Source organism: Schistocerca nitens, chromosome 4, assembly GCF_023898315.1.
Source record: "Schistocerca nitens isolate TAMUIC-IGC-003100 chromosome 4, iqSchNite1.1, whole genome shotgun sequence".
Lineage (NCBI taxonomy): Eukaryota > Metazoa > Arthropoda > Insecta > Orthoptera > Acrididae > Schistocerca > Schistocerca nitens.
In genome coordinates, this window is record NC_064617.1 from 314,589,526 (window position 1) to 314,877,883 (window position 288,358).

The 288,358-nt window shown below is 43.7% G+C and overlaps 1 protein-coding gene, 1 long non-coding RNA gene, 1 other non-coding gene and 1 pseudogene across 3 annotated transcripts; 2 read left to right on the forward strand and 2 right to left on the reverse strand.

Annotated features, from left to right (window-relative positions):
• Positions 1-680: 680 nt before the first annotated feature.
• On the reverse strand, positions 681-188,409 carry LOC126253104 (uncharacterized). Its single transcript, XR_007545903.1, has 3 exons — positions 188,324-188,409; positions 50,802-50,869; positions 681-749 (listed from the first exon to the last, which is right to left on the reverse strand). It is a non-coding gene; the product is annotated as an uncharacterized LOC126253104 (long non-coding RNA).
• Trnas-cga (transfer RNA serine (anticodon CGA)) lies at positions 90,796-90,870 on the forward strand. Its single transcript has one exon. It is a non-coding gene; the product is annotated as a tRNA-Ser (tRNA).
• A 159-nt stretch (positions 188,410-188,568) lies between the features above and the next one.
• On the reverse strand, positions 188,569-242,613 carry LOC126252274 (uncharacterized; the record flags this gene model as incomplete). The annotated part of the gene is made up of 3 exons (XM_049953147.1): positions 188,569-188,693; positions 233,693-233,926; positions 242,328-242,613. Coding segments are annotated over 3 exons (645 nt in total), but the record flags the coding sequence as incomplete, so codon positions are not given.
• Positions 196,891-197,008, forward strand: LOC126254714 (5S ribosomal RNA; annotated as a pseudogene).
• Positions 242,614-288,358: the final 45,745 nt, after the last annotated feature.

Here is a 288,358-nt window from a genome sequence, read left to right on the forward strand (position 1 = left end):
GATTCAAATTTCAGTTCTCTGTGACAGAACGGCCACCAAACAGAATTAGTGTTGCACGTGTTTAGTGTTGTTACTAGGCCTAGGCCTGGCAGGCTACATCTGGATAACGTCAGATGTTCAGTGATCACTGTCAAAGATACGGAGATGCCGCACACTCGTGTCAGACAGAATTAACTGAGTGGGAAATGGGATTCACTGAAGGTGTCCTTTTGGCGAGCTGATCGAATTGTGCAATACACAGATTTTTGGTGCATTTTGATGTGACAGTGGCCTGACGTTGGAATGCATGGGAACTTGAGGTCGGGTATACGTATTGTAAAGTTTCCAGTCAACCACATCTGACTACCACTTCTTTTATCAGGCAGTGTTGGAAATATGTTACAACATGGTAACATTCCTTGTACATGCCCAATATCCAAGTACCATATTTTACTTTTCAATCTGTAGATAATGTATCTCTTAATCGCTATATTTAAACTTAATTTTGCGAAACCTGTTCCGATGACGTAGGGTAAGTTACATGACTAGTTTTGTATAGAAAAAAAATCTCTGCTTAGCTCTGTTTGCTGCTCTTGAATTAATAACTAAAGAGAATTGGATAAAAGCTATACAATTAATGTGGTACCCCCTGCACTCTATCTTGGATTTTCGTTAAATGATGTACTCACTTATTAAAGTGTAGAAAGGCAGCTGTCGGCTGATGAAGTTGGGAGGTTGGCACGCATCTTCAGGCGCCGTCGACCACGTCTCTACAAAAGTACACACAACATTACCGTTTTGCATGCTCTGTACATCGCAACACGTAAAATATATATGCACAGTAGGCAAGTATGAAAACCATGCACAGTAATAACACAAATTTACTTTATTTACACTCACATTAAGCATATTCGTAAGCGTAGAGTAGTAAATCATACCACGGGCGCTTGATGAGCAAATTTAATTTATTTGCTGAAAGAAGGTCGATGTTAATCAGGGTTCCAATACACCAGATTATTCCCCACTCCCTCGGCTACAAAACTGTGTTTTTCAACATCACATTTGTCCAATGCGATGGCTTTACGCCAGATTACTGGTAGGGCGTGTATGCCCGCAGGGTTCCGCTCTACTCGTCGAAGTCGGAGCCAGCGTCCACTACATCAACAACCTCCCCGTCACCCATGTAGTGCTTCCCGCGAAGTGCTTCCTCCATTGGGCCAAACAGGTGGAAGTCGAGAAGTACGAGATGCGGGATGTAAGGTGGATGAGGAAGAACAGTCCAATGAAGTTTTTTAAGCTTCTCTCTGGTGCGCGTTGTCACTGAGAAAGAGAAATGCGTTTACATTTGGTGGCGACAGACACGGTGAAGTCATTTCTTGAAATCATTTCTTCAGTTTCCTGTGGGTGGCACAATACACAGAACTGATCTTTACACCATGAGGGAGGAAATCAAATAGGATAACCCTCTTCAGAGTCCCAGGACACCGTCGCCATGATTTTACTGGCTGGTGGTGCGGCTTAGAAGATTTTCTTCGGAGTCACAATCAGCCTGGTAAAGCGCTGACAGTTACGCACAGATGGTCCTGCCTCGCTCTTTATGGTATTCTGTCAGGCGGCGAGGGAGCCAGAGAGCACATACTTCCGAGAACTCCAACTGGTGGATGTGTGTGTCAGCACTAGCAAGAGAGATGTCCAATTTTGCAGCGAGATGTTCGACTGCGTTCCTTCGATCACCTCGAATGAGAGTGTACACACGTTCCAAAGTCGCAGAAGATACAGCTGTGTGCGGCCGATTGTCATTAGGGAAATCTGACAGGTTTGCGTGACCTTGTTGCGTTCATGTCAGATGCCTCGACCCACGACTCAACGTGCTTTTTTTCACGTCAAGTCTCACTAGACATTCTGCAAGCGCCTATGAATATCTGCGATGCTCTAGTTTTTCGCCAGAAGAAACTCAATAAAGGCTGTCTGCTTGATACACACCTCCCTTGCAGAGGCCATTTTGAACGCTACGTATAGCGCCGCCACCTACCGGAACTTCATGACACTACAGAGCCTGTAGCGGGAATATTGTAAGATGTCTCAGGAAAAATTTCGCATTTTTTCGGCCGAAATTGGCCGAAAAAGAATGTGTTGCATTACGTGTTGAACACCCCTCTAACATCCTCGTACCTCGGGCATGGTTGTGTGTGTTATCCTTAGATTAAGGTTAGGGATCGATGACCTCAGCAGTTTGGTCCCATAAGACCTTAGCAAAAATTTCCAATATCCCATCCTCGTACAGTCGGAGAAATTCATTGAAACCATTGTAAAGGGAACGAACTACACTGCTGGCCACTAAAAGTGTCACACCAGGAAGCATATCAAATCACGTAATTTCCTTGTTATGTGGATACAGTTTAGTAAGGGCAATACACGATTAAACTTATTAGTGACGCTGGGCTAAACAGGATGCGAAATATGGTGCACACCTCGGGAAGTTGCAACGTCTCTAACACACGTGGTAGTCTGTTAGAACTGAGGGTGGATAACATGTAATGATTTATGATCCCATGAAAAGTGAAAATGAAATGATCGTATAGCATTGTTGGCCGGGAGGTCCCATTCGGGTTCGGCCGCCAATGAAAGTCTTATTTCAGTCGGCGCTGCATTAGGCGACTTGCGGCTGATGATGGGATGAAATGTTGATGAGGACAGCACAACATCCAGTTCCCGAGCGGAGAGAAATGTCCAACCCGGACATTACCACCCATCTAAGCAGGCGGACATGATCCCGTGAGACTACCAAGCTAAGCTAGAGTTCATCAGGCATTGTGGCAGGAGAATAGTGGCGTGTCATTCTCTCACCAACCACACGACCAGATGTTTTCAATGGGTTAGAGATCGGAAGTATATGCTTCCCATGGCAACACGCCAACACTCTCTGTACGTAAGTAGCTCAGCATAGCATGATCAACATGCGATACTGCATTATCTTATTGAAAGATAACTTCACGGAGAACTTGTAATATGGTACAGCCGCCTCCCTTAATACGGCAGAAATGTAACACATGCAGGTCAAATTACCGTCTACGAGAGGCTGAGGTGATATTGTTGAGTATGCAATAGAAACCCATACCATCACGTCATGTGTTTGGGACTGAAAGTCGATTATGAGCGCTTTCCGACAAAATTCAGTCTCCTCGGACCCTCGACTCACTGATAAGTCCACTGTGGTGCTGTATGCAGAACTGAGACTCTTCTCAAGAGACGACGGTGTGCCTTTACCCTCCCTTATGTTGTCTTTGATCTCATCACTGCCAGCTCGGTACTCTCTCCTGCCGCGTCAAATGATGCCACCACAGTGGTCGCCGTTTGACAGTCCATGAGATTCCAGAAGTCGTAGTTTTGTTCGTGTGGAAACTTATATTTCTGCAAACAGGGCCTTAAACTACGTCACGTCGCAGTACGATCCTGCAAGGTCGAGACAACACTGTACAATTGCTCTAGAGCGCTAGTCTCATGCGGCTGTAGAGTTTAGGTATGGCGTCGACTATGGCCCTCTTGCCTCCATGGATTCCATATTAGCAGGACAGCTGTGGGATCCCCACCAACGCTAGCAGCAATATCGCGGAACGATAACAGCGGCTTGTTAGGCCATTACCCTGCTCTTCTCGAATTCCTGTCACCTGCTGGCAGAAGTTTATCATTCTTATACGAGTTGTAACACGATATTCTCATAAACAACGTTGCAGTGTAATTTCTAAAAGAAAAACCAGTTGCGTAATGTTTCCTTACGTGCAGGACGCACACGCTTTCTCCTACTCAATTGGATCTGAGCACTATGAGACTTAACTGCTGTGGTTCAAATGGCTCTGAGCACTATGGGACTCAACATCTTAGGTCATAAGTCCCCTAGAACTTAGAACTACTTAAACCTAACTAACCTAAGGACATCACACACACCCATGCCCGAGGCAGGATTCGAACCTGCGACCGTAGCAGTCCCTCGGTTCCGGACTGCAGCGCCAGAACCGCACGGCCACCGCGGCCGGCTAACTGCTGTGGTCATCAGTCCCATAGTACTTAGAACTACTTAAACCTAACTAACCTAAGGACATCACACACATCCATGCCCGAGGCAGGATTCTAACCTGCGACCGTAGCGGTCGCGCGGTTCCAGACTCAAGCGCCTAGAACCGCTCGGCCACTCCGGCCGGCGCTTTCTCCTACTGCCGTATGAACTGTCTGAGATACATCATCTTCAGTTCCGGTCACTGTATACATTCGGCAACCTTTCCGCGTGCGATGTACAACAGAAGTAATTTAAGTAAAATGTTCAGCGATATCTTTTCTCATACCCAAGATTGTCCGCAGCTCGTGGTCGTGCGGCAGCGTTCTCGCTTCCTGCGCCCGGGTTCCCGGGTTCGATTCCCGGCGGGGTCAGGGATTTTCTCTATCTCGTGATGACTGGGTGTTGTGTGATGTCCTTAGGTTAGTTAGGTTTAAGTAGTTCTAAGTTCTAGGGGACTGATGACCATAGATGTTAAGTCCCATAGTGCTCAGAGTCATTTGAACCATTTGAACCATACCCAAGACTCTCTCTCTCTCTCTCTCTCTCTCTCTCTCAGCAAACCGATAACTCATTTACATCTATATATGTACTACCACAGCAGCAATTGTACAGCGTGTCGTGTCATGGAGAGCATTCGTACCAATAATAGCAATTTTGTGTATCATTCATGAACTAGGCAACGTAAACTATGTCTCCAAGTGACTGTAAACGCAGCAGAATTGGGTCATAGTACCCTCGAATACCGATTTTCTAAGTTCATCCAACGGAGTTTCACGATAACGACCTCACTTTCTTCCAATGATTTCTGTTTAAGTACCAGGACGTCTGTTAAGCTATGAGTGCGCGTCGAAAGTCTCTGAATATATGCCGTGTATTTGTCATGGCTGTCTGATAAGGACTCGAAACACTAGTACAATACTGTAGAATAAGTCACACGAAAGTTCTGTGTGCGTTTTCCTTTACAAACGCACTGCAATTCCCCAGAGTTCTTCCAACAAATCTAGATGTACCAGGAAAAAAACGACGCACCAGTCAGGTTCGTAACCCATCACTGTCCCGGGCGTCACCGGGCACACCTTCGTTGGTCGTCAATGCTGAATTCGAAGAGGGTCTCACGACTGAGGAGAATTCTACTCATGTCAATGAGACCCCAGGCTGAAGACGTGTCTCGAGACTCCCCGGGCAGCAGTGGGATACCAACCTGACTGTCGCCAGCCACGCGGTTCGGTAAATGATAATGATTTTCATTTATTTTCATAGCAGAGTCGCTATAGCAGCTATATACTGCAACCTTTCAGCACAGCGGTACATCGACGATGTTATACGCCCGGTTTTGTTGCCTTTCGTGGCAAGCCATCCCGGCTTACATTTTAGTAAGGTAATCCCCGCATGCACACAGTAAGAGTTTCTACCGCTTGTCTTCGTGCTTCCTCAATCCTCCCTTGGGCAGTGAAGCCGCCAGAACGTTTACAGCATTATGGGCAAGGCCCTCCAATCAGCTCGGGATTTTGACGATCTAAGGTGCCAGTTGAGCAGAATTTATCACAATATCCCTCAGGGAGACATCCAACAACTCTGTCAATCAGTACCAAGCCAAACATCTGCTCGCATATGGGCCAGATTTGGACCAACGCGTTATTGACTTCCTCAATTTGTGAAGGAATTTCTGTTGAACAGATCATCCTATTTTTCTGAAATTGTAGTGGTATGTTTGTCTGTGCATGTGCATCACATATACAGATTTCCGTCCCATTCAGAGAATTCCTTCGTGGTGCGTCTTCTTTCTCTTGTTTTAGTTTTTTGTTTTAAGGTGTATTTTAACGATGTGATGGCTCCAGAATATTACTGTTAATCTAGTAATTAGATGCTACTATTCTCTCTCTTCATTATTAGCATTTTATTACATTTAACTAATTTGAATCAGCCTTTCATTGTTATCAGATTGAAATTTTTCTGGTAGTGTTGCTGATCACATTGTTTAGGTTTTATGAAAATATAATTTATTGCGTCAAACTTCCTAAAGACAATTCGATGCTAGTTTTGTTTTTATTGAGGTTTCCTCGTCTAGTGTTTTCTACTAGCATAAATTCATCGATGTTGTCACATATCTCTGAAGGTAAAGCTTATGATCACATCAGTGACAACGTCTGTAAGTCTAGAAGACCAGTTGAGTTGCATGCAATGTATGTAAATCAATAAAGAATGCTGTGTATCTCCTGCAAATCTAGTGTCTTTTACAAAGAAATTTCTTTTCCATCACGTCTCACTTTATGGGCAATGTCAGTATACAGACGGCGATTAGTGATCATGTCATCATGGCGACGATGGTTATTTTAGTTAATAACTCCACCAAGAAGCCCGTGAAAGAAGTTTGCCTAGGAGCAGCAGATTAGCACTTGTTACCATCCCATTCGGACAATGAATGAACGTAGAAGAACTATGAGCGACGCTTAAGCTGATTGCCGAATAAGTGCCTAAGTACGGGAGAAACCCATAGTGGTTTAGTAGTAATATTAGGAAAATGCTGAGAAAGCAGAGACTGTTGCACTCTCGCTTCAAAAAAGAACGCGCTGATGACGGCAGGTAATAGTCGGTAGAAATTCGTGCGCCTCTACAACAACTTCCACGGCCATACCTTAGTGAAAGATCTTGCCAGAAACCGAGAAAATACTGATCCTACTTAAAATAGCTAAGTGGTTCTAAGGCTTCTATCCTGTCATTCGTTGACGCGTTTGGTGTGGCAATACAAGACAGCAAAAGAGAGGCCGAAGTTCTAAACTTGGTGTTTAAAAAATCTTTCACACAGAGTGCCGTAAAAACCTGCCGTTGTTCAACTGTCCCAGAGACTCCCGTAGGGGGGTCATAAAAATAGACATCCCTGGCTTAGAGAAGCGGATGAAAGAGCTCAAAAATAAATCGCCAGGTCCGGGTGGAATCCCAGTTCGGTTTTACACACAGTTCTCTACGGAACTCGACACTTACTTAGCTTGTAATTATCGTTGATCTCTCGTCCAGCACAAAGGCCAAAGTAACGGGAAGAAACCGCGGTGACTCCCCTATACAAGAAGGGTGAAATAACGGGGCCACATAATTTCAAACCAATATCCTTACCATCGCTTTGCAGCAGAGGTCTTGAACGTATTCAGAATCCGTAAAGAATGAATTTCCTTGAGGCAGAAAGATTGTGTCCACCACGAAAGCATCGCTCATGTGAACCTTAGCTTGTCATTTCCTCGCATGATATCCTTCAAACCTGCTTTTCTCAAGCTTTTCTTCCATTGGGACACCCCTAAGTACGGTTCAGACTTTCGCGACACACCTACATGTAATATTTTTTCTAGACACGATAAAGCAAACACATAAAGTACAATACTTTTTTTATTATGGAATGGCTATGAGACACAAATTTTACAAATTTATTACGTTAGAACTGAATGAGAAGATATAGACATAAACAGACGGCGAGCAATTAAAAAACCTTATTTCTCTTACGCACGCAGATAAAAATCTCTCGACACCTCTGACACGTATTTGGGAAGAATCAATGTTTTGCGACATGGCTTCTGAGATATGCTGCTACAAACCATGGATCAAGAGCAACAGGTAGATTCCTTATTCTTAGATTTTTGTAATGCGTGTGGCGCGATGCTCCATTGAAGACTGTTAACAAAAGTCGGACCATGTGGCTTAAGTTCCAAGATACGTGAGTGGCTCAAAGGCTTCTTCAGTAACAGAAACCACGACATTTCTTCGACGGCGTGTGTTCATCAGAGTCCAGTGCACCCTCGGGAGCACCCCACGGAATTGTGGTAGGACGGCTCCTACTCTCGATATACAGAAACGATCCGACGGACTGAGTGAGCAGCAATTTGCGGTTGTTTGCTCATGACGTTGTGGTGTATGTGCATGCGTTGTCGTTAAATGATTGTACGAGGATACAACATGACTTTAACTGAATTTCTAGTTGGTGTGACGAATGGCTGCTTGCTGTAAATGTAGAAACGTGTAAATTAATGCATAAAACCAGTGGTGAAGCCAGTCCAGTAACATTCGAATACAGTGTTAGTAGTTTATTGCTTGGGACAGTCACATTGATACACTTATCGTAAGCGGTCACCTTACCATTAGCCTATCCGAGGACGACTCACGGCCAGACCCAAACTTCCATATGTCGCAAACCATGTCTCCACAATCTGTACACGAACATCCATTACGTATATTCCGTACAGGCGAGATATATTACCTGAAAATCGTTTGCCCGGCGATGGCGCATAAATACTAGGGTAGAAATTTAAATAGTGGCAACTATTTGTTCACAACCGATACGAAAGAGTTACATGTTTGCACCTGTAGCTGTCCTTCAAAGTAGTCACCAGCGTTGTGTAGAACCCGCTGACAGCAATGTGGAAGGCGTAGTATAACGTTAGCAGAGCCCGTTCTATTGATGGTGCGAATGGAACGGTCTACTGCCTGTCGAATCTCTGGAACAGAGTTGAAATGAATGCCACGAAGTGGTTCCTTCATCTTCGGAATCAAATCAAAGTCACAAGGACTTAAGTCAGAGTAGTATGATGGATGGTACAGTACTTCGCAGTCCCATCAACCGAAAAGAGCAGCCACAGCTTGCGCTGTGTTTGCCCGCGCATTGTCTTGCAGTATGATAGGTGGGTTGCGCAGAAAGTGTCGCCGCTTCTTTCGCAAAGCTGGTCGATGATGATGCTCCAAAAACGCCTTTCCGAAAATATACATACTGGATTTACCAGTACAGGTTGTAGACACATGACTGACGCCAGTGTGGCCGCCGGCCGCTGTGCCCGAGCTGTTCTAAGCGCTTCAGTCCGGAACCGCGCTGCTGCTACGGTCGCAGGTTCGAATCCTGCCTCGGGCATGGATATGTGTGATGTCCTTAGGTTAGTTAGGTTTAAGTAGTTCTAAGTCTAGGGGACTGATGACCTCAGATGTTAAGTCCCATAGTGCTCAGAGCCATTTGAGCCATTTTGAAGAGTCTGGCCGTGAATCTTGCTCGGATAGCCTAATGGTAAGACGATCGCTTACGGTAGATGCCATCAGTATGCAAGTATCAGGGAGATAATTCGTGAACTCAAATGGGAGAGAAGACGACGTCCTTTTCTCGGGATACTGCTGACAAAATTTAGAGAAGCGGCTTTTCAGGCTGTCTGCAGAACGATTCTACTGGCTGTAACGAACCTTCCCTCTAAAATCCACGAAGATTAGGAGAAGTTAGCATTGCCACGGAGGCGTACAGGTAGTCGTTTTTCCCTCGCTCCGGTTCCGATTGTTTAACAGGAAAAGAAATGAGTAGTTGGTTGGTTGGTTCTGAGCACTATGCGACTTAACGTCGGAGGTCATCAGTCGCCTAGAACTTAGAACTAACTAAACCTAACTAACCTAAGGACATCACACACATCCATGCCCGAGGCAGGATTCGAACCTGCGACCGCAGCGGTCTCACGGTTCCAGACTGTAGCGCCCAGAACCGCTTGGCCACTCCGGCCGGCGAAATGAGTAGTAGTGATACAAGGTACCCTCCGTCGTGTAACATGTCGTCGCAGTTTTGCCCTATTTGAAACAATGCAAAGCGTGTTCACCGACAGTCTCAGAAGGCATTCAACTCGATGTGTGTGGAGGGTGTGTGTCTGTGTGTGTGTGTGTGGGGGGGGGGGCTTCCTTACTACGATTTGGCCCTACTGATTCAGGTGTCTATGGCTTGAATCAGGAAGCTTATTTCAACATTCTCGTTAACAAAGTGTTTGTCTTTCTTCTCCATCTTCATGATTAGTACGCCGCCCCTATTCCAAGACGACAACAGCAGTGCTCACAGGGCTGCATTTCTGGTTTGAACAACAACCAAGCACCCTATCAGAGGTCTACTGCCCCGATATTAATCGTACACAAAATGTCTGGGACTATATGAAACAGGTGGTGAAACGTAGCTATCAAAATCAGTCATTTGTATGAAATGCGGTACCTAATCATCAACGGGTCGCTTCAGTTGGATATTAGATATATGGACAGACTGGTTGGCTCATTTCCTCGCCTAGTTGTGACCATTATATAGGTGGCGTTGCGTGGTATCAGAGCGATTTCTGCTAATGTTGTAGTATCCTGCAACATCCGGATGCTGGAAATACTCGTAGGTGCGGAACGCTTTACTGTCCTGATAAATCTAAGGCAACTATAATTGTATCATGGAATCAAATACAGAACTTGAAAACTCTCTAGAATCAGCCCCATTTCTACTGTTTCTAGGCCTCCCCACGGTGCCCTGTCGCAGAGCTTTGATGCTTCTGATCCGATTGTCAGTCGCAGGTAGCTGTCAGCGACGACCGACAGCGACTCTGCGTTTCTGGGAAAATCCGAGCAATGCTCATAGCGCCGAGGATTACAGGGCACCCGCATACAGAGCGCGGCGCCGTTAGTAATGACGCTAACACCATTGTCTCCAGTGCTAACGACGTTCGCCGGGTTCGCTGTGATGAGCCTCCACGTCGCTAACAACGACTCGCACCCACTATAGGTAGCGGGCGCGCGGTCTCTGTGTTAGATCCATGTGTCCGGGATCAGTGCTGAGCACGTACCACTGGTTTCTATGTAGCGCGCTATTTCTCTCGTTACTCTGTCTCGCCCCAAACCCTGCCTACACCCTCCTCACCCCCTGACCACTACCCCATCAACTCCCTCTCCCACTGAATACTGCATGTAGTATTGACGATATATTAATGTACGGTAGGCTGTGATCTAGTTTGGAGATTAAATGGATTTTGGGCGATACAGATGTAAATTGTGAATAAAAAGAGAAAAGTCGTAATGAACTCAAGAACTCCTCTCTGCTTGATGGGCACAGCAGCACAAAAATACGTAAAAAAATTACGCGGCGTAGTTTAAAATTCAGGTGAAAACCTACGTCACAAAGTTGTAAAGAGTATTTAATTTTAAGCCATATTTCAAGAAATTCGATAAATGCTAATGATATTAGTAGCTTCTTGCTGATTGGAAGACCGCAGACGTAATCAAACAAGGATTAAGAAATGTTTTTAACAAGTACAGAAATATATGTCTCATAGTTCATAAATGTACTCAAAATATTAAATGATTGCTTGAGAGCAATAGCAAATCTATTCCTGGGAGAAGAACAAGGTGGATTTTGGAAGAGACGCTCATCGAAGTGTAATAGTTTCACCTTTGCAAGAATTCTAGAAAAACGACGCGAATAAATAAAAAAAGTTGATTTTGTTGATTTCCACAAAGCTTTCGCTCGGTCACTGGGAAAAGTCTACGAACAATAATGGACAAGAAAGAAGCTAACCCTACATCTTATACAGACAGTAAAGGAAATTATATCAAATTTGTAAAATAATCATAAACAGAAGTTAAACGGTTTTTTAGTGTGCAGTCAAATTCCTCACAAATTCAAATTATTCAAACTTCCTCTCAAGAATGGCGTTGCTTCAGATATTACACATCAACCCAATGAGCTACCAACCTGTGCAAACAATTACTACATGCTGCTATTGAGATGTGAGTATTGTTGTTTTAAAATGTACCACTTGTTATTGTTACAACAAAGGAAGATCAGAATTCAGCCAAGCAATCTATTTACAATGAGCATTTAAAGAAACATATTGTGAAAATACGGAAATATCATGTGAGGGTTTTGGTTGAATGATTATAACGACGTCTGTAGACTCACCAGCAATACCTCTAACCACAAAGGTCAACTTTTTGTAATAATTCACCTTCAAAAAACGCTATTTACAACTTGTTTGCAAAATTTCGTGAAGGTCGACCGAACTCGCTTGTTAATCTCGGGTGCTCGTGAGATAGAAGCACCCTTTGACATACCGAAAACTGCAGGACAATCGGTTTTTCATTAGCTGTGGAAAAGGTGTCCTCCCGAGAGATACCTAACAACATCAGCGAGTCTCAAAATCTGACACGCCATGATAAATATCATCTTTGCCATCTCATGTTAACTGCATTTGTGAAGTGGTTGTTGTTGTTGAAGTGTAAGTGTTGTGAAGTGTAAGTTTCTCACCGTGTTTCGCGGCTCTCATCATACTTTCCTTAATTTCATTCGAAAAATATTGAACGTAACGTCCAGCCATCTCGTAACAGGTACACATATTTCCCATAACCTCACTCAAGAGCAAAAGTGTATTAAAACGATTTGCACCTGACGATGGACCCACAGGTTTCAGAATACATAATGTGATTCAATAAAACACGAAAAAATTGTGACTGAGGGCGTTGTTACTCATATTTCCTGTTTACTGAAGTTGCTGTTTCATTCGATATTTTAGAAGTCACGGAAAAACCTAACCAAAAGAGTTCGTACGTAAACGACATTGGAAGGTAATGGCAGCTGTGCAGATCGTGTCTCTTACTCAAACAACCCAGAACTTCGACCTGACACTGATAATATATTAATTTCACTACACAATTCCAGATTGCGGCAGCATCCTACATTCACAAATGCAAATACAACTTTCAGTTACTATTTGCACCCTGGCTTGCTATATAATCTTAGGACGTGGACGGGGCAACCAGTTAGTTGGCTAAGTGGTGAGTCCATAGGAATCTTACTAGGCAGGAATACCAACCACATATCTTTACCACCACAATTAATTAGGACTAGATCCTCCGTGGCCCCCTCTCTGCGTAAGGCCGTAGATTGGATGGTACATATTTTGACCGAATAATGACAAGAAAGGAGCCTCTATAAAAAGTCTACTGTTACTCTTAATTTTGATTGCTACATGCTGCTTTCCGTAAATTAAACAGTCTGAATATACAGATGTTTATAGTTAGTATCTTTAATTGTTCATAGTAATAGAAGTAAAGGCCAAGGCTCAGGTCTGTACTAGAATGGGTGGGTAGATTAGTAAGTAGTGATAGCCATTAATTAGATAATTAGCTGAAAACGCTATCTTGTTATAGCTACTCCAAAAACCATAATTCAATATAACATGTATGAATCGCCTACGTTGGGGGTGACGTCGTACTGTTTTCCTTTAGTGCCGAGACACATCAGCAGCGCCTCGATGACGTTAACAGGGCACGTTGCAATTAGTACTTAAGATCAGTTATAATACGAGAAAAGAAATATATAAGTGGAACAAAACATTGGAAATTAAGGAATGACTCAAAGGAACAGTTGATGAATTTCTATATTTAAGACAGCGAAAAAGGAAATGGAATTGACAACAAAATAAATACGATTAAAAGTATCTCGACCACCCACCTACTATCGATATAAACCTCTCCAGGAGATAGCAACTCACCTGGCGAGGAATGACTGCCGGTCAGACACACGCACGGTGCATGTAGTGAGCGTGCTGTCCATGTGTAGAAAGGGGAGAGCGCGCAGTCTACCTGAGTTTGACCGAGGGCAGATTGTAATGGCACGGGGGCTCGGTACGAGCATTTCGGAAACTGCACGACTTCTCGAGTCTTCGAGGAATGCTGTGGTGAATGTCTTCAACACCTGGCGAAAACGAGGTGAAACCACGTCGAGACATGGCGAGGATGGACGGCCGCCTCTCATTACAGATTTCGGACGTCGCAGGTTAGGCAGATTGGTGAAACACGACAGACAGCGAACTGCGATGGACCTAACATCATCAGCCATTAGCGCTGGGCAGAGTACAAATTTGCCTGAACACACATTGCACCGAACACTCCTAACGATGGGCCTCCGCAGTCGACGATCCATGCATGTGCCAATGTTAACACCACGATATCGGTAACTACGACTTACGACTAAAATAGGACACGTGACCATTGGCACTCGACGTTGGCACAATGGCGAAGCGTTGCGTGATCTGATGAATCCCGATACCTCCTTTATAATGCCGATAGGAGGGCGTGATTTCTACGTCTTCCAGGCGAAGAGCTCCTTGACATCGCTACTGCGGGGCGGAGACAAGCTGGCTGCGGCTCCGTTATCCTCTGGGCAACATTCACTTGGGAGCCATGTGCCCAGTGGGCCTCGCGGAAGGCACCATGACGGCGAAGGAGTATCGTTCACTGGTTGCAGACCACTTACACCCCTTCGTGAGAATCATGATTCCTGACGGCAGTGACATGTCATAAGGCTAGGAGTCTGATGGACTGGCTTAAGGAACAAGAGGTCTAGTTATAATTTATGTGCTGGCCATCCAACTTGCCACGCAACGGCCTTGCCGCAGTGGATACACCGGTTCCCGTCAGATCACCGAAGTTAAGCGCTGTCGGGCGTGGCCGGTATTTGGTTGAGTGACCATCCGGGCCGCCATGAGCTGTTGCCATTCTTCGGGGTGCACTCAGCCTCGTGATGCCAACTGAGGAGCTACTCGACCGAATAGTAGCGGCTCCGGTCAAAGAAAACCGTCATAACGACCGGGAGTGCGGTGTGCTGACCACACGCCCCTCCTATCCACATCCTCATTGAGGATGACACGGCGGTCGGACGGTCCCGATGGGCCACTTGTGGCCTGAAGACGGAGTGAGTGCATCCAACTTGCCAGAACTGAACCCGATCGAAAACATCTGGGACGTGATTGAACGAGACGTCAGAGTTCATCGTCCCCCTCCACCGGATTTTGCGGCAGTTAGGCGGCTTTTGTGCGCAAATGTGGTGCCAACTCCCTCCAGCAATCTACCAAGGCCTCACTGCTTGCACGCCAGCACCCGTCGCCGCTGTTTTGGGAATTTGTGGTAAGGTCTTATGGGACCAAACTGCTGAGGTCATCAGTCCCTAAGCTTACGCACTACTTGACCTAACTTAAACTAACTTACGCTAAGGACGACACACACACTCATGTCCGAGGGAGGACTCGAGCCTCCGACGGAGGTGCTGCGCGGACTGTGACAAGGCTTCACAGACCGCGCGGCTACTCCGCGCAGCGTCGTCATTGTTATCCGTGCCGAAGTGGACATACCGGCTGTTTCGTAGGTGGTCGTAATGTTCTGGCTGATTAGTACATAGTAAATTGTGTTTGGAAAAGTAAGACTTGTATACTTCTGAAGTGGTAATTTTACGAAAAGCGTGAACGACCAGTTTCTTACTTATGAGACTGAGGTATGAACATTTAATGTAAAACCCATAACAAAAGTGCACATTTAGGCCTAAATGTATCCACTTATTACTTTATGGACATTACCAGATGGTAATACTAAACTTTTTTGACATATATGATGTCTACCAAACAATTTTTTTTTTAGTTACTGCCAATTTATGCCCCTTAACGAGACTGGGAACTTTAAGCATCGCGTTGCAGAAATTTTTGTTTCATACTATCAACAATATTTTATAAATTACATGCAAGATTTACAGAGCTTGCTAAATTGTTTATTGTTTATGGATCTAAATATGTCTGCTTAAAATGTGTCAAAACATGGAAACAGTTTTAATAAATACATTGGCGTCTCCGTAATATGAAAATGTACTTTAGAAGCGTGAAGAAACTTGGACAGGATAGAGTAACATGGAGAGCTGCCTCAAACCAGTCTTCGGACTGAAGGCCACAACAACAACAAACCTTGATTTATCACTGTAGGAAGTGATGGTTGATTCACGACTAGAATGTAGATCAAATACGATGACGTTAATAAATGCATTAAATAAAATAAATATGGTAGCGGTTTCTGTTAAGTTTGGAAGATAGGAGACGAGGTACTGGCAGAAGTAAAGCTTTGAGGACGGGGCGTGAGTCGTGCTTGGGTAGCTCAGTTGGTAGAGCACTTGCCCGCGAAAGACAAAGGTCACGAGTTCGAGTCTCGGTCCGACACACAGTTTTAATCTGCCAGGAAGTTTGAAAATAAAATGCACATGTTTGGGACAAGTTGCTATGTGAATGGATTGTCTATGAAACAAAGAAGTTCCTTGCTCGATATCATGAGGTAAGTGAACACATGCAAGAACAAAATGGATATGCGCAACTGAACGTAATGCATAGTTTCTGCTGGAGGACTCATTTCTCAGCAATGGAAAAAAATGGTTCATATGGCTCTGAGCACTATGGGACTTAACATCTGAGGTCATCAGTCCCCTAGATCTTAGAACTACTTAAATCTAACTATCCTAAGGAGATCATATACATCCATGCCCGAGGCAGGATTCGAATCTGCGACCGTAGCAGTCGTGCGGTTCCGGACTGAAGCGTCTAGAACCACTGTGCCACCGAGGTAGGCCAAGCAATGGAAATCAATAGCTTAATCTGCATCTACGATCTGCAACCCGCTGTGGACTGCATGCCGTAGGAGACATTAGGGCTACTTCGCAGTCCATCCATGTGTGGTCCGTGATAAGAATGATTGCTTAGAATCAACTGTGTGCGATCTTATTAGTCTAATCTGGCCCTCTCGAGTCTTACTGCGGCGATTCGCAAGGGGTTGTAGTACATTATCCACTTAAAACTTGTTCTCGAAACTTTGTAATTAGGCTGTGGGGGATGGTTAATGTCTATCTTCAAGTGTCTGCCAGTTAAGGTTATATAGCTTCTCCGTGACACTCCCCCATGGCTCTAAAGAAGCTGTCTTACTATCTATATGTTCAGTGTGCCCTCTCAGTCTTATCTGCAAGCGTGGTCCACAGTTGAGCAACGTTTTAGAAGTCTTCTTCGTATTTTATTTTTCTTGTGCCATACCTATGGTGATGAGAATGATGGTCATCATACAGATTTAACTAACTATCTCTCCCCGAGTGCAGTGAAGATTCAAATATAGATGCCATTATCATTTCCTTCCCATTTCAACTGTATTACTGTTTTGTTTACGGTAGTAAATATTCGTGTGCTACCAAGTAGGTTTACAGTTTTATCAATTCTTCCTCATGCCAGTTTAATGAGACTCTTAAAAGTGCTCAGAATAACAGATTTCCTTAAAAACCGATTTTTGGTTCTTTATTCCTATTATTTGGAGTAATAAACGTGGATATCAAACAAAGATTAAAAATTTGTGACTATATTTTGATCCTGTTTATCTTAAAAGTGATAAATAGGCAAATAAAAGACAACTTAGTCCATACAAGATTCGATGCTTTTTTCGAAATGTGGCGTGTGCTTGAATTCTGAAGAAAAATCACCAACGGTATCCTACTAATTCTAACATTTTAAAACTCTGCTCGAAAATGACGTTGCTATGGGGAATCATACCACTATGTGGGCATTAAAAACAGAGGCAGAGGGCGAAAACTGAGCGTGAAGAATGTTTTTCATGTCAATTTGTACGTTTACAAGGGCTACACGCAGAAAAGGCTTACAAGTATTATGTAGCCATAGGCAGCTTATCAGCTACGTATTTTTATTATATTCTGTGAATGAATTATTAGGTTTTTAAAATTATTACTGTTACCATAATTTCTCTTCACTTTTATTATTTCATAGAAATAAAAGACAAATTTTTTGAAGCAAATGATGATTTGTACTTCATTGGTACGTCACTTCGTAAAAATATTTCGCGACTATGGTTGGTGCCATTCTGCAGTACAAAGGATATCTGACAACGATAGCCAGAAAGCACGGTATAGACCAGGTGGAGGCAAATCTCGAACACTGCACTCACACGTGTAGCTTAAGCCGAAACAGGCGTTAACAGAAACATTATTAAATACAATTTTTCTGGGTTTGTGACCGCATGTCAGTATACATAAAACTACCGACGTTTCGGTCCCTGTTGGAAGGTATCTTCTTCAGGGTGTTTTTGTTTACTGCTGGATGAGAAAATTTTGTTTCTTATATATCTGCGCACATGGTTGTTATCTAATTCTGATAGGCTGTTTAGGATGAAGGGGAGAAATAGTAGAAGAGTTTACTGGTGTTTTATTATTTATTTTCATTGGTGGAAACCCGACGTTTTGATTGGTGTTTGCATCGCTGCTTGTGATTGGTGGAAATCGGCGAATGGAAAATCAGTCCGCAGCTGTGACGTGGCGTCATTTTCCTGCTTTCTAGCGCCGGTTGAGGCACGCCCCTACTATATGTACCTGCGGCCGCTGCGGTCTCCCGCGCGTCTGTATGGGTTGCTCCACGTGAGCTGTCATCCCGTAACGCTGTTATTTCTGGCAGCCAAGACGTTGGAAGTCGGTACCTTTCTTCTCTGTTCATCTCGGTCGGTCGTTTGGCTATTTCTATTGCCTCTCTAATCTTCCTTCTGAAAGTAAGAGGCTGTTTCGCCAGTACGCGTGCTTCACCAAGATCAATCTGTTTGCCGCACTCGGCCTGGTGTTCTGCCATCGCTGACTTGGTGTGCTGTCTTAGTCGGATATATCTATCGTGTTCAGATATCCGTGTGCTGATCGGTCGCCCCGTCTCGCCTACATACACTAATCCACATTTGCACCTGATTTCGTAAACTCCAGCAGCATGTAGTTTGTCAACCGCAAAATGGGCTTGATGCCGGCTCGGCGGAGATTTTTGCCGAGCCGTTCAGTGAAACCTTGAACATATGGTAACAGAGCGATGTCTTGTTCTTCCTTTTTCTCTCCTGTATTGCCTTAATTCTTTGTCGCCACAGCTTTATCTATTACTTTTATTCCGTAACCACTGGCACAAATCGTGGACTTGAGGTTTTGTAGTTCACCGTTTAGATGTTCCTCATCGCTGATCCAGTGAGCCCTCTGGGTTAAAGTGTGCGGGGCGGATTTCTTCTGTGTAGGGTGACGATGCGAGAAGGCATGCAGGTACCTGTCAGTAGTGGTTAACTTCCTACATACTCCATAGCCCAGTTAACCATCAGGCTTTCTGAAAACTTTCAAGTCGAAGAAAGGCAGCACCCCATTATTTTCTATCTCCATAGTGAATTGGATTTTGCTGTGCTGCTGGTTGAGATGTTAGTGGAAATTTCGTAGCTCTTCCTCCCAATGTGGCTAGATAACGAAAGTAGCGTCAACATATCGGAGCTAACATTTTGGGCGTAATGGTTCGGACTCTAGCGCTGTTACTTCAAATGCTTCCATAAAGAGGTCTGCTGCAACACGTGAGGGAGGGGATCCCACAGCTACACCGTCTGTTTGTTCATAAAATTCCCCTATCCACCTTAAACAGATGATCGTTAGACAGTGGCGCACTAGATCGTAGATATCGAGTGCCATGCGTTCCTCCAAGATGTTCATGCTGTCTTCTACCTGTACATTCGTGAATAATGACTTCGCGACGAAGCTAACCATAAGGTCTGTAGCCGAGATACACTTTTCTTTTAAAAGTTTCTCAAAATGGGTGAAGTTCTTAACGTACGAATTTGTGTCGCCCACCAAATGTCGGAGCTTTGGAGACAGTTCTTTACTAGACTGTACGTCGGTGAATTTATGATACTAACAATCGGTCGTAAAGGAAAGGCCTCTTTATGGACCTTCGGTACATCATATTTTCATGGTGCCTGTGGAACTTGTGGGATGAATCTTCTGGCGCGTCGAAATTCATTCTAGTATGCTTTAGCAGTGCTTGCGTCGATTTGATTATCTTAGCCGTAAGAATTCCCTTAATTTTCTTATAAATTGATTCACTCAGAAGATCCTCCATTCGTTTGTTATAATCTTCCGTGTCCAACACAACGGTCACATTTCCCTTGTCTGCTCGTGTTATTACTAAATGAGAGCTGTTCTTCAGTCTAGACCAAACTGTTATTCAGAACTAAAATACCAACATAGCAGGACGTTTCTCCTTGCCGGTATTATGTTTCTGGGGTTTTTCGTGGGTCAGGACCCGTACCGTTTCTTGTCTAATCTTCTCCACCTCAGCTTGGGGCAAATGACGAATCGAAGCCCCGACAGATTCGATGATGTCTTCTTTTGGGAGTCGTTTTCGTTCTACTGCGAAATTAGCCAGAATTTGTGTGGCTGCATTGCTTAAGATGTCCGTCGAGTGCCCATCATCAGTCCTTCCTCGGCGATTTTCTGCCGCAGTTTGTCGAACTTCGTCATCTGATGGAGGGCGGAACTACCACTCTAACTTGTGGCCTGTTGAAAGGTTAACACGTCGATCTTCTCCCAGTCAACTATGTACAGCTTTCCAGCAAGGAAAAGGTGCAGTTCACAAAGTTTCCTGTTGTTTGTGTCGAGACCTACTCGAATGTGGTGGATCCTTTCCTGTAACAAAGCTTTGCTGGCTTGTACACAGATATTTTTCGCCTTGTCCAATTTTATTTGAGACGTCAGCCATAAGAATTTTGGCATTACACCAGTGTTACACCAGTGTCCCTGCATCTCTTCAAAAAGGCAAGACCATTCTCTTCTTAGCAGCAGTGTTTCCTACTACCTGATGTTTCGGTCGATTTCCTGCCCCGTGGAAGCCTACGTTTATATTTAAGAAACATTATTGTCTCTCATATTGCCTTATTACATGCGTTTATTGTTTTTTGTGTCGATACTGTTATTAAAAAGCACTGATTTCATTTTATATAGTAACGCAATACTTCAAATCAATGCAAATTTTGTGAATAAATTTACTTCTTTAAAAAAGCTCGCATGAAAACGAAAAAAATTTAGCACTGCTGCTATAGCTAATTGATATTTCGCCTTCATTACTCGGTTATTAGTAAAAATAAAAAGCACCTCTTATAGCCTAGACCAAACTGTTATTCAGAACTATAATACCAACATCGGTTTTAGCCAGTCGGTTTTTCAATAACTACTTCCTAGCCCAAAATTAATAGCATATAATATGGTATCACGTGACCCTCCAGGGTAGCCGAGAGCGCTGATGCGCTGCTTCCTGGACTCGGGTAGGCGCGCCGGTATGCCGCCCAGCCCGGATGTGGTTTTTATGCAGTTTCCCACATCCCGCTAGGTGAATACCGGGCTGGTCCCTAAGTTCCGCCTAAGTTACCCGACTCACAGACATTTGAAAACGTTCGCACTATTTCATGACTTACACTAGATGCAGACAGCTGGGGTACACTACTTCCGCCCCAGAGCGTTCGGGGTGACGTCAGGAAGGGCATCCGGCTACCCTCAGCAATTTACATTGCCAAATCCGTAATAACAAAGCCGACACCGCGTTGGAGAGGAACAAAAGGCCCAGAGAAAGAAAGAAAGAAAGATGGTATCACTTATCGATACCACCCTACTGGTGTAGAAGTTGGCAGTAGAACTGGAAGTTTCCATAGGATGGCAATGGCGGTCACGTTTGGTCTGGCAGATCCAACTGTGTATGCCCACTGAGCCACACCTCCAGCGGGTCACCACAAGCGCCCTCTGCCACTGCAATATAGGACAGCCGGCGGCAGCCAGACATCCCACTTGTACTTGGAGCCTTTTCGCAATGACACCACTGTTCGTGCTTAGTTCAGAGAGCGTCATCATTGTTGTTATTGTAATAGCTGGATTTTATTTTTTGCTGCATTGTTTGTATTAAGTCTTCGTATGATTGGAGGAATACAAAATAAGTAGATCTCCCTCCGACAACTTGCCACACCATTATGTAGCCCACCTCACCTTACCATTGTGAACAAAGCTACACACAACATACACTGTGCGACCAAAAGTGTCCGAACACCCCAAAAAACATACGTTTTCCATATTAGGTGCACTGTGCTGCCACCTACAGCCAGGTACTCCATATCAGCAACCTCAGTCTACATCTACATCTACATACATACTCCTCAATCCACCATGCGGTGCGTGGCGGAGGGTACCTCGTACCACAACTAGCATCTTCTCTCCCAGCTCCACTCCCAAACAGAACGAGGGAAAAATGACTGTCTATATGCCTCTGTACGAGCCCTAATCTCTCTTATCTTATCTTTGTGGTCTTTCCGCGAAATATAAGTTGGCGGCAGGAAAATTGTACTGCAGTCACCCTCAAATGCTGGTTCTATAAATTTGCTCAGTAGCGATTCACGAAAATAACGCCTCCTTTCCTCCAGAGACTCCCATCCGAGTTCCTGAAGCATATCCGTAACACTCGCGTGATGATCAAACCTACCAGTAACAAATCTAGCAGCACGCCTCTGAAATGCTTCTATGTCCTCCCTCAATCCAACCTGATAGGGATCCCAAACGCTCGAGCAGTAGTCAAGAATTGGTTGTATTTGTGTTTTATAAGCGGTCTCCTTTACAGCAGTCATTAGAAATCGTGAGAGAGCAGAATGGGGTTGCCCTCGGAACTCGCGGACTTCGAACGTGGTCAGGTGATTGAGTTTCACTTGTATCGTAAGTGTGTACGCGAGATTTCCATACTCCTAAACATCCCTAGGTCCACTGTATCCGATGTGATAAAGAACTGGAAACGTAGAGGGACACGTACAGCACAAAAGCCTATAGGCCGACCTCGTCTGTTGACTGACATAAAACGCCAACTGTTGAAGAGGGTCGTAATGTGTAATAGGCAGACATCTATCCAGACCATCACACAGGAATTCAAAACTACATCAGTATTGACTGCAAGTACTATGACAGTTAGGCGGGAGGTGAGAAAACTTGGATTTCATGGTAATGCGGCTGCTCATAAGCGACACATCACGCCCGTAAAAGCCAAACGACGCATCGCTTGGTGTAAGGAGCGTAAACGTTAGATGACTGAACAGTGGAAAAACGTTGTATGGAGAGACGAATCACGGTACACAATGTGGCGATCCGATGGCAGTGTGTGGCTATGGCGAATGCCCGATGAACGTCCTCTGCCAGCGTGTGTAGTGCCAAGAGTAAAGTTCGGAGGAGGTGGTGTTATGGTGTGGTCGTGTTTTTCATGGAGGCGGCTTGCTCCCCTTGTTGTTTTGGGTATCACTATCACAGAATAGGCCTACATTGATGTTGTAACTGTTGTGGCGTAACAAGACAGCCACGCCACTCGGAAGTAGCCGAAAAGCACGCGCTAACTCACGCAGGCTAGAAGATAGGTCTGAAATAGGATACGTAATGAATGCTATAAAGAAAAGTACGTAGCTCCTGGAATACTTAACTTCAATCCATCCTTGTGGTACATCGCTCTTGACGATACAAGTGAGACTCTTTAGATACAAGCTATGTAAGGCTAATGGCGCCTTGCTAGGTCGTAGCCATTGACTTAGCTGAAGGCTATTCTAACTATCTGCTCTGCAAATGAGCGAGGCTTCGTCAGTGTGCATCGCTAGCTAAGTCGTCCGTACAACTGGGGCGAGTGCTAGTCCGTCTCTCGAGACCTGCCGTGTGGTGGCGCTCGGTCTGCGATCACTGACAGTGGCGACACGCGGGTCCGACATGTACTAATGGACCGCGGCCGATTTAAAGCTACCACCTAGCAAGTGTGGTGTCTGGCGGTGACACCACAGTAACCACCTCCTTGCCTCTCACTGTTGAAAAGCAATTCGGGGATGGCGACTGCACCTTTCAACACAGTCGAGCATCTGTTGATAATGCATTTCCTGTGGCGGAGTGTTTAAACGACAATAACATCTCTGTAATGAACTGCCGTGCACAGAGTCCTGACATGAATCCTACAGAACACCTTTGGGATGTTTTGGAACGCCGACTTCGTTTCAAGCCTCACCGACCGACATCGATACCTCTCCTCACTGCAGCACTCCGTGAAGAATAGGCTGCCATTCCCTAAGAATGCTTCCAGCACATGATTGAACGTATGCCTGAGAGAGTGGAAGCCGTCAAAAAGGCTATGGGTGGGCCAACACCATCCTGAAAAAAAAAAAAATGGTTCAAATGGCTCTGAGCACTATGGGACTCAACTGCTGTGGTCATCAGTCCCCTAGAACTTAGAACTACTGAAACCTAACTAACCTAAGGACATCACACACATCCATGCCCGAGGCAGGATTCGAACCTGCGACCGTAGCAGTCGCACGGTTCCGGACTGCGCGCCTAGAACCGCGAGACCACCGCGGCCGGCCACCATCCTGAATTCCAGCATTACCGATCTATGGCGCCACGAACTTTTAAGTCATTTTCAGCCAAGTGTCCGGGTACTTTTGATCACATAGTGTATAATATGTGTAGAAGACGGCTAGTCCCAATGTTTGCATCCATCAATTAAGGTTACACTGTAATTGGTTAAGGCCACAGAGAGAATGAAAAATCATAGTTTCAGTACCAATGCAAAAGACAGTTTTAGCCAATTACAAACTCTCGTTTACTACAGCGCGTGGTAAATTTTAAGAAAAACAAATGGCCCTTTTTAACTACAAGCATATTTTAATTTAACTATCTCGTTTTCAGTTAATGTTCTGGCTCCGATACACAAACAGAGTTTTCATAGCTTTACTGGTGGCGTTTAAAGAGCATGTTGCAGCACAATGGTGCAGTTTAATAAAATGAGAAAGTATCTAGACCGCGTGTCGCAGTTCTTGTTCGTAATTACCGTTCCGCAAGCTGGTCACGTGAATTTGTATTCAGGGGTCAAGTCGACAATACGGGCAATCATGCGGCCCTTCTGCCCGTGGCACGTTCATTAAGCCAGTGTTTCGATTAGGTTGGCCGAGCCAATAGCGACGCGCTGCCTGCCTGTAGCGGATTCATCAGCGCCCCTCGGCGCAAGACGATCACGTAGCGCCGTGGAGGGGCCCTGCCGGCACCTCAAGAGCGCTAACGAAGCGGAGCCGCGCTGCGGCCGCCGAGGCGCCACAAAGCGTCTCAGTGGTCGTACCCAGAGGGCGAAAGCCAGCTTGTCAAGAGCTGCAGCAAATGTGTCTCGTGGAATTCCAGGGTCGCCGCGTCAACAAAATGAGGAGTTGTATCCAGCTAAGAGTGCGAGTTCCGAAAGTGTTCACTGACGGCGGATTGTCCTGCGAAAATACGCGGACGATTACTTCCAAAACATGTGGCAATTGCATTCTCTGTTGCTGTATAATTATGTACGGTACTTCAAACCTGAAACTAAGATCACGCCATCTGAGAGCGAGAGGCTGAAAGTTGTATTTGGAAAAATTTGAATCTAACCGGGCCGCTGTAAACTGGACGATACCACTGGATCCTCTATCTTTCTTGATTTACCGGGTGTTCAAAAAGTTAGTAGGAATTTCAAAACTGAATAAATCACGGTATAATGTAGATAGAGAGGTACAAATTGACACACATGCTTGGAATGACATGGGGTATTATTAGAACCTAAAAGATATAAAAGTTTAAAAAATGTCCGACAGATGGCGCTTCATCTGATCAGAATAGCAATAATTAGCATAAAAAAGTAAAACAAAGCAAAGAAGATGTTCTTTACAGGATGTGGTCAATATGTCCACCATCATTCCTCAACAATAGCTGCAGTCGAGGAATAAGCCGGCCGGAGTGGCCGTGCGGTTCTGGGCGCTACAGTCTGGAGCCGAGCGACCGCTACGGTGGCAGGTTCGAATCCTGCCTCGGGCATGGATGTGTGTGATGTCCTTAGGTTAGTTAGGTTTAATTAGTTCTAAGTTCTAGGCGACTGATGACCTAAGAAGTTAAATCGCATAGTTCTCCGAGCCATTTGAATTTGAATTTTTTTCGAGGAATAATGTTGTGAACAGCACTGTAAAGCATGTCCGGAGTTATGGTGAGGCACTGGCGTCGGATGTTGTCTTTCAGCGTCCCTACAGATGTCGGTCGATCACAATACCTGCAACTTCAGGTAACCCCAAAGCCAACAATCGCACTGTCTGAGGTCTGGGGACCTGGGAGGCCAAGCATGACGAAAGTGGCGGCTGAGCACACGATCATCACCAAACGATGCGGGCAAGAGATCTTTCACGCGTCTAGCAATATGTGGTGGAGCACCATCCTGCATAAACATCGTACGTTCCAGCAGGTGTTTATCAGCCAGGCTGGGGATGATGCGATTCTGTAACATATCGGCGTGCCTCTCACCCGTCACGGTAGCAGTTACAAATCCAGAATCACGCATTTCCTCGATGAAAAAAGGCCCGATAACATAGATTGGGTAAATCCAACCCATACCGTGACTTTCTCGTCGTGCAATGAAGTTTCCAAGACACATCTAGCATTTTCGGTACCCCAAATTCTGCAGTTGTGGGCGTTGACAGACCCTCGGAGCGTGAAATGAGTTTCGTCGGTCCACAACACGTTACTCAACCAATCGTCATCTTCCGCCATCTTTTGAAACGCCCACTCCGCAAATGCCCTCCGCTTCACTAAATCGTCATGTAACAGTTCATGATGCCGATGGATTTTGTACGGATAGCATCGGAGGGTACGCCTCAGTGCCAACCAAACAGTAGTGTATGGAATGCCGGTGCGGCGTGCGACTGCACGAGCGCTGACTTCCCCGTACATAGACGAACCCGCTACAGTCTCCATTTCTTTCTGGTCTCAGCAGCATTACGCCTTGTGCTCGGTCTGCCACTACGGGGTCTACCGTCTAAACAACACGTGGCTTCGAACGTCGAAATCATTCACGCCACAACTGCATTTGTCAACGGACCTTTACCCGTTGCTATGGCGATAGGATCGTAACGCTGAACTAGCACATTCCCCATTCTGATAATACAGCTTCACTAAAAGCGCCTTTGCCCGCATCTCGTGGTCGTGCGGTAGCGTTCTCGCTTCCCACGCCCGGGTTCCCGGGTTCGATTCCCGGCGGGGTCAGGGATTGTCTCTGCCTCGTGATGGCTGGGTGTTGTGTGATGTCCTTAGGTTAGTTGGGTTTAATTAGTTCTAAGTTCTAGGGGACTGATGACCATAGATGTTAAGTCCCATAGTGCTCAGAGCCATTTTTTTTTTAAAAGCGCCTTTTCAGGTAACGTCAACATGCTGCTACTGCTGGCGCATTTGATTCTCTCTCTCATTACAGCTCCTTTTATACGCGATTGTCATGCGCAATCACTGACGTTTTGCTGTCCAGCGCCATCTGTCGCACATTTTGTGAACTTTTTTTTTTGTTCTAATAACACCCCATGTCATTCCAAGCATGTGTGTCATTTGGTACTTCTCTATCTACATTACTGCGTGATTTATTCAGTTTTCAAATTTGTACTGACTTTTCGATCACCCGGTACACTACAGCGCCAAAGAAACTGGTATAGGCATGCTTATTCAAATACAGAATACGGTGTTGGGGTCGGCAACGCCTATACAGGGTGTTACAAAAAGGTACGGCCAAACTTTCAGGAAACATTCCTCACACACAAAGAAAGAAACTATGTTATGTGGACATGTGTCTGGAAACGCTTACTTTCCATGTTAGAGCTCATTTTATTACTTCTCTTCAAATCACATTAATCATGGAATGGAAACACGCAGCAACAGAACGTAGCAGCGTGACTTCAAATACTTTGCTACAGGAAATGTTCAAAATGTCCTCCGTTAGCGAGGATACATGCATCCACCCTCCGTCGCATGGAATCCCTGATGCGCTGATGCAGCCCTGGAGAATGGCGTATTGTATCACAGCCGTCCACAATACGAGCACGAAGAGTCTCTACATTTGGTACCGGGGTTGCGTAGACAAGAGCTTCCAAATGCTCCCATAAATGAAAGTCAAGAGGGTTGAGGTCAGGAGAGCGTGGAGGCCATGGAATTGGTCCGCCTCTACCAATCCGTCACCGAATCTGTTGTTGAGAAGCGTACGAACACTTCGACTGAAATGTGCAGGAGCTCCATCGCGCATGAACTACATGTTGTGTCGTACTTGTAAAGGCACATGTTCTAGCAGCACAGGTAGAGTATCCCGTATGAAATCATGATAACGTGCTCCATTGAGCGTAGGTGGACGAAACTAAAATGAGCTCTAACATGGAAATTAAGCGTTTCCGGACACATGTCCACATAACATCTTTTCTTTATTTGTGTGTGAGGAATGTTTCCTGAAAGTTTGGCCATACCTTTTTGTAACACCCAGTATAAGACAACAAGTGTCGGGCGCAGTTTTTTAGGTGTGTTACTGCTGCTGTAACGGCAGGTTTTCAAGATTTAAGAGAGTTTGAGAGTGATGTTATAGTCGACGCACCAGGGGTGGGACACAACATCTTCGAGGTACCGATGAATTGAGGATTTTCCTGTACGACCATTTCACGAGTGTACCGTGAATATCAGGAATCCAGTAAAACATCAAATGTCCGACATCGCTGCGACCGGAAAAAGATCCTGCAAGAACGGGACCAACGAAGACTGTAGAGAACCGTTCAACGTGATAGAAGTGCAAGCCTTCCGCAAATTTATGCAGATTTCAATGCTGGGCCATCAACAAGTGTCAGCGTGAGAACCATTCAACGAAACATCTTCGATATGGGCTTACGGAGCCGCAGGCCCACTCGTGTACCCTTGGTGACTGCACGACACAAAGCTTTACGCCTCGCCTGGACTGTTGATGACTGGAAACAAGTTGCGTGGTCGCACGAGTCTCGTTTCAGATTGTATCGAGCGGATGGACGTATACGGGTACGGAGACAACCTCATGAATCCATGGACCATGCACGTCAGCAGCGGATTGTTGAAGCTGGTGGAGGCTCTGTAATGTTGTGAGGCGTGTACGGTTGGAGTGATATGGGAACCCTGGTACTAGATACGACTCTGACAAGTGAAACCTACAGAAGCATCCTGTCTGATCACCTACACCCATTCATGTCCATTGTGCATTCCGACGGGCTTGGAACACTGAAGGAATTGGCAAAAGGTAGCAAATTAAGGAAATAGGACAAGAATAAGCAAAAGGAACCAGAGGTTTTTGAGAGTTTCAGAGGGGTCATAAGGCAATGATTGACTAAAACAGAGGAAAAGGGTTCAGTAGAAGATAAATGGGTAGCTTTACGAGGTGAAATAGTGAAGACAGCTCAGAATCGAAGAGACAGCTTTGTGATGCGTAATAGTGAAAGCAGAAGGGGATCGAAAAGGTACGTTGTACAGCAGGACTGTTCAGTGTGGGAAGACAGAAAATTTCTAAATTCATCGGCGAAATTTTTTGTCAACAGTGGGGCCAATGTGTCAACAGCAGCAGCGTGTGTTGTAATCGAGTGCGCTCTGCGATCAGGCCAACAGAGCAGTAAGCTCAGCAAGGCGGTGTGTGACTGTGATAGATTTAGGAGGAACTGGGCGACAGAGAGAGACTAGGTGAGTCTCGAGGCGCCTTCGTAATGTTATGCAAAAAGCACGATTCACTTCGTAACTTCACTCACTGTGGGTTTTTTAGAAGTGTTGACGCACCAAAACAACTCGTTAAGCAAATGTAGCAGTTCGGGAGACAGCTGACGGCTAGTACCAAAGGAGGACAGTTCGGTCATTACGAATAACGTCTAGTAGTAAAACACCTTCGGTGATAATAATAAATACTCCAGCTGACGGGCCAGTATGCATTGAATAAGAAAGGTCGATAGCGTTCACCTCGTTCGCACACTGTTCAAGTTGGTGTTCCGGTTCTGCGGTATATCTCCACGACACTGTTGGGCAATGATGATTGCATCTGCATGAGCTGCTAGGGGACATCTTCGAGACAGCAACTGCCACTGATGATCTGATGAGGCGCTGACCGCTCTAACGTCGCAGCCACTGATCCACCACCGGCTAGCTGAAGGGCGGGTCAGGCTCTGCAAAGAGCACGACAACGCATCAATGGAATTTCCTGATGGTCAATAGCATCTGTCATCACTACAGCAATATGCAGTTCCTGGTAGGGCAACAGCGTCGGGCATCACAGCATCCGCCGACACCACAACGCGGTCATGGGAAAAGAGGGGTGGTGTGGAGGAACCGAGCACTTCCGCATTCAGTCAGAAGTCAGACAGGGGACGGCAACAGCAGACGGTCGTAACGATCCACACCAGGATCCAGCAGTGGACGGAAGACGCTGTCTGGATTGGAAAATTGCGAAAAAAACATGTCTTATAATTGATTCTTCTATTACTGAGTCTGCCTACGCGTCCATTAACCTTTCATGACCGTCCTCAACACAGTACTGGCACTAGCCGGACGCGCACACACCTCACAAGATTGTTTCGAATACACATGTGTGATCAGTCCTAGAGCTCTTCAGTGTGACCAAAGTGTCCGTCGTTGCCGTAAAATTGCGTAAGGTGTTTCAAACCGAGGTGTAAGATCACACCAACTGTGTGCGAGAGGCTCAAAGTATTGCCGACGTCCTCTCCTTCTAATGTATTAGTAAATCAGTCGATGGCTGCCCAAGTAAGAGAGCCTACACGCGCTCCCTTCTGGGCAGCATCGGTGTTGCTATTCTATAAATCTAAACACTTTCCCACCTTCCTATTTGGAGAACTTCTTAACGAGTTGTGGTACTTATAGGTTTGTGCCAGCTGTATTCCTCGCCTGCTAACAGAAAACCATCAAGAGGAATGAAGGATGCACGCCGTGGGAAGCAGTGTATGGGTGGTGGGTATGTTAGTGATGCAGCAAGACGTCTATTCTGACGTCCACCATTAAAGTGGTATCATGCGAGCATACGGGCCCTCACAGTAAGGCATTGCCGCATTGAAAGGAGATTATTTTGGGAAATACATTTTGGAGTGGGGAGTAATGTTGAGTGTTGGAATCCTGAATAAAACATTCTGCTTCCCTAAAAAAAATGTGTTGCATCATTTATTGAAAGCCCGTCGTACATACACTACTGGCCATTAAAATTGCTACACCACAAAGATGACGTGCTACAGACGCCAAATTTAACCGGCAGGAAGAAGATGCTGTGATATGCAAATGAATAGCTTTCCAGAGCATTCACACAAGCTTGGCGCCGGTGGTGACACCTACAACGTGCTGACATGACGAAATTTTCCAACCGATTTCTCATACACAAAGAACAGTTGACCGGCGTTGCCAGGTGAAACGTTGCTGTGATGCCTCGTGTAAGGAGGAGAAATGCATACCATCACGTTTCCGACTTTGATAAAGGTCGAATTGTAGCCTATCGCGATTGCGGTACCGTATCGTGAAATTGCTGCTGGCGTTGGTCGAGATCCACTGACTGTTAGCAGAATATGGAATCGGTGGGCTCAGGAGGGTAATACGGAACTCCGTGCTGGATGCCAACGGCCTCGCATCACTAGCAGTCGAGATGACCGGCATCTTATCCGCGTGGCTGTAACAGATCGTGCAGCCACGTCTCGATCCGTGAATTAACACATGGGGACGTTTGCAAGACAACAACCATCTGCACGAACAGTTCGACGGCGTTTGCAGCAGCATGGACTATTAGCTCGGAGACCATGGCTGCGGTTACCCTTGACGCTGCGATGGTGTACTCAACGACGAACCTGGCTGCACGAATGGCAAAACGTCATTTTTTCGGATGAATCCAGCTCCTGTTTACAGCATCGTGATGGTCGCATCCGTGTTTGGCAACATCGCGGTGAACGCACATTTGAAGCGTGAAATCGTCATCGCCATACTGGCGTATCACCAGGTGTGATGGTATGGGATGCCATTGGTTACATATCTCGGTCACCTCCCGTTCGCATTGTCGGCACTTTGAACAGTGGACATTATATTTCAGATGTGTTACGACCCGTGGCTCTACCCTTCATTCGATCACTGCGAAACCCTACATTTCAGCGGGATAATGCAGGACCGCATGTTGCAGGTCCTGTACGGGCCTTTCTGGACACAGATAATGTTCGACTGCTGCCCTGGCCAGCACATTCTCCAGATCTCTTACCAATTGAAAATGTCTGGTCAAGGCCGTTATTACGGCCAGAGGTAGTTGTTCTGGGTACTGCTTTCTCAGGATGTATGCACCCAAGTTGCGTGAAAATGTAATCACGTGTCACTTCTAGTATAATATATTTGTCCAATGAATACCAGTTTATCATCTGCATTTCTTCTTGGTGTGGCAATTTTAATGGCCAGTAGTGTAGGTTGTTAGTTTTAAGCATTTCCATTTTCCAATTAGTTTACTATATCTGAATACTGAAAGCTCCAAACTTGTTAAAATTTTTACTTATTTATTCTTCACAACTACAGTCTATTATCATGAAAGTTAACATAGGCCATACATTCACATGTTTGTGGTCAATAGTAAATGTCTACATTAACTATTTATTCTTGGTACGTATAAAAATTACGAAAACAAAAAAGTGTGTTAATGCTACAACTACTTCTGCCATTACAAAACTACTGTAAGCCCTTAACTAATTATCCAACTAGGTAGTAAAGTTGTGAGGAAGTAAGGCTGTGAGAACGTTCCAAGAGTCGTGCTTTGGTAGCTCAGTTGCTAGAGCACTTGCCCGCCAAAAGTAAGTTTACCTTTAACGAGGCAGCGGTGCGGACGTGCTGTTTGCGTCCTCGCCGCGGAGTGAGCGCTCGTGTTTATTTACTCAGTACTCGGCTGTTTCGCGCGCACCGGCTTAAGTATACAGATCAGAATGACGAAGCAATACAGGAAATCGACGCTCAAATTTACATTCCAAAACAAATTTGAACGACCAAAAGAACTTTAAGTATAAAGATTTTTACTAGCAGAAGTGAAAATACCGGACGCCGATATCATCGGTATACATTTATCCAGTGTGAGCAGAATAGTTTAAGATCATCAACGATGCAGCAGGTGAACGGATCCTTCGGGAAACAATATAGGGCCTTCGCTTCTGCCACGCAGATGGCAATGTGGGTACTGTGGACATCGATCGTGCTGGTTTGGAACCCCGCACTATCAGGATATTTAAACTTCCATTTTAACTCCCAACAGAAGAATTCGAGTCGGCGCTTTGCCCCTACGGCACGGTATATAGCAATATCGTAGAAAAATGGACGCAGTTTCGAACATAGCCTGTCCTAAACGGAGTCCGACAGAATCGAACTGAACTTAAAAATCATGTCCCCTCATGTCTCTATATTGGCGTTTGCCGGGACATGGTCATTTACGATGGACAACCAAGAACATGTTCCGGATGTGGGAAGGAGGGCCACCTCCGATCAGAATGCATCCAATGGCAGGTCACACAACTATCGCCTGCGGACATGGCGCCGCTGTCGCAGCCGACACTGCTTCCCGCGACTTACGTTGCGCCCTGACCACTGCTGCTCTTCGCCGTGGTCTCCGGAACTCCCTGATGACCCAACGCAGCATCCTCCAATGTGTCGGGATTTTGAAACACCCGTTTTACATGTAGCTGACTCCACTCCGACAGCGCCGTCCCTGTCGAAGGATGACGATCTCCATGACAATAAAATGGTGCTAGACTCGTTCATCCAGCCAGCAGCGGCCACTGTGCCAGAGCGTCGCTGTCTTCTTCTGACACAGAAGGGCATACCAGAGAGCAATGATCCTCAAAGCGCCGTCAGCAGAGGTGCAACTTCAGTACGGGTTGAAGTCTAGTGCCGGAGGAATCCACCCGCAATGACGATGCTCCCACAGAGGCAACCACCACCGATTGCAACGTGGGAACACAGAATGGGATTGAGAAAGATCCGTGTGTGCCCACATTGACGATCAATAGACATTTCCGATCTAATGAATAACTTGGCACCCGCGGTTTGACAACAAGCTTACCATATCGCCACAATCAACCTCTGTATTACTGGAACAACAGTGAAGATCCACCTGCTGCGAGAGATCTTACGTGCACTGGATGTAGACTTTGCTTCATTGCAAGAAGTGCGTTTCGCGTCCCTCCCCGACTTCTATGACTGTGTGACATATGACACCTGGAGGTCGGACTGGCAGTGCTGCGGCGATACTAGTGCGTGACGGTATTGCCACCGAAGATGTGATTTACCTCTCCTCAGCCAGGGGGCTGGCGATCAAGAAGCTGGGCATACGTACTATTATCGTATATGTTCCTCCGGGAAACGACAAACGCCGCGAAAGATTGCAGTTTTACTCAGATGAAATCAATGCCCCCCCCCCCCACTTTTTTTTTCTTGGCCGCTACGATCACCTTATTTTCATCGGCGACTTTGTGTACTTCACCCCAAAAACCAGGTCTCTCACTTTTCAAATTGTCAAGAACATCGGACATTAGGGCGAGACGTCCATCTCATCGATACTTGGGAGAAAGTCCAGGTGACCGCCAAAGACACATACACTACTGGCATTCAAAATTGCTACACCAAGAAGAAATGCAGATGATCAACGGGTATTCATTGGGCAAATATATTATACTAGAACTGACATGTGATTACATTTTCACGCCATTTGGGTGCAGAGGTGCTGAGAAATCAGTACCCAGAACAACCAACTCTGGCCGTAAAAACGGCCTTGATACGCCTGGGCATTGATTCAAACAGAGCTTGGATGGCGTGTGCAGGTACAGCTGCACATGCAGCTTCAACACGATACCACAGTTCATTAAGAGTAGTGACTGGCGTATTGTGACGACCTAGTTTCTCGGCCACCATTGACCAGACGTTTTCAATTGGTGAGAGATCAGGTGAATGTACTGGCCAGGGCAGCAGTCGAACATTTTCTGTATCCAGAAAGGCCCGTACAGGACCTGCAAGATGTGGTCCTGCATTATCCTGCTGAAATGTAGGGTTTCGCAGGGATAGAATGAAGGGTAGAGCCACGGGTCGTAACACACCTGAAATTTAACGTCCACTGTTCAAAGAGCCGTCAATGCGAACAAGAGGTGACCGAGACGTGTAACCAATGGCACCCCATACCAGCACGCCGGGAGATACGCCAGTATGGTGATGACGAATACACGCTTCCAATGTGCGTTCACCACGATGTCGCCAAACACGAATGCGACAATCATGATGCCGTAAACAGAACCTGGATTCATCCATAAAAATGACGTTTTTCCATTCGTGCACCCAGGTTCGTCGCTGAGTACACCATCGTAGGCGCTCCTGTCTGTGATGCAGCGTCGAGGGTTACCGCAGCCATGGTCTCCGAGCTGATAGTCCATGCTGCTGCAAACGTCGTGGAACTGTTCGTGGAGATGGTTATTGTCTTGCAAACATCCCCATCTGTTGACTTAGGGATCGAGACGTGGCTGCACGATCCGTTACAGCCATGCGGATAAGATGACTGTCATCTCGACTGCTAGTGATACGAGGCCATTGGGACCCAGCACGGCGTTCCGTATTACCCTCCTGAACGCACCGATTCCATATTCTGCTAACAGTCACTGGATCTCGACCAACGCGAGCAGCAATGTCGCGAAACGATAAACCGCAATCGCGATAGGCTACAATCCGACCTTTATCAAAGTCGGAAACGTGAAGGTACGCATTTCTCCTCCTTACACGAGGCATCACAACAACGTTTCACCAGGCAACGCCGGTCAACTGATGTTGTGTATGAGAAATCGTTTGGAAACTTTCCTCATGTCAACAAGTTGTAGGTGTCGCCACCGGCGCCAACCTTGTGTGAATGCTCTTAAAAGCTAATCATTTGCATATCACAGCATCGTCTTCCTGTCGGTGAAATTTCACGTCTGCAGCTAGCAATTTTAATGCTCAGTAGTGTATTTCTTACTTGTCATTCGGCCAGTCATCTTGACCGCATCTAAGTCTCATATGATCTTGCGCTGGGAGTGTTGAACGCCAAACGGTGTCCTGTTGCTTTCTCCGGTCAAAGAGACGTCATATATATGATCTGCCTCGAGCAACAACGTGTATGGAGCAGACATGGTATGTGGAAGATGAAGTTAGCACACCTCCACGACCTGGAATGCCGTCAGGTTATCGCCGCCGCTTTGGAAGACTGCTAAACACGTCTTCCACTGTACCCTTTGACGTTGGCATGGTGGATTTAATGTGCAAAACCAGCTTTACGGCGGGTGCTAGTACAATATGGAAAGGACATCGCCGCATTGCATCGTCATATTTTGGACTTTCATTACACGGTGCTTCGCGAACTCGCTAACCAATCGTCGCAACCAGACCGACAGATGGAAATCCGTCAAATTAAAGCCAAAATATTCCCTCTTCACGGCCAAAATTGGAAAATGTCATCGTGCGTTCGCGGCGTCATGATCGTGCGAGCGGTCAAATCCCGTTTATGTACCGAATCTTGCTTGATAGCCGTCGACGCGAACAACAGCTAGTCATGGACCTCACTTTAAAGGGTTGGATGGTCGATCGTTACCCACACAGTCAACCATTGTGGAAGACTTTGCAGATCATTATCGACGTTTTTACCAGGACGAGAATATAGAGGAGGAACATGATAACATTTTGCAGCATGTGTCGCGCACCCTCGACGTCGCTTTTAGCGGAGATTAGGAGCTTTAGCAGGACGACATTGACGGCGAGCTAGATAAGGGTGCTCTTAACAAGTAGCCCAGGCCGGATGGACCGCCACTCGAATTACATCGCACTTTTCGCACCATGATGATGCCACGTTTATCACCATGTACCAAGAGCTGATGTCGCCCGGCTTTTGCGTGCCATCTGTCTTCGTCGAAGGACTACTCGTTCCGATAGGCATGCCTTCGAGAGGTCGATCGATCGAGGACTACCGCCCAATTACAATAAGATCTTTGCTCGGGTCCTGGCAGCGAGCATGAAGAAGGTCCTGCCACTAATCCTTTCAATGGAGCAATCGACACATAGAAGAAACATACAAATGGCGACAAGTGAATGTACGGATTGAAAGCTCTCGCTACATCCTGTTGCCTCCAAGCTGCTGTGAACTTCGACCACGCCTTTGACAGAGCACCACAGGTTCCTCATGTCAGTTATAGCCCGCATGACGAACTTCCTCAACGTAATTTGGCACCTTTCGCGTGGAGCATCGTACCACGTACTGGTTACTGTACATACGGTGGGTCCCTCGCCAATCTGGTGTTCATTTCGACAAGGATGATGCCCACTCTCCATTTTTTACGTGATCGCTGTGGAATCCGTTATATGAGGGCTGAAACGCAGACTTCCGGGGATTGCGTTGAGGGGTCACACCTTCCACTGCAAAGTGTATGCTGCCGACCTTCTACTGCCGATCCACTCGTGATGACGTGCGTTCCGTGCTTGAATGGATTAAGCGATATGCATTGGCGGCGAGAAGCCACATGAATGTAATCACGTCGGCGGCGATGAATACCGTAAGTGGCGCCCCTCCCACTGGTGGATGCTATCAGATATTTGGGTATTAAACTTACACCAGAAGTGCATCGCATGGCTACCGTGAACTATAAACGTCTACTGCGGGTAATATATACTTGGACGTATGGGTCTTCTACAGTGTGTCCAGTACCTTAATGTTCACGTGGCAGTCAAGTTGATTCCCATGGCACAGGTTCTCCCACTACCAACAGCGATGGCACGCAGACTACAGGCGTCATTTGGATATTACCCTACTGCTTCACTAAAGTCATAACACGTGAACGTAAACATGTTTAAAAATCCTACAACCGACTGACATCATATATGTAGGTCTACAATTTTGTGCGCTTGTTCGACGACCCTTCTTGAAACGGGAATAATCTGTGCTTTTTACCAATCATTAGGAACGCTTCCCTCCTCCAGAGACGTACGGTCAGAAGAGGGGCAAATTCTTTCGCATGCAGGCCGGAGTGACCGAGCGGTTCTTGGCGCGACAGTCTGGAGTAACCGAGCGGTCCTAGGCGCTACAGTCTGGAGCCGCGCGATATCTACGGTCGCAGGTTCGAATCCTGCCTCGGGCGTGGATGTGTGTGATGTCCTTAGGTTAGTTAGGTTTAAGTAGTTCAAAGTTCTAGGGGTCTGATGACCTCAGAAGTTAAGTCCCATAGAGCTCAGAGCCATTTGAACCATTCTTTCGCATACTGTATGTAGTATCGTATTGGTATCCAGTCAGGTCCAGTGGTCTGTCCTCTGTTACGCGATTTCATTTGCTCTTCTGTCCCTTGGTCACTTACTTAGTTATCAGTCTTTCTGTCGTTCGCGCGGCGGTTTAAAGGAGGAACTTGGTAATTTCCACCCTTCTTTTCTTTTTCCATCTATTGTCCGTATTAAACAGTGCCCAGTCCAAATAATTAACAAGCAGACTCTTTTACGAAGATCTGAGAGGAGCGAAGATTACAATAAACTTTCAAGTTTTTAGCTTGTCATGTTGAGATGGCTCCAGTTCTTCTTATCAAGGGGTCTGATTCTTGAAGTTGAAAATCTAAATGGTTGGTTTGAAATAAATAAATTTGCAGATTATTGTTGCAGATTTTTTTTACGTAAATATATTTTCCACTGATACTCTCACATTTTAGGATGTAACACAGTATTTTGATCTTCCACAGTAACAAAGCCGCACCTATTATACTAAAATACGTCCGGTCACATCAAATGGCGATTCTCACATTCTGAGGAAATAACAATATTCTAAAGGGTTTACAATTTTTCTTAACAAATGAATTCCAACTAGTTATCGTTAGATTATTAATTTCAATTATTATTTCACCGAGCGAGGTGGCGCAGTGGTTAGCACACTGGACTCGCATTCGGGAGGACGACGGTTCAATCTCGCGTCCGGCCATCCTGATTTGGGTTTCCCGTGATTTCCCTAAATCGCTCCAGGCAAATTCCGGGATGGTTCCTTTGAAAGGGCACGGCCGACTTCCTTCTCTAATCCGATGAGACCGATGACCTCGCTGTTTGGTCTCTTCCCCCAAACAACCCAACCCATCAATTATTATTTCGTAAATGAACCCAGAGATAAACATAGTAAACAGTACAGGATTGCAAAATTAATAATAGAAATTTTAAGTGTGCAAATAATTCGTGGTCTAAGGCGCTGCAGTCATGGGCTGTGCGGCTGGTCCCGGCGGAGGTTCGAGTCCTCCCTCGGGCATGGGTGTGTGTGTTTGTCCTTAAGATAATTTAGATTAAGTAGTGTGTACGCTTAGGGACTGATGACAAACGTTTCTATAACAAAACAAAATTAAAATAAAAAAAAATTTATCTGCACATTCAGAACTAGTACTTATCGATTACAATATCGAAACTAAAATGTTTTATAGAGTAATTCCTTTTCAAAAATTTCAAACTTTTTGCTTTAAATATAGCATCTTGTGTATTAAATTATAAGAAAGTTTTCAGAAACGCAACTGAGATAATATTAACCTCTTCAAAAGCCGAAAAATAATACAGTTATCGACAACTACAGTTGAGGAAAAGTATTGCCAGAGGAGGCTGTTCCGTTACAAACTACAGTGTGACAGTCCTCTATGAAACAGTTTTGGAAAAAGTTTAGTTTTTCGCCCTTTCCTGTGTCATCCTCCGTTTCAAAGTGATTATGTTCAAAGTGTGTCTGGACAGATGGCTTCGCTCCGTTTACTGATTTAACACAAGAGGGTTTCCTGCCAAGTATTCGAAAAAGACTGCGAGATCATTATACTCTCATTAGTTTATGTCTCACGCAGTTATTATGAGAATATTACACATTACTTTTACCCGCTAAACACACAAGAGGAATCGGACAGAAAGCATTTGGGAAGACGTGTCCTCCGCCGTACATTATACAGTGACTTGCGGTGTACGCGTGTAACTCGCTGAAACACGCAGATATATCTGCACTTTTATTTCCGCCTAGTTTACTGCACCGAAGGGGAGGAATACATCTTAGGTCGGCGCCGCGACGTGAGCCCGAAGCACAAGCGGAGGCTGCGCTAGCGGTGCGCTACGGGCGACAACAGGTTGCTGCAGACTGCCAGGCACCGCTGACGTCACGGGCCAGCGCCACGCCGCAGATACCAGACGTGGAGCCCGCCCACAACACAGTCCCCTGCAATCAGTCACGTCCTGGCAGCCAAGTTGCCAGCTGCCTCGCAATGCCGCGCTGAACGGCGCTGCGGGTAGAAGTGGAATTTTTTGTTCACACGGTCGGAGGAAGCTAGCTTGTGTCATTCGAGATGGAAGGGACACACGGACAACAATGGGATGGAATTCGTTTGTATCCTTTCGAAAGGAACCATACACTCATTGGCTGTAAGCGGATTAGGAAAATCACACAGAACGTAACTCTCAATAACTTTGTTTTCATTCATGATGATCAATATTTCTTGAAAGTTAGTAGCTGTGTCATTATGATTTGAATAATAAAATATATTTCACCAGTTTCGATTTTTCATGCATAGTACGACGCTTTTCAGCAATATATTCCCATTATGAAACGCAACTGTTTACAGTGGCATTTTATGTCTTGTCTGTGACCATCTTTTCTTCTTATTTTTCGCCGCAGTCGTTTTTTATGGGTTTACTGATGTATGATTCATGTCGAAAACATGGCTGTTTAAAATTTTCCTCTCGTATAAATACTTTAGTTCTATATTCAAGCAAACTAATTTTCGGTTGAGACTCCTTGAACAATGGCATCTGTATCCCATTCCAACATTAATTTAGTTTGGAATTAGACCAAGCTCTTTGTTGAATTTGTTTAGTTTGTTATTGAATGAAACAAATATTAGCTGTCATAGACTGTTGTGGTTTTTATATATTGTCAAACTCTGGGTCGCTGTTATCTCCAAAGTGGCCGTGTCACCATTCATAATATTATTTTGATACAAATACTAAGTAGGATGTATGAAGAACGACCATATTTATGGATTTACTATAGCTATTGTGAGCAGAGGACACAACTAGTTTGTCACTGTCAATTTTTTCTCCTCAGTTTTTGTCCAACCCAAAAATTTCCGGCTCCTTAGTTAGCCCAATGTGTGTGGTGTATGAAAATCTTCGAGTATCTTAAACTCTTATTCTATATTTGTGAATTTTTTTATGTGTTGCTATCGCTGAAATGGTGAATTGTTTAGGTGTGTAACAGTTGATGCGTTAGGGGTATCTGATATGAAAGTTTTACATGTACAGATACATCTACATAGATGCTCCTCAAGAAACCGTGCGGTGCGTGACGGAGGGTACCCTCCACTGCTGCTTGTCATTTTCCCTCCCCCTCGCAAACAGAGCGAGGGAAAAACGACAGTACGCCTTCGAATGAGCCCTAATTTCTCATATCTTATCTTCGTGGCTCTTACGCGCGATTTGTGTTGGCGGTTGCAGAATCGTTCTGCAGTCAGCTACAAATGGCGGTCCTCTAAATTTTCTCAATAGTGTTTCGCGAAAGTAACGTCCCATTCCCTCCAGGGATTCCCGTTTGAGTTTTTGAAGCAACTCCATAATACAGATAACAAGTCTAGCTGCCCGCCTCTGAATTGCTTCGATATCTTCGTTCGATCCGACCTGGTGCGGATCCCAAACACTCGAGCCGTACACGAGAATAGGTCGCAACAGCTTCCTATATGCGGCCTCCTTTATAGATGAACCACTCTTTCCTAATAGACAATTTGCCTTCCCTACCACAGTTTTCACGTGGTCATTCAACCTCATATTCCTGTCAGTCAGTCCTCTGTAATATCTTGATCGAGTTTTGCTTGTGATTCTGTATATTTCTAAATCAAACTTTTCTATATTTTAATGAGCGAACCAATTTCTGGTGCTGTTTGTTGTATGTGGAGGAAATTACTTTCACTTTATATACCTATAATTCAGTGTCTTGTATAATCCTGGGACACATGACGTTTTTGAAAGGAAGTCAACATGGATCCCCGGAAGCACCGATCGAGTGGAACGCAGCTTACGCTGTTTGTTAATAAGATCCAGAAGGCAGCACAGGTCGGAACTAAGGTTTACATCAGGTTTCCTGAGAACGAGAAAGTATTCGATATAGTACCACAAAAATTTCTAGTAAAGAAAAATCATGTATAAGGAATATCTGGACAGACATTCAGACCGTTTGAAGGCTTTTAAATAAGCAAGGCTCAGTACCATTCTTAAAATGGTATCATCACCGGAAACTGAAACAGCGTCAGGCATATGTCAAGGTAGTGCGACGGGAAAACAACTATTCCCGATAGAACTTTTGTAATGACTTGGAGGATAATTTCTGTAGCCTTCTGAAGAAGATCGGTGTCTGTTAAAAAGTTTTAATAATTGTCTCAAAACACAGAGAAATGCAATTTATAGAAAATAGACGAAAAATTGCAATGAAATTTGACTACGTGGTTGGTGATCCTTCACTGGAGTCATCCATACCGTCCAAGTATCTACGAATAGATCTCTGGAGCCATTTAAGTTGTAACAGCTACGTTAATCTTTCCATGAAGGTAGCAAGTATCAGACTGTGACTCATTTAATGGATAACAAAGAACTTTAATTCACGCATGAAGACGCTACTTGCAAAACCCTCTTAGTAAATTGATTAAAGGAACGTATAGAAAATATTCAATGAAGGACTGCAAGATTCGCAACGGCTTTGCTCAGTCAGCTTTACTCACAGAAATGCTTATCAAACTGCAATGCAAGACATCACAAGAAAGACGTTGTGCCTTTCTAATATACTTAGTAACTAAATTTCTAGAGTTTGCGCTCTAAAATCAGTCAAGGAAAACACTTTCTCTTATATTCATCTTGACTAACTACCACGACGCTGTAATTATATAAATTCGGGAAAATATACAGTGTTACCATCACTATTTCTTGTCCGTAACGTTCGCGAATGGAGTGTTGTTGTTGTGGTCTTCAGTCCTGAGACTGGTTTGATTCAGTTCTCCATGCTACTCTATCCTATGCAAGCTTCTTCATCTCCCTGTACTTAATACATCCTACATCCTTCTGAATCTGCTTAGTGTATTGATCTCTTGGTCTCCCTCTACCATTTTTACCCTCCACGCTGCCCTCCAATGCTAAATTTGTGATCCCTTGATGCCTCAAAACATGTCCTACCAACCGATCCCTTCTTCTAGTCAAGTTGTGCCACAAACTTCTCTTCTCCCCAATCCTATTCAATACCTCCTCATTAGTTACGTGATCTACCCACCTTATCTTCAGCATTCTTCTGTAGCACAACATTTCGAAAGCTTCTATTCTCTTCTTGTCCAAACAAGTTATCGTCCATGTTTCTCTTCCATACATAGCTGCACTCCATACAAATACTTTCAGAAACGACTTCCTAACACTTAAATCAATACTCGATGTTAGCAAATTTCTCTTCTTCAGAAACGCTTTCCTTGCCATTGCCAGTCTACATTTTATATCCTCTCTACTTCGACCATCATCAGTTATTTTGCTCCCCAAATAGCAAAACTCCTTTACTACTTTAAGTGTCTCATTTCCTAATCTAATTCCCTCAGCATCAACCGACTTAATTCGACTACATTCCACTATCCTCGTTTTGCTTTTGTTGATGTTCATCTTATATCCTCCTTTCAAGACACTGTCCATTCCGTTCAACTGCTCTTCCAAGTTCTCTGCTGTCTCTGACAGAATTACAATGTCATCGGCAAACCTCAAAGTTTTTATTTCTTCTTCATGGATTTTAACACCTACTCCGGATTTTTCTTTTGTTTCCTTTATTGCTTGCTCAATGTAGTAAGAAATAGAATAGAGTGAGGTGGCTAAGGAGGGGGGAGGGATTGGAGGGGAGAGGTGTTGCTAACACGAGGCAGACATGTTGTGGAATTCCGTGGATTCCATAGCCATCCCCAGATTTCTAGTTCGTTGAATAACTCGTTTATAATCTTGTTCTTTCATACGGAAAGAAAATGAGACAGCCGGCTGCATTTCAGGTGCTCTCCCCTCAGTCTCGTTCGCTCCTTCCAACCGCATACAGACACGCGTGACGCGAAACCGCATACCGTGCAGTAAAGTGCGCGCTTCATTTTGTTTGTTACGGAGGCGTGGCGCAGCGCGCCTGCTGAAATGCATCATTCATGAGGCCGGCGGTCGAGGCGATCTCAGCATTCAGATGAAACTCTTAGGGCTGAGGGGCGCGCTCGACGGACCTTAATTGAGTTATCGACACGGCGGCCGCGATATTTGCGCGCGCTCGCTCTTGACAACACCACCAACACCGCCTCCACTCCGCACTGCAGCCCGAGGCGCGTCCGGCGTCCCGGTTAGCAGAATGCAATTATCGCCGACACACTCTGATCAATACAGCACCGGAGACGAGGCAGGACGAGCTGAGCTGCACTGAAGTGAAAGACGTTCCGTCGCGACCACTCAGGCGCGTTTCGTGGCGGGCGGCGATAGACGTGGGGGCGACCGAAGCTTGCCTGTAGCCGCGGATGTGACGCGAATGTTTCAACACCGGCGGACGCCTGGGGTTCTTATCAAAAAACATGAACGTGTTGTTGCTGTTGTTTGTTGGGACTTCACAGCGCAAAACTGTACTGAATAATGACAATGCTGTAATCCTGTTACTCCATTTGGAAGTGAACCTCAATATTTCTTCTTTCTTAATAATACATAAAATTCTCGTGTCACAGTGTTAGTTGCCATACTCCTCCGAAACGGCTCGATCGATTCTGATGAAATTTTACATGTACCGGGTGATCAAAAAGTCAGTATAAATTTGAAAACTGAATAAATCACAGTATAATGTAGATAGAGAGGTACAAATTGACACACATGCTTGGAATGATATGGGGTTTTATTAGAACCAAAAAAATATAAAAGTTTAAAAAATGTCCGACAGATGGCGCTTCATCTGATCAGAATAGCAATAATTAGCATAAAAAAGTAAAACAAAGCAAAGAAGATGTTCTTTACAGGATGTGGTCAATATGTCCACCATCATTCCTCAACAATAGCTGTAGTCGAGGAATAATGTTGTGAACAGCACTGTAAAGCATGTCCGGAGTTATGGTGAGGCATTGACGTCGGATGTTGTCTTTCAGCATCCTTAGAGATATCGGTCGATCACGATACACTTGCGACTTCAGGAAACCCCAAAGCCAATAATCGTATGGACTGAGGTCTGGGGACCTGGGAGGCCAAGCATGACGAAAGTGGCGGCTGAGCACACGATCATCACCAAATGACGCTCATCTGTCGGACATTTTGTGAACTTTTTTTTTGTTCTAATAAAACCCCATGTCATTCCAAGCATGTGTGTCAATTTTTACCTCTCTATCTACATTACATTATTCCGGGGATTATTAAGTTTTCAAATTTATACTGACTTTTTGATCACCCGGTATATTCGGTAGGTCTGAGAATCGGTCGTAATCTATTCTTCATACCCCTAAACTGATAAGGGTGGTCCACCCGAAAATTTTTTTTCATATTTTTTGGGCAGAACTTTTCATTTTTATTTTTTTATGGTGTGGCATAAAAAAATACACACAACCCTAAATTTTCACCCTTCTACCACCAATCCCTACTTTTTAATAGCGATTTTAGTAATTTAATAATTTTCAACCCCGGTCGATAACTGATCGGTTATCACTTGATCAGTTATCCCCGCCAAATGTGTACTGGTGATAGTCATTCACTATTCGATAGATAGGTAATTGAAGAAAACGTATCAAAAGCAACGACACGATTATCCCTCTTTGAATCGACGTAACTAGACCGAGAAGTTTAACGAGGTTGAACGCGTCATTCGCCAAACTGACATTTAGGCCTAGCGTACACGAATCGATTTTTATCCTACGATCAAATTCTTTTAGTGGAACAAAGAAGTTCGTATGCTCTCCTTTGTTCCTCTAAAAGAATTTAATCGTACAATATTTTTTTCGATAAAAATCGATGCGTGTGCGCTTGGCCTTATTCATAATGCTGGCGGAAACGTTTCGATAAGAAATTGACGCTATGTTTGTAAGCTCATGGACGAGCCGTGTATCGGCTGCAATTGTTAAATCCACGCGATCTACCGTAGAAACGCTAGAACTAATAGTGGCCGATCGCGCGATCTACCGTAGAAACGCTAGAACTAATAGTGGCCGATGTACAATCAAAGAATGAAGATATTATTACTATACTGTTTTTCATCATTGAGTTATTCAATTTTTTCTATTTATGTGTATTTTGTACAGTGAACAATGCCAAATATACGCAAAGGAGCTTCTTTGAGCCATCAAACACGTAAAGCTGCAGGCATGCGAGATACAAGAGCCCAAGGGACAGTAGAACAAATCCAGCAAGGTAATACTAATGCGTGTGTGAGCATAGCGCAATTGAGTCAAGCAGAATCATAAGATGCATGAGTTGAACGGAATGAACGAAGAATAAGTTAGTTATTTGTTCTACCAAAATATTCCCTAGAAATAATTTATATGGCAAAACAACGTTTTCCGGGTCAGCTATAAGATATAAAAATTTTCAGAGGCGGAACGAAGTTCGCGGGTATAGCTAGTGTTCATATAATACTTGCTGCCACACACGGAATTCCCCAGTTATTCATTTTGCCATTTTTCTATCGAAATGAAAACAAAAAATTAATTACATTTGTAGTGAGGTATCTAAAAATTTCATTTCCATGTGTTCGTGAAAACACCTCTGAAATTATGAAAAAATCGTTCAAAAAGATATACTGTCGGGGGGGACAGCTTCTGTACGCTGGGCGCAGCTGCCTCGCGAGTCTATAACACGACTTTATAAACGTCTCTATGGCAGTGCCTTTTCATAGTTCCATAGATGTCTATTATTTTCACTTACAGCCGTTTGCTCTGGCTCTGAGCACTATGGGACTTAACTGCTGTGGTCATCAGTCCCCTAGAACTTAGAACTACTTAAACGTAACTAACCTAAGGACATCACACACAGCCGTTTGCGCTTCGCAGTTGAAAGCTGCCAAAGTTGCTGCCAGGGTCAGGAATTTCCTTAAGTTGACTTCACCCCATGAGTGTCTTAGTAGTAAAGACTAAATGTATTAAAACTTTATGCGTAATGCGGGAATTTTTCACGCATCTCACTGTTTATGACGTCATATCTCTTGAACTATGTGTCGTGTAATGATATATTTGTGCAGGTACATTCAGCGGTATGTGTGGATACTGCCGACGAAATATGCTGCGAATGGAGTAGAAGTAATACATTTAAACATCATTCATGATGCGGTAGTTTTTCATGCATCTCATTGTTTATGACGACATATCTTCTGAACTATGACAGGCAGGTAGATGGTTCTTTCCCACATAGCGATTACTGCCTGACAGTAAGTGGTATGTGTACCAAGTTTGGCTGAAATCGGTCCAGTGGCTTAGAAGATCTGGAACACACATAAACAAAAACATACATCCATTTTTATAACACGTATGAATCATCAATCTGGTTTCTGACTTGAAATATACCAGCAGACACTGTTTATGACCCATCAATAACGTAATTTGTCCGTAAAATTTAAGTTGCTAAGATGGTAAAACGCAGAGCACAGAGAAATTAGATGGTAATCAATGTAGGCCGTTATTGTCTTCACTTAAAACTTCCGGGCTGATAGGCCGTGGTCGAAGTATAAAACTCCCCCCTGACGTTTCGTCTCCGACTCGGGAGACATCCTCGGAGGTACAGCGGCGAACTGTAGTTCTCCTCTGTACCTCCGAGGATGTCTCCCGCAGTCGGAGACGAAACGTTAGGGGAGAGTTTTATACTTCGACCACGGCCTATCAGCCCGGAAGTTTTAAGTGAAGAAAAAATTAGATGGTTATTACTTAGAATTAATACAACTGACATTGGTATTAGAACATCGACTGAAAACGCTATATTTCAGCACTTAAAAGAGTCTTACAATTGGACATTAGAGGGTAAAACGTATAGAACAAACGTGTGTCATCTGAGGCCTACACTATCCAATAACCTGAAAGTGTTTGGCGCAACCACTCATTTACGACGATGCCGTCTGTGTCGCCGTATATCTTGAAATACTGCATTCGTGACGGTTACCTTTCAACTAAAAAGTTCTTTCGGAAGATAATTTCAAGCGCTGTTAACGTATCCAAAGGGTGATTACGTGATCCGTCATGATGCTAAAAGATCTCAGTGCTGATGGAGCAGGGTAAATGTATTGTTTTAAGTTAAGTGACCCTGGTCCGGTAAGGGAACTCGAAAGTTAGAAACAAAAAGCGTTTAGACACCTCTGACAGTGGAATAAATGTACCGGTAGTGTTGCCAGTAAGGTTGTATCGTAGACAACATTCAGACGTGGTAGTATGGACCAAAGCAAGGAAAAAATGTCCAGTCAACATGGATTCTAAAATGTATACCTTAAGAGCTATGAGCACTGCTTCTTGCTTGCTAGGGTGAAACACGTATCTTCCACAGCAAGCTCTTTGATTACCATATTTCTTGTGGAAGGAATATGGACCAAAACACGAGGAAATGTCCAGGAAACATACGCCCTAAACTGCATACCTCAATAACTATGGTCCCTTGTTTATTAGAAGAAACATGTTCCACACTTTCGAAGATGAACAATTGCTCGTTGTTCGTAAGGTATGCATTTCGAGCCCATGTTTACAAGAGTTTTTTTCTTTTTTCGTCCATACTACTATTTTTGAAAATTTCCTACCCCACAATCTTAACAACTACAGTATAGATGCATATATTACACTGTCAGAGGTGTCAAAAATATTTTCCTCATACTGATGCATTTACACTTCCCCGTCATCCCCAAGAGTTTGTAACATCATCACAGAATCTCTCTCTACAACTTTGTCACAGAGGAAATTGCAATATCAGTTAAAGGAGTCACCACCTTGCGTATGACGATGGCTGAAAAGAGTGTGCCGTTTACCCACTTTGGCTAAATTTATCTCCTCAGTACGAAACGAACGAGAGTAAGTCGGCCAAACCATACGGAGTGGTTTCACATTGCTAGGCTTATTCCCAGGAAAGGCGACCAGGTTTCGAACTAGAGCGACAGAATATTCCTAAACATAGCAGCGCTGAGTTCGTCCGAGAGGAGAGATGTCTCAAAAGGCCTTGACAGCAGTGTCAGCAGCTTCAAAACTGGTTCAAATGGCTCTGAGCACTATGGGACTTAACATCTGAGGTCATCAGTCTCCTATAACTTAGAACTATTTAAACTTGACAAACCTTAGGACATCACACACATCAATGCCCGAGGCAGGATTCGAACCTGCGACCTAGCAGTCGCGCGGTTCTGGACTGAAGTGCCTAAAATCCCAGCAGCTTCATTCCCCGACGCATATGTCATGCACACACATGATTTCCGCGGGCACCAGCCATGTTAAATTCAGCTTTTTTTGTTCGTTATGTATACACAGAAATTAGTATAGAGAGGAGTTCAGCGTTATGACGTTTCCTTTGATTTCCAGATAGCCTTCGACACAGTTCCTTATCGTCGCCAAGTGAAGTAAGAATATGTGCATACAGTACGTAAACATATTCAGCTATCTCCAAATCCTTCTGGGTGCTCTGCCACGGTATCTAATGAAATGAACTGTCATGTGGCTTGGATCTCCCGTCGTGTAGACTGTTCGGCTGGTGCAAGTCTTTTGAGTTGACGCCACTTCGGCGACTTGCGTGTCGATGAGGATGAGATGATAATGATTAAGACAACACAACACCCAGTCCCTTAGCGGAGAAAATCTCCTACCCAGCCGGGAATCGAACCTGGGGCCATTGGCATGACATTCTGTCGCGCTGACCACGTAGCTACCGCGGCGGACGCGGTATCCAATAATATGCCCCTAGCAGGGCTGCTGCGAACACGGCCGCAACGTCTAATATTTTAGTGCTGTATGTGTAGGGTTAATGTGTGACAGATCTGTATAAACAAGATGCAGACATATTTATGGAATATCCAAACGAAAGATTAAACTTTTCATGTACTATGAAGGAGCCTATTACTTGTGTAGGTTACGGCTGAGCGTGTGCAGAACGGTTTGCAAACCTCCTTCCACCGTCAGCTGTGCCCAAGAGGTAGGCTCCTTACAAACGAAAATCTCTCCATTCAGAACCTGCGTCTGTAAAGAAGACAGGGAAAGAGAGAGAGAGAGACAGCCAGCCAAATCATACAGAGTGGCTTAATCTCGCTGAATTTGTTCCCAGGAGAGGCGACCGGATTTCGTACTAGAGAGACAGAATGTAGCTACGTACAGCAGTTCAACGTAACAGAAAAACCACTGCAGAAGCTACTATATTACTTTGCACATAGGCCACAGTGAATAGTAATTGAACGAAACAACACAACAATTTTAAATCAATATTTGAGATGAAACTTCCTGGCAGATTAAAACTGTGTGCCCGACCGAGACTCGAACTCGGGACCTTTGCCTTTCGCGGGCAAGTGCTCTACCATCTGAGCTACCGAAGCACGACTGACGCCCGGTACTCACAGCTTTACTTCTGCCAGTATCTCGTCTCCTACCTTTCAAACTTTACAGAAGCTCTCCTGCGAACCTTGCAGAACTAGCACTCCTGAAAGAAAGGATATAGCGGAGACATGCCTTAGCCACAGCCTGGGGGATGTTTCCAGAATGAGATTTTCACTCTGCAGCGGAGTGTGCGCTGATATGAAACTTCCTGGCAGATTAAAACTATATGCCCGACCGAGACTCGAACTCGGGACCTTTGCCTTTCGCGGGCAAGTGCTCGCAGGAGAGCTTCTGTAAAGTTTGGAAGGCAGGAGACGAGATACTGGCAGAAGTAAAGCTGTGAGTACCGGGCGTGAGTCGTGCTTCGGTAGCTCAGATGGCAGAGCACTTGCCCGCGAAAAGCAAAGGTCCCGAATTCCAGTCTCGGTCGGGCACACAGTTTTAATCTGCCAGGAAGTTTCATATCAGCGCACACACCGCTGCAGAGTGAAAATCTCATTCTGAAAATTTGAAATAATTATACTAGCTTGAATAGAAGCTTTTGAGATGTAGTACCGTAGAAGGACGTTGAAAATTAGATAAGTAAAGTGGAGACTTTTCGCAAAATCATCGCGGAATGAAACATGTGGAAAACATTGAGGTGAAGAAGAGACAGGATGATAGGACAGGCGGTAAGGCATCAGTGAATAACTTCCGTGGTTCCATGGTAGTAGACACAGCTGTAGAGGATAAAAACTGTATGGGAATATAGAGATTGGAATACATCCGACAAATAACTAAGGGCATTTGGTGTAGTATTAATCTGGTATGGAGAGGTTGGCACATAAAAGTAAGTCGTGGCGGGCCACACAAACCAGTAGTAGGACTAACGACCCAAAAAGAAAAAGAGAGAAAGATGTGGGGAGAGCGAGTGACTGCAGCGCAGCAGCTGAGTACTCACCAGACTCCTGAAGCTCGATGACATGGCTGTCCCTCCTGTACAGCGCCAGACACACGTAGCCGCTGCGGCTGCAAACAGAAAATTCTGCTTCAGGAACAGTCTCAACATCTTGCATTGGAAAACTTTTACCGAAATGGATAGGTGAGACGCACAAAATTCGGCAAAAAACAATAGATAATGTTCACCAGAGGAGTTGCGGTGTCATTAATTTGCTACGTAGTGTATTTACATTGTTCCAGCGTGGTCACATGTTTCCAGACAGATAAAAGTGAATTGCACAGTTGTCACCAAATTCTCTGGCCTAATTTGCATGTGGAAACCACTGAGATACGTAACATCCCTAAATCATTCCAGACTCCTGTCACAGGACACTTATGCAACAAAGTAATGTTATTGGACTCTTTGTAGTAACTAAGCGTACCACGGATGTTGTTAGCAAAATTTGTAATTTCTATTAGTGCATTTGTGATATTTCTAGCTAAATATTAATATCATATTTTCTGACCGTATAGAATTACGTGGATGATACTCTTGTTCGCAGTGTATTCTGAAGTGTACCAGATTTTGTCAGACTCCTACTCATTGGATGTCAAGATACTTTGGCAGGTAGCACGTATAACGTTTCACGTTAACTTTGTGATATGGACGAGTGAACGAGAAGAAACGAGAAACTATATTTACACAACGACTCTCCAACATCGTGTTGAAAAACAAATATCTACAATTGTGACATTCATAGGGTAAATAAAGTGCCTCAACGTCACAAATACGCTTAACTTGTTACGTCTAGATATACATTTTTAGTCCGCAAACCCCCATACTGCGTGGTGGAGGGTATTTAGACTACCACTATCACTTCCCTCCCTTCCAGCCGGCCGGTGTGGCCGAGCGGTTCTAGGCGCTACAGTCTGGAACCGCGCGACCGCTACGGTCGCAGGTTCGAATCCAGCCTCGGGCGTGGATGTGTATGATGTTCTTAGGTTAGTTACGTTTAACTAGTTCTAAGTTCTAGGGGACTGATGACCTCAGAAGTTAAGTTCCATAGTACTCAGAGCCATTTGAACCAATCTCCATTCCAGCTCGGGTAGCGATGGTTCGCGTGAAGAGGGATTGTCGGTAACCCTCTGTGTGAGCTTGTATCTCTCTAATATTACCATCAAGAGTGTACGTAGGAGGAACAAATACATTTGTTGACTCTTCTAGGAACAGAAGCTCTCGGAACTTTAAACCACAACTTGACGCAGAGCGCCTCTCTTGCAGCGTTTGTCCTGAAGTTCTTTGATCACCGCTACTACATGAACCTGTAACTAAAAGCACAGCTCTTCTTTGCATCTTCTCTACTTCCTCTATCACTCCTATCGGGTATAGATCCTACACAGACTAGAAGTATTCAAGTATTTGTCCAACAAGTGTTTCATTACTTCCATTGTTGGACTGTATTTCCTAAGGATTCTTTCAATGAATCTCAGTCTGTCATCTGAATTACCCGTGATTAATTCTAGTAATTGTCCCAATTCAAATCACTCCGTACACGTTCTCCTACATATTTTAAATGCTTCCAGTGATTCTTCTACAATCGCGCAATCACAAACTAATGTGTCTTTCGGCCTATTTATGGGCAGTACGTTACATTTGTTTTGTTTGAGGATCAGCGGCCAGTCTCCGCATCAAGCGTCTGTCCTCTTCAGGTCTTTCTGTATATCCTACAATTTTACATTGTTGCGACGTCTCTGTACACAACATCATAGTCCGCAAAAGTCCTCACGGAAATTCCCACGTTATCTATTAGGTCATTTATATTTACTGTGAAAAGTAATAGTTCTTTGATACTCCCTTGGAATATCCCAGAAGCATTATTGAGATATTAATTTTTAAAGATCATTTTATACATAAAATATTTCACTGAAAAACTACATTTCGTAGCTAGAGCTCTTCTTCACTCACACATTTATCTAAATTTTGTTTTTGTAGCCATGTTACTGGCTTCTGTGTCACTTGTTGCGTTTAGTCTTTACTAGAATTAATCTCATTTGATGTTTTCTCTATTCAGTTAAGTCGGCCTTGGCGGTTACTTTCCCAAATCGGCACTAACAGCTGGGCTCCTCCAACCTCGCAGCCTTTGCCATCGGCCAGCTGACCTACTCTATACTTTTCTCATAGTTAGAGCTCTGCCGCTCATCTCGACCTCAAAGGGTGTCACCTCCTAGTGACGATACTGCAAACCTAGTGTGGCTTGTTGTTAAAACTGCCCTTTCGGCTGTTACAACTCTTGCCGATTCGGCTGTTCAACATCACAACTGGACGAGCGCAAATGACCATATCTGTTTTTACAAAAGATTGTTGTAAAGATCTCCGGGATATACCGTATCGAAAGATTTCTATGATGTCATTAATTTACACACTCTGTATTGTCACAGTAACCCACATCATAAATTTTGTTACTATTTACTGATACTGAAGTTATTATTTTGTATATAGCACTGTAGCATTTGTTTGACACTTAAAGTCTCTGCAAGACTTTATTTGTCCTTAAAGAGTGTGCTTTGGTGATTGGTTAACACTGTATTTACACATACCTGAAGACAGAATGTGGGTATTTGGAAAATCGGTAAAATTGCAACAAATTAACTGAAAATTGTAAAATAGCAATTAATTCCGAGAGGAAGGTGTTAACTGTACTTACAATTCTTCTTATTCTGCTTGGCATGGTGGGGGGGGGGGGAGGAAGAGGGGTAGGGGGCTGTGGCCTCCCCTGTTGCTTTATGACGATCCTTCCACTACTACGCACAGATCTCGAATGACATATCCCACCCATTTCCTCTAATTACAAAATGAGGAAGAGGGAGGGTGAGCTTGATTCTTATTGGTCCAGACGGAGGAGGGGGGAGGGTGACCTTGACTGCACCACTTAGAAGTGCGTCGGCAGGTCTTGGTAAGAGGGGAGGGGGCTGGAGTAAGTAGGCAGGTTGCGTGTTCCACTGCCTCATCTTGAAATACAGTTCGCCCAAATCATTCAGGTGTAACTGGACACTGGAAGTGCTGGTATCCCTCTATCAGGCGGTGAAAGTGGATACGACCAGTTGGAGATCGTCTGCCCATTGCATAACTTCTAACATGTTTTCAAAATTCTGCAGTAGCCTGGACACAGAGGTATATTTCTATGGTTATGCGTGTATTTTCAGTGACCCCTCCTGAAAACCCATGTTTCTTTCCCACCATTAGCAATGTTTCGCTCCTCCAGCGACCTATGATACATTTCTACCAGATGACGAGTGTGTTCTTTCGGGTACTCTACGTAAGATCTTACTCGTAGCGTGTCAGTACAGCGACCTACCAACTGTTGAGCGATTTGAGTTGCTTTTCTATCCCATCATCTCTTACTTCGATAGCTCTTATTCTGACATTTTTATGACTGTTGAAAGGAGGAACTACAGTGCGATCTTCCTCAGTGAAACATTTTTGGTAAAAGACATTTAGTACCTCGTCTTTTTTGTGTTCATATCCGTTTCGATGCAATTACGATCACAGTGTTTCTGAACTGGTAGCTTCAGTCCATTTGCTGATTTAACACAGCACCAAAACTTCTTTAGTTTTTCTGTTACGTCGTTAGGTAACACTTTACTTTCATTCCAAAAAATGGTAATAATTTTTGAGCACAAAACATGTACCATAATTTTACAAATTATTGATGTCAGAGATATAGGCACTTAACTACGTTTTGTCTGACGGCACTTCTTGAAAACGGAAACGACATGTGATTTTTTATTTTCGCTCTGTGATATACTTGTTGCTCTAGCCTCCTTCCATAAACTACTGTAAAAATAACAGAAAGTTCCGTTAGATGGCCTGTGCAGAGTCTTACTGCTGAGCAATTTCAGTTGATATTGTATTCCACAATGATTTGTTTCTATATCTGCCATTTCAGCATACACGCAGTGATAGGAAGAGCAACCACATTACAATCCTCTGCTATGAAACGAATTTATTCTCTCTGTCGCCTTACGTATTGGTGGTTGTATGGTCAATGAACGACTCAATAGTTGATTTAGATCACTATATTGACCACAGCTTCTTTGGAATTTTAGTCAGAGTGGATGGCAAAATCTTTGTTTCGATTGCACTGAAAGCATCGCTAATACGTTTATTTTGGTTTCATTCAGTTTACATTGAAGAACCGTTTTCTTTTCGCATATAGCGAGTTATAGACTTTCCTCGGAAATTTCCTTTTCTTGTCGCGTGTTTCTACACTCTTGTAAGAGGACATACTGATCAAGCATGAAGATTATTATTGCAAGATATCACGATAAAAAGTACCAACGAAAGCAAAGACTAACTGAGACATTAAAAATAGGCCCCGAAACAAGTGTTCAAACTACTCGACAGTTACGCTATAAGGAAAGTAGACTACTCGCAATACTGAGACGCATATTACAAACCGAGCGAGGTGGCGCAGTGGTTAGCACACTGAACTCGCATTCGGGAGGACGACGGTTCAATCCCGTCTCCGGCCATCCTGATTTAGGTTTTCCGTGATTTCCCTAAATCGCTTCAGGCAAATGCCGGGATGGTTCCTTTGAAAGGGCACGGCCGATTTCCTTCCCCATCCTTCCCTCACCCGAGCTTGCGCTCCGTCTCTAATGACCTCGTTGTCGACGGGACGTTAAACACTAATCTCCTCCTCCTCCTCCTCCTCCATATTACAAACACGAAAAATGATAATTATCTTCGGCGTCGCTTCGAATGCACTGAATGGGATACTACAAAACGACTGATTCATCTCTGTGAAAGTCAAGTTTACTAGGCCATGGAATCTACTAGGAAGATGAAATTACTACAATGATTATTATAATGACAGAAAAAATATGTTAATGCCAGTGCGATATAAGAGTGTTGGTACCCATTCCATCATAACGTCCACTGCACTCGTATCTCACTGAAGAAAAAGGCATATCAGCTTTCACTCATAGCATTTTATAGACAAGTAAACGTATAAAGATCGCGTTTGTTTGTGCGAAATTTAAATTAGTCGTCTGATATGCATTCTATATACTGAATAAACTTGAACACTGTGGCATCGTATCATGTTTAGTTTAAAACAGTTTATCGCCTACAGAACTTTATTCAGCGCCTGTACAAAAGGTTCTAGAAGTGCTCAGAGTCACAGAGAAAGCAAAGCGACTCGCCGTTTAATGTCACTCAAGGCACCCACCACACTGCATGCGCTATATAAACCTCTCATTCCGTCTGCTGATGAGGCTCATGAAATCCAATGGAAACGTCTGGGAAAGAAGCAAAGAAGATACGCAAGAGACTACCGAGTTCATCCTGATTTGCTGCAAGAAGGGACATTCTTGGCAAGTAAGTGTGGGTGTTTCTCTTCCAGCTTGGTAACGTAAGTCATTATTTACATAGCATCAATAAAATTTGCTAATAATTCAACTAGCCACGTGAAAGATCTGATATGGCTAACCAAATTCAAGGGCACACCCAAATTTCGCAGAATGTAAGGGGAAAGAGGTGCCAGAACAGTTCTACTACTCTTGAATCCCTTACTGCTGTATCTGATGTGAACCTATCGGCGCATTTTCGGAGTTTATAAGACTCTGATTCTGACCAGACGCAATAACTGTCAGTGAGATAAGTTTCCGGCAGAAGTTGGCCGCCTGTAGCCCTACTGCTATCTTCAAACAGGCAATGAATGCCTGCAGATGATGTCTCACAATCGGCAGCATGAAAAGTCTTGCAATGTCGACTCATAGGCTACGCACACCCTGCTAATGGAATACATTCTCATAAATGTTCGTCTGTCAATAATTAGTTTGTCTGAAAGTAACAACTAACAGCCAGGAAAGGCTCCTTGAGGCGATTGTTAATATAATAGGAACATTTATGTTTTCTATTTAATAATAAAATGTGGTAGAAATATATTAATTGTTTCAGAATTATAACTGCAATCATTTTAGCTGTGGTCCAGAACAGGATAAAGTATAATATTTTCCTGCATATAATTATTTTATTTGTAATTTATTGCAAATACTATAGTCAAGTGCATAGTTTATCGTTAATAACTGTTCCTCATAAATACACAGTTATTTGAATTAGCAGATATTGTAGCGTAGGGTTTAGGTGGAGTGGGACTTGAGCTAGGGATTTTGCAAATGTGGGCTTATTTTACCAATAACATGTATTAAAAATATAAGTACATTTCACGATGAATTACAAGAAGAGAATATTAAACAATAAAGACAACTCAAAATTATATTTTCCAACTCCAACTTTTAATCAAATTGGGGGACCATAACATAACAAATAAATAAAGACTCCCTATGAAAGATGATAAAGCAAACCTAGTATTAGATGCAGTCATAGTGACACATCAAGGGAGCACCAACCAGAACAAGATTACATATCAAAGTATTCGCACTGTTTGCGAGTAGACGTGACACGTGAACATCATTTAACACAATAAAATAAATGCACAACATTACTGTCACTTCTGAATAAAAACAACAAATACAAGCAGTTGAATCACACTTTCTGTTCTTAGACTACACAATCGGATATCAACGCCATACCGGAGAATAAATGAGTAATAACATCCAACTCTACTTGTACTAGCCAGTACCTCCACCAATTACTCTCTGCTGCTAACACTACACTGAAAAGTGCTACAAAACTACCTGTCCTACAAGTCACGCAATTTTCTGTACTTAAATGTATATACAATATTGACGATGCTGTCAGCGTAACAAGAGAAAGAAATTCACAGAACTCTCGTTTCGAGAAACGTCAACAAACACTAGCAGCTTGTAAGTAAACAGCTTAAAAGCACACTAGACTGTGCTCACAAACTAGAGGTGCATTATATGAACATAATGAACCGTCGCCCTCATAAAAACATTGTCTCTCTCCACTATATATTGTACTCGGCCCACCAAATGTCAACTGGCAGAGAAAAAATGCACTCCTAGTGCCCCGGCTCAACTGTAGCAGCTAAAGCCACACGTATCGTGCAGGGGTTTCCGTCCTCTCTTGCCACGTAGGAAAGACACCGATCGCACACATGGTCTGCGGTGTCCACAACCACTCGGCCACGCCCCGCGTCGACCGTTTATTATTCAAATAGTCCAGCACCACGGCGCACCAGCTCCCAGCCGACGCTTTTGGCTGCTGGCCACCACATCTCCCCGCATCGCTGCATCCTTACAGCTCCACCTGCGGCCCTCTGGGACGCCTTAGGCCTGCAACGCCCATCCAGAATGAGTCGTAGTAGTGCCCAGATGTGCAAGTTCCCCATCCAGCCTGCCTGTCCCTATCTCCGCCGCAACTATTAAAGCAGACGGAGACACGTGTACTGAAGCACTGTCCAGACAGCAGGCCGACGTGGGTTTCCTCTCCCATAAAACGATTTTGTTCTCTCAGTCGCCTTACGTTTTGGTGGTTGTATGGCCAATGAACGACTGAGTAGCTGATTTAGATCACCATATTGACCACAGCTTCTTTGGAATTTTAGTCAGATTGGTTGGTAAAATCTTTGTTTCGATTGCACTGAATGCATCGCTAATACATTTGTTTTGCTTTTATTCAGTTTCTATTGAAGAACCGTTTTCCTTTTCGCAAATTTCATGGGACACGCTCAGTCTGCTGTACGTTACAAAGATTGCGCTGTCAATCCATCGTGACCAGCCACATTTGCCTTTGCGTTGGTAGTTTCACTGGAGCTCATTTTTAGCATAATGAACAATCCTAACTCAAGTTAGATCGAGGAGAAATTAATCATTGAGAAAGATATACTAGTTACGAAACAAAGCTAAAATCTGATTTCGCAGGACAGAGTGGATCAGTTTGTGGAAAACGGCCCAAGTCATTTGCTGTTAGTTGCACAAACATACAAACTTTATTTAGCTGAAACATTTAATCACACATGCCCTTAAAAGAATTCAGAAGCAGTACGGGTGAAGGCCAAAACACAAGTTATTAAAATTGCCTTAAGGAATAGACACGACTGAAGGCCTTCGTTACAAAATAGAAGAACTAAGGGCTTAAGGGCTGGATTACAAGAGTTTCGGTAAGAAAATGTTTAAAGTTTTAAACAAATGACCTTTCAAATTTTAATTTAAGAGGGCTGAAGTCCTTATCTTAAAATATTTCACATACGGTTCGGCTGAAGGCCATACACTGAACATTAAAACAAACTAAATTAATACATAGCTGAAGGCCTAGCCCAGTACTTGAGACTATAAGAAAATCACAATCCAAAACAACAGAACAGTGGTGCTCAGAAGTGTTCCAATGGTCGGCCTGGGGAGGAAACTAACATAAGTTTAGGTGAGACAGGCAGCCAAAAGTAAGATTAGATAATCGGATGGCAACGCGACCCAGGGACGGCTGAAAGACCGACCAACCACCTTATCAATTCCCTTCCAACCGACCAACGGCACGACAACGGAAAATGTAAGCGAGGACGAAGATACCAGCAGCACTACATCTTCAAATATTGGAGTCTAAATACAGCCAAGGCGCAATAACCACTCAAAAATATGAACAACACCAAAGGCTGTCAAACACACGTGGTAAGGATAGCATCAACACGTCGAGGAAAAACACACTGCGGAACACTACGCTAATGCCCTCGCCATGGAGACATCCTCGCTGCCCTGTCCCACCCGACCGACTGCCTACTCCAGTATGCAGACAGCATTAACATTATGGCTCAGTCGAAATTACACAAGCTAGACACAGTTCCACGAAAACACTTCCACAAGAACTCGAACAATCCTAAAAGCTATCACTGTGGAACAACCAGGACGAATGACAAGTCGACACACACAGAGAAGCCGAAACGGTCAGCAAACAGATATACATCGTCCGATGAGACGACCGACCGAACGAACAACCAAGTTCGCCCCCACTAAAGTCACGTGTGTCAGCAACAGTCGGGCGAGTCTTGGCTGTCTGGCCTTCACTGCAGCTCCATCCCGACTCAGCTCCATGTCCGTTCAGAACTCGGAGACACGGCGACCCGGGCACACTCGCTCGGACCCAACCGTGCAGAGGGAAACTTGCCTATTGGGCAACCGACAGCTCTGCACAAGGAGCGAACCAACCCACGTCCGGCCAGATGACCAACTGACGAGGCCCAGGTATGGTCAAAAGACCAAATGCACGTCGCTCGATGAGACGACTGACCGAACGACCAACCAACGGTCGTCCCTGCCCAATTCTCCTTTCATCAGAAATGCATTTGTGTAACCAGCGGTCGGGCGAGTACTGGCTGTGCAAAGCTAACTGGCGCTCCATACCGACTGAACTCCTGACAGACCACGACCCGGAAATACTAGCGGTCGCTCCACAGATAGTACGAAAGTGCACTTATCGATAAGCGCTGCTGCTGCCACTCATGGGCAAGCAAACCAGCAACTTCGTGACACCAGTAAATCGAATAAAAAAGGAGACGGCGGCAACGCAAAGACAAGCTGTCAAGGAATAAACGGGACGAAAGCGAGCTACGCACGGCTCAAGAGCTCAAACCCAGCAAGGGAAAAGTTTTCGTGTGTTTATGAAGCAGCTTGAAATTAATCGGTTGGTGTCTCGCAATGTAAATTATGTAAAATGTTACCGATCACTCATTCAGGGCCTCGCGTATGTTACTGTATGTTTGTAGATCTAACCAGCAGGTTCCTCACTCCATAAATACAGGGTGATATTTTCCAGTGTGTACAAAGTTCAGGGATTGATCGTTGACAGCAAACAGAACAAGAAAGGTCCATTGAACTTATGTCCGGAAATGCATTGTTCCATGCTGGAGGCAATTTATTCAATCAGACATTGTTAAAGAGATTCAGGTCTAATACGCGCTGTACCATGCAGCCACAGTTGCAGTATCTGTTGAAAATGGTTTCCATGTGCTTCAACGTGTGCGTGTACGCGCCGTAGCATATTTTGTCTCACACGTTCACATTGGAAAAGCTGCATTCGAACAGTTTCAAAGGTTCAAATGGTTCAAATGGCTCTGAGCACTATGGGACTTAACATCTGTGGTCATCAGTCCCCTAGAACTTAGAACTACTTAAACCTAACTAACCTAAGGACATCACACACATGCGTGCCCGAGGAATGTCAAAGGCAGCATGAATATGCTGCCCCAGTGTCGGCACATCTGGAATGGGCTCTGGACACACTATTCTATTTAGATGGCGACATAACTAGAAATCGTACGGGTTGAGATCCGGTGAACGAGCAGGCCACGCAACTGGACCCCTCGTCCGTTACATTGAACAGGGAACAGACGACCGAGACGCTTCCGGACGTTAACAGTAATGTGGCGTGGAGCACCATCATGTAGCAGCCATATAACCCTTCGAATTATCATGGCAGTTCTTCCAGAAGGGAAGGAAAAGTCACCGGCAAGAAACGCCGATAGTTCCGGCCTGTTACGCGACGTGGAAGGAAAGCTGGTCCCGAAATACGGACCCAATTATCCTGGTCCGTACGTTCCGCGGCACCGATGCTGATGATTCGCTGTCATAATACCAAAGGTTACTGCATACTAACCCACAGAAGACTGTTATGAAAGTTGAAGACACCACTCCACGTAAAGGTGGCCTCACATGTGAGTAGGATGGATGATACAAATCCCGGAATCATAGTTACCTGGTAAAGAAACCACGGAAAAAACTGCTCGCGATGTGGAAAGTATGTTGCTAGAAAGTCTTGCACACGCTGTAAGTGATAACGGTAGAAACAACTGTCGTGGAGAATGTTCCACACGGTCGTCTGGCTTACCCTGTGCTGGCGGGCCATCTGCCTGGTACTGATACGGCGGTCGCCTTCCACAATGTTAATCACATTTTCCTCCGAACATTTCGGTTACGTCCTTCACGGTTTCCTGTTTGCTGAAACGCCCCTGTGTCAGACAAGCGGCGAAACACTGTTGCAAACAAGAATGCTGTGTTCGTTGGCCGGCCGGTGTGGCCGTGCGGTTCTAGGCGCTCCAGTCTGGAACTACGGTCGCAGGTTCGAATCCTGCCTCGGGCATGGATGTGTGTGATGTCCTTAGGTTAGTTAGGTTTAAGTATTTTTAAGTTCTAGGGGACTGATGACCACAGATGTTAAGTCCTATAGCGCTCAGAGCCATTTGAACCATTTTTGTGTTTGTTGTCGGCGGGGATAGGTCTCCGCATTCAACCTTGTTGCCCGCCGCCCATTGCCATTTGCCTTTCCGTAAGTAAACACCATGTCGGCAAGCTCTCCATTCGAATACGGAACCATTGTGTACAACGCTGTGTCCCAACCACTATAAGGTGAGTAATAGAAGTGAGTCAGACTAATATTACCAATTACTATGGCACGAGAGTGCACTGGGTCATGACGTATGTAACAATGCTATCCTCTAGGAGGAAACCAAGCATACTGTAACTGGGGCTGCATGGTACAGCGCGTATTAGAGCGCAGTCTCTTTAACAAAGTATGACTGAATAAATGGTCTCTAGCATGGAAACCATGCGTTTCAGGACATGAGATCCTTAGATCTTTTTTGTTCCGTCTCCCGTTATCAATCAGTCCCAAGAGTTTGTACACGGTGGAAAAAATCACCCTGTATTGTAAAGAGAACAAAGATTTAGTGACTGACAAGTGTGTGGAAATTTGTTCTAAGGATTTGAGGCCATGTAGCAGTATACAGGCTTTCTAAATTTAAAACAAACATTGACTGAAATAGAAATAACTGTAGAAATGGACGTTAAAATCCTATTTCTGGTGGTATGCACTGTAGAGCAAAGAAAGCTAAGTATGAAACAAAAACTACTTCTTTTAGAAAGGTACTTTTCAGATTAACATAATAAGAAAAAGGTGTTTGCTAAAATGTATTTGGAGAGGTTGGAAAAACTATTTTGTCCACTTGGAATGAATTCAGCCAACGGGGTTGCCGTAGTGGTAACACCGGCTTCCATCAGATCACCGAAGTTAAGCGCTTCGGCTTTGGTTAGCATTTGGATGTATCACAATCAGGTCCTACCGAGTTCAGTTGGCAAGCAGGGTGCACCCAGCCCTTGTGAGCTACTTGATTGAGAAGTAGGGGCACCAAGCACGAAAACTAACAACGGCCAGGAGAGCGGTGTGCTGACCACATACCCTTACGAATCCGCATCTAGTGACGCTTAAGAGCTGAGGATGACACGGCGGCTGATCGGTACCGTTGGTCCTATTCGGACAATGTTTATTTTAGAATGAATTCAGTGAATTCGCAGTACACAGGTGGCAAAAAATAATTAAAATTTGTATATGTGGGATCATATTTAGCCGAAACATGCTAAGACTCCAGATAATAGACTTCCATAACTCACCTTAGTTGCCGTTGCAGTATAATAGACATCGGCATGTTCTTAGATGCATCGGAACTCGACTTTCAGACATGGTTTCGCTTACTAAAGAAAATATACACTGACGGAAAAAATCGCAACACCAAAAAGTAATTAATGTAGAGCAATGAAATTTCGGGAATACATTTGACTAGGTAACATAATTAAGTAATTAGCATTGCGATATCACAAGTTAATGTAAGCGCGAGATAAGCCACTGCAATTGTGAAGTGCTGGTACATTAACAGACGATGTAACACCCAGAAAGTTGAATGCAAGCATACAAACGTACATGCATTCTGCTGTACAGGTTCCGCACATTAGTTTGTGGGATGGCTTTCCATGCATTTTGCACTTGGTCGGTCAGTACAGAGATGGTTAATGATGTTTGTGGATGACGCTAAAGTTTTCGTCCGCTGATGGCTCATATGTGCTCGATTGCAGACACATCTGGTGATCGAGCATGCCAAGGAAACATGTCGACAGCCTGTAGTACATGTTTGGTTACAACAGCGGTATGTGGGCGAGTGTTATCCTGTTGAAAAGCGCCCCCTGCAGCGTTGTTCATGAATGGCATCAAAAAAGGCTGAATCAGCCAGACTGACATACGGTTTTGGAGTTAAGGCGCGTGGGGTAACCAGGAGAGTGTTCCTGCCGTTATACGAAATCGCACTCCGGACCATAATTCCAGCTGTAGGAGTGTGTATAGCACACAGGTTAGTTTTAGCCCCTCGACTGACCTCCTTCTAACCAACATATGGCCATACCTGGCACCGTGGCATAACCAGCTCCATCAGAAAACAAAACGGTGCTCCACACTGCCCTCCAGTGAACTTTCACTTCACGCCACTGAAGTCATAAATGGCGGTGGTTTGGGGTCGGTGGAATGTACGCTACAGAGCGTCTGGGCCGGAGCTGTCCTTGAAGTAACAGATTTGTAACAGTTTTTTGTCACTGCGGTGCCAACTGCCGCTCAGGTTGCTGCTGCAGATGCAGTACTAAGCGCCAGTGGCATTCACCTAATAGGATGGTCGTTAGGGGATTTTTTTTTTTCGTGAAATCGAAAACGCATACCCGCTACTTTTTCTGTTTGCCCTTAATAACTCATATACTAAATATTATTACAATTAAATTATTATAGCACATGCCGACCTGACGCTAAACATGAGACTTGAAAACTTTTACTATGTGCGAATGGAGGGATTCTGGAACTTAATGATTGTTTGGTACATAAAACACCAAACTGCTCAAATCGCGTTTATTCACTATTTAAAATGTAAAAACATTAGTCTCTAAATTTTCGTTTCAAAGTTTGTTTTCTGCAGTCAGGATAAATCTTTCGGTGTTCTTGTATTCAACGTAACAAATATTGTTTTTGTTCCTGCTCAACCGATATTAAGCCATGAAAGTCTTGCATCAACTTGACGGCTCTTTCAGCTGTATCATTCACTGCTCTCAGTGTTGAAACCTTCTTTCTGGTTTCTTGAAAGGAAGCATTGTTTGACCACATTGCAGGACATTCGAGGAGAAAACTGTCATAAATTTTATGAAGATGCAACAATGACTTGTTTCTGACTGAAATGAAGTCGTAGATGTTTTTTCTCTGTAACAAAGAGAGAGCAAACCAGTTAACAAAACTGTGTTGTAAACAGAAAACTAAGGAAACAACGTCTCTATTCATTTCCTTCGAAGGAATGTAACGGTTATCATCAGCTGATAAATTATCTTTAGTCAAATTTTCAACCATTTCTACTTTTTTTTCTAGACCCACATCATCGTCAAACTGTGACAAGACAGAAACTTCATCAGTCAAATACCATAAATGCTGGCTTATCTTCCCTAGAGCTGCTTTTGAGATGTCTTTATCTATTTTTTCGTATGCCTTCATTGACTTCAAAAAGCAAAAGTCTTGGTAGGGTGCATTTACTGCCAAAATACACTGGAGCCATGCTTGACGTAGAATGTCACGAAGAATAGGCAAATGTCAAACAGTGCTACATTCTCCTTGCTCGAAATTTTTAACTGAGCACAAAGTAATGATATTTTTAGGGAATGTATAGCTCTCACCATCCATCGAGCTTGGTGTACGGCACCTGCAGACCGTATCTTGAATTTTCTTTCTGTATCTCCACCTAAAAATATAACAGAATGCTCTGTCAACTCTCGGTAATCATCTCTGATTATTTCGTTCTCAGTTCAGTGCGGTAAAACTCAAGCAGACTGCCAATTTCTGAAACAGTCAGGTGCATTGTGACCTTTTCTTTGTAACACTGTATGTTATCTGGATCTAAACTTTTCCAGTTATCTCGGACCTTTTTGACGAGTGGAATATTAAGACTTGTTGTCACTGAACTGATTTTTACCTGCAACATGTTTTTAACGCTAGTTCATACACGTGTGGGCGGCAAGGAGAAAGAATGACACTTCTTTACGTTTTTGCTCAGGTAGCACACAGGCACAATTGATATGACCTGTATTTGAAGGGCCGGCGGCGGTGGCCGAGCGGTTCTAGGCGCTTCAGTCCGGAAACGCGCGAATGCTACGGTCGTAGGTTCGAATCCTGCCTGGGGCATGGATGTGTGTGATGTCCTTAGGTTATTTAGGTTTAAGTATTTCTAAGTTGTAGGAGACTGATGACGTCATATGTTAAGTTCCATAGTGCTAAGAGACATTTGAACCATTTTTGTATTTGAATCCGTAGTATCACAACAAAGAAACTGCACTTTGTTTTCGAGATTCCAGTTCACAATCGCGTTCCAAACAGCTTTCGCCTGTTCATATCCTGAAGAGTTTTCCAGCCTTGCCACACCAATAAGTTGCTCTTTATTTCTATATGAAATAACTATAGGTAGACGTTCTTCTTTTTATTCCCGATCATGTGTAGCGGGCAACAGTTTGGCATCCCAATGAACAGTCACAACATCTGCCATCTCGTTTTGAAAATTAACTTTTATAGCTTCCGCACGCTCTTTCCGTTTCTCTGTACGAATTCTTTGAATCGCGGACTTACTTATTGGAAATTCATCAGTATTATATCCAAGTGCCTCAATGGTAGCTTCAAGAATATACGCTGAATCTGTCACATTCAACTAACACCTATCTAGCGCTGCTACTAATTTTGGAGTAATGAAATTTTTCCGCATAGTTGCTTTAATGGTTCCAGATTTTATGTTCTCAATCACAGTTGGGAAATTTTCTTGCAAATACATCTCATTTTCATTACAATCTGAAGATGAGTCATTTTGTAATGCTTCATAAGATGCTGTCGAAGGGGCTGACGTGGTGAAATATTTAGCACGTCGGTGTTCTTCCTCAATAGTTCTGATGCGAGACCTTTGCTCTTTATTAGCCAGTTTCTTGTCCACTCCAGTTAAGTGACCAGGCCGACCTGGCTCTCTCTGTCGCTGTAAAAAGATTTTATCTTCATTTATTTTCATTAACTGAGGTGCATCAGTGTGTTCAATGTCGAACAAATCATCCAACTTGTTGACAAACCCTTGTCGGCGCTGCTCAAATACTTTTTTGGGTTTTTGTACATTTTTTTGCATCTCCATACAAACTTGATAGAGGTTCAGTAATTTCTTCACACAATTAGGTACAGATTTGGTAGTTACACGCACCTTTTCCCAAAAGATCATACATTTCCGAATAGTGAGATTTGCACTTTCACTGACAGTTAAATTCACTTGCCGGATATTATAAAATAAAACTGCTAGAACTTGTCCATTAGATGGCAGTTATGAGACTTTTATCTGATGTTTAAACACATCTCTAAAAATATACGCGTTTTAGAACTACTACGTAATTCCACTGACTTTTTCACTTACTGACAACAATTTAGACTAACAATGTTAGAGACACACCGACAAGAGGGCATTTCTTACCGAGTACAGCCAACCTGACATGTCTCAGTGCAAGTCGGCAAAGGTTACCTACATACTAAGGTTCTGAAATTTTACATATGGTTGTTTTGGCATCGTACAAATAAATGAAGAGGGTATGCGTTCAGATAAAAAGTTGTTGTTGTTGTTGTGGTCCTCAGTCCTGAGACTGGTTTGATACAGCTCTCCATGCTACTCTATCCTGTGCAAGCTTCTTCATCTCCCAGTACCTACTGCAACCTACATCCTTCTGAATCTGCTTAGTGTATTGATCTCTTGGTCTCCCTCTACGATTTTTACCCTCCACGCTGCCATCCAATGATAGATTTGTGATCCCTTGATGCCTCAAAACATGTCCGACGAACCGATCCCTTCTTCTAGTCAAGTTGTGCCACAAACTTCTCTTCTCCCCAATCCTATTTAATACCTCCTCATTAGTTACGTGATCTACCCACCGTATTTTCAACATTCTTCTGTAGCACCACATTTCGAAAGCTTCTATTCTCTTCTTGTCCAAACTGGTTATCGTCCATGTTTCACTTCCATACATGGCTACACTCCATACAAATACTTTCAGAAACGACTTCCTGACACTTAAATCTATATTCGATGTTAACAAATTTCTCTTCTTCAGAAACGATTTCCTTGCCATTGCCAGTCTACATTTTATATCTTCTCTACTTCGATCATCATCTTTTATTTTACTCCCTAAATAGCAAAACTCCTTTACTACTTTAAGTGTCTCATTTCCTAATCTAATCCCCTCAGCATCACCCGATTTAATTTGACTACTTTCCATTATCCTCGTTTTGCTTTTGTTGATGTTCATCTTATATCCTCCTTTCAAGACACTGTCCATTCCGTTCAACTGCTCTTCCAAGTCCTTTGCTGTCTCTGACAGAATTACAATGTCATCGGCGAACCTCAAAGTTTTTGTTTCTTCTCCATGAATTTTAATACCTACTCCGAATTTTTCTTTTGTTTCCTTTACTGCTTGCTCAATATACAGATTGAATAACATCGGGGAGTGGCTACAACCCTGCCTCACTCCTTTCCCAACCACTGCTTCCCTTTCATGCCCCTCGACTCATATAACTGCCATCTGGTTTCTGTACAAATTGTAAATAGCGTTTCGCTCCTTGTATTTTACCCCTGCCACCTTCAGAATTTGAAAGAGAGTATTCCAGTTAACGTTGTCAAAAGCTTTCTCTAAGTCTACAAATGCTAGAAACGTACTTCGAATTTTTGGGACGCGCTAATGGTCGTCCCTCTCTGTAGTGCCACGTGGCAATCCAGAGCCCAGCCTTCTTGCCATCGAACAATTTCGTTGTCGACCGCTGCCAGCAATCCTGTACAGTGACTACATTCATGCCAAGCCTATCTGCAATATGGCAGAACGAACATCCGGCTTCTCGTAGCCCAATTACACGACCTCGTTCAAACTCAGCGAGGTGCTGATGATGACGCCTTTCTCGCCTTAAAGGCATTCTTGACTAACGTCAACTCGCCATGTCCAGTCTCACAGGTAACTGGCGTTCACGACCGTTAGAGCGTGTATTTAAAGCAAACCTGATCTGCATCCTCGAAGGGGCGCTACTAGCGCCACTCTTATGCGATTGACACGACATTTGATTAGATATAATCTGATATCTTGATTAGATATAATCTGACTTCTTCTTAGTGTGGTGATTTTCTGCCAGTGTATATTATACGCGAACTGATGAAGTTGTAAACTGCGGTCAGGCAGTGCTAGTCAAAGAGAATCATATTGCAGAGGAAACCACTCATATCGAAATAAATGAACCCAAAATACGTCAAAAAGGACAAAAGGACAAATAAAATCCATCTATTTCAGGCTTTCAGTAACCCAAAATTAGTATATATTTCATCGAGCCTCGTCTTGCGGTACTTGGGCAAGAAAACTCCTCATCAACTTCCAAACCATACTCATTCCACTGCAATGAAAGTGTACAGAATAAACTGCTACGTATCGTAGCCCCGCGGGAAGACGAGCTTGCGATCAAAATTTCCTTACCGTGCTTGTATTGAGCATAGCTTGGCTTGGATGGGTGTACAGCTGCCTGCCCGTTCTGCTGATAACATGCAGCAGCTTAACTGCCTGGCTGGCAGGCAAGCGTGGGCAGGTTAAAAGTGGACTTTGTACACCTCACCGCGACTTCGAGCGGAGGCTCGAGTAGTCCTCATCGCACCTCCTTCACCACCGTGCAACACCTCCCGTTCGAGTCCACTGCCTGCAATCACCTCGGCCGTCTTTCCAATCTCAGCCTCATGTCCCCAGTCCCCGTCGCAGAGCCGGCTGGGATGGACGAGCGGTTCTAGGCGCTACAGTCCGGAACCGCACGACCGCAGGTCACCGGTTCGAGCGGTTCCGCGCGACCGCAGGTCGCAGGTTCGAATCCTGCCTCGGGCATGGATGTGTGTGATTTCCTTAGGTTAGTTAGGTTTAAGTAGTTCTAAGTTCTAGGGGACTGATGACCACAGAAGTTAAGTCGCATAGTGCTCAGACCTATTGGAACCAAACCGTCGCAGACCACTGGCGATGTGCCTGAGGCTCACCAGCCGCTCAGCTACCGCCACGGTGCAGGCATCCAGGAGATGTAGATCGTTCACAGCGGAGGTGGTTAGCGACCTCCTCCATCTCGCGGCACCCCAGCTCATCTCAGTGTGGCGCTACCTGCGGCGCAAACGCCGCTATCATGCCCTCTGGCCAAACACTAGCGCCAGAGCAGCGCTGCTGCACGGCACAAATATTAATGGTTATAACAATATTCTTCTAATTTTCCACGATTCAGAAACTAGATTCTGTATTGAAATGTGACAATACCTCTCTCAAGAATTATTTCAATTGACGAATGTCTTATAAAGGCAGTCATAGCAGAAGAAAAAGAAAGGTACACTTTACATTAAGCCTTATCTCAAAGATATCTTATTGAGCATCCAAAAAAACAGAGAAACGTAACTTATCTGCCGGAAATGTTATGGCCAATGTGTCGTCGGGTGCAAATGGGATTACTGGCTTTGATTACCTTGCATAGCGAAAGTCACTTACTACTGAATAGCACGTTACCGTTTGGGACAAACTACAAAACAAAACAAGCAGCCAGGACTGCGAAAGGGAAGACTACCGCCTTTCACCATTGCAGGCTCCCACGAATGTGTTGCGGCATTGGGAAAACTGAGGGATTCAATGTACGATTGTTGGTGCATCTACAGTATTCGCCATATATAACACCCTCTGGCCATGTAGTCATTAATTTCTTATTTGAATTCATCAAGATATAGCACATTCTGACCGTGTAATCCTTAATTTCTGATGTTAATTCGTATATGTATCGCGAAGGAGTATCCAGCTACTCGTAGCCCTGTTACACGGCTTCAATCAAACCCAGTGAGCTGCTGATATTGGCATCTTTGTCGCCTTACAGGCACTCTTGAGTAACATCAACTCACCACGCCCAATCTCAAAGGGAGCTGACGTTCACGACCGTTACACATAGACGGTGACAATTATTGAACTATATGAAAAAAAACGTAAATTAGTTACAAAAAACAGCGTGCAAACACTTTCTTCAACATGTACATTTGAGTACATTTACTCGTATTTAGGTTATGACATGTTCGATATACTGCCATCATTGGCAATGATGTGGCGCAGACGAATAGCGAAATACTGCATGGCCCTCTGAAGCGTCGGAACATCGATGTTGTCGATGAGCTCCTGAATGGTTGTTTTCAGCTCAGCAGGGGTTTTGGGTCTACTGCTGTACTCCTTGTCTTTACTGTAACCCCACAAAAAAGAGTCCCATTTGTTCAGATCTGGAGAATATGGCGGCCAGTCGAGGCCTATGCGAGTGGCCTCTGGATACCCCAGAGACAGAATGCGGTCCTCAGAGTGCCTCTCTTGGATATCAAACACTCTCCTGCTTTGATGGGGTCGAGCTCCGTCTTGCATGAACCACATCTGATAGACAGTACCGTCACTTTGGATAATGGGGATGAAATAATCTTCCAGAACCTTCACTTCCCGTTCGGTCGTCACTGTGCCATGAAGGAATATCGCACCGATTATTCCGTGACTGGACAATGCAAAATGCGAATTCTCAGTCCCCCAAATGCGCCAATTTTGCTTATTGATGAATCCACCCAAATAAAAGTGGACTTCGTCGCTAAGCCAAAAGTGGAGTGTGGACGTCCTAAAGCAAACCGTTCAGAAGTTATGACGATTTTATTTCATACATTTCAATAATTGTCACCTTGGATGTGTGTGTGTGTGTGTGTGTGTGTGTGTATGTGTGTGTGTGTGTGTGTGGTAATCGTTCTTTCGGACATTCCAGAAAGAGCAAACACCACACACACACACACACACACACACACACATGAGGCGAGGACAATCAATTAACTTTCCAGTGGCCGGCCGCTGTGGCCGAGCGGAACTAGGCGCTTTAGTCCGGAACCGCTCTGCTGCTAAGGTCGCAGGTTCGAATTCTGCCTTGGGAATGGATGCGTGTGATGTCTTTACGTTAGTTACGTTTAAGTAGTTCGAAGTCTAGGGGACTGATGACCTCAGATGTTAAGTCCCATAGTGCTTGGGCCCATTGGAAACATTTTGCACTTTTCAGTGCGGATGCACACCAGGCCCAAATTTCTACAGGACTAAATGAAATGTCACGAGTGTTGAGGATAATTGGCAAGGGACAATACATTCGTAGTGTGTGGATGAGTTGAGAATTTGGGTCTGACAGCAGGCGTCCTAAGGTAGTCCGTGCAATTGCGAAGATGATTGTGTTCGAAGGCAACAGTATCTAGTAAGTAGGAGGCCAGGCTTCGAATCCCGGTCCCACATAAATTTTCAACTTATCCCATTGATGTAAAACAACGACCACTCGCAACCAGCTTCCGTAATTCGTTTGTGTCTTGACAGGTATTTACTCTCTGAAGGTCTGGTTCTGGCAGTCGAAGACGCGTACTTGGCAGATATTCTATTATCGCACGTCAGGAATAGTTAGCGACTGTATCGACCTGAAGAGAACTACGTAAAAACTTAAATTTACTTTTAGCGGTAAAAACACCTGCTAACTGTTCACGTATGAGTTTCACACGTGACGTATGCCTGCTAAAGATGACAGTACTGTACAGGACTGTGTCTCAGGACAATGGGGACGTTTGCAAGACAACAACCATCTGCACGAACAGTTCGACGACAGCAGCATGGACTATCAGATCGGAGACCATGGCTGCGGTTACCCTTGACGCTGCATTACAAAAGGAGCGCCTGCAATGGTATATTCAACGTCGAACCTGGGTGCACGAATGGCAAAACGTCATTTTTTCGGATGAATCCAGATTCTGTTTACAGTTTGTGTTTGGCGACATCGCGGTGAACGCACATTGGAAGCGTGTATTCGTCATCGCCATACTGGCGTACCACCCGGCGTGATGGTATGGGGTGCCATTGGTTACACGTCTCGGTCACCTCTTGTTCGCATTGACGGCACTTTGAACAGTGGACGTTACATTTCAGATGTGTTACGACCCGTGGCTCTACCCTTCATTCGATCCCTGCGAAACCCTACATTTCAGCAGGATAATGCACGACCGCAAGTTGCAGGTCCTGTACGGGCCTTTCTGGATACAGAAAATGTTCGACTAATGCCCTGGCCAGCACATTCTCCAGATCTCTCACCAATTGGAAACGTCTGGTCAATGGTGGCCGAGCAACTGGCTCGTCACAATACGCCAGTCACTAGTCTTGATGAACTGTGGTATCGTGTTTAAGCTGCGTGGGCAGCTGTACCTGTACACGCCATACAAGCTCAGGCGTATCAAGGCCGTTATTACGGCCAGAGGTGGTTGTTCTGGGTACTGATTTCTCAGGATCTATGCACCCAAATTGCGTGAAAATGTAATCACATGTCAGTTCTAGTATAATATATTTGTCCAATGAATACCCGTTTATCATCTGCATTTCTTCTCGGTGTAGCAATTTTAATGGCTAGTGTAGCTCATCGATGTATGAGACTGGTTTTTTGCCCAGTATTGCTGCAAGGATTATGTATGGACCGTAATGGTACTAGATACTTATTCTAGTTAGTATTTTTCACTAATGGTTATTTCCCATCGCTCTCACATACGACAAGGTTAAAGGATGTTGAAACCTGGTAGTCAAGGAAGGCAGGATTCGGTTACGATTGTGGACGGGGCCGTAATCAGTTACTATTGGTTTCCTTTTGCAAGTACACATATTTATTTTAAAACGGTAATTCCAGACTCAGCCTTAAATCAAGATATCACACGTCATTAATGAAGGAATAAACAACTATGTAATTAATAGTGCTTCCAGTACGTTGCAATCTACCAAATGAGCATAAAATACAGACACAGCAAATAATGTTTTGAAAACAAGCCATGTCATCCCAATTAGAATTTTAATGCAAGTAACCACAGTCACGGCTGCTGGCCTTTAATGCCAAGAACGGAAATTGTTAAAAATTTAACAAACATACTGTAAAACAGCAATGCAATAGCTTAGGTTAATTTGAAAAGACCGGCAACTGATCACCAGACTGGTGAGACAAAATGATGATAAACTTGGTAGCACAATCATTTCAACCTGCTGTAACGCCAAGAATGGCAATTATATAAAAAAATTATAAACATACAATAAAAGAGCAAATACAATAATAAAACACAAGGGCTAGTCACAGACGGTGCACCAGGAATCTACCTCTTACTTGGTCCAGCGGAAAACAGTTTCGCGAGCGATGAGGTAGGCAGCCAAGAGTTGCATTCACATCATAAGATGGTAACTCAGACTAGTGGCAGTCCAACGAATGACTATTGATAATCTTGCTGAGGCTACCTGACGTCCAATAAACCAAATGCAAAGATGTAAAAGTACATCAAAACCTGAACCGGCAATCTGGACTCTGCCCGCAAGATACTGCGCTTAGAGCGCTTGGAATCAGAAAGGAATCACTACCACCAAAGAATCGCCAACCAATCTACAATTAAGGAAGCTGTCAAAACTAAACGCCTCACCGGACAGCAGCGGCAAGGCGAGGAAACGTACACTGCCGTTACATACACTAACCCCCAGGGCAGGTAACTGGGGTGTTAGCGGCCACGAGGCAGGAAAAATACCGCTGGTTGATCTTAACAAATAGTAACAAACTGAACACATTAAATAATAGTTAGAAGTCCAGGAAAGCTAATCAGATCCGCCTTCCCCAAGCACTCCACTCGCTGCTCTTCGCCTCGGCAACACTAAGAGCAGCAACAGGAACCCAAGGCACTGGAGAATCGCAATGATGGAGGTTTCTCCTCTTAAATCCAAATGCACTCAACTTAAAGCGTGCAGGATCCGGTTTACGCCGATGTCGTGCACCCTTGTGACCCCAGGCCTTCGATCTGGCAGTCCATGTTCGCCGCCAGCGGTCCTGGCGTGTTCTCGCGCTGCGCAGATCTGACTCCTCCTGAGTCCCCAACCGAACTGCCCACTGACACGACCCGGAAGTACAACGACGTTGCCACAAAGATAGGGCCACAGTTACTACATGTCGAGAACCACCGCTGCTGCCACTAGCGGACAGGCAACGTTTGCGAAACCAAGTGGCGCCAGTCAACACGAGAAGAAGACAAACAACCGCAACCATGCCAACTAAATGATACGGTCTGGCGTCCCACAGAGGACGGAAACCTACAAACAGCACCAACGCGAACCGCAGCACGGTTCAGATGTTTATGTGATTCATTTTTATAGTTTGGCACGTGTAGGTTGAGGTTTTTATCCACTTTATTTATCAGTACGGACATTGTGTTTCTTTGCATTTATGAGACTAATACTGTACTCTTGTTATTGGCTGAAGACACTTTATTTACATCTTTACCTAGAAGTTATCACCCACTTTTGTTTTATCAGATGATACTACATTGTATGTTACATGTTGTTTGACATTAAAATGATATTCAGAACACTGTTAATGTTATATATTGTGTCCTTGACAATAGCTTATGTGTGCTAGGTACTGGGTTTTCTCTCTGTGTTGATGCCAGGATTATGGCTTGTGTTGTTACAGGGTACTTATGCATGCTAGTTGTTTTTATGTATTTTTCACTGATGGTTATTGCTCATCACACCCATATGTGGCAAGATCGAATGCGTCTGAATTTATGCAGTTTGTCACTTGTATGTCAAGGTTACTATCCACTTTATTTATGATTACTTATTAAAAATAGGCTCGTCAGTTGTTTCATTACCTTTTATTAGCACATAATACTTGTAGATATTGTGTTGCTTTGTGTTGATAAGAGCCACAATTTTCTCTTGTTACTGGTTGAATACACATTATTTATGCTTCTGGCTGCAAGTAAACTACGATTTTTGTATCTTAGCTCTTTTTAGCAAATAATAAGACATTGTGCTTTATACGTTAAATGACATTAAATGCCACTAAAACATTGTTAGTTTGTTATGGTGACCGTGAGGGTTGTTTTTTGACCATACTGAACAAGAAACATTAGTTTTCAAACTTCCTTCAAGAAACATTACTTTTGTTATAATTAGATTTCTTTTATTTGGCCAGATATTAGCTTCACGTTTTATTTGCAACTATATGAAAAACTGTATTCATTTGATAAGTCTATTGCCGTATGGCACTGCTTATATTGATTCTGTCATTTACTTTCCTTCATCTTTGTGGCTGTGAGTGCCTTTGTCACCCATCTCTGGGATCAGAGATATTTACTTTACAGTTAATCTCTAGCTACTGAATATGTCTCAGCTTCATATTTATGAATTTTCGCTTCACTGGATATGTGTAATTGTAATATAGCAATTGATGTGTTTCCATGCATAATACAGCTCGGTGCCGTGCATTTTTCAAAATCTTATTATTTCTGATCATAGATAATGCGTCAAATGTGTCACGATTGAAAAACATTTTCTCTAATTGAATCTAAAAGAAACAAAGAGAGGTTTATGAATTACCACCATATAAGCGCAAAACCGAAGTGAGGCTTTATCAGATGAATTGTCATCAGAACTGGAAAATTATTGTGGTTTACGGTACTGCTTGCCGTCCACAGCGTCTTTCTCGACATCAGTTTCCTCCCTCGCACAGTTTAGCAACATTTCAGGATTACTCGTTGTATGTATGCTCACGGATTCATTACTGCGAATTTCCTTGCAGTACTGAGGACGGTGTGCGGCACAGTTAAGCGGGACCTCAGCCACTGAGGACGCTTATGACGCGCTGAATGACGTCAATAATGCACACAGTAGTTAATACGGCTGGCTGCATCCAGATTTGGTTGCAGGAGCGACGCGGGGAGGCAGTATATCTCCGGCGCAGTGAACATGAATTTTAATGGCTGTTACCTCCGCCGGCAGGGCGCGGATGCCGTGCTTAGCCCACTCGTTGCAACTCCACTTCAGATAATGGTCTTGCGAGCAGGTCCAGGTCGCTGCATCTCAGAATGCATCGAGACGGGCTCAATTATGCGAGCCGCTCTGGAACGACAGCCGGCGCAGACGATGTAATTGATGATGTTACTTCCTGGAGTGCTTCAGGTTTTGCTATGGAGTGAACCATCCAATAAATGGAACAGATATGCCAGGCTGCAGTTATCAAAAACAAAAGTTATCTTTGGAAAACAGAAAAGAGGTGCTGGCAGAAGAAGGCTGTGACTCGTACCAGTTTACCAGAATAATTTTCATTCTGCAGCGGAGTGTACACTGATATGAAACTTCCTGGCAGATTAAAACTGTGTGCCGGACCGAGACTCGAACTCGGTACCTTTGCCTTTCACGGGCAAGTGCTCTATCGAGTGATATACCCAAGAACGACTCACGTTCTTACAGCTTTGGCAGATTGGAGACAAGGTTAGTAAAGCTGTGAGGACAGGCTGTGCGGCGTGCTTGGTAGCTCAGTCGGATCTGAATGTATGCAGCGAGGAATAACGCAACTACCTACTGAGGGAGTGGTACTTCCGTCGTCGTCGTCTACGACACTTACGACTACATATGCGACGGCACGTACGTCGCCACCGGTCACGCGACGGCTCTCGGAATCAAGTGAACAGCTGAAGGACAGTGTTCCGATCCTTCCTACACCGACTGTGACTTCAGTCACGTCCTCCGTTCCAAGGTCGTTGCACCGGCTGCACCCGTACCCTCTGCTGTTGTCAAACGTGACTCCGTGGTTGTTTCTCTGGTTGTCCCGATGGCGGCCTCTCTACCTGACCAGCGCGACTCCCTCCCGTCCTCGGGCACGGAAGGACACTTATATAAACAACGCTATCCCAAACGGCGCAAAAGGACGCGCCGTAGGACGTCGGAACGGGACTGTCCAAATGATGCACTACCCATTGAGGAAAATCAACACTTCAGCGTCTGAGACCATGAGTGACGGCGCCGTCAGTGTGTCTGTGGAACGGCGGCCCTCAGTGGCTCTCATGTCTACGGATCAGAATGTGCCTAATTATGAAGCCTCAACTGAAGAAGGAACGATACCAGCCAATCTGGCAGTGTCCGCAGGCGTATAGTTACCACGACGAAGGAATCGCCGCTGGCGTGGAGTGAGGATTGTGAAGAAACAGAAAATTCCTTAAAGGAGTCCCAGCCGTGAGAGGGCACTGGTAGCGCCTGCCGTCGGGTGGCACCTCATATTTAAATTAGCGTCTTTCAGCTCCCCTCCAACCGATCGGCCTCAGCTCCACACATACCCTATCGCGACACTGAATGTCAGCGGCATCCGCGCGCCTGACGAGTTTCATCACCTGAAAGAAATGAGGAGGTGCATTCCGCAGCGCTACCACGATAGGAGGATATTACTTCTATGCCCCTCAAGGCAATCACTTTCGCCGTGGTGCAGTTGTATGTACGCGAAGGCATCCTAATTAACGACATCATGTACCTTCCATTTGCCAAGGTTATAGCGTGTCATTAATGTGGCTTCTGATACCCGGATTCTACGTGAAAGTGCACGATGTAATGAAGAGGAGATTGACCCATTGCTTTAGGTCGACATCAACATCTCCTTGGAAAGGACTTTAACTGAGTACTCTGTCGGAAAGAACAATACCCGAATTGTAGAACGTGCCAAGACCAGTGTTCGCGACCTAGCCCTGCCTGATACCTGGAAGGTACAGTGCGCAGACGACTCAGGATTCATGTTTCACACGAGCCATTCGGAAGGTCGGTTAGACTGCATTTATGTCTCCTGCGGTCTGGTCGATATGGCGCTCAATGTAGAGCTCCATTCGTGTCCTCTGGCCACTGTGCCTATATGTGTACCCTGTTTCTTGCCAACCAGAAAGTTTGGAGGAGTCGAGAACCATGAAAACTCAACACAGCATCTGCAGGGTCCTGATTGTTGCCAATGTATCAGTGAGACGTCGACGACATGCGGACGACGTCTGCGATCCTAAACATCAATGGTGAACTGGTGGCTAGAATGTTCAAAATCGATGCTGCGTCGCACATTCATCGTTTTAGAGCAGGGAGGTTGCCGCTTGGGACCTTGACGGGGAGTGGAAGTGCAAACTGAACGCAGGAAGTTTAAAGTGAGGCTACTAGCGATTACTCGCCGGAAACTACAGGAGGCTGTGGTGCGTGCCCGCGAACCACATGTGGTGTGGTGAGAGAATCCTTCCATACATTATATTGTGCACGATCGCAAACACCGCAGACTAAACTTAATCCCCGAAATCGTCGATCACAGTGCGCAGCGAGTCACCTGCCAAGTGGACATAGTCGACAGCTTTGTCGAACATTATCGCCGAGTCTGCCGTATCGGCGATGAGGCCTTTCTGGACATTGATCCTATTAACTTGAACTTCCCACGTTTGAGGAGGGGGTTACACTATGTGGTCAAAAGTACCCGGACACCCCCAAATATATTAGGTGCACTGTGCAGCCACATACTGCCTGGTACTTCATATCAGTGACCTCAATAGCCATTAGACATCGTGAGAGACCAGAATGGGGCGCACCGCGAAACTCACGGACTTCAAACGTCGTTAGGTGATTGTGTGTCACTTGCGTCATACGTCCGTAGGCGAGATTTATACACTTCTAAACATCCATAGGTCCACAGTTTCCGATGTGATAGTGAAGTGGAAATGTGAAGGAACACTTACAGAACAAAAGCGTACAGGCCGACCTCGTGTGTCCACAGAGTCCGACGACAGTTGAAGAGGGTCGTAATGTGTAATACGCACACATCTATCCAGACCATCACACATAAATTCCAAATGGCATCAGGATCCACTGCAAATGCAATGATAGTTAAGTGGGAGGTGAGAAAACTTGGATTTTATGGTCGAGCGACTGCTCATAAGCCACACATCATACCGGTAAATGCCAAACGACGCCTCGCTTGGTGTAAGAAGCGTAAACATTGGACTATTGACCTCTAGAGAAACGTTGTCTGGGGTGACGAATCACGGTACAGAATGTGGCGATCCGACGGCAGGGTGTGGGTATGGCGAATGGCCGGTGAACGTCATCTGCCAGCGTGTGTAGTGCCAACAGTAAAATTCGGTGGCGATGGTGTTGTGGTGTGATCGTCTTTCACATGGGGGTGATTTGCACCCCTTGTTGTTTGGCGTGGCACTATTACAGCACAGGCCTACATTGATGTTTGAAGCAACATCTTGCTTCCCACTGTTGAAGAGCAATTCGGCGATGGCGACTGCATCTTTCAACACGATCGAGCACCTGTTCATAATGCAAGGCCTGTGTCGGAATGCTTACACGACAACAACATCTCTGTAATGGACTTTTTTGCCACAGCAGACGCTGCAGACTCTGAACCAAGCATGCTTCACCATCATCCCTCAAGGCTGGACGGATGCCATTATAGAATGGACTGTCCTGCACAGAGCCCTAACCTGAATCCTGCAGAAGACCTTTGCGTTGTTTTGGAACGCCGACTTCGTGCCAGGCCTCACCTACCGACATCGATACCTCTCCTCAGTCAGGAATGGGCTGCCATCCCCCAAGAAACCTTCCAGCACCCGACTGAACGTATCCTTGCGGAAGTGAAATCTGCTATCAAGGCTAAGGGTGGGCCAACACCACACTGAATTCCAGCTTTACCGATGGAGGACGCCAGGAACTTTTAAGTCATTTTCAACCAGGTGTTCGCATACTTTTGATCACATAATGTAAGGTGATGGAATCTTTCACGTCCGAGGACGTCGCTACCGCTATCTTCGGAAGTGCGGTGTGCAAGTCGCCAGGCATCAACGGACTCCCTACGGATTTTATCCCACTTTTTATTGTGGTCTACATGATGGATGGAGATGTATGAAGAACTGATCCGATCTGCCGCTGCGATTCGCCAAGCTTTTGTCGAGCGCATTATTGTTTCCGTTCATAAACCAACACCGGAAGTAAGACGGTCCACTACCGACCTATCACCTTATTTAATACTGATAACAAGATTGTATGATTAAATGATGATGGCGTCCTCTTGGGTAAAATATTCCGGAGGTAAAATAGTCCCCCATTCGGATCTCCGGGCGGGGACTACTCAAGAGGACGTCGTTATCAGGAGAAAGAAAACTGGCATTCTACGGATCGGAGCGTGGAATGTCAGATCCCTTAATCGGGCAGGTAGGTTAGAAAATTTAAAAAGGGAAATGAATAGGTTAAAGTTAGATATAGTGGGAATTAGTGAAGTTCGGTGGCAGGAGGAACAAGACTTTTGGTCAGGTGATTACAGGTTTATAAATACAAAATCAAATAGGGGTAATGCAGGAGTAGGTTTAATAATTAATAAAAAAAATAGGAGTGCGGGTTAGCTACTACAAACAGCATAGTGAACGCATTATTGTGGCCAAGATAGGCACAAAGCCCATGCCTACTACAGTAGTACAAGTTTATATGCCAACTAGCTCTGCAGATGATGAAGAAATTGATGAAATGTATGACGAGATAAAAGAAATTATTCAGGTAGTGAAGGGAGACGAAAATTTAATAGTCATGGGTGACTGGAATTCGTCAGTAGGAAAAGGGAGCGAAGGAAACATAGTAGGCGAATATGGATTGGGGGGAAGAAATGAAAGAGGAAGCCGCTTTGTAGAATTTTGCACAGAGCATAACTTCATCATAGCTAACACTTGGTTCAAGAATCATGAAAGAAGGTTGTATACCTGGAAGAATCTTGGAGATACTAATAGGTATCAGATAGATTATATAATGGTAAGACAGAGATTTAGGAACCAGGTTTTAAATTGTAAGACATTTCCAGGGGCAGATGTGGATTCTGACCACAATCTATTGGTTATGAACTGCAGATTGAAACTGAAGAAACTGCAAAAAGGTGGGAATTTAAGGAGATGGGACCTGGATAAACTGAAAGAACCAGAGGTTGTAGAGAGTTTCAGGGAGAGCATAAGGGAACAATTGACAGGAATGGGGGAAAGAAATACAGTAGAAGAAGAATGGGTAGCTCTGAGGGATGAAGTAGTGAAGGCAGCAGACGATCAAGTAGGTAAAAAGACGAGGGCTAATAGAAATCCTTGGGTAACAGAAGAAATATTGAATTTAATTGATGAAAGGAGAAAATATAAAAATGCAGTAAATGAAGCAGGCAAAAGGGAATACAAACGTCTCAAAAATGAGATCGACAGAAAGTGCAAAATGGCTAAGCAGGGATGGCTAGAGGACAAATGTAAGGATGTAGAGGCTTGTCTCACTAGGGGTAAGATAGATACTGCCTACAGGAAAATTAAAGAGACCTTTGGAGAGAAGAAAACCACTTGTATGACTATCAAGAGCTCAGATGGCAACCCAGTTCTAAGCAAAGAAGGGAAGGCAGAAAAGTGGAAGGAGTATATAGAGGGTTTATACAAGGGCGATGTACTTGAGGACAATATTATGGAAATGGAAGCGGATGTAGATGAAGATGAAATGGGATATAAGATACTGCGTGAAGAGTTTGACAGAGCACTGAAAGACCTGAGTCGAAACAAGGCCCCGGGAGTAGACAACATTCCATTAGAACTACTGATGGCCTTGGGAGAGCCAGTCATGACAAAACTCTACTATCTGGTGAGCAAGATGTATGAGACAGGCGAAATACCCTCAGACTTCAAGAAGAATACAATAATTCCAATACCAAAGAAAGCAGGTGTTGATAGATGTGAAAATTACCGAACTATCAGTTTAATAAGTCACAGCTGCAAAATACTAACGCGAATTCTTTACAGACGAATGGAAAAACTGGTAGAAGCGGACCTCGGGGAAGATCAGTTTGGATTCCGTAGAAATGTTGGAACACGTGAGGCAATACTAACCTTACGACTTATCTTAGAAGAAAGATTAAGAAAAGGCAAACCTACGTTTCTAGCATTTGTAGACTTAGAGAAAGCTTTTGACAACGTTAACTGGAATACTCTCTTTCAAATTCTGAAGGTGGCAGGGGTAAAATACAGGGAGCGAAAGGCTATTTACAATTTGTACAGAAACCAGATGGCAGTTATAAGAGTCGAGGGGCATGAAAGGGAAGCAGTGGTTGGGAAAGGTGTGAGACAGGGTTGTAGCCTCTCCCCGATGTTATTCAATCTGTATATTGAGCAAGCAGTAAAGGAAACAAAAGAAAAATTCGGAGTAGGTATTAAAATTCATGGAGAAGAAGTAAAAACTTTGAGGTTCGCCGATGACATTGTAATTCTGTCAGAGACAGCAAAGGACTTGGAAGAGCAGTTGAACGGAATGGACAGTGTATTGAAAGGAGGATATAAGATGAACCTCAACAAAAGCAAAACGAGGATAATGGATTGTAGTCAAATTAAATCGGGTGATGCTGAGGGGATTAGATTAGAAAATGAGACACTTAAAGTAGTAAAGGAGTTTTGCTATTTAGGGAGTAAAATAACTGATGAGGGTCGAAGTAGAGAGGATATAAAATGTAGACTGGCAATGGCAAGGAAATCGTTTCTGAAGAAGAGAAATTTGTTAACATCGAGTATAGATTTAAGTGTCAGGAAGTCGTTTCTGAAAGTATTTGTATGGAGTGTAGCCATGTATGGAAGTGAAACATGGACGATAACCAGTTTGCACAAGAAGAGAATAGAAGCTTTCGAAATGTGGTGCTACAGAAGAATGCTGAAGATAAGGTGGGTAGATCACGTAACTAATGTGGAGGTATTGAATAGGATTGGGGAGAAGAGAAGTTTGTGGCACAACTTGACTAGAAGAAGGGATCGGTTGGTAGGACATGTTTTGAGGCATCAAGGGATCACAAATTTTGCATTGGAGGGCAGCGTGGAGGGTAAAAATCGTAGAGGGAGACCAAGAGATGAATACACTAAGCAGATTCAGAAGGATGTAGGTTGCAGTAGGTACTGGGAGATGAAGAAGCTTGCACAGGATAGAGTAGCATGGAGAGCTGCATCAAACCAGTCTCAGGACTGAAGACCACAACAACAACAACAACAACAAGATTTTGGCGGGGTTATTGGCGACGCGCTGCTGACTCTTCTTATCACGTGTCCTCCCCACCGACCAAACTACGCCCAGTGGCATGATCAACATCCTGACATCCACTGGAGAGACTTGTGACGTGACGGCGCTGGCAGAGTGGTGGAGGCTTCGTGCGGAGGCAGCGCGCGTTCGTTGTTCCGCGTGTAGAGGGTCCGATTCCGATCCATTGGTCGGTCCGCCAAGCTGCCCCTATCCATGTACCTTTGTACAGTGCAGTTGCCGCCACTCACAGGTCTCCTGATGGCGCGGTTGTCTGGACTGCCGTTACCATTACACCTTATGATGTCACGCATACGCAGACGACCTCTTGCTGCTGGTGCGTTGTAGGTAAGTCGTGGCACAGATCCTCGATACCATCACGGCTCATGAGAGGGCGGCTGGAAATGAGATGAATGTGCGCAAATACACGGTGTTGTTTACTGGTCGTGGGCTGCCCATGGAAGGTCTGACACCCCCACTGTTGTGTCTAGACAAGACAGCCTAGACACAATGCGAGGAAGCCGAAAGGCACGCGCTTAAACTCACGCAGGCTGGCGTGAGGTCTGAAACACGATACGTAATGAATGCTATAAAGAAAAGTACGTAGCTTCTGGAATACTTAACTTTAATCCACATTTGTAGGACATCGCTCTTGATGATACATTAATAGAATCTCAATATTTATTGAATACGGCGCCTTGCTAGGTCGTAGCAAATGTAGCTGAAGGCTATGCTAACTATTGTCTCGGCAAATGAGAGCGTATTTGTCAGTGAACCTTTCCTTGCAAAGTCGGCTGTACAACTGGGGCGAGTGGCAGGACGTCTCTCTAGACCTGCCGTGTGGTGGCGCTCGGTCTGCAATTACTGACAGTGGCGACACGCGGGTCCGGCGTATACTAATGGACCACGGCCGATTTAAAGGCTACCACCTAGCAAGTGTGGCGGTGACACCACACCCACCCTGTGTCCAACGTCTCTTCTAGCTTCGGATTACCCTCTGTCAACCCGCTGTACAGCGGCGGTCAACTTTCGTCACGTTTTGAGGATTGCCCGTATGATGATCAGTGGCAACTCCCTACGCTGCCTCGACCCTTTGCAGTGTGTTGTCAACCTCAATGCCTATGACATCCAGAATGCCTTATATTGCGCAGGTTTTCCCAATGCCGATTATGATAGGACGTTATGTTTAAGGGGCATTCATTTTCTGACGGCCAGGTCGGGACGGACTTGGTCTTACGAACGTACGCTATCGTTAGGCGGCACTTTAGGTGACCACGTTGTACAAACCATGGTGTGGTGTCGAGGCCTCCATTACGCACCATTTACTTGCCGTCCTTGCGCCATTGTCCCTCTCCGAACCGGTACTGATCGGTAGCATCATGCTCGGTTTGCATACATCGCGACCTTCGTTGTGAAATTTATTTATGCTAGCGCCGAACTCCAACGAATGCGCCGGTCGCGGGCAAAAGATTTATACCTTTTCTTCCTGCGCAGAGTCGTCTGTAAAGTGGTAGAACGCAAGTTCCCAATGTTGCCGTGGACTGTAATTTGGCGGCACATTCATCGCAGTTTCCTTTCGACGCATATCAGACCGACTTTGTATCATGCGACGTGTGGGAAGTATCCAACTAATCGCGCCTTCCATGCCATAGGACAGGCGGACAGTCTCCTCTGCGCCGTCTGTCGTAGTGTCGACAATGGTCATCACCGATTCAAGTGTGTACACGGTGCGGGTGGCTCTGAGCACTATGGGACTTAACATATGAGGTCATCAGTCCCATAGAACTTAGAACTACTTAAAACTAACATAAGAACATCACACACATCCATGCCCGAGGCAGGATTCGAACCTGCGACCGTAGCGGTCACGCGGTTCCAGACTGAAGCGCCTACAACCGCTCGGCCACCACGGCCGGCCCTGTGCGGATGGCTCGTTGTTGGGGCGACAACAGGTTGCGTGTTTTCTGCGAGTGCTGCCGCATGGTATTGACCCAGAGTCCTTCCCTTAACCATCGATGGAATATTTTGCAGCACAAAGCTCTGGCGTTCTCTAGATGAAGGACCTGACCTCGGCATATCTACATGGAGATATCACTCGCACCATTATTTTTGGCAGTACTTGAAGACTGCACATGCGGAGGTTGCACGCTGTTCCAGTTATCGTGTGTACTTTCCCAATTATCTTAACAGCGTTATTATCACGTTCCCACTAAGATGGCGTGTTCTTTTGGCGACAGGCGCCTGCCCTCGGTACGTTACAATCTACTGTAAAACCATTCTCTGTCAACTGTGTTCCACGAGTCATCTCCGCACTTGGACTCATCTCTGCTGTGAGTTACGTATGCTTTCGAACACTCTTTTATCTGTACACTTAACTTTTGAGATGACTCCAGAATAGGAAAAATACGTTAGATTTGAGGTAAGGTGGTCTTTGAGTCCAAGATAAAGGTCGCCTCGACCACATTAAATATTGAGTTACATCAGCAGCAAAATGTGCTGCTGCCTCTACATACTGTTATCATGTTCCCAAACGTTGAGCGGTGGGAAACATCGTCCAGCTTTCCTTGAAGATACTGACGCAGGTGCCGAATATTCCTTTATCTATCCCAACCACGCATTCAATGAGAAATTTTCATGATGTTTTAACGCAAGGAAACATGGGTTTATTTCGTATTTGGGCACAAACAGATGCGAACATAATCGGAAAGTGTATATTTCAAATACACTTGTACTAACTGGGAAAAGTATTTAATGCTAAAGCCAGTGGCAAAGCGATACCACACATTCGTAGTTGTCTCGCGAGCAACACATTTGTGGACGCTTTGCTTTTATTACCGAATATTTTCACTCGTGTCAGTTTCCGCGGCGAGTATGATAAACTCTGCAAATCGCACGATACAAATAGGCCAACGGAATCTACGTCCCGCCACGTAGAGATCGGCTAAGTATATATGTCATCAGAAACGATCAAATTCAGTGTGTGTCCGTAGCCATCAGCTGTCAATAACAAGAGCAAATTCACGTTAATGAAACCGTGTGCAGACGTACAGTGAGTAAACATGAATATTACTATGTCATTTGGGCTCAATAGCAACCACAATGAGAAGATGTGACACAGTTGCCCATACAGTAAGTTCGGGTCCAGCTGATCAATCCCCACCCCAAACCCGCAAAAAACACACATAGACACGCAAGAAGTGATTTAATTGTCTTCGGTGTACCGATTGGAAGTAGTAATACAATCACAGGCATGAGGGGCTTGGACAAATGGAGAGGACTCTTACTACCGGAATTCCCACATAGATTCATATTAACAGAATCTTCCGTCGGTTCTTGGTAGAACAACATTATAATAAATGAAAAGCACCAGTTTGCTTTCGTTCTACAATATTACTTTCATTGTAAACCAGTTTTCGGCCGAAAACCGCTTTACAATAAAAGTAATATTGTAGAAGAAAACCAAACTCGCACGTAGATTAGCTAAAATACAACGTCAGACCTCAGTAGCGAATCAAAGGCCAATTCGGAACCTTACGTCTCAGTTGACTAGCCCAGATTCAGTATTTATTTGGATCAACTTCGTATAGAACAGGTGTGTCCAACCTTTCAGCTTACATGGGCCACACTGTAAGAAGACGAGTATTTTTGGCCGGCACATAATACACTTAACACTAACTATAACTTCCAATAGGAGGGAAATAATGAAAGGGCGGGGGGGGGGGGGTGTTAGGGGAGGCAGTCGGAGGAATATTTACTAAACACACATCAGAGTGTGCCGGGAGCTTCAAGCTGAAATTACTCAATTTCTCATAACTTTACGGAAACGGAATGTTATGGATTCTTTATTGCTTTAGCCGATCGTGTCACAGATGCTCATTTTTGGGTTGGACATCCCTGTTATAGAGTATAATGCCCTGTTAATCTGAACACAAGTTTCATGCACTGAAAGCAATAGTAATGCTGTGTTAAGACAGTGGATTCATATTTGCTAAGACGCTGGTCGAAACGTCTGTCCGACCATATACTTTTTCCGTTGGTTTCCCTAAAAACGTCACTTCTCATTTTTTTTTCCTCATCATTCCCTAATACGAGCTTGTGCCACGTATGCAATGGCCTCGTCGTCGGCTGGAGGCAAAACATTGCATTTATTATTTAGGTAGCAAAGATTTCATTGGGCTGATCAATTACTTGCGCGTTTGTCACTGTGATCTTACTCCCTTGAAGATAGTAAATTTTGTATTGCGGGCGTCCAACGCTGCAGGATTGCACCATGATGAAGCAGACGGCTTCGGCTGCATAACAAATCTTTATTTCTGATCGAACTAGTGTCGCGGAGTTAGAGGCGCATCTTCGGGTATACATATTTATTTCATACTGACATATTTATTTCATTCCTTCCAACCTCTTCACGGTTAAACATTTTTATCATAATTGGACAAAGAATGTTGGGTCATCTACTGCTTATCGTTTGGAATAAATTATGAAATAAATGTGTGTCCCTGAAGAATGGCTCTAACGTCACGAAACTAGTTGGATCAGAAATAAAGATCTGTCATATACCTGAAGCAGTCTTATTCATCAGGGTCGCCTTGGAGTACGTTCTTAGAAAAGAAGAAGCATAATGAGAAAATGCGTCACTTTCAGAGGCTTGCTCTGGTAGGTTCAACGTGTTCTCTTTCTCAATAGAAAGCCCAAATATTGAATGTTGTGTCCTGTAACTCACATGTCAGCCAACCAGTTGCAAAAGTATTTGGTTGACGTAGAGTATATGAGGTAATGTATGGTAGCAAATTTCTACACCATGGTGACACGACGTTGCGTTTGTTTAAGAACAAGCATTGTGTTTAACAGAGCCTATTTATTTCTGCTTGATAGCAATGGCTATAAACCTTTCTGAACTGCTGCACGCTAGCACGCAGATTCCTGGCGAAAGTTTAAGCTTTTTATGTGGGAAGCGACCCTGGACCTGCGTTATGGTATGACGTTGCTATAAAATATTGTAGCTTTACCTCTGAACACTGTAAGGTCGTTAATCAAATATTCGTGAAACGATACACAGGAAACCTGTAATCCCCTAGGAAATCGATACAGCTCTCACTATTCAATACACAGACTTCTATTCAGACAACACGCGCGAGTGCAATGCTCGTTTACCTCCACCGAATAATAAAAAAATGATCGCCACTGTTCTCAGTGATAACACCGTCACAGTGAGAGCAACGAGCTTAGGTGTACAACACGTTGTATTTATTATTAGTGGGTCATCTAACCTCAGAAAAATTGTTCGACAATTTAAAGGATCTTGTAATTTATATCAAGTCTGAGTGCAAAAGATTTTTATTTGCTGTAATTATTGGGCACCATACACAAGTAGTTAACAGAAAGCAAAGTTTTCTAAAAATCTGGATTGATTTCACACAAAATGACGCTAACACTGTGGGAAGGAACAACATTATGTGGTAGACTCCATGGATTGGATTAGATTACATTACATTACATTCAGTTTTCGTTCCACAGAACCAAAAATGAGACGATTCTCATGGGTGTGGAACATGTCAGGAACTGTAACATAAAAAACATGAAACATTTGAATACACTAGTTATTACCCTGATTATTTGTCAGGAGATTGTCAAAATAGGGGAATATATTACAGTAAACTGGAACTGCTAATATTTACAGAGTCAGAATGAAACAATTAAATGCACTTTTAATAAATTTATCATACACAAAATACCTAATCTTGACTGTTGTGATCAAGTGCTGTCTACCAGTCCCTCTTGAGACAAGAAATTCTTTTAAGCTATTTTTAAGCAGTGCCTCATCTGAAGTCAAGTTTTTAATGGTAGCTGGAAACTTATTGAAAATGTGTGTTCCTGAATGCTCGACCCTTTTTGGACCATGGTAAGTGATTTTAGGTCTTTATGTAGATTGTTGTTATTCTTAGTATTGGTACTATATATTGAGCTGTTGGTTGGAAATAGAGATATACTACTTGCAAAAAATCTCATTAAGGAATAAATACACTGAGAAGCAATGTTAGAATACCAAGTTCCTCGAACAAGTTTCTTCATGATGTTCTTAAATTTACACCACAAATGATTCTTATTATACACTTTTGCACGCTAAAACTTTTGCTCGGTTTGATGAATTACCCCAGAATATGATTCCATATGACATAAAAGAATGAAAGTAAGCAAAGCATGCATTTTTTGTATTTATCTCTCCTACACCTGATATTATTTTCACTGCAAATACAGACTTGTTTAGGTGCTTCAATTCTGTGGTATGCCCTTCCCAACTTAATTTATTATTGAGTTGTAAAACCAGAAATTTAAAGCTGTCAACCTCTTCGATCTTCATGTCTTCATATGTTATACACATGCTGGAAGGAAATCTCTACATGTTTTGAACTACATATAGTTGGTCTTTTCAAAGTTTAATGACAGTCAATTAGCTTTAAACAATTTATTAATGTTAGCTATTTCTAAATCTTTATCGACTTGCAACTTATCGCAATTTTTGTATCACCTGCAAACAAAACAATCTTAACATCTGGCAATGTAACACACTAGAGGTAATTTAAGTACACAAGAAGAAGCAACAGCCCAAAGATGGAACCTTGACCAACACCAAATGTAATTGAAACTTCCTGGCAGATTAAAACTGTGTGCCCGACCGAGACTCGAACTCGGGACCTTTGCAAAGGTCCCGAGTTCGAGTCTCGGTCGGGCACACAGTTTTAATCTGCCAGGAAGTTTCATATCAGCGCACACTCCGCTGCAGAGTGAAAATCTCATTCTGGAAACATCCCCCAGGCTGTGGCTAAGCCATGTCTCCACAATATCCTTTCTTTCAGGAGTGCTAGTTCTGCAAGGTTCGCAGGAGAGCTTCTGTAAAGTTTGGAAGGTAGGAGACGAGGTACTGTCAGAAGTAAAGCTGTGAGTACCGGGCGTGAGTCGTTCTTCGGTAGCTCAGTTGGTAGAGCACTTGCCCGCGAAAGGCAAAGGCCCCGAGTTCGAGTCTCGGTCGGGCACACAGTTTTAATCTGCCAGGAAGTTTCATATCAGCGCACACTCCGCTGCAGAGTGAAAATCTCATTCTGGAAACATCCCCCAGGCTGTGGCTAAGCCATGTCTCCACAATATCCTTTCTTTCAGGAGTGCTAGTTCTGCAAGGTTCGCAGGAGAGCTTCTGTAAAGTTTGGAAGGTAGGAGACGAGGTACTGTCAGAAGTAAAGCTGTGAGTACCGGGCGTGAGTCGTGCCTCGGTAGCTCAGTTGGTAGAGCACTTGCCCGCGAAAGGCAAAGGTCCCGAGTTCGAGTCTCGGTCGGGCACACAGTTTTAATCTGCCAGGAAGTTTCATATCAGCGCACACTCCGCTGCAGAGTGAAAATCTCATTCTGGGACCAAATGTAATTAATTCCCAGTCAGATGAAGACTGACTGATTACTGCACAGGTAATTCATAACGACACCCTTGATTTCCTGTTAGTTAGATAAGATTCAAACCATTTCACAGCATTGCCCGTGACACCACACTATTATAATTTACTTACGAGAATGCTGTGATTCACACAGTCAAAGGCTTTTGATAGGTCACTGAGAATGCCAGTAGCCTCTAATTTATTATTTAATGAGTTAATTACATTCGCACTGTAAGTGTAAACAGCTTTCTCTTTATCAGAATCGTTAAGGAAGTCAAACTGTTACTTGAATAGTATATTATTTGCAGTTAGACGCTTAAAGAAACGGTTGAACACAACATTTTCAAATATTTTTGGGAAAAGCAAAAGGCAGCTCATGAATTCGACGTTAATGGGACAAAATCGAAAATTATAGTTAAATGGACAGTAAAGTTGCGTGGCAGAACAAGTCCGTATGAGCCCTAATTTCTCGTATCTTATCTTCGTAGTCCATATGCGCAACATACGTTGGCGGCAGTAAAATGGTTCGGCAGTCAGCTTCAAGTGCCGGTTCTTTAAACTTTCACAATACCGTTTCTCGAAAAGAATATTTCCTTCTCTCCAGGGATTCCCATTTGAGTTCCCGAAGCATCTCTGTAACACTTACGTGTTGTTCGAAACTAATAGTAACAAATGTCCGAAGTGCTACCAGCAGCCCAGGTAGAACAATGGCTGTGAGTACGGAGTTAAAAAGAATAAGGCACAGTGATCGATCACTGGAGGATAAGCCTCTAATTTCTGTAGTCATTTGCTAAAGGACGCTTCAGGTGGTGCAAAGAGCAACACTACTGGAGAGTGGATGGCTGGAAGCTATAAGAAGTACTGGTATCGCCGATGTCATAGCGTATGGCGGAGAGAGCTAAAACCTGTTCCAGAAATGTTATAAGTGTTGCAAAAAGTGCTGGCAGAGGTGAATAATGCGTGACTGGCAACATTTTAGAGAGTTCTCTCGTCTGATATTTTGTCCACAGTAGCCACAATATTCGGGCGTCATACACGACATATCTTCAAATGAGATAACTCTTCCCGTGACTAAAGCTAAATTACAACGATTGATTGTTCCAATGTGTCTTGTTAGAGTACTTTACACATTTTGAATTATAAAACACAGAAGACTTGCTGACTTATTCTATAATATTTATTTTTTACAAACTGGTTATCGGCTGTTACGCCATCGTCAGGTACAAAGATAAACAAACTGTTCCGTCACAGTGACGTGACCACCTGTCAAAAACCTTAGCACCCCACTTTTGCAGCGCGGACCGCTGCGTGACGTGCAGGAGGAGAGAAAATGAGGTTCTGGAAGGTACCATGTCGCCTCCAGTGCCGGCGCCAGCTACGCTAGTTTTCTCGGTTGAGGACCCATGACGCTTACGTCCTGACTGCGTTGGTCACACAGATTCTCGATTGGATTTAAATCAGAGAGTTTGTGGCTAGGACAGTACGATAAACGCATCCTGGTGCTGTTCCAAACGGTCACGTACACTGCGAGCCGTACGCATGTTGCACTGTCCTGCTGGTAGATCCCATCGTGCCAGGGAGAAATATTGCATATAGGGACAGACATGGTGCCAAAGAAGGATGAATAAGTGTGTTAATCCACTGTCTCTTCCAGAACGACGAGATCACCCAGGGAATGCCACGAAAACATTCCCCAACCCACAACGCTCCCTCCTCCGAAGATAGTTGCAGTGTGTTTGCTTTCAGACGTGTCACGCCGTTCAAGTCAACGGCCACTTGTCTGATGGAGCATAATATGTGATTAATCTGAAAGGGCCACCTGTCGCCATTTATTGGACGTCCAGGTGCTGTATTGCCTTTGAAGAGCAGTCAGCATGGGTGTATGAACCAGACACCTGATGTGGAGGCAACTTTCGCTGATCGGTCGTTGAGGAGACGCTACTGGTAGCCCTACGGATCATCTGGGCAATCGTTGCTCAAGAGTTGCACGACTCTAAGCCGGTACACAGCCGTCGTTCACCGCTGTGATGTTTTATTTATTTATTTGTGGCTTATGGCAGAAAAGACCATACAGACAACACTAGTTACAAAAGTGCCGTACTAGCATAATTGCAATTTCCATAGTAGAGCATTATAAAAAAGACTAACAGATGAACAGCCAGCAGTCGTTACAACAGTGCCATTTTCACAAAATTTTTATAATGATAAGAGATGAAAGTACAAAGGTAAGTTCTTTATATAAATTTAAAAAACACACAATTACGACCCAGGGTTCAAACAGAGCCGGTGCCCCACAGCAACTTATAATGGCAAGCTGAAGAACGGTGTCGTTTACAAAAAGAAGTCCTTAACGGAAAATAAAACACAAATAGATGTCCATGCGGAGATAATTTCCACACGTCTTTTACATTGATGCTCGATACCAGCTTTTTATGGGAGTTCGCGAGCAAGTAATACCTATGTACACCGAGCCAGTGAAATCAATCATATACATCTGTAGGAAGGGGATGATACCGTCTGTGCAGCTGATTATTTGGTACACGCTAATACGACATTGTTCACATCCGCGGCCATCGTTGTGTCCTGATCACAGTGTCCAGAAGCGATAATTTTCAACCGGTACAGGTGGGCGAGGTCTTAGTCTCATGCAGGTGAGAGTGTTCAAAGGACGTTTACTAAGTTTCACCGAGGCGAACCATGGCCGAGAAGACACATTCGGTTGTATAGCCGCCAGTTGGTTGCCCTACATTGCTGGGATTCGTGCCATTCACAATTCCAGACGTGATAAGCAGATTTCTTGGTCGTCTTAGGGATTGGAGCGTTACGGAACTGTCCTTCCGCAATGCTCCTCTTATCGAGATGGTCAACAGTTTCACTATGGAGAATGACTTAACAATCATTTATCCAAAGTAATCGGACGTGAATGCCCGATTTCGCGCATTTATGACAGTCTCCAAAGTATCTAAGACACTCAAGACATGGAAGTTAATCTGTACATCAAACATCGAATGTTGTAGTTTCTGCAATACACTTTGGGAATGTGTGAGGATCAATATGAGTCGGAAAGTCTGCGTGTCGTAGTAAACAGCCTCTCTGATGGACAGTAGCCAGTAACTCCACTGTCTCGATAAATGATTGAGGTGGCAGAGCAAACATTTGGTATGTGTAGCTAGCGGGGTTGAAGAAGGCGTATCTCACACCCGCCTCACATTTTGACACATCTGTGTAGATGCAAGGATACTGTGACCAATGGCGACTAGGAAAGCGCTCCCGATCGTGATTAATGTTTGCCCTCATTGTGAAATCGGATTGCAAGTACGAAGCTGGGGTTGTGGTGAAGTAATTATCAAAGGGAGAGCGAGAGGAAGGGAGCTTCGAATCTTGCAGGACTATCGATAAAAGATGAGGCCATTTCTCACAGCTATGAATTTGTAAGGGAGTTCGGTTCGTCCGTCGGCTGTGAGGTGGCTGGGTGAGTCCCCAGAACTTAACCACCACCTTGAGGGAGTCACCAGCAACTATGGAAGACGTCTTAAGAGAAAATTATCAGACAATATCTGTCAAATGTATGGAGAGCGGCACTGAAGTCACCTGCACTAACAGTGTGTTGGTGGGCGTTGATTTTATTGCTCCTAGAACAAGATGAAGCACCCTATAACGGAGGACATCGACATTACGCCAAGTCGATTTCTTCGCTTTGCTGTAGACGATGTTGCCATAATCGAAGACAGTGTGGATCAAGACCTTATACAGACTTAAGAGGACTGTCGGTTCCGTCCCCACTAAACTCTAGCAAGCATCCACTGTGCATTCGCCGTGTGTTACACCTTGTCTATGAGGTACGCATTATGACGTGTCCATGTCAGTTTGCAGTCAAAGCAGACCAAGTAGCATAGCATCTGACTAAACAGGAAGTTTTTACGGGCCTAGCTGAAGTTCAGATGAGAAGTAATTACATCGTTTTCGGGTGAGTAACACCGCAGTAGTGTTTTGAGGGACAAAGTGAGTCCATTTCCTACCTCCCATGTCAACAGCTTGACGCATGCCTCGTGAAGCCACTCTCTTGTCACTCAAAAGCATGGCGGATGGGCGTAGATACGAACGTGGACCACCCACTGGAATAACTTTGACGCTAAAGAGACGCTCCCGGTCGGCGAAAGAAAGGGCGTATAGTAAGGGATTCAATGACACACACCGTGGAAAGCCACGGGACACTATGCGAGGTCGGTATAACACATTTTCCTGGTCATAAACATGACGGAATGTCAACCGAGTAAACCACAGATAAATCGTAATACCGGGAGGAGTAGCAGTTTCAATTTGTTAATGAGCTCAGGCATCAATCATTGTCATAAGCCCTCGACAATGGTCCGTGGTACACCACAGTTGCCCCGGCTCGGTCTTTTGAATACGCCTGCCCCCGCACCTACACTACACTTCACATATCCTCCACTGCTAGTGCTGCCACATGCGTTGATATCCAAAACAAGCGGTGGTCACATTAATGCGACTCGACCGCGTACTTCTGTCTGTGTAACTTTCGTGGGATCAAAGATTTAAACCAGATCACATACAGAGAATCTCGTTTGGTTTCAGAAGATGGCAATTGTTAAAGTTTGAGTTAGGACTTAAAGGAGAAGAATTATTACTGTAAAAATGAAATGTAAAACTATTTAGCTTAGATAAAACATATAGTGCATTAAATAATGAACTACATCACAAATTACAACAATTTTTCTTAGGAGAAATATAAGTTGTATAATCCACATAGAACTTTGGTAACATGTTCCATGCGGTGTAGCTGACTATCTTAGTCTTGTCCTTAGCAGCTCGTGCATTACAAATACGTAAAAAATTACAGGTGATACTAAACAGGTATGTGAAACAACCATAACCGTACAGAATAAAATTGTAACAGGGCAAGTGGAACCATAGTAACCTAAGTAAAGGAAAAACGGGCATGTGAGTAGGAGACCTAAGTTATGAAGCGTTATGGATGGGATTATTATTGGCATTTGAAGTTAAAAAGTGTGTGTAAGGAAATTATGTCTGATCATTCAGTGCTATGCTCGGAAAAATGCACATACGCTCATTAGTTTCCACGATGGCGTAGCGGACGAAAATCGGTTTGTAAAATATTAAATATTGTAGAATATTACGCCAGTGACGTGTGTGTCTTCATTGATAAAGACTAATTTGATTTATTTCAATAAGGAATGATTGAAATTTAGATAAACATATGAGAAAAAATTGCTACACCAAAAGGTAATTAATGCAGAATAATGAAATTTCGGGAATCATTTGTATAGGCAACAAATTTAAGCGATTAACATTGCAAGACCACAGGTTAATGTAAGCGCGAAATAGGCTACTGGAAAACAGATGTAAACGCCTGAGTGTTGAATGCAAATACGCAAACGTGCATTCATCGTGTAGTACAGGTGCCGAACATCAATTTGTGGAACGGAGTTCCATGCCCGTTGCACTCGGTCGGTCAATACATAGACGCCGGCCACTGTGGCCGAGCCGTTCTAGGCGCTTCAGTCCGGAACCACGCTGCTACAACGGTCGCAGGTTCGATTTCTGCCTCGGACATGGATGTGTGTGACGTCTTTAGGTTAGTTAGGTTTAAGTAATTCTAAGTCTAGGGGACTGATGACCTCAGATGTCAAGTCCCATAGTGCTCAGAGCAATTTGAACGAATACATAGATGGTTAATGTTGTTTTTAGATGACGCTGGAGTTGTCGTCGGATGATGTCTCGTATGTGCTCTATTGGCGAGGGATATGGTGACAGAGCAGGCCGAGGAAATATGTCGACACTGTAGAAGCTGGTAAGTCGTACGTGGGCGAACGTTATCCTGTTGGAAAACACTCCACTAAATGCTATTCACGAGTGGCGGCACAACAGGTTGAATTACCGGACTGGCATGCAAATCTGTAGTTTGCGTGCGTGGTGTAAACACAGGAGTGCTCCTTCTGTGATACGAAATCTCACTCCAGACCATAACTCCAAGTATAGGTCCAATGTGTCTAGCACGCACACAGGTTGGTTGCAGGCTCTCAACTAGTATCCTTCTAATCATCACACGGCCATAAAAGGCAGTGAGGCAGAACCAGCCTTCATCAGAAAACAGAACAGATCTCCACCCTGCCCTTCACTGAGCTCTCGCTTGACACCATTGAAGTCGCAAATGGCGGTGGTTCAGTCAGTGGAATGCATGTTACAGGGCGTCTGGCTCGGAGCTGTCCTTGAGGTAACCGATTTGTAACAGTTCTTTGTGGTGCCAACTGCTGCTCAAATTGCTGCTGAAGATGCATTATACTGTGCGCCAGGGCACAATGGTCTTCCTTCTCGGTATTGCGATGTGGCTGTCTGGTCTTCTTGCGACTGAATATTCGTGTGACCGCCGCTACCAGCAATCATGTACAGTGGCTACATTCCTGCCAAGTTTTTCTGCAGCATCGCAGAAGGGGCATCCAGCTTCCTGTCGCTCTATTACACGAGTTCATTCAGCGAGGCGCTGATAATAGTGTCATTGTCGCCTTAAAGACTTTCTTGAGTAACATTAACTCACCACGTCCACCCTCAAAGGTAACTAACGTTCACTACCATTATAGCGTTTATTTAAATCAAAGCAGATTTGCGTCCTTCCCAAAGGTAGTGTCATAGGCCTTTTGCTGTTCCTTATCTATATTAACGATTTTGGAGACAATATGAGCAGCCGTCTTCGGTTGTTTGGAGATGACGCTGTCGTTTATCGACTAATAAAGTCATCAGAAGACCAAAATGAACTGCTAAAAGACTTAGAAAAGATATCTGAATGGTGCCAAAAGTGGCAGTTGGCTCTAAATAACGAAAAGTATGAGGTCATCCACATGAGTGCTAAAAGGAACGCGTTAAACTTCGATTACACGATAAATCAGTCTAATCTAAAAGCCGCAAATTCAGCTACATACCTAGGTATTACAATTACGAACAACTTAAATTGGAAGGAACACATAGAAAATATTGTGGAGAAGGCTAACAAAAGACTGCGTTCTATTGGCAGGACACTTAGAAAATCCTACATAGGGAGGAACGATCACCAAGATAAAATTAGGGAAATCAGAGCTCGTACGGAAAGATATAGGTGTTCATTCTTTCCGCGCGCTATACGACATTGGAATACTAGAGAATTGTGAAGGTGGTTCGATGAACCCTCTGCCAGGCACTTAAATGTGATTTGCAGAGTACCCATGTAGATGTAGATGTAGATCCTTATAGTGGCGGCACTAGCGTCACTCTTATGCGACTGGAATACTAGAGAATTGTGAAGGTGGTTCGATGAACCCTCTGCCAGGCACTTAAATGTGATTTGCAGAGTACCCATGTAGATGTAGATGTAGATCCTTATAGTGGCGGCACTAGCGTCACTCTTATGCGACTGGCGCAAAATTTGAATAGACATCAACTTTCAGCTATAGAAATACGGTTACCAACTTTCGTTTATGTCGCACAACTCCACCTTGGTGAGGCGATTCTCTCTGTGTATTTTCTCCGTGGCTCTGTAAAATCGTTTCCGTCGTAAAAATTTGTGGCCACAGAACAAGCTTTAGAAATTTATGCTTTACATCCACTGGCTGTGAAACTGAATCAACTTCGCTAGGGGGCGAGCACTGCCGGTGAACAACATCGCTGACTGCGAGCGTCCACACACAGAGTGCCCCCTAGCGCGCCGCGCTCGCCGTGTCTTTAAGCATTCCACACTTCCGACCTCGCCGGATTAGCGTGTTGTGCGGCATCCCCGTGGCCCCATTACTGCGGTCGGTCCACCGTGGCCGTGCTGCCCCACCTCCATCCAGCAGGACCTCCCCCACCTTCACCCTCACATTCGCCCTCACCCTCACTCACCCTCACCCTCACCCTCAGCGAGGAGGGCGCCACTTCCGCCCGCAACCCGCATTTTACGCTCCCGCGGCGCCGTTCAGGCGGCTGCACCAGCTGCTGTCTCCTCTCACACGGAAATTCTTCCCCGGGCGAATACTAGCGCGCGGCCGGTCATGCGCCTACGACCCGGATCTTCCACACTACCGTCGCCATCTCAGTTCTCTTGTTTGCACATTTGCCCAATGCGCGACCTACATCTACACTAACATATAAAGAAAGGTTTACTGAGCTTACTAAGTTTTTAGTTCTTTTTTAAATAAATATCTAATAATTCAAGGTTGTTCTGAAAATAAACTAGTGGAAAGCGAAATTACAACATCCAAAGTGAGTGATACTGGATAACTGAATGTGAGAAGCGTGTCTGCTGGTCGACTAAACGCACAAAAATACTAAAAATAACTAGACCGCTCACTGGCGCTAGTGCAGATCCCCCATATCGAAGTTGCTATTGACAGGACAACGTTGTATTTGCAAAATGGTTCAAATGGCTCTGAGCACTATGGGACTTAACATCTGAGGTCATCAATCCCCATAGAACTTAGAACTACTTAAATCTAACTAACCTAAGGACATCACACATATGCATGCCCGAGGCAGGATTCGAACCTGCCACCGCAGCGGTAGCGCGGTTCCAAACTGTAGCGCCTAGAACCGCTCGACCACCTCGTCCGGCTTGTATTTGCACTTAGCAAACTATGCCGAGTATCTGATAAAGTATTACATACACAGTGACATAATAGAAGCAAACAGATAAAACCATTGTGCATCCCTGTTATAACAAAGGGCGATAATGAAGTGACTAGTTCAAGTTACACTGAAGCGCCGAAGAAATTAATACAGCCACGCGTATTCAAATACAGAGATACGTAAACAGGCAGAATACGGCGCTGCTGTCGACAACGCCTATATGAGACAACAAGTAGCCGCGCGGGATTAGCCGAGCGGTCCAAGGCGCAGCAGTCATGGACTGTGCGGCTGGTCCCGGCGGAGGTTGGAGTCCTCCTTCGGGCATGGGTGTGTGTACTTGTCCTTAGGACAATTTAGGTTAAGTAGTGTGTAAGCTTAGGGACTGATGACCTTAGCAGTTAAGTCCCATAAGGTTTCACACACATTTGATCATTTTGAACAGACAACAAGTGTGTGGCGCAATTATCAGGTCACTTACTGCTGCTACAATGGCATGTTATCCAGATTTGAGCTTGAACGTGGTGTTGTAGTCGGCACACGAGCGATGGGACACAGTATACGCGAGGTGACGGTGAAATGCGGTTTTCCCGTGCGATTATTTCACGAGTGTACCGTGAATATCACGAATCTGGTAAAACATTAAATCTCCGACATCGCATCGCCCGGAAAAGATCCTGAAAGAACGGAACCGACGACGGCTGAAGAGAATCTTTCAGCGTGATAGAAGTGCAACCCTTTCCCGAATTGCTGCAGATTTCAATGTTGGGCCGTCAACAACTGTCAGCGTGCGAACCATTCAACGAAACATCATCGTTATGAGCTTTGGGGGCCGAAGGCCCACTCGTGTACCCTTGATGACTGCTTGACACAAAGCCTTACGCCTCGCCTGGGCCTGTCAACACCGACATTGAACTGTGATGTTTGGAAACATGTGGCCTGGTTGGACGAGTCTAGTTTGACATTCTATCTAGTGCATGGACGTGTACGGGTTTGGAGACAACCTCATGAATCCATGGACCCTGCATGGCAGCAGGGGACTGTTAGAGTTGGGGGGGGGGGGCGGAAGGTGAGGAGGTGTGAGGAGTGTGCAGTTGAACTGATATGGGATCCCTGATACGTGTCAATACGACTCTGACAGGAGACAAGCATGTAAGCATCCTGTTTGATCATCTACTTCTATTCATATTCATTGTGCATTCCGAAGGACTTGGGAAATTCCATCAGGACAATGCGACACCCCAAACGTCCTGAATTGCTACAGAGAGGCCCCAGGAACAGTCTTCCAACACTTCCGCTGGCCACCAAACCCCCCAGACATGAACATTATTTAGCATATCTGCCTTGCAGCGTGCTGTTAAGAAGAGACCTGCACCCACTCTTACGGATTTATGGGTAGCCCCTCCAGCACTACTTCAGACACTATTCGAGTCGATGCCACAACGTGTTGCGGCACTTCTGCATTGTCGAAGGGGCCCTTGACGATATTAGGCAGGTGTACCAGTTTCTTTGGCTCTTCAGCGTAGATAAAACCATTCTGTGTCCCTGTTAGAAAAAAGTGCGATAATGACTAGTTCAAGTTATATTGAAGATTACAATTATTCAGGTCCAAGTTAGATGAACGAAAAATATGATAAAATTCTGGAAAATACGTAAATAAAATTGTGCATATAAAAATAAATTAAAGACTGAAAAATAATCTCAAAATGATGCGCAATATATACGACAGAAAGTATTAAACAAGAATCAACAGTGAAAAACTTTGTGAATGATAACCTAATCTCACTATCTGCTACTTCATAAGTTTCATGCAACTACCTTGAAGACTGGACGTATTTTCACTCATAGTGCTTGTAAGAAACAAACCCTAAATTCCTGAATAGATATTTCTAGCGTCTTCTTTTGATTGAGACCCAATAGAGTAAGCTAAGACATTACAATCACTTAACACAGACTTGATTACTTAGTAGGGTTTATAAAGTAACCATCTTTGCATTTTCTTCTCGGTTGCCTTTCGTTGGGTCTCGGGTCCTGGAAATCATAGGCCAGTATTCATATCCGTCCCTCTAAATAGCGGTCTTCAATTCTGGAACAGTTTCCTCACTTCTCCGTTACGGCGTGGTGTGGGCGTGTCTAAAAGCGGCGCTACTAGTTACGCTGTGGCGCGGCGATGCACGTTGCTATAAATAGGCGATACACACCCAGTTGTCGTCCAGATTTGACGTCACGATGTCGGTGTGAATAAAACAAGCCTTTTAGGGGACAAAGACTGTATGAGCTACTTGCCGAGTTTGAACGAGGCCATGTAATAGAGCTAAGGAAAAGTGGATCTCCTTCGTGAGATGCTTTCCTAATGGGTGACACACAACTGTAGTAATAATCTATTATAATCGGTATCCCTATTCTACAAACTTCTCGGTATCTTGATGAACCAGTCAAAGCAAAGGCATGTCCAGAAAAATGGAGGAAATTAATCAGTTGCATATACACTCCTGGAAATTGAAATAAGAACACCGTGAATTCATTGTCCCAGGAAGGGGAAACTTTATTGACACATTCCTGGGGTCAGATACATCACGTGATCACACTGACAGAACCACAGGCACATAGACACAGGCAACAGAGCATGCACAATGTCGGCACTAGTACAGTGTATATCCACCTTTCGCAGCAATGCAGGCTGCTATTCTCCCATGGAGACGATCGTAGAGATGCTGGATGTAGTCCTGTGGAACGGCTTGCCATGCCATTTCCACCTGGCGCCTCAGTTGGACCAGCGTTCGTGCTGGACGTGCAGACCGCGTGAGACGACGCTTCATCCAGTCCCAAACATGCTCAATGGGGGACAGATCCGGAGATCTTGCTGGCCAGGGTAGTTGACTTACACCTTCTAGAGCACGTTGGGTGGCACGGGATACATGCGGACGTGCATTGTCCTGTTGGAACAGCAAGTTCCCTTGCCGGTCTAGGAATGGTAGAAAGATGGGTTCGATGACGGTTTGGATGTACCGCGCACTATTCAGTGTCCCCTCGACGATCACCAGTGGTGTACGGCCAGTGTAGGAGATCGCTCCCCACACCATGATGCCGGGTGTTGGCCCTGTGTGCCTCGGTCGTATGCAGTCCTGATTGTGGCGCTCACCTGCACGGCGCCAAACACGCATACGACCATCATTGGCACCGAGGCAGAAGCGACTCTCATCGCTGAAGACGACACGTCTCCATTCGTCCCTCCATTCACGCCTGTCGCGACACCACTGGAGGCGGGCTGCACGATGTTGGGGCGTGAGCGGAAGACGGCCTAACGGTGTGCGGGACCGTAGCCAAGCTTCATGGAGACGGCAGCGAATGGTCCTCGCCGATACCCCAGGAGCAACAGTGTCCCTAATTTGCTGGGAAGTGGCGGTGCGGTCCCCTACGGCACTGCGTAGGATCCTACGGTCTTGGCGTGCATCCGTGCGTCGCTGCGGTCCGGTCCCAGGTCGACGGGCACGTGCACCTTCCGCCGACCACTGGCGACAACATCGATGTACTGTGGAGACCTCACGCCCCTCGTGTTGAGCAATTCGGCGGTACGTCCACCCGGCCTCCCGCATGCCCACTATACGCCCTCGCTCAAAGTCCGTCAACTGCACATACGGTTCACGTCCACGCTGTCGCGGCATGCTACCAGTGTTAAAGACTGCGATGGAGCTCCGTATGCCACGGCAAACTGGCTGGGGGGTCTGAGCACTATGCGACTTAACTTCTGAGGTCATCAGTCGCCTAGAACTTAGAACTAATTAAACCTAACTAACCTAAGGACATCACACACATCCATGCCCGAGGCAGGATTCGAACCTGCGACCGTAGCGGTCACGCGGTTCCAGACTGAAGCGCCTTTAACCGCACGGCCACACCGGCCGGCTAGGCAAACTGGCTGACACTGACGGCGGCGGTGCACAAATGCTGCGCAGCTAGCGCCATTCGACGGCCAACACCGCGGTTCCTGGTGTGTCCGCTGTGCCGTGCGTGTGATCATTGCTTGTACAGCCCTCTCGCAGTGTCCGGAGCAAGTATGGTGGGTCTGACACACCGGTGTCAATGTGTTCTTTTTTCCATTTCCAGGAGTGTAATTATGCGGTATATGGAAAAATATCTGTGAAAAGATTAATATTAATCCCATGTCGTATCATCTAAAAAGGGCTCTGAGCAATATGGGACTTAAAGTCTGAGGTCATCAGTCCCCTAGAACTTAGAACTACTTAAACCTAACTAACCTAAGGTCATCACACACATCCATTCCCGAGGCAGGATTGGAACCTACCACTACTAATTGTGCTAATTATATGGAACTTGCTTGTTTTTATATTCACAAACTTCAGTACGACAGTGCGAACAAGACTGGCGCACTTGATATATTTAAAATTAATAATTAGCACCTCAGCTATTTCTAATAACACAGTATCACGTGTTTTTATTTTGACGCTTTGTCTGAGTCGTCAGTGCAACATTCGGTTAAAGTACACTTGTGAGAACAATTTGTATTTGCTGTTTAAATAGTACACACCATATTTTGTGTTAGGAAACCTGTATTTTGACGTGAAAGTTCCGTTGCCTTCTGTGATTCGCTACAAGGCACAACGTAATTATGATTTATTCGGTGTACAACCCTAATGTCTTTTTTCCTGTAAAAATACACTCAGAATAGTGAGAGAGCCAGTAATACCCAGTCACCATAACGTTCAGTCCTAAAAAAAGAGTAATTCAGCAGCCATCTGATGCATAAGTACTGTGATCTGGTTGCTCATCTTGGGGGGTGGGCTTTACGTCGTTGCGACACTCCTAAGCTGCATTTAGTGAACACATACATGAGATGCATGTGTACCAACCATTCACTGGTACACGTATTCACATGTATGTGTATTACTGTCAGTGTATAACTAACACTGCAGGAAGTAGAAGACAGATCCGAACAGTATGCGACCTTGAGGCTGAAGAGATAAGTAGACATCACTTTATCATCGGCAAGTATCTTGAGTGAATGGGGCAAGTATGTTTCCGAACAAGACACATACCGAATACAGCACAGATCTGCACTGTTGTGCAGATATTTTCAGTGTAATAGATCTACAAAATTAAACTGGCGATTAGAAATCAATTGAAACGCAAATAATTGTGCGGTGTGCCGCTGCAGACCACTGGTCTCTTACACCAAGGTACTTTGAAAATATCCCTGAATAATCTCCGAATTTTGTCGCTAGAGGCCGGCCGGTGTGGCCGAGTGGTTCTAGGCGCTTCAATCTGGATCTGCGCGACCGCTACGGTCGCAGGTTCGAATCCTGCCTCGGGCATGGATGTGTGTGACGTCCTCAGGTTAGTTAGGTTTAAGTAGTTCTAAGTTCTAGGGGACTGATGACCTCAGATGTTAAGTCCCATAGTGCTGAGAGCCATTTGAACCAGTTGTCGGTAGAGCTAGAGTTTTCCAATGTACAAGCAAAGTTTTGACTTAGTTTCATTGGGGGGGGGGGGGGGGTTCTTAGAAGTAATAACACATCTGGAAAGAAGATTATTCTGTAACTTATTTTTTGATGTTTCAGTATTTACTGATATTCCCAGTAGTCTTTCATGGGGAATTTCTGAAGGCAAGATGATTTAACCTCTGGCACGTGATCGGAAAGAATCGTGATATTATAGCTTTTCAAGTTTGATAGCTGACAAGAGCCTAAACAGAGCATTTTGTCTATTTTGTGGTCCACATTAAATGTTACAGCATTTACTGTACGAAAATAATGTCCTGATCCCTGTATCATAAAAAAATGTCGTATGCCTATAAATACTACCTACGCAGAGTAACACAGTAAATATGGTTTTCGTTTTTCATACACTCTACGTCCACATGACTACTCTGCAGTTCATAGCGCTTGGCAGGGGATTCATCGAACCATCAATAGATTCCTTACCGTGCCACCCTCGAACAGCACCCGGGAAATTAATCTCTCCGTGCGACCTCTGACTTATTTCAATGCGATTATCTTACCTCCCTGTCTGTTGGCGACAGAAGAATGTTTTCGCTTTCACAGACCAAGTTGGTGACTTAAATTTCGTTAAATAGTCTCACTGCAACGGAAAACGCCTCTGTTTGAATGATAGCCACCACAGCTTGCGTATAACACCCGTAACACTTTCTCTCCTACACCGCGGCAATACAGAATGAGCTGCCCTTCTCTGAACTTCTTCGATGTCATTCGTCAGTAAGGATCCCACTACGCGCACAAATGAGGACCGACAAGCATAGCGCAGCCAGTCTCTTTAATAGATGTGTTTCACCTTTCATCTAAGTCTTCTGCCAATAAAGTGTGGTTCTTGACTGGTCGTCTGCACAACATTTTCTATGCCATCGTTCAAGTTTAAGCTGTCCGCAATTGTAATGCCTAGGTATTTCGTTGAATTGGCACCCAATAGATTTGTGTGATTTATCGTGTAGCCGTAATTCAACAGATTCCTTTTGGTACTCATGTGGATGACTCACACTTTTTTATTGTTTAGAGTCGTTACCATGCAATATTTGTCGCACCATACAAATATCGAATGTTCAATCGTGTGTGAATTCCTAAGGGACCAAACTGCTGAGGTCATCGGCCCTCGACTTACACACTATTTAAAGTAACATAGACTAATGGTAAGAACAACACACACACAAAGGAAGGACTCGAACCTCCGGCGGGAAAGGCCGCGCAATCCGTGACATGGCACCTCAAAACGCGCGGCCACTCCGCGCGGCTACGAATATGATGCTTAAATCTTTCCGAATTCCGTCCCCGGTATTGCCGGCACGGTAGCTCAGCGTGTACGGTCAGAGAGTTGGTTGGCCTCTGTAATAAAAACTGAGTGGAACGATCAACAAACGAATTTTAACGGATGTCATGTGACGTCCGCAACGACCAAATACAACGATCAACAAGGAATAAAAAAAATAAAAATAAAAAAAAGGTAGCTGAGTGGTCAGTGCTACAGAATGTCAATCCTAAGGGCCCGGATTCGATTCCCGGGTGGGTCGGAGATTTTCTCCGCTCAGGGGCTTGGTGTTGTGTTGTCCTAATCATCGTCATTTCATCCCCATCGACGCGCAAGTCGCCGAAGTGGCGTCACATCGAAAGACTCGCACCCGGCGAACGGTCCACCCGACGGGAGGCCCTAGTCACACGACGACCGACCATTGGTTTTAATCTTCTGGCTACTTTACTACACGTGCAACTGCTGTAACAACTGCAACAATCTAATAGGATTGCTCAGATTGTCTCTTGAACCGTTTACATAGATTATGAACAGTAAATGGCCTATAAAGCTTCCCTATGGAACGCTGGATATCACTCCTGTTTTGCTCAACGACTTTCTGTCAGTTTCTACAACTTTTCACCTTTCTGACAGGAAATCACGAATGCAGTCGCGTAACTGAGATAATGACTAGAGACCGCTTGTGATGAATGTTAGTAAAAGTTTTCGTTCTTATATCCTTGTAACCTTCATTCGTCTTTTGCTTGAATAAAATGTCAGTTATGTCCGGGCTAAACCTATTATTTTTTTCTGTGTCTTCAGTGTATTAAATTGTGGTTTCCTACCTGCTTCAGAAAGTGGAGATTGCATAAGTTTCTGTGGCATACTTTGAAAAAGTGTTAGTTTACACGTTTAGCGGAGAGGAGAGTATATTGTAGATGATAGTGTTGGTTTTCCACTTACTGTAAGATATGATTCTCTTTTCCATGATAATGACAAGGTATCTACATTGCGCTCTGGAAATTTGGAAATTAGTGGTAATTTCCTATGGGGCCAAACTGCTGAGGTAATCGATCCCTAGGCTCACACACTACTTAATCTAACTTAAACTAACTTACGCTAAGGACATCACACACACCCATGCCCGAGGGAGGACTCGAACCTCCGACGGGGGGAGCCGCGCGAACAGTGGCAAGGCGCAAAGTGCGGCTGCACCGCGCGGCACTGAGCTCTCGTGTTTGTCTACATGTATGATTGTCTTTAGTGACCATCACAGCTTACAGTTGTTTTGAATAATGGCATACTATTAGTACTGTAGCTATACGGTGTGATAATTTACCAGGGATATAGAGATACGCATGTACTGGAACAGGACGCGTAGTCATCTCGCCTAGCGATCTGCCCCCTTATGTAACTTCGATGCAACTTAGTCGGTTGTTCTGTAGTGAATGCCTTCGCCGTTTGGAGATATCGCTGACAGGCACATTGCTTACTGTACAGTTAGCTAACCTGCAGTCGCCTAGTGGAAACAGCAAGTTTCATAAGATTTTAATACGCTGTGACTTCCGCTAAATGCACTTTATGCAACGACACTTAGCCATTAACAATTCAAAATACGATACGGAATTCATAAACATTAATTTGCAGGTACGCTCTCTTCATTTTACAAAATACTGTATATGTCGTGTATAAACAAAGCTCGTTTAGTAACAGTTACTAAAATGAAGTGTGACAAATGGTGTCTGCAGCATTTGACTGTAATTGTAAGCCTGGAAAGAAACAGCATGGCATGATTGTAAGTACGATATTTATTTCTATATAACTTTCTTTTATTTAATACCACGTTATAGCAAACAAGTCCCGTACGTAGATTAGGTTGAAGATGGTCAGTAGAATCAAAGCAGTCCCCCAATAACGTATTATCCTAAAATAGAGACGGGCGTTTTTTCCCTCTTCTTTTGCGGTAAAATGTCCTTCAGCAGCTATCTCAAGACTGTACGACAAAATTTACATAAAGAAGTTTAAGCTACTTATTCGTCCAGTTAGATAAGAAACGTGTATTTTCTATAACGTATGTTTACTGTCATGGTACAAGACATTTCGGAATGCGTGCTCAGCCTGCAATCGATATACTGCTGTCCGCGTACCGCACGAACGCATATCGCCACGTGACTCACAGTGGCAATGATTAATGTTCCTGAAGTGTAGCCATTACAAAACCCTCTGGCGTCATTACCTCCGAACGTTCGAATATGCGAAATGCATTATCGAAACAAACCTTCTACGTTGACGTAATGACCACTTACACACAATGGTACGACTTTTACGTTTCTTTTACTTTGTCGTTGCTGTTCGTTAGCCGTTAACAGAATTCGAAAAAGGAGGCATTCGAAACATTTGGGATGTGACGTTATAGGGGGAATCAAAAATCAAGTGCATTGACAGCCTAAGAAATAAAGATGTTCACCGCAAAATCGGTGAGGAAAGGACTACATGTAAAGGAAAACATTACAGGAAGTCAAATAATGATAGTATATGGCAAAAGATCAGAGAATATCTTCCATGGAGCCAGGAGGAGGCATACAGGGCAAAAATTGTGAAGGAAGACAGAGATTAGAATATGCAAAAGAAATAACTGATCACGTTTGGTACAAGTGATACTCCGACGACAAAAGAAACGCTGCTCCTGATTGGACTGACAAAAAAGATAAAGACTAATAATAATAAAAGCTCGCAGAGGCACTCAAGGTCAATGTCTTTCCGTAACAAAGTGGTTTCCTGATTCCATGTGTGGCTGCACATATTCATGTAGGGAAATGTAGTTTTTGTGTCCGCTCATTAACAGTGGTAGATATGATAGACACTGCGACGTACTACTGTATAAAAATTTGATGTTTGGTAACCATTTTTTGTCATTTTCATTATTCTTCTCTTGAAATCCTTTGCTTATACCATCTAATGATGGGATAAGCGCGTTAATCTAAGGTATGTTATCGAGACTGTTCTGCATTTTATCGGTTGACTTACACCACACGAGGTTGTGGTAGCATGAATCTTTCATACAATCTCAATATAAATAAGGCAATAATTCTTCACTTCGGATTCTTTAATTGTTAATTCTGAAGGCTTCAGTGGTACGTGAAAACACTTGCAGTGACTGTAAACATAGTTATATGAGCCGTTACATATTTCTGTCAGCATTATAATCCTCATTCGCATTAGAAATATCTTCTTTATCATTGTAAATGCATCGCACATACGCTAAACTCCCACAGTTATTAAACGTGCGTGGTGGCAATGTTTAAAGAGGTATTACTTTGGAGCAATCAGTATAAAACTACGAATTTTATCAATAAATGTAGGTCACGGTCACAGAATCATCCAAAGAAATTATTGCGGAGAACAGCATTTCAGACAGTGAGAAAGACACAACTGCCTTTATGAAGATATCCACTTATTTCAAAACTGAGTAAACAGTTAAATATATAGTAGCAAAAAGTTGCAGTCCTATTTCACATTGTACAATTGTTACTCTATAAAACATTATAAATTTATACAATGGGAGCCCCCAGTATGAAATCCTAATTTTTGTTTATAAGTTCTTTTTTAAATAGTTTCTTCTGTATGACTGGCACACACACCATTAAAACAACACAGAAAACTGATATTCCGTGGTCTCACTGAGGGCAGGATTGTTAAACTAGAAGAAAAGTTTTCCATGGAACTGCAGTTTAAATCAGTGTTAATAAAAACTGGTCATAAGCACAAACTGCTATCATTTTTAACATTACGCTGTGTCAGCCCAGCAAAACTGTACACAATGTTTCCACTCCGTAATCTTAAGACCGTAGATGAAAACCAATACTTTCCGTATTCTAGAGAACGCAAGGCACTAGAAGGAAAACTTAACTATATAAACAATCCGAGTCAGATTTATTGGACGATATTGCTTCTTCTCTTCGCTCTGCTCATTGAAATTCTCCAGCAGAAGTCCTGAATAAATCTTCCAAGTCCACGTTGGGCTCTTTCGCAACTGAAAAAGCAATTGAACACACTCAGAAATGAACAGAATAAGAAGCTCAACGTTGTTCCGTGAGCAAATCGTGTATTGACTAACGGAGTACTTCGGAATATTTTCGCTTGTGCTACACTTAAATTCTCGCCGTTACCAGCAGTTGAGGTACTGGAACACATCAGCGAAACAGCTTGTAAATAATGCAAAAAAGTCTGAAGCGATTCTTATGTCTTCAGTAAAAAAATTTTAAAAAAATATAAATTAAATAAAGAAGACTTCATTTCCAAATGTGACTTTAATTTCTTCAATTTGCATCATGTCATTAGTACACACTCATGAGAAACTTAAATGGATATACGTACCTAGAAGCGTGTAGCAACCTCTGTAACGCCCGTAACGACGGCGACGCATCGTTGCATGGACTGTATGAGATAATGAAAAGCTCCCTTATCTCGGAGCACTCACAAACTTTTTTACAGGGGCTTAATACGGGAGGAGGGGGAGGGGGGTTGACGAGGGGTGGGGGAAGGATACAAGTAACCTCAAACCATTATGAATTATTTTTGAAAACCTCATTCGTTTACATTAACGCACAGCAGAAATCTGCATTCTAACGATTGTCTAATACGCTCTAAATAACATGTTGCTCCATGAATAACGGCTGCAGGTTCAGCCAAACGGGCAACCAGCCCGTGTGGAATATCTGTAGCTGTCTCGTGCACCAAAATTTCGTGTACTCCCAGAAACATAAATGTATATGGGGCACCATCTGTAAAACAATATTCATGACATGTCACGTCAGTTCGTATACCGTTCGTGAAAATTACTAGCGTCAAAAATCTTCCGTGACCACTATTGAGGAAACGGAACACCTCTGGACCTTCTGCCACATAAAAAAGTGTCTCCTGTACACATTCTCAAAATTTTTCAAAATTTTTGTCTGTACGTTTATTTACACCTTATATATCGATTTTGTTTTCTTTACGCAGAGAATGTTGAGTTCTGTCTGCAGTGAAGTGCTTTGCTCTCTAAACTACAGTGCGCGCCTACATCAAATGCTTTCCCGAAGTCAAGGAAAATCGTGCTATGGATTTCATAGACGAATAGCTGAGTTTCACTGGAATTTTGTACGTAAGCCATGCTGATCTGTATAGAGGACAGTTTCGTTCTCCAATAAGGTTGCACATGTTCCATAACTGCAATAAACTGAAGTCAGAGGTATAAGCCTATAATTAAGTGGATTTGCCAAATGACTCTCTTTAAAATAGCAACGATTTCCCCATTCTTTTGCATATGCCTGATAACTTTACTTGCTCCAGCGTCGTTTAATAAACTATAGCTACAGCGTTCTTTCGCATAACATGTGTATAATCTTACTGGTATTTCATCACTTCTCTACTATTAAAGGATTTTAGTTGATTTCTACTTCGTAATCATACACATTGTCTGGCAAACATTGTGAAGCATCCGTGTTACGTCATCCAGAGCTCGCCTGGCGACATCCTTTAGAACGGCGCGGTGTCACCGTTCGCACAATGAGCAGGTGCTACCGTTCCAGGTGTCTGATAGCGACGGCTTTCCTAAAAGGTCACCACAGCTGACGGAGCTACATTGCCACGCTTTCCCACAGACGCCAACCAACTACTGTAAGACGTCGTGTTACGTAGAGAGCCAACGCGCGAGCGGCCTGTTTCGTGGCCGGTGGCAGCCAATCATACGGATGAGTAGACTAACCAGTGCCGCCAGGCTTGTCCAGTTAATCTACGTTCAGCTAAAAGCCAGTTTACGCAAGGCTACGGTTGCAGTCCACGCTAAAAGCCAGCGAGCTACCTCCTGCAGTAGTCATCACTGAGTTGAGCCACTGCCAGTACAGCAGACCTCCAAGCAGCCATATTGGAATACAGCTTGATAGGTGGAGAATTGTAACCATCGGCCATGGATCTTTTCGGCGGTAGGGTGCCTTACGTGCCCCAGTGATAAACATAGCCGTATAGTAGGTGCACCCACAACGAGAAGGTATCTGTTGAGGGGCCAAACAAACTTGTGGGTCCTGAAGAGCGGCAACAGCCTCTTTGGTAGTTGCGGGAACAACATTCTGGATGTTTAACTGAACTGGCCTTGTAACATCTACCAACGCGGCCTCCTGAGAAAGCATGGGGGAATTACAGCCGAAATTTTTCCCGAGGGCAAGCAGCTCTCCTGTGTGGCTAAATGATAATGTCGTCCTATTCTGTAATATATTCTGGAGGAAAAATAGTGCCCCACTCCAATCTCATGGCTCGGATTACTCAGGAGCACGTCTACATCAGGAGATAAAAAATTGGCGTTCTACGTATCGCAGCGTTGAATGTTAGATCCCTTAATAAGGCAGTTAGGTTAGAACATTTAGAAAGGGCAGTGGACAGTTTAGTGGGAATTAGTGAAGTTCCATGGTAGGAGGAACAGCACTTCTGTCCAGGTGAATACAGGGATAGAAACTGAAAATCAAATTGGGGTTAATGCACGAGTAGACTTAATAACGAAATAGTATCGCAGGTAAGCTACTATGAACGGCATAGTGACATGCTATTCGAGGGACAGATGTAGACTCTATCCACAATTTATTGATTATGAACTGTAGATTAAAGCTGAATAAGTTGGAAGAAGGTAAGAAGTTAATGAGTTTGGACCTAGATAAGTTAAAAGAACCAGAATTGTTGAGAATTTCAGAGGGAGCATTAGCCAACGACTGACTAGAACAGGGAAAGGGATACAGTAGAAGATGAATGGGTCGCTTTGAAGGCAGCAGAGGATCAAATACGTAAAAACGCAAGGCCTAGCAGAAATCCTTGGATAACACAGGAGATATTGAATTTGATTGAAAAAAGATGAAATTATAAAAATGCAGCAAATGAAGCAGGCGAAATGAAATTAACAGGAAATACAAAGTGGCTAAACTGGATGGCTAGAGAATAGATGCAAGGATTTAGAAGCACATTTCACTGGAAGAAAGACAGATACCGCCTACAGAAAAACTGAAGGGGCCTTTGGAAAAAAGAGTAGCAGCTGTATGGATTACAAGAGCTGAGATGGGAAACCAGGCTTCAGCAAAAAAGAGAAACATGAAAGGTGGAAGTGAATACAGAGCAACTAAACAAGAAAGATGAACTTAAAGGCCATATTATAGAAATGGAATAGGACTTACAAAAATATGACTTGGGAGTATGATACTGTGAAAAGAATTTGACAGAGCACTGAAAGACCTAAGTCGTAACAAGACCCAGGGAGTAGACAAAATTCCGTCAGAACCATTGACAGCCTTTGGAGAGCCAGCTTTGACAAAACTCTTCCATTTAAATGCGAGATATGCGAGAGAGCTAAATACCTTCACACTTCAGAAAGAAAGTAATAATTCCAGTTCCAAAGAAAGCAGGAGCTGACAGGTGTGAATATTTCCGAATCATCTGTATAATAAGTCATGGTTGGAAAATACTAACATGTATTCCTTACAGAAGAATGGAAAAACTGGTAGAAGCCGACCTTGGGATAAATAATTGTGGATTCCGGAGAAATTTAGGAACTCGAGATGCAATATTAACACTACGACTTATTTTAGTAGATGCATTAAGCAAAGGTTAACCTATGTTTATAGTATTTGCACCCTTAGAGAAACCTTTTGACATTGTTGACTGGAACACACTTTTTGCTGTTAAGAAATTCGAACGTGTAAAATACAGGGAACGAAAGGCTATTTACAACTTGTACAGAAATCACACATCAGTTATGAGGACCGAGGAGTATGAAAGAGAAGCAGAAGTTGAGAAGGGAGTGAGACAGAGTTCAGCCTATCTACGATACTATTCATTTTATATTTTGAGCAAGTAGTAAATGAAACCAAACAAAAGTTCTGAGTTAGAATTGAAATCCAGGGAGAAGAAATAAAAAGTTTGAGGTTTTCCGATGATTTCGTAACTCTGTCAAAGACAGCAAAGAAATTGGAAGATCAATTGAATGGAATGGACAGCGTCATGAAAGAAGGATATAAGATGAACATCAAGAAAAGCAAAACGAAGATAATGGAATGTAGTTGCATTAAATCAGATGATGCTGAGGGAATTAGATTATGAAACTAGCTATTGGGCAGCAAAATAACTGATGACGGGCGAAATAGTGAGGATATAAAATGTAGTCTGATATTACAGGAAAAACATTTCTAAAGAAGTGAAATTTGTTAGCAGTGGATATTGGAAGCTTGTTCTGAAAGTATCTGTGCGGCGTATAGTCATGTATGGAAGTATGAACAATGAACAGTGTAGACAAGAAGAGAATAGAAGTTTTTGAAATGTGGTGCTACAGATGAATGCTTAAGATTAGATAGGCAAATCACGTAACTAATGATGTGGTAATGAATAGAATTGGGGAGAAAATAAATTTGTGGCACAAACTGACTGAAATAAGAGATCGGTTGATAGGAGACATCCTGCGACATCAAGGGATCACCATTTTAGTATTGGAGGGAAAAGAGTGTGTGTGTGTGTGTGTGTGTGTGTGTGTGTGTGGAGGAGGGGGGATGGATAAAAATCATAGAAGGAGACTAAGAGATGAATCCAGTGAGTAGATGCAGACGGATTCAAGTTGCAGCAGTTATTCGGAGATGAAGATGCTTGCACAGGATAGAGTAGCATAGAGAGCTGCATCAAACCAATCTTCGGACTAAAGACCATTACAACATGAAGAACTATCTGACTTCTATTGCTTTTCCAAGTGCCAGACCTAATTACAGGAAGTTACCCGAGCCAGAAAGCTATTTGTGTTCAATTATACCAGAGTTCTACGTTCAGGGTGACTGCTCTAACGAACACAGTTGTGGTATTTGTATTATGTATTTGAGTCGTTGTCTTCGACACTGCACTGGATCGGGCGTATTCAGATCGCGTGCTACTGAACAGTTAGCCATGTCACAACACTAACTCAGTCGGTTTTGACATCACAAGAGTAACGCAATCGGTTTTGATTCGAAGCACAGACATTTAGCAACTCTTCGGTTGACGTTATGGCTGTCTCCGTTTCAGTATATCGCTGTTTTCTTTTCCTTTTCTTTTTCCCCCCCGTGGTTTGCTGAGGTGCAGTGTGATTGCTCCAGTCTCTGCGTATTTTCTAGTGACTTTCTGCTGGAACTCTGGAGAGTGTTTTACTCCTGTCAAGCATTGGTTTCACGTTCCGTACTATGAATTCTCATTGTGTGCGTGTTATTCGAGATGGCGGAACTAGTGAACTTTCCTGTTCTCATGTTTACTGTCCTTCACTCCCTCCAGAGTATGCTGGACACGCTGGCAGCTGCTCTGGGCTAGTTGTTACACCACAGACGTTGTTACACCCCAGACGTTAGGAGTTCACGCCCTGCTTCCCTCCCTCTCCCCCCCCCCTCCCCCCTCCCCCCTCCCATCCATACCTGCCCTCCTCCGCACCAATTAGACTTTGTGTGGGACAACTGGACCTGCTATGTGGATCGCTTGGATCAATACTTTACTGCTTATTGACCACATGGTGATGTAAGGAGCGAAAATGTTTCTTGTCCACCATCGGTGCTCCTTTGTTAGAACTTGCAAAGCAACTTTTTCCCAATAAGCAACCAAGCCAGTTCAGTTATTCGGACATGAAACTTATACTACTCAAAAAAGTTTCAAGATTATCTTCCTGTGGCGGCAGCATCAGATAATGGTTCATGCATATAAACAATTTGGACAATCATATATTGAATGGATTTACTCTTTGCAAGGCCTAACCCATGACTGTCAGCTTATATGTGAAAATTCGAACTGTGTCCATTCTTACACAGATTCTTCGGTCGGAGTCATGTTACTTGTTCATGCTCCGGTCTTAGTACTCCAAAAAACCCGCCTTAGCCAGAGACCCCTCTTTAACTAAGCTCAAAGCTGCGCGCGGGGATATCAGCGTGACGACTTTTCAGCATCCTTCTGCCATTACCCGTGGTGCTCGGTCGGGTCGTTAGCGCCAGTCACTTAGACCTCGGGCCACACCTCAGGATACGCACCTCCCCCATCCCCCCCTCCCCTTTCTCTCCTGCTGGCTCGTGCGCCCTCTTCGCATCGGGCTATGCCCCAGGCTGGCGCTCACTCACCACCACGACCTCAGGCTGCGCCAAAGGGCCAGGACTCAACGCCTTCCGGTAAACTGTCGTCGCTCCTCAAATCTTGCACCCAGAACTTCATCCATCACGACAGACTGTCTTGCTCTTTTAGATGCCTAAAATGCCTCTTTTGCCACAAGCAGGGTCGCGAAGCTGATGTGTGTTTTCTAAAACTACGCTGCAGCGTTCCTTCCAGTGTTACATGCGATCCAGTTTTTTTTATATGATTGCCCGTTCAGGCTTGGGAAACCGATTCTTATACTTCTGACTTTGAAAATAAATTGCATCATATTCAATTATGACAATGTAATGGCCGTACTGCTCAAGATGTTTGGTCCACTGTATATTCAATTACACAGATTTTAGATAATGATAAAACTTTTCTTTGTTAATTCTACTAGCCGGCCGAAGTGGCCGTGCGGTTAAAGGCGCTGCAGTCTGGAACCGCAAGACCGCTACGGTCGCAGGTTCGAATCCTGCCTCGGGCATGGATGTTTGTGATGTCCTTGGGTTAGTTAGGTTTAACTAGTTCTAAGTTCTAGGGGACTAATGACCTCAGAAGTTGAGTCCCATAGTGCTCAGAGCCATTTTGTTAATTCTACTCACTTTTGTCACGCTATTTTTGTGCGTTTGGACACTGATGGACACATTGTTAAATTTCAAATTTGTATTGACTCTCCCAATTCTGTTATTAATATGGATACAACGATCTTCTCGCCAGACCGTGAAGAACCAATGGAAGTCTGCCGGCCGCCGTGTCATCCCCAGCCTTGCAGCGGCAAGTGGACGCGGCATGGAGGAGCATGTAGTCAACAAACCGCTTTCCTGGCCGTTTTGCGGACTTTCCAGACCGTGAAATCGCTACTACCCGGTTAAATGTGTCTCCAGTGTTATCACTAGGTTCAGTGCACCAAAAGCCAGTCATCCCACCAAAGAAAAATCCTTGGCAGTAGCGGGAAACGAACCCGGTTCTCCGTATGTCAGTCATATACGCTGACCACTTTTTTTTTTTAAGTCGGTACCCCTTTTTTTTATCAGGTAGTGGGCTGGCGGAGGCAAGGTGGGCAGGGGTCGCGACCCGAGACCTGTCCACGATGTCTCCCCCCTCCCATCCTGGAGATGTGAAGTGGTACAAAGGATGCAGTTGGTGTATTATTATGATTTTTTTATTTTATTTATTCATTTATGTATTTTTTATTTTTTTAAAATTTTTTTTTCATTTTTTTAAATTTTTTAACAGTAAGGAACAGAAAACTCGTAAGTGCACTCTTTGCGTCGAGTTGGGGACGCACATAACTAAAGCCATGCTAATAGTTGTAGAAAAAGGTATAAAGAAAGAGAGCAAAGTGCGGGGCAAAGGAAACCATGAAACAAAACTGAAGGGTGGAATCCATACCACCATTAACCAGTGCTACATCTTGCACCGGATGGGAAAACTAAAACGGCGAAGACCTTTTCGCACCGGGGACAAAAAGAGGAAATGGGGCAAATACTGTTACAGAGTGTGAGGGTTCACAACGAAACTCTCCATCTGCTGTATCATCCAGGTATGACTTCTCGTAATGATAAAAGTAGATCCCACGTTGTACCGTGTAGTGTTCTATCATCGTATTGTAATTTTAGCTTCTCTTACCCGTGATGTTCCAGCTACGTGGAGGGTCGTGGAACGCACTCCACAAAAAGTTGGAAAAAAATTGTCGATACTTAGGGTTACGGAGGATCTTGCAATGTCGTTCCTGCAAATAGTTCCAAAAGTCTAAAGTGTCCTTAGTGCCGTCTTGAAACAAATAATACACTGCATGTCCATGAAGCCACGTCATTGCATTAGTTTTAGTGCGTGGGTAATACGTTTCATCCGGGAATAAGATAGTCTTGGGGTCGATATGATTCGGCGTTACCCGAAGGAAGTATGCTGACATTTGCCTCACTAAGTGCCACACTGCCGTAGACTCGCCACAGCTAAGACGGTGTTCATCGTCGTCTGGAACGCCACAGTTCGTGCACGTGGGTGAGTCTACCATGTGGATCGCATGTAGCCTTGATCTGGTCACCTGCTTACCGTTGACAGTGATATACCACATCGCCGTGACGTCAGTGTCCAGTGTTACGTGGTGAATTGTCCTCCACACTACTCGCCAGTTGACGTTCGGGTGCTTCCTCTCCACGACGTTATCGGGTCGTCCACGTTGCAGGACCCTATAAACCGTCTTTGCCGTCGCCAGTTGAGTCGCTGGTAAGGCAAGTCGAACGTAACTGAGTTCGAGGTAAAAGACACCGATGTAGAAGAGCGAAGAGGGGACGTGGTGTATCGGCACAGGTGGCAACAGGGAGGGCGGTGCAAGTTCTTCTATTAACAAACTGGTCAGACTGTCCGGACGGCGGTGCCATAGTTTGACTAATGTGCTCACAAATAGGGCGACCGCTCTGTCATAAACGTGATAAAGGCCAAGCCCTCCCCGATCCGGGGGAAGGGTGAGAGTCTCATATTTGATCTTGAAAAGCATTCCTGAACTCACGAAGGACCCAAAAGCCGCAAGTATACGGCGAGCTAACATCACCGGTATAGGTAATATCTGGGCGATGTGCGGAATGCGTGACGCTAAATGTGTGTTAACATACTGGGTCCGTTGGACGATGTCCAGGGCTCGTAGGCGGTTGTTGGCAATGCCAGTCCGAACATTCCGTAAAAGCTGTCGAAAGTTGTGAGCCGCGGTCCGTCGTATATCGTCTGTAAAGTCAATGCCGAGACATTTCAAACTATCTCTGAGCTGTAAGGGGGTGACACTGTTCTCAGACAATCCGACCCCGATGTTCATCGCCACCGATTTTGCGACGTTGATACGACTACCAGTGGCCATGCCATATTTCGTTATCCAATTTAGTGCGCTAGCGGTGTCGTCACCGTTGCGGATGACAATCACCAGGTCGTCAGCGTACGCTTTACACCGGAAAGTGTGGCCTCGTAACGTCATACCCGTTAGTCGTTGGCGCAGGCCGCAGAGGAGAGGTTCCATGGCCACAGCGTAAAGTAAAGTGGACAGAGGGCACCCTTGGCGTATCGATCGAGAAATGGTGAGGGGCTGCGAAGGTCGGCCGTTGACGATCACCTTGGACGTCGCGCCACGGAGTAGTCGCATGACGACAGTGACGAATGGCGGTGGGTACCGCATATGTTGGAGGACCGCTTCCAAATAGTTGTGGTCCACTCGGTCGAAAGCTTGACTAAAATCGATTGCCGCCAGTGCACCCTTCAGATGACATGCCCTCGCCAGTGAAATCAAGTCACGATATTCACTGAGTGCTGTTTGAATATTATTGTCGCCTCCTAATGACGTTTGATCGGGTGAGATAACATTTCGTAGGGTCTGGCGTATCCGCGCCGCCAACAGTCGAGAAAAGATCTTAAAGTCGCAGTTCAATAGCGTCAACGGGCGGTAGTCCTGCAGTCGTGAGCCACCGGACGGTTTGTGAATAGGAATAATCATCCCTTCCACAAGGGCCGCAGGGAGCGGCACGTCCGGGGATAGGAGTTCGCGACAGATGTCCGTCCATCGGGAGGCTAATAAATATTGAAAAGTCCGGTAAAATTCCAAGGGGAGGCCATCAGGACCCGGAGACTTGTTGACAGCTCCTTTTCTAATGGCGTCGATCACTTCTTCTTCTGTAATTTCTTCCATCAAGGCCGCTTCCATTGCCGGGGTGACGGTGCCGTAAATCGTCTGAGAGACGTCCTCCAGTGCTGTCGGATCAGGGGTCTGAGCGGAATAGAGTTGGGAATAATGATTGTAGAACGCTGTGTTTATGTCTTGTTGCGTGGTGAGGCGATGACCGTCCTCCGTGTCGATGAAGCGTATCAGCGCTCGTTGGCGTCGTTTACGTTCACGAAGGACGTGGAACATTGACGGGCGTTCGCTCGGTATCCGATCCTGCGTCCTCGAGCGGATGACTACCCCCTCTAGGTGGCGTCGCACATGAGCGAGGATCTGAGCCTTAGCACGGTGGACCGCCGTTTGTCGTTCCGGAGACGGCGCCATAGCATCGCAGTCGCGCAGGACCCGGAAGTAAAAGTCGAGTGTATGTCTTCGCCAAGTAGCGTGGTCACGACCGTAGGTTATCAACGTTCGCCTCAGTGCCGGTTTGGCGCAGTCCAACCACCAGCGGATCGTTGAGGGATATGCACGGAGGCGATGTTCGCACGAATGCCACGTATCCTCAACGGCTTGGCGGCAATCCGGGTACGACAGGTGAGCGATGTTTAATTTCCACGGGCTGCGGCTTCTCCACACTTGTTGCCGCCGCAGGGTGACGGCACAAATGTAAGCTGCAGGCCACAGTTCCGCATCCTGTGTTCCAGCGGCGAGAGAGCGTGAGACATAAATCCGATCGATACGACTAGAAGAGTGACTTGTGAAGTGCGTGAATCCCGGTCGGTGGCCGTGAAGATGTTCCCAAGTGTCCACCATCTGCAGGTCTCGAATTAGCGTCCCGAGTTCCGGGCACGGATTATGTCGTGGGAGTTGATCTCTGGGCGCCAGTACGCAATTGTAGTCACCTCCAAACACCAGATGGTCGTGGCGGCCTTGGAAGAGCGGGGCGACGTCTTCCGCAAAGAATCGTGAACGTTCGCGACGTTTGTCCGTCCCGGAAGGTGCGTAGATATTGATAAGGCGGACACCCAGTACTGTGAGTGCCATTCCTCTTGCCCCAGGCAGAAACAGGATATCGTCCGCTACTATCCCTTCCCGAAGAAGTACAGTGACACCGCTGCCTGTTGGAGAAGCTGGAGAGACGCAAGCATCGTAACCGTACATGCCTGGGAAGTCGTCAACGTACACTTCCTGGAGAAGGGCTATGTCGATGGAAGCAGAGTTCAACATATCCTGAAGCAAGGATAACTTAGCGCGCGTCCGTATAGTGTTGATGTTTATAGTTGCAACGCGATAAGTTTGAGGTCTATCCACAGCATCCGTGTTGGCCATCAATACCCTGGTAAGGCTGTCTCGTCACTGTAACTGACGGCGGGAAAGGATCAACACTGGTGGGGTAAATTTCCCCCCGTGTCGTCCGACACGATGGGCAAGGAGTGTGCCTCACAGTCGTCCGCCCAGTCGCCATGAAACACCATCGGCTGTTGGTGGCTGTTAGTGGCTGCTGCGTCACTCGGCGCTGACCCCATCGGCTCTGTTGGCTGGGAATCGGCAGCGGTTGTCTGCTTGTGATCCTGCTGTGCTGTGGGGTCTGAGGGGCTGAAGCCGTCACCACGGCGATCTGTGGAGTTTGAAGTTACAGCGGCCTCTGTACCGCCGGTACCGTCGTCGGAATTTCCACAGTCCATGTCAGACGATCGCTGCAAACACTCGTCCGATGGAGCACGCCGCCGTCTCTTGTGTTTTCGCGGGGAACGCTGTTTACGGACGTGTGTTTCAGTATCTGAATGTGGGTGGATTTCGTCAGCTGCTCCGGTGTCTGGAAGAAAAGCCGCTGTCGGCACAACCCGTGGGTCAATGTCCATCCTGGCATCCACGCCTTCTTGCAAGGTCTGTCGGTGATTATCTTCAGGTGGGGGCGCCGTTGTAGAGGCCGGATCCTGTACTGCAGAAGCCATTTTGGTCTCTCCATCGGGGGCGGCTATCGGACTAATGTCGTCAGCATCCGAAAAGGTTGCTGCCCGTGCAACTTCGGCGTAATTGAGAGGAAGGGTCGTCACCGTAGAAGGAGTCATAGATTCACCTGTCGGGATTTGAGTAAGCCGTCGTCGGAGACAATCCGACCGGACGTGCCCTACTTGACCACAACCAGAGCAAGTGCGTGGCTGACCGTCATACATAATGATCGCCCTACATCCGCCGATGACAAGATATGACGGAACATATTTGGTCAGTTCAATTTTAATCTGTCGTACCCCGTTAAGAACGGGGTACGTTGTAAAGGTGGTCCATTTTTCGGCCGTATGGCTGATCACTTTGCCGTAGGGCTGGAAAGCCGCGGTGACTACGTCCGGTGGTACTTCGAAAAGGGAGTTCGAAGACGCGTATCGTACGGAGGCCAAGCCCCGCGTGATCGATAGAGACCGCCCCAATATGGCCATCAGAATGTTTGAATTTAAGACGGTTCGCATGTGTGCTCACGATTCTGTTGCACACCTCGTCACTTACTAGCTTGACGTAGACAACACTGCTCGTGATAGAGAGATGGATACCAATTATGTCCCGCGGGTCAATGTTAACGTCGTCACGTAGAAAACTTTCCACTTCAAAAGCTCGCGGTCTTGCATGATCGGTTTGAAGACTGATCTTGATGGTGGTTTGTCTGTATGAATGTGCCATGTTGCGTCGGTAGTGATGGACTCTAAACTAGCGACAACGCAGTAGTACACAACTACGGGCACTCGCGACCGCGCGGACGGGACGTAAACAAGACGTCCTCGCCGCAGCGCTGCGGAAAGCAGACTTACATCCCACCAAAGAAAAATCCTTGGCAGTAGCGGGAAACGAACCCGGTTCTCCGTATGTCAGTCATATACGCTGACCATTCAGCTGTGGAGGTGGACATATTAATGTGGATGGTTATGCTATAATTTGTTCTCCAACACTGTTTCTACAGAGACCCTCAAAAATTGTAATAACCGTGAAATGCCTCTCCGCAGCAGTTGTCATGTGCATATATTAGTCAGGCAGTTTCAGACCTGAAACGTTACATTTGGTATATTATGAAGTGATACTCAGAGATGTTAACTTTCATGGGTGCTACTTTGGCGTCCAAAAGGAATTTTGATATGACATAATTTTTTTCAGGATTTTGAGATGTTCCAGAGAAGGCAGAAAAGTAATTTATTATTCTTTAATAAAAGATAATAATAAGTTTTGAAGATGATATCTGTTTACAATTTCACGTTTACAACTATATTCCATTTTTATACACCAGAAGATTCCAGTAAGTCTATACGTGTGACATGAAAAACTTTCTCGACAGAGGTAAAACAATATGTTAAAATACGGCCTTCATTGCGTTTTGTTTAATGCAACATGTTTTGCACATTATGTTACGGTAAGAGTCAAAATTTTCATCAAGTATGTCACATCTCAAACTGTCAGTATCATCCTCAGCATCACATTCATCACTGCTGATGCAGTCCATGCTACTTCTGGGAGCTGTGAAAATAGTCATACATGTCTCTGACGATGCATATTTACAATATGTGGTCCAAGATGAATTATATGATTTGTAACTGCAGTTACTTCACTTGCATGTCATATATCTACATGCTACTAATTCCAGCAATTCAGCAGGCCCTACAGAACTCATTCAAGTTACGGGTACGTATGAATCTTTTTCCGCTTTTCCCACCGTAGTCACTAAGACATAATGTATAGGTGACAACTGCTTTGCTGATTTCCAGTAAATAACTTGCAAGTGGTCATGTTTTATGTGGTTTTTCAAGACTTCATCCCTTGCTGGAATCAACTTTTAAGTTATAAGAGATTTCTCTTTTGGTTGTAAACAACTGGTATAGCAGTTGAGTGATTCACGTGGTTTATCGTTATATAAAAGACAAAAAAAAGTTAATTCCCAGCATTCATTATCTAATGATGATCAGTGTAAATCTCGCCTAGTAATTCCGAGCATGATCAATGTGAATCTCGCCTAGTAATTCCGAGCCAACATTTTCACCTCTCGGGTGATCAAAAAGTCAGTATAAATTTGAAAACTTAATTAACCACTGAATAATGTAGATAGAGAGGTAAAAATTGACACACATGCTTGGAATGACATGAGGTTTTATTAGAACAAAAAAAAAAAAAAACAAAGCTCACAAATTGTCCGACAGATGGCTCTGGACAGCAAAACGTCAGTGACTGCACATGACAATCGTGTATAAAAGTAACTGTAATGAGAGAGAGAATCAGATGCGCCAGCAGTCGCAGAATGTTGACGTTACCTGAAAAGGCGCTTTTAGTGAAGCTGTTTTATCAGAATGGGGAATGTGCTAGTTCAGCGTTACGATCCTATCGCCATAGGAAGATGATTCGAACGGGTAAAGGTCCGTTGACAAATGCAGCTGTGGCGAGAATGATTTCGAAGTTCGAAGCCACGGGTTAATTAGACGATAGACCCCGTAGTGGCCGACCGAGCACAAGACGTAATGCTGCTGAGACAGTTCAGGAAGAAATGGAGACTGTAGCGGGTTCGTCTATGCACGGGGAAGTCAGCGCTCGTGCAGTCGCACGTCGCAACGCCATTCCATACACTACTGTTTGGTTGGCACTTAGGCGTACCCTCCGATGCTATCCGTACAAAATCCATCGGCGTCATGAACTGTAACCTGGCGATTTAGTGAAGCGGAGGGCATTTGCGGTGTGGGCGTTTCAAAAGATGGCGGACGATGACGATTGGTTGAGTAATTTGTTGTGGACCGACGAAGCTCATTTCACGCTCCGAGGGTCTGTCAACGCGCACAGCTGCAGAATTTGGGCTACCGAAAATCCTAGAACTGTCGTGGAAACTCCATTGAACGACGAGAAAGTCACGGTATGGATTGTATTTACCACATCTACCGTTATCGGGCCTTTTTTCTTCGAGGACATGCGTGATTCTGGTTTTGTAACTGTTACCGTGACGGGTGAGAGGTACGCTGATATGTTACAGAATAGCAACATCCCCAGCCTGGCTGATAAACACCTGCTGGAAAGTACGATGTTTATGCAAGATGGCGCTCCACCCCATATTGCTAGACGCGTGAAAGATCTCTTGCGTACGTCGTTTGGTGATGTGCTCAGCCGCCACATTCGTCATGCTTGGCCTCCCAGGTCCCCAGACCTCAGTTCAAAATGGTTCAAATGGCTCTGAGCACTATGGGACTTAACTTCTGAGGTCATCAGTCTCCTAGAACTTAGAACTACTTAAGCCTAACTAACCTAAGGACATCACACACATCCATGCCCGAGGCAGGATTGGAACCTGCGACCGTAGCGGTCGCGCGTTTCCCGACTGTAGCGCCTAGAACCGCTCGGCCACTCCCCAGACCTCAGTCCGTGCGATTATTGGCTTTGGGGCTACCTGAAGTCGCACGTGTATCGTGATCGACCGACATCTGTAGGGATGCTGAAAGACAACATCCGACGCCAATGCCTCACCATAACCCCGGACATGCTTTACAGTGCTGTTCACAGCATTATTCCTCGACCACAGCTATTGTTGAGGAATGATGGTGGACATATTGAGCATTTCCTGTAAAGAACATGATCTTTGCATTGTCTTAACATTTTTTGAACTTTTGTATTTTTTTGGTTCTAATAGAACCCCATGTCATTCCACGCATGTGTGTCAATTTGTACCACTCTATCTACGTTATTCCGTGATTCAGTTTTCAAATTTATACTGACTGATCACCCGATACATGCAGCAACCTTGTCTTTCCGGAATGTGTAAGATAATCACACCCCGTTGAAGCATATACTATAAGTACATTCTCACATTTGTCACCCAGATATTGGCATTTGCTTTAATGTCAACCGTCTGCCCATTAAATCTCACTACACTGCAGGAAATGCCCTTTTCCAATAAGAGTACAGCAGTAAAGCAAACACGTTTATATTATCACTAACATTCTGGCCAGAGACAGTGCTGGCCTTACTATCTCGTTTTACTAACAAAGGACTCATGTGTTGTGAGAGAGCGAATTGTATTTTCTTGTGGTCGTGGGCATCTAACATTTGTCTATTATTTCCCGTCTCTTTATGAGAATTCGCTGCTATTCCTCTTGATGTTTCAAATCCTAGGTCCATTGATATGTGGATGTTGTTCTCACCACATTAGAAAACAATCTGTAGAGCATAGCAAAATAGTGTGATATCAGTTTTCCATGAGAAAATAATGACTTGTTATTCACTAAATGCACTCGAGTACCTCAATGCTCGATGGAGCATAGAAAATCAGTTGGATTTTTCTTATTATGGGTGCTGAGTAAAACAATATTTCGGGTAGCAAGTGCTGTTGTCAACGTCAGGAATAATTGTTTAACAGCACCACCAGATAGGGACCTTTCTCGTTCACGGTTTTTTTAATAGATCGAGTCTCATTATTACCAAAATCAATATATGTGTCATAATCTCCTTTCACAGCATTTATCATGATGGATTGGAGGAGGGACGTTGGCCATTTCAGGTGATTCATTGAAGTGTTGCCATCAGTAAGCTGAACATGTGGAGAATTAGCTACTGAAGTAGTGACAGCAAGTTTCACTGCTTTGTTTACTTTTCGCTATTGTATTCATCAAATAATGACAATGGAATTGCAGACAGTTCATATTTAAGAATGTCTAACAAATTCTCTTTCTTTAATGACAGATAACCAATAAGCCAGCATATCTTCCCTTAATCACAGATTTCTTTTTTTTTTTTTTTACAGCTGTAATGCTTTCCTTCATAATGGCAATTGTTGTTACTTCTATATGAATTGTGTCCTAAAGGCAGTAATTAATGAGTTTTTTAAAGCAGTGGCCATTCTATCACCAACAGCAAGAACATCGTGATCATTTACTCTTTTTATCAGCTTTCCGGTCAGTGACAATGTTGGCTGTACTACCTCGTTCAACTAACAAAGGAAGCGTGTGTTGTGAGAGAGGGAACTGTATTTTCTTGTGGTCGTCAGCATCTAACATTTGTCTGTGATTTCCCGTCTCTTTATGAGAAGTGGCTACCGTTCCTCTTGATGTTTCAAACCTTAGGACCACAGATATGGATACTTCATTGCGTATGTGCTGTGAAAGTACCCACCCAGCTCTTTGATCAGGAGACAGCATCATCCCTATAACACACCATTTCGCTTTCCCACGGTGGATGCACATCTGTTCACGAAACTGGTCAATGGGTACAGAATTCCAAATGCCGGGTTCGTGTGAACATACGTATGCTCCTTTTCTTTTTTGGTAATGTATTTTCTATTTCTCGTACGTGAACTGTCATACACCTTTCATAATTCCAGTGGCTGGCTGCAAAGGAGTATGGAAGGGTATGTTTCAAGCAGTGTGTTTCTAACAACATGTCTCCCTCTTGCTGCTATCTTATGAAGAGACGGATGATTATTACTGGATAAATACGAATTTCTATCCATAGCTTACCGGTAAGATTATCTCTAATTTCCTCCAACAGTTTCTGAAGTTGATCCGTATCAGAAAGATTGGTAATGACAAAAGTACGGAGAGATGTGACTACCATACATAAACCTCTAACTGTTTTTGGGCATGGTTTGCATGACAACATGTCGGGAACAAACATATGTAAAAGCAGTAACGCCAATCACAGGTAAATTCTGTAACGTTTTCATGGGGAAGCTAAAACTGCAACAAAAAAGTAAAAGGTATAATTAAGATGTTCAAGTTGCCCATCACCACTCTACTGCTAATTGAGACGGATGGGGAAATTTTTCTCTTTACCACTGTGAATATAACATATTTTATGATCCAATGCGTAGTTTTCGAGATATTTCAACGCATTCACTAAAATTGACCATACAATACACTACTTAATAAGACGAAATATATGACGTCATAAAAAATTTACTAAAGGTTATCCAAGTGGCACTCGCCACAGTATGGATTCTTTCATGTCTAACTATTACCTGCAAAAAAGAATTACTTTATACCAACTGTTACGGTATAATTAATTTTTACATTGATCACTGCCGGACTATATATAGGCACGATACAGGCACAATAGAGTAAACGTGTCCGTGCAGTTTCTTGTCACGTGTTTACGAAAATCAGCTGACATTTCGGGCCTTGAACTTTTCAAGCGTATGAGTTTCGGTGTCCACTATTCAAGCGCCGCCAGACGGATCTCGGGTGTGGCGGACGACGGTGCCACACGTTCAAATACTGAAATACTGACATGGATAGTATGGTAGGGGCTATTTGTATAGGACAGCGGTAATGATGATTTGACTTGCATCTTACTGTACTGATGGAAGCAACACTGTGGTTCAAATCTAACTAGATCTGCAATAAACAGATTGTTAGCGACTGATTGCTGTAGATTTCTCAAGGACCAGTTACAACAGTTGTTGATCAAGTCGTCTCAGGAGAGGATACAGTGTCTACATGACACACTTCCCCAACGAATCACTGTACTCATCCATATCACACGGGACTCAAATTGCCAAGTTCTGGGCAAATTTTACCCGATATTCTAATCACTGAAGTAACGCCACACACCCTCTCAAACTCTAAAGCTTCATTTCGTTTCCTCTACCTCCATCTGAATGCTTCTCTTCTTTTGCCAGGCATTGCATCTCAACACCTGCCGTACACGTCTTCGAGCAATGATTAAAAGGAGGCACAATATTACGGTCGTCCATAGGGAAACATTTTGAGATGACAGAATACAGTATTCAGAACTTCTGTCATCTCCAGTTCGGCGCCATTACGATCACTGAGCGATTTAATACATAACCGTGATCAGAAACTTCCTGGAAGATTAGAACTGTGTACCCAGAAACTTCCTGACAGATTGAAACTGTGTGCCGGATCGAGACACGAATTTGGGATCTTCACGGTTAAGTTCTCTACTAAACATTTTTTCGCTTTCCCGCTATTTCTGTGTTACATAAAATGCATGTACCGACAGTCAGGTGGAGAGATGGTGCGAAAGGCTTGAATCCCGAGGCCTGGTCTCGATGCAACCCTCCCCTGCCCCCTCCCAAGCCTGTCAATGTGCTGGTCCCTCACTTGGTATTGGCTTTTTTTTACTTTTTTTATTTTCTATTTTTTAAATCCTTGCAACTTGTTACACAAAAGCGGAAAGGAAAGAGAATGGTAGTTCATCTCACATCGCTTCCGCCACTTATAAAAGAGAAAAGTTCTTTTCCAGTCGTTGCCTGCATAAGGTTTTTTGTTAGTTATCGTTTTCTTAAGTAAAAAAGGAAAAAGACAAACAGGCAACAAAAATGAAATAAATTGCGTAACATTACTACTGAATGGGACCACGACGACAGTACCACTGCAAACACTTCCGATATGCAGTGCCCATATATTAGTGGAAGGCGAGTGGGTCTCTATCGCCCCCCCCCACCTCCCCCCATTTACAATGTGGCCTAACAACTACGTAATGGTATTTGACTTCGCTCTCGGAAAGTAGGAGGATTAATGGACGCAATAGGACGTCAGCCGAAAAGACAGTCTCAACGAATCGAGTTAGGAAAGCTAATTGTTTTTTTAAGCCAGTGTCAGTTTGCTTCGTGAGCATGACAGATGGATCGATGTCGAAGTGTTTCTATAGCGGGATAGCTACTACAATGATTAGTGACACTAACTCCAATACGAAACAGGCGCTCCTCCGTGAGTAACAGATTGTGTACCACGTGATGCCACGGGGACGGCACCGCCATTGACAAAGCAGGAAGATTAAGATGAAACCACACCGTTTTCCAAGAATTTTGCGGTGATATCCGTTCAACCGGCGTCGTACAATCAATCCCTCTCCCATGTGCCAACAGAAATGTGATAGTGAGATGCTGCCTCTGTAGAATATCAGCCACGAAATAAATGACTCGAACATCGGCAGTCGAATCAAGACTGCTCGGCCGCAGACAGTGAGAAAACCAAGACGCGAATTGATTTCGGAGAGACAGTAAGCACGGTGCGCCAAACAAATAACACACACACTTGCTTTTGTGTATTGGGAAGTCCCAAACCCCAGAGGGAACGCGCACGCTCAACTATTCTTATCTTTATTGAAAAGTCCTACTTCGATATAAAAAAAAAGGCAAAAGAAAACGCTTACCACTTCGCTGCAGACACTGGCGGCTTGGCGACAATAATTTCAGCACCGTGCTGCGGGGGGGTGAATGCGGAAAGTTGGGAACTGCTAGTGACGTATCACTGTTATTCCGTTGCACCTGGTGAAGAAGTGGCACCAACTTCTTGACCGGTAGAAACGAGATCCACTAATGTCAGTTTTCTACGCTGTTTCAATTGAGGACTTCAATACAAATACCCACCGCGAGCTAGTAGATCTAAGATGGCCACTTTCGCTGCAGAGGAAGCATGTCCCCACTTGCCCACTATATGTCATATGAATGCGGTAAGCACAGACCTGTATATGGGAGGCAATGTTTCGTTCAACTACCATCTCCACTGAACGGATTCCGCTATAATTCGAAACCGGTGTTGAGTGGATCAGCGTTCGCGTCGTCCCCTCACGTCACCATAAGGGGGCACCATATCCTTAAGTAAACTATCGTTACCTTCCGGTGGTAGATCGAAAACTATCTGCTTGTAGTGGATCCAAAAACTTTACGAAAAGACATAGTTATCAGAATAAAAAACAGACATTATGAACCTGATCAGATGTTACATGACTTGTATCAACGAGCCAATCATGAATCGAAAATGATCCGGGCTGCACGGAATACGTGTATATATTGAAACTAAAGCCGACTGTACCTTTTCTAGTAACACACTTTCAAACCACTGTCTACATTATGAGCGGACTAAGCCGCTGCTAGTGAAACATTCAACTAACGCTACCAGCCAAACAACGATGCGACACACGCGAAGACACAACCAAGATTAAGAAAAAGCTGTCCAGGGGCGCCCGACGCTGCTGTGTGGTGATAAACTAACTACCTCCCTATGGGCGCTCGAGCAGAACTAGTGCCAACTGAACTACTAGTCCCGCGAGTTTCGCAGAACATCTATGAATGGAAGGTAGAGACGAGGCGCTGGGAGGTGTAAAGCTGTGCTTCGGCAGCTCAGTTGGTAGAGCAATTGTCCGCGAAGGGCCAAGGTCCCAAGTTCGAGTCTCGCTTCAGCACACCGTTTTAATCTGCCAGGATGTTTCGTATCAGTGCACACTCGGCTGCAGAGTGAATATCTCGTTCTGAATTATGATCAGGTAAACCGATTTTGCGTAAGTCGTAAATTTCTTGTATTTCCGGTAGATGGACTACCAAAACTTTCCTGTCAAATTCATTGTACCCTTTCCGCATTGTTCTCCTTGCGCTCATTTTGGCTTCATACAAATTTTGCTTCACAGATTTTCTTCCCATAAATCTATATTAAAGCTCTCGTTGTTTCCGTAAAAACTCTTTGTCACGGCTTTTGCGTCACTCTCTTGTTCGGCACATGCTGGTGCTAAGCTTTGACCATTGCATTTGAATTCCATTCATTTTGCACTCCACACCTATGTCTCCAGAGCTGAATAGTTGCTGTTGACTGGTCAGACACTCTGCAATTGCTAAGCCTCATTATTGTCTTAGCTTTCTCAACCATTCTTGTAACACATGCAGCGTTGACGCTATAACATTCTTATGGTACCTTATTCGCTGCTGAACGTCAACCGAATCGTGTTTGTAACCAGCTTGTCGTAGGCGTTTGTTTCATATGTCGGTTATGTTAGGCGTAAAGTCAAACGCCGGCACCCCAGACGGGAACTATAGAGAAGGGAAGGCTGCGAGAAGAAGTCAGCCAATCGCACGCTGACCAGAGCTCCCTCCAGGACGACAACGCAACAGCAGCGGCCCCTACGTGACGAGGACATAAGCGTTACGACCGACTGGTGACACCCCAGTTGAATAGCAGCTTCTACATCTACCTTTATACTCCCCAAGCCACCCAACGGTGTGTGGCGGAGGGCACTTTACGTGCCACTGTCATTACCTCCCTTTCCTGTTCCAGTCGCGTATGGGTCGCGGGAAGAACGACTGCCGGAAAGCCTCCGTGCGCGCTAGATTTCTAATTTTACATTCGTGATCTCCTCGGGAGGTATAAGTAGCGGGAAGCAATATATTCGACACCTCATCCAGAAACGCACCCTCTCGAAACCTGGACAGCAAGCTACACCGCGATGCAGAGCGCCTCTCTTGCAGAGTCTGCCACTTGAGTTTGCTAAACATCTCCGTAACGCTATCACGCTTACCAAATAAACCCTGTGACAAAACGCGCCGCTCTTCTTTGGATCTTCTCTATCTACTCCGTCAACCCGCTCTACTACGGATCCCACACTGATGAGCAATACTCAAGTATAGGCCGAACGAGTGGTTTGTAAGCCACCTTTTTTGTTGATGGACTACACTTTCTAAGGACTCTCCCAATGAATCTCAACCTGGTACCCGGCTTACCAACAATCAATTTTATATGATCATTCCACTTCAAATCGTTCCGCACGCATACTCCCAGATATTTTACAGAAGTAACTGCTACCAGTGTTTGTTACGCTATCATATAATCATACAATAAAGGATCCTTCTTTCTATGTATTCGCAATACATTACGTTTGTCTATGTTAAGGGTCAGTTGCCACTCCCTGCACCAAGTACCTATCCGCTGCAGATCTTCCTGCATTTCGCTACAATTTTCTAATGCTGCAACTTCTCTGTATACTACAGCATCATCCGCGAAAAGCCGCATGGAACTTCCGACACTATCTACTAGGTCATTTATATGTATTGCGAAAAGCAATGGTCCCATAACACTCGCCTGTGGCACGTCAGAGGTTACTTTAACGTCTGTAGACGTCTCTCCATTGATAACAACATGCTGTGTTCTGTTTGCTAAAATCTCTTCAATCCAGCCACACAGTTGGTCTGATATTCCGTAGACTCTTACTTTGTTTATCAAGCGACAGTGTGGAACTGTATCGAACGCCTTCCGGAAGTTAAATAGCATCTACCTGGGAGCCCGTATCTAATATTTTCTGGGTCTCATGAACAAATAAAGCCTCAAGATTAGACACTTGTATAGCAGTGTGAACGCTAGTTACTTCGCTTGTACTCTCCATGTAGCACAGACTTGGAATTGTTTATACTGAAGAAGATTGATTATTTCGTATGTCGCCCTTTGCTTGCGACACTTCTGTGTAATTGCAAAAGTTAAGTATTGTAATTTTGCTTTTGTTCAAATGGCTCTGAGCACTATGGGACTCAACTGCTGTGGTCATAAGTCCCCTAGAACTTAGAACTACTTAAACCTAACTAACCTAAGGACAGCACACAACACCCAGCCATCACGAGGCAGAGAAAATCCCTGACCCCGCCGGGAATCGAACCCGGGAACCCGGGCGTGGGAAGCGAGAACGCTACCGCACGACCACGAGATGCGGGCTTGCTTTTGTAAGGTAACTCTTTAATACTAGTTGTTTGAATGTTTGTCTAGCGAACCGAGTTCGTGGGATTCTTAGACACCAGAATTTCTCCAACTGCTCAAAGTATTTTTCAGAAAAAAAGAAGACTTTGGATGCTTATTACGGTAGTATCAGGAAACTTACTCGCGATAATTAATCCAGATCTCCTCTGAAGCACTTTCCCATTAAGCAAGAAAACAGGATATTGAACAAAACAACAAAAATTTTCCAGTGAATATGGACTCTCAAATGCATGGCTTAAGAGCTATTAGCACTTGTTCATCTTAACTACTGTGAAACACGTATCTTCTACTGAACAAGTGTCCGTAGCCCTTAAGGTATGTTTCCCTGCCTCGTGATGACTGGGCGTTGTGTGATGTCCTTAGGTTAGTTAGGTTTAGGTAGTTCTAAGTTCTAGGGGACTAATGACCATAGATGTTAAGTCCCATAGTGCTGAGAGCCATTTGAACCAACCTTAAGGTATGCATTTTAGAGCCCCTGTTCACTAGCATTTTTTGTTGTTTTGGTCCATACCACCACTTCTGTAAGATTTCTACCCTACTATCGTAGCTGTACACGTATTCCACTGGCAGTCAGAAAGATTTTAGTTGAAAAGCATCTCGGTCGTTTCTGGGCCAGCGTCCCTTACATCAGCTTGATATATTTATCAATGAAAGTCTGTAACATCATCACGGATTCACGCTGAATATGCCAATCTGAATTTAGATATTCGGTGCTATTTCCTTCCTGTTTCCGTCAGATTCTTGTTCCTAATATTACTTAGGCGTTACTACTTTTACTAAATGAAATTCTACCATGAATGCATTTGTAGTTGCCTGATAGAGTATTAACATTTTCTCTTTTGGATTAGCGAGGGCTAAGGTTGTCTTCTGAGAGGAATATAAACGATCTTTGGATAACCTAAAAAACTCCCTGTGCACACTGCACGTTCTCTGTTAGCAGAGTAGCAGTTTAGTTTGCGTAATGCACATTTGACCTGCAACTCTCCACCGGACAGCGGAGGTCGTAAAATATGCGTGCGACATCGTCACTGAAACGAGTGAGTCCATTGCGTTCCAAATCAGTCGTCCGTGATCGATTCTGAGCGCAGTGCTGTAGACAGTGAGTCACACTTCTGCCCCGCGTAGGGAGCTATCTGATGGAAAACTATTTGGCTTCCGAACCCAGACGGCATGCTTCATTCATGTCGACATGAGCTACGATTTGCAGCTTATTGCACCCATTACATTCAATAGCCACGAAAAGCCTCTCTTCCTCATCTCGACGGAGAATTCTCGCTTACACAGTGGCCTTCCTTCTCGGCCTTCCTCGTACTTCCTTCTGCTTCCCTAAGAGGAAAGCAATCTAAATCCCCTTCGTGACATCTTTATTTCGATTTTTTGTAGCTTCTCTCATTCACATGAGGAGGCACAGATCCTTCAACAAGGTCGCCGTAGAAGTTCTCTCTTCCGTTCCCATGCAGAATTTTCCTCCACATGTCTTGACGCAGACGCGTTATACTCTAACCTGTCTTCAAAAATGGTTCAAATGGTTCTGAGCACTATGGGACTCAACTGCTGAGGTCATCAGTCCCCTAGAACTTAGAACTACTTAAACCTAACTAACCTAAGGACATCACACACATCCATGCCCGAGGCAGGATTCGAACCTGCGACCGTAGCAGTCGCGCGGTTCCGGACTGCGCGCCTAGATAACCTGTCTTCCTGCGTTAGGTGCATGCCATAGCTATTCTTCAGACATAACAACTTTAGTTTGCAAAAGCAATTAACTTAGTAATAAGCAAAGAAGACGCTTAAATCTGTCTCGCTCCAGGGTTCTCTTCTACAAAAGGCAGTTCTCCGAATAGCTTTATTATCCTTCCAAGAAAGCTTAATTAGATAACTGGCGTACTCTAATTAGCGACGAGAGGTTATATGAAATCTTCTTACAAGAAAACATTCACCTACCGAGAAGTTTTTTCATCATGTTATCTTATTTTCTCGTTGAGTTCCTTGGAAATCGATTGTTACTTTTTAGAGGTGAACGTGGCTGGAGCACCACTGCTAACAACTGGCTCGTAACAATTCACGTCTAGGCTCAAAAGTCCTCTTACCTAGCTGTACAATCTGCCACCGCTAGTTATGGCGGTCGTCTTTGCTGCATGGGCGTCCAGAACGTTGTCTACGGGTGTGAGAATGTTTATGTGACCTCTTGTGCCAGCATCGTTCCACAACTGACGCAACACGTACAAATTGTGTGGAAATTCTCCGAAAGGACCAACCCGCCATACAGAAGGCCCCAATTTGACTCCTTTATACCTCATCACTTGGCTGTAAGAAGCACGAGCGCTTCTCCGTTGTATGGTTGCCTGCTTCCTTCAGACGTTTGCACCACAGAACCTTTCGCCTGTGAGCTTTCCCTATTAACGGGTAGACACAGATATTGTTCTAGTAGCTATGCCGCTACGCTGTCTTTTGGGGGACTCAGCTGAAACCAGTATAGCTACCATGCCGCAAGTGGTATAAGCTGCCAGCGGATCAAAATCGACGTCGTCTTTCCACGCGCACAAACTTTTTTCCGGCAGTGTAGCTTGAAGGTAGTTCGATGAACCTGCTGCCAGGCACTTACTTGTGAGTTGCAGGGTAATCGTGTAGATGTAAACGGAGAATCTATTCCGATATGCGATAGAGACGCTGTTAGAAGATAAACTGAATATTTTGGGAGGGAAAGAATTGAAAACAATAATAAAATGAACAAAATTAAACAGTAATTGGTTTGATACAGTTCACATTTAGAACGACGAAGTGAGTAACAACTGATAAAAATCGTGCAAGAAATCCAAGATTTTCGTAAATGGTTGAACAGACCATCAGAGTAATCAAATATAAATATAGGTTATGATTTAAGCAACGACATTCCAGAAGAAATACCATCTGCAAAAAACCTCGAGGGCATGAAGAGGGGAAAAGCATGTGGAGAGGACAGTGTATCAACAGAAATAGTAAAAACGGAGGAAACATAATTTATAAGCTACTTCATAAACATATTACAGAATGTTGTGGAGAAAGGACATTATCTAAAACTGAATGCTGTAGTTATATACATCATGTTACTGATCATAAATTATAAAGAGAGACCGCAGACTCCTCAGAGTACTACCGTAATATATTAGATATTCCTAAAAATTATCGCTAACGATGTAGAAAAAAAATTTTTTTTCATAACGAAAAAGGAGACGCTCTCTTACGATCTGGAAATTACACGGTTGAGCAGATGCAAATCACGAACAAAGCTGAGCCGTGCGTGGGTTTATATGGATTCCTGTGCTTTGGGAAACTCTTTGGCTAGCGTTGTTTAGCTAACGTTTCCTTGTTGTCTCGAATGTTGGTGGCTTGCCGGCTTGACGCGCGCTTCACAAGTGATCTGCTGGAGTTTGACTGTTTTCGTTGAGCTACATGTGGTATAGCAGCTTTTACATGAGAGCTGTGGTGGTCAGTCATTGTATCTGTACGGTATGCGTTTGTATCGCTGGCTGAGCCTTCGCCTAGTTATACATTTACAATTCAGCCTTGATCGTGGGGTGAGGTCATATTCTGAGTCGGACGTCGGATGAGTTCCCGTTGCCTTGGCTGTTGGAAGTGGCAGCGTACACTACCCATGATTCGCTTTGGCCTAATACGGGAATGACGATGACCACCATTTCTTGTGGGCATTACGCGTTGGATATGAATCGCGAGACAAGACTACCGCCCCTCTCCCTTCTTTCCTTGAGTGACGTTTGTTATTTGACAGTAAACTGATTCAGATCGTTCTTCTGGCCGATACCTTTACGTGGATCAGTATCCTGGAAGTAAGGACCTATTTAAATCAGGTAATGATTTAATTGTAAGAAAGTATCAGTTTCAGAAGGAGTATCTATTCTATAAATTAAAAGTTTCAGTATCTCAATTTCCCACATTTAAGTGGCTTTCGTATGTATTTTCTTATTTTTGGTAGTAAGGGGACAAATGCCCTTAGTTTTATGCCCTCATGTTTATTTTGTATTTGGGAGTCCGTGTACCGCATGCCATTCACTTCCTGTGTAAATTTCAGTTGTAATCTATGTGTATGTTTCAGAATCGCTCGAGCAACTTTCTTGGTGGTCGCTCGAAACTGAATCGTTACTGTAATTGACTAATTTATGAGCTTTAGGCCTTTCAGTTGCTCGTAAAAATGGTTGGTAACACCCAAAGTCTACCTATAGGTATGTACATTATTTTAAATTTTCTGTTTTCTTGTTATTATGCACATTAGTGAAACAGTAATTCCCTTTCACTACTTCATAGCCGTGTTCGTAAAATTAAAATTTTAATGCTAATTTTCTTATCTATGTGATCGACATTGTTTGACGCAAAAGTCTGTTTCACAGACGTGGAAATTTCAATTTTTCTACTTTCCATGACTGTACAGTCCATTCTCGTTGCTTTGCAGCTACGCATGACATTTTTTACAATTTTTGCTAGTAATTTTATCTACACGTTCAATTTTCCTTTCAAGCTTAGGACACCTGTTGATGTGCATTAAATAAACTGTTGCTAGAAGGAATAAATAATTTCTTTAAATTTCCTACTGTACGTATTAGTAAGATAACACCCCCCCCCCCCCCCCTCCGGCTGCTCTATAGCTGTGTATGTAAATTTACTGCTATTGACTCTTGTACCTATGTGTTGTGGTATTTATTGATACCACAGTCTATTATTTTGTAAATTAAAGACAAGTCTACCTGATAGATAAGATTTTCTTTCATACATTATTTTATTTTCGATCAGCACCTTACTACACCCAGATCGTATCTCTCCACCAGTTCAAAACCATTATATTGAAGTAATGAGTATGAATTAGCAAATTTCCTCCAATTTTATTGACGCTGAAACACATGAAATTCGTTCACAGGGACCAGTGGGTCCCTTAGAACCGACCGACCGCCGCGTCGTCCTATGTCAATGGCGTCTTTGGGTGCCATATGCAGGCTATTCCAGTCAACACAGTACCGGTAATCGAACCCGGGTCCTCCATATTGTAGTCAGTCACGTTGATCATAAAACTTTGAGAGTGAACTTCTTGAATCTGATGATATTTTTAATTCAGCCTTAATAATATTTGTTCCTACAAGGCGCAGAATCAGCATTCGTTGGTATACTAAAATACATACGTCAGTGCTACAAATAAATAGAATGTTGGAAAATTCAGAAATGCATGAAAAGCCAGGCAGAGGGATTCCATATCTATTCTCAGTAATCCTTGGTGAAATTTTCAGGTCCAAAAACTGGATAGAAGATGAAATATAAGTTATTGAAACATACACAATTCACCGCTGGGTGGTGATGTTGCATTGCATACTGCTAGCGCAAATAAAGTGGAATTTGTCAGCAGAATTAATACTTCGATGAGTCCATAACCAGTGGCCTGTCGTCTCCATCAGCAGTAACAAGTCATCAAACGACTACTTGAAGCACCCAAATTACACTTCAGAACGTCCTGGTTCAATTGGTTCAAATGGCTCTGAGCACTATGGGACCTAACATCTGAGGTCATCAGTCCCCTAGAACTTAGAACTACTTAAATCTAACTAACCTAAGGACATCACACACATCCATGCCCGAGGCAGGATTCGAACCTGCGACCGTAGCGGTCACGCGGTTCCAGACTGAAGCGCCTAGAACCGCTCGGCCACAGCGGCCGGCTCAGTACGTCTTCTTCATTTGCTAAACCAAGGATTTTTCAGAGCAACAGAATGGAAGCCGCCTGCAAAAATAAATTTTATTACATTTCTAAGTCAGTAATATGGTCCCAAAGACTCTCAAAATCAGAGAACAGCTCTCAGATTTCATTTTTCATTCAACGCTTACTGTCGTCCAAGAAATTATTTGTTTCTGGAACCAGAAGCCCTGAAATAGCAATTTTCATGGGAAACTTTATGAGAATATGTAGATAATCTGTGGTAAAACAATCATGGAGATTTGATATTCTGTAGATAAACGAAAACTCTTTCAAACATCATTTATCGCAGGTATGGTTCAGGCGTCAGTTTTGAGACCAAGAGTCTGGGTGTCATTTACCTCAGTAGTAAATTTTAGACAAGTTCGCACCATACATCTCGAAGTTTAAAAACTAAACAAATACTTCTAGGTTTTATGAACAAACAACTAGACAACGATATCGCAAAAGAAGAGCTTCCTAAACCATTTACTTGGAGAGATCAAACTACTTAAATGTTGGAGAATTATGACACGACAAAAATTTTTAACGACCTCGGATTTCATTTGAATCACAACTAATGAATCATATGAAATAAAAATTTCAGAAATGCATACTCCGAACTGTTCAACCACCTAGCAGCCTTCTCACGTTACTTAATTGAAATACAGAACTTCAACTTAGAGAAAAGTTTTGAAGCAGCACTATAACTCAGAAAGAACTATGTTTTGTGGAGCAGAAATTTGTCTGTTTCTTATTACTGCTTAGCACACCTGCACGAGAAATCTGACATGTGTGACTGTCAAAGATTTCAAAAACTAGACACTTGAAGAGGAAACACCGAAATGATGTTCCTTATATTCGCATGGCAGCTTTCAAGATTTTGAAAAGAGAAAATGATTATTAATATGAAACTAGACATAAATGTCTCAGCGTGATTTGAGAGCAACAACGATGACCACAGCTGCAACGCCGGAAGAAGAAATGAATTTTATTGCTTACTATTAAAGCTATCAGTTACTCGGGAAGGAGATCAAATTGCAGCCGAAAAAATCTTTTGTCATTTCCCCCATAAAATGAAATTACGACAGTCAGCAGAAAAAGGATCGGAATTTAACCTAGCCCATTAGCCCACTGTGTGAGATGATTTGTACACTACAAACGTTTGTTCCTTTACTGGTTAAATTATGGCGATGAAATTTTACTCCACTGTCAGAAGTCTCTATTACTTTTTTTTTTCAGTGCGCTTAGTATACCCAGGCAGGTTTATGCACTTCTGTGGTCTTTTACACTGAACTTAGTTCCAGTATTTCTGTTCTGCATCTGAATCCAGCTATCAACATCTCACGTTAATAAAACGTTATATGTATTCTGGACACTCATTAAATTGCCCTGTCCTCACGCGTTATTAATTACACACATTGGCAAGCACTCAGTCTCTCTTTAACAGTTACCAAATTAATCCTGTTCACGTAACCCGTAACTCCTCACATTATTCCAGGAATCGAGAGAGAAGGGTCTCCTGCCGCCGTTGGATAAGCAGCTGCAGCAACAAGTCGTATACTCCTAGCTCACTCATTTGGTACATAGTTTAATTCTTAATTTCTTTGCGTGTTTTTGGTACTTGCATTGTTTAATTCATAAATTTCGGGCGTATTATAGTATTTGAGAGTTGTAGCATCGCGTTTTAGTACCTGAATAGTGTAAATTCGCGTAGTCATTTGTCTTCTGTTTTTGTTTTGAACGGCCAGTGTCGGTTGGTCACAGTCAGTGTGCTCCCTGCCGCCGTTGGATAAGCAGCTGCAGCAGCAAGTCGTATACTCCTAGCTCACTCGTTTGTTACGTAGTTTAATTCTTAATTTATTTGCGTGTTTTTGGTACTTGCATTGTTTAATTCATAAATTTCGGGTGTATTATAGTATTTGAGAGTTGTAGCATCGCGTTTTTCTACCTGAATAGTGTAAAATCGCGTAGTCTCCTTCCGCCGCCGAGCAGTGTGTCAGCAGTGCGCAAGTAGCAGCATTACTGCATTTCCTAGGCAATCTTGTATTTTAATAACCGTTTAAATTTTGTCGATTTGTTTGCGCTCTCTGTAGATTAGTTCAGACGTTCTTTGCACAACAGTCTTTAGCATGGATAGGGACTGCAACTGCTGTGTTCGGATGCAGGCTGAGTTGGCATCCCTTCGCTCCCAGCTTCAGGCAGTGTTGGCTTCGGTCACACAGCTTGAGGCTGTTGCCAATGGGCATCACTGTGGGGGTCCGGATGGGGGTTGGTCTGGGACGGCCAGCTCGTCCCACGCATCCGCCAATCGGACTAAGACTGTGGTTGCCCGGGATACTGCCCGCATTGAGGCTGATCCCTCACCTGTGGTATAGTGGGAGGTCGTCTCAAGGTGTGGCAGGGGGCGAAAGTCATTCCAGAGGGCTGAACGGAAGGCCTCTCCAGTTTGTCTGACGAACCGGTTTCAGGCTCTGTCTCAGGCTGATACTGATCTTCGGCCTGACATGGCTGCTTGTCCTGTTCCAGAGGTTGCCCCTCAGTCTGCAAGATCCGGGCGGTCGCAGAGGGTGGGCTTACTGGTAGTTGGGAGCTCCAACGTCAGGCGCGTAATGGGGCCCCTTAGGGAAATGGCAGCAAGAGAGGGGAAGAAAACCAATGTGCACTCCGTGTGCATACCGGGGGGAGTCAATCCAGATGTGGAAAGGGTCCTTCCGGATGCCATGAAGGGTACAGGGTGCACCCATCTGCAGGTGGTCGCTCATGTCGGCACCAATGATGTGTGTCGCTATGGATCGGAGGAAATCCTCTCTGGCTTCCGGCAGCTATCTGATTTGGTGAAGACTGCCAGTCTCGCTAGCGGGATGAAAGCAGAGCTCACCATCTGCAGCATCGTCGACAGGACTGACTGCGGACCTTTGGTACAGAGCCGAGTGGAGGGTCTGAATCAGAGGCTGAGACGGTTCTGCGACCATGTGGGCTGCAGATTCCTCGACTTGCGCCATAGGGTGGTGGGGTTTCGGGTTCCGCTGGATAGGTGAGGAGTCCACTACACGCAACAAGCGGCTACACGGGTAGCAGGGGTTGTGTGGCTTGGGATGGGCGGTTTTTTTAGGTTAGATGGCCTTGGGCAAGTACAGAAAGGGCAACAGTCTCAACGGGTGCGGGGAAAAGTCAGGACATGCGGGGACCAAGCAGCAATCGGTATTGTAATTGTCAACTGTCGAAGCTGCGTTGGTAAAGTAAAAAAATGGTTCAAATGGCTCTGAGCATTATGGGACTTAACTTCCGTGGTCATCAGTCCCCTAGAACTTAGAACTACTTAAACTTAACTAACCTAAGGACATCACACACATCCATGCCCGAGGCAGGATTCGAACCTGCGACCGTAGCAGTCCCGCGGTTCCGGACTGCGCGCCTAGAACCACTAGACCACCGCGGCCGGCGTTGGTAAAGTACCGGAACTTCAAGCGCTGATAGAAAGCACCGAAGCTGAAATCGTTATAGGTACAGAAAGCTGGCTGAAGCCAGAGATAAATTCTGCCGAAATTTTTACAAAGGTACAGACAGTGTTTAGAAAGGATAGATTGCATGCAACCGGTGGTGGAGTGTTCGTCGCTGTTAGTAATAGTTTATCCTGTAGTGAAGTAGAAGTGGATAGTTCCTGTGAATTATTATGGGTGGAGGTTACACTCAACAACCGAGCTAGGTTAATAATTGGCTCCTTTTACCGACCTCCCGACTCAGCAGCATTAGTGGCAGAACAACTGAGAGAAAATTTGGAATACATTTCACATAAATATTCTCAGCATGTTATAGTCTTAGGTGGAGATTTCAATTTACCAGATATAGACTGGGACACTCAGATGTCTAGGACGGGTGGTAGGAACAGATCATCGAGTGACATTATACTGAGTGCACTATCCGAAAACTACCTCGAGCAATTAAACAGAGAACCGACTCGTGGAGATAACATCTTGGACCTACTGATAACAAACAGACCCGAACTTTTCGACTCTGTATGTGCAGAACAGGGAATCAGTGATCATAAGGCCGTTGCAGCATCCCTGAATATGCAAGTTAATAGGAATATAAAAAAAGGGAGGAAGGTTTATCTGTTTAGCAAGAGTAACGGGAGGCAGATTTCAGACTACCTAACAGATGAAAACGAAAATTTCTGTTCCGACACTGACAATGTTGAGTGTTTATGGAAAAAGTTCAAGGCAATCGTAAAATGCGTTTTAGACAGGTACGTGCCGAGTAAAACTGTGAGGGGCGGGAAAAACCCACCGTGGTACAACAACAAAGTTAGGAAACTACTGCGAAAGCAAAGAGAGCTTCACTCCAAGTTCAAACGCGGCCAAAACCTCTCAGACAAACAGAAGCTAAACGATGTCAAAGTTAGCGTAAGGAGGGCTATGCGTGAAGCGTTCAGTGAATTCGAAAGTAAAATTCTATGTACCGACTTGAAAGAAAATCCTAGGAAGTTCTGGTCTTACGTTAAATCAGTAAGTGGCTCGAAACAGCATATCCAGACACTCCGGGATGATGATGGCATTGAAACAGAGGATGACACGCGTAAAGCTGAAATACTAAACACCTTTTTCCAAAGCTGTTTCACAGAGGAACACAGCACTGCAGTTCCTTCTCTAAATCCTCGCACAAACGAAAAAATGGCTGACATCGAAATAAGTGTCCAAGGAATAGAAAAGCAATTGGAATCACTCAACAGAGGAAATTCCACTGGACCTGACGGGATACTAATTCGATTCTACACAGACTACGCGAAAGAACTTGCCCCCCTTCTAACAGCCGTGTACCGCAAGTCTCTAGAGGAACGGAGGGTTCCAAATGATTGGAAAAGAGCACAGGTAGTCCCAGTCTTCAAGAAGGGTCGTCGAGCAGATGCGCAAAACTATAGACCTATATCTCTGACGTCGATCTGTTGTAGAATTTTAGAATCTGTTTTTTGCTCGAGTATCATGTCGTTTTTGGAAACCCAGACTCTACTATGTAGGAATCAATATGGATTCCGGAAACAGCGATCGTGTGAGACCCAGCTCGCTTTATTTGTTCATGAGACCCAGAAAATATTAGATGCAGGCTCCCAGGTAGGTGCTATTTTTCTTGACTTCCGGAAGGCGTTCGATACAGTTCCGCACTGTCGCCTGATAAACAGAGTAAGAGCCTACGGAATATCAGACCAGCTGTGTGGCTGGATTGAAGAGTTTTTAGCAAACAGAACACAGCATGTTGTTATCAATGGAGAGACGTCTACAGACGTTAAAGTAACCTCTGGCGTGCCACAGGGGAGTGTTATGGGACCATTGCTTTTCACAATATATATAAATGACCTAGTAGATAGTGTCGGAAGTTCCATGCGGCTTTTCGCGGATGATGCTGTAGTATACAGAGAAGTTGCAGCATTAGAAAATTGTAGCGAAATGCAGGAAGATCTGCAGCGGATAGGCACTTGGTGCAGGGAGTGGCAACTGTCCCTTAACATAGACAAATGTATTGTATTGCGAATACATTGAAAGAAGGATCCTTTATTGTATGATTATATGATAGCGGAGCAAACACTGGTAGCAGTTACTTCTGTAAAATATCTGGGAGTATGCGTGCGGAACGATTTGAAGTGGAATGATCATATAAAATTAATTGTTGGTAAGGCGGGTACCAGGTTGAGATTCATTGGGAGAGTGCTTCGAAAATATAGTCCATCAACAAAGGAGGTGGCTTACAAAACACTCGTTCGACCTATACTTGAGTATTGCTCATCAGTGTGGGATCCGTACCAGATCAGGTTGACGGAGGAGATAGAGAAGATCCAAAGAAGAGCGGCGCGTTTTGTCACAGGGTTATTTGGTAACCGTGATAGCGTTACAGAGATGTTTAATAAACTCAAGTGGCAGACTCTGCAAGAGAGGCGCTCTGCATCGCGGTGTAGCTTGCTCGCCAGGTTTCGAGAGGGTGCGTTTCTGGATGAGGTATCGAATATATTGCTTCCCCCTACTTATACCTCCCGAGGAGATCACGAATGTAAAATTAGAGAGATTAGAGCGCGCACGGAGGCTTCCAGACAGTCGTTCTTCCCGCGAACCATACGCGACTGGAACAGGAAAGGGAGGTAATGACAGTGGCACGTAAAGTGCCCTCCGCCACACACCGTTGGGTGGCTTGCGGAGTATAAATGTAGATGTAGATGTAGACAATCGCTGCTTACTTTGATCTTTGACCAGGTCTTGTTCAGACACGTTGGTTTCCATATGACCACCTGATAGCTACAAACAGAGGCTAGACTCGTCGCTGAATACCATAGCTGCTACTGCTCAACGTTCCAATTGACCCTGGCTTGTCTGTGATGCGCTGTTAAATGTAAATGACGCATGGTAACTCGACCCGGCTTCCAGTAATCTGTTATCGACAGTGAGTAGTGCCAGTCACTGCCTGAAACCTCTGCTCGTCAACGTTGAAACGTCGCCTCAACCATCGATTTTCAGTGTAAAGACACTAAAGTCTGCTCGTTTCCAAACTCTAGCTTACACCACTAGAAATGTTACACAAGAATTTCAAAAAGGGATAAAGATAAAATATAAATGAGAATAGTAAAACTCTATAGTCACTTCCGTTGCTACCAAATCTTCTTAAGATGAACCGGATGGTTATAATTAAAGTGCAGCTACTGACGGAGATCCAGTGTGGGCAGCGAAACTTGGTAGATATGCTAACACGTTAATGTGGAACCGATTTACGCTAAAATAAAATTAGTTCTCATTTCGGTCACCAGGTGGAAATCTGGCACTGCACAGCATCTAGTAGATGTGTCTAGCGCTCACATTTAATAGATTCTGTAAGCTACCATTAATAATAAAATCAACATTATGCCTTTCTCACTTGTTTCACCTTTCCTGCCCACGTCCCGTTCCTAATCCAGTACACATGGAAACATTTATACACGTCTTTCTTGCATTCATAGCACCAAATTTGTACCTGCTGGCCAAAAATGGAACTAACTTTTTCCGGCGCAAATCGGTTCCACATTAACGCATTAGAAAACCTGTTGCCAGACCATAATTACAGCCCACACCGGACTTCCGTGAGTAGCTGCATTTTAATTATAGCCACCCGGAACATTCACATAATCGTCAACTGGTAAGTGTGTGGTGGAGGTGCATCTTCAAAAGATCCGGGTGAAAGGGAAACGACTACGGAATATTACTGCTCTCACTTATATTTAATCTCAGTTTTGATGATGAAGGCTTGATCTTCGAAACGCGTAAATTTTAGTGTTTTTACACTCTACTTTGACTGTAGCAACCACGACCTCGTGTTGATTTTCGTGTTTGAGCTATTGTTATCCTTCTATTAGTCAGAGGAATCGAACAATCCTATGATCTCGTGGCGTTGTACCTATGGAAGAACAAGGGCTTACACTTCTTACCATACTGTTGTGTTCGTCTATTTAGTGAGCGTTTGCTCTGCTATCATCACACTACGGCCTACTGCCTGTACTAACTGTCAGTATGATGCTCCCATGCCAGTGATTAGATATTTCTCTAAGCTTGAGAGGTGGCGATAAAGGTGAGTATATGCTCTGAGAATGTTACATCGCGATTTCCAACTGAAAATTTGCAGCATGCTGAACTGAAGATATCATATAAAGCTGGCCAAGTGGTCTAGGGATAGCGTCTTTGACTCATAATGAAAACGTCTTCGATCCCCGGTTTGAATCCCGCCACTGCTTACATTTCGATTAATAATCAGCATTGGCGTTCGAAGACTTCCGACATAATAAGTCACGCCTCATTGTGCCAACGGCCTTGTCAACGAGGGCGGAGGAGCGGACAGAGGTTCAGCTCTAGGGGTGGGAAACTGCCCCTAAAGGCAGAAAAATCAGCAATGATCAACGGCATGAGGATGCCTAAGACAATGGAAACCACTGCATTAAAGACTCGTAACGTGTATCCACGGGACATGTGGCCTGTAATTGAAGAAGTGTCATGATCTCTCCATTGGCAAAAGATTCCTGAATAGTTCCCCATTCGGATCTTTGGGAGGGGACTGCCAAGGGGGAGATGACCATGAAAAAAAAGAATAGAATAATCAACGAAAGGACATCGTTCTTCCAGTAGGGGAGTGGAATGTCAGAAACTTATACTTGGCAGGGAAACTAGAAAATCTAAAATGAGAAATAAATGCAAACGGTAAATATAGATATTGTAGGGATCAGTGAAGTAAAATGGAAAGAAGACAAGGTTTTCTGGTAAAATAAGTATAGGGCAAATATCAACAGCAGCAGAAAATGGTATAACTGGAATATGATTCGTTATGAATAGGAAAGTAGGACAGAGAGTTACTGTGAAAAGTTCAGTGACAGGCTTGTTCGTATCAGAATCAACAGCAAACTGACAACGATAGTTCAGGTATACATGCCGACGTCGCAAGCTGAAGATGAAGAGATAGAGAAAGTGTATGAGGATATTGAAAGGGTAATACAGTATGTAAAGGGATATGAAAATCGAATAGTCATGGGAGACTGGAATGCAGGTGTAGGGGAAGGAGTAGAAGAAAAGGTTACAGTAGAATATGGACTTGGAACGAGGAATGAGGTAGGAGAAATACTAATTGAGTTCTGCAACAAGTTTCAGCTAGTAATAGCAAATACTCTGTTCAAGAATCACAAGAGGCGGAGATATACATGGAAAAGTCCGAGTGATACGGGAAGATTTCTTTTAGATTATGTCATGGTCAGACATAGATTCCGAAATAAGATACTGGATTGTAAAGCGTACCCAGGAGCAGACATTGACTCACATCGAAATGTAGTACTGATGAAGAGTAGGCAGAAGTTTAAGGCATTAGTCAAGAAGAATCAATACGCGAGAAAAGTGGGATACGGAAGTAATAAGGAATGACGAGATACGCTTGAAGTTCTCTTAGGCTATAGATACAGCAATAAGGGATAGTTCAGTAGGTAGTAGAGTTGAAGAGGAATGGACATCTCTAAAAAGAGCCATCACAGAAGTTGGTAAAGACAACATAGGTACAGAGAAGGTAACTGCGAAGAAACCATAGGTAACAGAAGAACTGCTTCAATTGATCGATGAAAGGATGAAATACAAAAATGTTCGGGGAAACGCAGTAATACAGAAATACGAGTCGCTGACGAATGAAATTAATAGGAAGTGCAGGAAAGCTAAGATGAAATGTCTGCAGGAAAAATGTGAAGATATCGAAAAAGAAATGATTGTCGGTAGGACCTTAAAAGCAAGGATGATAATATTAAGAGGGCGACGGAAATTCCAGTATTAAATGCCGAGGAGAGAGCGGGTAGGTGGAAAAAATACATTGAAAGCCTCTATGAGGGGGAAGATTTGTATGATGTAATAGAAGAAGAAACAGGAGTCGATTTAGAAGAGATAGAGGATCCAGTATTAGAGTCAGAATTTAAAGCAGCTTTGAAGGAATTAAGATCGAATAAGGAAGAAGGGACAGGTAACATTCCATTAGAATTTCTAAAATCATTGGGGGAAGTGGGAACAAAGCGACTATTCGCGTTGGTGTGTACAATGTATAAGTTTGACGACATACCATCTGATTTTCGGGAAAGCATCATCCACACAATTCCGAAGACGGCTAGAGCTGACAAGTGGGAGAATTATCGCATAATCAGCTTAACAGGTCATGCATCCAAGTTGCTTAGACGAACGATATGCAGAAGAATGGAAAGGTAAATTCAGGATGCGCTATATGATGATCAGTTTCACTTTAAGAAAGGTAAAGGTACAAGAGATGCAATTCTGACGTTGTAGTTAGTAATGGAAGCATGACTAAAGAAAAACCAAGACACGTTCATAGGATTTATCGACCTGGAAAAAGCGTTCGACAATGTAAAATGGCGCAAGATTGCTATTAGGGGAAAAGTAGGGGTAAGGTATAGGGAGAGACGGGTCATATACAATAAGTACAACAGCCAAGAGGAAATAATAAGAGTGGACGAACAAGAACGAAGTGCTCGTATTAAAAAGAGTGTAAGACAAGGATGTAGCCTTTCGCCCCTGCTGCTCAATCTGTACAACGAGGAAGCAATGATGGAAATAAAAGAAAGGTTCAGGAGTGGAATTACAATTCAAGGTGAAAGGATATCAGTGATACGATTTGCTGATGACATTGCTATCCTGAGTGAAAGTGAAGAACGGAATGAACAGTCTAATGAGTACAGAGTATATACTGAGTGCAAGTCGAAGAAAGACGAAAGTAATGAGAAGTAGTAGAAATGAGAAGTAGTAGAAATGAGAACAGCGAGAATCTTAACATCAGGCCTGATGGTCATGAAGTAGATGAAGTTAAGCAATTCTGCTACCTAGGCATTAAAATAACCAATGATGGACAAAGCAAGGAGGACATCAAAAGCAGACTAGCAAAGGCAAAAAGGTAATCCCTTACCAAGAGAAGTCTACTAATATCAAATGTCGGCCTTAATTTGAGGAAGAAATTTCTGATACTGTACGTCTGTGGTACAGAATTGTATGGTAGTGAAACATGGACTGTGGGAAAACAGGAACGGAAGAGAATCGCAGCATTTCAGATGTGGTGCTACAGACGTCTGTTGAAAATTACGTGGACTGATACGGTAATTAATGAGGAGGTTCTGCGCAGAATCACAGGAGAAAGGAATATGTGGAAAAACAGTGATAAGGAGAAGGGACAGAACGATAGGACATCTGTTAAGACATTAGGGAAAGACTTCTATGGTAGTAGAGGGAGCTGTGGAGGGCAAAAACCGTAGAGGCAGACAGAGATTGGAATACATTTAGCAAGTAATTGAGGACGTAGGATGCATGTGATGCTCTGAGATGAAGATGTTATCACAAGAGAGGATTTCGTGGCAGATCGCATCAAACCAGTCAGACGACTGGTGAAAAAAAAGACAGATTGAATTTTAATCAATACATTTGACACACATGAAATTACTGGAGTATCAGTTGGATAGCGCGCATTTAAAGTGTACATAGTATAGCACTGTCTGTTTCTGTGAGTGTATTAGGTTGATCTGTTTTATCTAGGTGCAATAGAGTTCACTGTTGCTTTCTGGATTCTGCAGCTTCGTTTTGTTTTCTGTCATAACGGGCAGTGCATACAACTGACATTTTGTTCGAGGTTATCGGATATCTAAAAGTTGTCTCGCCTGTCGTGTCCTCCTCTCCCGCCACCTTTCTGCAGCTTTTATCACGCTCACAGTAGGTGCGCCCTCACGCCATTCTCTAAATTTAAAGCAGCGGCGCAGCGAGAGCGAAGCAATAACCCGGACAGGAGACGGCGCCGTAAATAACACGAATTCCATCAGCCGGACAGCAAGGCGCTGCAGCGGGTGATCCGTGTTGAGGGGCGTACATCACCGTCTGTCAATGGCCACTGTACTGCCCGCCCCCTCGCTCACGTCGCCCACACCACATCGCACCACACCACTGCATTCCTACCATGTAATCCCTCCACGCGACATGCAGCGGAAACGGTTTGCGGCGAACGAGTGCTGAATTACGCGGCAGAAAAAAGTTAAACCACGAGAACTTTGAAGCTTACAATGAAGTTCATTGCAGTCGAATAGCGCAGGCAAATAAATGATGAGGTTGGTCTATGACTGACTGTCACCTTCATCTACATCTATACACCGTACGCCACTTAACGGTCTGTGACGGCAGCAACTTTTTGTACCGCTCTTACTTGCCCTATTCCTTTTCAGTCGTGAGTAGCTTGTGGGAAGAACGATTGCTAAGAAGCCCCTGTGTCAGCTCGAGTCTCTCTACCTGTGCTCGATCATTTCGCGAGGTAATAGAGTGAATCAGCTGCCCCTACGTATGGGCTCTATGCAACCCGCAATTCCTTCAAACACCCCGCACAAGATATTCATATTCTCTCGCTTACTACGCCGCGCGGGAATAGCCGAGCGGTCTACGGCGCTGCAGTCATGGACTGTACGGCTGATCCCGGCGGAGGTTCAAGTCCTCCTTCGGGCATGGGTGTGTGTGTTTAATGTAGTTAATTTTTGCAGCGGAATTCGTTTTCGCTAGAGACGGTAGTTTTCGAATTATTTAAGAAAAATGTCCAAAAGTGACCGTTTTCCTTTAATAACTCGAAAACTGTGGCCTGTGGTGAAAACGTATCCCAGTACAAAATTTAGCTACATAAAGTTCCAGCAAAACAGACAGTTCATTTTTTTCTATACGACTAGTAGTTTGTCCTGAAAGAGTGACAGAGTATGAGATGCTCATGCACGTTTTTGGTGTTACAGGTTGCTTAAAACCAATAGATCGGGCTGCAGAATCACCCTGTACAGAGAAGGAAACCATAGAGGGTGCGTCATAAAAATGTATGCACTCCTTAAACTATCATACAAAACTTATTTTCCTACCTGCAAGGTTAAATTTCTAAATAAAAAAAAAGGGTAGTGTTGTGCTTCCTCAACAAGTGACAGCAAGTTGTCGATCTAATTGTGCAACCAAGTTGGTATCATGAACAATGTGGACGTATGTTTGAATTGTGAAGAGGGGAAACAGGTCGTTCAGTGGTACTGGAAGCCTGAGAATGTTGCTCCGGTTCAGGGACAATGAATAAATTATTATGGGACTGATCCACCATCTAGGTTAACAATTACACGTCTACCAGACAAATTCGAGGGTTATGGAACAGTATGTAATATGTTTAAATAAAGGCCGATTAGGGTGCCATCGCATTGCTACAAATACTGAATCCTCAACTGAGTTGGTGGGATTGTTTCACCATTCAGCAAACAAATCCCTTCATGGCAAGGGTCACATGAGATGTGTTTAAGTGCTAGTAGTGCGCTACCCATTCTGCAGAATGGTGAGTTGTGTGTGTATTGAGTTGTGTTTGTACAGCCCGAAGTGGTGCAACACCTATGTGATGGCCATCAACATCGCCGGATACAGTTTCGTGAGAGGTCTCGGGAGATGGTTATACGCGAATCGGTATTTATGAGTAGCGCTATTTTGTCGGATGAAGCGCAATTAAACTTAATGGAATTGTCAACTGGCATAATTGCGTGTACTGGGCTAAAGATAATCCTCTCATTACTGTTGAACAAACTGTGACTTTACTGCTGCAAATGTATTGCGTGTTTGTCTCCTAGGTGACTCATCGGGCCTTTCTATTTTGACGGTACCGTAACTGCACAAAAATTCCCAATAATGGCTTCCTGCCTTTCGTGCAGTGTACAGTAATGACAGGTTTCACTACCAACAAGTTGGCGAACCCCCCTCCCCCACACTATCACAGCGATGCGCGAGCATACCTGAATCAAAATCTACCAAACCAGTGGATAGGATGCAGGGGAACAATCGACCAGTTTCCCGACGCTCTCCAGACTTCAGCCTGCTCGATTTTTTTTTATGGTCCACAGTAACAGCTGTGGTGTACCGTCGTGAACCGCTCAACCTGCAGAAATCCCATTAGTGTAACGTACGGAATGAGGCGTGACTCGGAATCAGAAATTTGTCTATGTTGAAGGACACTATTTTGAACATTTACTATCAGGAGTTTTAGTTTGACCAGAAACCACACATATTTTTAAGTGTTTACTTTTCACAAAAATTTAACCCTGAAGGTTGGAAAATAAATTTTCCACGACAGTTATAACATATGTAAGCATTATTTGATGCAACCAGTATATTGCCTGACTCTTCTAGGAACGTACGTTCTCCGCATTTGAACACCGTCATGCAGAACACTTCTCTTTTATCGATAGTAACTGGAATTGGCTGAGCATCTCCACAGGGCTTTCGCGCTTAGTAGATCAGCCTCTAACGAAATTCATTGTCCTTCTTTCGATATCTATTTCCTCTGTCAATCCTGTCTGGTATGTATTTCAGACTGACGAGCAATATTCAGGTAATGGTCGAACGAGTGTTCTGTAAGCTACTTCCTTTGTGGTTGGATTACACTTCGCGAGGTTTCTTGTAATGAATCTCAGTTTGGAACCCATCTTAACTGTGATCAATTTTATGTTATCTGTCCATTTTAAATGGTTCCGTATACGTGCACATATTTAATGGATGTGACTGCTCCCAGTGATTTTTCCACAGTCGTACAATAATGGGTCTTTCTGTCTATTTATACGAATTACATTAATTACGTTCCATTTTTTATGTGGAGGATCAACTTTTAATTCCTACACCAAACGTTATCCACTTGATCTTTTATAAACGGGGGGCCCCTCAATGAGTAACGCACACATCTTTTTTCTCGGCCTGTTTCGGGCGAAAAAAATCGGAATTTGTTGTGGAACATCGTGGAATATTTTCTCTTTAAGCTATTACAGTTTCACTGAGTTCCGATAGGTGGCGGCACCATGCGTCGCCTTCAAAATGATGTCTTTAGAGTATGTCCATCTCAAGCAGAGACCTGTCATTCTTTTGATGGAAAAGCAGAGCTTTGCGGGTATTCTTAGGCGCTTGTGGAATGTCAGCGGCGACCTGGCGGTGAACAACAGAACGGCGAATCGTTGGATGACGCGTATGTTCTCGTCGCAACAAAGTCGTGCGAACCTGTTCGATCTCACGCGTGCCTACCGGCCGCATGCATCGGTGACTCCTGCGGTGTTGGAATGTGCGGATCCTCTCAATGAAGGATGAAGGATGCACTCCACGAGTAGCAGTATGTTAACGATAGGAAAGCTATTGATGCAGACAGACATTCGCTCCAACGTCGACCAGTAGACTGGTACCACGCGGGCATACAGGCCCTCCCTGAGAGGTGGAATAATACCGTCACATTGAACGGAGACTGCGTTCAAAAATAGAGTTTTTTAGCCAAAAGAGTGGAGGATAATGTGGTGTATTGGAATCCTGAATAAAACCTATCTGCTTTCATAAAAAAATGTGTTGCGTTACTTATTGAACGACCCTCGTATATTCTACATTTACATACATACTCCGCAATCCACCATACTGTGCGTGGCGGAGGGTACCTCGTACCACAACTAGCATCTTCTCTCCCTGTTCCACTTCCAAACAGAACGAGGGAAAAATGACTGCCTATATGCCTCTGTACGAGCCCCAATCTCTCTTATCTTATCTTTGTGGTCTTTCCGCGAAATATAAGTTGGCGGCAGTAAAATTGTACTGCAGTCAGCCTCAAATGCTGGTTCTCTAAATTTCCTCAGTAGCGATTCACGAAAAGAAAGCCTCCTTTCCTCTAGAGACTCCCACCCGAGATCCTGAAGCATTTCCGTAACACCCGCGTGATGATCAAACCTACCAGTAACAAATCTAGCAGCCCGCCTCTGAATTGCTTCTATGTCCTCCCTCAATCCGACCTGTTAGGGATCGAAAACGCTCGAGCAGTACTCAAGAATAGGTCGTATTAGTGTTTTATAAGCGGTCTCCTTTACAGATGAACCACTTCCCAAAATTCTACCAATGAACCGAAGACGGCTATCCGCCTTCCCCACAACTGCCATTACATGCTTGTCCCACTTCATATCGCTCTGCAATGTTACGCCCAAATATTTAATCGACGTGACTGTCTCAAGGGCCACACTACTAATGCAGTATTCAAACATTACGGGATTGTTTTTCCTATTCATCTGCATTAATTTACATTTATCTATATTTAGAGTTAGCTGCCATTCTTTACACCAATCACAAATCCTGTCCAAGTCATCTTGTATCCTCCTACAGTCACTCAACGACGACACCTTCCCGTACACCACAGCATCATCAGCCGCACATTGCTATTCCCTATCCAAAAGATCATTTATGTAGATAGAAAACAACAGCGGAACTACCACACGTCCCTGGGGCACTCCATATGATACCCTCACCTCCGATGAACACTCACCATCGAGGACAACGTACTGGGTTCTATTACTTAAGAAGTCTTCGAGCCACTCACATATTTGGGAACCAGTCCCATATGCTCGTACCTTAGTTAGGAGTCTGCAGAGGGGCACCGAGTCAAACGCTTTCCGGAAGTCAAGGAATATGGCATCCGTCTGATATCCTTCATCCATGGTTCGCAAGATATCATGCGAAAAAAGGGCGAGTTGCGTTCCGCAGGAGCGATGCTTTCTAAAGCCGTGCTGATGCTTGGACAGCAACTTCTCTGTCTCAAGGAAATTCATTGTAAGGAGTAATGGTCCTATAATACTTCCTTGGGGCATGACCAAAGTTGCTTTTGCGTCAGAAGCTCTCCCTCCGTTGAGAGAAGCTCTCTCTCGGTCGAGAAAGGCACGCTGTATTCTGTTCGCTCGGAACTCTTCAGTTCGGTCACAGCTGGTCTGACATTCGGAAAGCTCGTATTGTGTTCATGATTGGGCTGGATTTGAGACGATCGTCGTTTGCAGAATCCATGTTTATTCCTGCAGTGGAGCATAATAACATTTTTTTCTAAATTCTACAATATGGTGACGTCGGCGACACAGGCCTTTAGTTTTCTCGACAACGTGAATGATCTGCCCTTCTCTCCAATCACTAGGTACGCTTCGCTCCTCCGCCAACTTACAGTACGCTGCTGGTACAAGAGGAACAATTACTTTCCCATACTCTAGGAAGAATTGTATAAGTATCAAATCATGTCCAGTGGCCTTTCCGTTCAGTTTCTATCCCATGGTCACTTAATTCGATATCTGTTTATTGATATCCGTTCGACGATTTAAAGGAGAAGGTTCAAATGGTTCAAATGGCTCTGAGAACTATGGGACTTAACAGCTATGGTCATCAGTCCCCTAGAACTTAGAACTACTTAAACCTAACTAACCTAAGGACAACACACAACACCCAGTCATCACGAGGCAGAGAAAATCCCTGACCCCGCCGGGAATCGAACCCGGGACCCCGTGCTCGGATAAAGGAGAAGAAACAGTACCACCTTCCTCAGTGAGACAGTTTTGGAAATCGTAGTTTAGAATTCCAGCCTTCGTCTGTCATGCTCTGTTGCATTGCCGTTATGGTCACACAGTGTTTGGACAAATGGTTTTGATATGGTTACTGATTTAACACAGGATCAAAGAATTTTTAGCTTTTTCGCTGTGTTGGTAGATAGGATTTTTACTCTGAAATTCGTTGAAGCTTTTACGCTTGGCTCTCCTTACGCTAATTTTGTCTTTGTTCTGGTTTCATTTTCTATGAGGTTTGGCTACTTTTAAATCTTCAGTATAGCTCGCTTCCCTTCCGGAGCAGTTTTCTAAGGCGACAGTCGGAACACGGAGTGTCTTCAACCTCCTTCTCAAGTGTCCTCAGCACATATTTGTCTAAGGCGCATTGAAATTATGTACAGTTATGCTCAACGTTTTCAGTGCTGGAAAATTAAAAAAGATGTTGGTGATGTTTCCCTACGTCACGGCTTCGTCACAATATTCTGGCTATGACACTCCCGTGAGCGTTTGTTAGATTGCAATCAAATGTGTTACAGTGTAGGTGATCGCTGTCATTCTGTTCCAAAATTGTGTAAATACGAGGGTAAGTCAATTATTATCCGCAAAGTAGCTATAAAATTTTATTGTAATCAAATAGGAAACTTACAAGGACATTATTTTTCGACATAGTCTCCTTGCGTTTCAATGCGATTGGTCCATCGTTGTACAAGCTAATTGATGCCCTCATAAAAGAAGGTCTCGGTTGATCTGCGTGCCAGGAATGCACCACTTCTTTCACTGCTTCGTCCGAGGCAAAACGGAGGTTCCTTAATGCCTGTTTGTGTGGACCAATCAAGTGATAGTCAGAAGTGGTAAGATCGACAACACTATATAGAGGATGATACAGTACTTCAAATTTGAGTTTCTAGAGCGTTTCAGCAGTGTGGGCAGCAGTATGCGGACGGGCAGTGTCGTGCAACAACACACAACCTTCTGACAGCAATCCTCCGCGTTTGCCTAGGATTGCATCCTTTAGCCTGTCAGTAAGCATCTCATTGTAACGTACAATGTTTATTGTTGTGCCCCTTTCCCCATAATGTCCCAGCACTGGACCTTGTGCGTCCCAAAAACCGTAAGAAACAGTTTTCCTGAGGACGGTTTGGTCTTGAACTTTTCCTTGCATGGCGAATTTGGATGCTTCCATTCCATACTCTGCCGTTTACTCTCCGGCTCGTAATGCCGCATGCTGTTTCGTCTCCAGTAATAATCCTGTCTAAGAAATTTTCCCCTTCATTACCATAGCGATCCAAATGTTTTTTTGCAGATGCCCAAGAGCGTATGTTTATGAAACTGTGTGAGTTGTTTTGGGACCCATCTTGCACAAACTTCATGGAACCCAAGTCTGTTGTGGATGATTTCGTACGCAGAGCCGTGACTAATTTGCAATGTGCGACTTCGTCAATAGTTAATCGTCTGTCTAAGATAATCATTTCATGTGAACGCTCAATGGTTTCCTCATTTGTGTTGGTAAACGGTCGCCCGGCCCCTTCATCGTGCGTAACACTTGTGCGACCATTAACAGCACGGCAGCGATAACCAAATTAACCTAGCAGCTTGAATATTGCAAAGATGTAACAAGAAATAAAGAAATCATCCATCACCAACGTAAAACGACAGTACTACAGAAATAAACAAAAATATTGCAGATAATAATTGACTTACCCTCGTATTAACAAAATTCGTAATTTATTTAGGTGAAGCAAATAATATTCCAACCATGCCACAGTATCCTTCATTTACAATGCCTCCATACGCAGGCAATTTAACATTAACCCTTGGCAAAGTGTAAGCTTTAGGCCTCTTTATCCTTTGACAAGTCGTAATATATTTTCACGTTAAGGTCCATGCCAATGAAGGATAAAACCTCTCGTAGCGTTATTAACAAAAGCCATTATGGCAAAGGCAGAACTTTATTAGGTGCATTAATAACTCTCATGGATTCTCCACAAAACGGAATCAACTGACGTAGTTTATTTAGCATGTATACTAAATAGAGAAACGCCGCGGTGTGATCACAGCTGATTTAAAGTATAACAAAAGAACGTGAAAAATTAAAGATATTCATTTCCTGTTAAGGACAGAGACTGTGCATTGTCTTCAGCGTCTCCATACGGTTGTCTTTCAACAAGATAACACAAACCGCATATTACTCGTACTGTCCTAATCTACGTCGATACTGAAGGCGTTCGACTACAGTTCTGGCTAATATGTTCTCCAAACATCTAATCTATTATGAAAATTGGATCATGGATTTCCGAAACTGGCACGCCATCACTCACCACCAAGCTGACACCATTTATCACTACAATGGTTGATGAACTTTGACACAGAGATAAAGAAACATGGAAAGATATACCCGTATCTGTCTTCGAACTTCAGTTCGACACCCATCCGGAATGCTGCCATAGTTGGCTGCTCTGTGCATAACATTTCCCACCCTATTTAGATCCAGATACCCTACAAATTTAATAGTACATTACTTCTACGATACCGTACATACACAATGAGTAACATTTCGTTCGTTATTTGCTGTCATTTCTGGCGGTGCTGTTTTAATATCTAGCATTTTTATTACAGGCTGCTATTGAATTTCTCAGTGAACATTGTTAGTGTGCACGAGTGTGTGTGGGGGGAGGGGGGGGGGGCGGTTGGGGGGCGGTGAATGGGGGAGGGGGGGGTTCGTGCGTGCGTACGTGCGTGTGTATGTAAAACATCGTGCTTTTCCAGCGAGATTGTATATTAATATCCTGTTCTTAATGAGTATCACACATTGTGCAAAATATTGGAATTCTGTGCTACCCTTCTAGCTTATTCCATACTGATAAACTCGCAAGAAAGCCGAACAACCAATCATGTTTTACAGGCTCTAGCTGATAATAATCCTTCTCTGGTTTGTAATGAAGGATTTCTCTAAACCTTTCTCAGCTAGAGAAGAACTATTACATCGACGACACTTTGGAATAAAGAAAATGAAATGATCGGCGTAGCTGGTTTACGCAGACTCTCATTAATAGAATGATGTTAGACCGTGCAGCAGTACTGAAGGTTTGAATCGCCAGTGCTGGCGTGCATAAAAACCCATTCAAGAAACCATAATCGGACTTAGTAAATCATGAAAAGATAATGAAGACATGTTCTTTGATTGATCATGCAAATTTGAATATATCGTAGATGCCTATAACGGAGGCCGATAAATCGCATCACCTTATCACGACCTGTATACTGCCCTCCTTACAAATTTTGAAACAAATAGAAATGGGTTAGGAGAAATTAAATATAAATATGTTAGTAAACATCACTATTCCATTTTAAGGTATACATGGTCATAAAATGTGCAAGCATGAAAAATACCGTAGATTATAGCGTTCGTCTACAACAAAACTGAAGAGGAAACAGTCCAACTGCGAAGGAGACAAAATCCCCCGCTAATGAAATTAGTGCCATCATTTGTTTCACGTTGCTTTATTCCAGTTAAGGAATGGTCGATAGTGCAACCAATTTTGAAAAAAGGTATATCACAAAGATGTCTTATTTCACCACACGATATCTGTTTAATACACAAGTCGTAGGCTCCTGCTGTTCCCACACCTAAAGCTTCTCTTCGTAAATCTGTTTGCAAAGGATGACACTATATAAAACTTGACAATTCCATACGACACGCCATTCTTGTAAAACTCTACGTAGTGATATTTCTACTAAGTTGCTGTACCTTTTGTGAAGATAATGAAATATGAGCAGCTATATTAAAGAAAGTACCAAACATTGAGTACAAATAAACAGCAAGGAGTGTCCTCAAAAATACCTAACTTTACAACACAGTAATACTTCTAAGACATGCAGCTGATCTCACGCACAAATTAAAAAGATTTCGGTTAGTTGTTGTGTATATTGCAGGGAACTTTGATTGGGAACACAGCATTTTAGAAATGCTCGACGTTGGAAATGGTATCATCACACGAGACACAAAGCAATACAATGCTGCAAAGAACCATCCCTAGAACCATCCCTATTGTTCGTCATCATGATGATGACAAACATGACGACGACATTAATGTGTTGGTTGGGTGCACGACAACAAATACTTTAGCGCCCGAACTAAATTTATATCTGACAGTTGTGGATGAAAGTGGCCGAATTGCTAGAATTGAAAGGCTGAGAAAGCCACTTATTATTCAGCCACTTTCATTCGCATTTGTCAGATGTAAATTTAGTTCGGCCGCTAAAGTATTTGTTGTTGTGTGCCCAAACCAACACATTATTATCATCATTATTGTCATCATGATAGTGACGAACAATAGGATGGTTCTTTGCTGTATTGTAGTGTGAAATTTCTCTGTAGCTTTGTGTCTGGTGAGATACCAGTTCTAGCGTCAATATTTCCTTGAGTAAAATGCTGTGTTCCCAAATGAAGTTTCTTGTAATATACACAACAACAAACCACCAACTTTTTAATTTGTGCGTGAGGTAGGCTGCATGTCTTAGAAGTTTTATTGTGTTGTAAAGTTAGGTACTTTTGGGAACACTCTTTGATATTTATTTGTAATCAAACCGTGTTTGATACTTTCCTTAATACAGCTGCACATACAGGTAGTTCATCGTCTTCACAAATGTTCCAGCAACGTAATAGAAACGTCACTGTGTACAGTTGTTCAAGAATGAAGAATCTCTAGCCTTAAAAATTAAGCTGGAAGCGAAACATTCCACAAAAGTTTGAAAGCTTTACAACACTCGCTATTATAGGGGTCCTATCCCCAAGTAAATATGCTTCTGCCGTCTCAATACTGCATAAAATACATTCCGTTAAGAAGTTCGATACTGCACTGCCTGTGTTGTTCACAGCCATTATGAAATACATGGAATGTATTCGCAGTTGCGAATATGGACAATCTTTAGCTGTACAATGGAATGATGACGATGAAAATTTTTGCCGGACCGGGACATGAGCCCGGATTTCCCGCTTATGGTGAGTGGTTGCCTTACCATTAGGCTATCCTAGCACGATTCACGGCCAAACCGACACTTGCATATATGGTCACAACATTTCCATCTACAACCTGCACTTATACATCCATTACGAATACTCCTCGGATGGCCTAATGGTAAGACGACCGTTCTCGACAAGCGGGAAATCCGGGTTTGAATCCCAGCCCGGCACAAATTTTCATTGTCTTTATTCGTCATTAAATTATACAGCAGATAGTTGTCCATCTTCGCAACTGCGAATACACTAAACAGCCAGAACTTTATGACAACCGATCTACTGCCGATATAAACCAGTCCAGGCCATAGCAGCGAAATCTGGCGAAGAAAAACTCCTAGTCAGACACACGCACGGTGCATGTAGTTTCAGTGAGCGTGCTGTTCGTGTGTAGAATAGGGTAGGCGCGCGATGTATCTGAGTTTCGCCAAGGACAGATTATGATAGCCTGAAGGCTCAGTACGATCATATATGAAACTGCACGACTTGCCGGGTGTTTGAGGAGTGCTCTGGTGAGTGTTTGTAACACGTGGCTGAAACACGGTGAAACCATGTCCGGACGTCGTGGGATTCGGGGCCAGTTTTCATAACAAATGTTGACGTCGTAGGCTGGGCAGACTGGTAAAACAGGACAGGCGGCGAACAGTGTCGGAACTAACATGCTAGGCGGAGTACAAGTGTGTATAAACTCACAGTGCACCTAATATTCCTAACGATGGTCCTCCGCAGCCGACGACCCACGCATGTACCAATCGTAACACCGCGGAATCGTCAACTACGACTGAAATGGGCACGTGACCATAGTCACTAGACGTTCGTGCAGTGTCAGAGCTTTGCATGGTCTGATGAATCCCGATACCTTCTTTAGCGTGGCCGTGGGAGGGCGCGAATCCATTGTCATCCATGGCAACAGCTCCTTGACACCTGTACTGAGGGACGGAGACGAGCTGGTGGCGGCTGCATTACGCTCTCGGGAACATTCACATGGGTATGCATGGGTCCAGTGGAGCTCATGCAAGGCGTCATGACGAACAAGGTGTTTCGTACACAGGTTGTAGGCCACGTACACCGCTTCATGAAGATCACATTTCCCTCTATCAGTAGCATTTTTCAGCAAGATAACGCGCCATGTCACAAGGCCAGGAGTTTGATGGAATGGTTCGAGGAACACAATAGCGAGTTCCTACTCATGTGCAGGCCCCCCAACTCGCGAGATCTAAACCCGATGTAAGTCATCTGGAATGTGTTTGAACTTGGCATCAGAGTTCATCGGCCCCATCCCCGGAATTTACGGTAATTAGGAGACGTGTCTGTGAAGATGATGTGCCGACTCCTGCCAACGACCAATGAGGGTCTCATTGCTGTCATTCCACTACGAGTCGCCGCTGTTATCCGTGCCAAAGGTGGACATACCAGCTATTAGCCAGATGGTCACAATCTTCTGGCTGGTCAGTATATGTTTGATGTATGCCAAATGTGGAGTATATTGAGTTGACTATCACAAGCGTTAGGGAGTATGGCGAGGGGCAGGGGGAGCGGGGACGGCTTCTGTCTGGTGTATGAAGCTAACTGTTAGGAGTCAGTTCCCTTTTCGGAGGTGGCTCAGTGTTACATCTTCCCGCTAGAGAGGCCAGTATGAGGTATGGATTCAGGTAGTCGGTAGCCACTGTCCGTTATTACCTTCCATAGATTCATGGCTGTCTGATTAGGCCGAAATGAGAGCCTTTAGGGGAATGTCACACTGGGCTTCATGCACGAATCCTTGGCTGCTTCATCGATTTCCCACATTCTGACGCGCCTAGGTTCCCAGAAAAACGATATGTTTTACCCCTCTCCTGAAGAAAGAGAACGGTATCCAATATACTTTGCCCCATTTTCTCCGCTGGGCACTTTTCTTTGTAGTGTATTAAGGGAAACGGAGCAGATGAGAAACGTTTTAAGGACTCATTAACTGCTTCAGTGCCTTCATGAGTGCATCTAGCTTAGCAGTAAACACAGTGCATTTATTGGGAAGGCGAATCGTAAAGACACGGTTTGAAAACATGGCTGAGCAGGCAATGGGCTTCCCTTGATTAGCGCCATCAGCCTAAATAGCAGCCTACAAGAGTGCTGCCTGTCTAAAACGTAAGAAATCAAAGGTTTAAAGGTGTAATCTGGAGTGCAGTCTTTCATACAATTTGTCATACCTAAAATAAGTCGGCGCTTCTCTCGGAATCACAGATATTTCCAGAAGGCAGGACCCTGTCACTTGCCGTCGACTACTAAGAAGTCTTTCTATTGTTGGCAGGCAGCCATCTGTTGCGTGGATAACATCTTACACGTTTGTTGCACCTTGAGGAGTCGCCGCCAGATGTCATGCAGTGGCTAGCCAACTTAAGTGCAGAGTCTTACTACGGAACTCGTTCTGATGGCTGCTGTTGCCAAGGTGTTTCCTTCCTGGTGCACCATGTCGAACAGGAGCACTTACTTTTGAAGTGAGTACAGTTTAAATGCACATACTGTACTCAATAGAACGTTATTCATCATGATCACAGACAAGAGTTTCCTGTTATTATTGATAAAAATGGGAAAGTTTTTATGAACAACAGAAACATGTACTATATAAGTTTGCGAAGTATTGTAGTCAGATATATTTTCATTTCTCGTTTCTTATTAATTATGTCTTTTTATTGGGGAAATTGGGTTTTCTAGCGCTGTGATAAATCTGTAGTGTTTTATTTATTTTTGCTACAATATCCCTCTGTCTTTTTGTTACAGATTGACAGTTTTCGAATAAAACATGAATTAAACATTAATAATTACAATTTTGCAATAAATACTGTTTAGTTTTAAGTAACAGGCAAGAGGATAACTACGTAAACAAAAAAATGTTACGTAGTTTACCCAGCCCTTAGTATATCCTCAGTTTCTAGACAGTTCATCACTTTCAGCTCTTAGGGGAATGTATTACGACACTGATCGGCTATGCAAAGAAAGCGATCGTTGTAAGGTAACGCCCAATAAGTATGCAACATACCTAGCGTTCAGGTAACGCTGGTATGACTTTAACTGATCCAAACTGCTAGAAAAATTACCGTAGTCTACGCTTACTTATGATATTCTACAGTGGCCCAAGATAGGTATACAACTATTGTGATCACGGTTAGGCACGGTCGCCTTGTTAGCTGGCATCGCAGTCTTGCTGAAAAACTGCACCCGCACGAAGAGCTTTTTTTTTTTTTTTTAATATTGCGCAAATACGTAACACTTCAAATGCATAAATGGCTCTCATTTCATGAATGTTCCTATTCACTGCTATGAAACACGTCCGTTGTCCTAAACACGTGCTCATAGCTCTTAAGATAAGCATTTTAGAGCCCATGTTCACCATATAATTTTTTCTGGACTTGGCCTAGAGTACCTTTTCCCAAAATATGGAAAGCAAAGAACTTGCAGCAGAAGAGATTTGTTTCACAGTATCGAAGATGAGAAAGTGCTCATAGCTCATAAGGTACTCATTTAGGGGCAAGTTTAATAGACGTTTTTTGCTTAAAAATATCTTTGTCATAGCCCCGAAAATTGACGGTCTCTTCTGTGACATCCTCAAAAATAACGATTTTTTTGTTCGTTTATGTAGAGTCAATAGTCACCGAAACGTCATAAGACGCACAATTTCAAATTGCAAATGGCATGTAAGCTAGCAATTGATGTTAGTCTGTTATTTTGACATTTCAAAATAATATCCTGAAACGATTCCAGAATAGGAGAAAATTAATATAATATAACTTAACTTCGAACTCAATAAGAACTCAGTCACTTTGCAGTTTCAAAAATAGGCACAGAAATATTCTTTGAAATTAGTAGCTCAAGCTTAGCTGTAAATAATGGGTTTTCCTGATAACGAAGCCTTTTTACAACACATAATTGCTGTATAAATTGAAGTATTCGTAATATTATCTCGCTTAAAGATATATACACCAAGCAGTATATCATAATTCTTCAGTGGCGTTTGATTGCAAGGACGTGGAGACATTTGTGGATGCAATATGGCAGAGGTGTTTGACGCATGGCTGTCTTTCCAGTGCATATGGAACAGCGCCACGTCATATGGACACAACACAAGACGCCTTTCGCGCCTCTCTATCCACTTAAAAATATAAAACAATCACCATTGTCCGAACCTCCCTCTCGTATCTGTAACACTTGTCTAACTTTTTACTGTATTCACATGGCAGTTTGATTCTGTACACATTCTAATGTTTAATTAGATATTTTATGAACGCTAGTTTCACATCACGCACTGGCGACGTTTTCACGAACAATATTTTAATTAGTCTCCTAATGTATGTTTGCTTATATTACACGCTCTCAAAATTAAATTAATTTCTCATGAGGTGATCTACTTCAGATGCTGGTGGAAGCGGCAACTGCTTTGCAGATATAACAGCACTTTACAAACGACATCTGCAATTTTCTTCCTGTACAGCAGTGGGTCCCAATTATTTGACTTGGGAAGGTTTCCAGTTGGCATGTTATACAGTACACATATCGCGGGCAAGTACGATAACTTCTTTCCTCAAGCCGCGAAAGTAGAACACGTGTATTTTTATTTGCCATCGAATAGTGCAGCAGCAGAGGTTATTAATTATTCTGCAGTAACATTATGCAATATGAATTACCCAGGTTTAAAGGATGTCCAGAACTTCATATAGACTTTGCGTCCACGATTTGCACCTCATGTCCGTCAGAAGATGTGTAGTAACTCCAACTTCAAGGGGATAGACCAAGGATTTTGGAACAGATAGTTAAATTTTTTTTTTCAGCCCAATAACCAACAAACTACAGAACAGCTTTAGACCTTTATCGAACATCTTTAAGATTATATTACGTATTTTATGTCCGAGAACGGTTGCTGGTAGCTCTGAACGCCACAGTTTTCAAGGAAGAAGAAAATTTCAAAAAATGCTTTGAAAAGAATGGAATTCTCACGTAGTAGGTGTGGTTGTTTTTAAAAAATTGTTTTTAACAAAATGGCGGAACTCTGAAACAAAATACTAGGCAGAAATCAAATCTGCGTGTGGAATGCACTTCCTTGACTCTTCTGCAGAAAGGAGTGCAGTATTCTGCTGCATCCATTTTCAGTAATCTACCACAAGAACTCAAAAATGTTAGCAGTAGCCCAAACACTTTTGAGTTTGAACTGAAGAGTTTCATCATGGCTCACTCCTTCAATTCTGTCGAGGAGCTCCTGGAAGAGCTGAAAAATTAAGCAAATCCCTGTGTTACATTGTTGAATTTCTTTATTTAAACTTACGACTTGTCGCCTGAATATGTTTCTTATATTTTAGTTTATCTGTTTCTACTATCGTGTTATAATTTCATGTATTGACTCGTTCCATGACCATGGAGACTTCTCCTTAATTTGGTCTCACGGAACAATAAATAAACAAAAAAAATAAAAAGTCAATGTTTTCGACAACAAAGTGGTTATAAAGACGTGCACCAACCATCGAAATAAAAATATATCGCAAAAATCGTAGGAAAACGCCGAGTTACAAGTTACAAGAAGGTATAATGTAATTGCATGCATACAGGGTCTTTGGAAATTCCCGTTGCAAACTTCTAGGACTTGTACAGGGGACTGCGTACATAACATTTTGAATCCGTGTCCAGAAACTTACCGTTTCCGCTCTACGACAGTTTCAGTTCAGATGCTTAGCTCGTCCATTTCTGCATTTGCGATGTAAAATCGCGAGTGAGGTGTGCGCCCATGTTGACATTAGATAGGAGTATGGTAATAGCTATTATGGACGCTATGATAATAGTAAAATAGTCACAGATATTTTTGTGACCATTCTTGTTAATGATGCGTTTCGAAAATATGATCATCCTATTCTGAAAAAAGAATTTTAAGAAACCAAATACAAGTTGCGAACACACTGTATAAATGTGGTGTAGCCGGATATTATACATACCAGTTAAGGGAACAGACATCATACAACGTACTCAGTCTTCGTAAGTGTGCCATATTGAATATGGCCACAAGTTGATACCATATTACACACAAATAAAGGCAACGAATGTTAAAAAAGTCTACAAAAAGACAGTAATCGTAAGTATAAAGGTAAAACATATAGTTTTATATCTTGTAGTAAAAATTACAGATAACTTAAAAAGTCATAAAGCGCCTGGGTAGGGGCAGAGCCAATGAGAAACCTTTATTTAGGGCCGCGGACTAGGTCTTGGGAAGGTACAAAACAAAATGACAGGAATATTGAAAGTACATATTATTATACAGTCGTAAAATGACACCAAACAATAATGCGTGCAGACAGAAATGTCATAATGTATATAAAAATATAAACTTTCAGGTTTCGTATCCCCGTCATTATACAACTGTATGCAGGCCACAGCAAAATGAAACGTAAGATACAACGAGTACCACTCACAGATATAACATGAAATAAATTGTTGATCTGGCCCGTTGTTAGTGGCCTTTTGTTGTAGCAATTACACAAAAAGTAGTGTGCAACGTGAAGCCTTGCACTACACATGCTGGTTGTAGCAATATCTATCTAGCGTTCGTATTATATACTTTCCCAAGATCTAGTCCTAAGTAAACGTTTCTGACTGGCCATACCGCTATCCAGGCTCTTTATGACTTTTTATTACGTTAACTGTAATTTTTACTACAAGATGTAATACTATACGAACATGGCCCTTTTTTACCGTCATGTTTATGATTACTGCCTTTCTGTATGCGTTTTTGCCATTCATGGCCTTCACTTGTGTGTGGTATGCTACCACCTTGGGGTCACTTCAGTTTTCTTGCGTGGCTCTCCAGCCCCGGATGTTCAGTTCCTATTCAATATGACACACGTAAGTTGACTAAGAACATTGTATGGTGTCTGTTCCTTTAACTGGTATGCATAATATCTGGCTATACAACATTTCTACAACGTGTTCAAAACTTGTAATTGGTTTTGTAAAAATCTCTTTCAGAATCTGATGATATTTTCGAAACGCGTCATCAAAAAGCATGCTCTCAAAAATACCTGTGGCTATTTTACTATCATCATAGCGTCCACGATAGCTATTCTCATACTTCTATCTATTTATCTATTTATACTTGAGGAATTGAATTAGACGTGACGCAGTACAGTTATTAGGCAATAGTTCGTAAGGAAACATAACGAAATATCCGTTTGTCCCTTAGGCACACTTGTTTGTATTAACGCTTAAACATTACGTGTTTACATTATTTCAAACCAAAAAAGAGCCCAGCATATTGTACTTACATAACAGTACTGATGCATTACAACAGCAGCTCCGTGTGGTGACCACCATCGTTGCTACAGACATTGTACCTACGAAACATATTCTGGAAAACACTCTACATCCCACCGGGTGTCTCTTCAATTTCCAGTACAGTAGCCAAACCTCCTGCTGGCAGATCTCCTACGGAAGTCTCCTAATACGACCCACAAGAAGTAGTCTAGCGAAGTTATTACCTATCCTACTGCATACCAGGGCAACCAGCTCTCGGACTTTTGTCTGTACCTCAGCAAATGTGGCCTCGTTACACAGCTAAATTTAAACCGTCATAGAACGCACACTGCAGGTTTTCGTGCGTGAGTTTTTATTCAAAATATTATGTACTCACTCCACTCTATAAGTTCCAGAAGTTTCTAGTGGGAATTCCCGAACATTTCCTGTTTTATAGCTCACGATAACTTTAAAGATGTTGTTTTTGAAAATCAAGAGTTTAAAGTCTGAACTTGTGATTTTTAATATTGAAATTGAACAAACCTTTAATCGGCGATGCCAATACCATACATCTGGCCTTCTATCCGACGATGTCTAAACACTCATTTTGACAATATTACGTCAATTAACTGGTTTCTGCTTACCATCATAAGCGTTTATTGGAACGTTTCGAACCTTCTCTATCCGTATAAATACGTTTGTTTGTCATTTTCAAACACTCAAGTTTTATTTCGTATAAAAAAACAACCGGAATCCCAAGTTAAGTAAACGCGAGCCAAGCATGAGGTTTTAAACTGCATACTACACTAAACCATGTTATCTTATTGATAATCGTATGTTTCCCTTTGTTAACCATTATAGTATTACATCGGTTGGAATCGGGCATTCGGATGCGCCTGGCACCCACGTGGTAAATCGCGGTTTTAAAATATTTTCACATTATGACACACTTTATATGAATGAATCTTAAAAATACCCTCTCGAGGATCACATTAAGCCATTAGAAAACTAGGCTCAAAATACACTCCTGGAAATTGAAATAAGAACACCGTGAATTCATTGTCCCAGGAAGGGGAAACTTTATTGACACATTCCTGGGGTCAGATACATCACATGATCACACTGACAGAACCACAGGCACATAGACACAGGCAACAGAGCATGCACAATGTCGGCACTAGTACAGTGTATATCCACCTTTCGCAGCAATTCAGGCTGCTATTCTCCCATGGAGACGATCGTAGAGATGCTGGATGTAGTCCTGTGGAACGGCTTGCCATGCCATTTCCACCTGGCGCCTCGGTTGGACCAGCGTTCGTGCTGGACGTGCAGACCGCGTGAGACGACGCTTCATCCAGTCCCAAACATGCTCAATGGGGGACAGATCCGGAGATCTTGCTGGCCAGGGTAGTTGACTTACTCCTTCTAGAGCACGTTGGGTGGCACGGGATACATGCGGACGTGCATTGTCCTGTTGGAACAGCAAGTTCCCTTGCCGGTCTAGGAATGGTAGAACGATGGGTTCGATGACGGTTTCGATGTACCGTGCACTATTCAGTGTCCCCTCGACGATCACCAGTGGTGTACGGCCAGTGTAGGAGATCGCTCCCCACACCATGATGCCGGGTGTTGGCCCTGTGTGCCTCGGTCGTATGCAGTCCTGATTGTGGCGCTCACCTGCACGGCGCCAAACACGCATACGACCATCATTGGCACCAAGGCAGAAGCGACTCTCATCGCTGAAGACGACACGTCTCCATTCGTCCCTCCATTCACGCCTGTCGCGACACCACTGGAGGCGGGCTGCACGATGTTGGGGCGTGAGCGGAAGACGGCCTAACGGTGTGCGGGACCGTAGCCCAGCTTCATGGAGACGGTTGCGAATGGTCCTCGCCGATACCCCAGGAGCAACAGTGTCCCTAATTTGCTGGGAAGTGGCGGTGCGGTCCCCTACGGCACTGCGTAGGATCCTACGGTCTTGGCGTGCATCCGTGCGTCGCTGCGGTCCGGTCCCAGGTCGACGGACACGTGCACCTTCCGCCGACCACTGGCGACAACATCGATGTACTGTGGAGACCTCACGCCCCACGTGTTGAGCAATTCGGCGGTACGTCCACCCGGCCTCCCGCATGCCCACTATACGCCCTCGCTCAAAGTCCGTCAACTGCACATACGGTTCACGTCCACGCTGTCGCGGCATGCTACCAGTGTTAAAGTCTGCGATGGAGCTCCGTATGCCACGGCAAACTGGCTGACACTGACGGCGGCGGTGCACAAATGCTGCGCAGCTAGCGCCATTCGACGGCCAACACCGCGGTTCCTGGTGTGTCCGCTGTGCCGTGCGTGTGATCATTGCTTGTACAGCCCTCTCGCAGTGTCCGGAGCAAGTATGGTGGGTCTGACACACCGGTGTCAACGTGTTCTTTTTTCCATTTCCAGGAGTGTAAATTTCTACTTTGGTCTACCCCCTTAATGAATTAAGAATACACCTTATGCTCAAATATCACTTTGTGGCGACCTCTTCGTGACGAGTACTCTGGAGTGACTATTGGATACTAGCAGTGGGGAACGTCCAATTGTTGAAACCACTTGTAGCTGGAAAAATTAAAACCTGAATGAAATATTCGATGGATTCGTTTTCTCCTTCAGCGGCTACATACAACTGAAATGGATTTATAAAAAAAAGATACGAGCTATGATTCGCCTGTCTAACTTCAAGGATGACATGAATAGCCTCTGAAAAGGTGATCATTTCAAAACAGCAAATTCTTTTTTGTAACCTAGAATAAAGAGAAACCAGTCATATGAGTTTTCAGATTCATGCCTTTGTAGTCTTCTACTTTCGTTGGAGGAGAACAACTAAAGATATGCGTAGCTTATAGCATCTGAATCGTAGACATTATGTTTATGCTTCTACGTTTTGCTGCCATAATCATAAAAATATTTGCGAAGATCTCTTTCCTATCAAACGTTACGTAAGATTTTATGATTTTTAATTCTAATATTCATATTCATAGCAACTGGTTGGTTCGCACGTATGTTTTCTTTTTTTCCTTCAATTTGTTTCTAAAACATTCGCCTCCTTCCGAAGCTCCTCCTTGTCAAAGTCTGTCTTCGTATAGTTTTATACTTGCTTTTACTTCCTTTTAGTTTCCAGTGTTTCTAAAAATTGACATTATTTCTAAACTACAACGAAAAAAATCAATAATCACTTTTTCTAATTTTATACTTAACTTGTTGACAGTATTATTTCTAACAATCACAGACTTTCCTGGTGCCTGATGTTATAAAGACTGCCAATAAACCAATTTGTTTGGACCACTGTGTTTTATAAAACATAGTGTTTACTTCTGCTGTCGTATAAATACTTTCATCTAGATTTTCTCCTGCGATTATTTATAAGTTTTCGACTTTAAACTTCAACATTACAACAGCACTGGACCCCAGTGTCAACTCCTCTTCCAACATTCACTGGAAATTAAATTTCTCATTAGCGACAGAACACTGAATATTTTTTCTTACTACTTTAATTTAGAGAATTTGACCAAAGACAAGTTTGTAGTCAACACTACAAGTAACAACGTTGCTTCGCTACAGATAAATGGTCGATTCAACAGTTCCACCAGGAGAAAAAAATTTTGGAAGATGTAAACTTGCGAGTGGTCAGTCATTTTACATCGGTACCGAACTACGTGATATATTGCACTCGCATTCTGAAAGCATTCTGCCCGATCATTTCGATTTCTGTTTCCTTTGTTTGCTATATTCGTAGTAGGCAATTGTCGGGAAGGTTTCCTCGAAAAAACACCTCCTATTTCATTTTCCATCCTTGCCTAAACCATGCTTACACCCTAATTTCGAGCATGGGCTTCAAACCTCTGACAGAGCATTCCGATTCCGGTTTCTTGTGTCTTTCTTAAATCACTTAAGGCAAATGTCGGAATGACTGCTTTGAAAGAGCATGCCGATTTCACTCCCAAACTTTGCTCAGTCCATGCTTTCACTGTGTTTCTAATTTCATCGTCCCTGATGAGTAGTTAAATCTTAGACTTGAAACTTGTTCTTCAAATTACGCAGGCAGGTTATGCTTGACTTCAGTTTATTTGAAATAAATGCTCTCCTATCAAATTGTTAGAAATTTTCAAGATCTTGTATAAAAGTGACAAAACCACCGATTGCTATCCTGCTATTTCTTACAAATACAATCTCAGTAACATGCGGTTCCGGCCGCATGCTGGCATCTTCAGAAACTACAACAGAAAAGGGGGAAAATGGCTACATAAAAATGTTAATATATTTAACGTAGCTGATATCACCGCTTTTAATGTGTAATCGCGCTATCAACAGAGTAAGAGTTTAACACATAGGATGGTGATCCGTGAATTATTCGAACCGACTGGTTGAATAAAGTTACAGCGTAATTGGAATACAAGCCTTTGATTTTAACAAACATGAAATAAAGAACTGTATGCAGTGAATCACACAAAAGGTAAGCGTCATGTAAGTGTGATGCGTGAAAATGATTAGAGGCGGTGACTGGTTTGATTTGCTGTTAGCTACTCAATATTTCGATGTCACATTGTAATTAAATTAACGTTTTAGTTTGTTACCATACACCACCGCGTGAGCTAATGAGACAGCCCGCATCTCGTGGTCGTGCGGTAGCGTTCTCGCTTCACACGCCCGGGTACCCGGGTTCGATTCCCGGCGGGGTCAGGGATTTTCTCTGCCTCGTGATGGCTGGGTGTTGTGTGCTGTCCTTAGGTTAGTTAGGTTTAAGTAGTTCTAAGTTCTAGGGGACTTATGACCACAGCAGTTGAGTCCCATAGTGCTCAGAGCCATTTGAACCATTTGAACTAATGAGACAACATTACGTATTTATTGCTAAATTCTTGAGAATAATATGAAAATAAGATTTAAATAAGTGCTTTTGTATATGCTTATTGATTAGTACTTAAACACGTATGCACTGAGTATAAATTTAAGTGATGTAAGAGAGAGAAATAGCAGACTAAGAGAGAGGCGCACATATCTCAACACATGGGCCCAGGGTACGTGTCAGGACGATTTTGTACAATGGCCATCTTTTGAGGCAGGAAGTAGCAGCGTAACTGTCATGAGGAAACTGTACCAAGAAAGCAGTTATGATGTCAGTCATAGGCATCGTGCAGAAATCGACGACATGTGGAAACCTAAAAGAGAGTTATATGTCGTTCCTGTCTTAGTACAAGCGTGCGTCGTGCTTACAGAGACAATTTCCATTGGCAACAAAGGAAAAGTCAACCATATTAAGTAATAAATAAAAATTAAAAAAAAAACAGGCCAACGGCTAGTCGACCAAGAAGTAGCTGTTAGACAGCAGATGTGTCGTAACGACAGACTTCGGAAAATGTAATACTTGGTTGAAGTGATTTTAAACTTGCAGGAATAAGCGTCCAGTAGTTTCTCCATGACTTATCGTGAAACTGGCATATATACTTTCTGTTATTTTGGAAAACATTCACGCGCAACCGTAGCGGCATCGTCGCCATCACAACCAAAGTTGCTATCAGCAGGTAAGATCAGTTTGTGTGACTGTTCCTTTGAATTCTCTCCCATTCCGCTGATATGATGGAGTCAGGTACCAGCTGCCGTTTCTCAACAATTTAACCAACAGCTATGTTAATGAAGCCTCTGTTTACTATTGTATGGAATAGTACTACAGCTCGACAGGTAGCTGATCTACTAATGAAGATATCTCAGCAAACAGCAGCGATGGTGGAATGGAGTTTTCTATCTTTTTTGTTCCAAGTACGTAATGTTAAATTCGTTAAAAATACGCACAGTTGTCCCTAGGCTGTATTCACAGTTTCTTATCCATGGCTTTCTCTATACATAAAGTGTGTGTTGCTCTCCTGACCTCAACAGGAGTTCTGGAATAGATCCACGGTTACAGTATCGCTGTTCAACACCTCGGGTAGAGTTGAATCATGTCCGTTGATCCCAAACGTTTTTGTGACCACCAGTTCGGTTAAAGTGAGTGGTTATTCTTGCTCAGGAATAGTTGAGTGACATTAATAAGGCAATCGTCTTTTGTTCATTTGTGAACCACACAGGCAGTCGGTCGAAGTAATTAATTTCAAGCAGATATGACCGGGAGAACACTGCCACATTGTTAACCGGGCATTCATTGTCTTGTACTATGTAATCCATTTTAAAATGTGTATACAGCCGAAACTTGCCAAAGTGGTATAAATAGCGCTTTGTAAGGCGTCTACTGTTTTCGTGATTTAGTAGGTTTATTACGACTTTGTGGTCCGACGCAGTGCCTGCTGCCTAAGGAATGGAAGTCGTGTGCGCCGCTTGTCAGTGAACCGAGTAAACTTTTGTTCCGTGTGCTGAATTTTAACTGTTCGCGTATCGTATTTTCAAGGACGGAGAATGGGAACTAATCCATCACTTGCCCTAACGAGCCTGAAAAAATGCCTAAAAACCGCAATACAGTATGTCTGGCCGGCACACAGACCAACGGTCGTTTGTCCGCCTCGCCGACTCCATCTGTGTCTGGCTCACCTACCAGTCTCCCATATTGGCGCGCTGTCTGTTAAGCTATTCGAACAGGGAAACACGTTCTCAGTAAATCCTTGGCTTAATGCAAGAGGAACCAGTGTCAGTTTTTCATGAATTTGAGACATTACGTAATTCGTCAAGTTTTATATGTCAGAATAACCAAACTATCTTTAACGGGAACGACAGAACATGGATTATAGAAAAATAATATCATATCTTAAGCACGGAAGTTATTCATCATTGTAATTTGCAACAATACCGTCATCTTTAATTTCACTATCAATTTCTTGGCAACGGATTTCAATGATGCACATCGTCATCATCAGGCCTTCTAAATGTATAGTGGCTGAATTTTCCCGAAAACATCATTTAGAAAGTCCCACGTGAAAATAACCTGTATCCTCATTAATCATAACGGTATCCACCGTGTGTGGTTACTTATTACAGGAGATGCTGCGGATACTGTTTATTTTCACGGTGGATTTTCTAACTGATGTGTTTCGGGATAATTCAGCCACTTTGTATTCAGAGGACCTGGTGACGACGAAGTATTTCGCCTAAACCGATTGCCAATAAATTGACAACGAAACTACAGCTGACGGTAGTGCCGAAAATTGTAATACACTGAGGTGACAAAAGTCATGGGAAATCGTCTAATATCGTGTCGGAGCTCGTTTTACCCGGGGTGCTTCAACAACTCTACGTAGTAAGGACTCAACAAGCCGTCGGAAGCCCGCAGCAAAAATAGTGAGCAATGCTTCCTCTATAGCAGTCCATGATTTATGAAATGTTGCCGGTGCAGGACTTTGTGCACAAACTGGCCGCTCGACTAAGTCTCATAAATGTTCGATGGAATTCATGTTGGGCGATCTGTGTGGCCAAATCATTCGGTCAAATTGTCCACAATGTTCTTCATACTAGTCGCGAGCCGGCCTGCTGTGGCCGAGCGGTTCTAGGCGCTTCAGTCCGGAACCGCGCTGCTGCTACGGTTGCCGGTTCGAATCCTGCCTCGGGCATGGATGTGTGTGATGTCCTTAGGTTAGGTTAAGTTTAAGTAGTTTAGGGGACTGATGACCTCAGATGTTAAGTCCCATAGTGCTTAGAGCCATTTGAACCATTCTTACTAGTCACGAACAATACCTGCGCGGTGACATGCAGCATTGTCGTCCATAAAAATTCCATCATTCTTTGGGAACATAAAGTCAATGAATGGCTGCAAATGGTCTCCTAGTAAAGGAACATAACCAGAGGATCCATTCCATTCCATATAACCACAGCCCACACCATTGGGGAACCACCACCAACATGCCCAGTGCCTTGTTGACAACTTGCGTCCATGGCTTCGAAACCTACTATCAGCCTTTACCAACTGCAGCTGGTACTCGTCTGACCAAGCCACGGTTTTCCAGTTGTCTAGGGCCCAAACCGTGTGGTCGCAACCCCAGGAGAGGCGCTGCAGGCGATATCGTGTTGTTAGCAAAGGCACTAGCGTCGGTCGTCTGCTGCCATTTCCCACTAACGCCACATTTTGCCGCATTGTCCTAATGGATACGTTCGTTGCACACCCACATTGATTTCTGCTGTTATTTCAAGCAGTGCTGATTGTCTGTTAGCACTGACAACTATAAGCAGACGCCACTGCTCTCGGTCTTGAAGTGAAGGCCGCTGGGCGCTCTGTCATCCATCGTGATGGGTAATGCCTGAATTCTGGTATTCTCGGCACTCTCTAGATCCTGTGGATATCAGAGTTCAATATTGAACTCCCTAACGATTTCCGAAACGGAAATTCCCGTGCGTCTAGCTGCAACTACCATTCCGCGTTCAAAGCCTATTAATTCCCGTCATGCCGTCAAAATCACGCCGGAAAGCTTTGCACAAGAATCGCCTAAGTAAAAATCAGAGCTGCGCCAATGCATTGCCCGTTTACACCTCATGTATGCGATACCACCGCCATCTGTACAAGTGCATATCGATAACCCATGGCTGCTAGAAGTAGCTATAAAATTTTGTACCTGACCAGAGTGTGATATTGACAGATCCACGCCTCTCACATTATAGAAGAACGCACCAAATCGTCTAGTTTCTTACAAAGATTAAAATTAGGGAACTGATCCACAGGATACAAAGCACAATTAAAGTCTCCGCCTAACAGAGGTTTCTGCGACGTTTTGCGAAACAAATAAAATATATCTTTATAAAAACGATCACGATCTGTGGAACTATCAGATCGTGAAGGGGCATAAAGAAAAATCAAAGTAAAATCACAAAATGTGCAGCCTATTCCATGGCCATTATCAAGAACTTCAAAGTCAGTAGTATTCCCTCTCTGTAAAATAATTCACTACCAGTAGATGGTTTGGAGCCACATTAAAGAAATTAGGAAATCCAGGATTAGAAAAATTTTCAAATAACACTTCTTGTAAAAATACCATGTCTGCATCTGAATCGTAAATAAATTGCTGCATTCAAGGTAAGATTACCAAAATTATGCAATTGATTACTTGCAAATGGCCATTAACAGTCCATGGCATAGTCAATGTATGAGTCTGAATGTAAAGATTGGATCCATCCCTTCCATTCTTTTTCTGATTTTTTCTTCTTTTTTCTCTAAGGCGTGTGCTCAAGTGAAAACGTTGTTTCTTGTGGCTGAGTGGGGAGGCGACTGCCACATGGAAAAACGTGGGGGTGAGGGGCCCTGTGGAAATTCACTATCAGGTACAGGTGGGCATTGCAGCTCCTGGCACCCTATTCTGTATCGTCCATACCGATCGGTCCAGTAGGTTAGCATCGATAGTGACGTCATTTTCGGTTCCTTATCCGAAGTTACTATTCTGTAAGCTTCTGAGACCTGTTACCGATCGGTCCTCCTGCCTACTTTTCGAGAACTATACTGAGAGGTTTTGGATTTTGGTATGGTCCTCTCATTCGGTTCGGTATGATTTATTTACATCTAGAATTTGTTATTTTAAACATATTGAGCGGTTTTAGCGTCGGATTTAGTGATTGTGTGACTGAAGAATCATCAAGACACGTCCAGAGGCCCTATTATTTATCTCTCCGCCATTTTGGCGACCGGTTCGATATGCGAGCGTACAGAACAGACTCGTGCCAACCAATCAAAACCACGCAAAAGATCCGTACATGGGCACTGCAGTGCCACAGTGGCACGAACTCGAAGCGGCTAGCAGCCGACACAGGCATGCTGTTCTTCACAGTACTGAAAAGTGTGGTTAGAGTACGTAATACTGTTCAGATTTCACTGACTACGTGCTTCCATAAATGCATGATAACGATACAGTATTGACTGTGTTCTGGAAACTATCGCCAATGTCACTTTATTTCATTTTATTCTCATTCACATCGACGCCTTGTTTTGGATTTTACGTTTCGGAGTATGAGCTAAGAATGGAGTGTAGTACCACAGTTCCAAATACTGCTATAGAAACATCCGAAAAATTCGTCATTTTTTCTGTTTTCCGTTGCTTCTTAGTTGCTTCAAAATTCATGGAGGTACGTTCCATTCATGCACCTAATTGAAGGCAGTTTGTTTATTGCCATGCGAGTTTCGCTTCTTTTATTCGTGATCATTGCCGTACACGTTCCGCTTCCTTTATTCGTGAAGATGCTTCACAAATAAAAGAAGTGAACTAGTTGCATAGACTTAACACATCTCCACGAACCCGAAAAATGGTTTAAGAGAGTGTCAAAGAATAAAAAGATGCATAGAATGTGGTTGTAGCTCGCTCCTAGAGATCCAAATTATGAAGTAGCCTGAATCCCTGTATGATACGTCAACGATTAGCTTCATAAAAACAAAATTTAAAACATCGCGTTTTCGAGAACGTGTGGAGAGTGCAGCTGTAGAAGTTCGTTGTAGTTTACAACATGCATCTGTTGAATCAAAATGTTTCACATATGGTGAAATATTGTGTCAGGAATCTTTCATCTCTGTCTACTGTTGTTAAGGATTCGATCGCAGATAAATACTTGTGACAAGCTAGGGTATAAAGTCGATTGATGCTAGCTTCGTTACCAGTAATTTAAGTTGTGCTCTTAGATTCCTGTCTGACCACACTCTCGGAAATTACTACGTATTCAGAAAAAATGGTGAATTATTTGTGACAAGAAATCACGCAATGGCTCGCGTTGCCCTTCGGAAAAATGGTTAGTCACCATGACTGTCACTTGGGGAACCCGATCCGCTGAAGTTATACTTTTATGTTGTTCATAATTGTATTTTAAGATAACGATAAAACACGGGGAATTTGTAAGAAGGGCTTCTTTCTCATTATATATAAAACAGGCCCCTTTTTGTCCTGTGTAAATTATTTGTACCCGGGATCCACACACCTGCAAAGAAGAGAGAATATTCCGTTTGACCACCATGTCGACGGATCTAACTCCGCTATAAACTTGTAAACGATGTTGAGTGGACCAGAATTCCCATCGTATATTCCGTATATCCCCAAACGGAAGCAGGACGGTCTTGAGGAAAGTGTCATCAACTTCGAGCGGAAATTTAAACACTATAACATTGGTACATTCCAAGTTGGCCAGAATAACTATGTTATTAGAGCCATAGCCATGAGTGAAAGGGATGTTCTGGGGTGACCTTGATCGTATCTATATTCCAATCATGAATTCCTAACGAACTCGGCTGCACATGGCGAGTAAACTTGTCAAAGCTAAAACTGACGGTACCTGTGCGTAGATTTGTCCGTGGCAGCCATGGACGACATCAAGGGGCAAGCCAACGCCGCGTCTAAATGGAAGCACAAACACGAGACGCCGCGAGACAACAACGATGTGACGGTCACAAAAACTCACACGACACTGAGGACAGACAAGGGAACTCTCGCAGCCCAACGATACAGGCGGGAACAGGTGGAACTTTCTCGCCCGACCTGCGTAGGGGGAATGTGTTACAGAAGCGGACAACCAATGTCTAAAAGTATATGAAGATGGTATCTGTTCTTTAGGACATATCTGAAAAACAGATACCATCTTCATATAGTTCAGGCTAACTGACCATTGACCTTCTTTTTCTGTGCGGATGCACACTTATTGCACGAACTCTTACGGGACTCGGTAAGATTGTCTGCCGCGAGTAATGAGTGTAATGGGCAGTTGCACTACGAATGTAGTGTGTGGACATTAAGTTGGGAATGTGGGTCTCACGGGGTGCGTGCAAGGGATAACTCCCTGCAATCGCACTATCTTCTGTGCCCACGGTGGCTCAGATGTATAGAGCAGGAGACCCCGGCTTCGAGTCCCGCTCGGGGCACACATTTTCAAATGTCCCCGTTGATGTATATCAACACCTGTCGGCAGCATAGGGTCTTGATTTGATTATCATTTCAGTGTCTGAAAGTGATAGGCACTAATTCGGCGTAAAAGCAACCGATGAATGAAAAATTTTAATTGAGAAAAATTTCAAGAAAACTTTGACATAGCACAAATAGACTTACAGTTATTAGTGCCAAATATGAAACTACAGAAACGAAGGGCTTTGAAGCTTTTCTTTAAATTTCAAGGCTGGGTTCCCACAAATCAAATGTTTCGATATTGGTTTTTCTTCCATTAGACCACAGAAATATATTTCCTGGAAAAGCGAATTGAAGATCTATACGATATTGCAGAATTACGACGCAACGATACTTCCGACATACATGCACGTTTATGGGTATGGCTGTGGTGCGTGCCCAGATAGCCAAATAGCAAGGCGACCGCTCGCCATAAGCGGGAAATCCAGGTTCGACTCCCAGTCCAGCAGATATTTTCATTGCCGTCATTCCATTATACTGTTGACTGTTCTCCATATTTGCAGCTGTGAAAGACATGACATGTAATTGAAGGTCTACTCAGTAAGGTACCGCCATTATGTTTACTCCCGCGAGACAGAGAAGAAAGTTAGTGACAAGAGGGGCGACGCCAAATGCTGCAAGTCTCTGCTCCAGTGCTAGGAGTATCACCATAATTAAATACTTACAAACACTGTAATTTGTCAACACTCCTCGCAAACTGTCACCGTGACAACATTTATTCACAGCGTACTGTATGTCTGTATCCACGTTACGTGTAAATAAACTACTGGCCGCTTTAATTCTGATGACTCTTTCTTGAAATTGCCACTCTGTTAGCACATGACTCGTTTATTATGCCACCATTTAAAACCAAATCCCTCTGACAGAAAAATTTTTTCTCTGAGGTTCCTTGTTGCCATTCATATGTGCGATAAAATGTGTGATGTTCACGAAAAGTTGGTATTTCCCTGTATTGTTCAAAATATTGAATTATTTCTTAGTAACACATTTACCGATATTGTTAATGAGATATTTACTGCACGCACTTCGCTGCTTTTGGATAGCTGCTTGAATCCCATTCCACTCAGCATCATATCCTCCTAGCCGTAATCTACACACCGCCAACATATTCTGCGGTAACATTTAACTTACATTAAACTTTCTTTCCTTCTTTCCTGCTTTCGCTACTGCCTTTATCCCGCATTGTGCGCAGGGTCGGCAGGGTTAAGTACGGAATTGGCATGGTTAATTTTTAGGGGTGGCTGGATGCTCTTCCTGCCGCCACCTGTAAGGGGTCCGTAGGCCCTTATTATAAGTTTGCACTCGGCACAGGTCGACAGGGCAAACAATCAATAGTGTCGGGTTGCGAGAGCGAGTGTGAGTTGAGTCAGTTCCAGGTTGCGGGCCGAGCCGTGTGGAGGCCTGTTGCGGTAATGCAAGGCTTACCGACAAAGGGAGTGGCCATCGCCGCGGTTTAACCCCTTAGTGTTAGAATAATACGGGAAATTGAAGAAGTACAGTTACGAGAGTGATCAGTGATATTTCTGTGCCGATATTTGTGATTTCGCGTCTACCGCGCCGGCATCATTTGGATTGCAGTGTTGGATTGCAGTGTTGGATTGCAGTGATTGTATTTAACGTGTGACGATTATGAATAACGAAGAAGCCTGTGCTGAGATTAGCCGCAATTAAATATGTATGACGAAGGCAGTGGCTGTCTCCTTTTTCTTGTGTTTTATAGACGAATATAGGTTCTTGATTAATGAAGCTGTGTTGGCGTTCTTCTTGTCACTAGACATTTCATTATTGCAGATTGAGAAGGACAAAATGGAATGTAACAACTCCGTAGCAGTCAAATCCGATTGCCAGCCCCATTAGGTACACGGTCACATTAATTAATATTTATTTGGGCTGCTATTCAGATCCCGATCGAGCGGGATACGTAAAATCGGAGTGTTACACCATACCCCCCGGGATGGAATTAGTGTACCCCAGCTGTCTGCGTCTAGTGGAAATCGTGAAATAGTGTGAATCTATTCCAAACGTCTGCGAGTCGTGTAACTGAGGCGTGACGTGGGGACCAGCCCTGTAATCACCTAGTAGGATGAGGAAAACCGCCTAAAAACCACATACAGGCTAGCCGGCACACCGGCCGTCGCCGTTAATCCACCGGGCGGATTCGATCCGGGGCCGGCGCGCCTACCCGAGTCCAGGAAGCACCGCGTTAGCGCTCTCGGCTATCCTGGCGGGTATTTAACTTACATTTTACATTAGCATTGATTTCCCTTTCTTCTTAACGGCGTTAACAATAAGAAATTCCGGTTGCCAGTGACGGCATTTTACGCGATCACTTTCCTTAGCTTGGATTACACTGCAGGCTACTATGAACTAGAACGTACATGTACTTGGTTTTGTGCTGATGAGAAGAAGCATTATGACCACTGCCGGTCGCGAGACTGACTGCAACACGGTGCCATTGTAGGTAAGAGAAACATACAGGGAAATTCATCTGCAAACCTATGGATTTTAATGCAACCCACAGCGCCTTAAAACACGACGTTCAAATTTTCATATTGTCTCGCTTGTTAAGTGCAAAACTATTAGTCCCACAAAAGAATGAACAGGGTCTTTTTCTAGGAAACTTAATGTAGACAATTTTTTTACTTGGTACTTTTTCGCTAGAGGCCGTAGTTTTCCAGTTATTCAAGAAAAACATACAAAAGTACCTTCAAACTCGTTTTTCTTGAACAAGTCGAAAATCGTGGCCTCCTGTGAAAACATGTTCCAGTAGAAAAATTGAGTTCGTACATTAAATTTGTATAAAATATGCTCAGAGTTCTAACCACGTCAATTTAGGGTATAGCCTCAAGCCTTCGACTATTAACCTGCATCGTCTTCATCAGGAGCAACTGAGTCAGTTTCTCCTGACGAAGACGAAGGACTTAATCGTCGACAGCTTGAGGTTTCACCCCAAACTGTCACAGTAAGAAGTCCGAAAATGTTTAAACAACAGCGCCATAGCGAAAGACTTTATTCGCATACATTAAATTTCCTACAATAGTCTCCTCTTCATTTTTGCGATAGGACTAATAGCTACAAATTGCGAGCGAGGGAATATGAAAACCTCAAGTATAGTTTTTGAAGGCACTGCGGGTTGCATAAAACCCATATATACGGGCAGTTGAATCACACTGTATAAGTGGAACTGTTACGAACAGGGAATAATTCTTGATACGACAAGAGCGGCAAATAGGGAAATCCACTAACGTGAGTGACCTTCGTAAACCAGACACTTATGGTCTGGCACCTGGGAACGATTATCGCAAAAGTGGAGAAGCTGGTCGGCTTTTCACATACTACAGTCGTGGGCATCATTGAAGGATGTTGAAATCACAAGTGGGCGACAGGATGCTGGACTTTCTCTCCTCGCCACAGAAGGTGGATGTCAGAGGCTTGACCACTCTGTAAAGCAAATGAGGGGGGGGGGGGGGGATACCTGTGGTGGGTCCGCAGCACATGGTCTTGCGGTAACGTTCTTGCTTCCCGCGCACGTGGTCCCTGGCTCGATTCCCGGCGGGGTCAGGGATTTTCCCTGCCTCAAGATGACTGGGTGTTATTGTGTCGTCTTCATCATCATCATTCATCCGCATTACGGTCGGAGGAAGGCAATGGCAAACCACCTCTGCTAGGACCCTGCCTAGTACGGCGGTGCGGGTCTCCCGCATCGTCCCCTAGCTCCTCGGAGTATGGGACCTCATCATAATCACCTGTGGTGCATCTGACGACACAGTTCAGCGCTGCTGCAAGAAAAAGTGTTTCGGAGCACACAGTTCAGCGCACATTGTCGGACAAGTCTCCACAGCAGACGACCTCTACGTGGTCTCATGTTGACCTTACGACATGGCTAACTATGACTGCAGTAGCACGGGTCTCATCGAGATTGGGACTTAAATCAAAATCAAATAGAAACTTTTCACCTTTTCCGGATACACCGTCATCTACGGGCACGTCTGCACAGTGCCTCTGACACAAGCCGGTGAGGTAGTATTACGCTATGGGGGACATTCACCTGGGCCGTCATCCGATGAACGTCTGCTCGAAATATACACAGTGCAACGGACACAAACCGGTGGTAGTAGCATTATGCTGCGGGGAACATTCACCTGGGTTTCCGTCGGACATGTGCTAATAATCAGAGTGGCCATCACAACTGTGTACTACGTGTACACTACTAAGGAGTTTGATAATGAACTCAAGTTGATACACAGCCACCAAATTCTCCTGACGCGCCTGGAACCGATTTAGAACTCTATCGGGCACCGGGTACCCGGCCACGGACCAACACCTTGTAATTTATGGGAACTGCATGACCTGTATGTAGATGTCTGGTACCTCACTCTCGAGGAAACCTACGAAGAACTTTTCGAACATAGGCGGTGCAGTGGGTAGTGCGCGGAAGCAAACACGTTTCTGCTGCTGTGTGCCTGACGTCACTGGGAAACAAGTGGCACCCATACTGCTGTGTTGGGCGCTGTGGGGTTTCATGAGTGTTATCGTTTTCACCTAGTTACTTTTCCTTTGAGCCTGTGTGGGCAAGGCCAGGCTCTACGGTTGTTCCATAAAACGCGCACATTCGTAACATAGTAGGGACTTACGTAGTGCTTAATACTTTTCCTCGTGTTGCAAATTTGCGAAAGATTTCACTGTGGAAATAGTGTTCGAAAGATGCTATGGATTTCACTAGTGCTAGATTATGTTCTCGTCATATCGAAGACACTGAGAGACTTGCGTTGGAAATTGCTAAATTACAGCGGAAGCCAGTGCTTAAGACCAATGTATTTCCATAGTGTAATTAGCCTTATACCAGCACAAGTGATAGCACATCACATGTAAGACAAAGATTGTCTAGTATGATTCCAAGATTGATTACACCAAAGGTACGTGAACTCGCTTATGTTTGCTTTAAATCGCATTTTGCTTCGCTATTTCTGGACCTATTATTCTATATAGGTGAACTTTAATAATATGGACCAAAATTCTGTCACTTTAATAGCTAAAAGTATAAATGTGTGTCTGGCAACTAGATTAGCTAATTCAAATACTTAGTAGAAATGAGGAACTCGCATAATAGTGTATCCACCCATCATTCAAGTTTATTTAAACTTACGATGCATGTAAAATTAAAATAGTGCGCTATTTATACCTTATTTTCTCATTAAAACTTTTAAAACCGCATGCTGTCATCTCACATTCACTAAAGCAGAAAACTGCAAAAACTTATTATACGTTGTGCTTTCTGTGCTGTGTCCGTGTTTCCAAGTGACCACGGGTCGAGTTTCCTTTTATTTTAAAAGCTGGGAATGTTACAGACTATAGCAGTAAATTTTTAGCAATGGTAGAATTGCAGTTTACAATTCATTATTTCAGTGGAAACTAAGCATTTCTCAAATGTAATTGCGTAGGCTTCCGTGGCCAGATTCAGTCGACGTAAAAGTTTTCTGGGTGTGGTACTGCGTCATAATCTATAAAACTACTGCTGCTGGAGACCCAGAAGAAGGCCGCTGCAACCGTTGGTTTTTCTCCAGCAGCAGTAGTTTTATGCGTGATGACGCTGTACTACACCCAGAAAACTTTTACATCGACATTCGACAAATAGTTTTTCAAAATACGCGTACCAAATGTTATAGCGCTGTCTCCAAGAATGGCGATGTTCTCCAGTGACGTTACGACGTCTGCTAAAAGCAGCACAGAAGGCTTACTGCCCAGTTTTACTTTTTCCATTCTTTCTGTGGACCTTTGTCGAGCCCATGGCACGCACAATTGCTGCTGTATAGTGTTCCAAAAATTGACCAACACACAGTGATGCCAGTTATCAGACTTGGGAATGTAGTATGTACCTGCGTAAACTATTGATGTAAAACTGTCTTCTCTAGAAGCTGATCAGTATGCCACTTTAGGATATCGGCGGTATTTTAATAGTGTCACTCAGTCTAGAAACCCCAGAGCTTTTCATTAATCACTGATAATACACTAAGACAAGAAAAGCGACGCAACACGAAGGAATTATTCGAATGGGACAGAATTCGGCAGATGTGATGTACATGTACAGACGAACAAATGACTGTAATTTCAGAAAATTTTGATGACGTCTTCAGGACAAGGGCTACAAATGGTTCAAATGGCTCTAAGCACTATGGGACTTAACATCTGAAGTCATCAGTCCCCTAGACTGAGAACTACTTAAACCTAACTAAGCTAAGGACATCACACGCATCCATGCCCGGGGCAGAATTCGAACCTACGACCGTAGCAGCATCGCCGTTCCGGACTGAAGCGCCTAGAACCGCTCGGCCACAGCTGCTGGCAGAAGGGCTACACAGATTGTGCAAGTGAATAACGCGTTGTCTACTTCTGGTCCCATGCAAGCGATTATTCGGCTTCGCATTAATTAACTGAGTTCTCGGATGTCGTACTGAGGGATATCGTACCGAATTCTATCCAATTGTGGCGTTACATCATTAAAATCATGAGCTGCTTGGAGGGCCCTGCCCATAATGTCCTCAAACTTTCTAAATTGTGGATGGATATAGTGAGGTAGGATTTGATTCCCACAAAGACAAGCAGTAGAAACTTTCGCCGTGTGAGGGCGGGTGGAGCGAATACTGTCGTCGACGTACCGCTGTGCTGTAAGCGTGCTGTGGGTGACAGACAATGGGGTCCTGTTATGAAGTGAAATGCTAACCCAGACTATCACTCCTGGTTGTTGGGCGACAGTCAGGTTGGAATCGAGTTGCTGTCTGGGGCGTCTCCAGGCACGTACTTGGACTGGAATCTCATTGAATCCAGTAGAACTGTCTTCAGCGACGAGTCCGGCTTTGAAGGGAGCCAGTATGACCAGGAATGGAGTCAGTATGGAAAAGCCCCAGACAGTGATGGGATACCAACCTCATTATCGCCTGCCATACGGCCCAACAACCAGGAATGACAGTCTCGGGTGCCATTTCTCTTCATAGCAGGACCACTTTGGTTGTCACCTGTGGCACCTTTATAGCACAACGGTACGTCGATGATATTCTAAGCCACTTTTTTGTTTCCCTATATGACAAGCCATCCTGGACTTACATTTCAGTAAGATAAATCCCGCCCCCACACAGCGTGAGTTTCTACCGCTTTTTAAAAACCATTCAAACGCCAAGATCAGACCAAATATATTTTTTATTCAAGACAACCGGTTTCAACAGTCTTTGCTGTCAACTTCCGGCCTTAAATGTGTTTTTGTAGAAAAACATGTTCATTTTACGCTGAAAGTGATGCAGAAACAGACGTTGAAGAGATGAACATGGCAGCAGACACTGTTGAAACCGTCTCTCTTGAATAAAAAATATTTTGTGCAATTTTGGCTTTTGGATGGTTTTTAACAATTGAAAGAGGTTGGCCTTCAGTACTCTCATAATGAGAAAGTTCTCTGTTTGTGAAGTCCTACATTGGCCAGGAAGGCCATTGGATCTCTCCTCAACTGAGAACATTTGTAGCATTAACGGCAGGGGCCACCAATAAGCTCGGAATTTTGACGATATACGTATAACGCGCCGTAGCACAGAATGTGGCACGATACCTTCAGGAGGACATCCCACGACTCTATCAATCTATAACTGCAAGCCCAAACACTGCTTGCATAAGGCTCAGAGGTGCGCCAACGCCATATTGACTTGCTTAATTGGTGAAGCTCTTTCTCTTGAATAAATCATCCAATTTTTCTGAAACTGATATCATTTGTTTGTCTGTACGTTTATATCACATCTACCAATTTCCGTCCGATTCACATAATTCCTTCTTGGTACGTCGTTCTTTTTCTTTTTTGACTTAGAATGTATTATTTTGACACTAGCGTAGCTTCTGCTGCTGCTGTCGTCCTTCTAGCAGTTTCCAATGTCTGTGGAAAGAAACCTGAAACAAACACTGCAGGTCTCTACGGCTGTGGTACTCACCAGCCAGCCGTGATGTGAGCTACCGCGAAGAAGGTCTCGTGCGGCGGCTGCTGCAGCTGCTGCTGGTCGGGCAGCCCCGTGGGCGAGGCGGACGCCGGGGTCGCAGCCGGTGTGGGCGGCGGTGGCGGGGGTGGTGCACTGGTGGTGGGGGCTGTTGGGGCTGCGGGGGGCGACTGGAGGTGGGGAGCGGGTGGCAGCGCGTGGCACACGAGTCGCTTCTCGAGCGCTTCGCCGCTCCAGACTCGCAGCGTGCCGTTGCGCGCCGAGAAGCGGTAGGAGCGCGCGTGGTCCAGGCTCAGCCACTGCGGCTGCTCCGTCACCCAGACCGGGAACTCGCACCGGCTCGTCAACGCTCCCCGGTCACCACCTGCTGCACGACACAAAACGTGCGCTCTCAATCACTGCACTATTTTGAAGGGAGACGTTCATGAAAAACACACGCTATTTAAAAGATGCACCAAATCCACAATTCTGAAAATACAGCAATGAAATTTTGTTGCATGCTTTATATGAAATTAACACATTTTCTGTTGAGTTCCTTACATGCGTATTCAAATGCAGAGACATGTAAAGAGGCAGAATACGGCACCGCGGTCGGCAACGCCTATAAAAGACAACAAGTGTCTGGCGCACTTGTTAGATCAGTCACTGCTGCTACAATGGCAGGTTATAAGATTTAAGTGTGTTTGAACGAGGCATTATAGTCAGCGCACGAGCTATCGGTCGCAACATCACCGAGGTAGCGATGAAGTAGGGATTTTCCCGTATGATTATTTCACAAGTGCACCGTGAGTATCAGGAATCCGCTAAAATATCAAATCTCTGACATCACTGCGGCCGGAAAAAGATCGTGCAAGAACGGGATCAAACGACGACTGAAGAGAATCGTTCAACGTGACAGAAGTGCAGCCCTTCCGCAAATTGCGGCAGATTTCAATGCTGGGCCTTCAACAAATGTCAGCGTGCGAACCATTGAACGAAACATCATCGATACGAGCTTTAGGAGACGAAGACCCACTCGTGTACCCTTCATGACTGCACGACACACAGTTTTATTCCTCTCCTGGGCCCATCAAAATCGACATTGGACTGTTGATGACTGTAAACATGTTGCCTTGTCGTACGAGTCTCGATTCAAATTTTAGCGAGTGGATGAACGTGTACGAGTGTGGAGACAGCCTCATGAATCCATGGACCCTGCATGTCAGCATGGGACTCTTTAGTCTGGTGGAGGCTGTGTAACGGTGTGGGACGTGTGCAGCTGGAGCGATGTGGGACCCCTAATACATCTAGATACGACTCTAACAGGTGACACGTTCGTAAGCACTCCATCTAATCAACTGCATCCATTCATGTCTACTGTGCATTCCGACGGACGTGGGTAATTCTAGCAGGATTATGCGACACCTCAGACGTCCAGAATAGCCAGAGTGGCTCCAGGAACACTCTTCTGAGTTTAAGCACTTCAACCGGCCACCAAATTCCTCAGCCATCAACATTACTCATCATACTTGGGATGCCTTGCAACGTGCTGTTCAGACGAGATCTCCACCCCGTCGTACTCTTACGAATTTATGGACAGCCTGCAGGATTCGTGGTGTCAGTTCCTCCAGCACTACTTCAGACATTAGTCCAGTCCGTGTCACTTCGTGTTGCGGCGCTTCTGCGTGCTCGCCTGGGCGCTAAACGATATTAAGCAGTTGTACCAGTTTCCTTGGCTCTTCAATGCATATTTACTTTTTTTATGGAATTTAAAAATTTTATTTTCAAAAAATAATATGTGTACATTTTTCTCAAAAACTATTCGACAGATATCTACCAGATTCTCTGCTTAATCTCCTTGCATGTAGTAAGTTTCTCTCATGAAGGTTCCTGAATACAGCCAACAAGAGAGTTTTAATAATTTTTTAATTATAGCCTTTCCTGGCTCCAACAGTGTGGGGCGTTAGCAGGCAGTGTGATCAACCTCCGGATGTCACGCTACATGGAGGTGGGACGAGGTATGCCTGCAGAACTGGATATACTCGTGACAAAAGTCTCAGTGCTCAAATGTTTAGGGATATCGCTCCATTGACAAATACAACGTGCAGCGGCCTTTACGTATCGTAAGGTCTTACGACGACTCGGCATAGAGGGTCGCCTCAACAAATTTAGATCGTTGGACATTTTGCAACGCGCTCAGTACATCAATGTGTACATGACTTCTCAACCATTACGCCCACGTATTACTGATGACAGAAACGATGGCTTCCAGGATACAGGCAGTGATCGGACACGTGGCGAACGATGGTGCACTTTTTAAGATCCGTTTTGTTACTCTTACTTTACCCTTCCACAAAAGAGGTGTTGGACTCACCCAGGCACAGAGCGTTGGCACTGTACCTTCGCTCAATGCGGCAACTCTGGCTTTCACCAACAGACGACCTTCCTGGCATCCTGATAGCCGAGGTGGCCTCACACACGTTCTGCCCACCTGTACCCGTTGGACATTTATCGCCCTTGCTATCACGCATTAGGTCGTTTTTGGTGGAGCACAGCTATATGTTGGAGGTTATACTGGAGACACGGAATCCAGCAGCAAAGATTTATTTCGTAGTATTCTCCCACATTGGAATCGGCTAATGGCTATTTAGACGCCACCCCACTGTCGACAGGACGCGGGCTTTGCGAACCATCCAGGAGCCCTTCTTGTCCACTTTAGTGCGGTCAATGTGGTATGTGGTCACTAACGAGAAATTTCCGACCCAACGAACCCTACATTCCATTCACCTAACTGACTACCCCATGTGCCCCCGATGCGCGAACGAACACAGGCTGAATTCTGGCCCCGCAGCGAGTGCTGGAAACTGATCCACCAGATACTCGCTTTTCTTCTACGCCGCCCATATGTTTCGATTGTGGCCCTGGAATTCATCCCGACGCCGTCTATTTCCCGATGACCCGGATGAATGCGGTCAATTGGGTACAAGGAATAGCTATACATTATGTGTACCGCAAAGGCGAAAAGGAAGTCCTCGCTTTGTGGTAATACATGATCGACGAGTTCCTGATCTTAACAAACAGAACACAATGAGGCAATCATTTTGCTAACGTTTTGGGGACGTCATTCATGGACCCACTGCCCAGCTGGGGGTGTGCATGGTGTGAGAAGAAAAAAATGGTTCAAATGGCTCTGAGCACTATGGGACTCAACTTCTGAGGTCATTAGTCCCCTATAACTTAGACCAAGTTAAACCTAACTAACCTAAGGACATCACACACATCCATGCCCGAGGCAGGATTCGAACCTGCAACCGTAGTGGTCGCGCGGTTCCAGACTGCAGCGCCTGGAACGGCACGGCCACGTCGGCCGGCTGTGAGAAGAAGTGGACTTGCAGACGTGATATTTCCAATATTTCCCTACGGTAACAGAAACAGTCTCTGACTGTGTACAGTGGCCCAGTATACTCCTACGGTTGATGGTTAGTGATGGCCATTGTAATGACGACCGCCTCTTACTTGCCGCCTGCTTCGATAAGGTGAATCCAGGGGCCAGGATGGCACTTTTTAGTTCACATTATCGTCGTAACCTCTGGTGTATGGCTACCTTGTTTTTGTTGCTTAGTATATTTTTTTAAAAAATGTGATGGTGCGCTGCGGTTGGACGAGGGAGACATCGTTGCCAGGTCTCGGAATTCGATTCCTGCCCGACTTGCCTCCTCCAGCTTGCCACTGACTGTGCTCCTCAATAAATAAATAAATAAAATAAAATAACATAAAACAAAATAAAATTAAAAAATTATCTTGGTAGGCGCCCCGGGTTCGTTTCCCGGGCGATGCATTTGTTTTTAATTTACTGTTCCGTTTCCGTATACAAGAGGTAAAAGAAATGAAGTAATTATTTTTGCCATCAAGCAACCCAAACCTTTTTTTTCCTCACAAACAAAAAAACTATATGAAAAAAAGAAAACATGTTCGGTCAGGGAACCGGCTGCTCTCTGTAATAAAAAAACTGAGTGAAGGGATCAACGATGAACTCCAACGGGTGTCATGTGACGTCCGCCACGAAGAAATACAACGAACAATACCGAACGGATAAGCTGACAGTTTACGAACGTAAAGGACGTGCCTTCGAATCTAACTGAAATCAACTGTCGTTTTTGTTTTTATTTACAGCTGTGCCGATAGTATTTTAGATCTTCGTTCGCTACAAATTGTGTAGTTGTAAGCTTTTCTAGGATCCACATTATTTCAAAAGCTATCATTTGTAATAGTCTAATCTTTAAACAAACAGACAATGGCCATAGTAAAAATATTCAAAATGGATGTATTTATTTATAATTACTTCGACTGCCACCTGATGTCTCTATAGTTTTCAGCCAAGAGAAACGTATCAGCTGATTGGCATACGTCATAGGTCTGCTTCGAAATGGCTGATATGAACGTTCGCCAGCATATAATTGCTCTCTTTGAAAACAATGTTAACGAATCTGAGGCAGGACGTCGTTATGGTGTTGATGCTTCCGCAGGAGGACGATTTAGAGATAACGGTAGCGAGTCGTCCAATACCTGGAAGACGACGAGTCTCTACCCGGAGACAACATAAAGAATTGGTCAAGGCGGCCGAGAATGCTCCTTTGTCACCCATCCTGGAACTAAGGAGAGCTTCACATTTCCCAGGTTCGCCGACAACTGCTCTCAGAGTATTAAAGGATCGTGGCATCAGGTCCCGTCGTGCTTTTATCAAAGAACCGTTGTCTGACAAACAAGCCAGACTAGCCGTTGTGAGTTCCTGGGAAGATGCCGATTTGGGGAAAGTCATTTTCTCTGACAAGTTCACAATTGAGTCTACGAGCAGAGGTCCTGTTCTTGTTTACCGCACAGATGGGCCACGATATGACACGCGCTTCGTAGCCACACGTGCAAGAAGCGGACGCATAAGTGTGAAGTTTTGGGGCTGGATGTCTTGCATAGGTGCAGAAACTTTACAACGTATACAAGGCAAGTTCAGTTCAGCATAGTATGAACATTTCTTTGAAAATGTAATCATCCCTGGAGCTCGACTTTGGTACCCCGAAGGAAGTCTCACTTACCAACATGATAATCATCCACCACACACTAGGATTCAGAACAGGTTTCAAAGGAGGAAGAACATTTTTCAATGCCTTCCGTGGCCTCCAAAGTCACCTGATCTCAATCTCATAGAGCACATATGGCCTCAAGAAAACTGTGAAAAATCTGTGGGACTTGGTTCATTCTTCATGGGAGAGAATTTTTCCATAGACTTGTCAAATCTATGCCTCGAAGAATCCACGCTGTTCTTGATGTCAATGGCATGTGGACAAAATACTGAAGCTACACGTAAACTACTCTTCATTTTATTTTATTTCATTTTTCTGTAAAAGGTCTGCCTAGTTATTATGCCAGAAATATTAATTTCAAAATACAAATCTACTTGCTACTATATTATTTGTATTTTTTATGGAAGGTCAAATAAATATCACCCTCAAAGTATGAATATTTTTATTGTTATGGGAGGTCAGATAATTAATACCTTCCAAAGAATTATTTTTAGACATTAAATTCACAAACCATAATTAGTTACTGAAAAGTTAAAAAAATTATAATTTAATAACAGAAAGGAAATAAAGCACAAATCACTTGCGACGTGATAAAGAAAAGTCTGCTTAAGAATCACCCCGACACATACTACAGCTACCACTACAATAAACTGATACGCCACCAAGGAACTACCGGTCTCTTATAATGGTCAAACAGGCCTACCGTAATTGAAGAACGAATATTAAACTGGAAAAAACACATACTGGAAGGCACATACACTCTCTCGTGTAAACCGCACGTAAGGTCTCAGAAAAATATGACAGTCATCTGATGCGTTCTCTTAGCTGACAGCTATAGAGAGACTAGGTGACGATCTAAGTAATTACAAATAATTACATCCATTTTCAATACTTTTGTTAAGACCATTTGTCTGCTTCTTTAAAGATTAGACTTTTACAAAATGAAATCTTTTGAAAGAATGTGGAACCTAGAAAAACCTACAACTGCTCACTTTGTAGCGAATTAAGGCTTAAGATATTACCACCACAAGTCAAAATAAAAATAACAAGTACAGTTCATTCCAGCTAGATTCGAAAGCCCGACCTTTACTTTCGTAAACCATCAGTATACCCTTCCGTTATTGTTCGTTGCATTTGGTCGCGGAGGACGTCACAAGACACTCGTCGACGTTCAGCGTTGATACCTTCACTCAGTTTTATATATATAAGAGAGCAGTTAGCTCTCTGGCGGAACACGTTGAACTACCGTCCCGGCTACGCACTCAGGCCGGCCGGAGTTGCCGAGCGGTTCTAGGCGCTTCAATCTGGAACCGCGAGACCGCTACGGTCGCAGGTTAGAATCCTGCCTCGGGCATGGATATGTGTGATGTCCTTAGGTTAGTTAGATTTAAGTAGTTCTAAGTTCTAGGGGACTGATGACCTCAGCAGTTGAGTCCCATAGTGCTCAGAGCCGTTTTTTTACGCATTCAGCCATTGAGACAGGTGCGAAACGCTCGTCGTTGTAGTAATTCTACCGACGTGGACTTCTTACCTTTCAACCGTTTGTACTTGCTCGAATGATGGTTTTCACAGTAAATGACACGATAAGTTAAACTGCAATGTATCACGACAAGTACTGTGTCCTAATTATTATAGTGTCTCTATTTGACGATATAAACAAAAACCTGAAGCTCCAGAGACCGGCAGAGTTGTAAATACTGGCGCATCTGAACTTGGGCATGTGCAATGCTCTGTTCTTGTTCTCTCTATTATTAGGGCCGGGCAATCAGTTTGCCTCTCACAGTACTGCGGTGTGACGGCCAGAGCCCTTCTATTCGCGGGATGTTGAAAGCTAGGGAAGGGGAGAGGGAGGGCGGGCACGTCTGGCCATCGTGTTTTGAAAGCATGTTCTAGAACACGTTATTTTACGCTAAACAGAGTAAGTGATACAAGTACATAATATGTCTACCTCAGAGACACACGCGTTCAACATTTTCGTTACAATATTCTTATACTTTGAGAGACGAAATAGTGAAGGTAGCAGAGGATCAAGTTGGTAAAACGACGAGGACTAATAGAAATCTTTGGGTAACAGAAGAGATATTGAATTTAATTGATGAAAGGAGAAACTATAAAACTGTAGTAAATGAAGCAGGCAAAAAGGAATACGAACGTCTCAAAAATGAGATCGACAGGAAGTGCAAAATGGCTAAGCAGGGACGGCTAAGGGACAAATTTAAGGATGTAGAGGCTTATCTCACTAGGGGTAAGATAGATACTGCCTACAGCAAATTAAAGAGACCTTTAAAGAAAAGAGAACCACTTGCATGAATATCAAGAACACAGATGGAAACTCAGTTCTAAGCAAAGAAGGGAAAGCAGAAAGATGGAAGGATTATATAGAGGGTCTATACAAGGGCGATGTTCTTGAGCACAATATTGTAGAAATGGAAGAGAATGTAGATGAAGATGAAGATGAAATGAGAGATATGATACTGCGTGAAGAGTTTGACTGAGCACTGAAAGAGCTAAGTCGAAACAAGACCCCGGGAGTAAACAACATTCCATTAGAACTAATGACAGCCATGGGAGAGCCAGTCCTGACAAAACTCTACCATCTGGTGAGCAAAATGTATGAGACAAGCGAAATACCCTCAGACCTCAAGAAGAAAATAATAATTCCAACCCCAAAGACAGCAGATGTTGACAGATGAGAAAATTACCGAACTATCAGTTAAATAAGCCACTGCTGCAAAATACTAACACGAATTCTTTACAGACGAATGGAAAAACTGGTAGAAGCCGACCTCGCGAAGAATCAGTTTGGATTCCGTAGAAATGTTGGAACACGTGAGGCAATACTGACCCTACGACTTATCTTAGAAAATAGATTAAAGGAAACCTATGTTTCTAAGAGATAAAGTTTTTGACAATGTTGACTGGAATACTCTCTTTCAAATTCTGAAGGTGGCAGGGATAAAATACAGGGAGCGAAAGGCTATTTACAATTTGTACAGAAACCAGATGGCAGTTATAAGAGTCGAGGGACATGAAAGGGAAGCAGTGGTTGGGAAGGGAGTGAGACAACGTTGTAGCCTCTCCCCGATCAATCTGTATATTGAGCAAGCAGTAAAGGAAACAAAAGAAAAATTTGGAGTAGGAATTAAAATCCATGGAGAACAAATAAAAACTTTGAGGTTCGCTGGTGACATTGTAAATCTGTCAGAGACAGCAAAGGACTTGGAAGAGCAGTTGAACGGAATGGACAGTGTCTTGAAACGAGGATATAAGATGAACATCAACAAAAGCAAAACGTAAATAATGGAATGTAGTCGAATTAAATGGGGTGATGATGCGGGAATTAGATTAGAAAACTAGAGGCTTAATATAGTAAGTGAGTATTGCTATTTGGGGAGCAAAATAACTGATGATGGTCGAAGTAGAGAGGATATAAAATGTAGACTCGCAATGGCAAAGAAAGCATTTCTGAAGAAGAGAAATTTTTTAACATCGAGTATAGATTTAACTGTCAACGGCCTTGCCGCAGTGGATGCACCGGTTCCCGTCAGATCACCGAAGTTAAGCGCTGTCGGGCGTGGCCGGCACTTGGATGGGTGACCCTCCGGGCCGCCATGTGCTGTTGCCATTTTTCGGGGTGCACTCAGCCTCGTGATTCCAACTGAGGAGCTACTCGACCGAATAGTAGCGGCTCCGGTCAAAGAAAACCATCGTAACGACCGGGAGAGCGGTGTGCTGACCACACGCCCCTCCTATCCGCATCCTCAACTGAGGATGACACGGCGGTCGGATGGTCCCGATGGGCCACTTGTGGCCTGATGACGGAGTGCATAGATTTAAGTGTCAGGAAGTCGTTTCTGAAAGTATTTGTATGGAGTGTAGCCATGTATGGAAGTGAAACGTGGACGATAAATAGTTTGGACAACAAGAGAATAGAAGCTTTCGAAATGTGGTGCTTTAGAATAATGTTGAAGATTAGATTGGTAGATCACGTAACTAATGAGGTGTTGAACAGAACTGGAGAGAAGAGAAATTTGTGGGACAACTTAGCTAGAAGAAGGGATCGGTTGGTAGGGCATATTCTGAGGCATCAAGGGGTCACCAATTTAGTATTGGAGGGCAGCGTGGAGGGTAAAAATCGCAGAGGGAGACTAACAGATGAATACACTAAACAGATTCAGAAGGATGTAGGTTGCAGTAGGTACTGTGAGATGAAGAACCTTGCGCAGGATAGGGTAGTATGGGGAGCTGCATCAAACCAGTCTCTGGACTGAAGACCGCAACAACAACATTCTCGTACTGACATTTTGCAGTTTCAGTCTATGTGTGCCGCAAAAATCGACATGAATAAACCCTAAACAACTGAAGAATTATTATGAAATGATGTTAAAGATCTTCGATTTGATGTTTATTGATGCCAATCATGTTGAAGAACAGCGCATCTCCTGCAAATGTAGCTCATTTTAATAGTGCCACCTTTCTGATACAAGGAAAATAATGTGCAAGAGCGATGTTAGTAATTAAACAGCGCTACGCTACTTCTGTAATGACACTCATTCTTTTTATTCATTCACACTGCATTTGTGAATAACGACGTTAAGATGTTCAAAGCAAAGAAATCTATGGAAGTTTAGACACTGCCCATTTTGAAGTAGTATTTCACAATCCTGTTACTCAGTCCGTTGTTCAGTACTTCGTGGTCAAGAAGTGAGCGGGGTGATGGACAAACAAATGCTGCACGCGGAATTGTGAAACCTGTACTTTCAGAAGGTCATGACTGCGTACTACCAGAACTGTGGTCAACACTTTTGCACGGGACCAGTGCTCGGTTCAAAAATGGCTCTGAGCACTATGGGACTTAACTTCTGAGGTTATCAGTCCCCTAGAACTTAGAACTACTTAAACCTAACTAACCTAAGGACATCACACACACCCATGCCCGAGGCAGGATTCGAACCTGCGACCGTAGCGGTGGGGCGTTCCAGACTGTAGCGCCTAGAACCGCTCGGCCACCCCGGCCGGCACGAGTGCTGGGGCTGACACCTTGTAAGTGTCCTTTTTTCTCCTCAGAGTCCTATCTGCTCCCTACAGGTAAATTTCGTAAGCCATAAGCTATCAAAACTTTCATTTTTACTTCGTTATTTCTCTCAAACTCTCATACTAGCAGTAATAAAATATTTAAGAACTTAGGTTTTGATTTATTTAAAGATTGAATAATAAAACACTGCAGATTACGTATTTTCCTGGTACAGTGGCTACCATTTCCACTCGTATTTTATGTGATGGCAGAGTGTGTTGTCCTATCTCTCTTCCCCTGCAGTCGTCTTTTTACGATTTCAATATACTGCGCCTCTTTCATTGTTCACAGCTTGACAATCACGTAAACAACGACTCACATCAAAATATGGACTGGACAAGTTCTCGAAATCGATTTCATTTTGTGCTGCATCGAAATGAAGTTTATGTTTCAACAACACATTGGTCACCTACACTACGCTGTGCGGATGTAATGTACTTCACTGAAAAATATGTGCATTCTCAAATGTGAAAAAAATTATCGTCTAAGAGCGAAGTTGTCGAATTATGGGTACAAATCTCGGGGGCGTAACTTACATAATTCCTGCACTTATTTCTTTTCTGGGTACCATGAATGGATCATTTTGTTAACTGCACTTCTTCTTGGAGATCTCTTCTGACACTTAGAAGACAAATTTTGATTGGATTATTAAAGAAAATTACATCCGGATCTGGAGATGTATAATCTTTTAAGCGGCTATGAAGCTCTTGGAGACTTCGTTAATAATCGAAACAAATCCTGAAAATTTAGCGCGCTTGTATTCTTGTTTCAATTCATACAAACTCTCGAAGTGACGATTATTTTCCTAGTTTCGTTGCAATTTAAACAACGTAAGTTAACGCCAGAATCCATTAACATCCGCTGACACATCAGAAAAAGTTTTGTCCCTTTGCGTACATTGAAATTATTTAAGTAATTTGTATAATCTGTTGGGATTGCTAATTGTGATTATTCAGTTTATTTTCCAAAACGGTGGTATTAGATTTTACCTCTTCCTTGTAATCCGTATTTCCCTTCAACTACTTCCAAACACTGTCTACATTTTTCGTGAAATAGTTATCAATTTCCTCCCGTATCACACTCGTAATTTTCGCTAGATCTTACAAGGCGGAAAGCAGTTTTTTCCACATACTGCTTCTCGATAAATAATGCAATGCAAAATTAAATAATGTATATCGTCTTTAGGATTCCGTAACTCGATCGGTAAAAACAAAATCTTCAGAGAACCACTTTGTTGTTTGTGTGTCTGACAGTCCACGTGCTAAGAACCCTTTTTTTCTCTAGGTAGAGGTATCAAGTAGACATTAACGTCTAGTACTAAGGTCTAAAGCCCCTAGGCGGTGTAAAATTTTAAGCTAGTAAGTTAACGTAACCAAAAGATGCGGACCTTAGGCCACATATTTTTATACTCGCAAAATCAATTACCCAAAACCTCATGGGAACTTTCCGTAGACCTACAATCATAAAATTTGGCAAGAAGCAAAGTTTCACAGTACAAGCAAAGGAAAAAATTCTAAAAATGTTGATTTGTAATTATATTACATAAAAGATATTTTTTGCCATTTGTTGTTTGAATGCCTGTCTGTCCATCCGTTAAGACACCTTTCTCCTCACGAACGAGTACAGGTATCAAGTTGAAATATATGCCAAATACTAAAGTCTACAGTTGCTCGCCGGAGCAAGAAATTTAGACTTATAACGCAATGTAATTAAAAGACACGGCCATTTATGTTCAGCCAGAACGTTATGACCACCTACCTAATACACGGTATGTCCACCTTTGGCACGAATAACAGCGGCGACGCGTTGCGACATGGAAGCAATGAGGCTTTGGTAGGACGTTAGAGGAAGTTGGCACCACATCTGCACACGTAAGTTACCTCTGGCAAGGGGGCGCTGAGCTCAGATGCCACGTTCAGTCACATCCCAGATGTGTTCGATCAGGTTCAGATCTGCCGAGTTGGTGCGCCAACACATCAACTGGAACTCGCCACTGTGTTCCTCGAACCACTTCATCACACTCCTTGCCTTGTGACACGGTGCAGTATCTTGTTGAAAAATGCCACTGCCGTCGGGAAACATGATCGTTAAGATGGGCTGCACGTGGTCTACAGCCAGCGTACGATACTCCTTGGCTGCCATGCTGCCTTGTACGAGCGCCACTGGAACCATGGATGCCCACGTGAATGTTCTCCAGAGCATAATGGTGCCTCCGTAGCAAAGCACAGGTGTCAGGAAACCGTTCCCCTAGAAGACGGCGGATTCGCGCCCTCCCATCGGCATGGCGAAGAAGGCATCGGGATTCATCAGACCATGCAACGCTCTGCCACTGTGCCAACGTCCAGTGCCGATGGTCACGGGCCGATTCAGTCGTAGTTGCTGACGTCGTGGTGTTAATATTGACACAGACATGGGTCGTGTGCTGCGGAGGCCCATCGTCACGAGTGTCCGGTGCCCTGTGTCTTCAGACAAACTTGTACTTCGCGCAGCATTAAAGTCTCATGTTAGTCCGCCACAGTTCGCCGCCAGTCCTCTCTTATCAGTCTGCCCAGCCTACGACGTGCGACATCTGTAACGAGCGGTTGCCACCCAAACCCACGACGTCTGGACTTGGTTTCACCGCGTGTAGAAGACACTCACCACAGCACTCCTCGAACACCCGGCAAGTCGTGCAGTTTCCGATATGCTCGTGCCGAGCCGCCGGGACATCGCAATCTGCACTTGCTCAAACTCACAAGGGAACCTCCCCATCGCACCCCCCCTCTGATTTAGTTATAAGTTGGCACAGTGGATAGGCCTTGAAAAACTGAACACAGATCAATCGAGAAAACAGGAAGAAGTTGTGTGAAACTATGAAAAAAAAAGCAAAATATACAAACTGAGTAGTCCATGTGTAAGATAAGCAACATATAGGATACAGTGAGCAAAGGAGCGCCGTGGTCCCGTGGTTAGCGTGAGTAGCTGCGGATCGAGGGGTCTTTGGTTCAATTCTTCCCTCGAGTGAAAATTTTACTTTCTTTATTTTCGCAAAGTTATGATCTGTCCGTTCGTTCATTGACGTCTCTGTTCACTGTAATAAGTTTAGTGTCTGTGTTTTGTGACCGCACCGGAAAACCGTGCGAGTAGTAGACGAAAGGACGTGCCTCTCCAGTGGGAACCGAAAACGTTTGATCGCAAGGTCATGGGTCAACCGATTCCTCACAGGAAAACACGTCTGATATATTATATACGCCACTGGTGACTGCATGTGCGTCACATGACAGGAATATGTTGTCGACCCACCTAATTTGTACACTTGGCGAATGGGTAAAAGGATTCTTCTACCTAGCCCGATTTAGGTTTTCTTGTGGATGTGATAATCACTCCCAAAAAAGTGATAAAAACATAAGAGTTTGTCACGTAAACTGAAAATAAAAAATTAAAATTTTCACTCGAGGAGAGGCTTGAACCCACGACCTCTCGTCCCGCAGCTGCTCACGCTAACCATGGGACCACGGCGCTCCTTTGCTTACGCTTTCCTAGATGTTGCCTATATTGTGCATGGACTACTCAGTTTGTATATTTTGCTTTTTTTTCATAGTTCCACACAACTTCTTCCTGTTTTCTCGATTGATCTGTGTTTAGTTTTTCAAGGCCTGTCCACTGTGCCAACTTATAACTAAATCTGAGGGGGGTGCGATGGGGATGTTCCCTTGTCAGATAGATCGTGCGCCTTAATCATTCTGCACACGGACAGCACGCTCTCTGATACTACGTATACAGTGCGTGTGTCTAACTAGCAGTAATTCCTCGCCAGGTGACGCTGATATCGCCTGGATGCATTTATATCGACAGCAGGTCGGTGGTCACAATGTTTTCGCTGATCAGTTTATACCTGCATCCTTGAGCCCCCTATTACCAGATGTACATCTAGCGGTTTTAGGCTGACGCCCCCGGTTACAGGAGTCAAGGATAAAACTTTGTTAATAATTATAATACAAAGTAATATCACCAGTTACAGTTACATTCTCAGCTAGTACACCAAGTCCTTTCATCCATACATGTATTTTTTCATCATTAGACACTTTTCTACATGAGCGAGTATACAAAGTAAAAGGCATATTACTATAGACAAAACTAGGTCTAATTTGCGTCTTCGGGTCGATTCGACAATGCCAGGTCTTGTAGGCGATGACATCTCGATCGGCAAATTATTCTGGTCCAGGTAGCGATGCGTTCTCACAGAGGACAATTGCGAGTGTAAACCACCCACTGCCAGCTGCACCAGTTGCGACATCAAGTGAAAAATTAACTCGACATCCACGGGAAAAAAACAGGTCCGTTAAGAGTAACAGATTGTGTTTATACTTTGATACTGGCAAACTATCTACAAACACATTTAAGTTTGTATGGAAATCTCAGAGCTCGGGTCCTACTCGAACTCGTCCGGTTTTCTTCTTAATCGACGTATGAAGCCATTTTAACTACTTGGTTCAAAAGGCTCTGACTACTGTTGCACTTAACTTCTGAGGTCGTCAGTCCCCTGGAATTTAGAACTACTTAAACCTAACTAACCTAAGGACATCACACACATCCATGCCCGAGGCAGGATTCTAACCTGCGACCGTAGCGGTCACGCGGTTCCAGACTGTAGCGCCTAGAACTGCTCGGCCACCCCGGCCGGCTTTTAACTACTTTTCATAGCTAGTGCACCATCGGTGCATCGGTGAAAATTGCAGATCAGTTCTGAAAACCACCAATTTTGTAAGCATATTTATTAAAAGCTTTAAAATATCCAACCCTGTTGTTCTGACCACGTAACTAGAACGAGCAAGTCTCCTTTAATACAGATAAACAAGCAAAATTGTTGGTTACGACGTGGTCATGGCGGTATCCTGCCGACAGATTTGAATGGAGGGTGAAGCACTCATTGGAGGAAATGCCTACTGAGTAACACTTCGACAGGCCCTAGCCTGCTGCATAAGGTTGCACAAGGTTTATTGCAATAAGCGTCGTCTAGGATTCGTTACCACTAATGTTCTTTTCTTCAGAAGGACGAAAGTCATGTATAATATTTTAGACATCACGAAATAAACATCCAAAATAACCAAAAAATTATTAGAAAAGTTGTCATTTAAATGTTTATTTCTTAATATGTTTAAAACATCGTAGGAGAAGATACCACTAGTGATACTGAAACCTGGTCGAAGCTTATTGTAATAAATCGTAGGCAACCGATCGGCTATATGCATCATTTATTGAAAGTCTATTTACGCTTGTTTCTGTCAGCCATGCTTAAATTTGTGAAAAAGTAGTTATGCAGACGATGTTTTACATTCTTTACTACTCATTTAGTATTTCCTGATCCAACCTCTTGACTTGGTTTGGATCTGTATGTCGTACTTCGACATCTGAAACAATTCCATACTGCTCGACATCAGCATTTTAGGCCGCCGTATAAACATATACAGGCTAGAAAGTCTCATCCGGTTTGCTGCCGAATATACAGGCTATTTCAGGAGCGAGAGTAAATATCTCAGCAGGTGATAGTACTGAATAATTGAAATAAAACATTTCATACAGCATGTGTCCAATTTTTATTGCTAAAATAGGTGGTTAAGTAGATAAGCTTAAACTCTAGCCCTCGTACTCCAGGTTTTATGGTTTTATTTATCGACTGTCATTTTCGTTTTCGAATTCAAGTTATGAAGTTGCCCAAGAGTTTACATAACGGAATTTTTCGGCTGTGGTTGTTGATTTGTTGTCCAGTCTTACAGTATAACTTAAGCATCAGTTTACAGGAACCCATTACCTGTAATTTCTTGAACACGAGTTGCCAGTATTATTGGAACTGGTTCCTTTGGCTGCAAGGATGGGTGTCTTCTTCCAGCACGATGGGGCCTCTACGCATTCCAGCAGTCAGGTGACACTCCATAAAAAGCTAACACTCCCCGGGACATGGATCGGTAGAAACGGTCACGTTTCATGGCCACCAATGTCCCTGGAGACGTATGTAATGTAAGGATGCAGTCTCGCGGCGGTAACACTGAATAAAAAGTGCTCCAATCGTGTAAAGTAATTAAAATTTCAGAAGCTTTCGGCCAAACACTCCTTGACCATTGTCAAGTGGTATGACTGCCAATGGGCTGCTGGTACGCCTCTAACACACACTAGGTGCCGGCTATGACGACTCGGGTGCCTGCGGCATCGCCATATACGGTCCTGCGTGGACTACCAGATGGAAAGCGTTGCAATGTATAGCCCTCAGCTCCTGCAAACCTTTTCATGGAGAATTTTGAAGATATTGCCTTTCGATGCGTTGACGACAGTTCCGTCATTTGGCCTCACGGACGTGAGGACGTGACTTGAATAGTTCTTCGAACGCCTCAACTGTATTAACACTAACATCCAGTTACCCATGGAGGTAGAAAAATGCGATGCGTTGCAATTCCTCGACGTTCTCGTCCGCCGCATACGAAATCGATCCCTTGGCCACAATGTTTATAGAAAACCCACACACACACAAAATCAAATCGATCTTCAGGCCTCCGACGAAAATCCGCCAATTACTGAGACGCATCAGGTCTCGGAACTACTGAGATCTGCTAGATACCTTGCGAGGGTGGTGAATCGTATGTCAGATAAACAGTACGCACTGTGGAACAACGCAGGAAGGAGGTTTTATGGCCTGTGCTACCCTGATGATTACGATGTTGGGTTCATGAGGCGCTCAACTGCTCCGTCATCAGCACCCGTACAAAGTCCCAATTTTTACACAGTCCAATTGTTTTACTCAGTCCAATCTAGCCACTGTCACGAATGATGATGATGATGATGAAGTGATGAGCACAAGAAGATCACTCAGCCACTGGCGGAAAAAATCCCCAACTCGGCTGGGAACCGAACACGGGACGTCGTGATCCAGAGGCAGCAACCACAGTCATTTGCGACTTCAGTGGTGTCTATCGAGAGCTCATTGGAGAATATGGTGGAGACCTATTGTGTTTTATGATGAAATCTGGTTCTGCCTCGCGCCAGTGATGGCCGTATGTTCGTTATAAAGAGCCCAGTTGAAGGCCTGCAGCCGGCCGAAGTGGCCGAGCGGGTCTAGGCGCTACAGTTTTGACCCGGGTGACCGCTGCGGTCGCAGGTTCGAATTCTGCCTCAGGCATGGATGTGTGTGATGTCCTTAGGTTAGTTAGGTTCAAGTAGTTCTAAGTTCTAGGGGACTGATGACCTCAGAAGTTAAGTCCCATAGTGCTCAGAGCCATTTGAACCATTTGAAGGCCTGCAACCAACGAGTGTGCGTGCTAGACACATTCGAGCTACATCTGGAGTTAAGGTCTGGGGTGCGATTTCGTATGTCAGCCCGAGCACTCTTGTGGTTGTCCAACGCTCCTGACTGGAAATTTTGTCAGTCTAGTGATTCGACGTGTTATGCTGAGATTCATGAACAGAATCCCAGGGGGTGTTCTCGGAAAGGATAACGATCTCTCACATGCGGTACCCGTGGCCTAGGGGTAGCGTCTTTGATTCATAATCAAAACGTCTTCGGTCCCGGGTTCGATCCCCGCCACTGCCTAAATTTTGATAAATAATCAGCATTGGCGGCCGAAGACTTCCGGCATAACAAGTCAGCCTCATTCTACCAACGGCCTTGTCAAAGAGGGCGGAGGAGCGGATAGAGGTTCAGGGCACTCTCTTGTCCTAGGGGTGCGAAATTGCCCCTATAGGCGGAAGAATCAGCAATGATCAACGACATTAGGATGCAGAAGACAATGGAAACCACTGCATTAAAGACACGTAACGTGTATCCACAGGACATGTGGCCTGTAATTGAAGAAGTATCATGATCTCTCCACTGGCAAAAGATTCCGGAATTGTCCCCCATTCGGATCTCCGGGAGGGGACTGCCAAGGGGGAGGTTACCATGAGAAAAAGATTGAATAATCAACGAAAGGATAACGTTCTACGAGTCGGGGCGTGGAATGTCAGAAGCTTGAACGTGGTAGGGAAACTAGAAAATCTGAAAAGGGAAATGCAAAGGCTCAATCTAGATATAGTAGGGGTCAGTGAAGTGAAGTGGAAGGAAGACAAGGATTTCTGGTCAGATGAGTATCGGATAATATCAACAGCAGCAGAAAATGGTATAACAGGTGTAGAATTCGTTATGAATAGGAAGGTAGGGCAGAGGGTGTGTTACTGTGAACAATTCAGTGACCAGGTTGTTCTAATCAGAATCGACAGCAGACCAACACCGACAACGATAGTTCAGGTATACATGCCGACGTCGCAAGCTGAAGATGAACAGATAGAGAAAGTGTATGAGGATATTGAAAGGGTAATGCAGTATGTAAATGGGGACGAAAATCTAATAGTCATGGGCGACTGGAATGCAGTTGTAGGGGAAGGAGTAGAAGAAAAGGTTACAAGAGAATATGGGCTTGGGACAAGGACTGAAAGAGGAGAAAGACTAATTGAGTTCTGTAACAAGTTTCAGCTAGTAATAGCGAATACCCTGTTCAAGAATCACAAGAGCAGGAGGTATACTTGGAAAAGGCCGGGAGATACGGGAAGATTTCAATTAGATTACATCATGATCAGACAGAGATTCCGAAATCAGATACTGTAAGGCGTACCCAGGAGCAGATTTAGACTCAGATCACAATATAGTAGTGATGAAGAGTAGGCTGAAGTTCAAGACATTAGTCAGGAAGAATCAATACGCAAAGAAGTGGGATACGAAAGTAGTAAGGAATGACGAGATACGTTTGAAGTTCTCTAACGCTATAGATACAGCAATAAGGAATAGCGCAGTAGGCAGTACAGTTGAAGAGGAATGGTCTCTAAAAAGGGCCATCACAGAAGCTGGGAAGGAAAACATAGGTACAAAGAAGATAGCTGCGATGAAACCATGGGTAACAGAAGAAATACTTCAATTGATTGATGAAAGGAGGAAGTACAAACATGTTCCAAAAAAATCAGGAATAAAGAAATACAAGTCGCTGAGGAATGAAATAAATAAGAAGTGCAGGGAAGCTAAGACGAAACGGCTGCAGGAATAATGTGAAGACATCGAAAAAGATATGATTGTCGGAAGGACAGACTCAGCATACAGGAAAGTCAAAACAACCTTTGGTGACATTAAAAGCAACGGTGGTAACATTAAGAGTGCAACGGGAATTCGACGGTTAAATGCAGAGGAGAGAGCAGATAGGTGGAAAGAATACATTGAAAGCCTCTATGAGGGTGAAGATTTGTCTGATGTGATAGAAGAAGAAACAGGAGTCGATTTAGAAGAGATAGGTGATCCAGTATTAGAATCGGAATTTAAAAGAGCTTTGGAGGACTTACGGTCAAATAAGGCAGAAGGGAAAGATAACATTCCATCAGCATTTCTAAAATCATTGGGGGAAGTGGCAACAAAACGACTATTCACGTTGGTGTGTAGAATATATGAGTCTGGCGACATACCATCTGACTTTCGGAAAAGCATCATCCACACAATTCCGAAGACGGCAAGAGCTGACAAGTGCGAGAATTATCGCACAATCAGCTTAACAGCTCATGCATCGAAGCTGCTTACAAGAATAATATACAGAAGAATGGAAAAGAAAATTGAGAATGCGCTAGGTGACGATCAGTTTGGCTTTAGGAAAAAAGGGAGGGGTGAGGCAATTCTGACGTTACGGCTAATAATTGAAGCAAGGCTAAAGAAAAATCAAGACACTTTCATAGGATTTGTCGACCTGGAAAAAGCGTTCGACAATATAAAATGGTGAAAGCTGTTCGAGATTCCGAAAAAAGTAGGGGTAAGCTATAGCGAGAGACGGGTCATATACAATATGTACAACAACCAAGAGGCAATAATAAGAGTGGACGATCAAGAACGAAGTGCTCGTATTAAGAAGGGTGTAAGACAAGGCTGTAACCTTTCGCCCCTACTCTTTAATCTGTACATCGAGGAAGCAATGATGGAAATAAAAGAAAGGTTCAGGAGTGGAAATAAAATACAAGGTGAAAGGATATCAATGATACGATTCGCTGATGACATTGCTATCCTGAGTGAAAGTGAAGAAGAATTAAATGATCTGCTGAACGGAATGAACAGTCTAATGAGTACACAGTATGGTTTGAGAGTAAATCGGAGAAAGACGAAGGTAATGAGAAGTAGTAGAAATGAGAACAGCGAGAAACTTAACATCAGGATTGATGGTCACGAAGTCAATGAAGTTAAGGAATTCTGCTTCCTAGGCAGTAAAATAACCAATGACGGACGGAGCAAGGAGGACATCAAAAGCAGACTCGCTATGGCAAAAGAGGCATTTCTGGCCAAGAGAAGTCTATTAATATCGAATACCGGCCTTAATTTGAGGAAGAAATTTCTGAGGATGTACGTCTGGAGTACAGCATTGTATGGTAGTGAAACATGGACTGTGGGAAAACCGGAAGAGAAGAGAATCGAAGCATTTGAGATGTGGTGCTATAGACGAATGTTGAAAATTAGGAGGACTGATAAAGTAAGGAATGAGGAGGTTCTACGTAGAATCTGAGAGGAAAGGAATATGTGGAAAACACTGATAAGGAGAAGGGACAGGATGATAGGACATCTGCTAAGACATGAGGGAATGACTTCCATGGTACTAGAGGTAGCTGTAGAGGGCAAAAACTGTAGAGGAAAACAGAGATTGGAATACGTCAAGCAAATAATTGAGGACGTAGGTTGCAAGTGCTACTCTGAGATGAATAGGTTAGCACAGGAAAGGAATTCGTGGCGGTCCGCATCAAACCAGTCAGTAGACTGATGACCAAAAAAAAAAAAAAAAAAAAAACATACCACTGTTGCAGCCCAACATGTTCTACAGAGCGTCGACATGTTGCCTTGGCCTACTCGATCACCCAGATCTTCTCCAGTCAGGCACATATAAGACAATAGCCGACAGAAATTCCAGCGTCATCCACAAGCAGCATCAACTGCCCCTGTACTGAATGACCAACTGCAATATGTATGGAACTCCATCCCACAAACTGACATCCGAACCTGCACAAAACAATGCATGCACGTTTGCAAGCTTGCATTCAATATTCTGGCTGTTGCACCGGTTATTAATGTACCAGGATTTCACATTTGCAAAGACTTATTTCACAGTTACATTTACCTGTGTTAACCACTTAAATGTGTTACGTTAACAAAGCTATTCGCTAAATTTCATTACTCTACGTTAATCATTTTATGTTGTTGCGAGTTTTTTCCATCAGTGTATTTCAGCACTAAAGATGGGTATACAACAGCTGAAATCTAGATCTGCAGTAACATGCAGATTGGATTTGAGACTGACTGCCTTCCTTTCCTTTTCTGGAACATACTAGAGTCGCTGCGCACAATTGTTCGGATTGAATCAAACCGAGTTAATATTGCAGCCCCATTCTCGCTGAGTACCTAGTATTATTTACGCAATATTTACCATCTTCCTGAGGAAATGCATGGATGTGCTATCTACCTTACACGTAAATTTTAGTCGGTTAATAAAAGCTGTAAATACAATTTTAATTTCATTACTGAGCAGTACATAAAAGCCACCGTTCCCGGAACAGATGATTAGTGACATTATTCGGAAAATCTGAATCATCAGAATCTCCTTTGAAACTATTCAAATTATTGTGCACGGCTTACATAAACAGCATAATGACGTTTCAACAGCATGTATTTGCTCGGTACGCTCCAGAACAAAACGAGTTTTTCCACAGCAAATACCGCTGCTGTTTCACTGGTAAAGTCAGGTATTTTTCGAGCTGTCAATAACGTCGGTATACGACACAAAAACAAATAGATTTTCCACTCGTGTATTTATTGCAGAGAGGATACTTTTTGAGTTACGTTTTGGTGGGATTCGGTTTTACTTTTCATTTAGTGCGACCTATATAACGGAAAGTACGCATTCTCCTCTTAATACTTATTTGAAAGCTGAGAACCCCTTTAGCATTAGTCGAATAACGGTTCTACGCAATATGAAATAAGGAACAGTGTTAATCAGGGGGCCATGGTATACTGTGAATAGTATTAACTTTTTTTTCCTCTGCCTATACTTAAACTAAATGTTTAATTGTATTACAAGTGGAATTAAAATGTTACACATCGCACTCCTGCAGAAACATCCTTCTCAAGTGCACTGACATTTCCTCTTTAAAAAGTTTTACTCGTTTAAGAAATTCAGCAGTGGTTATCAAGCTCGCATTGGTAACCAGTTTCCAAAATATACAACTCATTTTGAGAAAGAAACCAGCAGACAGTAAAAAAGTTTAGATACGAAGAGAAGCTTTTGAAATATGGTAGGACTGAATAATGGTGAAGATCAGATTGGCACACTGGATTCCTGATTAGGAAGACTGATTAGAAAAAATTTTTAAGGCAGAGCTCGACTATAGAAAGGCATCGGTTGAAAGCACACGGCCTGAGGCATCAAGGGATCGTGTTGTATAAAAATTGTAAGAGGAGAGCAAGGCTTGAATACGGTTTCAAATGAATGTACACTATTTAATCAAAAGTTTCCGGATATCATTATGTAATGCGGAACTGATCACCACAAGATCTCACGAGAGGCAGTAACACCAGAACGGATCGTTCAGTAGAGCGTAGCAGGTTCGAACGTGGACTGAGAGCGAAGTCCGTCAGGGCATTTCAAACCTTTTAAATTTGCCCAAATCGACTGACGGTGATTATGAGGAAGAAACGCGAAGGAACAGCCACGGCCAAACCAAGACGAGTAAGAACTCAAAGCGACGGGAAGAGACAGTTGAGTAGTGAGCAGGGTTCCTAGCGAGGTGGTGCAGTGGTTAGCACACTGGATTCGGGAGGACGACGGTTCAAACACGCGTCCGGCCTTCCTGATTTAGGTTTTCCGTGATTTCCCTAAATGGCTTCAGGCAAATGCTGGGATGGTTCCTTCGAAAAGGCGAGGGCGACTTCTTTCCCCATCTTACCCTATTCCGATGGGACCGATGACCTCGCTGTCTGGTCCCCTCCCCCGAATCAACCAACTACGGAGGGTGGAAGTAAAAACTCACACAAAACCTGCGGAAAGAATCACTCCTGAGTTCCAAAACGTCACTTGCATCTCGGCTAGGACAAGGTGGTATGTTCCTATGGGACCAAACTGCTGAGGTCAAGGATCCCTAGGCTTACACACTACATAATCTAACTTAAAATAACTTACGCTAAGGGCAGCACACACACCCGTGCCCGAGCGAGGACTAGCACCTCCAACGGGGGGAGCCGAGCGAACACTGACAAGGAGCCTCAAACTGCGCGGCGGCTAGAACGATTGAGCGTAGAGTGTTAAAAATAATGGGGCAGAATGGTCGAGTAGACCTTCAAAAGCAACACATATCTGTAATCAGCGATAAGAGACATTTCAGGTGACGTAAAGAACGATGTCATTGAACAGTACATGACTGGAAACGAGTGATTTTGTGTGATGAATCAGACTGTGGCAATCCGACGGAATGGTTTGGGTTTTGCAAATTCCTAGAGAACGTTTACTGAAATCATGTGCAGTGCCAAAGTGAAGCGCGGAGGAGGTAGTGTCATCGTTTGCGGCTGATAAGGGTGTTGACCCCTTACGCACTTAAAAGTAAACTGTCAGTGCGGAAGGATATAAACACATTTTACGGCACTGTGTACACCGTACAGTAGCGGATCGGTGGTGACTGTTATCACAATGACAATGACAGAGTGCACTGTCACTGTGATACCAATCATCGTCTCCGAACTTGTCACCCCGTCATACAGCAGCAACTACGAGACAGTGGTTTGTTGAAAATAAAAGTCCTGACCTGCTCAGTGTTCCGACCTGAGCCAAATGGAACGCCTTTATCATGATGCTGACCGTCTCTGGGTTTCAACAGAGTTCACGCTGACACAAAAGCACATTAATATCCACCCACATGATATACTTTTGATCCGATAATGTAGATCACAGCAATTACTCGTAGATAAAACGACTTGCAGAAGGTAGATTAGCTTGGAGAGCTCCATCAGACTAGTCTTCTGCATGAAGTCCACAAGAGCAACATAGAATCATACTCCAAGGGATAGAGACTTCAACACACTGACAGTCGAAACAGAAAGACAGTTATTTAGTAATGTAACATTTTGTTTAACGAAAGTATCAATAATTGCTAAGTTATAAAATTTCCATAATGGTATTCTGTGTGTTGCGCTGGATTAACCGAGCGATCTAAGGCGCTGCAGTCATGGACTTTGCGGCTGGTACAAGCGGAGGTTCGAGTCCTCCCTCGGGCATGGGAGTATGTGCTTGTCCTTAAGATAATTTAGGTTAAATAGTGTGTAAGCTTAGGGACTGATGACCTTCGCAGTTAAGTCCCATAAGATTTCACACACATTTGAACATTTTATTCTGTGTGTTACTAGAGAAACAGAGGTCAATTATGCTATTTTATTCGTTATGATAGAATAAATTAAAAGCTTTAGTTTGCTTTTTTCGTACAGTATTACTTTTATTGTATTTATTCGGATTTCGGCTTACAAGGCCATCTTCAGACATATACTGACTATTGTCACCAAAGAAGTTACAATGCTTGTAACCATCATCGGAAGGGAAGTTACACATCTAGATTGAATCAGAAACGTACAGTAAATAGCATGTTTGAGAGTGTGCTGGTAATGCAATGTAAAAACTAAACAACTTAACAGTAAATAAATAAAAACGGCGTAAAAAGGCGAAAAAACTTTGACACAAAAGCCTACATAACAATTTGTATTAATAAATAATACCAATAAAATAAAATAAAATTAGTATTTGACGAGGTGACTTCAGGAGGTATAAAACAAGGAGCGTCGTACGCCAACCATTTAAAAAGAAGACAGAATTATCAATATAACTACCGGATGTATAAGAACCGTAATCAATATCATTAAAATAAACAGAAATGAGTTAATGCAGGAAAATAAAGGAAGGTGAGGGAACATATAGTAAATTTAATCTTTGAGACTGTGGTGGTACTACATTTTAAAAGATAAAAAAGCTGAACAATAGACAAATACAAAAGGAGCAAACAGAAAAACATGTTTTTATTTTACTTCGTTCATTTATTTAATGTAAACTATTACATAGACACAGTTTTGAGTATAGTGTTAATGTTTTTCGTGTTTGCTCCTTTTGTATTTGTGTATTGTTCAGCTTTTTTACCTTTTAAAATGCAGTACCACCACCATACTCTCAAAGATTGCATTTACTGCATGTTCCTCCACACTCCTCCATTTTCCTGCATTTATTCATTTCTACTGATATTGCTTAAGTTCCTTACATATTCTCTAGTCTACCAAGAACCGACGGAAGAGTCAGTTAGCATCATGATAGACTTAATATTTTAGTAACTTCATTTCTGATCTAACTACTCTCGATTTATAACTATTAAATTGCACCAGGATAGCCATTAGATGGGTTCCTTAATAAATTTGCTATGAAAGCGAGGATACCTCCGCTGGGTGATGGGTTTGGACCAGCCATGTGATGACAAACTAACGGATATGTAGGTCTGCTTCAGATCTAGCTTTCATTATGGCGTGGTTTTTTGTAGGAAAATCCACTATGGTTGCCATAGAAGCTTAAGCCAACCAGGACAGTACATCGGTTTCTCGATGTGGACGAGACTTCAAACATGCTCCAGGAAGATGACCGAGTCTCACTTTTGTCGGTTTTCTTAGAGCACCCGTAATGTCTGTGTCGAGCAGGCAGCGTCTACCACAAGGAACCTCTCGCTAGGCGCCACGTCGGCTAAAGCCTTGTACGGAGACCTCGTGCCCTCAGAGGAGTAGTGAGCATCTAATATAGATCGCAAAGTTTAACGCACTTGAGGCGTAAATACCCTTCATAATTTACGCGACACAAAGATGAACTGACAATTTGCAGTGTGCAGCTAGCTACACCTAGAGATGCTGTTGCCTGCAAGCTTGGCTGCACGTCGTTGTCTACCAAGGCTGCTACTAACTGTTCGCATTTATGTCACTCGTCTCAACCTTCCTGGGCCTTACTAAATAATAGACGGTATTTATGTGGCAACTTAATATTTATTTGATGTCTGTGTTAATCAGTGAAATCTGATGATGCCACTAGTGCATTGCGATTTCAATGAAAAATACCTGTTTTCTGAAGTAAATATAAATCCTTCATGCACAATACACATTTCCTGCCAAAAAAGTGAAGTCCCCAGAAAGGGACGAGGAAACAAAATAAAATTTCATTGGTTTAAAGGGTATATGCCAACGGCCTTGCTGCAGTGATCACCGAAGTTGAGCGCTGTTGGGCTGGGATAGCACTTGGATGGGTGACCATCCCGTCTGCCGATCGCTGCTGGCAATCGGGATGCACTCAGCCCTTGTGAAGCAAATTGAGGTGCTACTTGATTGAGAAGTAGCTCTCCGGTCTCGTACACTGACATACGGCCAGGAGAGCGGTGTGGTGATCACATACCCCTCCATATCCACATCCAGTGACGCCTGTGGGCTGAGGATGACACGGCAGCCGGTACCCTTGGGCCTTCATGGCCTGTTCGGACGGGGAAGGGTATATGATATTATTTCAGTGATTAAAAAATCAAGTCAAATTTCCAAAGCACGTGGTACTCTGAGCCCACTTTTCAGGTCGATGTTGCACCCCGTCTGGCCTACTGCATGCACTGATTAAGGTGGGAAGGGTGTCAAAGTCGTTGTACCCTCTCCTGAGGGGAACTCGCCTTGCTATTTTAATTGGTCCTTAATGCACAACATACTGGTCCTGAGACGAAGTTGACGTCCGATCTGGCCCAACACGTGTTCTATAGGGGAACAGATCTGGTGAACTCGCTGGCCATGGAGAGTACTTCAACATCAGCAGACGGTTCATAGAGCAACATGCCATGTGTGGATGACCTTTGTCCTGTTGAAAAATGGGAACACCATACCGCTGCATGACAGGTACACGAGGACGCTGAATATCCATTGACGTACAGTTGAGCTGTCAGAGTTTCCTCAGTCATCACCAATGGTGACCTGGTCTCTCCGAATACCACGATGGCGGAAGTAACACCGCTGTGCCTCTCCAAATCATTGTAAGATGGACCCTCCGCCCAGTTAGCACCCATACTTGCGGACGATGCTCATCCAGGACAGTGCAGTACAGGGATTCGTCGCAGAACACAATGCGACGCTTTTCACCAGTAGTCCATGCTTCCCGATTTCACCACCACTCCAGACGCAGACATATGGAATGGTAATTACCTAGTCCGGTTGCTACTAGTCTCCAACCAGTGACGTGGGATGATGCAGAATTTTGCACAGAGTCCATTACTTGTTCTTGGATGGCAGGCAGGCGCAGTGTTGAGTGGTACTTAAGTAAATAAATTAGTGAAATCAAAGTGAACTAGAATATAAATGAAAAACTTGGTTTAGTTTAGAGAGTTACATACTCGCAAACAGCGGGCCGAACAGCAGAACAGAAGAAACAATGACCATGAAGTCAGCAACTTCCACATAAGCGGGCGCTGTCGATTCAGCCGTCAGGGCATCGCCCGACCGGCTCACGTGTTTCTCAGTTGTCGCATGTGAGCAAAGGCCCTCGCCTACATCCCGAGAGCCAATGACCGACGTTAAGAAGATTCTTCGAGAAGCTTTTCAACGTGACAGAAGAGGCAATGACCGGCTCACGTGTTTCTCAGCCATCACGTGTGATCAAAGGCCCTCGCCTACATTCCAAGAGCCAATGACCGACGTTAAGAAGATTCTTCGAGAAGCTTTTCAACGTGACAGACGAGGCAATGACCGTGAAGTCGTTCACCTCCAGTAAACTGAAGTGAATAAATACGCGAGACGCAGTGGGCCAGACAGATGAAGTCAGATGAAGACGGAGACGGAGACGGAGACGAAGACGAGAGACGAAGGAAGAAAAGAAGAGTAGCAGTAGTTTTCAGTCAGTTTCGGTGCTGAAGACCGTCATGCAAGAAGAGTCTGCATCATGCACAGACGAACCAAGTCCGCCGCTGTAATGGAATAGCAAGCAGCAGCCGCTGCGCCAGAAGACAGAAGTTAAAAGGTATTTGAAGTCTGGTTTTTACATACCCGGGTGACTCGTGGGGACGGGAAGGAGACGGCCTCACATCAGTAGTCACCTGTGAGCTGGGATGAAGACCTGACAGCCGAAGACTGGCAAGCGGGAGTCCGTGGTTCGAGTCCGGGACACTGGCCTTCTCCCGCCGCGCCGCTCCGCTGGTCGACGCACAACACACGCGGCCGCATAGAGAAGAGAAACACTGGGACGCGACACCCAAGATATCATCCGATGCACGATTTCGCTCGCAATAATTAAATGGGCCACCTCGCGCTGCGCTTCTCCAGTCAACTGAGCGAGACAGCGACACGAGATACACACACGCTACGCGTAATCAGACGCCGCCGCCGCCGCCGCCGCCGCTGCCGCAGCAGAAGACTTCACAAACGACACAGCTGCCGCTCTCCGAACCAGAACATCCCGTAAGATACAGTTGTACAAATCTTCAATAAAAGTTATCTTATGTAAAAATGATGTTTCATTCGACCTCATACCCGAGCCAAGGAAGAACCCAACCTGCCCACATGTTGTTAAGAGAGAAAAGTTAATTTATTTAATATTTTCACCCTGACCGAATGCTTTAGAATGCTCATCCTGACAATTGACAGCATCCAAAGAGAAAACCCAGTTACATTTAGTAGCAGAAGTGTCACATTTAGTAACACAATTGTTACATTTGATGTCAGAAGCCGTTATAGTTGTTACATTTGGTGTCAGACAAAAAACCCTTGGCTCAATATGAGGTGTGAATGACAGTCACTAAAGGTCCACAGTTAGTATTGTTTAATGTATGAAAGGATAGAGGTGCGCATAGCGGTCGTAATATTTTCTTTATTTAGAAGTGTATTTTCTCTCATGATTTTAAGAGTTTGTCGAAAATATTTAAACATCTTTTTTATTCAGTGTGGTAAGATTGTGTAACTAATAGTTGTAAAATGATGACACGAAATCGTACAAAGTCAGAGTCAGCACCACAAGCGGTTTCTACTGATGAAGCTATTCAGAGCTTAGTTAATCAGATAGAACAGCTTAAAAGTGATAATAATGCATTATTTAAACAGTTGAGTGAGGTTAGGCAAACCAGTTCAATCCCTCCCACCCTAGATTCCTCAGCAGCAGCCTTAGTAACTCCTTTTTCAGGTAAACCTGGCGAAGACATAACAACCTTTTTTGATGATTTAGTAGCAGCTGCAAAGTTAGGATCATGGTCAGATGAACAGCTCTTACAAATGACAAAGTTAAGATTGACAGGAGAGGCTAAAGCACACGTCTTATACCATGAAGAATTACGGAATGCTCCAACATTTGAGGAATTGAAGAAAGGATTGCTTAAACGTTTTCAAAAACAGAACAGCTGTAGATTTTATAAGGAACAGTTAAACACTATCACTCAGAGGCAAAACGAGTCTTTAGAAAGCTTTGTAGATAGGATTAGAAAAGTTAATATTAACACCTATCAGTTGACAACTAGTGATGAAGCAAATAAAGTTATTTTACAAGAGGCAGAAGATAGAGCTCTGGATACATTTTTACGTGGGTTACCTCCTGAAACGTCCCGTCGTGTCAGGGCAGTTTCCTAAAAATTTAGCGGAAGCTGTATCTGTGGCGACGGCTTTTGAAGAAATTGACATTGCCACCAGATACAAGGAGAAGCGAAATGTATTTTCAGCAGGAGTGCGATGTTTTAGGTGCGATCGACAGGGACATATAGCAAAAAACTGCAGACAACCTCAATGCACTAATTGTCAAAGAATAGGTCACACATTCAAGGAATGCAGGTCTAAGAAAGTTTTTGGAAATAGAAACCAGTTAAACTCAAACGGGGATGTCGGAGCCGCCGCCAGGCGTTCCCAATAAAATTTCATGCCATTAAGGCGAATGTGAAGGCGGAATGCTGGTTATCTGCTACCATACAGGATAAAGAGGCAAGGATACTAGTGGATACAGGCGCAAACGTATCAATAGTGAGTAATGAATGTATTGGAGAAAAGAAATATGACCCTCCAAGGTATAGATTGAGTGGAGTAGGAGGAGGTACAGTGAAGTCATTAGGATGTACATCACTGATTTTCTATATTCACGGTGTACAATTTCAGGAAGATGTAGAAGTGGTAACAAAAGTAACTGACGGGTACGACGCGATCCTAGGACTGGATTTCCTGAATAAACATCACGCTAAAATCGACCTCAGACAGCAAACTGTAGAACTTAGCGGAATAGTGTTTCAGCTAGGTGACACCGCTGCAAAGGGCCCTCTGCCGCAAGATTTCCCTAACCGGAAGGCGAAATCAACTATACTGCGTGCAACGTCCTTGAAGGTTGATTCGCGGGATCAGATACCGTCTGGCTCAGGAAAACTTTTCTGGATGACCGTTGACTCCGAAGTACCTACAGATACAGTGTGTCTAATAGAGCCTTTAGAGGAAAATGAGGAATTAGATGTATCACATTGTTTTGTACGTAGAAGTGTTGTACGGGTTCAAGACGTTGAGGGAGAAAGAAAAGTACCGGTACATATTGACAATTTCGGAGTGGAGGACAAAGAGTTGCATAAGGGAATATTAGTAGCTACAGTCAGTACTTTTGAAGAAGAAGATTTCATTTGGTCAGATATTAATGATGGTCAGAAACCAGACGCCTATAAAACCGCATTACGCCAGAAGATTGAGCATTTGCAAGGAAATGATAGAGACACGATAGAAGCAGTTTTAGTTGAGTTTCAAGATTTATTTAATGCAGAAGGTCCACTGCCAGCAACAAATATCACACAGCATAGGATCCCAACAGGAAATAGCCCCCCAGTTTATAGGAAGCCTTATAGAGTTGCGCATCACTTACAGCCAGTACTGGATGAATTTATAGAACAGCATCTAAAAGATGGAATCATAGAATATTCTGATTCGCCTTATAATTCAAATATCGTAATTATTCCAAAGAAGTCCCCCGACGGTACGAAACGATATAGATTTTGTTGTGACTACAGACACCTTAACAAACAAACTATCTCAGATGTTTATCCTCTTCCAAACATTACAGATATCATTGACAGTTTGGGTAACAGTAAATACTTTTCAACAATCGATCTACGTAGCGGATATCATCAATTGGAAGTTGCACCTGAAGATAGGCATAAAACAGCATTTTCTACCCCTGGAGGCCACTGGCAATTTAAAAGAATGCCTTTCGGTTTGAAAAATGCACCAGCAACTTTTCAAAGACTTCTCGATGGAGTATTGCGAGGACTCAAAACTCAGCAATGTTGTGTATATCTGGACGATATTATTGTATTCTCCAAAGACATTAATGAACATGCTGTGCGTCTGCGTAATGTTTTTCAGAGACTTAGAAAAGCTAAATTAACATTAAATATGGAAAAATGTAGTTTTGCATTGACAGAGGTTACATACCTAGGGCATGTCATTAGTGAAAAAGGAATTAAAACAGATCCTCGATTAATTTCGGCGGTTAAGGACTTCCCAACACCACAACGCGTTAAGGAAGTACAAAGTTTCATTGGTCTCGCATCGTACTACCGGAAATATGTTCAAAATTTCGCTGAAATTGCCCGACCCTTAACCCAATTATTGAAAAAGGGTGCAAAATTTCATTGGTCTGAAGATTGTGAATCAGCATTTCAAACCCTTAAAGATAAGTTAACACACAGTCCAGTATTAGCCTACCCAGATTATAATAAAGAATTTATTTTATCCTGTGACGCAAGTGGTCATTCAGTAGGAGTTGTTTTGAGTCAGAATATTAATGGCGCGGAACACCCCATAGCCTACGCTTCGAGACAACTAACAACGGCAGAAAGAAATTATTCCACAACGGAGAAAGAATTGTTAAGTGTTATTTATGGTATCAAATACTTTAAATGCTACTTGTACGGTAGGAAATTCAAGGTCATTACAGACCACCCAGCTTTAAAATGGTTGCTTGGATTAAAGGATCCATCTAGTCGTCTCACGCGTTGGGCCCTATGTCTTTCCGAAATGGATTTCGAAGTTATCCACAAACCAGGCAAAAAACACACGAATGCAGATTGTCTAAGTCGGAAAATAGCACTTTTGGAAGCAACAGGCCGAGATACTGAGGACTGGAGAAGGGCACAAGATGAGGATACAGAATGCAAAAAATACGCAACTCAAAAACAATTTTGCTTTGAAGATGGTGTATTATGCCGTAAAACAAAACTTGGACCGCGAATTGTTGTTCCCCAACACCTTAGACAAGAAATAATGGCAGAGGCCCACGATCATATCCTTGCAGGACACGGTGGACAGCGGACAACCGAAAGACGTGTAGCAGAGCGATTTTGGTGGCAAACCAGAAAGCAGGATGTTGCGCAGTACGTTCGTAATTGCATTGCGTGCGCACAACGAGCAGAATTTTCTCGTTCAAAAATACCCTTACAGAGGCTCCCCGAAGCTTCATGTCCATTTCAAATCTGCGGAATCGATCTCTACGGGCCATTTCATAAAACACCTGCTGGTAATAAGTATGTTCTTACAATTATAGATCACTTTTCACGCTATCTAGCTATGGTGAGTCTCCCAGATCAGCAAGCAAATACAGTTGCCCAAGCTTTAGTTAACAACTGGATACTCAAATTTGGCGTACCTGAAGCTATTATCACAGATCAGGGATCTAATTTTATGTCTGAACTAATGAAACAGCTTTGCCACTTACTAAAAATACGCAAATTACGCACAACTCCGTTACACCCTCAGTGCAACGGGCGCACAGAAAGAGTTCATCGGACAATTGGCAAGATGCTTAGTTATTATATTAACGAACAACATTCCAATTGGGATACGTATTTACCAATAATCGTGTCGGTATACAACGCCAAAACGCATGAAGCAACTGGCATGTCACCTTATGAAGTGGTCTATGGCAGAAAAATGCCGTCCCCTTTTGATGTACTCAGGCAGAAAAACGGAAAAGTCGGAGAAACAGTAAGAGATTTCAGTCGAATGATGAAGGATGTATGGAAAAAGGTTCAAAAATCTAATACAAAGGCTTTGGAACGACAGGAAAGATTAGGTAATACCCAAGCTAAATATCCAAATTACAAAATCGGTCAGTGGGTTATGGTTTCGACTCCTTACATTGCTAAAGGAAAAACGAAGAAATTTGTAACAAACTACAGAGGTCCTTACCAAATTATTGAGATCACGTCACCAGTCAACGTTAAATTGCAACTGCCCACCCGAACTACCATTGTGCATGCAAGTCGTTTAAAACCTTTCAAGGGCGCTCCAGATGTAATTCCTTCAACAATAGTATCTGCTTTTCCGAAGGGTGGAGGAAGTTCCCGTAAAGGAAAAAGAGTGGCCACGCCAGCACAACATACAGACATGGCACCATACAATCTTCGACCAAGAGTGCGAATGTCCTAGTTGAATCTTAGTAGACTGTAGTATACATATGTAAATAATTAATAAATGATAATGGTTTATTTTTTAAGAAAGGAAAGTTGAACGTAGAGACATGTAGATCTTATAGTTAACAATGTATTCCCTCTTTTCTTTGTTTTTGTTTTTACGAGATTGATAGGTTCATAACCATGTTGTTTGCTTTTTTCAGAAAACGCCATGCAAGCATTTCCTACACAAAACCTGTCCTACCTCAATTGCTCCCTTGACAGTTCCCTTCTGAAGTCATTAGATACGTTCATAAACTCACAGCAAGGCAAAATTGATGCCAATGTTATGATGAAACATGTCTTAAAATTAAAAGGTGAACGCAAAACGAAAATTATAATGCTAGGAACTGGTATATCTGGAACATTTGTGTTGGTGTTTCTACTTTGTACAGTTTTCTTTTATTTAAGACGAAAAAATAAGCCAAATAATAATATACCACTTCATCAAATCCCTGTTAACTGGATACCACACTCTTAACTGGTGTACTTCAGTGGTTACTTTTGAGCATTAGTGTATTAATTTTGTTTATTGTACTTCACTCTTTATTAAACAGTCTCATGTTAAAATAAACAATACTGTAGAATAGATATTCTTGCATTAGTATAGGGTACATTAAACAGGTGTTGCTATGTTACTTTCTAAGTGAATAATCTATTTTTGTTCATTCATTGTCATAAAGATTTGTTACACTTATTATAACCATTTATGTGTGAACTATGTGATTCATGAGCATACAGTGCTTTAGTAAAGTGCTAAAGTATTTTCAACATACTTAATGTGCAGCGTGTGTAATCTTCTAAGTCGAGAGTTTTCATTGCTTATGTTAGTGCTTTTGCCGTGTGAAGACTGGAGGAATGTTGAGTGGTAAATTCGAGGGCGAATTTCTCCGAAGGGTGGAGGAATGTTGAGTGGTACTTAAGTAAATAAATTAGTGAAATCAAAGTGAACTAGAAATTAGAATATAAATTAAAAACTTGGTTTAGTTTAGAGAGTTACATACTCGCAAACAGCGGGCCGAACAGCAGAACAGAAGAAACAATGACCATGAAGTCAGCAACTTCCACATAAGCGGGCGCTGTCGATTCAGCCGTCAGGGCATCGCCCGACCGGCTCACGTGTTTCTCAGTTGTCGCATGTGAGCAAAGGCCCTCGCCTACATCCCGAGAGCCAATGACCGACGTTAAGAAGATTCTTCGAGAAGCTTTTCAACGTGACAGAAGAGGCAATGACCGGCTCACGTGTTTCTCAGCCATCACGTGTGATCAAAGGCCCTCGCCTACATTCCAAGAGCCAATGACCGACGTTAAGAAGATTCTTCGAGAAGCTTTTCAACGTGACAGACGAGGCAATGACCGTGAAGTCGTTCACCTCCAGTAAACTGAAGTGAATAAATACGCGAGACGCAGTGGGCCAGACAGATGAAGTCAGATGAAGACGGAGACGGAGACGGAGACGAAGACGAGAGACGAAGGAAGAAAAGAAGAGTAGCAGTAGTTTTCAGTCAGTTTCGGTGCTGAAGACCGTCATGCAAGAAGAGTCTGCATCATGCACAGACGAACCAAGTCCGCCGCTGTAATGGAATAGCAAGCAGCAGCCGCTGCGCCAGAAGACAGAAGTTAAAAGGTATTTGAAGTCTGGTTTTTACATACCCGGGTGACTCGTGGGGACGGGAAGGAGACGGCCTCACATCAGTAGTCACCTGTGAGCTGGGATGAAGACCTGACAGCCGAAGACTGGCAAGCGGGAGTCCGTGGTTCGAGTCCGGGACACTGGCCTTCTCCCGCCGCGCCGCTCCGCTGGTCGACGCACAACACACGCGGCCGCATAGAGAAGAGAAACACTGGGACGCGACACCCAAGATATCATCCGATGCACGATTTCGCTCGCAATAATTAAATGGGCCACCTCGCGCTGCGCTTCTCCAGTCAACTGAGCGAGACAGCGACACGAGATACACACACGCTACGCGTAATCAGACGCCGCCGCCGCCGCCGCCGCTGCCGCAGCAGAAGACTTCACAAACGACACAGCTGCCGCTCTCCGAACCAGAACATCCCGTAAGATACAGTTGTACAAATCTTCAATAAAAGTTATCTTATGTAAAAATGATGTTTCATTCGACCTCATACCCGAGCCAAGGAAGAACCCAACCTGCCCACATGTTGTTAAGAGAGAAAAGTTAATTTATTTAATATTTTCACCCTGACCGAATGCTTTAGAATGCTCATCCTGACAATTGACAGCATCCAAAGAGAAAACCCAGTTACATTTAGTAGCAGAAGTGTCACATTTAGTAACACAATTGTTACATTTGATGTCAGAAGCCGTTATAGTTGTTACAGCAGATATGAAGTGGTTACGATGTTCTTGGTGCACTATATGGCGATCCTCCCTTGTAATGGTCATACGTGGTCGACCAGAACCTTAACGATGATTATGCCTGCATTATCATTTCTATGAACTCCAACAAAGGGTCACTGTCATATCAGAACGCCCCACATAACTAGATATTGCACCAGCCGGCCAAATGGAGACCCACAATGAAGCCCGTTTGAAACTCTGCAGGTGTCAAAACCGCAGTCTCACACAAGTACGCCGCATCTCCGTGTCCTGCACAGTGACCAGTCAATTTCTGTCCCTTATATATCCTATCAGTAGTGGTAACAAAACTGAGCCCGAACAACACTAATCCACTATGGTGGTCGCTCTACCAGTTACACAGAACTGACATTTCAGTCATTGAAATACTTGCTGGCGGTGTACTGGCATCTGACCATTTATTCCGGTGGCTTTACTTTTATTTATTTATTTATTTTTGTCAGGCCCTGCCTGGTGTTGTCACTGTGGTGTGGCTTATCCTGATCGCCTAAATTTCCATGTGCTACCTCCCCCTATGAGCCATGGACCTTGCCGTTGGTGGGGAGGCTTGCGTGCCTCAGAGATACAGATAGCCGTACCGTAGGCGCAACCACAACGGAAGGGTACCTGTTGAGAGGCCAGACGAACGTTTGGTTCCTGAAGAGGGGCAGCAGCCTTTTCAGTAGTTGCAGGGGCAACAGTCTAGATGATTGACAGTTCTGGCCATTAACACTAACCAAAACGGCCTTGCTGTGCTGGTACTGCGAACTGCAGAAAGCAAGGGGAAACTACGGCCGTAATATTCCCCGGGGGCATGCAGCTTTACTGTATGGATGAATGATGATGGAGTCCTCTTGGGTAAAATATTCCGGAGGTAAAATAGTCCCCCATTCGGATCTCCGAACGGGGACTACTCGGGACGACGTTGTTATCAGGAGAAAGTAAACTGGCGTTCTACGGATCGGAGCGTGGAATGTCAGATCCCTTAATCGGGCAGGTAGGTTAGAAAATTTAAAAAGGGAAATGGATAGGCTAAAGTTAGATATAGTGGAAATTAGTGAAGTTCGGTGGCAGGAGGAACAAGACTTCTGGTCAGGTGAATACAGGGTTATGAATACAAAATCAAATAGGGGTAATGCAGGAGTAGGTTTAATAATGAATAAAAAATAGGAATGCGGGTAAGGTACTACAAACAGCATAGAGAACGCATCATTGTGGCCAAGATAGATACGGAGCCCACGCCCACCACAGTAGTACAAGTTTATATGCCAATTAGCTCCGCAGATGACGAAGAGATTGATGAAATGTATGATGAGATAAAAGAAATTATTCAGATAGTGAAGGGAGACGAAAATTTAATAGTCATGGGTGACTGGAACTCGACAGTAGGAAAAGGAAGAGAAGGACACGTAGAAGGTGAAAAAGGAATGGGAGCAAGGAATGAAAGAGGAAGCCGCCTGGTAGAATTTTACAAAGAATCTTGAAAGATGGTTGTATACATGGAAGAAGCCTGGAGATACCGGAAGGTATCAGATTATATAATGGTAAGACAGAGATTCAGGAACCAGGTTTTAAATTGTAAGACTTTTCCAGGGGCAGATGTGCACTCTGACCACAATCTATTGGTTATGAACTGTCGATTAAAACTGAAGAAACTGGACAAAGGTGGGAAATTGAGGAGATGGAACCTGGATAAATTGAAAGAAGCAGAGGTTGTAAAGAGCTTCAGGGAGAGCATTAGTGTGCCGGCCGCGGTGGTCTAGCGGTTCTAGGCGCTTGGCGCTTAGTCCGGAGCCGCGCGGCCGCTACGGTCGCAGGTTCGAATGCTCCCTCGGGCATGGATGTGTGTGATGTCCTTAGGTTAGTTAGGTTTAAGTAGTTCTAAGTTCTAGGGGACTGATGACCACAGATGTTAAGTCCCATAGTGCTCAGAGCCATTTTTTTTTTTTTTTTTTTTTTTTGGAGAGCATTAGGGAACGATTGACAAGAATGGGGGAAAGAAATACAGTAGAAGAAGAATGGGTAACTTTGAGGTAGCAGAGTTTCAAGTAGGCAAAAAGACGAGGGCTAATAGAAATCCTTGGGTAACAGAAGAGAGATTCAATTTAATTGATGAAAGGAGAAAACATAAAAACGCAGTAAATGGAGCAGGTAAAAAATAATACGAACGTCTCAAAATGAGATCGACAGGAAGCGCAAAATGGCTAAGCAAGGATGGCTAGAGGACAAATGTAAGGATGTAGAGGCGCATATCACCAGGGGTATGATAGATACTGCCTTCATGAAAATTAAAGAGATCTTTACAGCAAAAAGAACGACTTGCATGAATACCAACAACTCAGATGGAAATACAGTAATAAGCAAAAAAGGGAAAGCAGAAAGGTGGAAGGAGTATATAGAGGGTCTATACAAGGGTGATGTTCTTGAGGACAGTATTATAGAAACGGAAGAGAATGTAGAAAAAGATGAAATAGGAGATATGACACTGCGTGAAGAATTTGACAGAGCAGTGAAAGATCTAAGTCGAAATAAGGCCCCAGGAGTAGACAACATCCCATCAGAACTAATAATAGCCTTGGGAGAGCCAGGCCTAACAAAACTCTACCATCTAGTGAGCAAGATATATGAGGCAGGCGAAATACCCTCAGACTTCAAGGAGAATATAATAATTCCAATCCCAAAGAAAGCAGGTGTTGACAGATGTAAAAATTACCGAACTATCAGTTTAATAAGCCACGTGTGCAAAATACTGAGACGAATTCTTTACAGACGAATGGAAAAACTGGTAGAAGCCCACGTCGGGGAAATCAGGTTGGATTCCGTAGAAATGTTGGAACACGTGAGGCAATACTGACTCTACGAATTATCTTAGAAAATAAAATAAGGAAAGGCAAACATATGTTTCTAGCATTTGTAGAGAAAGAGAAAGCTTTTGAGAATGTTTACTGGAATACTCTCTTTCAAATTCTGAAGGTGGCAGGGATAAAATACAGGCAGCGAAAGGCTATTTACAATTTGTACAGAAAGCAGATGGCAGTTATAAGAGTCGAGGGACATGAAAGGGAAGCAATGGTTGGGAAGAGAGTGAGACAGGGTTGTAGCCTATCCCCGATGTTATTCAATCCGCATATTGAGCAAGCGGTAAATGAAAGAAAAGAAAAATTCGAAGTAGGAATTAAAATCTATGAAGAAGAAATAGAAACTTTGAGGTTCGCCGATGACATTGTAATTCTGTCAGAGACAGCAAAGGACCGGGAAGAGCAGCTGAACGGAATGGACAGTGTCTTGAAAGGAGGATATAAGATGAACATCAACAGAAGCAAAACGAGGATAATGGAATGTATCGAATTAAATCGGATGATGCTGCGGGAGTTAGATTAGGAAATGAGAGGCTTAAAGTAGTAAATGAGTTTTGCTATTGGGGGAGCAAAATAACTGATGATGGTCGAAATAGAGAGGACATAAAATGTAGACTGGCAATGGCAAGGAAAGCGTTTCTGAAGAAGAGAAATTTGTTAACATCGAGTATAGATTTAAAAGTCAGGAATTCATTTCAGAATGTATTTGTATGGAGTGTAGCCATGTATGGAAGTGAAACTTGGACGATAAATAATTTGGACAACAAGAGAATAGAAGCTTTCGAAATGTGGTGCTACAGAAGAATGCTGAAGATTAAATGGGTAGATCATATAACTAATGAGGAGGTACTGAATAGAATTGGAGAGAAGAGAAATTTTTGGCACAACTTGACTAGAAGAAGGGATTGGTTGGTAGGACATGTTCTGAGGCATCAAGGGATTACTAATTTAGTATTGGAGGGCAGCGTGGAGGGTAAAAATCGTAGAGGGAGACCAAGAGTGAATACACTTAACAGATTCAGAAGGATGTAGGTTGCAGTAGGTACTGGGAGATGAAGAGGCTTGCACAGGTTATTGTAGCATGGAGAGCTGCATCAAACCAGTCTCTGGACTGAAGACCGCAACAACAACAAACCTTGATTTATCACTGTAGGAAGTAATGGGTGATTCACGACTAGAATGTTGATTAAATACGATGAAATTAATAAATGCATTAAATAAAAAAAAGATGGTAGTGGCTCCCGACGCGCAGGTTAATGGCGGCTTTCCTGAATTCCGGATACCGGTCGATACTATTCCGCGCTGTCGCTGAAGGAACAAATTGCAGAGATTATGGAATATCAGCAGGCATTGCGATTGATTGGAAGAAAAACTACTAACGCCAAATGTCACTGTAAGCGGAGAGAATTTGTTTGGCGTGAAAGTAGCGAGGGAACTTGTTTGTGATGTGGCCTTCAAAACTTGTTACGTTAGGGATATTTTGGATAGTAACACCCCGAATTCAGTCTCAATAGTTTTGAAGTGTAAGGACAAATGTGTAAGCTTTTTACCAATGCAAAAGAACATTTCGTTTACAAAGGAAGGTGATAACCTGAAACAAATGTAGAATTTAATTCCGTCCACACCCTCACCCCGAAAATGCGAAGCGAATACCGCCAATTGAGTCACTGAGAATGGTCTTGTAGCTCCAAAACGCGTTCAACTAAGGGGGGGGGGGGATAAAATGTACACTGAAGACAATTATTAAGAAAGATATTACTAAACTATAAATTACATTGTTGGATATTCCTTCACGAAATGTCTGTTAGTACTGCAAAAACTTCTTAGTCATTGCTTGTGTTTCGAGAGGATTTTTTGCTTCTCGTACTTCGGGAGCGACACTCGCCGAAATTCCCCGCGCTGAGCACGATGGAGGCGCACGTTGTAGTCAAAGCTACTGGGAGGCCGCGTCGTTCGGGACAGATCTGCAGGCCAGCTGCAGATTCGGTCGTTTCGTGAGCGCGTCCGCGGTGCCTTCATCGTGATCCGGACCAACCGAAACAATGAATAAATGATTCTCGGGATACCGAAGCTGACGGAAACTCTGTGACACAGATCATGTAAATCGTCTTTGGTTTTTCATCGCGCCTGTTGGTAAATTATTACTTTCATAAAAATAAACATTTCTTGTGTCATGAAAGTCTGCAAGATTCAATGGCCATTTCCACCGATGGGAAAACCGCCAGAGTCGTTAGGCCGCGCCATATCTGTCTACAAATATCTTCACTGGTCATCTTTTCGATCACTGTGGTGGGAGATTCTTCAAGATTGCACGGGTGATCCTGGATAACTGAACACTCTCTGAAGGCGGTGTCCTATTCGCTTGTAAAAGTGTATTTTCTCGAACTTTCTTGGAGTAGTGTAGTTACGATCTATAAATCCTTAGGTTACTATTGAGTAAATACTGAAAGCCGATGGTGAAACGGAGGGAGGGTCCGGAATATTGTTGTTGTTTTGCCTCCTCGGTTCATTCGAGATAGCTGCTTATGTTCCACGTCGTAGTGATATGTAAGAAATCTGGAAAAAGTGTTATCCCCCTCCAGAATGAATAACTCTACTATCAAGTGTCTGACTTCAAGTTCACCAGTCTCACTCAGAATATACCATCTGATCAAAAGTATCCCGACACTCTTTCTAATGCGGAATTGACCATTAGATGTAACGATTGGCAGACCGGCTAGTGTAAGATGTGGCGGGGAGTACTGCGTAGTCAGCAGCGAAGCAGTAACAGTCAAATGGGTCTGTCTTGTGAGGTCAGTGACTTCGAATGTGGCCTAGTCACTGGATGTCACCGAAGTAACAGATCCCTCGACGATATTTCAACTCTTCTAAAGCTGCACAAGTCGACTGTTCCGGATGTGAATATGATGTCTGAAAGAACGAACAACCATAGCTAAACCAAAGCCAGGTAGAGCTCATTTCCTAACGGACAGGGACCATCGAGCATTTTAGCATGAAATCACCGGAAGAAATCACTAATTAGTTCCAAAGTGTTACAAGCAATCAATCTAGCACAGACTAAGTGCATGCATCTCATACAGGAGATGGCGTAAAGGGCGACGCCGCTGGGCAGGGGCACTCAGAGACAAAAAAGTGTCGCTAGTAGAGCCCAAAGGACACATCTCAAATTAATATTGACTAATTGATCTCCGGATTCTCTTGATCGGATAGTGTAAACGGTCTATGTAGGGTTTAAAAAGGAAGATGTTCACTAAGACCCACGACATTAATTCTGCAAATATGCGTTTTAGATGGTCATTTATCGGGGAAAGTTCATCATCGTGTCGGAGAAACGAACTCATCTGTGAAGGAAATATTACGCACAGTGGACGTATGCGCAACGCACATCACTGGTGGCCTCCGACACCAAATCCTTAGCGATTAACATTCTAATAGCAAATACTACGTAGAGTGCTATCAGTAAAATTTCTCGTGTCGCTCTCGCTCATTTGAACCACGTGACCATCGAAATAGCCGTGTAACTTGAGCCGTAACGTATCACTGAAACGATTAGTGTGTCGGCTCTTTCTCGAGCCCGCGCTTTGTCGCGGTACAATTGGATGCGATCGCTAAGTATCCGCTCGAGGAACGATTAAAAACGGATCCGTCTCCGTCTGCATATTGTATGTTTTATTTTTTATTTTATTGTTACATTTCATTTAAATAAAGTTTAGCTGGTAAGAACCAGTGACTGTAGCCTCAATATGTATGCTGATACCAGGGTGCCGTGCTATTATGCTATTACGTTGTAGTAAATATACTTTGATGTTGACAATCCTCTATCGACTTGATCCTTCCACTCTGAGAAGCCTTAGAACCTGCTAACAACACTGCCTTGGACCAAGCGAGATGGCTTTATGGTGTCACACTAGTAGAACGGGCTTTTAGTTCTGTATAGGAGTATCCCAAATTACGTCACCTGTGAAGGACATCATCTTTACGCCAGTGACTGTTATAAGTTTTTATTATACATTGCAATTTCGGCCTTGGACCACTATCAAGTGCTGATAATAATTACTGCTTTAAGCCATGTCAACGTAATGTAAGCTGAAACATTTTATGTCTTTTTTATGGTATTTCAATTCCCCATAGGAGCAGGCTGGCAGCAGTAAATGCGCTGCTCTTCAGCCGAAAGATATAGAACACACAATTGAAATTTAAAAATAACATAAAGGAGAAAATATGGTGTACATAGATAGAAAAAAGGGGAGAACATTATGGAAGACAACAGACACGAAGGGGGTGACTGTAAAACGGAGATAAAAAACGTAAAAAAGTAACGCACACAAAAAACCTGACACTGGGACAATTAAAGTAACACATGGCGAAGTATGACCGGAGCATAAAAGTATCGACGGACGGGCAGCACATAACAATCACTGACAGTAACACTATGCACAAGTCCAGCACACAATTAAAATCACAGCTCTCGATGCACAGGAAAACAGCACCAAACACAACACTGACGTAGCGCACAGATGACGATGAGCAAACCAAAGGATCTGCAAGCGGCATGGAGATGAAGGAGAAGGGAGGGAGGGGGATAGAGGGGGAGGGAGACGGGCGGGGAAAGGAGGAAAATCCGCTCTGTTGTATGTCGTTGTCAATCATGTTAAATACATTTGTGTCGTTGTTACAAAGTGCGAGCACACGTATTGAAACATCGTGAAACAACACAATCTGAAAATGCACATGTTCGTTAGCCCATCACCAGCCACACATGCATTAGACCACAGCTGCAGAAGTGTTGTGTTGTTTTACGATGTTCAAACCCTCCAAGACCCAAGCAATCATCGTAGGCCACACCACCCCCTCCTACCGCCTCCTGGATTTCTACCTTACCATCTATGGCCGCCCCATTACTCTCACTCCCACCTTCAAGTACCTTGGCATCACCGTCGACCGCCGCCTTTACTGAACACCCCATCTACTCACAGTCCAAGCCAAAGCATGTAACCGCCTCCATCTCCTCAAACTCCTATATGGTCAAAGATGGGGTTAGACCCTTCCACTATCCTATATACCTATAATAATTCCCTCATCCGCCCCTTCCTATGTTTTGCCCACCCTGTTTGGATCTCTGCCGCCCCCCCCCCCCCCATCTACTACAAATCCCTGCAAATCCTTGAGCACAATGCACTCTGCCTCGCTTATCACATCCGTCCCCTGTCCCCCACGAGGATCCTTTATGATCTGATTCCCTTCCTGTTCCTTGAATGAATATGGATCCTCTACGTCTCGTGTAAACTGGATCCCCCCCCCCCATCCTTTGGTTTCCCCCATCCTCTCACACCCTAGCCTGCTGCCATGCTGGTAACACAGTGTCCTACCTGGTCTCCATCTCCACACACTCCGTACCCACACCCAAGGTGGCTTCCGCCAACTCCCCCTCTCGGATGATGTCCTCGTGCCTTCCATCTACACCTACTACCAGCTCTAATCCCTCTTTCTTCCCCCCTCCCTCCTCCGGGCTTCCTCACTCCCACCCTCTCCCCCTTCTCCTCTTTTTTCCCTGCCGACCAGCTTTTTTCTCCTTTTCAACCCCCTCCCAAGCTTCTGGCTCCTTCCTTCTCCCCTCGCAGGCCCCTTCCTCCTCCCCTCCTGGTTTCCCCTATTGTCTCTCCCCCTCCCTTTTCTTCTCACCCTTCTACCCTTCACCCAGTGGTAGGTCCCCTTCGGTGCAGCGATTTTTAACATTTTCGTTATGATGTCAGTGTTTCTCCAGTAAGGTGTGCAGTGCTACATTCCATCAGCACCAACGCTGTCGCCAGCATCATTCGTTTGTGTTCCCACTGCGGTGTTTCTTTGTTTTTGTGTCGACTCACAGTGCTCATTCTCCGAATGTTTGAGTGGTTCTCATCTGTGTTGTTTTTAAATCTACCATTTATACTCATCTATTTTTGTTTTTGTGTACTCAACAATTTATACCAGTCTATGTTATGTGTTCTTTTCTCATTTGACTATGTTTTTCTGTAACTCTCTTGGCTGGACAGCAGTGTATTGTGCCACTGCCAGCCCGCCCCATTTTGGGGAGTGTAATAACAATAAAGAAAAAAAGACGTACAAATGTGTCAGCTTACATTACGTTGACATGGCTTAAAGCCGTAATGTCAGGACTTGATAATGGCCTAAGGCCTAAATTGTAATAGTGTGTAGTAAACACTTACAACAGTCACTGGCGTAAAGATGATGTCCTTCAAAAGGTTTTTTATGACTGTGAATCCCAGCTACAACAAGTGTATACGTTACCTGTGGTTTTCTTAAATTCGTTAGAGCAAATGCCAAAATGGAAGTTTTCCTTTGAGAAGGACCTGGCATACTTATTTCATCATTACCCAAACAGACCTTGTACTCCACTGGTAACGATCACGCCTCTGGCGATTTCTTACAAGGGAGTCTCCTTTCCTTCCTTCTGAACTACGTTCCAACTTACTATGAGTGGTGGTAATGTTCAAGAGTCTGACTTACTGTTGGTGAGGCGCATGGTGCGGGAGCCCTCGCTGGCGGACAGCAGCCCGGAGCAGGTGGCGTCGCCCGACTGGGCCACGTTGAAGGAGACGGCGTCGCCGGGCCCGGAGAGGCGCTCGTACACGAAGCAGCGGTAGCGGTCCTCGTCAGAGTGCGCCAGCCGGTGCTCCAGCCGGCCCACGAAGTAGCGCACCGAGCCGTCCCGCCACGAGCCCAGGCACTCCAGCTCCTCCACTGCAACACCGCCCGGCACAACGCTGCAGCTCAGCCTACTGTACATACCAGAGACATAAGTATTCTCCTATTGCACCCAGACCTCCCCCTGGTCTTTGGCATAAAAAACAGTTCGAAACATGTATGTATAAACGAAGATATTGACTGTAAACAATAATAAGGGACAAGTTGGCTGTTTTGGGAAATTGCCAGTAAACAGCTCACAAGTCAGATACTTCAAGTACATCCATCTTTTTTTTCAGATATTCATTGATTTCAAAAATTTATAGAGTAACGACATAGCTTTACAATCGTTAATTCTATTCAAAATTTTATTCTTGAAAATACGTCAGTGGTTCCAGAATGAGATTTTCACTCTGCAGCGGAGTGTGCGCTGATACGAAACTTCCTGGCAGATTAAAACTGTGTGCCGGACCCAGACTCAAACTCGGGACTGTTGCCTTTCGCGGGCAAGTGCTCTAGAGCACTGCCAGGAAGTTTCACGTCAGTGGTTACTTGACAGTGTTACTTGTAAACTGAGTTCACTTAACATCAGTTAGCATTGACTTACCACTGTTTGCCTGCTGGGTGGGTTAACGAAACATTACAGTGTAATTTCTCAAAAATACAAATTTAAAAAGTCAGCATCGTTTCAATTTATGATACTAAGATCTGCATTACCAGTTTTTGAAATAATGAAGTATAACCACCTCAAAAATTAATCTATGATTCAGCTCAATGTTAAGGATGGTCCTTAATATTTCTACCAACACACTGTCATGATTTCACGTAAACAACGGTAAGGGCTGCAACTTAAAATTATTTACTTTCCTAAAGAATTGTTCGAATGTACCTGATTAGCAGCACCTTTTGAAGCGCATTTGCGTACAAGAACATATTCAGCATCTTTATCTGAGTCGTAGTTACCCACACCATTTGTACTAATCGTTTCTGAAAACCATTTTTCTATCACGAATACCCACACGTTACTAGTAGTAACAGCCACGTATTTCCAATTATCAATGTTCACATCCACATGTACTGACAAAGCTGTCATTAGTGAGAATCTAAAATTAGAGATAAAACTGCAATTTCTAGGTTTATCGTAGAGCTATCATAGTAATATGCATAAAGCTCACCAAGTATAATATATGACATTCAATGACTCTGTTTTTCATCCACTGTCCCTTACTACTGTTTTCAGCCGAGGTCTTCAAGCGTGATTTCGGGTGTGATCAAAAAAGATTTTATAAAAGTCTTCGAAAATAAACTGCTCCGCTTCCTTGGAGGATGCTAAAGAGAAAGGATTAGTTGAAGCCACTAGAGCAGTTATCGTCAAACAGCAGCCCGCGGGCCGCACCTGACCCGTATCTTGTTTGTGTTCGTGGGGCCTGCAGTTCTCGGTAGTAATTTTATAAAAATATGCATCTAGCAACTAACTGCCGTATCCAAAAACGTCAACTAATGTTAAGAGGTTCTTAAGAGTGTAGTTTTCCTACTCGGTAACAAACAAAAATACTTACAGTGACAGTAATATATTAAGACGTGCTTAATCTTAATTGACTTTGGTGAATTCGGCCGTGATCTAAGTAAAGTTGGCCGTATACCTCAAGGGCAGAGGGCTAAGTAGTACGGCGACTGTGGGGTTAGACGTTTGAGGTTATGAGAAAGAAAATGGAGAGAATGTTTTATTATTTGTGTTACAATACTGACAAATCACGAGCGTGAGTGACTCTTCCTATTTAACTATTATGATATAAATTATAACAAGAAAGTTGCATGAATTTGTGAATGGACATTACAGAGGTGATCATCTTCAAAGGTGGTACTTATTTGTAGCAAGGAAAATTAAATTAAGTAAGGTTGTTGTAACACACTGCAATAAGAAAAAGAAAACAAGCTTTTAAATCATTTATCAAACACCTGCGATGGTGTTTGATATTCAGCACTGCATTTAAATATTAGTATAAATAGTACTATTAATCAAAGTTACTCGTGCATATTGTAAAAAACATTTCACCATGCAACTACGGTGTCACGCCCGTTAGGCCGCTGAGGTTGGCTGCAATCAGAGACAGAAGAGAGTCACACAATGGTGGCGAATTTTAATGATCATTACTTGGGGGTCGTGACTTATATATCGCGGCCTTACTGTAGCTATTCCATTTGCGCAGGGCCTGATAACATATTAATTTATGTAGGTTATCAATTAATAATAAGATACGCGCATGTGCCACCCCTGATGTTGCTCGACAATTTCGGTATTGGCACTTGAGCAAGAAAATTTGACGACCACCGCAACAGAAACTGAAAACACTAGCAAGGATAGCAAATAAAGAATTTTTACTTATTGAGATCATACAGTGTAATAGGAAGGGCAGATGATTAAATTTGTCTGTGACGTGGAGTTATATCAGGTGCGTAACTTCGAGGACAGAGTGGCCAACTTAGCAGTAATACTTCTGGCTGAGGGTTGAGTCTAACTGACCTTGACAGACAGATATGGGTACTTGAGACAACTCTTTGCAATATTTCTTCAGTCGCACTGGCTTTCGAATCGGTGAATGCAATCCCTCGATAACCCATCACCACATTTTTTTTTAATGAGTGCGAGACACCGGGAAACAGTGAACACCCTCCGCTCCGTGTCAAGGGCACGTGGTCTTACGTTATCTTGCTGAAACATGTTATCACAGAGACCTCGAAGCCATCGGCCTAATTTCTACGGTGCGAACCAGAGGTGACAGTGCTGTGTAACCAAAGACACCTCATACCAGGAAGCCAGTTTTTGGGCATGTATCAACGACGAAATCAATCTGGCAACGTTAATTCTCCTAGAAGCCGGCCGGTGTGGCCGAGCGTTTCTAGGCGCTTCAGTCTGGAACAGCGCGACCGCTACGGTCGCAGGTTCGAATCCTGCCTCGGGCATGGATGTGTGTGATGTCCTTAGGTTAGTTAGGTTTAAGTAATTCTAAGTTCTAGGGGACTGATGACCACAGATGTTAAGTCCCATAGTGCTCAGAGCCATTCGAACCTTTTTTTTCTCCTCGAAACCTCCACATTTCGATACGTCCATTGTGATACTAAACACACAATCGGAACTCATCCGAGAAGACGGCATGGTACCACTCATGTGTCTAGAGTTATGTCTGAGCGCCTTAGTGATCGCGCACCTCGCTCTGCTGCTACATCAAGGGAAGCCACAACAATAGTCGCTTACTTGAAAGTCAGTTGTGCTGCATACGTCGCTGCACTTCCATGTGGATACTGGTCTTGTTGCAAACAATCTCGTCTTCTAACTCAGGTTACTGGACGTTGGTTTACGATCCTGCACGGCTAGCGAACAATACGACCGTCTTGTCGGGAGCTAGTCACGTGGGATATTTGACTTTCTGCATGCCGTGAAGTATTGCGCTTATGAACTCATCGATTCCATACTAACATGACAATCATGGGATCGTGACCTACATTAGCAGCAATATCTGCGAGATATCTCGAGTAAGGCGCAAGTGATTTTTGGCACTCGCCAAGGTAGTGTTATAGGCCCTCTGTTCTTCCTTATCTATGTAAATGATTTGGAAGACAATCTGTGCAGCCGTTTTAGGCTATTTGCGGAAGATCCAATTGTTTATCGTCCAGTACAGTAGTCAGAAGATCAAAACCAATTGCAAAACGATTTAGATAAGATATTTGCGTGTTGCGAAAATAGTCAATTGTCCCTAAATAATGAATAGGGTGAAGTCATCCGTATGAGTGCTAAATAGAATATAAGATAAATTGATCAAACCTAAAGGCCGTAAATTCAACGAATTACCTCAAAATTACAATTACGAACAACTTAAATTGGAAAGAACACGTAGAAAATGAGGTGGTTTTGCTGTTGGCCACCAGAATAACATCTCCGATCGGCCAAAATCGCTGTACAAGACTCCCACCGAACATCTAAGCCAAACCTTTCCTTCAGCATCTTAACCATTAAGTATGCTACTAGATATATGCAACCATATCATCTCATCTGTTATAATTTCATCATCCACATTCGCTGTGCGTTTTCCACTTGTATTATTGATGCCGGCCTAAATATACTTAGCCGATTTCAGCAGAAATCCAACGACGGCATCAGTTTACCCACTCCAAGGTGACCTAGTACTCATCCCAAGGCCCACGTGTCTTGAAAGTAACTCCTCCTCGATGTCATCTTAACACTGTCTACCTCCTTGAGTTCGCTACTGTAGAAGTGGTCACTTAGTGGTCACTTTTTTTGTCTGTTTTTTGCTTTGTTTTGACGTATACAGCTGACTGTTAGATATACTCACACAGAGTACTTGAAATTCGCAGTGTTTTGCACGCACATTTATAATGAGCTCGAGAACTATTTTTGGTTAAAATTCTTATGGTCTTCTTCTGCAGTCTGAAAATTGTGTTCGTATTTTGTGCATTTGTTCCCCAGAAAAGAATGCTAAAGTTAAGAACTGAGTGTACATGTGAAACGTATATAAGTAACACTGGGTGGTACATACTGATACAAGGACTCTAAGGGTCCAACATGTTGGTGTCATTCTGTTTGCAAATCTCTTTGCAAGTATGCACTTCAGCTGAGAATCAACGTTCATTCACAGAAATTTCGCGTTTGTTACACACTCTATAGAGATGGAATTTACATTTATTTTGCCATTTTACCTATAAATCTGAAATTGATGGCATTAATTTTCTTAATCTTCAGTGTCATTTCACTAGTCATTGACAAGTAAACCTCTTTGATGGCTTCACTTGGTTTCTCTGCAATGAGTTATCTTGTATACTCAGTGACTGTAACATTGTCGTTATCAGCAGACAGAATTTTCTCTCCTTGACTAACATTACTGGAAACGTTATTACAGTAGGTGCACCAAAGAGCTGCCTATAATAAGTAACCTTTATTAACGACAGACTGTTCGACTTTATCGCCATTTTCAAAAACGTCCATTCTCATGCGACGTCCATATTACTTCATTAGTGGACTATCTTATAACTGTCACAGTTTTAACAGGATGGTAAATGGTGTCACCATATTGAAAATGAGATGTTTATTACGATGTGGCAAAAGTTAGACAGTTCCAGTAATACACTTGCTGTCAAACTGCTGCCACATCGTAACTAACATTTAGTTTTCAACATACTTACCATCTTATTGAAACAGTGACGGTTATAAGACAGTCCACTAATGAAGTAATATGGTCATCACATCGGTCTAGACGTGCTTGAAAAAAGCCGAAACAGTCTGTCGTGAATAAAAACTACTTATTGTAAGCAGCTATTTGGTGCATCTACTGTAATAATCATTTCGGTAACAGACATACACAACTGGCCATTAAAATTGCTGCACCAAGAAGAAATGCAGATGATAAATGGGTATAAATTGGACAAATATATTATACTAGAACTGACATGTGATTACATTTTCACGCAATTTGGGTGCATAGATCCCGAGAAATCAGTACCCAAAACAACAACCTCTGGCCGTAATAACGGCCTTGATACGCCTGGGCATTGAGTCAAACAGAGCTTGGATGGCGTGTATAGGTACAGCTGCCGATGCAGCTTCAACACGATACCTCACTTCATCAAGAGTAGTGACTGGCGTATTACGACGAGCCAATTGCACGGCCACCATTGACCAGACGTTTGCAATTGGTGAGAGATCTGGAGAAAGTGCTGGCCAGGGCAGCAGTCGAACATTTTCTGTATCCAGAAAGGCCCGTACAGGACCTGCAACATGCGGTCGTGTATTATCCTGCTAAAATGTAGAGATTCGCAGGGATCGAATGAAGGGTAGAGCCACGGGTCGTAACACATTTGAAATAGAACGTCCACTGTTCAAAGTGCTGTCAGTGCGAACAAGAGGTAACCGAGACGTGTAACCAATGGCACCCCATACCATCACGCCGGGTGATATGCCAGCATGGCGATGACGAATACACACTTCCAATGTGCGTTCACCACAATGTCGCCAAACACGGATGCGGCCATCATGATGCTGTAAACAGAACCTGGATTCATCCGAAAAAATGACGTTTTGCCATTCGTGCACCCTGGTTCGTCGTTGAGTACACCATCGCAGGCGCTCCTGACTGTGATGCAGCGTCAAGGGTAACCGCAGCCATGGTCTCCGAGCTGATAGTCCATGCTGTTGCAAACGTCGTCGAACTGTTCGTGCAGATGGTTGTTGTCTTGCAAAAGTCCCCATCTGTTGACTCAGGGATCGAGATGTGGCTGCACGATCCGTTACAGCCATGCGGATAAGATGCCTGTCATCTCGACTGCTAGTGATACGAGGCCGTTGGGATCCAGCACGGCGTTCCCACCGATTCCATATTCTGCTAACAGTCATTGGATCTCGACCAACGCGAGCAGCAATGTCGCAATACGATAAACCGCAATCGCGATAGGCTACAATCCGACCTTTAGCCAAGTCGTAAACGTGATGGTACGCACTTCTCCTTCTTACACGAGGCATCACAACAACATTTCACCAGGCAACGCCGGTCAACTGCCTTTTGTGTATGAGAAATCGGTTGGAAACTTTCCTCATGTCAGCAAGATGTAGGTGTCGCCACCGGCGCCAACCTTGTGTGAATGCTCTGAAAAGCCAATCATTTGCATATCACAGCATCTTCTTCCTGTCGGTTAAGTTTCGCGTCTGTAGCACGTCATCTTCGTGGTGTAGCAATTTTAATAGCTAGTAGTATATATTATGCTGCTGGCCCTAAAGAAGAAAAATTTGCTGGGAAAGACACTGATGTAAGTTTGTATCTGGAACTTCGACGATAAATACTAGTAGACTGGCCTTGCTGTGCAGAAGCTATGGGGCTGGTGTGGCTCCAACATAAACCACGTGACTGTTGGCAAAACGTGGCGGGATTTCAAATCAACGGTCTGGCATCCTATGTTTGTATTGTATTTTCCCCATATTTCTCAATTGACTGCCAAACGCTTCCAACAAAAATTAGTTTTTTATTTGCGAAAAATTATTCAGAACTACATTTGACCTGTATTTGTTCACAGTACCATTTAAAATCTAACAAATACATCGAACGCCACTCTGGTGGGCAGCGGGACGAAATTACTATGAGCTATCAATTAAAGTATAATGCCGTTACAATTCTTTTAAACAGTAAGAGTGGGCTCGTGTCAAAAGTTTAAACATTGGATTCGCCGCGTTTTGAGTCTAGTCACTTATAAAAGAAAATGGGACATGGGAATTATGTCAAATATAGGTGCCAAAATTTTCGACTATAGGAGCAGGTCCATTTTAGAGTATCAATTTTAGGTGCACTTCAAAGGTTCAGTTCCCACTATTTTTACAAAAGTTTAAACTATCAGTTTAAAAAAAAATTTAACGTGCTACAGTTCTATTCTAATACAATATTTTACTAACTCGCAGTTATCACACAGATTCTAACAGCATTCAGACTTACAGGCTTTGGAAGCACAGATTTCAGAAGACGCGGCATCATCTAACGAACGCCTTCTGGTGTGTGATTTACGGAGCTTAGGCCTCTTCGATTTGATATGCTCAGGAAAATCAAAACGTGTCGGGATAGCATCACTACTTAGCCAATTCCCTCCAGTCTCAGCTCCATAAAAAATCAGGATTAAAATTGACAGACACTCTAAATATAAATTATAAATATACATTGTAAATAATAACTAACCTATCAAAACACTTCTCCTCGAAGTGCTTCGAGAAAAGGCGCGTATGTGCAGATGACTTAAAGTTGTTCCGTTTCAGGGCCTGTATCCAAAGCTGCCTTCGGTTTTCATCCTTAGGGAAACTATGAGTAGGAACGAGAAACAGTTATACTTACTTCTGTAACCGAATTATCATAGATACTTTCCAAAATGTAATATGAGTCTGACTTTACAGGCATCACTTTCAACACTTTAATTTGCGTGATACTCTATTACAAGCGTAAAAAACATATAAAAGTCACTTCAGCAGATTTCAATAAACGCATCTGCACTATCACAGAAACACTTACACGTGAATTGTAATGCCATTTCCCCCGACAAAACGCTGAGCACAGCCATAAGCGCAACACGAAACAACCATGTTTCGCCAACATTCACGTGACTTCAGCCCAGAGATGTTGGAGCCACGAAAATGACGTCAGGGCCAGTCTATTACATTTATGGTCGAAGCTCAGAAACAGTGTTGGTCGTAATAATCTGCGCTGAGGAGCTCCTGCGTCTGTGTGTTTTGGTTCTGATAAGTGTTTTACTAAAAGTTTTGACTGTTTTGAGTATTTTATGTTGATATAGGTCCTATCTGTTGATGTATGACGCTGTTACAGTAACCAGTTTAATGAAGGAGTCATTACTTTCTGAGTGCCCCCCGCAGTTTTGGCCGGCAGGCTGGCTGGCGGCTGCTGCGGCAACTCACCGGCGCTCTCGGTGCCGCGCACGTCGGGGCACGCCTGGTAGCGCAGCAGCAGGCGCGAGGGGTCGGTGCAGGGCTCGGCGCGCGACTCGGGCACGCGGCAGTCGGCGGCGCCGGCGCCGCGGCTGTACGTGAAGCTGAAGGGCGGCCCGCCGTCGAAGGGGCAGGGCGCCGGCGCGCCGGCCACGCGGAACATGGAGAACAGCGCCGCGTCGCCCGTGATCTTCTCGCACAGGTTGGCCAGCGTGTCGCGCCGGTCGCAGTACGCTGAAACACACGGGGCGCCCGTCCCCACCTGTCAGCAGCTCCCTTCACCTCTCCCTGTCCCTTATACAGGGTGTTTCAAAAATGACCGGTATATTTGAAACGGCAATAAAAACTAAACGAGCAGCGATAGAAATACACCGTTTGTTGCAATATGCTTGGGACAACAGTACATTTTCAGGCGGACAAACTTTCGAAATTACAGTAGTTACAATTTTCAACAACAGATGGCGCTGCAAGTGATGTGAAAGATATAGAAGACAACGCAGTCTGTGGGTGCGCCATTCTGTACGTCGTCTTTCTGCTGTAAGCGTGTGCTGTTCACAACGTGCAAGTGTGCTGTGGACAACATGGTTTATTCCTTAGAACAGAGGATTTTTCTGGTGGTGGAATTCCACTGCCTAGAACACAGTGTTGTTGCAACAAGACGAAGTTTTCAACGGAGGTTTAATGTAACCAAAGGACCGAAAAGCGATACAATAAAGGATCTGTTTGAAAAATTTCAACGGACTGGGAACGTGACGGATGAACGTGCTGGAAAGGTAGGGCGACCGCGTACGGCAACCACAGAGGGCAACGCGCAGCTAGTGCAGCAGGTGATCCAACAGCGGCCTCGGGTTTCCGTTCGCCGTGTTGCAGCTGCGGTCCAAATGACGCCAACGTCCACGTATCGTCTCATGCGCCAGAGTTTACACCTCTATCCATTCAAAATTCAAACGCGGCAACCCCTCAGCGCCGCTACCATTGCTGCACGAGAGACATTCGCTAACGATATAGTGCACAGGATTGATGACGGCGATATGCATGTGGGCAGCATATGGTTTACTGACGAAGCTTATTTTTACCTGGACGGCTTCGTCAATAAACAGAACTGGCGCATATGGGGAACCGAAAAGCCCCATGTTGCAGTCTCATCGTCCCTGCATCCTCAAAAAGTACTGGTCTGGGCCGCCATTTCTTCCAAAGGAATCATTGGCCCATTTTTCAGATCCGAAACGATTACTGCATCACGCTATCTGGACATTCTTCGTGAATTTGTGGCGGTACAAACTGCCTTAGACGACACTGCGAACACCTCGTGGTTTATGCAAGATGGTGCCCGGCCACATCGCACGGCCGACGTCTTTAATTTCCTGAATGAATATTTCGATGATCGTGTGATTGCTTTGGGCTATCCGAAACATACAGGAGGCGGCGTGGATTGGCCTCCCTATTCGCCAGACATGAACCCTTGTGACTTCTTTCTGTGGGGACACTTGAAAGACCAGGTGTACCGCCAGAATCCAGAAACAATTGAACAGCTGAAGCAGTAAATCTCATCTGCATGTGAAGCCATTCCGCCAGACACGTTGTCAAAGGTTTCGGGTAATTTCATTCAGAGACTACGCCATATTATTGCTACGCATGGTGGATATGTGGAAAATATTGTACTATAGAGTTTCCCAGACGGCAGCGCCATCTGTTGTTGACAATTGTAACTACTGTAATTTCGAAAGTTTGTCTGCCTGAAAATGTACTGTTGTCCCAAGCATATTGCAACAAACGGTGTATTTCTATCGCTGCTCGTTTAGTTTTTATTGCCGTTTCAAATATACCGGTCATTTTTTAAACACCCTGTAGCTACTGGTCTGCGCCAATGCAGATTTCAACAGCTCTACACTACCTCATCAAAAGTGCACGGATATTCCTATTGACCACCAGACCACCAGACCGTCATTATACACAGGTCGCACCAGTGTTTAAGAAGGGTAGTAGGAGTAATCCATCGAACTACAGACCTATATCATTGACGTCGGTTTGCAGCAGGGTTTTGGAGCATATACTGTATTTAAACATTATGAATCACCTCGAGGGGAACGATCTATTGATACGTAATGAGCATGGTTTCAGAAAACATCGTTCTTGTGCAACGCAGCTAGCTCTTTACTCGGACGAAGTAATGGCCGCTATCGACAGGGGATCTCAAGCTGATTCGGTATTTCTGGATTTCCGGAAAGCTTTTGACACCGTTTCTCACAAGCGACTTCTAATCAAGCTGCGGGCCTATGGGGTATCGTCTCAGTTGTGCGACTGGATTCGTGATTTCCTGTCAAAAGGTCGCAGTTCGTAGTAATAGACGGCAAATCGTCGAGTAAAACTGAAGTGATATCAGGTGTTCCGCAGGGAAGCGTCCTGGGAGCTCTGCTGATCCTGATCTATATAAATGACCTGGGTGACAATCTGAGCAGTTCTCTTAGGTTGTTCGCAGATGACGCTGTAATTTACCGTCTAGTAAGGTCATACGAAGACCAGTATCAGTTGCAAAGCGATGTAGAAAAGATTGCTGTATGCTGTAGCAGGTGGCAGTTGACGCTAAATAACGAAAAGTGTGAGGTGATCCACATGAGTTCCAAAAGAAATCCGTTGGAATTCGATTACTCGATAAATAGTACAATTCTCAAGGCTGTCAATTCAACTAAGTACCTGGGTGTTAAAATTACGAACAACTTCAGTTGGAAAGACCACATAGATAATATTGTGGGGAAGGCGAGCCGAAGGTTGCGTTTCATTGGCGGGACACTTAGAAGATGCAACAAGTCCACTAAAGAGACAGCTTACACTACACTCGTTCGTCCTCTGTTAGAATATTGCTGCGCGGTGTGGGATCCTTACCAGATGGGATTGACGGAGAAAATCGAAAGGGTGCAAAAAAGGGCAACTCGTGAGTGAGTGTGGCAGATATAATTCGCGAGTTGGGATGGAAGTCATTAGAGCAAAGACGTTCTTCGTCGCGGCGAGATCTATTTACGAAATTTCAGTCACCAACTTTCTCTCCCGAATGCGAAAATATTTTGTTGAGTCTAACCTTCACAGGTAGGAATGATCATCAAAATAAAATAAGAGAAATCAGAGCTCGAACAGAAAGGTTTAGGTGTTCGTTTCTCCCGCGCGCTGTTTGGGAGTGGAATGGTAGAGAGATAATGTGACTGTGGTTCGATGAACCCTCTGCCAAGCACTTAAATGTGAATTGCAGAGTATCATGTAGATACACCTAGGTGACGAAAGTCATGGGATACCTACTAACATCGCGTCGCATCTCTCTTACCAGGCGTAGTGGAGCAACTCGGCGTGGCGTGGCGTGGCGTGGACTCAACAAGTCGTTGGATGTCCCCTGCAGAAATACTGAGACACTCTGCATCTACAGCCGTCCATAATTGCTAAAGAGCTGCCAGCGCAGGATTTTGAGCACTAAATGATCTAGAATGAAATTTTCACTCTACAGCGAAGTGTGGCGGAATTAAAGCTGTGAGGACGGGGAGTGAGTGTGCTTGGGTAGCTCAGTTGATAGAGCACTTGCCCGTGAAGGGCAAAGGTCCCGAGTTCGAGTCTCGGTCCGGCACACAGTTTTAATCTGCCAGGAAGTTTCACGAAATTATCTCTCGATTATATCCCGTAAATGTTCGATGGGTGGCCACATCGTTTGCTTGAACAGTCCAGAATCTTCCTCAAACTAGTCGCGAACAGTTGTGCCCACTTGGCATGGTGAACTGTCATCCATAAAAGTTCAACCTTGTTTGGGAACATGAATTCAATGAATGGCTGCAAATGGTCTCCACTCGTACAAAATGGCGACACCAGAAACGAGTGATACGAGTGCGCCATCGCGAGCTTCTTCGATGCCTGAACCCGCTCCTCAGGACGAGCTGGGACAGGCAACTGATGAAAACGTGTTGCAAAGACACACAAGGATCACGTTGATCCTTGAGCAAAACATCAGAAACGGCAAGATTAGTCAGGCGGCTTTGACAATAATATTAAAAATGAGCTGGCGGCATGGGCCATCGCAAACGCCAAGCTTGAGGGCCACGTAGAGGAACTCGAGAAAGAAAATGAAAGACCTGGGCGGGAGTGGTCGCACAAGCGCCACTGAAACCGCAAACAACTAAGAACACTATTGCCAGGGTCACCAACCGATCAGACACAACGGTCTTTTTAAGGACCTTGCCTGGTCAAGATTCTAGCGTAAAAAAGATACAGGAGCGACTTACTACCACCATTAATCCTGTAAAAGACAAAATCAAAATCAACAAAGTAAAACCGAGCAAAAACTCGGTAATCGTTGAAGTTGCCTCAGAAGAGGACAAAGAAAAACTACTGAACAATGCCAAATTAAACTCGGTGGTCAAATGCGAGCCACCGAGGAAAAGAAACCCGTTAGCCATCTTATATGACGTACCAACGATTATGACTAATGAGGAACTACAAAACACTATTAAGGCTCAGAACTTTGAGGACATGACAGACGAGGAATTTAAAGAAAGTTTTAGACTGAGATTCAAAATGGGGCCTCGGGACCGTGATGTGGTTCATCACGTTGCCGAGGTCTCCGCTCAAATGTGGAAAAGAGTAACGGCAATGGGCAAACTATACATTGGCTTTCACGCCGTAAATACTAGAGACTATCTTGTGGTACCACGTTGCCACAATTGCGGAGATCTCGACCACGTTCTGAGGCACTGTACCAGGGGGTCGGCCTGCTCAAAATGTGGCGAGGATGGTCATGTGAGGAAAGACTGTAGGGCTGCAGCAGTCTGCATCCCATGTAAAAGACGGGGCAAAAATCGTTGCGGAGCCACTGGACGCAACTGCCCCACTTACAGACTCTTGGAACAAAGACTGATTTCAAGGATAGATTATGGCTGATCAAGCTAAAGCAAACAGGATGCCCAAAAGAAAATCCTCGAGCAAAAGGAGGAGGGATGCCATGAGGGCAAGTGCTTTCAAGTTATTCTTGAGGTCGCTCACGAGCGCCACCATTAAAACCACCGACACAAGCACTCAAACCGACTTTTCAACAATGGACAGAGGAACTCAAACGGAGCCTTTTACAGCCACGTTTCCCTCCTCCCCAAGCCGGGAGACAAGGCCGACTAAAGACCAACGGCAGCGGCATCCTGTAACAGAGACTGTGGCAATCTCAACAACAGAGGAGAACAGAACTTCAAAGAAACCAGTTCAGGAAAACATAATAACTAGCTCCGCGAAACATCTACCACAACAGATCCTGTCGTCAGATTGCCACCAGCCGACCCAGTCAGAGTCCATCCCAACCTTGAATTCACTATGCAAATAGCAAGACTAGAGCAGCCGACTACCCTGACCACTGCCTTGAGACACGTGGTTCGGGTGGGACATGAATATGGTAGAAGAGTCACCTTCCCGGTAATGAAGGCTGTGGACAGAATACAGCTCAAGTCAGTGAATCTCCCCACCAACTTCGGAGCCCTGCGGGACCTACTTAAGAAAGTCTTCGAAAGACGAGGTGAAAAATTCGACCTGGACGATATCTATGAACAAGCAGTTTTGGCAAATGGACGCATCTCATCCGACTGGAGTAAGACATGGCCAAAGGATAGAATCTACATACACTTCCCATAAATGACTACACGACGAAAATCATCATTGGCCAACTTAACACCCATAACAGCAGACCAGTGATGCAGGAGCTACACAAGGAAGTGGAGGAGAGGAGACTAGATGTGGTCTGTCTGCAAGAGCCGTAATCCCTAAATGGGAAAATAGCTTTCACGGCTGCGACCTAGCAAGTCGTAAGCAGAGGGGAAGACCCAAGACCGGCAATTATACGGCAATTATAATAACTAATAAACTTCTAAGGGCCACAGTATTAACACAATTCACAACCAGCCACTGCAACGTCGTAGAGCTGCAGTCTCCATCGGGAGCAATCGTCATCATCAACATGTACTTCCAGTATGGAGACGATATTGAGAGCCATCTGGCACACCTTACCACAGTTATCACGGCGTTGCGGGGGTGGAAAGCGATTGTAACAGCTGATATAAACGCCAAATCCCCCCTATGGTACAGCGGCACCAGGGACCCTAATGGAGAAAAGGCAGAAGAGGCCATCATGGCCTTGCATCTGGTGGTGGCTAACAAGCCGGGCAACCCTCCGACCTACGTGGCGGGAGGTGGCCAAGGCACAAACATTGATGTGACCGTGGCTACGCCTAATGCTGCGCATCTCATTCAGCAATGGAGAGTAGAAGAGAACGCCACCACTAGCGATCACAACCTCATCACCTTTACTGTAGGAGAGAAGGAGAGCCGCTGGGCCATGAGGTGGGAGGTGCAATACAATTACAAAAGAGCCGATTGGGAAAGACTTGCTAGGGAGTGCGATATTCCTGCATTACCAGAAGGTGACGGACACATGGACATTGACGTAGACAACAGAGCCGAGGAACTGGTGAAAGTAATAACTCGACCGGTGAAAGCTGCTGTACCTATTAGGAGGAAGGCCATGGCGGCCTCTCCGTCACCATGGTCAGATGAACTGGAGGAGATGCGCCGGTCTGTCAGAAGGCTCAGGAGGCACTACCAGCGCAGTGTCGTCTGGTTGGAAAGACAAAGATGGTTGCAGCTATACCGGGAAGCCAAAGACAATTTCCAAAAACAACTACGCGAAGTCAGATCAAAAAGCTGGGAACACTTTGTTTTGAACCAGCTAGCTCTAGATCCATGGGGAGTCCCCTACAAGCTTGTCCGTGAGAAAATCCGCTCTCCGATGGAGCTCTCAACCGTCAGGTATGGGGGCGGGAGGACGCAATCTTGGCAGGAAACTGCTGAGGTCCTTCTCCAGTCCCTCCTGCCTAAACGATACCGCGGATGGAGAGACAGATGAACAACGGCAGCTGCGTGATGACAACAACAATGTATATGGAAATGAAACGGCAGTTTACCCATTCTCTGAAGAGGAGGTAGCTGCCCATATAAAATCCCTGAAGAGAGGGAAAGCTCCCGGGCCGGACGGCATTGTGGCGGAGGTGGTGCAATTTCTGGCCCCCCAGATAGTCGCCCCTCTAACTCACCTCTACAATGAATGTCTCAGGCAGAAAAAGTTCCCTTGGATCTGGAAGAGGGAAAATGTAGTAATCATCAAGAAAGGAACTGACAAATACCCAGCAGAAATAAAATTTTACAGACCAATCTGCCTGCTCGATCTGCTTGGGAAGGTTCTGGAGAGACTACTGGCTGACAGACTGGCTGCGCACCGAGTGCTGTGCGGGATGAGCGGCAGGCAGTTCGGCTTCAGGCCTGGGCGATCGGCATTTGATGCAATTGCCCTGGCGGCCGAGGTCTGTGGCTCTACCCCGTACAAGTACGTTGTCGGCATCATGGTGGACATAAGTGGCGCCTTCGACAACCTGTGGTGGCCTTCGCTCTTCTCCTGTTTACGGGAGAAGGAGTGCTCAGGGCCGCTATATGGGTGTCTGAGGAGCTATTGTGAGGATCGGGAGGTTTGGCTATCATCCCCTAGCACAAGAATATGAAAAACTAGCACAAAATGATGTCCCCCAGGGCTTTGTACTGGGTCCCCTGTTCTGGGGCATCCACATGGAACCTTTACTAGACAAACTACAGCAAAGTGATGAAGTGCTAGAGATGATAGCCTACACAGATGACCTCCTCCTACTGGTCGGCGGCCGTAGCCGAGAAGATATAGAGCCCAAGATAGAAAGAGCAATAGAAACACTACAACTTTGGTGCCGAAACACAAAGATGAAGATTTCACCAGCCAAGTCCACATACCTTCTTCTAAAGGGACAGCTAGTTCGTAATCCAACTGTCAGGATTGAGGGCTCACCAGTTCTCCGGCGACGAGAGAATCTTCGAATCATCATTGATGAAAGGTGGTCCTTCGGAAGGCACATTGAAACCGTAACTCAAAGAGCCCTACAGGTACTCAACAACCTCATTTCCATAGGACACAAACGATTTCATCTCCCACCACATCTCATCAAACTTTACCACAATAGCATACTCACCTCAATAGTGGGTTACGGCTCGGGAGTCTGGGCGCACAGGCTCACGAGGGTGGTGCCTGCCATGACAGTGAGAAGAGTACAGAGAAATATGATTATGAGATCAGTAGGGGCATATAGGACTACGCCGGGAGGAGCCCTGTTAGTCATAATGGGGCTCTGCCCCTTGGAGATCAAAATTCGAGAACAGGCCGCTTGGTATTGGGCAAAGAAGGGGAATATGGAGAAAACAGAGATTTGAGGCAGCAGGACTGGGAACAAGGTTGAGATTAGGTTAAGAGGGGACCAGCTATGGCAACAATCGTGAGAAGGCGAAGAAACAGGGCGCAGAACTTTTGATTTTCTACCAGATGTTGGAGAAAGAATGGGAATGACATATCTCGAACCAACCCGGGGACTAATTCACTTTCTCACTGGACATGGACCCTACTAGACATACTTATGTCGATTCGGGAAACAGGCGACACCTGCGTGTGACTGTGGTGTTTCGGAGGGTACTCCTGACCATGTAGTCTACGAGTGTCCCCTTTTCAATGATGTGGACTCAGTGTTACGAGACCAACTACCACACTATGACACATAGACTGCTCAGACAACACGACACCTTTCAGACCATTAATAAACTGGCTAACATGGTATCACAGAAAGTCTTAAAGAATTACCTGAGAGAATTAAACTAGCATTAATGAGAGACTTACCTAAACACCGATAGAGTCTGGTACCCTATTCCCAAACCGCCTGGGCGCGGAGAGGCCGACTTCCTCAGTCTGGAATCCGCCTCGCCTCGGGACTCAGGGGGAGTGGGGTGCAACCTCACCGATCTTGACAACGCACCTGATTTTTACCTTAGAATAAGTTTAATTGTAGGACTTAGTTTTTAGACACTATCTCTAGAAACCTGCAGCGATGAACATCTTGGCCTGCCCAGTGTCAGGGGCACGCTCATTGGGGTTAGCTGAATGAGCAAGGCTCTATAGTTGGCTTATATTTCAACTGAAACATATATAACGCTGTAGGCCTTAGTAACTAGTCTATAGTTAGGTTACCTGCTTAGTAGTTAATTAACTCACTAATTTGCCCATTGCATTTATCCCATAGCTCACATACTAACTAGTTACTAAAATATAACTTAGAATAGCTGCAACTAAAACTATTGTATCACTATTTCGGCCCACTAATCACATAAGGTAGTGGGTTAAATTATATAATTAATAAATTTTTGGAAATAAAGATTTTTTTTTAAATATGGTCTCCAGGTACGCCAGTATAACCACACTCAGCCAGTGTTCTGTTCAGTTGGACCAGGGGACCCTCTCCATTACATGTAAAAACAGCCCACAGTATTACGGACCAACCACTACCTTGCACAGTGTCTCGTTGAAAACTTCGGTCCATGGCTTCGTAGGGTATGCACCACATTGGAACCTTACCATCAACTCTTACCAAATGTAATCGGGACTCATCTGACCTGGCCAAGGTTTTCCAGACGACTAGGATCCAACTGATGTGGTCACGAGCCCAGGTGAGGCGCTGCAGGCGATGATGTGCTGTTAGCAAAGACGCACACGTCGGTCATTTGCTGCCATAGCCCAATAACGCCAAATTTCGCTGCACTGTACTATCATATACGTTCGTCGTATGTCCCACATTGAGTGCTGCGGTTATTTCGCGCAGTGTCGCTTGTCTGTTAGCACTAAAAACTCTACGAAAACGCCGCTGCTTTCTGCCGTTAAGTGAAGGCTGTTAGTCACTGTGTTGTCCATGTTGACAGGTAATGCCTGAAATTTGGTAACTCGGCACACTCTTGACACTTTGGATCTGAGAATATTGAACTCCCTAACGATTTCCGAAATGGAAATTTCGATACGTCTTGCTCCAACTACCATTCCGCTTTGGACGTCTGTTAATTCCCGTCATGCGGCCATATTCACGTCGGAAACATTTTGACATGAATCAGGTGAGTACAAATACTAGGTCCACCAATGCAGTGCCCTTCTTTACCTCGTGTACGCGATACCATCGCCACATACATATCGCCATCCCATGATTTATGTCACCTAAGTGTAAAAGAAGTCTTGGAGTACTGTGACGTCGGTAGAGAACCAATAACAGCAGAATGTATACATCAGAAGACTTCAGTGATAGGAGGCACCGGGCTGTACCCCTTTAATCACAAAGACGTTGAATTCAATCTCCGGAAGGCTACAGAAGTTCCAGTGTCTATTTGTTCAAATTTAACCCGAAGCACAGCTTGTGTGGAGGGCCACCAATCCGTTCCGCGGACAAAGTATTGGCACCGGCCGCAGGAGCGCTAACCTGTGCGTGGGCGGCTCGAACTGACCCTCGGCACAGAGAGTAAGCGACAGTCGGCACTGCCGCTACCAGTTAGGATACCTGTAGAGAGTCTTTAGCTCTCGGAGGAATCCAGTGTGCGAGTATCCGAGGTTACAAAAGTTGTGACACATGCCTTCTCGGCCTCAGTAGTTTCCAGTTCTTGGTAGGCTTTATGCTGTGACGAGTAGTAGTGCGGTAGTTGCCGCCATAATCGCATACATGTGTTTGTCTCCATCACCGTGGAAGCATCCGTGTCCTGCTAAGTTCAGCTCTAGCTGAGAGTTCGCGGTAGAATGCTCGTAGCGCAGTGATCTAGCTACAAATATGCGACCGGCATCGTGAGAAATTAGCTTCACTGTATCTACAATGCTAGAGCGGTAGTCTTCTGTCGCGGTGCCCTTGTCTGAGTGCTAGCAACGCGTGTCGGCTCTTGGCTAATTACCTTCTCTTTGTGATTCTAATCTTGCAGATTAGTCTCTAATTTACTGCATCCGTATTCTCTCTCTAGGGGCTGGACTATTCTTCATTATTTCCTATGTATTATATTCTCTTGTACTTTTGTCGTCCCACGGCAAGCCTGTGGATCGCTTGTCTAGTCCAAAGTTGTGGTCTAGCAAGTTCCCACATTTTCTTGTGTAAAGAGGTGCCTAGCATTTCTGTTTGTTTCCTGGGATATTTCCAGTTTTAATTGAGCCGTCTGACTGTTATTGCGCTGTTCCCTTCATAATCAACTCATTTTAACAAGCAATCGAAACCTCTGTTAGACGAAAATTTGCCTGGTGCCACAACGGTCCAAGGAGAAGACTATCAGGTGAGATAATGAAAATTTGATGGTAGGAAAGACGATAACAGGCAGAAAATATTGCTTTTATATTCCCTTAGAAGCCAGTACCACCTACAATAGTAAATTGGAGAGGAAAGCTGGCACGCGACACCACAAAGGAACTACATAAAACTAACCATGAGGTGATGAACGAATCAACAATGACGCTGGACATAAAAGAATTCACTCGAATTGTCACTGTACTGATGGAGGGTCGGATATAAATGTTCTTCTGACGTCGTTTGGTTATTGCGCTGTCTTATTGACAAGTTAAACTACTTAATGTCGCCCCACACTTTTTATCGTCTCCAAACTTCACACTGTTTGTGTAACAATGTGATAACAGTCGACTTACAGACGTCAACTACTCAAGAGAATCTACGGTGTTTCATCTTTTCATATTTTTTTTCCTTTCTCCCTCAAAGATTATGCCATTCTTTCTGTGAGTAATTACAATTTCCGAAAGTTAATTCTTAAAATTCAGTGCTCTTTCCCCAAATACCTTCTTCGAAATAAGCAAGATTTCCGCTCAGCTCAGAATTTGATTTGAACTTGACTTTGACTGAAAGCTCCTATTTTCAAGTAACAGCGAGAAACCTTCAACGGGAAGCCACGTCTCACGAGAAGGAACACAATTTTCTTCTTACCAGTTCCGAACTCGTGTCTCATCGGGGGTCGTTTTACACACGCAGGCTCCCGAACGGCCGAAGTCACCTCTCACCGCCCGTGTGTGTTACTTCTCGGAGTTCTACGGCGAACTTCTGAAGAGGCTCATTCAGAGACGGAATCGGAGTACACAATCTGTGAGGCTGTCTCCGAGAACTGCAGAGACAAGAGCTGGAAAGGAAAGTAGCTCTTACTCCGTAAACCCAGAACGGGTCTTCATTTCATTTCAGTGCATGTAGACATTTACTAGTTACACCATTTTCCTTACCGATGACTGTTACTATAATTTACCAACGTTCTTCTTTTAATATCTCTCAAGTATTGGCATTGCCTCTAACGTCAGTTTAAATTTCTTTGAGTAAGCTTCATTTAATCTTGGATTCACCTCCTGCTTTTTTCTAAGCATTTAAAAACCGTATGGTAACTATAACGACATTAACCGACACACAAGCAAGCACACAGCTCGAGTTACCTGATACCTCACGTACGTCACAGCAGTGTTGATCAAATTTTTTTTGAACTCTGTAAATTCTTACCAAGTAAAAACTGGACCCGAAAATAATCATTTCTATGCATGTGTGCTGGGGAGTTATTAATATTCAGCAAACACGTGTGTACAAGCATACACATGCAAAAAAACTTGCTAACAAATTTATATTCGACACCTAATTCTCTTTCTTCAGAATTGCTTGCGATGCTGTGGTCAGTCCGCACTGTATATCCTACTTCAATCGTCGTAACTCACTTTCCTACGCAAATATCAAAACTCATATACTGCTGTTAGTATATCATTTCCTAAAGTAATTTCCTAGCCGTTACCTAATTTGATTCAACTACATTCTGTTACCCTTCTTTTGAATTTGTTGATTTTCATTTTATAACTTCTTTTCGAGACACTGTCTATTCCGTTCAGCTGCTCCTCGAAGTCCTTTGCTGTCTCTGACGGAATGACAGCATCATCGGAAAACCCCAGAGTCTGTATATACTTATGTGGATAAGGTGTCTGTTCTTTCGGACATGCCCGAAAGAATAGACACCATAACCACATATGTATATAGTCCTGGCAACACCGGCCATGACCTTCTTCTTCTGTGCGAATGCACACATATTCCCCGAACTCTTACGGGACTTGGTAAGAATGTCTTCCACGAGTAATGAGTGTGTTGGGGTGGGACACTACGAATGTAGTGTGTGGACATACAACGTGAGATTGTGGGTCTCGCGGGAGACGTGCGCGAGATAGTCCCTGCAGTCGCGCTGTCCTCTGTGCCCTCGGTGGCTCAGATGGATAGAGCGTCTGCCAAGCAAGCAGGAGATACCGGGTTCGAGTCTCGATCGGGGCACATATTCTCACATGTCCCCGTTAATATATATCAACTTTAATTCTCTTTCCAAATTTCTGCTTCATCGGGGATAGGATAAGATCCTCTCACACTCCCCTCATCAACCACTGCTTCCTCTTCCTGTCCTTCGACCATATAACTGCAGTCTGGTTTCTGCACAAATTGTTTTAATATACTTCATTAATCATTAGTCGGTTTACTCATTGCTAAGTATCGTGACCGCGTTTATTCATTTACTTTTTACATAACGGGACCTTCGACTATACATCTCCGCCCGCAGAGATCTTTAGCGTTTCTTAAAATAATGTAAAGACATAGGCTGGTAATCTTCTTCGCTTGATCCAGCCATCAACTTGCTGCTCTTACACGAGATCTTCTCTTTCTGTTGCAAGACGGTCTTTTATAAATTATCCATTTCTGTTCTCAAAATTTTCCCAAGTAACTGGAAGTATCATTGGCTGACACGCGAAGATAAACTTCTTGCGATGTTAAGTTCGTCTATAATGAAAGCATTGCTTCTTCTTTCTGTCCATTTTACGCGTAACAAATGGTTCAAATGGCTCTGAGCACTATGAGACGTAACTTCTGAGGTCATCAGTCCCCTAGAACCTAACTAACCTAAGGACAACACACACATCCATGCCCGTGGCAGGATTCGAACCTGCGACCGTAGCGGTCGCGCGGTTCCAGACTGCAGAGCCTAGAACCGCTCGGCCACTCCGGCCGGCTACGCGTAACCACTTCCACCAACGCGACATCTCGAAGGCATCAATTCTGCTCTTGTCATTAGCTTTAACGGTGCAGATCCCGCAGCCGTACAAGAACATAAAAAACAGCAACGTTTCCACGAAGCGCATCTTGCATCTCTGTTGCTTTAAATATTGTCCTGTCCTGCCAGAGCATAGTGAGTTTAACCACTGCGGCTCTGCAAAGTACGATACGTTGTTTTACGTCTTTATTACACTGTCGTTTGTCAGAGGACTTAGATATACTCGGTCATTCACTACCTCCACATCCTTTAAGCTTCCTGTTAGCTGAATTTGATTTAAACCTTGGCTATTAATAACCCTAATTTGGTTTTATTTTCATGTTTGTCTCTAGACCAAAACTTAAAGTAACAGTCTTCACTCTGGATACTAGACCATTAAGCTCTTCCTCACTTCCTGCATTGACGATAGTATCATAAGCAAAGCGTAGGTTGTTGATTTTCCTCGCACCAATTGAAATTCTACCATCCCAGCCATCCAGTGCATCCCTGACGACATACTCTGCATAGATGTAACATATTCTGCATAGATTTTACAGAGTTGACAGTATTCAGTCTTGTCTGACTCCATTCTGTCATATCGAAAAAGTAATTTGTGAAAAAAGCAAAAAGGTTCTGCTGGGGAGTTATGTTGCATTGACTGACCTAGAGGAAGCTATGATAATGTTTCCACCAACAAACTGTGGGGAAAGACTGCTAAATGTTATGTAGTTATATGAAAATAGCATAGTGAGAGTAAGGACTGGGAATAGTTGGACAGAAGAACTGGAGATGAATAATGGTCTGCTGCAGAGACATAGGCTGTCTCCGTCCTTCTTTAAAGTGCACCTAGGAGTGATACTGCAAACTTGGCACAGAAAATTCCAGGTTTTGGGAGTGACAATAGAAGACAGCAAGATATTTAGCATGTATTTTGCAGATGACCAGATTGTAGTAGTAAATGATGAAGATGATTTTCCCCGGCCTGAAACGAAACTCAAAAGTGTGAGTACTTGGCTGCTGAAACGGAAAAAGTAAATAAATTGTAGGTGTGGAAAAGACAAAATATCTTGGGATATTATCTAAAAAATAGGGCACAAACAATGATTAAATCGATAGTAAGATTAATAAGGACGAGCTGTATGTAACAAGGGAAATGAATTCTATTCGGTGGAATAAAAAAAAAAAAAAGAAAACGACGAGGAATAGAATGTGTAAGATTATAGTCCAGAGTGTAGTTTTGTACTGAGCAGAAGCCTGGGACGTTAGAAAAGATAAATCTGCCTGCCACTGAGGTGGATCATTTAAGACGAAGCACAAATTGTGCTCGGACGAACACGGTAAGAATTGACGTAATTCGCAGAATATCTGTGACGACATACATGATGAACTAATCCTTCAAACTCAAAGAAAACTATGAGCATGGATTTGACATTTTACCTGGTCTCATGAGCTTATTTCGTTCTTGGAGAAGCTTTGCCGATCCATAGTGAAGACTGAGCCTTGGTGGCAACATCATAATCTATACCTACATCTCATCACTAGTTATGATTCTTTTAAGAAACATCACGTCCTCACTTGCGCGATCCAAAAGTGCTTCACAGGCCGCGATGCGATGGTCCACCTTAACTTGACTCATGGTCCGTGGGGCGAACTTGACGGCAACACGAAGCAATTCAAGATTCTGTGTCAGGATTTCATGACATGATCGTACTGAAATGTTACATTCTTCTGCAATATCCCTGACAGTTAGTCTCCGTTTGGGACATTGACGTTTCTGAATTGAGCGTCGTTGGTAGACGTCGAATGGCACCCTGAACGAGGATCATTTTTAACTTGCGCCCGGCTATTTTTTAAATGGTGTAAATCACCTGTACCACCAAGTATCTCTATAAAGGTTTCCCTGAATTCAACGATAAATTTAATGAAGACGCGTGCTCCTCTAACTCTGCCCTCTCGGAATTCGCAAACTGTGCGACACAACGATCTACTCAATACAGCAGTGAATAATAACTGACAGACATAAAACAATGAAGCTTCCCGCAGTTACACACGAGACACAGGCGTGTGCAGGGATGCCAACCATATTTCCCTGCAGCGCACCGTTGGTGCGAAATTACAATGTTCCGAAATTTTTTGAACAGACCTCGTATAACAAAAACAGGCCGACGTAGATATACCATGTGCATAGAATGAATGAAGACAGGCTAAGAAATAGAATACTACGATAGATACCATCCCAGCGGAAGAATATGGATCGCCCAGGCTGCAACTGGTAAGATGATGAGAAGGAGGCAATGGAAACAAGGAAGATGAACGTTCAGGGAAGTCAACACAGAAGACGATGGCGGCTGGGGACGGAGAAGCAGCACCAGCTGCTGATAATCCGCAACAAGAAGAAGAAGAACTCCTGATATTTTGAATTGAACTGTGCTCTTGCAGCATGACCGTTACAAAATACATTTTAGTAATGATACTACGTGTTTTGGAATCCCAAACGCATTGAGCATATGCCACACAACTCGTCCCACACGCCAGTTTCAAAGAACTCTATATAATCTAGTAAACAAATAAAGGCAGTGACGCAGAACGCACGACATTTTTCAGTTATGTGTCTTAAATTCGTGAGTGCCTATCCAGTAACTTTACCTGTCACAAAACCTGCTTGTTCTGCGGAAACATGAGATTGCAGAAATTTCTTTAGACATTGATTATGTACAGGAGGACTTTGCTGGCATGCGACATTAATTGTACAGTCCGATAGTTGGAGCAGATTTTAACTGATTCTTTTTTGTGAGTAGGACTTCGAGCATACATAGTCAAGTCTTTAGGCCATTCAGGTTTAGCTCACTGTATCACATAACTTAATTATGTATACAGACAGTTCATCCATTCCAAAAACCGAGCATCTCGGCGGTTCTTCCTGTTACCGACATTGATACTGGTGAGATGTCGAGCACAGGGATTCCAAGATTGAAGAATGTTTAAGTTTCAAGTTTAATTTTTTTCGTGTGATATAATTAAAATTACCAATTTTGGGATTATTTTCTTTTGAAACCCTGCTCCCTGGCAACTTTCATGATACTAGGACAACGGAAAGTAACCTACAGATTTTACTGAATGGCTTTGCAGTATCAAAATATGTGACATAAATGGTCGGGTCTTTTGATTACATTGATTTAGAAGCTTAAAAACTTTAAATCACGAAACTATTGTACACTTCAGTAGGCGACATAAATTTGAACTTGACACATTGTAACTGGGAATAACGGGTCTAACAGACGGTCGGAGAGACAGTCAGACTGATAACAATGGACAAAAAAAGTTTCTTTCGTCTGACATAGTTACAAATTCAGAATTTTTTGATTTTCTCCTTTCGTTGTAGTCCGAAATCTCGCTTCTTGTCAAATTTCATGATTCTAGGTCAACGGGAAGTATGCTGCAAGTTTTGGTGACAGCGTCTGGGAGTACCACAATCATAAATGGCCGTGTCTTTTGCCTGTTGAGTTAGAAGTTCCGCGTTTTTACGTCGCCAAAGACCTGTAGAGCTTAATATGTGGGGGAAATCACAGAAGGACGGAGAGAGGGACAGTCTGCTAACAAAAAACAAATATTTTTTTGTGTAGAATAATTAAAAATAGACAACTATCATGTTTTTCCTGTGTCTGTAGCGTTAAACCTTGCTTCTTGCCCAGTTTCATGATTTTATGTCAACAGGAAGTACCTTGTATGTTCTGAGGAGTGAGTTCGCGAGTATCGAAACATCAGACATAAATGGCCGTATCTTTTGATTTCATTGTCTTAGAAGCTTTACGTTTTAATACAGCCAAGAGATCGCATACTTTAATATACCAAACAAAACTCAACTTGATACGTCTGTCAGTTCCTGGGAAAAATCGTTTTGAACTGTCGGACAGACAGACAGACAAACGAACAGACAAACGGACGGACAACAAAGTGATGTTATAACGGTTCAATGCTTTATTATTCCAGTCTCTGATCACAAATGAATTCTTTAGACGATGACCAGTTTCAGTCTGTAGTGACCATCTTCAGATCTTTTTTACACCACGTCCTAAAGTGATACGGCAATAATGGCATCGTCAAAACATATAAATATAATCAGCGTAGCATCGTCACATAGATTTAAAATATGGTGTAGAATAGTCCACATCGTCCACATAGTGATTATTGCCAACTAGCTAAGAACGATTCAGTGTTTATCCTAAAAGAGAGAAAAGAAAAGAAATTACATTGACGCTAAAAAGAAATATCGTCAAATGCTTGATGACATTCTCGATGTCAGTGAGTAAAATATCAGGTCCCGTCTCTGATTTACGCAAATATTGTCTTCCCCGGTATTATCTCCTTTGCAATACTGGTTTTCACAGCGTTGTCCCATCTATTGCCTCTATCTTGTGAGTGGTAAGACTGGAATTTTAATAAACAGAGAAAAAAAATTAAGAAATGCAATTACATGGACGCTATACCACAATGTCGTCTCTAAAAACAACAGAAACAGCTGCTCATAGGAGCGAAACGAGATCAGCGAGGGACACACTTTTCCCATCGATCATCGGAAACTTGTCCCTCGCAGGCAGTTCCTTTTCGCTAGCGGCCGCAGGTGCAGACGCCGGCCCGATTGGTATGGGGCTCTGGTGTCGTGTCGCAGCACAACACAGCACAGCACAACTCTCTCTCTCTCTCTCTCTCTCTGTCTCCTCCCACAGTGGCCCCATCGGTCGCGCTCGGCGGCAGTCCATAAAATGAAACGCGCGTAGCGTATGCAGCGCGCTCGTGAAACATTCAGGACCCGCGCTCGCCTGTTGACTCCGAGCACAGTTCGCATCGCCAGCCATTGTTTATTCACGTGAGGGATGAAGGAGGTCGCAAGTGACGAACACAAAAGTACGAGATCTGAAGAAAAATCTCTCCTCGGAAGGCGGCGCCGCCTCTCACGCGTTGCGACTAAATAAAAAAAAATCGCGTTGAATATTCATTTTACGAACAGAGCTTACAGAGGACAAATATGGACAGCGCCATATTGCACAGATTCCATGAGTGTCAATGCTTCACATGAGCCAGCTATTTCAAATTTGTGAACTCTTGTTTCCATTTTCAGTCATACAACAAACAAACTCCGACGTTATCGGAAAACGGAAGGTAAACTTATACTACGAAAGTGTGGGAAAGTAAGCATACCAGACAAAAAAATTAGTAACCCCACCATCTTCAGTCGGAACCACACACTCTCACGCATTGTGTGTTAAATACCTCATTACGCCGTCGGTACGATCGATGGCTTGCTCTATTTGAAAAGAGTGAAAATGGCGACCACACTAAATGCCTGCAGGTAGCTGCTGCATATTTAATGGGTTGTTAGTCCCAATGAAAATTCGCAGCTGTGGTCGACCTCGTAGACAGCATATTACTCGACGAACAAACATATTTTCGGAAAGTTAGGTCTGGCTCAGATGCAATTTTGTCACTAAACTATTAATATAAAAAGAAAATACAGTCTAAAAAGCTACACAGGATGTCTCAGGAGGAAAGGCCAATATTCGGGATATGGCAGGAACGGTCATTTTAAGTACAAAACTTCGTATTGATATAAGACATATCCCAAATTCTTTCCAACCCAGAACAGATGTAATGTATATTTGATTTTGGGGTGGTTGATAGGTCTAGTCGTTTTGGAAGAACGATTGACGGGTGGCATTACTTGAATTTCTTTGTAAAATTCGTTTGCTGAACACTTTGAGGACGTTATTTTGGCCATTCGTCGCTGTAATGTACTTTCATCTTGACGGAACCCCTCCACAATTTACCTGACGTGTGAAGGAACATCTCAACTGCTCTTATCCTAATCGATGGGTTGGTCGTGGTAACGGAATTAAAAGGCCATATAGGTCGCCAGACTTCATTCCATTAGATTTTTGTTTTTCGGATTGGACGAAGTTTAAGGTGAGCAAACAAAAGGTGAATACTCGAGAAGAACCGCTCAGTCGCATCATGGGCACTGCTGGGACCCGCGGTGGCACACAGACAAGCGAACCAACATGTTCTCCCGAGACTGCACAAACGCACTGAAGCTGACTGTGGGATATCCGAACAATGACTTTGAAATGTACAACAGCTGTAAATTCTTTAGGGGAAAATGTGTTAAAAATAAGTATTTTTCAGTCGGCACTTTTTAAAATGCTTGTCTTAATGTTTACTGACAGACAATGTGTTTAATAACATAGAAAATAAATAACAATGTACATTAAATGTGCTATCTCGGAGGCCATTCGGAGCAGGGTATATGTCCATACGTAGTTTTTTACTTCAAATGATTGTTCCTATCATATACCTGAATACTGACCATTCCTCCTGGGACACCCTGTATAGTCTTTGTCTTTCCATAATATGAACTAAGAACTACGGAATATTATGGAAAAAGAGCAATTCCACCACATCTAATTCAAGTTATCCAAAGTATATGTACGTGGATACAGATAAATATAAATTTGGAATTCTGAACAGTAATAATTGCTAGTATTCAACCGTTTTCTTGTCTTACGCACATGTGTAGTAAATATAACAACCGCTATCTCACATGCTATATTAAAATCTGGAAATAAGGCCCAAGTACTCGTAAATAAAGGATCAGACTGAGGTGTTGTATTTCACCTATACTCTTAAATTTATGATTACACGACGTTATGAGGGGATGGAAACGACGAATTATGAAATTTATATAGAGGACAGGCTCAACTGAGAAATTTTACAAGAGCAATTACGTCTGTTTACGACTAATTTCTAGCCGCGCATGATGAAGACTACTTACAGAGAGTACTTTATGAACAATTTAAAATTGCAAAGCAATGCAAATTAAATACAACGACAAATAAAACCAATTCCTCGGCAATCCAAGACATACAAGCTTTAAGAAGTAAACTCAGAAACCAAAAGTTTAACACTATTCTGATTTTTTAGGCTGTGACATATCGTACGTCGAGGAAATAGATTGAGAGATTCAATATGATGTGAGGCAACATCACAATAATAATCAGGAGAAAAGTACCAAAGGTCACAATTCTAAAATTTGACAGAGCACTGAAAGACGTAAGTAGAAACAAATTCTCGGGAGTGGACAACAATCAGTTAGAACTACTGATAGCCTTGGGAGAGCCAGCCATGATCAACCTCTTCCATCTGATGGGCAAGATGTATGAGACAGGCGAAATACCCTCACGTTTCCAGAAGAATATAATAATTCCAAGTCCACAGAAAGCAAGTGCTGACAAGTGTGAGAATTACCGAATTATCATTTTAATAAGTCACTGCTGCAAAATACTAACACAAATTCCTTATACATGAATGGAAAAACTGATAGAAGACGACCTCGGGGAAGATTAGTTTGGATTCTGTAGAAGTGTAGGAACATGCGAGGCAATATCGACCCTACGGCTTATCTTAGAATTTAGGTTAAGCATAGGCAGACCTACATTTATAGCATTTGTAGACTTAGAGAAAGCTTTTGACAATATTGACTGGAACACTCTCTTTCAAATTCTGAAAGTGGCAGGGGTAAAATACGGGGAGCGAAAGGCTATTTACAATTTGTACAGATTGGTTCAAAAGGCTCTGAGCACTATGGGACTTAACTTCTGAGGTCATCAGTCCCCTAGAACTTAGAACTACTTAAACCTAACTAACCTATGGACATCACACACATCCATGCCCGAGGCAGGATTCGAACCTGCGACCGTAGCGGTCGCGAGGTTCCAGACTGTAGCGCCTAGAACCGCTCGGCCACTCCGGCCGGCAATTGCACAGAAACCAGAACGCAGTTATAAGAGTCGAGGGGCAAGAAAGGGAAGCAGCGGTTGAGAAGGGAGTTAGACAGGGTTGTAGTCTATCCCCCATGTTATTCAATCTGTGAACTGAACAAGCAGTAAAGGAAACCAAAGAAAGATTTGGAGTAGGAATTAAAATCCAGGAAGAAGAAACAAAAATCTTGAGGTCTGCCGATGCTTATGAGGAGGTACTGAATAGAATTGGGCAGGAGAAGAATATGTGGCACAACTTGACCTGAAGCAGGGATCGGTTGGTAGGACACATTCTGAGGCATTAAGGGATCACCGATATAGTACTGTAGGGAAGCGTGGAGCCTAAAAATTTTAGAGGAAGACCAAGAGATGAATGCACTAAGCAGATTCAGAAGGATGTAGGTAGCATTAGTTAGCCGCCGGCTGGAGTGGCCGAGCGGTTCTAGGCGCTACAGTCTGGAACCGCGCGACCGTATTGGTTGCAGGTTCGAACCCTGCCTCGGGCATGGATTGATGACCTCAGATGTTGAGTCCCATAGTGCTCAGAGCCATTTGAACCATTCGCTTTTGTCAGCTCTTGCAATCTTCGGAATTGTGTAGACGATGTTTTTCCGAAAGTCAGATGGTATGTCGCCAGGCTCATACATTCTTCACACCATCGTCAATAGTCGTTTTGTTGCCACTTCCCCGAATGGTATTAGACATTCTGGTGGAATGTTATTCACCCCCTCTGCCTTATTCGATCTTAAATCTTCCCAAGGTCTTTTAAATTCTGATATAAACACTGGATCCTCTATCTCTTCTAAATCTACTCCTGTTTCTTCTTCTATCACATCAGATAAATTTTCACCCACATAGAGGCCTTCAGTGTTCTCTTTCCACCTATCCGCTCTTTCCTCTGCATTTGACAATGGAATTCGCATTGCACCCTTAATTTAGCACCCTTTCTATTTATGGCGCAGGAGGTTTTTTTTTACTTTCCTGTATGCTTAGTCCTTCCGACAGTCATTTCTTTTTCGATTTATTCACATTTTTTAATGCAGCGTTAGATTCCCTGCACTTTCCATTTATTTCATTTCTAAGCGACTTGTATTTCTGTATTCCTGAACTTCCCTGATCACTTTTGTACTTCTTTCCTTCATCGATCAAATGAAGAATTTCTTTTGTCATCATAATTTTTTCGCAGTTATCGTCTCTGCACCGAAGTTTTCCTTTCCAACTTCCGTGATTCCCCGTTTTAGAGATGTCCATTCCTTTTCAAATGAACTGTCTGCAGACTTCCCCTATCGCAGTAGCTATATCCTCAGAGAACTTCACGAGTATCTTTTTATTCTTCCGTATTGCCGTATCCTACTTCTCTGCGCATTGATTCAGCCTGCGCTCCATTACCACTAAATTGTGATCGGAATCAATATCTGCTCCTCGGTGTGCCTTATAATCCAGTATCTGATTTCGGGATCTCTTCATGACCATGTAATCTAACTGAAATCTTCCCATATCTTTCGGACTTTTCCAAATATACCTCCTCCTCTTCTTGAACAGAGTATTCGCTGTTACTAGCCGAAACTTGTTACAGAACTCAATTAGTCTTTCTTCTCTCCCTTTCCTAGTTCCAAGTCCGTATTCTCCTGTTGCCCTTTCTTCTGTTCCTTCCCCTACAACTGGATTTCAGTCACCCATGACTATTAGATTTTCATCTCCTGTTACGTACTGAATCACCCGTTCAATATCATATACACAAAAATGGAAAAAGATCGGTAGTACTCGAGTTTCGTTTCGGTCATTATTTTTTTCGTCCTTTTTCCATTTAGTTCGAATACATACGTCATTTAAATATTAAATTCTTGAAATATATGCTAGTTAACATATGTCTAATTGTAATTTTTACCGAAAAATAGGTGGCTTGTTATTTCTAATTACCTATCGCAGACAAAAATCCAGTTTTCATGCAAACACAGATTGTTACCTTACAGATCTTTTATAATAGATTCTTAATCAAGAGTACTTAAATTTTTGTCCATCTTTATGTGTTTTACGCTTCACGGAAATGCTCGTAGAACACGCACCTTTATTTACAAATAGGAATCCCTGCGGAATCGAACCCATCTCTTCTATCCGTCAGGCGAGCACCTTACCATAGAACTACGCCACATTTCGAATTAAAAATTTTGCTTTGCCTTATTGAGGACGGTCTGAAAACTACAAAGTGAATTCTGCCAAGAATTTTTGAAAGCTGCATCGAACTGCTTTGAGTAATTGATATTTGAGTTCTAAAAGTGTACCATAAAAATAAAATGATACAAAAATCCTTTGGTGTATCGTGTCTGTAGACATGCAATGGAGGTTGTTCAAGAACTTAAATCGATCATTCGAAGCTGTGGACAGTATACATAAGCAAAGTAGATCAAAGATAACGATCGCGATTTAGTATAATCAAAATATAGTAACTAACAATGAAAGTGCAGTATAAACAAGCAACTTTCAGTGGCAGCTGTGTGTACTAAATTTCGCATCCCGTAGATCATCAGTCCATTCTTCATGCTACATTGTTAACACAATAAGTAAATTTTCGTTATTTCTTCCTGGTCTTCCAATTTTAGTGGTCAGATATTAGTGATAAATTTGTTTCTGTAGGTTTAATTGATTTTCCTGTAATGTGGTGTGATATTCGAATGTCGTGTGGCAAAACTATTGCGGTGCTCTGCCATAAAAAGTTAAGTACAAAGTTTCAATAGTAACTGTACACATTTCGTGGGTGTCATGTATGCAAAAAGTAAGCCTAAAATGTTAAAGAAAACTATACACTTGCTTACAGTAGAGTAGGGGTCACATGTGCAATACAAACAACACAAAATTATTTCTTCGTAGAAAGCGACGACGCGAATGGACACGAATTACAACTACATACTGCACATTTACCCAGTGAATGTTCGAAATGACCTCAATGTAGACGAAAGAAGTGATAATTTCCACCACTTCCCACTCTCAAAATGTTTCAGGCTCCTTTCATCTCATTCTGCACAGTTGCACGGTCATTTTCAATTCGCTACTGTAGTTTTGCTACATTGTCAGCTGCAACACCATGCACGAGCTCCTTGAGGCGGCCGCAGAGGTAGACGTCCAGGGGTTAAGAATGAAAGATACTGTCGGGCCAAGCAACTAGTCCTGCACACTAATCGGGATAATTGTCCATACATTCTGCCTGTACGCGCTGTGGAACAATATACGGTCCGAGTAACTGACTGTCCAATATACAACACCAAAAATCCAATGCAAAACGATGTTATTGTGCTCGTAGTGTAGTTACGTGAGGATTCTCATACGCCAAGAGGTGCACGTTAGGGGCTTTCACAATACCCAAATGGGTAAAGAGACTCTCATCTATAAATAGTACCAAACGACCAAACAGTGGATCAGCAGCAAGACGCTCTAGAAACCACTAACAAAAATTCTGATGTCTAGGGTAGTCTACATGTCTCAGCTCCTCCTGTACATTTTGCAGATGAAACTGGTGGAATTACTGCCTCCGAATAAAGTGCCTTACAGTTGACTAAGGAACCTCTACAGTGCCACTTATACAGCCAGTACTTGTCGGATCTGCGTCTACCATTTCCATTCCCATCCACTTGATGCCGACCTAATAATGGCGCAACACGAAAACCATGTTCCCTTAAACGCCTGTCCACAGCTGTGAAGGTCTGATGGTTTGGTACTTTTCTGTTTGGAAACATTTCCATGTATCGTCGTCTTGCTGCTCGTGCATTACCTTCTGCTGCGCCGTATAGGAGGTGCATACCAGCATATTCATCGTTATAGTAGGCCATCGTACCGTACACAACAACTGCAGTCTATGAGCTACCTATAGAATGAATGTACGCAGTGCGTCTCACAAGCTACGACATGGACACGAATAAAACAATGATCCGAATATAGAATAAATTTCCTTTACTTTACGTCTATGGTCACAAAAGTTTTGTCGTCAGACTACCGGTTTCGGTCTATAATGACCATCTTCAGATCTGTTCCACAAAATCATGTCCTAATGTATTGCAGCCATAATGGCATCGTCCAAAGTTAAACACAACATTAGCTCCAGCATCGTCAAATTTAGGCAACGGCCTTGCCGCAGTGGATACACCGGTTCCCGTGAGATCACCGAAGTTAAGCGCTGTCGGGCGTGGCCCACACTTCTATGGGTGACCATCCAGGCCGCCATGCGTTGTTGCCATTTTTCGGGGTGCCTTCAGTCTCGTGATGCCAATTGAGGAGCTACTCGACCGAATAGTAGCGGCTGCGGTCAAAGAAAACCATCATAACGACCGGGAGAGCGCTGTGCTGACCACACGCCCCTCATATCCGCATCCTCCACAGAGGATGAGACGGCGGTCTGATGGTCCCGATGGGCCACTTGTGGCCTGAAGACGGAGTGCTGCTTTTATCGTCAAATGTATATAAATAACAGCATTGCTGGTGCTAAATTTGAAGTCGGATGACAAATAATTTGTGACCACAGACGTGAAGTAAAGGAAATTAATTCGTAGTACGTCTAGTTCCTCTACATTGCAACAGCACCATAGAATACAACGGACATATCGAAGTCAAGTAAACAAAGAATCAGAATCAATCGAGCAGTGTACAGGGGTGTACAAAGTGTCATCAGTCGATATGCAGGCAAACGCGACACGCGAAAAGCCTTGTCCTGAGCCGTGATGTAATGCCTCCCGTAAATACACTCCTGGAAATGGAAAAAAGAACACATTGACACCGGTGTGTCAGACCCACCATACTTGCTCCGGACACTGCGAGAGGGCTGTACAAGCAATGATCACACGCACGGCACAGCGGACACACCAGGAACCGCGGTGTTGGCCGTCGAATGGCGCTAGCTGCGCAGCATTTGTGCACCGCCGCCGTCAGTGTCAGCCAGTTTGCCGTGGCATACGGAGCTCCATCGCAGTCTTTAACACTGGTAGCATGCCGCGACAGCGTGGACGTGAACCGTATGTGCAGTTGACGGACTTTGAGCGAGGGCGTATAGTGGGCATGCGGGAGGCCGGGTGGACGTACCGCCGAATTGCTCAACACGTGGGGCGTGAGGTCTCCACAGTACATCTATGTTGTCGCCAGTGGTCGGCGGAAGGTGCACGTGCCCGTCGACCTGGGACCGGACCGCAGCGACGCACGGATGCACGCCAAGACCGTAGGATCCTACGCAGTGCCGTAGGGGACCGCACCGCCACTTCCCAGCAAATTAGGGACACTGTTGCTCCTGGGGTATCGGCGAGGACCATTCGCAACCGTCTCCATGAAGCTGGGCTACGGTCCCGCACACCGTTAGGCCGTCTTTCGCTCACGCCCCAACATCGTGCAGCCCGCCTCCAGTGGTGTCGCGACAGGCGTGAATGGAGGGACGAATGGAGACGTGTCGTCTTCAGCGATGAGAGTCGCTTCTGCCTTGGTGCCAATGATGGTCGTATGCGTGTTTGGCGCCGTGCAGGTGAGCGCCACAATCAGGACTGCATACGACCGAGGCACACAGGGCCAACACCCGGCATCATGGTATGGGGAGCGATCTCCTACACTGGCCGTACACCACTGGTGATCGTCGAGGGGACACTGAATAGTGCACGGTACATCCAAACCGTCATCGAACCCATCGTTCTACCATTCCTAGACTGGCAAGGGAACTTGCTGTTCCAACAGGACAATGCACGTTCGCATGTATCCCGTGCCACCCAACGTGCTCTAGAAGGTGTAAGTCAACTACCCTGGCCAGCAAGATCTCCGGATCTGTCCCCCATTGAGCATGTTTGGGACTGGATGAAGCGTCGTCTCACGCGGTCTGCACGTCCAGCACGAACGCTGGTCCAATTGAGGCGCCAGGTGGAAATGGCATGGCAAGCCGTTCCACAGGACTACATCCAGCATCTCTACGATCGTCTCCATGGGAGAATAGCAGCCTGCATTGCTGCGAAAGGTGGATATACACTGTACTAGTGCCGACATTGTGCATGCTCTGTTGCCTGTGTCTATGTGCCTGTGGTTCTGTCAGTGTGATCATGTGATGTATCTGACCCCAGGAATGTGTAAATAAAGTTTCCCCTTCCTGGGACAATGAATTCACGGTGTTCTTATTTCAATTTCCAGGAGTGTAACATTGTGCATCATAACTCGGAAATAAAGCAATTTCAGACAAAACTTCATCTCGATACATACATTATAACTACGGAGTGTGTACAGTTACTTTTGAATCACCCTGTGTCGATACGTTCTTCTTCGTCTTTCTGTCTTCGTGAGAGCGATGCCAGGCTATCGGGGTGAAGGGAAAAGTCGGCCAGTTGGTGGTGGCCACCGTTCGGCTTCGCTTCGAAATGATTTTGGGGCCCAGCTGCAGCTCTCGAGCGCCTGAAGTTGACACCGGTGAGGAACGGCGGCTGTTACGAAATTGCGATACGGCGCAGAGATTTGATCGCCCGCTGCAGAAAAAAAGGAAACGAGTGCCTGGGGCGGACCCGTCCCTGGACAGTGTTAACTCCTAAAACGCACTCATACATTTTTCCCGTTTGCCCACTTTTGCCTGTCTTTGCTGGCACCGAATAGCGTTCAATTACGGCATAACTTAGCTCCGCTGGCAGCTGCGGACCCGCCCCTGTGATTCACTGGCGAGAGCGGAATATCCGCAGTGCGATCGCGGCCCTGTGATGTAGTGCGCAATACGAGACACTGACGAGTGGCCGTATTGGATTTCAGTGCACGGACCACTGCGGTCGCACTTTGTCCTCTCTTGCTGACGCTTGTTTGTCCAGTCTTCTATTTTCTTGCGCAATTGACGTCAGCCGAGGAACTTGACTTCGGGCTATCCCGGTTTGCGTATTCACCGCAGATGTAATTAATTTCCCTCCGCTTCAATAACATCTAAGTGATTTCTGAACACTGTACAGCGCATATGTATTTACAGCGGTTATTTTCGTAGCGTATAGTGTGGAATATTACTGCGCTTCACGGTTATCACAGAATACTTTGTGTTCTGTCGAAGGTCACTCATTTTGTATATCTAACCTATAGTAACCAATAACTATACATTACATCAAAGTTGCTCACCCAAAAAATGTAGTTATATAGCCATCGAAACTTTGTTGAGACTTGGTGAATTTTGTTAGAGAAATGAGCGAAACATTGAATTGATTTCAACAGTTTGTCTGTGCAGTCTGGCATATTACTCTTCGAGGTAACCTTTCATAAGAAAAACGTTATAGATTCCAGCATTGAGAAACTAGGACCTTCCGTAGGTGTTGAATTCTAGTCCATTTGGATAAGATGGGTATACGTGAGAACATCAACAGCCAAAAGTAAGATGACGATCAGTTTCAGCATTTCGTTGAACGGGAGCAGAAGCCTTTTTAATCTTTCATGCCATCAAAATCGAAACACGAGGTCACTCTTATTTGGTATCTTAACTGTGCCCACTCACAAAACAAAAACTTTTGCAAACTCCTTCTCAGTTGCCGCTGTCCGCCTCTGGAACAAACTGCCCCTTACCTTGCGCAAAATTCAATCCCCTGCTGTTTTTAAGAAGAAGTTGAAGCATTTCCTACTGTCATCCTCATAACGATTTCCACAAAATTAATGTACAAGGCCAATCCTCTCCACTGTCAAATAGCAAAGCTAGTATCTCCTATCTTGCTCCTTTCGCTTCTTCCTCTTTATCTATCTCTATTAACCACACAATCTTCTTTTCCTTTATATTTCCTTAATTGTGTTACATCATGTCTCTATTCTTCTCCTCCCTTTACCATCAGTCTCCCTCATACTCCCTGCTGCCAGCACTCCTATCTAAAATCTGTTTCTTTCATAATGTCTAATTATAACAGTACTTATCATCTACGAATATGAACTCTATATGTATGTATTTTTCCAAGTGTGCCTTTGTAATTGTTTATTTCACTTTTTGTATTAGATGTAGTTTAACATGTCTACTAAAACATAAGAATGTAAAGTAAATAGAATGCTTAGTTAGATGTAAAAGAGGGCCTAACATTGCCAGGTTAAATAAATAAATAAATTAATTAATTTACTAACAATCCGTCAAAGTTGCAGTACATCTGTTTGACGACTGGTTTCGAACCAGCTAGTTCATTTCTACGCCTGGCCTACTGAGACTGCACTGAAAGAGCCTGATCTTAACAACAAACATCAAAGTGGCAGTACATGCTTTATAAAATGTTCTCAGATGACTCTCACAAGCAACACGTGTCTGTGAGCAAATCAGGATCAAACTGCGAATATTTTATAAAGCTTTTGATGTTCTTGAGCAACTGTCATACAATAATTTTTAAATGAACACACCGCCATTTGACTCCATTGTTTATTTGATTACAATCCATTTTCAAGTGACTGCGATTATGTCATTAAGACATATTCCAGGGCATCAAGCTCAAAATTAACCATAGATTGAAAAAATTATTGGCTCTCAACGAAATGTCAGATGTACTTTTGCAAGACGGTGATTTTACATCTGGAATTTCGTGGGGAGCCAATATTTTTCTTAATTTATGGTCAATTTTGAGCTTCATGTCCTGCAATGTATGTTAATGACATAAACTCAATCACTTGAAAATGGCATAACAGGCCGAAGCCTGGGTCGTAATTGAATACACTAAAATACAAATGGCTGTGTGTTCATTTAAAAATTTTTATGAAGCATATACTGCTATTTTGATGTTTGTTATTAAGAACAGCCACTTTCAGTGCAGCCTCATTAGACTGGGCTTGAGGGTGAACCAGCTGGTTCACGTACGTGCTGCATCTGTGACAAATTGTTAATAAACGCTTCATGTAAGATGATGAGGTTGGAATTATGGAGTTTAACATTATGATCATCACCGTCGTTAATGGAGATCAACATAAACATCTCGTGGGTTGGATGGTGTCTGTGCTAACAAACGAAACTCCTGGGACGATTCCTCAGGGACACGTACTAGCAGATTCATTCAGAACTTACTGTTTTGTCAACACAAATACGTAGTCCGTGTGTAGTAAAATAAACCAGTCTTTTGGATGAACGTCTACAAAATAATAGGACCGAGCCATTCGTCCACCTCTGTTCGAGTGATAAGTGCGTCTGACTGTCACGCGGAAGACCCAGTAATTTTCCTCCGTAGTAGGACTGGGACGAGAAGAACTCCACATCATGATGCCCAATGAGGAGCAACTTAAATGAGAAGTAACGGCTCCAAGGACTGAAAGTCGACAACGGCCTGGAGAGCGGTGTGCTGGCACCATGCCCTCAATGCTGCATCTACGTGACGAAACACTACAGAGGATGGCACGGTGTCTGGAGTAACATCGCGTGGTCTGCAGAGCCATCCACTCAGAGCTCATTGGCTTCCTATCCCCAACGCTTTAGGTAGGAAGCCCGACACGTGACCAAATTTTAAAACCCGTGTTACACGAGTCGCCGTTGTCAGATAGGTGGATAGGTCTCCAACCAAATTGAGAGTTGACCTCACGTCAGCATATAAAACACACATGGGGAAAACAAATGGTACTGAAACCGGTGTTTCACATGTTGATGGATCATCCTCCTAGAGGAGGAAATTGCGTATTTTTGTATCATGTTCGTAACTGATGATGATAGTTATTTGCGTACAATGGTCTGGTTGGCATGAGGTTCACCACGATTGGGTGGTCAGTTTTATCGGACGCAGTTTGTTATTCACTAACTCCACCCATTCGCCTTCCCGCTGTCCTGTAATGAGATGACAGCATGTAGGGGAGTGGGAAACTGAATCAAAACGCCCTCTCTACAATTCTTTGGTTGCCCTATGTCATTTCCCCAGATCCGAACGTGTATGTTCTTCAGTCTTTCTTGCCCTATATGCGTCATCAAGAGGCTTAACGAATTCAGATATCATGAGGAAAAAGACCGCTTAAGCTGTACGATAAATATTTATTTATGATCCAACTACACTACTGGCCATTAAAATTGCTACACCAAGAAGAAATGCAGATGATACACGGGTATTCATTGGACAAATATATTCTACTAGAACTGACATGTGATTAGATTTTCACGCATACATACAGAACGACCACCTCTGGCTGTAATAAAGTCCTTGATAGGCCTGGGCATTGAGTCAAACAGATCTTGGATGGTGTGTACAGGTACGGCTGCCCATGCAGCTTCAACACGATATCGCAGTTCATCAAGATTAGTGACTGGCGTATTGTGACGAGCCAATTGATCGGCCATCATTGACCAGACGTTTCCAATTGGTGAGAGATCTGGAGAATGTGCTGACCAGGGCAGTAGTCGAAAATTTTCTTTATCCAGAAAGACCCGTACATGACCTGCAACATACGGTCGTGCATTATCCTGCTGAAATGTAGCGTTTCGCAGGGATCGAATGAAGGGTGCAGCCACGGGTCGTAACACATCTGAAATGTAACGTTCACTGTTCAAAGTGTCGTCAATGTGAACAAGAGGTGACCCAGACGTGTAACCAATGGCACCCCATACCATCACGCCGAGCGATACGCCAGTATGGCGATGACGAATACACGCTTCCAATGTGCGTTCACCGCAATGTCGACAAACACGGACGCGACCTTCATGATGCTGTAAACAGAAACTGGATTCATCCGAAAAAACGTCGCTGAGTACACCATCGCAGGCGCTCCTGTCTGTGATACAGAGTCAAAGGTAACCGCAACCATGGTCTCAGAGCTGACAGTCCATGCTGCTGCGAACGTCGTCGAACTGTTCGTGCAGATGGTTGTTGTCTTCCAAACGTCCCCATCTGTTGACTCAGGGATCGAAGCGTGGCTGCACGATGCGTTACAGCCATGCGGATAAGATGATCTCGACTGCTAGTGATACAAGGCCGTTGGGACCCAGCACGGCGTTCCGTATTACCCTCCTCAACCCAGCTATTCCATATTCTGCCAACAGTCATTGGATCTCGACCAACGCGAGCAGCAATGTCGTCATACGATAAACCGCAATCGTGATAGGCTACAATCCGACCTTTATCAAAGTCGGAAACGTGATGGTACGCATTTCTCCTCCTTACACGAGACATCACAACGACGTTTAACCAGGCGTCGCCGGTCGACTGCTGTTTGTGTATGAGAAATCGGTTGGAAACTTTCCTCATTTCAGCACCTTGTAGGTGTCGCCACCGGAGCCAACCTTGTGTGAATGCTCTGAAAAGCTAATCATTTGCATATCACAGCGTCTTCTTCCTGTCGGTTAAATTTCGCGTCTGTAGCACGTCATCTTCGTGATGGGCCAATTTTAATGGCTAGTAGTGTAGTTTCGTGGCGTTCGAGACATATAGTCCTGGATACGTATGTATATAAACAAGAGCAATACGTATAAACATCCTGCTCCGTTAGAAATGTAGATGTAGTATACACGGAACTATGTAGGAAAATTATGTACTCACATTTATTCAATGACCTCCCAAAGAAGTTTACTAACGAAGTCCTATATAATGCATTTTAATTTACAATCGTATTCCACCAGACAGGGTTGCTCCCCCTTGCTTTGAGAGTAATACCCTTCACTCGTAAAATTACTTGTTAAGATGTTGCTCAATCTTCGCTGGCACTATTTACAGTCCAATTCCTCTGTTGCCTATGGTTGCATAAGTTCTTTCGCACGTTGACCGTTTTCGTTATCGGCGTCTCCCGGCACAGCTCCCGTCTTGGCGGTCACAGCATGCCTCGTGTTACAACGACGATGTTACGCCTTTGGTATGTCCATACAGTATTTTGTTTTCCATTTCCCTAGTCCTCCTTTTATCTTGATGATGGTCTCTTTTTTTAAAACAGCATTTTGTCTAGACTTGACCTTCGTTGTCTATCGCGCAATCATACAGGGTCTAATTTATGAGATTCTTTTTACCTTAGCAGGTGAACGTAGATTTCATCACCTACACATATATTTGGTTTACACTTTTACATCCGTCTGGTTTACCGCTTTAGATTTCTTCTATTAGGATCATGTTCTCCGTATTCTGCCGTATTTTAACTTCGACAACCGACCCCTTGAAGGCTGAACGTTTTTATCACAACTGACAAAAAATGTTGGGTCATCCACAGTATCACTTGAACTAAGTCGTGAAATAAATGCGAACATATAATTTTGCTGTATAATTTCGTGTATACTTCAACTACATTTTTTCCGAAACAGGATCCTTATACGTTTTGCTGTTATCTGTTTACAGATGTATACATGAACATATGGATCTAACGCCATGAAACTTGTGGATCTTAACTAAATATTTATCATACACCTAAAGCGATAACCTTCATCATGACATAATTCTATAACTGCGGGTGCCCACAATACAAAATTTACTGGATTTTAAATAACTTGTGCTGACCATAAAAGTGAGGTTTACGATCCAGTTAGAATCAACTAGTCTCTGCAAATGCTGCAATCTCCTGCGACGGTAACGGCCTCATGCAGTCTCGAAAAGATTGACCAGCATTGGAGATTTTTCTCGATCCCTGATAAAAAAAAAGTCACTCCATTCCATCTAACCTTCAGGACAGTAAATAAAGACCTAAATTTAATTTTCCACAACAAAAGAATTGTGGCATAGTCGACACCCCAAATATTTGTGTGTCTCTCGACAGGGTCCCGACATTTAGAAAACACCTAGAGCTAACAGGATAAAAACTAAACTCAATATACAACATATGAAGGGAATTAGCTGGTGCTAGCAGGGGATCTAATGCAATCTCCTACAGCGCAAGTACTTGCATATCCTGCCGCCGAATATTGGTTCCCTTTTTGATGTAGATATAGCCGTGTCAATTAATTGATATCCATTTAAACGACGTAATGAGACTCGTGACGCGAAGTCTTAAATCCACACCAGTACTATGGCTGTCAGAACTCTCCAGTACTAACCCACAAAATTTCTGGCAAAATAAAGCAATAACAGACGAATGACCGAAACTCAAATGATCCAGAGCCCTGTCAACTCATGAAACAATGAACAAACTACCGCGCTTACAGCTAAAATATAGAGAGCCAGGGTGGATAAACAATGACGCACTCGCCCCAGAAAGCAATAACCTAAGAGAATAACGCAGAAATTAGTTAACGTCCTTCCACGGCCATGAGAAAATAGGTAAAACAGATACGAGCATCCAACACTTGGGAGCGAACCAACAACGAAAAATATGCGGCTGTGTGGCCACGCCATGGTCAAAGCAAAAAATGGAGAGTGACTGATGATGACCAGTTCGACTGCGGAACATCGGAACAAACAGTGGACCACGTTATGTACCAAAAAAAAAAATCATGGGTACACGAAGAAACACCTGTAGCAGTCATATTTGACTAGAGTCGTCTTATATTCAATTATTATGATGGGAAATGGCTATCTGAACCTTTCAACCTCATATAGATACGCCAGCTCTCCATCTTTCATACATAATGTTGTTGTGATCTTCAGTCCAAAGGCCGGCCGCGGTGGTCTCGCGGTTCTAGGCGCGCAGTCCGGAACCGTGCGACTGCTACGGTCGCAGGTTCGAATCCTGCCTCGGGCATGGATGTGTCTGATGTCCTTAGGTTAGTTAGGTTTACGTAGTTCTAAGTTCTAGGGGACTAATGACCACAGCAGTTGAGTCCCATAGTGCTCAGAGCCATTCAGTCCAAAGACTGCTTTGATGCAGCTCTCCATGCTTCTCTATCGTGTGCAAGCCACTCCATTTCCGAGTAACCACTGCAGCCTACAGCCTTCTGAATCCGTTTACTGTATTCATCACTTGATCTCCCTCTACAAAAACTGTTTATCATCCATGTTTCACTTACATACAAGGCTACACTCCATGCACCACTTTCAGAAAAGACTTCGTGATACTTAAATCTATATATCAATGTTAACAAATTTCGCTTTTTCAGAAACGCTTTTCTTGGCATTGCCAGTCTCCATTTTATATCCCCTCTACTTCGGCCATCGTCAGTTGTTTTGCTACCCAAATAGAAAAACTCATCTAGTACTTTAAGTGTCTCGTTTCCTAATGTAATTCCCTCAGTATCACCTGTTTTACTTCGACTACATTCGATTACCCTCGTTTTGCTTTTGGTGATGATCAGCTTATATCCTCCTTCCAAGACACTGTCCATTCCGTTCAGCTACTCGTCCAAGTTCTCTGCTGTCTCTGGCAGAACTACAATGTCATCGGCCTTCGGTATTCGTTTGATCCAGTTTTCTATTAGTCCATCTCCTTCTCTTTCTATCCTCCTACTTCCTCTCTTTGTCCATCCCCTCCTCTCCCTGACTCTCTGTCCATACCCTCCTCTTCCACAATCTTTGTTCATCTCCTCCTTCCCCCTTTCTCTGTTAGTCTTCTCCACCCCCATCTGTCTCTTACTCACCCCGTCCCTGTCTATTTCTACCTCTTTCCTTTCTATGTTTATCTCTTCCTCTTATTTCTCTCTGTCCATTGCCCATTACTCTGTCCATGTCCTCCTCTTCCTCCTCCTCCTATCTGTGCCTACCTCCACCTTCCCCCTAGCTATCTAATTTGTCCTATTCCCTTCTCACTCCACGTTATCTCACCTCAATATGAATCTCTTGGTTCTTACCCCTGTAGTGTTTCTTTCCATAATGTAACTAATATGTGTACTAAATTTGATCGAAATCGTTCCAGAGGCTTAGGATGAGTTTTTTACCCGGGGCTTTCGTCGCATATGCACACGTTAAACATGTTTGACATATATTTAACATATTTCACGCGTATTTATACTCCTATTTCACCAGCATATCTAACGAATTTCGCCCTGCAGTTTCATTTTCACGCAAATTAACGTTTATGACCTCGTATCGCCTCAACTATGTGCTATACAATGGTATAATTTTGCAGGTACATCCAGTGGCATATATGCCTACTGTCTGGGAAATTTTGTTGTGAATACTGTTAGAAAAGAAGTAATAAATTGAAATGTCTTGCATGATGTGGCAGTTTCTCACGTATCTCAGTATTTAGGACGTCATATCTCGTGAACTGTGTGTCGTACAGTGAGATATTTTTGTAGGTACATTCAGCGTCATATTTGGATACTGCCAGCGAAATGCGTTACGAGTAAAGTTAGTAGCAAAGAGGTAATAAACAAAGAAGTAATAAAAAGTGCTGTATGGTGAACAATTTTTCTGGTATCTCAGTGTTTGACGTCATATCAACTGAACTACACGTCGAACATTGGTAGATTTTTGTAGTGCGTTCACCGGCAAACATGCATACCGTCTTCGAAAAGTGTTGCGAAAGGAGTTTGTAGCAACGAAGTAATAAATTTAAACGTCTAGCATAATGCGGTAGTTTTTCACGTATTTAATATTCTTGACGTCGTACAACAATGAATTTTTCTGGTACATTTAATGGTATATGTGAAAACTGTCTGTGAAATGCATCACCAATACAATTAGTTGTAAAGAACTAATAAATTAAAACGCCATGCTTGATGTAGCGGTTTTATTGCATGAACAGCGAATATGTTTTAACTGACAAACGTATTACCTTTCGTCGCTTTATTAGGAGTTATCAGAGAGGAAAAGTTTCAAATAATAATAATATTTCCTCTCTACAATGGTGTTGTAATGCTATTCCAGTGAGTATTTTTGTCAGCATAGATATTTGAAAGACTCCAAACGGTACAAAAAATAATAAAGGATGCGGCTTCTCCACTTCTTCGCTTTTGCGCTGTTGAGTACTGTTCTGTGTGCATAACGCAGCAGTCTTATGTAGGACATCTGGTGTTACGAGCAAACTGGGCAGTATAAAGAAGGAAAGACTGTTCGGTAAGCTGACAAGGCGATTATACAGCTCTATAGACGTTGGGAGCGGCAACCATCTTTTTTCGCCATCACTCGGCCAACACAATGAAACGCTCTTTGGTCAGGCCAGCCTTTTCGGAAATATTTGCCTCCGAACACGTCTGTGCGGGTTAAAATCACGTACAGGGATGGACCTCGAACACGGACAACTGAGATTGGTAAAAACTAGTTTTCACCTTGGACCAACACTCTCTACACTTATCTTGCTGCCTACTATTTCAACGATAGCGTATTCAAATACTTAATAAATATGTGTTAAAAGAATGCAGCAGTGTGGATCGCAACATTATTTAGCAGAAATTTGAAGTTTATGGGTTTCATGGTGCAAAGAATATACGATTCACTTCATATTTAAGTGATAGGAAGCATTGTACCGGTTAATACAGTTTTCATGATAAACCTCCTCCTGAATGGCTACTGGCCGTTGCTGGTGCTTTTATAGGGTTTTATTCTGGAGCGGCTCCTCCTCTTGATTCAGATAAAACGTCTTCAGTTATATGTCGAAAATTTAAAAATAATACGCTTTCTTTAAGATGAAACCATCATAATGTGGACATAGGGTGCAATAAATGAAATATTTCTGAAAGGTATTGATTGATTATTGGTAAAATATCTCTGACTAGTAGTAATAAAACACAAGTAATTCAAATATTTACTAGACAGGATCTATATCATCAATAATAACAGGACATAGGAAAACGAAATCGATAAAACTAAATGTTCTAAATTCCTGGGTTTTTATATTGATGAAAAATTAGAAATCACATTTCATGCGTATTCTCAAATGCGTGAGTTCGGCAGAATTTTCCCCACATGTAACTGCTGATATTGGTGGTGGTATCATTAGATCGCTGGTTTACTTTGCACCTATCTGTTAATTAATCTTACATGGAATAATTTGCTGGAAAAGTTGCAAAAAGCATTCATCGCACAGAACTTCATGTAAGTAGTGGTTAAAAAACCTTTGCGTAACAACAGCGTCACTGCATATTTTCTTATCAAGTTTGTTATGAAGATTCAGTAACATCTTGAAAGTAATAGCAGCATGAATATAACATGTTACGAAAGCTATCCACAGCTTTCCCTTAATCTTGCACAGAAAGGACCAAAGTACGCAACTGTTAAATTATTGAAACTCTTCCTCATAACTAGAGCCTATGCCAAACGATGAAAATAGTTTTCAAAGCGAAATCATTTTAGTTTGAGAGCTCCGTACACGAATTTCTCAACGGATTATATCTCTACGTGATTAGTCTATGTTTCTAAAAGTTTATCAGATAAAAGGACAGTTTTAACAATTCAAATGACAAAATGTAAATCCACTGAAGTGTTAAACATTTTAGCGACTTGTCAGAGATATGATCCATAAAACGTAGGAATAGCTAAACTAAAATTAGTTCTCTTCTCGTCCCAAGTGTGGTCAATGTTGATAAAATGTCAGAACCTAAGGCTTGTCCCATCTTTCCTTGTGAGAAGCACAAGTGTGCTATGAGTGACAGTATTTTTATTTCATTTACAATTCAAAAGCCAATAAAAGTGCGAACTGTATTGCCCGCTTTTGGTCATCGCAGTCAACAGAAAAATGTAACTACAACCTACATAGGGAATGTGCATAGGGATTATAACGTCAGAGACATACAGAGAACTTTATTATCTGTCAGTCTTACACAAAATAAAGTTCTCTCTTCTTCCGTCTTCTTTAATTAGTTTACTTTTGTTAGATGTTTTGGTAGTAGTACAACAGATGAAACTGTTATTGTAATTTTATTACCTCTGACGGAATTTCAGTAACATTTCTGTTTATAAATAAATAATACCGGTAGGTTGAATATTTTGAACTACATCTGTACTAGACCGAACGGTTTTTCAATCTTAAGCTTCGTGTGCATTTATATTGTAATCCTGATCAATGCAACTGATGTACTTACGGTAACGCTATCTGATAAAATTTGTCGCCAAAGGTATTTCAAGCTATATAATTGTATACCTGTATTGAAATTAACGTCTATCAAATCAATAACGAAACTAAAACTGTATGCTATAGAAACTTCAATTCCGTATCGTGAACTGCAGTGAACAAAGTTACAGTGCATTACGTCACAGAACGTGACTTGCATTTTCTAGACATGAAGCTAATAGAATAAAAACATGGTTCATGAAATCACAAAACTAATTTTGAAAGAATAAAAAAGTAAAACGTTACTGTGAAAGTGCCCTGTAGATTTAATTGCACAAATTGAAAAAAGAAACTTCCAAACATAAGATAATACACACGAAAATATGAAAAAGAAATGTGAGAATGAGGCTATCTGCGTAAAAAATAAAATCGGAACTGAACGTTTTGTAAACTGAACCTGATATTAATTTTGAAATGCGAAGCTTCACTGTGAATGGTTTTATTGTCTCCTAACTGATGTTAAACTGCCCCTAATAAATTTTCTTGGCTCACTCGGTACTGCTCTATAGTGATGAAATACAGCGCAACAGCGAACCTGCTGAAAGGAAAGAAATGCTTGTGCAGTGCAATGTGGGGACACACAACTAGTCTATACAAGTGGAGTTTCAAATTTAAGCAATTGTGTTCCGCTCAGTACAATGCGGCGACGCACATAATCAGAAAATAAAATTCATGGAGAAAAAGTGGTATGAACTGCACTTACTAAAGGATTGAAAAGAAGCTAGAATTCGAAAACCATATTGAAACTCTGATGCTTTAACAAATCGCAATTACATTTACAAAAACCACCCTTTTTATTAAAAATGACTCTGCCATGAAATTAATTTTTAAATGGTAAACGAGCTGTAAATCTATAAGTTTTGGGTGCATGTGATGTCAACAGATTATCTTACTAGGTCTCGTATGGAAAATGAAACTGACTAACCCGAACAAAGAAAGCTTCCACTAAAAATTTTCGTTTTCCAAACACTCTGTAGATAATGTGCTAGCAAGGAATGAAGCAACTTTTTAACTGCATCTTCACGCTTCTCACATTAATCCTTTCCAAGTAATATTCCCAAATTTAACATCATCTGCATCTTTGTCTCTATGCTCTATAAGCTATTTCCAGCCCGCTGAGGAGTGTGACCAACATACGACAAGTTCACTTTTCACAAAACGCTGATGCAACGACTATGCGACTGGCCATCAAAGATCACAGTGCTTGTGCTCAGAACTTCTGTAGCGTAACATATCGACTGTTGCACATTGCTGTTTGAAAAACATCCAGAGTACAGATATGAAGTATGAGACATAAAATGAAAACAGAGGTCACAATACTCCACTATGTAGCAAAAATAAACCAGAAACCCTACATCTCCATAATCATTCAGAAATTTGGCAGACAGGAAAACAAGACGATTACAGTTTTTATGGTAGTTATTTATAACTGATATATATTACCCATCACGAACCTTCGTGGCAGGTTAAAATTGTGTGCAAGACCGGGATTTGAACACAAGACCTTTGCTTTTCACTTCCAAGTGCGCGACCGACTTTTTGTTCATTATTGTTTGTTGTATTTGTTCGGGGAATGACTTCCTTTCTACCTTCAGCGTTGATCCACTCAGTTTTTTTTTCTTTTTTTTCTTTTTTGCGGAGGGCAGCTACCCTCTGACCGAACACGCTGAGCTATCGTGTCGGCATCCACTGAACTATCCAAGCTTGGCTCACAACCCGTCCCGAGAACTTCCACCAGTACACCAGTACCTCATTTCCTACCTTCCAAACTTCAGAGAAATTCTCCTGCGTTCCTTGTGGGACTAACACTTCTGCAAGAAAGAGATTGTTGCCCGCGAAACACAAAGATCCCTAGTTCGAGTCCCACAATGCTGATCTGCCAGGAAGTTTCATATCAGCATCCACTCAGCTACGTAGTGGAAACTTCATTCTGGATTATTCCTTTTCTTTTCCCAATCGATGTCTGACAATGTTGTCCTTCAGGTCTCTGAAAGTATGGATGTTACAGTCCAGAGGATGTTGTCTGCATGGTATACATGGAATAATGTCAAAAGGAATAATCTTCCTTCATTACAGTAATCACGGTTATAGGCATATGTATCCGATATTTATGGGAAAACAATACACCAACGTAATTTCCGTACCTGAATTTTCTAATTCAGGTAATCAGAAGATAAAATAAATCTTCACAATCTATTCCTTACCTCTTGGTCTAAAGTGTAGGACGTTTCAAAAAGTTTGCTGTGTTTCATAAATCTTCTAAAGAATTAAGTAGAAACTTTGGAAGCAACATGCGCATTTCATTAAAAATTTGTCCTTTAGTAAGCTAGCCTCGTAGAGCCATGGAGACCCCTGCATGTAGCTGAGTATGATGTTCCTGAAATTATTTTTTCCATGCTTGCATGGATCACAATTCTGCAGCGGTCAAACCCGACACCTGCTGATAGACTTTCTCCTCACTTAGCACGAGGCATGACATTGAGCCCCTACGTTGCTTCTTTCTTGAGGCTATGTATCGGGAGGATGACTCATGAATGAGCAGTGACAGATGGTCTGAAGTGGGTACAGTCGAGTATGTAGTTCTTATTTTCATCTGCTAGGGGACAGTAGCTGCCATGACTAAACAGAAAGAACTATAATGTAGTTAAGAATTTTGACCACCAGTGTCCAGTAGTGCTCAGAGACATTCAAGAAACAGGCCAAGAGAATGTTTTTGTGAATTCTTCTGTTTATTTCTTGAAGCATTTTTGGTTTATTTATGTTTGTACAATTTTGTATATGCTTTTAGTAGTGTGAATGATGAGTGAATGTGGACTAAAGTACGTATGTAGATCATTGTTCTCCTGATGAAAGCTGTACGAACTAGAGTGAGAAAGTTTTAAGATATTGTGAATGTAGGCGACGGGGAATTTTGATTCATAATATGTTAAGTAAGTTTATGTTAAAAGGGAAGTTAATTCGAGTGCAAATGAAAATAGTTAATGGTTCAAATGGCTCTAAGCACTATGGGACTTAACATCTGAGGTCATCAGTCCCCTAGACGTAGAACTACTTAAACCTAACTACACTAAGGACATCACACACATCCATGCCCAAGGCAGGATTCGAACCTGCGACCGCAGCAGCAGCGCGGTTCCGGACTGAAGCGCCTAGAACCGCTCGGTCACAGCGGCCGGCGAAAATAATTAATAATGGTATAAACAAAATATCCGAATGTTAAATATTTATTTCGAGAAAAAGTAAAGTTCGAAAGTGTGTTATTTGCTGATTGGTTAGTCATGAAAAGCGCGGACTAACGCGGGAGGATAATGTTTTTCTATTGGCGTTAAAGAAAACTGACAAGTCAGAACGGAGTATGCTTCACGCATCTTTTCTCTTGGAGAAGATATAGAATGCTTTAAGAGAGTTGGAAGCCCAGCCTTTCAATGGTACGGTAGTGTGTGGTATGAGCTCCGAAGGAAGTTATAATTTGCCTATTTTAGTTGTGTTACATGTTTCAAAAGTGTTTTAAAGTGAAGGCATAGATATTCCTGTGTGTTTTTTAAAAGGACGGATTTTTTAAATAATTTTGTGTATGGGAAAAGACAGTAATTCCACGTGGTATATTGAGTAGATCGGTGACTAAAAACATGAGTTCATTAGACACCGGTAAACTTAATAGTATAACTACCACTTCCATTTAAGAACAATAGCTGGCTGTTCAGATTTCAGGAAATACGTTACCATAAACTTGATAACGTGAATGAAAGGGCTTGTGCAAGACTCTGGTAAGATTAGCACGGGGTTGTCAGTGAACGTGTACATCTCAGGGTTCAGAATATACAGAAGATTTGCCAGTATTTCCACCTTTCATTCAAAATTAAGACTTTTTACCAATTCTTAGAGTAGTTACGTTGTATGCAGCCTGGTGTGAGTTGCTGTACGCTAGGATTCTGCTCGGCTTTTCTACCTGCGATCCGCTGCAACGAGTTCACAGGAAGGTACAGGTAATGGACGAACGTAACCGCGCCGCCGCAACATGATCATCTCACAAACGCACAGGATTAAAATGCGATTTCTGAATGAGAAACCATCTACGTAATCTTTTTTTTTTTTTTTTACACATGGTGATTTAAAAAAGTTTTCAAACTGATATGGCGCATCGTGTAAACAACAAGGATCAGTTCAAATGTTCAAATGTATGTGAAATCTTATGGGACTTAAATGCTGAAGACATCAGTCCCTAAGCTTACACACTACTTAACCTAAATTATCCTAAGGACAAACACACACACACCCATGCCCGAGGGAGGACTCGAACCTCCGCCGGGACCAGCCGCACACAAGGATCAGTAATCATACAGAAAGTGTGGGTTGAAAGGCCTTCCGGGGCTACTAAATGCCTTTGCAGTTATTTAGTCACATGCTGCATATGGACTACCACTAGAGGAAATGCTCAAAGTTCTGTCCGAACGGATTGAGAGACGCCTGATATCGACGTAACACTGAATGGTGCACCTGGTGTATCTCTAACACAGCCTCAACAAACTTAACCACTAGGTTCTCCGATGATGTAACAGGTGTTTCACACACAATGCCCCTCAGGTACCCCCCATGGGAAGAAATTGATTCGGGACAGATCGGGTGATCGTGGTGGCCATCCAAACATGACCCATCGCGACAAATCCATCAGTCGGGAAAGTGTGCCTGCAGATGTACCCTCACCTGTCTTCTTAAATGCGGTACGTGATACAAGCGAACAACAAAACGGTCCGGGGGAATGTACGGCCCAATTAAACAGTCTCCGGCTATGCTAGGCCACAGGTTAAGAGTAAATTTACGTGTACGTGTAGCATGTAGGTTCACATCCGTCAACGTATGCAAGTTGTGAATGTCCATTAAACCATCGACTGAGAACGCAGCCCAATTGGTAAAGAGGACATTCGCTGTGAAGCTTCGGTCTCGTGACAGTAGTTCTCTCTCGTGTCATTTGCGACTCCCGGTTCCTATGTGATTGCTGATCCTTGTTGTACGCCAGATGTGCCATGTCAGTTTGTAAACTTCTTTTTGAATCGCCGCCGGCCGCGGTAGTCTCGCGGTTCTAGGCGCTCAGTCCGGAACCGCACGACTGCTACGGTCGCAGGTTCGAATCCTGCCTCGGGCATGGATGTGTGTGATGTCCTTAGGTTAGTTAGGTTTAAGTAGTTCTAAGTTCTAGGGGACTGATGACCACAGATGTTAAGTCCCATAGTGCTCAGAGCCATTTTTTTTTTTTTTTTTTTTTTTGAATCGCCCCGTATACAGGATGCGCTATTGTGGATGCACTGAAATGGTAACCGTTTGAATACCCACGCATTTACGACACTTCGTGAAAATTTGGGTTTTTTTTTCATGTTGCCTTTGTGCTGTTGCAATTTTATTGACTAGCAATTGTTGAATAACAATGACTTGTTAGGGTAAAAATCCGAACTCGTCGTTATAAGAACAAACTAAATTTAATCCAGTTGACTAAGTTGCAATAAGAGCGGCCACAGTTAAATAGATCTGAAGCGTTCCTGCAGATAAAACTGGACAAGTGTGAGCAGCATACGCGCTCTGAGGATTCCGTACAAACTTCGTTACGTACAAATGGCTCTGAGCACTATGGGACTTAACATCTATGGTCATCAGTCCCCTAGAACTTAGAACTACTTAAACCTAACTAACCTAAGAACATCACACAACACCCAGCCATCACGAGGCAGAGAAAATCCCTGACCCCGCCGGGAATCTAACCCGGGAACACGGGCGCGGGAAGCGAGAACGCTACCGCACGACCACGAGATGCGGGCGTTACGTACATAAATAGTTCGTCTACAGGATCTTATGAGTGAATCTGCGAATATCAAAATACGTGACGTAAGTAGCCGTATCTTTTGATTGCATTGATCAAGAAGCTCAAATTTTTTTACATCGCCTTTCCTGAGAAATAGAGGTCTTAACATACGGACAGACGGACACACGGACAACACAGTGATCGAAACTTCCTGGCAGATTAAAACTGTGTGCCCGACCGAGACTCGAACTCGGGACCTTTGCCTTTCGCGGGCAAGTGCTCTACCAACTGAGCTACCGAAGCACGACTCACGCCCGGTACTCACAGCTTTACTTCTGCCAGTATCTCGTCTCCCACCTTCCAAACTTTACAGAAGCTCTTCTGCGAACCTTGCAGAACTAGCACTCCTGAAAGAAAGGATATAGCGGAGACATGGCTTAGCCACAGCCTGGGGGATGTTTCCAGAATGAGATTTTCACTCTGCAGCGGAGTGTGCGCTGATATGAAACTTCCTGGCAGATTAAAACTGTGTGCCCGACCGAGACTCGAAATCGGGACCTTTGCCTTTCGCGGGCAAGTGCTCTACCAACTGAGCTACCGAAGCACGACTCACG